At 51.9% G+C, this 270,853-nt stretch overlaps 17 protein-coding genes, 5 non-coding genes and 1 pseudogene across 48 annotated transcripts in view; 16 read left to right on the top strand and 7 right to left on the bottom strand.

Moving 5' to 3' along the window:
- The first annotated feature begins 583 nt into the window (after positions 1-583).
- LOC114687161 (transient receptor potential cation channel subfamily M member 4-like) lies at positions 584-14,810 on the top strand. Its single transcript, XM_028861863.2, is given in 14 exon segments — positions 584-680; positions 683-720; positions 2,684-2,796; positions 3,079-3,156; positions 7,366-7,462; positions 7,464-7,795; positions 9,895-10,027; positions 10,302-10,476; positions 10,589-10,766; positions 12,746-12,942; positions 13,114-13,246; positions 13,384-13,456; positions 13,532-13,637; positions 14,507-14,810. Coding segments are annotated over 14 exon segments (1,662 nt in total). The 5' UTR covers positions 584-676; the 3' UTR covers positions 14,512-14,810.
- Positions 14,811-41,533: 26,723 nt separating this feature from the next.
- Positions 41,534-53,486, bottom strand: LOC114687184 (orphan sodium- and chloride-dependent neurotransmitter transporter NTT5-like). 2 transcript variants are annotated; one of them, XM_037200771.1, is made up of 12 exons: positions 52,914-53,486; positions 50,705-50,968; positions 50,433-50,590; positions 50,225-50,351; positions 49,945-50,123; positions 48,253-48,363; positions 47,876-48,117; positions 43,864-44,047; positions 43,387-43,588; positions 43,112-43,271; positions 42,620-42,785; positions 41,534-42,359 (listed from the first exon to the last, which is right to left on the bottom strand). In XM_037200771.1, the coding sequence occupies exons 2-12, from the start codon at positions 50,946-50,948 to the stop codon at positions 41,946-41,948; spliced, it is 2,187 nt and encodes a 728-aa protein (XP_037056666.1). In that variant the 5' UTR covers positions 50,949-50,968; positions 52,914-53,486; the 3' UTR covers positions 41,534-41,945. The 2 variants fall into 2 exon arrangements, with proteins under 2 accessions (XP_037056666.1, XP_028717734.1); XM_028861901.2 differs by lacking the exon at positions 52,914-53,486 and adding an exon at positions 52,595-52,734.
- A 6,468-nt stretch (positions 53,487-59,954) lies between these two features.
- On the bottom strand, positions 59,955-64,643 carry LOC114687160 (annotated as a pseudogene).
- Positions 64,644-87,641: 22,998 nt separating this feature from the next.
- On the top strand, positions 87,642-93,093 carry Cd37 (CD37 molecule). 3 transcript variants are annotated; one of them, XM_028861883.2, is made up of 9 exons: positions 87,642-88,038; positions 88,256-88,330; positions 88,417-88,489; positions 89,463-89,587; positions 89,671-89,745; positions 90,556-90,660; positions 91,100-91,336; positions 91,969-92,052; positions 92,749-93,093. In XM_028861883.2, the coding sequence occupies exons 1-9, from the start codon at positions 87,976-87,978 to the stop codon at positions 92,824-92,826; spliced, it is 915 nt and encodes a 304-aa protein (XP_028717716.1). In that variant the 5' UTR covers positions 87,642-87,975; the 3' UTR covers positions 92,827-93,093. The 3 variants fall into 3 exon arrangements, with proteins under 3 accessions (XP_028717716.1, XP_028717713.1, XP_028717715.1); XM_028861880.2 differs by having other exon boundaries at positions 87,742-88,330; XM_028861882.2 differs by lacking the exons at positions 87,642-88,038; positions 88,256-88,330 and having other exon boundaries at positions 88,417-88,485.
- Positions 93,094-93,688: 595 nt separating this feature from the next.
- Positions 93,689-112,985, bottom strand: Tead2 (TEA domain transcription factor 2). 3 transcript variants are annotated; one of them, XM_028861879.2, is made up of 12 exons: positions 112,887-112,985; positions 111,226-111,463; positions 110,562-110,626; positions 109,394-109,456; positions 107,546-107,656; positions 107,391-107,449; positions 104,396-104,460; positions 102,664-102,806; positions 97,766-97,939; positions 95,240-95,401; positions 94,446-94,598; positions 93,689-93,907 (listed from the first exon to the last, which is right to left on the bottom strand). In XM_028861879.2, the coding sequence occupies exons 2-12, from the start codon at positions 111,455-111,457 to the stop codon at positions 93,794-93,796; spliced, it is 1,341 nt and encodes a 446-aa protein (XP_028717712.1). In that variant the 5' UTR covers positions 111,458-111,463; positions 112,887-112,985; the 3' UTR covers positions 93,689-93,793. The 3 variants fall into 3 exon arrangements, with proteins under 3 accessions (XP_028717712.1, XP_037056647.1, XP_037056646.1); XM_037200752.1 differs by having other exon boundaries at positions 112,808-112,889; XM_037200751.1 differs by having other exon boundaries at positions 93,823-93,907; positions 94,446-94,594.
- Positions 112,986-115,616: 2,631 nt separating this feature from the next.
- Positions 115,617-120,716, top strand: Dkkl1 (dickkopf like acrosomal protein 1). Its single transcript, XM_028861887.2, has 5 exons — positions 115,617-116,026; positions 116,180-116,349; positions 117,189-117,329; positions 117,426-117,515; positions 120,327-120,716. Exons 2-5 carry the CDS (start codon positions 116,197-116,199, stop codon positions 120,633-120,635), a joined length of 693 nt encoding a protein of 230 aa, XP_028717720.1. The 5' UTR covers positions 115,617-116,026; positions 116,180-116,196; the 3' UTR covers positions 120,636-120,716.
- An 11,456-nt stretch (positions 120,717-132,172) lies between these two features.
- Positions 132,173-155,586, top strand: Kash5 (KASH domain containing 5). 3 transcript variants are annotated; one of them, XM_037200736.1, is made up of 20 exons: positions 132,173-132,896; positions 136,747-136,884; positions 140,396-140,500; positions 140,807-140,993; positions 141,333-141,397; positions 142,592-142,658; positions 142,875-143,036; positions 143,474-143,591; positions 143,812-143,862; positions 148,864-148,941; positions 149,219-149,275; positions 149,521-149,580; positions 149,956-150,020; positions 150,169-150,256; positions 150,627-150,725; positions 152,452-152,510; positions 153,979-154,027; positions 154,931-154,995; positions 155,076-155,192; positions 155,289-155,586. In XM_037200736.1, the coding sequence occupies exons 1-20, from the start codon at positions 132,830-132,832 to the stop codon at positions 155,428-155,430; spliced, it is 1,839 nt and encodes a 612-aa protein (XP_037056631.1). In that variant the 5' UTR covers positions 132,173-132,829; the 3' UTR covers positions 155,431-155,586. The 3 variants fall into 3 exon arrangements, with proteins under 3 accessions (XP_037056631.1, XP_037056634.1, XP_028717721.1); XM_028861888.2 differs by lacking the exon at positions 132,173-132,896 and adding an exon at positions 132,964-133,090; XM_037200739.1 differs by lacking the exon at positions 155,076-155,192.
- Positions 155,587-157,435: 1,849 nt separating this feature from the next.
- On the bottom strand, positions 157,436-159,212 carry Pth2 (parathyroid hormone 2). Its single transcript, XM_028861861.2, has 2 exons — positions 157,841-159,212; positions 157,436-157,669 (listed from the first exon to the last, which is right to left on the bottom strand). Exons 1-2 carry the CDS (start codon positions 158,005-158,007, stop codon positions 157,495-157,497), a joined length of 342 nt encoding a protein of 113 aa, XP_028717694.1. The 5' UTR covers positions 158,008-159,212; the 3' UTR covers positions 157,436-157,494.
- A 228-nt stretch (positions 159,213-159,440) lies between these two features.
- On the top strand, positions 159,441-164,034 carry Gfy (golgi associated olfactory signaling regulator). Of its 2 annotated transcripts, XM_037200730.1 has the most exons (4): positions 159,441-159,883; positions 160,653-161,791; positions 162,662-162,835; positions 163,772-164,034. In XM_037200730.1, exons 2-4 carry the CDS (start codon positions 160,672-160,674, stop codon positions 163,963-163,965), a joined length of 1,488 nt encoding a protein of 495 aa, XP_037056625.1. In that variant the 5' UTR covers positions 159,441-159,883; positions 160,653-160,671; the 3' UTR covers positions 163,966-164,034. The 2 variants fall into 2 exon arrangements, with proteins under 2 accessions (XP_037056625.1, XP_028717684.1); XM_028861851.2 differs by having other exon boundaries at positions 159,441-161,791.
- Positions 164,035-164,433: 399 nt separating this feature from the next.
- Positions 164,434-176,042, bottom strand: Slc17a7 (solute carrier family 17 member 7). 2 transcript variants are annotated; one of them, XM_028861866.1, is made up of 13 exons: positions 175,812-176,042; positions 171,451-171,703; positions 170,827-170,901; positions 170,474-170,592; positions 170,074-170,188; positions 169,912-169,999; positions 169,720-169,806; positions 169,487-169,629; positions 168,483-168,632; positions 168,229-168,361; positions 167,336-167,446; positions 166,870-166,997; positions 164,434-165,699 (listed from the first exon to the last, which is right to left on the bottom strand). In XM_028861866.1, exons 1-13 carry the CDS (start codon positions 175,871-175,873, stop codon positions 165,406-165,408), a joined length of 1,758 nt encoding a protein of 585 aa, XP_028717699.1. In that variant the 5' UTR covers positions 175,874-176,042; the 3' UTR covers positions 164,434-165,405. The 2 variants fall into 2 exon arrangements, with proteins under 2 accessions (XP_028717699.1, XP_028717698.1); XM_028861865.1 differs by lacking the exon at positions 170,827-170,901.
- Positions 176,043-181,160: 5,118 nt separating this feature from the next.
- On the bottom strand, positions 181,161-185,564 carry Pih1d1 (PIH1 domain containing 1). Its single transcript, XM_028861896.2, has 10 exons — positions 185,366-185,564; positions 185,171-185,264; positions 184,563-184,629; positions 183,679-183,858; positions 182,775-182,836; positions 182,605-182,686; positions 182,187-182,289; positions 181,941-182,016; positions 181,433-181,576; positions 181,161-181,278 (listed from the first exon to the last, which is right to left on the bottom strand). The coding sequence occupies exons 2-10, from the start codon at positions 185,258-185,260 to the stop codon at positions 181,240-181,242; spliced, it is 843 nt and encodes a 280-aa protein (XP_028717729.1). The 5' UTR covers positions 185,261-185,264; positions 185,366-185,564; the 3' UTR covers positions 181,161-181,239.
- Positions 185,565-188,845: 3,281 nt separating this feature from the next.
- Positions 188,846-203,427, top strand: Aldh16a1 (aldehyde dehydrogenase 16 family member A1). Its single transcript, XM_028861884.2, has 17 exons — positions 188,846-189,026; positions 195,040-195,142; positions 196,334-196,460; positions 196,957-197,135; positions 197,209-197,286; positions 197,427-197,608; positions 197,698-197,850; positions 198,205-198,390; positions 198,658-198,753; positions 198,946-199,082; positions 199,275-199,380; positions 199,478-199,608; positions 200,054-200,221; positions 200,367-200,568; positions 201,836-202,021; positions 202,243-202,365; positions 203,156-203,427. The coding sequence occupies exons 1-17, from the start codon at positions 188,937-188,939 to the stop codon at positions 203,315-203,317; spliced, it is 2,409 nt and encodes an 802-aa protein (XP_028717717.1). The 5' UTR covers positions 188,846-188,936; the 3' UTR covers positions 203,318-203,427.
- A 6,435-nt stretch (positions 203,428-209,862) lies between these two features.
- Positions 209,863-218,734, top strand: Flt3lg (fms related receptor tyrosine kinase 3 ligand). 7 transcript variants are annotated; one of them, XM_028861895.2, is made up of 9 exons: positions 209,900-209,969; positions 210,225-210,291; positions 210,550-210,663; positions 211,266-211,319; positions 211,815-211,958; positions 212,313-212,457; positions 215,555-215,736; positions 215,819-215,887; positions 217,618-217,636. In XM_028861895.2, exons 2-8 carry the CDS (start codon positions 210,259-210,261, stop codon positions 215,840-215,842), a joined length of 696 nt encoding a protein of 231 aa, XP_028717728.2. In that variant the 5' UTR covers positions 209,900-209,969; positions 210,225-210,258; the 3' UTR covers positions 215,843-215,887; positions 217,618-217,636. The 7 variants fall into 7 exon arrangements, with proteins under 7 accessions (XP_028717725.1, XP_037056576.1, XP_028717728.2 ...); XM_028861894.2 differs by lacking the exon at positions 217,618-217,636 and adding an exon at positions 216,756-217,350; XM_028861893.2 differs by lacking the exon at positions 217,618-217,636 and adding an exon at positions 218,017-218,104 and having other exon boundaries at positions 209,901-209,969.
- A 479-nt stretch (positions 218,735-219,213) lies between these two features.
- On the top strand, positions 219,214-222,178 carry Rpl13a (ribosomal protein L13a). 2 transcript variants are annotated; one of them, XM_037200716.1, is made up of 9 exons: positions 219,265-219,294; positions 219,811-219,882; positions 220,486-220,558; positions 220,803-220,868; positions 220,986-221,087; positions 221,287-221,372; positions 221,550-221,609; positions 221,852-221,974; positions 222,068-222,178. In XM_037200716.1, the coding sequence occupies exons 1-9, from the start codon at positions 219,280-219,282 to the stop codon at positions 222,152-222,154; spliced, it is 684 nt and encodes a 227-aa protein (XP_037056611.1). In that variant the 5' UTR covers positions 219,265-219,279; the 3' UTR covers positions 222,155-222,178. The 2 variants fall into 2 exon arrangements, with proteins under 2 accessions (XP_028717711.1, XP_037056611.1); XM_028861878.2 differs by lacking the exon at positions 219,811-219,882 and having other exon boundaries at positions 219,214-219,294.
- Positions 220,592-220,674, top strand: LOC114687186. Its single transcript, XR_003733657.1, has one exon. It is a non-coding gene; the product is annotated as a small nucleolar RNA Z195/SNORD33/SNORD32 family (small nucleolar RNA).
- LOC114687185 lies at positions 221,128-221,212 on the top strand. Its single transcript, XR_003733656.1, has one exon. It is a non-coding gene; the product is annotated as a small nucleolar RNA Z195/SNORD33/SNORD32 family (small nucleolar RNA).
- Positions 221,415-221,484, top strand: LOC114687187. Its single transcript, XR_003733658.1, has one exon. It is a non-coding gene; the product is annotated as a small nucleolar RNA SNORD34 (small nucleolar RNA).
- Positions 221,656-221,745, top strand: LOC114687188. Its single transcript, XR_003733659.1, has one exon. It is a non-coding gene; the product is annotated as a small nucleolar RNA SNORD35 (small nucleolar RNA).
- Positions 222,179-224,259: 2,081 nt separating the features above from the next.
- Rps11 (ribosomal protein S11) lies at positions 224,260-226,508 on the top strand. Its single transcript, XM_028861900.2, has 5 exons — positions 224,260-224,367; positions 225,100-225,231; positions 225,570-225,645; positions 225,859-225,988; positions 226,334-226,508. The coding sequence occupies exons 1-5, from the start codon at positions 224,353-224,355 to the stop codon at positions 226,455-226,457; spliced, it is 477 nt and encodes a 158-aa protein (XP_028717733.1). The 5' UTR covers positions 224,260-224,352; the 3' UTR covers positions 226,458-226,508.
- On the top strand, positions 225,693-225,776 carry LOC114687189. Its single transcript, XR_003733660.1, has one exon. It is a non-coding gene; the product is annotated as a small nucleolar RNA SNORD35 (small nucleolar RNA).
- A 20,892-nt stretch (positions 226,509-247,400) lies between the features above and the next one.
- Fcgrt (Fc fragment of IgG receptor and transporter) lies at positions 247,401-256,682 on the top strand. 7 transcript variants are annotated; one of them, XM_037200673.1, is made up of 7 exons: positions 247,401-247,552; positions 248,098-248,248; positions 248,473-248,742; positions 248,993-249,268; positions 254,527-254,796; positions 255,914-256,030; positions 256,376-256,682. In XM_037200673.1, exons 2-7 carry the CDS (start codon positions 248,182-248,184, stop codon positions 256,486-256,488), a joined length of 1,113 nt encoding a protein of 370 aa, XP_037056568.1. In that variant the 5' UTR covers positions 247,401-247,552; positions 248,098-248,181; the 3' UTR covers positions 256,489-256,682. The 7 variants fall into 7 exon arrangements, with proteins under 7 accessions (XP_037056568.1, XP_028717706.1, XP_028717707.1 ...); XM_028861873.2 differs by having other exon boundaries at positions 247,978-248,248; XM_028861874.2 differs by lacking the exon at positions 247,401-247,552 and adding an exon at positions 247,558-247,621 and having other exon boundaries at positions 247,978-248,248.
- Positions 256,683-257,448: 766 nt separating this feature from the next.
- On the top strand, positions 257,449-265,312 carry Rcn3 (reticulocalbin 3). 2 transcript variants are annotated; one of them, XM_028861885.2, is made up of 7 exons: positions 257,449-257,553; positions 257,927-258,173; positions 260,645-260,847; positions 262,014-262,186; positions 263,065-263,125; positions 264,411-264,610; positions 264,861-265,312. In XM_028861885.2, the coding sequence occupies exons 2-7, from the start codon at positions 257,932-257,934 to the stop codon at positions 264,966-264,968; spliced, it is 987 nt and encodes a 328-aa protein (XP_028717718.1). In that variant the 5' UTR covers positions 257,449-257,553; positions 257,927-257,931; the 3' UTR covers positions 264,969-265,312. The 2 variants fall into 2 exon arrangements, with proteins under 2 accessions (XP_028717718.1, XP_028717719.1); XM_028861886.2 differs by having other exon boundaries at positions 257,449-257,560.
- A 4,987-nt stretch (positions 265,313-270,299) lies between these two features.
- The window catches only part of LOC114687165 (nitric oxide synthase interacting protein), a 12,505-nt gene continuing 11,951 nt past the window's right edge, over positions 270,300-270,853 (bottom strand). For all 4 annotated transcript variants that reach the window (XM_028861870.2, XM_037200654.1, XM_028861869.2 and 1 more), the window contains 2 exons: positions 270,744-270,852; positions 270,300-270,408 (listed from right to left, as the gene is read on the bottom strand). In XM_028861870.2, coding sequence (XP_028717703.1) covers positions 270,337-270,408; positions 270,744-270,852 — 181 coding nt within the window. In that variant the 3' untranslated portion in view covers positions 270,300-270,336. The remainder of the gene's footprint in view (positions 270,409-270,743; position 270,853) is intronic.

Genomic DNA, 270,853 nt, shown 5'->3' with positions numbered 1-270,853 from the left:
TGGACCACTGTCCCTCATTATGTGGTGTTGGGAATCGAACCCAAGGCTTCGTGCACCAGCAGGCACCCACCCCGTGGGTACTGCCATCCCCGACCCTAGTTTGTCTTCTGAGACAGGGTCTTCCTGTGTAGCCCAGGCTGGTCTGGACCCTGTGAGTCTCCTGCCTCAGCCTCGTGAATGCTATACGTGACACACGCCGTAGACACTCCGAACTTTTTTAAGAACAGTGACGACATCGTGTGCAATTGTCTGCTTCCCAGCCCCAGTGCCCCCAACCACACTCAGCTAGTCTGTCTTTGAGTGTGAGGCCAGCGACCCTGCTAACGGCTCGCTGGGTCAACCCTTGGCCTCTTCCTGTCCTCCAGGGCTCCAACTCGGTGGCCTCGGCCCTTGGGGCGTGTCTCCTTCTCCGGGTGATGGCTCGTCTGGAGTGGAGGCCGAGGAGGCGGCCCGGCGGAAAGACCTGGCAGCCAAGTTTGAGAGCATGAGTGTGGTGTGTTGAGGGCATTGCGGGTGTGTGTGTGTGGGGCTCTCCACTCTTTCCATCCGCCCTCACCCGCCCTTCCTGGTCCCCAGACTCTTTGGAGAGTGCTACCACAACAGTGAGGAGCGAGCCGCACGCCTGCTTCTCCGCCGCTGTCCCCTGTGGGGAGAGGCCACCTGCCTTCAGCTTGCCATGCAGGCGATGCCCGTTCCTTCTTTGCCCAGGATGGGGTGCAGGTGAGCATGTGACTCAGACAGCTTGTCCCTAGAACGTGGCTCTCAGCCTGTGGGTCGCCGCCCCTCTGGGGGTCGAACAGCCCTCATAGGTGACACATATTTACGTTACAGTGTTTACATTAAGCCTCATAACTTTAGCAAAACTGTAGTTAGGAAGTAGCAACAAGAATAATGTTACGTTGGGGGTCACCACAACCTGAGGAACTGCATTAAAGGGTCGCAGCGTTGGGAAGGTTGATACCACCGGGTTGAGAACGTCCTTCACTCCCATGACGTCTGTTTTTCCAGAGAAGACCCTGCCTGCCACCACAGCAAGACCCACCCTCTGTAGCTTTGGCCGCCAGGTGTGTTGCTGCTGACAGGACGGAAGTCCCGTTTCTCGTACAGGAAGCCCTTCTCCTTCCACGGGCAATCCCACTCCTCCAAAGAAAGTGCGGCCACCTCAGCAGGAAGCTCTTCCCACTGGACACTGTTGGCAGCTCTGCCCCCACAGTTAATGACTCCCGTGTCGGAGACAAGCTTTGGTTTAGGAACTCCTTCCCCGTGGGAAAGCCCTGTTCACTCCCACACTCTCCACTGCCGGACACTCTAGCATTTTGAAAACTACCAATATCAGGAATTGAAATCTGAAGGGAGCTCTGTAGCTGGAGGCTTCTCTCCAGGTTCCCCAAGCCCGCAGTCCCACAATCCACTTATAAAATAATCACTCAGACGCTTATATCTCTTAAAACTGTATGGCCATGGCAGGCTTCCTGCTAACTGTTCTTTTATCTTAAATTAACCCATTTCTATAAATCTATACCTAGCCACGTGGCTGGTGGCTTCCCGGCGTCTTCACATGCTGTTTCTCCTGGCGGTGGCTGCAGTGTCTCTCCCCCAGCCTTCCGCTTCCTAGAATTCTCCTCTCTCCTTGTCCACCCTACCTCCTGCCTGGTCATTGGCCATCAGTGTTTTATTTACATAGAGTGATATCCACAGCAGAGCTCAGACATTCCCACACTCAGTGAAGTTTCGTCCACACACAGGAAGTCCAGTTTACTCTAACAGAAGTCTGGTTATCCCAACAAGAGGTCCTGCTATTACCTGTTGAGATGATTTTAGTTGGAACTTCAGCCGACTGCCCAGTCCCCTGCGTTCAGCAATGGTGAACTTCATGGATTCCAGCTCTGCTGATTACGGGTTGTTTTTCTCTGTTTTTGAACAATCGTGTATGAAAAGAAGAAAATACTAGTACTCCACCTCTGGGGTTAAGTGATCTGGTCCCTGCAAGGTGCTTGACAGATCTTCTGCCCTGTATGTCAATAAAAGTTGGCTGCTCTGGCCTGGAGAATGGCTCACTAGTTAAGGGCACTGGCTGCTCTGCAGAGGACCTGAGTTTGAGTCCTGCCACCCATGTGGCGCTCACAGCCACCTGTGACTCCAGTTCTATGGGATCTGTTCCCTCTACTCACTTACCTGGCCACCCATGCCCAAAGTGTCATCCCACTGGTAAGAATAGACCACTACCACAATTTCTGAGCTAAATTTGAAATATTTTTGTTTTATAGCAAAACATAGCTTTAGCCATCACAATGGTGCACGGACATCCATGCATGTAAAACAACCAGACACTTTAAGGGAAAAGTTGGCTGGTCTGGCGGTGGCGGCGCACGCCTTTAATCCCAGCACTCGGGAGGCAGAGGCAGGCGGAGCTCTGTGAGTTCCAGGCCAGCCTGTCTACAGAAAGAATTCGAGGACAGCCAGGGCTGTTACACAAAGAAACCCTGTCTCAAAAAACTAAAAAACAAACAAACAAAAAAGTTGGCTGTTGCATTCTACTGGGTAAACCTGAGGAGGCTGCCTTTGCCCAGTGTCCCCAAACTCTAACAGTTGAGACCGCATGTGGAAGCTTGCTCCGTGCCCTGTCCGAGCCTTGGGTTGGGTGCTGTGGAGACTCAAGCTCTACCATTCCCACACTCCACAGTCTCTGCTGACGCAGAAGTGGTGGGGAGAGATGGACAGCACCACACCCATCTGGGCCCTGCTTCTCGGCTTCTTCTGCCCGCCCCTCATCTACACCAGCCTCATCACCTTCAGGTCAGTCCTCCGGGGTCTGGGCTCGGGCCCGCCTTCCTGCCCGTTCCTCCCTCCTGAGTCTCCTCCTGGAAACTCTCTGGAGGAATGTTCTGGAAGGTGAGGGTTAGCGGACTGCTTGCAGTGTCTCCGTAGGCAGCTTCTCTAGCTTTTAGGCATGGCTCTGCAGCAGTGGAACTCTGCAGCAGTGGAACTCAGCAGCCAATCTCTCTACACTGCTTGTGGAACAATAAGTGTGGGTCTTTCTCGAGCATTTCTCACTCTGTGTCCTGCCCCCCATGGCAGGAAGTCAGAGGAGGAGTCCACACAGAAGAACCCTGACTTGGACATGGACAGCAGCATCAATGGAGCTGGTCCTGTCGGGTGAGTGAGACCTGGGCACTGGGGTGAGGTGTCACTGTGGGACTGTGTCAGCCCTGCTTCCCGTCAGGCACTGGAGCGCGGCCTTCAGGGAGAACTGGGCGTTTAGAGAGGATCTTCAGTGAGCTTCTGAAGACGCTGAGGTGGTTTCCAGCGTGCTAGAAGGCCACGCTCAAGGACTGACTTGAAGTTTGGTCCTTGGCACCAGGGAGATGGCCCTGCAGTAAAGGTGCTTTCCACGTAAGTCAAAAGACCTGAGTTCAGTGCCCAGACTCCATGATGGAGGGAGGAAACAATCTTTTCTGTTGTTGATTTTTTGAGACAGAGTTTCTCTGTGTACCTGGCTGTCCCGAACTCACTCTGTAGACCAGGCTGGCTTGAACTCACAGAGATCCACGTGCCTCTGACTCCTGAGTGCTGGGATCAAAGGTGTGCGCCACCACCGCTGGCTCTCCATGAAGATCAGACATACAAGTTCAGTATGTGTAGGCTGAGTACTTGTCTAGCCTACTCAAGGCCCTGGGTTCCATCCCTGGCCAAACACACAACACATACCCTAGAGGAAAACAAAACAAAACAGTAGGAGAGAGCCCACAGTGCCTGCTGCCACACACGAGAAGTGAGCTCAGATCCCCAGCCCTGTCATACAGATCTAGTGTGTGGGCATGCCTGCACTGGGCTGGAGCTCCGCCCGCCGCCAGGCGGGAGCCGAATCAGCAAGCCTGGGTTCCAATATGAGACGGGAAGCGATCCAGAAACATCAGACATCGACCTCCGATCTCCACCTGTCCTGCTGGTTCTTAGTCTGGTAATAAAATAATTAGAAATGACCAGGTAGACGGAGAAAGGAAACAACCCCTTTACCATGGAGGTTGGCATGCAGCGCATGGTGGAAATCGGGTGGTAGCACTTCAGAGAATGGTGAGAAGCCCAGAGCACCACGGAGAGCATGGCCAGGCTTTGCATGTATCCTAACGAACAAAAGACATAGACAAGGAAAAGTGCTTTTCTGAGTTAGGAGTCAGAACATCCGCAGGTGCGTGTGGAAGACCAGGAGTGCGCATGGGAGGCTTCTCCTTCAGGGACTCAGACTCCCTGGGTGGGGGAGACACCGAGACAAGACTGGCAGGCTGTGCTGATTAACTCTTTAAACACCTTACAAGATTTTGTTTTATTTTTAATTATGTGTCTATGTTAGATTTGTGTGTTGGTATATGCATGTGAATGCAGTTGCGCACTAAGGCCAGAAGAGGGCGTCAGAATCCCTGCAACTGGAGTTACACAAGGTTCCGAGCTGAATTGGAAATGTCAACACACACACACACACACACACACACACACACACACACACACACACACACCAAAACAACCCCCTTACAGCTGTCACCTCAAATGGAATAAGAGATAGCTTACTCTAAGCAGACATGAATGACCAAGCCTGGATCACTAACTAATTTATTCTATGTTCCAACGTGAAAACAGTTTCATGGATTTTTATAGTAACAGAACATAGAAAGTCATAAATCAAGGTACTTAAAAAAAATACATGGTTCTACAGAGCAAGTTCTGGGACAGCGATGGCTACACAGAAACCCTGTCTTGAAAAAGAAGCAAGCTAGGGCTGGAGAGATGGCTCAGAGGTAAGAGCACTGACTGCTCTTCCAGAGATTCTGAGTTCAATTCCCAGCAACCACATGTGTGCTCACAACCATCTGTAATGAGATCTGGTCCCTCTTCTGGCCTGCAAGCATATATGCTGTATACATAATAAATAAATAAGTCTTTTTTTAAAAAAAAAAAAAAAGAAAGAAAGAAAGAAAAAGAAGCAAGCTAGCAAACAAAACCCATTAAGTGAGCAGATAGGCAGACGAAGAGCCACAGCCAGCTCGGTGCCATCGAATAGGGCTTTATGACGTTAATACACTGCAAAAACTGCAAATTTGTGTCTGTTTATCATGACATTAGATCTGGTACTGAAGACAGCTTAAAGATAACCCAATAGAAATTAGGCTATCTGATGTAACAGCCAAATCCTGCCTAGTCTTGTCTGTCTTTATTAATTCATCGCCTCTGTGGACAGCGTCTTTCCAGAATGCTCAGGTACAGAGCCAAACCAGGTCCTCCAGAGAGCAGCCAGTGCTCGGAACTGCTGAGCCAATTCTTCAGCCTCTTAAGTCACAGTTCGTTTATTATTTATTTATTTATTTATTTATTTATTATTTATTTATTTAACTTGTGCATGTGTGTCTTTTGGGTGGGGTGGGGGAGGCAGTGTGCATGGTGTGGAGTTCAGAGGACAGCTTGTAGAAGCCAGTTCTCTCCTACCTTGGGGATCAATTTCATGCTATTTAAGCCTGTGCAGAGCTTGTATGTGCTGAGCCTTTTCCTTGGTCCTGGATTAATTCCTAACAATAGTGACATTGCTGTGTGATGATTAAGTCGTTTAGAATGAGCTATTTCCACTCCAGCCAGAAGTGGAGTGTTGGGCACAAAGTCCCTGTGCCCACAGATCACTAGGAAACCAAGAATGTTAAACCCACAGGGGCCTCTTCTCAATGGAGGATACACACACACACACACACACACACACACACACACACACACACACACACAATAATACTATATAATTTTTATTTTATGAGCATTGGCGTTGTACCTGTGTGTATGTCTGTGTGAGGGTGTTGGTCCCCTGGAACTAGAGTTGACAGCTGTGAGCTGACATGTGGTGCTGGGAATTGAACCCAGGTCCTCTCGAAGAGTATTTATTCTCTCAACTGCTGAGCCATCTCTCCAGGCCCAGAGTTGGATTTTGTTAACAACCTGCTGACCTTTTTGCTATCTGTGGCGCAGACCTCACCCACCTTTTGCTATAGAGGCAGACCTCATCCAAGTCTCCAGAATGATTACCCCAGATTCTTCCCTCCCTGGACCATCCTTAGGAAGATGTCACATGTATTTATGGCCTGCTGACCTCTATGCTATTGGTCTGAGACGTCACTAGATTCTAGGCCCACCCTCATGGTCACACGTACTTTGTAGAGAAGTTCTAAGTCACACCTTAAGCTTTAGTGTGCACCTGGATGGGAACGATTGGACCGATTACTGCCTGGAAACCTTCTCCCACATTGGACTGTTTTAGATATGCTGGCAATGAACTGCCTGGCATTAGACTCCCCGAGTCTGTCCAGGTCCATGAAGTCAGTCTGCACCGGGTTTTCCTTCCCATCTCTTTGAGGATCGCTGCCCTGGCACCTGCAGGGGCCCCTCAGTAGACCTCAGATTCCATTGTTTTGGCCAGGAGGAAGTAGATGGGCCTCAAAAGGCTCCAGGCCACACCTTTTCATGTGATTTAGAATCTAAGGTCCTCAGTTGCCTCTGAGGCCCCTGCACCAGACCCTGGCTCAAATCTTTTTTTTTTTTTTTTTTAACTTTTTTTTTTTTTTTTAATGTGTATGGGTGTTTTGCTTGCCTGTATGTCTGCACACCATGTGTGTGCTGGGTGCTCACAGATCCAGCAGTAGAATCAACTGAGAATGCAATTATAGACAGTTGTAAGCGGCCACATGGGTGTGCAAATCAAATCCAGGTCCTCTGGAAGAGCATAATTTAAATATACTTCTAGCATAGAAATTCCTGCCCCGCATCCCTGGGAGCTGAGAACTCACCTCCTGATTCTATCTATAGGTTGGCATGTTCTAGAAACTTCCCTGTGTGGAACTGACACTGTATGGTGTTTTCTCCCCGGCTTCGTCCTCTTCACGTCTTCTAGGCTATTTCCTTCTCAGTTTTTAAAGCAGGGTGTTGTGCTCAGTGTTCGTGTCTGTTTGTTGGTGGTGGTTTTGGAGACATGCTTTCTCTATAGAGCCCTTTCTGTCTTGAAACTGCCTAGGTGAACAGCACTGGCCTAAACCCACAGATCTGCCTGCCTCTGCTGGGGGAGAATTTGGTCGACACCTCGCCCAGCTTATGCTCAACTTTCGTTTTTGTTTTTTTCTTTGTTATTTGTTTTTCTTTGGTATTTGTTTTGTTTCTTCACAAAGCTCAGGCTGGCATCAAACACATGGCAATCCTCCTGCCTCGGTCTCCAATGTGCTGGGTCACCTGTGTCTTCAGGCCCCCAGAGTGTGAAGTGGTCCTATGTGGAGTTAGCTGGGCAAGGTGGGCAGCCCGTCCCGGCTCAGGGGTCACTGAGGCTTGCTCTCTCTCTTGCAGGCCTTCGGAGCCCTCAGCGAAGGTGGCCCTGGAGAGGCGACGGCGGCCGGGACGGGCCCGCTGCTGTGGCGGCTGCTCCAAGCGCTGGTCGCACTTCTTGGGGCGCCCCAGTGACTGCCTTCCTGGGCAACGTGGTCAGTTACCTGCTATTCCTGCTGCTGTTTGCGCGCGTGTTGCTGGTGGACTTCCAGCCCGCAGTCCAGCCCGCAGCGCCGGGTGGCTTCGAACTGCTGCTGTACTTCTGGGCTTTCACGCTGCTGTGCGAGGAACTGCGTCAGGGTCTGGGCGGCGGCTGGGGTAGCCTGGCCAGTGGGGGACCTGGGCCCGGCAAAGCTCCCCTGCGCCACCGCCTGCACCTCTACCTCTCAGACTCCTGGAACCAGTGTGACCTGGTGGCGCTCACCTGCTTCCTGCTAGGCGTTGGTTGCAGGTGAGTGAGCAGCCCGGATGAGTGAGTAAGGGACTGGTAGGCGTGGCTCAGTGGTAGAGCCCCTGTCTAGAGTCCCCCAGTGAGGGGCTGGGGTGTGGCTCAGTGGTAGAGCACCTGCCTAGAATCCCCCAGTGAGGGGCTGGGGGTGTGGCTCAGTGGTGGAGCCCCTGCCTAGAATCCCCCAGTGAGGGGCTGGGGTGTGGCTCAGTGATAGAGCTCCTGCCTAGAATCCCCCAGTGAAGGGCTGCCTCTCTGGCTCAGTGGTGGAGCGTCTAACATTTTCAAGGTCCTCGGTTTACTCCCCTGGGTGATGGGTAGCTACCTCCCCTTTACTCAGCTGGCACTCTAAGAGGCAGGCTTCCTCCAGGCCACGTGAGGATGAAACAGAGTAACCTAGTATGAATAATTTATTCAAACAGAGAGAGAGATAAGTGAGTTTAGCAAACTAGTATTTCTGTTTGTCCCAGGCTTTATTTTGTGTAATGTATTGTCTGAGAAGACACGGCCAAGGCCCTGCCGCCCGCAGGGAAGCCAGTGTTAAGGGTGTACTTGATACATTTTATTAAGCACCCTTTTCCAAGGGCTGAAAAATCTTTGCATCTTGGGAAGGAGAAACATTGTCACCTCCAGCCTAAATGGCGAATCATCCTTCAGGCCAGTGCTCTCTAGATGGACACTTGGGTTATTTCTATTTCTAATTTTTTTTTAAAGTTTTTTTTTTTTTAATTTACTTATTTATTATGTATACAGCATGTATGACCAGAAGAGGGCACCAGACCTTATTATAGATGGTTGTGAGCCACCATGTGGTTGCTGGGAATTGAACTCAGGACCTCTGGAAGAGCAGTCGGTGCTCTTAACCTCTAAGCCATTTCTCCAGCCCCTCTATTTCTAATTTTTATTGTGGCAAAAAATCAAAGTTTACATCCCTGGTGTAAAGGGGGTGGGTCAAAGGGCACGTGGATCCGTTACATTTCTGTCTAAATAGCTTCACCCATTTGCCTGCCTGCCTGCCTGCCAGGAGGAGCTGTGAGCGCCCCCGTGAGGACATGCTAGGCAATACCTGGCCTTTGTGCCATGAAGCTGTCAATCAAATCAGATTTACAACCTTTGTCCATATGACTTCTGCAAAATTTTCATTTATGCACCTCTCCATGTCTTTTTTAGGGGCCCTCTCCCCCTTTTCTGAGACAGGGTCTCCCTCTGTAGTCCAGGCTGGTGTGGAACTCCCTATACAGACCAGTGAAACACACTAGCCCATGAACACGCGGCTCTGGCGGGCCTTACCCTCTCCCATCCCCTCTGCCTTGCCCAAAACCATCAGATTACATTCCTAAAGCTAACCACCAAGGACTGTTCCCTTACCTGGCCAGTCCCTCCTGCCGAGGCGGACTACCAGGGTCCAGCTATCAAAGAACTGAAGTCCGCCCACCAGGAGCCCCTTTGGTTCACCTAACATGCCGATTAAAATTGCACACTTCATCCTAACACCAGTTTCCCCCTTTACCCTTATAAACCGCCATTTGCCCGTGTGCCACAGCGGAGTCCTCTCTACCCAGAGGCCGTCCTTTGTTCCCCAGGACAGATACCCTCCCTCTCTCCCTGTCCCTTCCCCTCCTCCCTGGTCCTCTGTCTCCTGCCTTTGTCTCTTATCTCCTGCCCTCTGTCCCCATGGGGCAAATAAATCTCCTTTGTGCTGAGAACTTGGTCTTGGGGGTCCTGAGCCGATGCTGATCTCTTATACCAGGCCTGCCTGGAACTCCCAAAGATCCTCCTGCCTCCGCCTCCCCAGTGCTGGCATGTGGTGGTGTGTGGCGTGCAAGCTCCTAACATGATTCTTAGAAGACCATCCATCATTATACTGAGACCCGAGAAAGTCAGGGCGGTTAGAGGGCCCCTGCTTCTGCCCTGGGAAGCCTCGGCTTCATCTGGGGAGACACCCCTGATCTGAGCTATGTGTGTCTCTCCACTGCTCAGGCTGAGCCCCGGGCTGTATGACCTGAGTCCTCAGGCTGAGCCCCGGGCTGTATGACCTGAGTCCTCAGGCTGAGCCCCGGGCTGACGACTTGAGTCCTCAGGCTGATGACTTGACTCCTCAGGCTGACCCCCGGGCTGTATGACTTGGGACGCACGGTCCTCTGCCTTGACTTCATGGTCTTCACGCTGCGGCTGCTGCACATCTTCACAGTGAACAAGCAGCTGGGCCCCAAGATTGTCATCGTGAGCAAGATGGTGAGGCTGAGGAGGAGGGGCAGGGCCAGGAGTGAGAGAACGGGACCCGGAGAGAAGGGGTGGAGCCTGGAGTGAGGGCAGAGGCAGGGTGGGCTCTGAAGAGACAGCTATGCCGTAAGGGACTGGATGTGGATCTGAGGCTAGGCGATGCCAAGGAGGGGAAGGTGTGGTGGGGGAGAAGTCGGGCTCTGAGGATGCTGAGTGTCTGAGACAAGAAGGGGAGCCAGGGAGGAGAGGACAGGGCTAGACTCAACCCACCTTCCTCTGCTTCCAGATGAAGGACGTCTTCTTCTTCCTCTTCTTCCTCTGCGTATGGCTTGTGGCTTATGGGGTGGCCACAGAGGGGATCCTGAGGCCCCAGGACCGGAAGCTATCGAGTATCCTGCGTCGCGTCTTCTACCGTCCCTATCTGCAGATCTTTGGGCAAATTCCCCAGGAGGAGATGGACGGTAGGGACAGGCTCTCCGGCGGAGTCTGCCGCTCTGACTGGGTCTCTGTCTCCCAGTCTCTCTCCTTCCCCCTCCCTGCCTCCCTCTGCTCATACCTGCTCTCCCCCTGCAGTGGTCCTCATGGTTCCAAGTAACTGCTCTGAGGAGCAGGGCTCCTGGGCTTACCCGAAGGAGCACGACTCAGGCTTCTGTGTGTCCCAGTATGCCAACTGGCTGGTGGTGTTGCTCCTCGTCGTCTTCCTGCTGGTGGCCAACATCCTGCTGCTCAATCTGCTCATCGCCATGTTCAGGTGTGCCCGGCCTTGCCACCCCAGCTTCCCCTAGCCTGAGCCTGTTCAGGGTATCCCATGTGCTGCTGTTTTTGGCATGCTGAGGCAGGGGGTCACCCTGTAGCCCAGGCTGGTCTTCGAATTTAGGATAACCCTGCCTCTGCCCCTCAAGTGTTGGGATCACATGCATGGGCCACCATGCGCTAAACGCTTTGAATTTTGATGCAGTCCACTTTATTGAATTATTCCTTTGTTGCCTGTAGTTTATTTTATTTATGTTTATGAATATTTTGTCTGCGTGTATGTGTGTGCAGTGCCTGCAGAGGTCAGAAGAGGTCACTGGATCCTCTGGAACTGGAGTTACAGGCAGTTGTGAGCCACCGTGTAGATGCTGAGAACGAAATCTGGGTCCTCTGAAGAGCAGCCAGTGCTCTTAACCTTAGCTGAGTCATCTCTCCGGCCGGAGTTTTGTTTTTTGGGGCTTATACTCTTGCTGTCCCATATGAGGGTCTGTTGAAAGTTCAGAGAACATCTGGAGATGTTCTTCCAGATCTTCTGCTAAGAGTTAGTTTTGGCTTTTAGCTCGGGTTTGAAGATCACTGGCCCATTTAGAATTACTTTGTTTGCAGTGTGAGGACAGGCCCAACTTTATTCTTGGTATCCATTCAAGAGAGTTCATTAAAGACACTGGGCTAAGGTCCTCGTTAGGAGCAGCTGAGCTCAGGTCGGGGTGAAACAAGCCTGCTGTCCCAGCACTTGGAAGCTGGAAGCAGGAGGGTCAGGAGCGTGGGCTATGTGTAATCCTCTATCAAACAAGGGCTGGAGAGATGGCTCAGTGGTTAAGATCACAGGCGCCCCCTACAGAGGACCGGTGTTCCAGTCCCAGCATTCACATGGCATCTCGCAGCGGCCTTTAATTCCAGTTCCAGGGAACCTGACGCCCCCTTCTGGTCTTTGCGAGCAGTGCACTAACATGCAGGCAAAACACCTCTACATATAAAAACGTTTAAAAAAAAAAAAGCCAGGCGACGGTGGCGCACGCCTTTAATCCCAGCACTCGGGAAGTAGAGGCAGGCAGATCTCTGAGTTCAAGGCCAGCCTGGGCCACAGAGCAAGTTCCAGAACAGCAAGGGCTTCACACACACACACACACACACACACACACACACACACACACACACGAATAAAAAAATAAAAAACACAAAACTCAAACCCCCAAACCATATCAAGTAGCTACTGTATTATTTTGAAAACAACGCAGCCAGGATTGCAGGTGGAGCTGAGGACATCCAGTCAGTCAGCGGAGCACTTAGCACAGGGGCCTGAGCTGGATCCCCAGAACACATGGAAAGATTTCAAGCCTGATGTTGGGTTATTGTAATCCTGGTACTGGGAAGACAGAGACAGGAGGACCTCTGAGGATCTGGTCAGGCAGGCTGGCTAGTCTAGCCACTGAGCTCCTGGCCAGTGAGGGACCTTGCTTCTAAGGCACACAGCCTCCTGAGGATGACATCAGGGTTATCCTTTGGGCCTCACATGCACACACATATGCACCTGTACGGATACAAACACGTTCCCACACATGTGTTAAGTAAGTAAACACTTGTGCTGGGCAGATGGCTCAATCATGAGCACCAGAGACCCCAGCACCCACGTAGGACCAATGTCTGGAGCTCAGGTTCCACAGGATCTTACACCCTTTCCTGGTCTCCACAGGCGCTTGCACCCAAAAACTTTAATCGTATGAGTGTTCGCTAGCATGTATATCTGCACACCACCCGAGTGTAGTGCTGGCAAAGACCACAAGAGGGAGGTAGAGACCACTGTGAGCCACCTCATGAGTGCTGGGAACTGAACCTGGGTCCTCAGCAGGAGCCAGGTGCTCGTAACTGCTGGTCCATTTCTGCAGTCCCTGACTACTTTATCTTGACTTGTGACCCAATCCTATGATCAAGGGCCTTTTTTGGCCTCCAGTGACCCTTGACCTCCGGCCTCCACAGCTACACCTTCAGCAAAGTGCAAGACAACAGCGACCTCTACTGGAAAGCCCAACGCTACAGCCTCATCCGGGAATTCCACTCTCGGCCCGCGCTGGCCCCGCCCCTCATCATCATCTCCCACGCGCGCCTCCTCATCAGGTGGCTGCGCAAGTGTCACAGGGCTAACGTGCCCGCCTCCCCAGCCTTCGAGCACTTCCGTGAGAAGGGAGCTTGGTCCGCGAGGGGGCGGGGCCCGGGAGGGGGAGGGGAAAGAAGGCAAGTGGGCGGGGTTCGGGAGGGTGAGGTCTGAAGAGTTCGGCGGCGCGGGGGCGGGGCGGGGGCGGGGCCTCAGGTAGGCCCGCCCTTGACTCCTGGTCTTGGCCCTGCAGGTGTCTATCTCACCAAGGAAGCAGAACGGAAGCTGCTGACCTGGGAGTCTGTACACAAAGAGAACTTCTTACTGGCACAGGCTCGCGACAAGCGGGACAGTGACTCGGAGCGCCTGAAACGCACATCCCAGAAGTGAGGCAGGGGCCTGCGACGGGCAGGATTCCCGGGTGGGATGCTGTGCGGGGATGGGCTTGCATCCTGCGGGAGGCTTCAGGAGGCGCGGCTTCCGCAGGTCGGCTGGACCGGGGCTCGGGGGTCTCTCTTTCTAGGGTGGACACCGCCCTGAAGCAGCTGGGGCAGATGAGAGAGTACGAGCGGCGTCTGAGGGGGCTGGAGAGAGAGGTGAGCACTTGGGTGTGGCAGAGGGGCACTGCAGGCATGGGTCCAGCCTGCCTTGACGGACCCCTTTCTTCCTAGGTCCAACAGTGTACCCGCGTCCTGAGTTGGGTGGCTGAGGCCCTTAGCAGCTCTGCCTTGCTGCCTCCAGGGGGGCCGCCCCCTCCAAGCCCACCTGGGTCCAAAGGTCTGTGTGGTCTTGGGCTTCTGCAAGGCTTCCCTCTGTGCATCCGTTGTCCCTGGGTCCTTTGCTTGGTCTTCTGAAGGCTCTGTTGACTGCTTGTGTGTGGATGTGTGTAGCTGGTATGAGTGCATGCATGTGGAGGCCTGGGTTGGATGTCTGACGTCTTCCTCTCTTTCTCCACCTTATTCTTTGAGAGAAGATCTCTCCCTGGGCCCAGGTTCTCCCGTGGCCTAGGCCAGCTGGCCAATTAGCTCTGGGAAATCGGTCTGTACCTGCCCCACTTCCCTGGCTTTTCAAGTTGGTGCTGGTTCACCCTAGCGTGCCTGAGTTTTCGCATGAGTGCTGTGTTCTGATTTCATAGCTCTTGGTGTGATAAAGCACTCTGACCTATAGCAACTTAGGAGATGGATTCATTTGGTTTCCACTACTAGGTTGCAGTCCATCAGTGAGGGGGGGGCAGGGCGAGAAACGGAAGGTAGACCATGCAACATTACCTCTAACAAGAGAACTCACTCACAGCCAGAGAAATGCACCAGAAACCACGGAGCAGCATGGCTTACGGGATCACAAAGGCTTTGCCCTACCGGGAAATAGCACCACCCCCAGTGGGCTGGACCCTCCTACACCAATGATCAAGACAGTCCCCACAGACATCCCAAAGGCCAGTTTGATCTAAGCAACCCTCAGCTGAGGCTCTCAGATGGCTTTAGGCTGTGTCAAGCAGACAGTGGAAGCTAACCACGGAAGAATCTGAACTCAGTCTCATGCGCGCATGACTGGCACATTGCCAACTGGAAATCTCCCCAGCATGGTGTCTTTTGCTTCCCTCCCATTTCCCGCCCGTCACCTGCTGTCTTCTCTGTCTTTTCTAGACTGAGTGTTCCTGGTGGATTTCTAGGTATCTGCATCTGGAGGGTTCATTCCGAGAGCTGGGCCCGGCCTGCTTCAACCTACACAGTGGGCCGCCTTATCCTCACCGTGGCCCCCAAGCTCACAATGTCGCCATAGGCCTGGCTCCTCCCAGAGGCAGCCCCGCCTTGGGTGGATCAAACTCGGAGCTGGCAACACTGGACCCTGCCACACGCAGAGGAGGCCAGAGGGTCCTGGGGTTACAGGGACCACAGACCCCATTCACAGCTTCCCCACAATGGGGAAAATAAAGCCGTTTGACAGGAATCATGGCGCATGCCTGACTTGTGGGGGACAGGTGGGTCAAGACTTTGGGGTTGGTGGCTGAGGTAGGCTGGGGATTTAGGGTCCTTAGTGGTTTTTGTTTGTTTGGTTGGTTGGTTTTTGGGGGTTTTGTTTGGTTGGTTGGTTTTGGGGGGTTTTGTTTGTTTGTTTGGTTGGTTTGCTCTGTCTCACGTGCTTGGGGTCAGTCCCCTCCTCCAGACCCCCGCATCTGCCGATGCAGGCCCAGCACCTCTCTACAGACCTCTGCGGTCCAGACCTCGTTTGGGTGGCTCCCTTCAGGAGACAGGAACAGTTGGAATTCTGCTGCTTTCTATTTTCCCGTGGGAACATAACCGGGTGGTAATAAGAACCTCAGTCCTGGAGCGGGGCGGGCGCCACACTCCTCTGCTCTGGAACATGCAAACAGATGGTGCAGATTTGAGTGGATAAATGCATATGTGTCTTTAAAAAGTCTAATTAGTGGAAAATTGCAGGCCACATTCACACGGGGGGGGGGGGTTGAAGCAAATCTACATCGTTATACATGGCAATTTAACTAAATAACCCATAACAAACTAAGCTGGTAATGACAAGGCTGGACTGACAGCAATTATTAGTTAAATAGTGAGAAAGCCACCAGCAGCCAACACATGCCAAAATTAAAACCAAAACATCCTCCAAATTGGAGGGGTTCCAGCTATCTGCCTGTCTGGGTGTGGAGTCATGTTGGAACATGGCCAAGTGTGCAGCAACCAGACTCCCAGGAAATGCTGAGTTCATTCCGCCAACCCAAATAGTAACCATGGCGGAGGCAAGAAGGGGCCGGTGCCAGCACCAGCTCATACACATCACCTTCTGCCCAGCTGGCATTGTGTGGACCGGTCTGTAGGTCCCAGCTCTTCCCGATGTGCTGGCACTTTCTTTGGCACTAGGAATTTAGATTTTTTTTAAAAAAAAATTCCACTTATTGTTTAGTGTGTGTGTGTGTGTGTGTGTGTGTGTGAGAGAGAGAGAGAGAGAGAGAGAGAGAGAACATGCATTCCCGTGAGTATGGGTGGACACGCGCATGCCACAGTGTGTGACTGGAAGTCAGAGGACAGTTTGAGGGAGTACTTTTTTCCCTTCCACCTCGTGTCTCCCAGAGATCAAAGCGGCAGCAGCATCTTCCAGCACTGAGTAATGGCCACTCCCCAGCCCCCCACTGGGGAATTCTAGACAGGAGCTCCCCACTGAGACACTCCCTAGTCCCTCTCTGGACCCTAGGGAGTCACTCAGACTACATCCCCAGACCCTAGCCTTTTTGGATCTAATAACCAGCATAGCTCACAGGCAGAAATTTCACTCCAGATGGTTAAATTTGAATGGAAGTTCCTTTTGTAAGAATCTACTAGCTGGTCATGGTGGTGAACGCCCTTAATCCCAGCACTCGGAAGGCAGAGGCAAATGGATCTCTGTGAGTTCAAGGTCAGCCTGGTCTACAGAGTAAAGTCCAGGACAGCCAGGGCTGTTACACAGAGAAACCCTGTCTCAAAAAAGAATCCTTTAAACCAAGCTCATCCCTGGAGTATCATTTTTTTTTCCTGGGCCTCATGGAGCCTTGATATCCACATCCCTTGGAGTTTTGAAGTCTAGGGAACCAGGGTGCAGTGGGCTGTGAGTAGGAGACCACTGTCTCTGATCCTGGGGTCTTGGGTTCTGCGGCAGCCTCATCTGCACAGTACCAGACCAGCTTGTGAGGAGGCAGAGTCAAGCCCCAGACACCGCAGAGTGTGGGAGTTTAGTAGCGTGTGGTCCTCTGAGACAGGAAGGATGGGGCTGCATTGGTCAGGACCGGTGGAGCCCGACCAAGAGCTAGCAGGGAGCTCCCTCAGACAAGCGGAGGGGGTGACCAGGACCGAGCGCCTGTATCGGTTACAAAAGTACCAGGCGTAGGCCAGGGAGGAGGGCTTTATTTTCGCTGGTGATTTCAAGGAATCTTGTCCACCGTGGTGGTGGCATGGTTACAGTGCATCTGTGGCATTAGCCTCTTCACATCATGGCTAACTAGGAAGCAGAGACACACCAGAAACACGGCTAGACTAGAACCCTCTGGATTTAATTCACTTCCGGTGACCTACTTCCTGTAGGCAGAAGTTTCCACAACCTCACTGCAAACAGCGCCCCCTGTTGGAGAACAAATGTTCAACACATGAACACATTTCACACCCAGAATGGCCATGTTAGTGCAGAGTGCTCCCACCAAATACTCCTGGCAAAGTGCTCAGGATACCTTCTTGGGCCAAGCTGGGTACAGGGGCAGACAGGATATTGAGGCTGGAGGGCGGAACCTGATGGTGGGCGGGGCCTGTGGTCTGCAGAGGGATCGCAGGAAAGGGATCCTTCTCCCCGGTGCCCAAAGAAGGAAGTTCAGCACGATCTCGCTGTCCTGGCACACGAGCCCCATCCATGCTCCTGGCTGAAGCTATAATTACTAAAGGTCTGCATTTCCGACGAAGGGGAAACACCCAAATCCCACTGCTGAGGCTGGAAGCGTGAAAGGCGTGCATGTCGAACCTCTGGCTTTTCATTGCCATGCAAGTGTGGCCTGAGCGGCTGTCTCAGAGACTTCTCTTTCCTGGATACCAGGGGAGCCTCCTGAACAGGAATTGTTACACACACACACACAGACACAGACACAGACACACAGACACACACACAGACATAGACACACAGACACACACACACAGACACACACACACAGACACACCACACACAGACACACACACAGACACACACAGACACACACACACAGACACACACACACAGACACACACACGCACAGACACACACACAGACAGACAGACACACACACATAGACGCACAGACACACACACACCACACACGCACAGACACACACACCACACACACACACACACACACACACACACACACACACACACGCTACTTGAAAAATCTGGAACCCCACAGGGAGGAAGAGAAGGACAGCTTTGGTGCCTGTGCCTTCAGGGATCCTCAGAGGCCACTTCCCGTTACCACGGCGCCACCTGCCTCATGCAGCCCCAAGCACATGCAATTGGAGAAAGACTGAGATCAACCCCTCAAGGGATCCTTGCAAGGACAGGCTGGAGCCCAGAGACTTTCAATTCCCAGTCTCACACCCCATTTCGGGGTTGGTTAGCAGAAAACTGACTACTAAAAGGCCGGGAACGGCTAAATGCAAATTCTGTGTTCAAAAACTCACCCAGTCCGGTGCTCGGACTATTTCAGGGCCTTTATGAGACAAAGTCTTGCTATGTAGCCCAGGCTGGCCTCCAACTCAGGATCCTCCTCCTTCAGTGTTCCAAGATCTGGGATTAGGGGCATGCACCTTCACCACATCCACAGTTAAGTCATCGCGGGTTTGCATGAAAGAGTAGCAACTACTCATTTGCCCCTTTGAATAAAATTTTAGCCACCTCCCCACACCCCACATTGCTAAAAGTAAATAATGGCTGGTCCCTCAATTCACAGGGAACCCTTGAACCTGGCTGGGTGGGACTGTGGTAAGGGCTGAGGTGTCCGCTAGGTGGCAGCAGTCACCAGAGTCTCTGGTAAAGGTTTCTCTGAACTGCTGGGGACAGTCACCAGAACAGACCGGATCCAGACTCCTCTGAGAAGGCCCACCAGCTCCACCTGCCTCTGCCCCTGCCTCAGGCAGCTTCGGTCCTTTGGTCAGCACGTGTGGCCATCCCCAGGAATCTTCCTCTTTTCTTGCTTGTGTCTTGCATAATAATCGAGACCAAAAGGGGGTCGGGGCTACACAGACTGTTTTGAAAATTTAAGGTCCTGCTACCGAGCCTCTCTTGGGACTAATGCCCGGCCCATGCTCCAGCCACTGGCAGGAAGTGGTTTTCTGTTGCCTTTAATAAAGATGGCAGTGAGGTCATATGACCTGTCCCCCTTTGACCTTAGCAAAGATGGTGTCTACCTGACCATGTGAAGGCCCTCTGGTGCCTGACCACGTGTTCATGTAGGTTTGTTTTTTTCACCCAAATAAACTGAACAGATAAGGAACATATATATAAATGGAGGCATTTAAAAGTCAGTCAGGCCGGGCGGTGGTGGTGCACGCCTTTAATCCCAGCACTCGGGAGGCAGAGCCAGGCGGATCTCTGTGAGTTCGAGGCCAGCCTGGGCTACCAAGTGAGTTCCAGGAAAGGCTCAAAACTACACAGAAAAACCCTGTCTCAAAAACCAAAAAAAAAAAAAAAAAAAGTCATTCAGAAAGAAATACAGGTGGCCACACCCATTCGCACATAGGAAATAGACTTTTTGAAAGAAAGGGAGAGAAGTTCCCCGGGAAACTTTTACAGTTAATGAATTGGAGCTTGGAGGCGGTGCTGTGAAGGGGAAACGGAGTAGCAGTGCAGCTGGGTGGGAGAGGGGGACCCCCTGGGCCGCAGCATGGTGTGATCAGCCCTGGTGGGGCCAGGCAAGGAGGAGGGGCTGGGATGGGAGAGGGTAGGCGCATTTCCCACAGTGAGGTAAGAAGGTCCAGTGACTGACCTCCAGCATCCCAGAGGGTCAGCGAGGACCAGTGAACAGTGCACGGTAGCCAGTGGACCGTCATGCCAGAGGCTGTGGGCCGCGGAATTGAGCGGGCACAGGCTGTCTCCGTGTGCCGTAACACAGGACCAGGGGGCAGGGCTTAAAACCGGAAAGACACATGGGGCCAGCCCCAGAACTTTGGGAGACCACGGTCAAGAGGTGAGCGAATCCTCAGTTGTGGGGAAATGACCAAAAGTGGGGCTTACTGAGGGGGCGTACTGAAGGGGGTGTACTGACTATGCTGGTGATGGATGAAGCGAGTGTTAAGGTTTCAGGGCTCCTAGCATGTCTCAGACTGCAGGCAGGCGAGAAATGCTCCAGGAGGGCCTCGGCCGAGTCACCAGCACCCATGTTAGGGTAGTGCACCTGGGGGACCCCCAGCTGGCCAGGCCAGGGAGTCCCACACAGGAGGGAAACATGCTGGGCAGATGTAGTGTCAGGCAGAGGGCAGCAGCATCTCATTCACAACCCAGGCGCTGCACCCTTGAGGAAATGAGTTTATTATAATAGAGAGATGAAGAGAAAGATGAAGAGGGAGACAGAAGGGAGGGGGCAAGGGTGCACACCTCATGGGAATGGAGAGAGTGTGTAAAAGAGAGAAAAAGGGAGGGATTTTTCCTTAAATGTCAGGATACAGGGAGGTCCCAAGGGGCGGGTTTTCAAGGGTGGGTCAGAATATTAACAATAGCAACATTTCTTAAATTTAAATTTTATGTGCATTGGTATTTTGCCTTCATGTATTCCAGACCTTGGAATTAGAGATAGTTGTGAGCTGCCATATGGTGCTGGGAGTTGAATCAGGGTCCTCTGTAGTAGAATATTCTAAGGTGTGTTACTTTTGTTTATGTTGCATTTGTTTAATTCTGTGAGGCTGTGTTACTGTGCCTGTCTAGAACACCTGATGGTCTAATAAAGAGCTGAACGGCCAATAGCAAGGCAGGAGAAAGGATAGGCGGGGCTGGCAGGCAGAGAGAATAAATAAGAGGAGAAATCTGGGAGGAAGAAGCTGATCTAGGAGCCAGAGAAGGAGGACTCCAGGGGTCAGCCACCCAGCCCACAGCAGGCCACAGAGGAAGAGTCAGATACAGAAGTAAGAGGACAGTGTTGGTTAAGTGGAGGCGCTCGTGGCAGCCATGCCGACGGAGGAGAGTGCGGATGTATCGGTGACGGAGGAGTCACGAGGCATGGTTACCTTTCTAGAGCTTTATTGGGAGAGAAAGGGGGAGAGAGAGAGAGAGAGAGAGCAGAGGAGGGAGACTACGGAAGGAGAGGCGATATGGAAAAGACAGAACACAGAGAGGGCCCACCCGCGTTTTAGGCTGGGACGTCCGCAGTCGCAGGCTGGTGACGTAATTAAGGACATAATCCTTACATCCCAGACTTACGGTTACTATTTAAAAAAAGCAGATAGATGGGACTAGGGCCGTCGTTCCTCTCAAAAGCTGCTTCCAGCTGACTGTTGGACGTCGGTTGGCTTTTGGGGGAATGGGGAAGGGGAGTCTTCCGAGGTGGACAGACGTTGTGGGATGCTGTCTGCCATTGTTCTGGAGACATGTATCCCTCTTGGCTGTGCCTGGGAACCTTCTGTCTGACAAGATGCTGGTGACACAGAAAAAAGCTTAGAGAGAAAAGAATCATTATTATTTTATGTTGGTAGACCCAGCCTGTCCAGATGGATTTTGAAATATGTTAAGCTTTATCAGAGACAGATTATTTTAAAGTACCTGTTTCCTTTACTAGTTCAGCATCCAGGACACAGGTGATTAATTATTAAAAGCATCTCACAGTAATAGATGGTTACATTAAAGTCTTTTTTGTAGCGCCCAGATGCTTTTGGGTCTGGGGTGTAAATACCTTTTAGCTGTTAGTTTCTTACTTGATGATCTCTGGACTCCGGTTCTGTGGTGGTCCTGTACAGCTGAACAGTGAGTTAGAACAGGGAACTGGGAAGAGAAAAGCTTGTGGTGCATGAGAATTTATTTCTTTGGAATTAGGGACAAGGCAGAGACCAGGGCCCTGTCTGTGTGCACATGAGAACCACAGGCAGTGGATCTGGAGTGAAGCAATGAGCTCTTATCTTAGCTGGAAATCTTTTTCCATTAAGTAACTCTGAAAGTGCAATTAAATCTGGTGAGGTGGGTAAGGCTGTCCTCTGTACCCAACAATAAAGGAGAGGTGGCATCCCAAAACTTCCAGGACCAAGTCAGTGGCTCTGGTGTCCAGAAGGAAAGAAACAGATCGCTTCCCTGCTGTGTTCTGGGTTCCCTGTCATGTCTGTAGCCAAGCCTAGGTCTGCTGGAGGTCTTAGCTTGATGTACCCATGCGTCTTGGTGCCTGGGGGCAGTCAGCTGACCAGTTGTCTTTCTAGGTGGTACTTTGAACAAGGCTGTTGATGGCCTGGCAGGGCATTCACTAGCCTGTGGTCTTTTTCCTCACTTAAAACAGGGACCCAACAGCTTTTGGGAGTCAGCAAGTGCCAGCACTTGGCAATTTTGTTTTCGGGCTTTTCTCTCTTCCCTGGCACACCTTGAATGCCACAGATGACTCTTTTGCCTGTGGGGTCAGGAGCCTTGCTCTCCAGATGCTTAAGTTTTAGTCAGGGAGGTCTGGGGAACAAGAGGCAGATTTTACTCCATGTCCTGAATTTTTTTTCCTGATGATTGATGGCTTAAGGACAGCTTTTGGAAGATCTGCCAGGAGGCAGACTATAAACCGATCCTTTTGGAAGACTTATCTGAGGCTATAAGCTGATTTTTGGCTTAGGAGCCATACTGACTACTGTAAACTTATTTGTATGGATCTTAGCCGCTTCCAGACCTGTCTGTGTCTCTCAAGGCAGTTTGAGAATGAGTGGATGGAGTTAAGGTGAGTTAGGGCGAGAGTCCATAGAAGCCACCCAAGCCTGCCCATTTGAGCCCGCCCACTGCCTGCGGAAGTCAGACAGAAAAGGTTGCACGTGGCAGACGCAGAAGTGGGGAAGGAGAAGGGTTCAGAGCTTTAGCAGAAAGCTTGGGGATAAAGTAACTCTTTTATTTGCCTGTTCGCTGGGAGAAGTTCCCGCGACTCTGTTATGTGGCCAGATTTACCGGTACCCACCCCTATCTGCCAATGTAAGTGGTAAATGTATCCTCCTCTTTGTCCCATGGCTGTAGCTGAGAGAAAAATAAAAAATTAAAATAACAAACCGGGATCAGACTCCAATCTCAGGCGTCCCCGAGAGTGAAGAGAGATCTAAGAATCAGCTCAAGTCACCGATCCTCTTCGTCAAGGGATGGGAAGGGCTGCAGTGGCTGTGCTGCAGTTGGTCCATGGTGGACCCGAGACAGCATTGACCCCCTCATCAGGAGCGAAAATGTGCCTGTCATTGCCAGTACAGCCCGAGGACAACCCCCGGGGTGTCTGTCGCAAAGAATATAGCTCAGACCACAGCCGCGAGAACGGCGGACTCACTGTGGGGAAGAATCATGGCGGTAGCAGTAGTGGTAGCTGTGTGGGGGTCCAGGGGGGCAAGGGATGCACACATGCGCACACTCGCGATCTCGCTGGATGGGGAGGAGGCGGCAGGCACGGTTTCAGAGGTTTAGTCCATTATTGTCAGGGAGGGAAGCATGGCAGCCACAGGCAGCCATGGTGCTGGAGAGGTAGCTGAGAGTTCTACACCTGGATCAGCAGGCAGCAGGAAGAGGAGTGAGCTACTGGACCTGCCTTGAACATCTGAGACCTCAAAACCCACCCGCAGTGACACCCCCAATGAAATGTTTTCCTCTGGAAGTGTTACTGTGGTCTTGGTGCATCTCCACAGATCTAGGAACCCTAAGGCAGAAGTCGGTACCAGGGACTGGGGTGTTGCTATGATAGGCCTGACCATGCTTTTATTTGGAGGAATGTGGACTTTGGAACTTTGGGTTAGAAAAGCAGCTGAATGCTTTAAGCAGAGCTTAATGGGCCATCCTAGTAGGAGCATGAAGGACAGTGGTGCTGAGGGGGATTTGACTGTGATAGCCTGGCTCAAGAGGCTTCAGGGGAGAATATTAACATGTGGTCTAGAGATGTTTTTGTGGTATTTTGGCAAAGAATGTGGCTGCTTTTTGCTTTTGAATGAAAAGTCTGCCTGAGGATAAATTGAAGAGTTTTGGATTGGTTGCATTAACAGAGGAAACCTCAAAACAGCCTCGTATTGACTCTGCCATGTGGTTATTAGTGTTCACTGTTATGCAGATATATAATAAAAAGGAGAACGCTGAGCAATGAAAAATACAAAATGCACAGAAAGGGGGCACCAGGAAGTGGAATGGAGCTAAACCCCGTGTTCAAGGAGATGAACAGATTAAAGAAAATCCTGGTGTTCAATGGAATAAAGGGAGTGGTGACCTCGGGGCAAGATCCCACCCAGCAAAGCTTCCAACTTGTGAGAAGGAATTAAAGAAAAGTTTAGGGCCAGGAGTGGTGGCCACACCTTTGATCTCAGCACTCGGGAGGCAGAGGCAGGCGGATCTCTGAGTTTGAGGCCAGCCTGGGCTACAGAGTGAGATCCAGGAGAGCCTAGCTTGGGCAGTGAAGGAAACTATCCAAAACAGAAAGCTGGTGAAGATGTAATTGAACAAGGGCACACGTTCCAGCCCCAGCCAGTGTCCCAGCCAGCGGGATCTTCAATGGAGACCCTAGAAGGGGGAATGACGAATGAAAGAGACAAGAGACACAAAGAATTGACAGCAAGACAGTATTCTGATCAAGCTGCAAAATTTTCTTTTTCTCAGGCAGGTTTTATAGTAAGAAGACCAGGAAGCTTTCTTTGGGAAAAGATCAGGAGACTGTCGGGTTGCTAAGCAACCAACCAAGCAACCCAACCACAAAACATTGTTACTAATGGTCAGTGTAGCAGAAAGATAAGGAAATGTTAAGTTATTTTCTAACAACTCAGGACTTGTCCAGGCGTGTCACAAGTTTCTGGTTAGTGGCTCAATACTGGACAACAGAAACTTAACTCAGGCCGGCAGTGTGGCCTGGCTCTTAAAATTGTCCTTGGCAAGCAAGCAGCAGAACTTGGCAGCTTTGGCCACGTGATTCCAGCTTTAGAGTCAAGAATAGAAGAACGGCATTATGGAATCTCCCTCTGTGACTAAGGAAAGCCACCGAGGCCAGGCATGTGTCAGGGGTGTCCCTGCATGGAGGCCTAAAGAGACCGTTGTGTGAAGTTGTGATTGCTTTGGAGCCCTCAAAATGTAGGAGATGCACAGGCCAATCTAACAATCTCGGGAAACATGCCAACTGTGACAGTTAACCCTGTCCACTAGCCAGGATTTAAACTGCCCATGAGACAACCCCAGAGGATCGTCTAGATCAGGTTAATTGAGGTGGGAAGACTCTCCCCCCACTGTGGGTGTCTCCCTCCCAGGGGCTGGGTCCTGGACTGACTAAAGAGGAGAGAGCAGGCCGAACACCAGCGTCCACTGCTGTCTGCTGCCTGACTGTGGATGCCACGTGACCAGCTGCTCATGTTCCCACCATTACGCTGTTTCCTCCAGGATGGGCTGCATCCCTCCACCTGTGAGCCAACATAAGCGCTTCCTCCTGTCAGCTGCTTTCATCGGGTGTTTTTGTCACAGCAATGAAAGAATTGACATAGCAAACACCTCCTTTGGACATTCCAAAACACCCCAACCCTATCAACCCCAGAGACTGCACAAAACAATAGCGTGGACCGAAACTCATGTGCAAAGGCCTTTTGGGTCCTTCTTTCTACCTGGCAGCGTAAGATAAAGGCTTTTCCAGGGTCGGATCAGCTCTCTGCCTTCAGCTGTATTTTGCGGGTCTCCCCGATGAAAAGGTCCCCATGTGATGCGGTCCCATCACTTCTCAATGGACCTTGAGGCTTGAGCTACTTCCGGTTGTTCTTCTACCCCAGAGAGTGAAGAGTGGTGGTACATGCCTGTGATCCCAGCACTCAAGGGGAGGAGCTGGGAGGACCAGGAGTTCAGGGGCATCCTGGGCTACCAAGGGAGTTGGAAGCTAGCCTGAGCTATAAGAGACTCTGCCTGAAACAGTAGACAAATAGCCAGGCATGGCAGATGTCTTTCTTTTATGATGCTCTGAAGATATATCACAACTGAGGCAACTTACAGAAGAGCAAGTTTATTGAGACTAACAGTTTCATCGTGTGAGTCCATGACCATCATAGTTACGGAGAATGATAGCAGGCAGACAGGCAGACATGGCCTTGGAGCAGCAGCTAAGAGTTCACACCCTTATCTCTAAGCAGGAGATGGGGCAGGGGCGCTAACAGGGAATGGCATGGGCTTTGAAACTTCAAGCCCATCCTCTGTGACACACCTCCTCCAGCAAGCCACACCTCTTAATCCTTCTCAAACAGTTCCACTAACTGGGGACCACATATTCAAATACTTCAGTCTATGAGGATCATTCTCATTCAGATGACCCATAGTGAAGCACACCTTTAATTCTAGTACGTAGGAAGCAGAGGCAGGGGGATCTTTGAGTTCCAGTCCAGCCAAGGTTACATAGTGAGACCCTTTCTAAAAACCAACCAAACACCACCACCAATAAAGACAAAACAAACAAAAAACCCACAGGGAAACAAAACAATACCCAAGAAGTGTCTATCCACATTTAAGTAGACTAGCAGCCTTTGTGTCCTTGGCTAATGTGCCCAACATTGTCCTCTTGGTGAGTGACTTGCTGGACTCTCTCTTACCTGCTTGATTGCCTCAATCCTTCATGATGCCTCACTAACCATGAGCTCCATTCTCTAAACTACTACCGACAAAATAGCCATGGCCTCCTTTCCTTCCTCTTGCTCTTCTATTTGCCGAGAGGCTCTGACTTTCTTGCAGTCCAGATTCTGCCTTCTAAAACTGAGGGTGGGATCACATGCCATTAATCCCAGCACTCGGGGAAGGAGCCATCGCCATGGGACACGACCAGAATGGACCCAGCATTGTGCCCGAGGCCAACCCAGGGCCCAGCTGCTGATTGTGCAAAGCCCAACAATTTGGAGGAGTTGGTGAGATTGCCCTACTGATCAACCTGTGCAGCTGAGAGCCATTCGGGAGAGGTTTCAGAAGCCTTCAGTCTGAGGAAACAAGATCAGCTGAGGAGCTGGCAGGCAAGCAGAGCACGACCTGAGAACGCAAGAGAAGGAGCCGTCCAGCCACCAAACCAGGTCACCAGAGTCACAAGCCCACCCTACACTGACTGGGAACAGGTTAGGCCCCATCTCTGGACTGGAAGACCAGGTCTCTAGCCCCTAGGCCCCAGGGGCACATAATGTACCCCCCTCCCCTAGCCATTGGAGCCCAGGGACCTGGCAGCTGCCTTTCCGTGCTCCCTCACAAAAACAAAAACAAAACAAATAAACAAACAAACAAAAACAAAACAAAAACCCAGCCCCTGAAACCCCAACGACCTCACCAAGAAAACCATCCCACATGACACCAACAACCACCAGAGCCATGAGCCCACCCTGCACCAGTTGGGAACAGCTGCTCCCTGAGACAGAACCCACCAACACCGATTGGACTAAGCTGCTCCCAGAGAAACAGAGCCCATCAGCGCAGATTTGACCAAGAACTCCTAGTGGACCAAGACGATCAATTAGAACGAGAGGCACCTTCAGACACAGACACCACCTGCACTGAGTGGAGGAAGAGATGAGTAGACGCCAGTGCAAAAATACAGGCAACAACATAAAGACCTATATGGCAACATCAGAACGTAGTGATTCTACACCTGCAAGACCTGGACATACCAAGGCAGAAGAAACAAAAGAAATCAATTATAAAAATGACTTTGAGAAGATGATAGAGGCCCTTAAAGAAGAAATAAAAAATTCCCTTAAAGAAATGAAAGAAAGCCGGGCGGTGGTGGCGCACGCCTTTAGTCCCAGCACTCAGGAGGCAGAGGCAGGCGGATCTCTTGTGAGTTCGAGGCCAGCCTGGTCTACAGAGTGAGTTCCAGGAAAGGCGGCGCAAAACTGCACAGAGAAACCCTGTCTCGAAAAACCAAAAAAAAAAAAAAAAAAAAGAAAAAAACAAACAAAAAGTTAGAAGAAATCAATGAAAGCCAAGAAAAAGCAATTAAACAGATGAAGAAAACAGTTCAAGATTTGAAAATTGAAATCAAGACAATAAAGAAGACACAAACAGATGGAATGCTGGAAATAGAAAATCTGAGTAAATGAGCAGGAACTACAGATGCAAGCATAACCAACAAAATGCAAGACATGGAACAGAGAATCTCTGATGTTGAAGACACAATAGAGAAAATAGATTCATCAGTCAAAAACAAACAAACAAACAAACAAACAAAAAAACCCACTAAAGCGGAAAAAAGGACTAACATAAAATGTCCAGGAAATTTGAAGCACCATGAAAAGACCAAACCTAAGAATAATAGGGATAGAAGAAGGAGAAGAATACCAACTCAAAGGCACAGAAAACATATTCAACAAAATCATAGAAGAAAACTTTCCTAACCCAAAGAAAGAAAAACACTAAGAGACCATGGGTGTCAACTATACCCAGCAAAAATCTCAATCACCATAGATAGAGTAAACAAATATTCCATGATAAAACCAGATTTAAACAATAACTATCCACAAATCCAGCCCTACAGAAAGCACTAGAAGGAAAAAATCCAACCTAAGGAAATTAGACACACCCATGAAAACTCAGGCAATAGATAATCCCACACCAACAAATAGCAAAGAAGGGAAGCACAACACTACCACCAAAAGATAACAGGAATTAACAATCACTGGTCATTAATATCCATTATTATCAATGTTCTCAACTCACCTATAAAAAGACACAGGCTAGGGCTGGAGAGATGGCTCAGAGGTTAAGAGCACTGGCTGCTCTTCCAGAGGTCCTGAGTTCAATTCCCAGCAACCACATGGTGGCTCACAACCATCTGGTGCCCTCTTCTGGACTGCAGGCATACATGCAGACAGAACACTGTAAATAAATAAATATTAAGAAAAAAAAAAAACCTCTAAAAAAAAAAAAAAGACACAGGCTAACAGAATGGATACAAAAACAGGATCCATCCTTCTGCTGCATACAAGAAACACACCTCAGGAAAGGGGATTGAGATTAAAATAGAAGACTTCAGCCTGGATTGTTGATGGTACTCAGTATGGACTATATTTGTTTCTCCTTTTCCTCTTTCCCCATCTTTGGGCTTAATTTACCAGTAGTGCCCAGGACTGTTCAATGCGCTTTTTCTATACTTGCTTGCATTTTTGCCTTAATGTCTTCTACAGAACTAGGTCCTTTTGGTGTTTTAGGAGTCTTTTCCTGTTTTTTGAAAGACTCTTGACCCTTTGATCTTGGTGTTGATGGTTTTAAGTCTTTTCCATTTTGGTTTGATTTTTGTGCATTTTTGGCTGGGGTATCTCGTACAATTGGCCATCCATTCCCCCTTGCACGCTGGAAGCAATCTCTTATTTTCCTAAAGCATTTTTCTTTCACTCTTGTGATGCAGAGAACTTTACTGCTTTCTACACTTGTGCATATGCCTCATCTCTGACCATGTTTTAATACCTTTGTATCCTTAGCTGCTCAATAAATTTTTGAATGAACCAAATTAAAAAAAAAAAAAAGAAACACACCTCAACTTCAAAGACAGACACTACCTCAGAATAAAAGGCTGGGAAAAGGCTTTCCAATCAAATGGACTTAAGAAGCAAGCTGGTGTAGCTATCCTAACATCTAATAAAATGGACTTCAAACTAAAATCAATCAAAAGAGATTGGGAAGGACATTACATACTTATCACAGGGAAAATCCACCAGATGGAGTCTCAGTTGTGAACATTTATGCCCCAAATACAAAAGCACCCACATTTGTAAAAGAAACATTACTAAAGCTTAAATCACACATCAAACCCCACACTAGTAGTGCGAGATTTCAACACACCACTCTCACCAATGGACAGATCTACCAGACTGAAACTTAACAGAGAAATAAAGGACCTAACAGATGTTATGACTCAAATGGATTTAATAGATATCTACAGAACATTCCATGCTAACACAAAAGAATATACCTTCTTCTCAGCACCCCATGGAACCTTCTCAAAAATTGACCACATGCTTGGCCACAAAGCAAATCTCAACAGATACAAAAACATTGGAATAACCTCCTGTATCTTATTAGACCAACATGCTTTAAAGTTAGACCTCAACAACAACAAAAATTATAGAAAACCCACAAACTCATGGAAACTGAATAATGCCCACCTGAAACATCAATGGGTCAAGGAAGAAATAAAAAAAGAAATTAGAGATTTCCAAGAATCCAATGAAAATGAAAGTATAACACACCCAAACTTATGGGACACTATGAAAGCCCTGCTAAGAGGAAAGTTCATAGCTCTAAATGCACACATAAAGAAGTTGGAGAAACCTCACACTAACGTCTTAACAGCACACCTGAAAGCTCTAGAACAAAAAGAAACAAACTCACCCAGGAATAGACACCAGGAAATAATCAAACTGAGGGCTGAAATCAATGTAATAGAAACAAAGAGAACAATACAAAGAATCAATGAAACAAAGAGTTGGTTCTTTGAGAAAATAAACAAGATAGACAAACCCCTAGCCAAATGAACCAAAAGGCAAAGAGAGAGCATCCAAATTCACAAAATCAGAAATGAAAATGGAGACATAACAGCAGACTATGAGGAAATCCAGAGAATCATCAGGTCATACTTCAAAAACCTGTACTCGACAAAATTGGAAAATCTGAAAAAAATGGACAATTTTCTGGAAAGGTACCACATACCAAAGTTAAATCAAGACCAGATAAACTATTTAAATAGACCAATAACCCCTAGGGAAATAGAAACAGTCATTAAACGTCTTTCAAGCAAAACAACATTGTCTCCCAACATTAAAAGTCTCCCAAGCAAAACAACAAAAACAAAAAGCCCAGGACCAGATGGTTTCAGCACAGAATTCTACCAGATTTTCAAAGAAGAGTTAACTCCAATACTCTTCAAATTGTTCCACACAATAGAAAGGGAAGGAACATTACCAAATTCTTTTTATGAGGCTACAGTTACCCTGATACCCAAGCCACACAAAGATACAACAAAGAAAATTACAGACCAATCTCCCTCATGAACATTGATGCAAAAACACTCAATAAAATATTGGCAAACCAAATCCAAGAACACATCAAAAAAAAAAAAATTATCCACCATGACCAAGTAGGCTTCATCCCAGGGATGCAAAGGTGGTTCAACATATGAAAATCTGTCAGTGTAATACGCCATATAAACAAACTGAACGAAAAAAACACATGATCATTTCACTAGATGCTGAAAAGGCCTTTGACAATCCAACACCCCTTCATGATAAAGGTCCTGGAGAGATCAGGAATACAAGGAACATACCTAAACATAATAAAGGTTTAGGTATAATAAAGGTTTACAGCAAGACAACAGCCACCATCAAATTAAACGGAGAGAAACTCAAAGCAATTCCACTAAAATCAGGAACAAGACAAGGCTGTCCACTCTCCACATATTTATTGAATATAGTTCTTGAAGTTCTAGCTAGAGCAATAAGACAACAAAAGGAGATCAAAGAGATAGAAATTGGAAAGGAAGAAGTCAAATTTTGACTATTTGCAGATGATATGATAGTATACATAAGTGACCCCAAAAATTCTATCAGGGAACTCCTACAGCTGATAAACTCCCATCCTTCTGTGCCCTGGAAGTCCTGGTCTATAAAGCCAGGCTTCCAGGGTCAAACGGAGGGGTGATAAGAATCACATTGAGGGGGGCTGGAGAGATGGCTCAGAGGTTAAGAGCACTGGCTGCTCTTCCAGAGGTCCTGAGTTCAATTCCCAGCAACCACATGGTGGCTCACAACCATCTGTAATGAAATCTGGTGCCCTCTTCTGGTGTGTAGGCATATATGCGGGCAGAACAGTGTATACATAATAAAATAAATAAATCTTTAAAAAAAAAAAAAGAATCACATTGAGAGGCAATAACCGTTAATTATCATTTGCAACCCCAAAGGGAAGTGACCAATGGGGAAATGGATTAACTAAAGGCTAAATTTGGGTAATATCTAAGAAGAGGGATCTTATGTGCTCAACTATAAAACTCTTAAATATGATTGGTAGAAAATGTTAAGAATCTATAAGTTGCTAGGTCAATGGGAGAAAATAAAACTGTCTTCTTTTTTCCTGTGGCTCCTATCTGTACAAGCTATCTGCCGTTTTTCTGCAGGGTGGGGGAAAGTGTGCTCAGTCGCTAGGCAACCTGTGCACAGCTAGATGCCTCTGGTGATAGTTAAAGGGAGATCTGGGACCAGAGGTAAGATTTGGGAAAGGAGGAAGTAAAGTTTAATTGGCACATCTGCCAGGCCTTCTCAAACAGGTACCTGGATGCTTAAGTCTGTTCTTGGAGAGTACAGAGATATCTCTGATAAGGTACTTTCCTCCAACTGGGAATGGACCTGGCCGGATGCTGCCAATGATGATAATTACAGGGAGGCTTGAACTGGGGTTCTGGCTGAGCATAGCTGTCAGTACAGAAGGTTATCTAAATATTCCTAGAAGTGGTTAGGTAAGGAGTTAGTGGTCTATAAAGTTAGTAAGGCTGTAAGAAAGGAGGGTCCGAGCTAAATTGTGTAAAGCTATTACTTAACGTCCACCTGACCTAGGCGGTGTCTCCTTGTGGAATTTACCTTAAATCAGGAGACTTGCATGTGGACTGTTATTACTGCTAGTCCTTGAAAGTGGCCAAGGGAGATACCTGATTCCAGAGAAAGCCTTTCCTAAGGCAGTTCTCCGAATACCTGGAATGTGTATGTCCAGAGAGTGATCGGTCCACACTGTTAGCCCTTCTTAGGGAAAAGTCAATTGGGAAAATTATGAAGGCACACATGATTTTCATAACAGAAGACAGCTGATATATAACAAGCCAAGTAACACCAAAAGCTCCTTGGGATTTGGCTTCCTCTGGAGGAATTCCCTGATTCCTCCAGGTAGTGACTTTGCCATAACCAGCTGAGTTCTTATGATATATTCCTGCAGCCCGCAGCAACAGACCACAGGCCAACCTGATGCAGCGAATTCCTCAGGCGAGAGCGCCTCTTCCCAGGTGTCTCTAAATTTGTGTCAAGTTGTCAGAACCCTAACCAGTGCAGCCTCCTTAACAGACACAGTCTCTGCTTCAATTCAGATGAATGTCACCCCATGTATCCTGGGCTACCCTTCCACCTCACCTCCACATATCTATTCAGAAGACTCCACCTGAGTGAGGAGCCCAGGCCTAGGCTCAAGCTGAGACCCAACTTCTTTCTGGGCATAACAGACATGTTGGCTTCTTCTCTTCAGCCACCTCCAAAATTCTCATTAATCTCTCATCTCCCTGGTTTGTGGTGGTGGTGGTAGTGGTAGAGGTGGTGGTAGTGGTGGTGTTGGTGGAGGTGGTGGTGGTGGAGGTGGTGGTGATGGTGGTGGTGGAGGTGGTGGTGGTGGAGGTGATGGTGGTGGTGGTGGAGGTGGTGGTGGTGGTGGTGGTGGTGGTGGTGGTGGTGGTGGTGGTGGTGGAGGTGGAGGTGGTGATGGTGGTGATGGTGGTGGTGGAGGTGGTGGTGGTGGAGGTGATGGTGGTGGTGGTGGTGGTGGAGGTGGTGGAGGTAATGGTGGTGGTGATGGTGTGAGTGTGTGTGTGTGTGTATACGAGAGCCTGCAAAGGCCTGAGTAGGACCTTGGATCCTGTGACTTTTTATTATCAATTTGAGACTCACCTGGGAAAAGGGAATCTCAGCTGAAGAATTGCTTCCATCAGACTGGCATGTAGACATGTCTGTGAAGCATTCTCTTCATTAATGATGAATGGGAGAGGTCCAACCCACTAGGGCTGTACCGTTCCTAAGGGGTGGGTCTGGGTTATATGAGATGTAGGGCCCTGGCCCCCGATTTTGGGTAGCTGTTGCCTTGCTTGCTGACCTTGACCAGATGTCCTCCCTATGCTGATTCCCTGCCAATTTCCTTCTTCCTGAACTCTCACCGGAGGCTCTTTGTTCCTGTATCCTGCATTTGGTGCAAACAGCTTAGATGCAAGAATGTAGAACCTTGGGTAGTGAACTTCTGCCCTCTGGGACTCCTCCATTGTGCTGAAAGCCTGTATTTAAGGTTTCCTCCCTCCTTCATGAACGGCATTCGGCATTCTGCTAGGGTCTCTGTTTTTTGATCCACAGCTCCTCACTCGGACATGGTGAACAGGTGGTGGTAGCGTGGAGCGTGGGTGCTACCGCAACAATGGAGGTTCCACGGGGATCCGAGAAAGAAGGGACATGCCGATGGACGCCCGAGGAAGGCTGGCAGCATTTTAGAGAAAAGAGAAGGTAAGGGTGAATTCATGGGTGCGATAGGGCACCGCCGGTAAGGGCAAGGCATCTAAAGATTTCATGAAAATATAAAAGGAAATCTTGGAAAGAAAGGAAAGTTCCTGTTAGAAAAGGGAGAAAATTTTTAATCAAGAAAAAAGGATTTTCCCGGTAAAAGGGGGAAAAAATTTGAAACTAGGCCTAAAGATTGGGGCCCTGTAGAGAAAGGCTAAAGGAAAGAGAGAAGCCTCTTCCCAGTGGTAATGGAGGAAGAAAGGGCTCTTTCCAATTTAAACATTTTCAGGACAGCTGAAACTCTGAGCTCCTTCTGCCTGCCAGGGCAGAGCGGCAGCATCTGAATTACAAAGAATCAACAGGTAGGCCTCACTGCTGCTGGGTGAACAGCAAGCGAGCCCAGAGCTTAAAGTTTTGCTGTCTGTTTGCTTGACTTTGGTTCTAATGTTTTTTATTTTTCCCTCAGAGTGGGAATAATTCAATATTTAGGATCCCTTCGTGGGAAATGTTTTCTGTCTTTTCCCTTATGGTGGGAATAACTCATTATTAGGTAGTCCCTTCATGGGAGAAAGACTAAGTTTAAATGGGAGTGTGCATGTGCGGGCCTGGGCGGTGGGTGCGGCAGTGCCCGAGAGATAGCCTGGAGCAGAGGACAGGCAGGTACAAGGGGAATGGGGGGGCGGCGGTCAAGAGAGCAGAGGCCAGGGAGGAACTGACACTAAAAGTTTAAACGGGCCCAACTTCTGGTGAAAAATGGTTTCAGCCAGGACATGGAATGCTAAGTCAATGCTGTTTGAATTTCCAGGGATATTAATCATTCATTGTATAAAGGATGGTCTGTTCTTTTGATTGTCTTAATAAATGTTTGAATGAATGTTTAATTTTCATGGTAGATAAACTAAAGGAACAGAATTCATAATTTTGAACTATATATTAGGTATGCTCTTGTCTGTTAATCATTACGGACCAGTAAATAAAATACAGATAAATTGTTTGATCCACATTATTAATAATTGGCAATTTACATTAATGTGTTACTTGGGATCTATAAAAAAGGATCCTCTTTTTAAGATTTTATAAAAATACTCAAGAGTATTACCTAAAGTTACCTCTTCAAATCCTGTAGAGATTGTATTTAATGCTTTTATAATTGGCATATGTAAAAAGGACCATGGAAATAGAAGCTGGTGATAGAATTGCTCAATTATTATTGCTTTCCATATTTTAAATACAAAATGGTGCCGATATGTAAAACTGGAGGCTTTGGAAGTACAGGAGAAAAGGTGTTTTGACAAACAGTTATCAATGATAAACAGCCTAAAATAAAAATAAAATTACATGGGATTGAGGTTGAAAGATTACTGGATTCTGGTGCTAGATATATCTATAATTTCACAAGAATCCTGAGATCCCAACTGGCCTCTACAAGAAGTCAGGAAAATGGTGGCTATTACAGGATCTTAGAGTTGTAAATAAAACCATGCTTCTCATGGGAGCAACACAGCCTGGCTTGCCTGCCCCTGTGGCAATTCCTAAACATTGGCACTTAATTGTGATTGACTTACATGGATGATATTTTATTGGCTGCTAAAGATAAAAAACTTGTTTTTGATGGCTTTTCTAAATTACAAGAGGTTCTTAGCCTGGCTAATTTACAAACAGCCCCAGAAAAGGTACAGGTATCCTTTCCCTATCATTATTTAGGTCATGAATATTTTGTTTTTCCCATTCACCTACTGGAGTGTTTTGGCAAACAGGTCCTTTTCTATGGGTACATTTCCCAGCTTCTCCAGTGAAAACCATTACTCCTTATCCTTAGGCTGTTGCTCAGATTACATTTAAGGGAATCAAGATCAGTGTTCAAACTTTTAGTAAGGAGCCAGATATTGTGGTGACCACATACACCCAGTCTCAAATAGCATGGTTGCAAGCTAAAGATAATGATTGGGCCATATTGACATGCTCCATGCAGGGTCAGTTTGATACTCACTACCCCTCCAGTGATGTGTGCAATTTTTAAATTGCTTCCTGTTATATTTCCCAAAATAGTACAGATGACTCCTATTCTCAGGCCCGCGTGGTATATACTGATGGCACTTCATGTGGTTTTGCTGTGGTGGTTTCTGGTAACATAGTAAAGAGAATGAAAGTCCAGGGCACTTGTGCCCAGATGGCAGAGGTACAGGCGCTGTTGCTTGCCTTACAGATGTTTTCTGATTAGTATGGTAAATATTTATACTGATAGCCAATATGTGGCACATGCCATTATGCCTACATACCATCCATTTCTCCCACTCATGAATATTTATTGCAAGTGCAAGGACTCACATGGTCCTGCTCACATAACCTTTATGTGGGCCATATTAGAGCTCATACCCAATTGCCTGGACCTCTAAGTGAAGGTAATCAGAGGGCTGACGCCATTACTCGTATGGCTGTCACATTAGTCTGTTCTGCCTTTGATAAGGCTACTCAGTTGCATCAATGTTATCATCTTAATGCTGGATCTCTCCATCATCATACAGGCATAACCCGGGAACAAGCCATCCAGATAGTTAAATCATGTCCTATTTGTGTTGAATTTTTACCTGTTCCTCATTTGGGAGTTAATCCCGAGGACTTTTACCTAATCATGTGTAGCAGATGGATGTCACACACGTGCCTTCCTTTGGAAAATTACAATATGTCCATGTGTCTATTGATACATATTCCTCCCTAATTTTTGCCTCTGCCCATTCAGGTGAGAAGGTTAAAGATGTAAAGAATCATTGTTTTCATGCCTTTCCTTATATGGGAGTGCCAAAATGCATAAAAACTGATAATGGTCCTGCCTACAGCAGTATGGGATTTTCAAAATTCTGCCAAGATTTTTCTATTATTAATAAGACTGGTATTATAATCCTCAAAAGGCAGGCTATCATACCTTAAAACACATTTTGCTGAAGTAAAAAGGAGAGAGCTAGGGGCTCATCTCTCCTCTCCACATTCTATTCTTTCCCTTGTTTTATATATTTTAAATTTTTTATCGGTGGATTCTGCTGGAGCATCCGCTGCAGATAAGCACTGGAGGGCTCCTGTTGCAAATCATCCTCTGGTGCGATGGAAGGATCTTTCTACTGGCACTTGGAGGGGACCCAATCTGGTGTTGGTGTGGGCCCAGGGATCTGTTTGTGTCTTTCTGCAGGAGAATGAGGTGCCTCTTTGGGTTCCTGAGCACTGTGTGTGCCCTGTGGCTGCTGCTGAATCCTAACATGGCAGAGACCTATTGGGCCTTCGTGAAGAACTCTCCCCTTCTGATGCCAATGGGGATTGAGAGCCCAATACGACCAGCCTTGGCAAGCATTAATGTAAGCCTAGGAACTATAGCCATGCGGTTGGATTCTTCAGAAGGTAATGTACAGTAACTTTTTTCAAAAATGTTGAGAACATGTCACCCAGACACCTTGGAGATTAAGGATAACCCTGAAGGTCACTGACCTCCAACAGTAACATGCCAGCTAAGCCTTTTCATTTTCGCAATTCTCTTCAAGCTGGTGTAGTACCTAGTTTTCAGGAGTGGCTCTGTGCAACATTTATTGGCCTCCTGAAATTCATCTAGCCTCTTTTGAAGATATCTTAAAATTTGTGAGCCTGAGTGTAGCCATTATTGAGAACACTAGTCCTGCTCCTTGTGTGCTGTCTGTTTTTTCTTTATGGTTCTTAGTTGTTCTTTTGCAGAGCTGCCAGCTTAAGTTGTGCTGGGATCAAGAAAAATGGGCCTTGGTGGTTCGTGTTCCTGGAGTTGTGTCCATGCCAGTGGATGCTTACAAGCTCCAGAACAGAATTTGACATTGCTGCTGCCATTGTTGCTGTTATAGCAGTGGTGGTCACTGCTGCTACTGTTTCTGGGATTGCTATTTCATAATTGCTTACTACAGTTAGCACAATGGAGACCCTGGCAGCAAAAGTAGCTACCAGTTAGTTAATCTTTCATTCTATTGGGCATGATAAATTTAATTCAGTAGTTATATACATTTCAATTGGCTTTGAAAGTTATAAAATTTATAAAACTCAAGTTCCACTTGCTTTTGGGATACCATCTTACGATGACTCCAATTTGCAGTAAGGCTCGTTAAGGAAGGGAATGGCTCAATTGCCTTTAGCCTCCTGGCTATGGGTGGGATAGGACTTCTGTTGGTCTTTTCTGTGTCGAACATACAGACTGCAAGCCCAGCACCACTTTGAAATCTTTGGCAGCAGTTAACTCTGCAGCTCACACACAATTGAACTTGTATGATAATGAGTATTCAGAGATGGGTAATGCCTGGGGGGCACTCATCAACCTAAGACAGAGCGCCTGTGTGGCCTGGGCAGGCATTTCCATGACAGGTAATGTGACCTGCTGATGTTCCACGCAACCTAAGTCAGAAGCTCATTTTTCAGTAAAAGGGGGGGACCTGTAGGGCCCTGGCCCCCCCATTTTGGGTAGCTGTTGCCTTGCTTGCTGACCTTGACCAGATGTCCTCCCTATGCTGAATTCTCACCAGAGGTTCTTTGTGTATCTTGCATTTGGTGTAAACAGCTTAGATGCAAGAATATAGAACATTGAGAGCAAACTTCTGCCCTCTGGGGTTCTCCCATTGTGCTGTAAGCCTGTATTTAAGATTTCCTCCCTCTTTCAATAAACGGCATTAGGCATTCTGCTAGGGTAAATGACATGCTGTCTTTTGTCTCTATTTTTTGATCCACAGCCCCTCGCTTGGACATAGTGAATGGGTGGTGGTAGCGCCAGTGCTACCACAACAATGAGAAAGCTAGAGGAGGAGGCCAGGGGAGCAAGCTGCTAAGCACTGTCCCTCCATAGTTCCTGCTCAATCTCCTGCCTGGCTTCCCTTCCTGATGGACTCTAACCTGTACACTGGAAGAAGCCCTGTCCTTCTGAAGTTGTTTTTGGTCATGGTGTTTATTAAGCAACAGAAAGCAAACTAGGAAATAGTGCCTGGAGCTGGAGTTACAGGCAATTGTGAGTCACTCAGTGTGGGTGCTGTGAACCAAACTCTAGTCCTTTGCAAAGGCAGCAAGTGCTCTTAACTGCTCAGCCAGCTCTCCAGCCCCATGAACTTAATCTTGACCTACTTCTAATTTACAGATCCCAGTCATTTTTCTTATGCTGTGGATGATTGATTAATAAATAAAATGCTGATTGGCCGGTAGCCAGGCATAAAGCATAGGCAGGACAAAGAGGGAGGAGAATTCTGGGAAGTGGAAGGCTGAGGCAGGGAGACGCTGCCAGCCACGGTGATGAGAAGCAACATGTTAAGGTAATGGTAAGCCATGAGCCACGTGGCAACTTATAGATGAATAGAAATGGGTTAATTTAAGATATAAGAACAGTTAGCAAGAAGCCTGAGCCATTAGGCCATACAGTTTGTAAATAATATAAGTCTCTGTGTGTTTACTTGGGTCTGAGGGCTGCAGGAGCCGGGTGGACACAGGAATATTCCAACAGCACTCTTAGGTACCACAATAGCTCTTTTTTACATTAAACAAGCAAGCAAGCCAAATAAAAAAAAAACATTGTTCTATGCCAGGTGTGGTGGTGCACACCTTTAGTCCCACCACTTGGGAGGCAGAGGCAGGTGGATCTTTATAAGTTAAAGGTTAGCCTGGGCTACATAGTGAGTTCAGAACAGCAAAAGCTACATAGTGAGATGCTATCTTAAAACAAACAAAAACCAACAAAACAAGATACTGTCCCCAGTCTGGGATCCAATCCAGGGTCAAATTTGTGCCAGTTCTCAGCCATCCCCCATAGCACTGATATCGTGGAGGTCGGACTACATATTCCTTAGAATTCCTGTTTGGTAGCTGGGCGGTGGTGGCACATACCTTTAATCCCAGCACTAGGGAGGCAGAGGCAGGCAGATCTCGGTGAGTTGGAAGCCAGCCTGGTCTACAGAGTGAGTTCCAGGACAGTCAGGACAGTTACACAGAGAAACCCTGTCTCCAAAAACCTAACAAGAAAAAAAAAGAAAAAGAAAAAGAGAGAGAGAAAGAAGAAAGAAAAAGAAAGAAAGGAAGGAAGGAAGGAAAAGAAAGAAAGAAGAGAGAAAAAGAAAAAGAGAAAGAGAAAGAAAGAAGAAAAAGAAGGAAGGAAGAAAGAAAGAAAAAGAAAGAAAGAAAAAGAAAGAAAGAAAGAAAGAAAGAAAGAAAGAAAGAAAGAAAGAAAGAAAGAAAGAAAGAAAGAAAGAAGAAAAACAACTGTCTGGGCTTGTGTGGTGGTGCCTCTCAGGTAAAATTAGATGCCCTATTCTATTCCCGATTCCCAGCAGGCTTCAGGGAATGCAGTACTGAGCGCTTTCAGGATCTCTCTGAGTGTCACTGTTTGGCTGGAGGGACATCACAGTGTATTAGACACCTTCACTTAAATGAGTGAAAAACATTCCAAAGTCAGGTTTACCATTCAAGAACTCTAGAAACTGGAGAGATAGCCCATCAGTTAAGGGCACTGGCTGCTCTTCTAAGAATATGGCTCTCAGCATACATATGGCAGCTCACAAACACCTGTAACTCAAGTTCCAGGGGATCCAATGCTGTTGTGGAATATTATTTTAAAATGTGTTACATTTGTTTATGCTGTAGGACATTTGTTTTAAAGATGCAAAGATGTGTTGCATTCTTTTATGTTGCATTTGTTTAACTTTGTAAAGCTGTCTGTGTTACTTTAACTGTCTAAAACACTGAACGGCCAATAGTGAGGCAGGAGAAAGAATAGATGGAGCTGGCAGGCAGAGAGAATAAATGGAAGGAAAAATCCGGGATGGGAGATCAAAGAGCTAGAGGAGGAAAGGGATTCAAGAGGCCAGCCACACAGCCAGACAGAGTAAGATTTACAGAAATAAGAAAAGGAAAAAGCCCAGAGGCAAAAGGTGGATGGAATAATTTAAAGTTAAGTAAAGCTGGCAAGAAACAAGCCAAGCTAAGGCTGGGCATTTATAAGAAATAAGCCTCTGTGTGTGTGATTTATTTGAAATCTGAGTGGTGGGCCCCCAAGACCAAAGACCAAAGAGTAAAGAGAACAACACAATGCCCTCTTCTGAAATCCACGATTCTCGAGGGAACCGAGTGCTCACATGGCTCATGTATGTGGTGCACATGCCAACAAAGCACTCATGTAAAATTTTTCAAAAAAAAAAAGAGAAATTTGGGTGTCTTGTTTTTCACTATTTTAACTCAATAATAAAATGTGTGTTTATGGCATGAGTTTTTAGTGTGTGTGTATGTCTCCTGTGTGGATGTCTCCTGTGTGATAAGGACCATTCAGAGACCTGTGGGATGAACAGACAATGTAAACCGGTGGATAGAGATGGGCCAGAGCCTTTGGTTGCTAGGGAAAGGCCTATGGCTTGGAAGCTGCTGAGTACTAGGCTCTTCTCCCATCATGAACTGAGTGCTCATGGAGGTTCGGTCGTATGCCAGGTGTGGTTCTAGTGCCTTGCCTTCTCAGTGAGAGCCGTGACGTGGCCTGTTGGGCAGACTCGGTCCTGGGGGCCAGCATGGTGGTCGATATCAGCTTATACCTTGGAAGGTAGTACGTCCTGCACCTTCCTCATGGGTGGGCTGCTTAGGACTTGTGTCCACACAGCCGGAGGGTTCCAGGTCCCCAGGCTACTGTGCGAAGTACGTGTGTGTGTGTGTGTGTGTGTGTGTGTGTGTGTGTGTGTGTGTGTGTATGAGAGAGAGAGAGAGCTCTGTGCCCACAGCTGGTATGTGTAGTCCACTACCTCATTTATTGACAGACAACATTGCTATCTTGGCACCATCTGAGACCATCGTCCCTGGGAGGTCAGCTACACCGCTCCCAGGCATGATGGTTCCACAGGGATAGAGGGGGCTCTGTGTCTCTTAGGAACTGGGGCTGTGCTGGACATCCATATGGGCACACTAAAATTGTGTCCCTATCACAGAGAGTCAGGGGGCCTTGGGCACAGCATCCAGACTGCTGGAAGACGGGCTTCTGAGGTCGACCGTGCCTGTGAGGCCCAGTGAGGGCCCTCACAAGAGTTTGGACTGGGTTTCTGCAAATCCATCTTCTGCTTTGGTGAGGCAGGTACTAGCTTGGTGCACATCACCAATTACTGAAAACAGGTGACGTGGTCACTGCAGAAGCCTCGAGATGCCTGTCACTTCTGTCCAGCGCTGTGGAAGTCCAGATCACTTGCTGCGAGGGTCATGAGCTCTGGTGCCTCGGGGATAGGTAAGGATGAACCTGTTCCCATTTTGCCAACAGGGTTGAGGGTACTAAGGAAGAAGGTCTCTCCAGGAATCTTGCCTAGGAGTAGAGTCTGGCTTTTGTCCTGGGCTCTGAAGGTGAGTCTTCTCTGGGAGTGTGCAGGCCACTGGTTGGCCACGTTGAATATATTTTCTGTCTTTTTAGAGGATGAAGGCTCTTCTTCTACGATCTCGCAGATAATGTGGTCATCCAGGTACCACCAGTGGTACAGTGTTGGCACGGGAATAGGCAGAAGTGCCAGGATACTGAGGAAGGTGACCCAGCTCAGGACTATCTTCTGGTAAGGCTGCTTCACTTCCTGGCCCTGGGAACAGGGACAGTAGACCACAGGGGAAGGGCTTAGTCTGGGTGCAGTGTCCCCAGATCCCCGGGGCAGGAGATTCAGGTGAGGGCTCAGTCTGAGTGCTCAGGGTGCAGGGTTCCCCAAGTCCCCGGGGATAAGAGATGCAGGATGGGGGGGGGGGCTGAGTCTATGTGATTGGGGTTTGGTGTCTCTAGGTCCCTGAGGGTAGGAGATACAGGGTGGGGTGCCCGGCCTCCAGGTTCCCATGGGCAGGGCCGTACCATACTGTTATTCCAGGCGATATAATTGAGGGGTTCCCTGTGATAGAGATTCAGGAAGTAGATGATGAACAGAGAAAGCAGTGTGGGCAATGTCACGTAGCTCCACAGGAAGGTGAAGGGCGCCCACACCAGGCGGCCCAGCTGGCCAAACATCTCAGCCCTAAACCTGGATGAAGGAAGGAGGTGACACTCAGGACATGATGCCCTGGGCATAGGTAGACCTTCCATCTCTGGCTCTCTCAGAAACTCCTGATGTTTGGGGTGGGGGACCAGGCCCTCCCTGGCTCTGGGCCGTGTTTTGGTATCCCATGAGAATAATTCAGTCCACGGGACTGTACCACCACAGCCCCTGGCCTTCAGTGTGCTGAGACTGCGTCTTCCTGTGGGGTCTGCCTGCTCTCTGAGGACCTCGACTCCCATGGAGTGCCTGTGCACCCCGAAGGCCTGGGATGGATTTGATAGGTAAGCAACTCCCCCGGGATTGGAAATCACCTCCTGATTCCATAGACCCAAGCCAGAGAAAGGTTCTGGAACACCACAATGGTGACGAGGACCATGGGGACCAGGTGGTCATCGAACAGCAACACCATGTAGCTCCCGGGGCGGCTGGTGAAGACGATGCTGCCCAGAAGTCCTCCCAAGCAGACAACCACTAAGGGTGGAGGTGGATGGAGCTACATTGGGGTTTGTGAGGTGGGGTCCACGTGAACCCTGGGTGCTGGGGGTGAGGTGGGTACGGGGCAGGTTGCAGGGCAGGGCTTTTGTACCTGGGACCAGCTTGGGATACTTTGTGAAGGTGGGGATGTTGTTCTGCATGGGAAGCACGATGCCCTCCAGGAGCATTAGCATGGTGCCCAGACCTGTGATGACCAGAACCATGAAAAACATGACGGCCCAGAAAGAGGAACCGGGAAACAATGAGGCGACTTGAGAGAAGATCACGTATGCCAGGCCCGGGCTCTCCATGACCTGTGGGGAGAAGGGCTCTGAGGCAGTGCAGTGTCTGGATGGGATGGGGTTGGTATCAGACTTGACTAGTAATGTCTGCCATGGGTAGAGACAGACACTTAGCATGGAAACTGAAGGTAAAAGTGTTGAAAGTTGGCCCTCCTTGGCTGTGTGGTCTTCATGGTCTTGCCCCCCCACCCTGATGTGAGCCTTGGCACACAGATGTGGTGGTAGAGCCATGACTGGCACTATTGGCCGCCGTGAGGCTGCCAGGCTGGCCTCCGTGACAGACGCACCTTCTCCTGCACCAGGATACTGCAGGGCAGGGACAAATGCACCACCTCTTTCTGGAGGTTCCTGGGGAGCTGGCTGACCCAGTTCAGGTATTCCTGTGGCGGTTTGTGGATGATGTCTTTGGGAAGCCAGGAGGTCTGGGGTAGCACACCTTCGTCTATCATCCTGATCAGATTGGAGACATTTCTGATAGGGTAGGGAGAGAAAAGAAGACAGGTAGAAAAGACTGGTTCGTTAGCCATCGCCAAAAAGGAGAATGAGGACCAAGTGTGGTGAGATTGTCTGGAAGTCCGCGGTTGGGGGCCTTATCTTTTGTGTATGTGTGTGTGTGGCATTCTTTGTGTTGTTTTTGTTGAGACAGGGTTTCTTTGTGTAGCCCTGGCTGTCCTGGAACTCACTCTGAACTCAGAGATCCACTTGTCTCTGCCTCCCCAGTGCTGGGGTTGAAACCAACGCCACCAACACTGGCTTTTTTGCCTTTAGCTTAAAAAAGATGAAAAGGAAAGAAACCAGTGGCCCAGCAGTTCAGAGCGCCCGCTGCCTTTGCGAAGGACACCTGACGCTCGCAGCCCTTTCCAAGTCCAGCTGGGGGCTCCAGTGCCCTCTGCTGGCTTGCCTGGGCCAAGCATGCAGGTAGTGCCCTGAACTCACACAGGCACAGACAGAGACAAAGAAATAATATTCTTGGAAAATCTACAGAGTCTCAGTATGGATCCGTGACTGGCCTGGGACTCACAAAGATCTGCCTGCTTTTGCCTCCCGAGTCTGGGATTAAAGGCATGTGCCACTCTGCACAGCAATTTTTAATTTATTTTTAAATGAACATAGTAATAAATTCTAATTTTTATGTGTATGGGTGTTTTGCCTGCATGTATGGCTGTGCATCATGGACATGCCTGGTGCCTAAGGTGAGCCGAGGGTGTTGGATGCCCTGGTAATGGAGTTACAGAGGGTTGAAAGCCACCAGGTAGGTGTTAGACTCAAACCCTGGTCCTCTGGGAAAGCAGCCATCATTCCTAACTACTGAGCCAGGGGTTCTCAACTTGGGGATCACAACCCCTTTGGGGGGCGGCGCCAAATGACCTTTCACAGAGGTCACCTAAGACCATTGGAAAACACAAATATTTATATTAGAATTCATAAAAGTAGCATAATTACAGTTATGAAGTCAATGAAAATGATTTTATGGTTGGGGGTCAGCACAAAATGAAGAACTGTATTAAAAGGTTGCAGCATTAGGAAGGTTGAGAACCATTGATAACTGAGCCATAATTTCCTCTTTTTTTTTTTGTTTTGTTTTGTTTTGTTTTTTTCCAGGCAGGGTTTCTCTGTGTAGCCCTGACTGTCCTGGATCTCGCTCTGTAGACCAGGCTGGCATTGAACTCAGAGAGGTCCACCTGCCTCTGCCTCCTAAATGCTGGGATTAAAGGTGTGAGCCACCACTGTCCAGATTACATCCTTTTCTTATAAAACCACATGTATCATGAGAATCCCATCCTAGTGACCTCTTCTGATTTTAATTGACACTCTCAAACATCTGCCTCCAAATAGCATCAATATACAACTTTGGGGAGTGTTTGTGGGAGTTTGAATGTAATTGGCCCCCATAATCTCATGGGGAGTGGTACTATTAGGAGGTGTGGCATTGTTGGAGGAAGTGTGTTCCTGTGGGGGCGGGCTTTGAGGTCTCTTTTGCTCAAGCTTCCCTCAGCGTGACACCACAAGACAAGTAGACTTCCTGCTGCCTTCCGGTCAAGGAGTAGCGTGCTCAGCTCCAGCACCGCCTCTGCCTGCATGCCGCCATGCTCCCCGTCATGACGATAATGACTGACCCTCTGAAACTGTGAGTGAGCCACCCCAATTAAATGGGTTTGTTTGTTTTGTTCTTACAAGAGTTGCCATGGTCATGGTGTCTCTTCCCAGCAATAGAACCCCTGACCAGAAACTGCAGCAGCCACGTCCTTTTCACTGGTACCTAGTACTCCATTAGTTGATGGCTAGGCCAATTTTTTTAAATGAAATCTTCTTGCTAGGGTTTCAGATTGCAATTACACACCTGCCTACTGGGAGACAATGTCAGTCACCGCTTAGGTCACCGTGAACAAAGCTGAGACTCAGATGTCTGTCACTAGGTGAGCAGTGGCAGTGGGCAGGAGTGGCAGGGCAGGTGATTTGACTTTGAGAAGTACCTGTCTCCAAAGACAGTGGAATTGTTTCGCGCATCCACCAACAAAGCACAAGGCTTCCCGTAGCTTCCCGTGCACACTGGCTCTCACTTAGGCAACTGTAATCCCGGCAGGCATGGCGGTGTGGCCTCACTGGGTTTTACTTTCTGTTTCTCAGATACAAGCTTGCTATTGTGGACCTGCCTGTCATCTCAGCTCAGGAGGCCAAGAGAGGGGGTCACAAGTTCAAAGTCATCCTCAGCTACACAGAGAGGTCAAGGCCAACTTCGGCAACATGAGACCCTGCCTTAAAAAAAAAAAAGACAGGTAGTGGTGTCACACACCTTTAATCCCAGCCCTCAGGAAGCAGGGACAGGTGGATCTCTGAGTTCGAGGCCAGCCTGGTCTACATAGAGAGTTCCAGGACAGCCAAGGCTACACAGAGAAACACTATCTCGAAAAACAAAACAAGTCAAAAAAGTTAAGCCCATGAGATAGTTCAGTGGACAGATCACTTGCCATACCAACTGGAGTTTGCTCTCTGAATCACGGGGGGACGGGGGGGGGGGGACGACGGACAGAGACAGAGAGAGCGCACAAAGTTGTGCTCTGACCTCCACATGCGTGCTTAGATGTGCACCAATTGTGCACCAAGCAAGCAAACGAACGTTCTGCTAACCCTGACCTTCCTGCCCGTGACATCCTAATCGGAAGGAAAACTTTGAGCTGCTCAAGATCTGTGACTGTTACAACAATTAATGAAAACAAGAGACTATGGATTTGAAAAAGAGCAAGGAGAGGCTCATGGGAAGGTTTAGAAGGAAGGGCGGGGAAAATTATGTGACAATGTCTAAAAAAATAAAATAATTAAAAGTGTATCAGAAAATCGGTGTATACAAAACAAATTCCAGTTCTGTGCCCATGGTGGCGGCACATACTTTTATTATTTTGTGTGTATGGGTGTTTTACTTGCATGTGTGTGTGTGTCTACTTTGTGTGGGCAGTGCCCTCAGAGGCCAGAAGAGGGTGTTGGATCCCCCGGGCTGGAATTATAGATGGTTGTGAGTCACCATGTGGGTACTGAGTATTGAACTCAGGTCCTCTGAAGAGCAGCCAGTGTTCTTTTTGTTTGTTTGACTTTTAGTTTGGTTTGGTTTTTGTTTTCCAAGACAGGGATTCTCTGTGTAGCCCTGGCTGTCCTGGATCTCGCTCTATAGACCAAGCTGTCTTCAAACTCAGAGATCCGCCTGCCTCTGCCTCCCAAGTGCTGGGATTAAAGGCGTGCGCCACCACCGCCCGGCTGCTGCCAGTGTTCTTAACCACTAAGCAATCTCTCTTGTCCTGGCATGCTCCTTTAATCCCAGCACTTGAGAGGCAGAGGCAAGTGGATCTCTATGAATATGAGGCCAGTCTGGTCTACAGAGTGAAGTACAGGCCAGCTTCGGATAGACAGTGAGACCCTGTCTCCAAAAACAAACAAACAGACAAAAGCCTGGGCCACACCCAGGACCAGCAAGCAGAGCACCTGGACTGCTCGCCAACACTTAGCCCTTCGAAGCTCACACACACAGTCCACGCCAATGGCTGCTGCCTGCGTGGAGGCAAGCTGTGACAGCAGCCTTCTGGTTAAATAAGCAATCTGGAAATGTTCCTTAGCTTCACTGGCAATTTCTGAAAGTGTTTTCTTCCGTTAGGCACTGGGCATTGGTGGGTTCCCTCTTTGGGTTGTTTACTCTGAGGAAAAGGTGAAGTCGGTTCCAATGGAAGGGTCTGGCTTACAGGACTGTGGCACTGGAGGGTAGCTGAGGTGGGAAGGCCTCTGCTACTCATTGCCGGGTGTGCCACTCACTTCTCAACACAGCTGGAGCCGCTGGTTGTGGTCCAGAACCCCAGCACCAGGAAGATGATGGACGTGCTCAGCAATGAAGTCGCCAGGTTGGCCGCGGCCATAAAGGAGGCCAGCTTGATATAATTGTCACCTCTATTCTGGGAGGAAGAGAAGGTGATGATGGTGCCCATGCCAAGGCCGAGGGAGTAGAGCACATGGCCTCCAGCCTGACGCCACATGTCCAGGGATAACAAGCTAGAGAGCTGTGGGAGAGAGAGGATTCTCAGGTGAGGTCACCAAGGAGCTGGCGGAGGTGAGGGTGCAGGCTGGGAGGAGAGAGGGATGCTGTAGCGAGGGATGGACCCGGGAGGCCTGGCGAAGTGAGGTAGAGGACTCACCTCTGCGGTCACTAGGCGCCTGAGGCTGGCCATGGCACCTTGTAGGAAGAGACTTCGGAGGAAGAAGCAGAAGAGGAGGACGTAGGGGAAGACTATGGAGAAAATCCGCATCTACCCGGGTCGGTCAAGAGAAGCAGGAAGGGGGAGACAGAGAGAACATTAGCAGGGCTGAGGGTCGGCAGGACGCCGTGAAGAGGGGGGTGTCAGCGGCTTGGAGAGGGAATGGGTCAGTGGGAGACGATCAAGGTGCCATTGCCTGAGGACGGACACTCAAGGTTGACCTCCGGCCTGCACAAGCTTGTGCATACTCCCCTGCACAGACGAAAGGTCACGACAGGAGCCTCCCAGTACCCGCCCCAATGCCACCCATGCCCCCAAACCACACAGAATCGTGTTCCTGTCTCCAAAGTCCTTAGGTTTCTTCCCCTCCCCTCCTTTACTTCGAAGTCCTGCCACACAGTCCTGGCCCGGCAAACGCCATCCCCTCGTGCTGTCCAGCTTGTTTTCTGGGACAGGTCTCACTGCCCCGACTAGAGAAGGCTGCTGCCAGTCTCCCATCTCCACACCCGGTCCTGGGATTCCAAGCGTGCCTTTAGGCCTGTTTTTTTTACATGGGTGCTGGAGATAAAACTCAGGCCCTCATGCTTGTGTCTTTGTTTGTTTGTTTGTTTGTTTGTTTGTTTTTCAAAGCAGGGTTTCCTATGTAGCACTGGACATACTGGAACTCACTCTGTAGACCAGGCTGGCCTCGAACTCAGAGATTCACTTGTCTCTGTCTTCCAAGGGTTGGGATCAAAGGTGGGTGCCACCACTGTCTGGCCATGCTTCTTACTCCGCAGGCTGTGAAGACTAACCTCCACTATCAGCCTGACTGGACTTAGAAGCATTCTGGAGGTGGAGCATGCCTCTGGGTGTGTCTGTGGAGCTCTGTCAGAGAGGATCAGTTGAGAGGGAAAGACCTACCTTGAATGTACGTGCCAACACCCTTTGGACATGGATGGAGTAAAAGAGGGAAGAGGAGAAACCATCTGAGCACTAGTGTGTAGCCTACTCGGCCTCCTGTTCTGTGGAGAGCCGAGGATGTGCAGATCCCCAGCCCTGAGTGCCTAGCACGTGGGGTCACATGCTGCCACACCTTCCCCTCCACAGAGGACTGCACACCCTCAAGCTTCCTCAGGAAAGCTGCTCCTCGTCAGGGTGTCTGATGAGAAGAGGAATGTGAGAGAGGCCCTTCCACTCTGGGCCCGAGAGTCCTAGTGGAGTCCGTATCTGCAGGCCTGGTGTCGGGGTTAGTGTGCTGGGCCCCCAGGGATGCTGGAGGGCATCCGGATGTTCACATGGACGCAGAGACCAGAGTGTGGAGATGGGGCAGCCACAGGCACCTCACACACTAGAGAAGGGCACTAGAAAGGAAATCAGCTCTGCAGATTACCACGCATATGGTGGAGGCCAGGGAGGTGCAGGCCAGGGCCCAGGGTGAACCTAGGAGATAGGATTGATGGGCCAAGTTCTGTGCACTGATGTGGATGTGAGGGGTGGTGACCAGAGAGTCATGTCAACAGCTTCCTTGAGGTGCCTATGGCCTCTTCCCTGGGACCCTTGCTGGGGACGCTGGTGGCTATACATGAACCTGTCCTCTGAACACTTGGATGCCCTGAGGCTCAGCAGGAAGGTGGCCATTGGGGCACTTACTGGCACTGAAATCTTTATCCTAAAGATCATGATGACACACAGGAAGGTCCAGGTGGCCAAGAGACACAGGGTGATGTTCAGGACCAGCACCCCAATCCCTTCTTCCATTTGGTTGGAGGCTTGGAGGGTGGTGTGATACCAGAAATACTGGTGGGGCACTGTCCGAAGGCAGGAGAGGTCTGTGGGGGGGGGGAGATCCAGATACTTAGGGGCCACCTCACATGGTACCTCCTGTAACTCTTGCATCTCAGCCAACCCATCTCCCGGTCCCTCTCCTCACCAATCAGACTGACGTTTCCCACCACGGGGCAATATGTCCACGGTGGAGGATAAACAAAGGACTGGCCAAGGTAGATGAGGCTCCAGGAGATCAGGACACTGTTGTACAAGCTCACCAAGACACAAGCCTGGGGAGAACAAGGTGGGCCTGAGGGGCAAAGCAAAGGAGACCAGGCACCGGGAACTTCGGGCTGCCAGCCCCCACCTACCAGTACGCTGGAGTAGCCCAAACCACTGAGCCAGGGGACCAGCTGCTTCCAGGCCCGGATGTTGTCCACACACAGCCACTCTCCGATGATCATCTCCATGTACAGGAGGGGGATCCCCACCAGCAGCAGGAGGAGGAGGTACACCAGCAGAAAGCTGCCTGCGGGGGGTGGGGAGGGCCTTGCTCAGGCAGCTGGGGGCCCCTGGCCCCTCCCATTCCGCCCTGGAGGCCTTGACCCCTTCCTCAACCTCACAGCACAGGCCCTGGCCTCACCGCCTCCATTCTGGTGGCACAGGTAAGGGAAGCGCCACATGCTGCCGAGCCCGATGGAAAAGGACACCAAGATCAGGATGTTCTCTGCCTTCTGTGCCTGGAAGTGGTTCGGGATTTTGGTAATTCGGATCTTTTTGGTCTTGAAGCCCCAGGACAGGGGTATAGGGTTGGTGCTCCTCTTGCTGGATGTGGACTCTTCCTCCGCATGCTCTTCCTTGGGAGATGCTTTGAGATGTTGGTCCATGGCTCAACTCCTAAAGGGGTCTTAAGGTCACCAAAAACAGCAGACTTTAGGGTAGAACCAGTGTCCAGAGAGACACAGGGAAGTGGACGGGCAGAAAGCACTCCTTTGGGGATGGGATGTGGGGATGTTTAATTAATTAATTTTATTTTATTATTTTGTGTGTGTGTGTGTGTGTGTGTGTGTGTGTGTGTGTGTGTGCGTGTATGTAGAGGTCAGAGTTCAATACCACGTCTTCCTCAATCATGCTCCATCTTACTTTCTCCGACAAGTCCAGCACTGAGCCTAGTGTTCATATTTGGCTAAACTGGCTAGTCAGTGACCTCTGGGGATCCATGTCTCTACCTGCCCTTCACTGGGATTACAGATGCTGCCCTGTGCCTCCACACTAGGCTTTTATGCAGACGCTGGGCACTAAACTCAGGTCCTCACGCCCCCACAGTGAGCACTTTACCTCTCCAGTAGGGTTTGAAGACTTTGCACATTAACGCCCTTCCAGTGCCAGAGGGCGACCGTCCTAGTTTACATGCATGCACAGCGGTAGACAGGGACGTGCCTTGCCATGGTCCTGGGATGGCAGCTCCCAGGCTGCTTCTCTCCCTAGGAAAAGCCTTTGGGCCTCTTCTGTAGGCAGAGTGCAGGCAGCATTCTCTTTGGGAACAGAGCAGGAGCCACCCAGCAAGTTTTGAACTTGAGAAGGGAGAGTGCTGTTTGCTAGGTGGGATACCTCCTGGTTGATTTTTTTTTTTAGCTGTGTGGGGGTGGTGGGTGTCCATGAGTATAAATGCCTGTGGAGGCCAGAAGAGGGCGTCAGATCTCGGGAGCTGAATTACAGGCTGCTGAGACTGCCTATGCCTGTGTGGATGCTGTGAACAGCATCTCTTAGCTGCTAAACTATCTCTCCAGTTTGCTGGTTGACATCTGAGGTGTCAGTTTTAACTAGTTCAAGCTGGGTGTGGTGGCACCCCATCATACCCCAACTCCAGAGGGATCAAGAGTTCGAGGCCAACCTGGGCTACACAGTGAGACTTTGTCGCAAGAGTACAAAACGAAACAAGAAACCCTGGCAAATCCTTGACGTGAAATGTTTGCTCCTTTAGGTTTTGGAAGGAGACACAGCTAAACTTACAAACTTATATCACATGACCTTTTTATCTTGTAACACTGAGACTGGAGAAACTTTTGTTACAGTATATGTGGATATTATTATACACAGGATATAACCTATGTATTAATATCTCTATATGTACTATATGAATTTCTCATAAATTCCACACATTTTTCTTCTAGTCTATCATGAGTATTTTCCTATGCCATATTTACTTATTATTTTGTTTCATGAGACAGGATCTCTCTATGTAGCTCTGGCTGTCCCAGAACCTGCTGCGTAAGCTAGGATGGCCTCTAACTCCCAGCAATCCACCTGCCTCTGCCTCCCGAGTGCTGGAATTAAATGAGTGAGTCTACTTATTTTGAGACAGGGTCTCACTGAGTAGCTGTAGCTGTCCTAGAACTCCCTATGTAGATCAAGCTGGCCTGGCACATGAGAAATCCTCCTGCCTCTGCTGTCCTGGGTTGCCACACCCCCCGTAAAAACATGGTTTTTCACAGCTGCTCACTATCCAGGGTTATTCCAGAAACCTGGGTACCGTTTGCAGGCCTTCTGCCTGAGACAGCCCCGCCTACAGCGTCCCTTCGGCGGCCGGGCTCCCGAGCGGGCGAGGCTGGCGTCGAGGCCGGTGGCAGCCGCCAGTACCCGCCTCAGCGCGCGACCTCACCGACGGCGCCGACGGCCCCACCGCACCCCGGCCCCCCGGCCCGCCAGCCGCCCGTGACGTCACCGCGGCCGGAAGACACGCGGCCCTGCCCTGGGTGGGCGGAGTGAGGTCATCAGTGGCCAGTTAGGATTCCCAGGTACAGGTGAAGGGGAAAACGGATGCCAGGAGGAATGCCGGGCCGGGCACGTACCTGTGATCCCAGCGCTTGAAGGAGAGGTCTGGGAGTTCCGGGTCCACTTGGAAGGCAGACAGACAGACAAACCCGAGAGAGGGAGAGAGGGAGGAGAGGGAGGAGAGGGGAAAGGTCGAATCTTAAAGATTAAGGATGTTAATGAGCTAGAAACAAAGAGGAAAATGTAGGTCCAAATACTATTTTTGAACCTACTTGAGGAAGTGTGAAAGAATTTTTTAAAAAAATTAAAAGTGTAAACAGAGTCTCCAAATTTAGAATTGTAAGGACATCGCATGAAATTCTAGATGAACAATTCCCAACCATCCCCCCAAAAGTAGCAGTTCTGGCAAACACACTGTTAAAGGGAGCCAAGGATCTGGGGGTTAAGATTCAGAAGCTGAATACAGACGTATCCCTGAGAGGACCATGGGGCCCGGTGGGCTGAGAGAGGAACTCTACTCAGGCTTCTAATGTCAGTTAAACCAAGCTACTCTAAGGGAGGTCGGTCCACCAACCTTCAGCATCACCTGCTACAGTGATACTGAGAGGTCTAAATTTCCCAGGCGGCGCGCGCCTTTAGTCCCAGCACTGGGGAGGCAGAGGCAGGCGGATCTCTGTGAGTTCGAGGCCAACATGGTCTATAGAGTGAGTTCCAGGACAGCCAGGGCTACACAGAGAAACCCTGTCTCAAAACAAAAACAAAACTCTGTGTGTGTGTGTGTGTGTGTGTGTGTGTGTGTGTGTGTGTGTGTGTACATGCCAGGACCCAGCCATAGCGAGAACATGGCGGTCAGAAGACAACTTGCTGGGTCTGTTCTTTGCTTCTGCCAGCTTGTTCCCAGAGACGCAGGTTGTCGGTTTGTGGCAGTCTTTACCCGCTGAGCTCTCTCACCCGCCTCAATTCCTCTTCGCTGCTGGGTCTTGCCTCTCCTGAAGCTGCAGAGGGGAGTTTGGTGGGCTCTTTCGAGCTTAAGTATGGAGGCTATTCATATGATCTCAGTGAGGGTGTGCGTGAAGGAGTCAGGAACTAAGAGAGGAAGACTAAGGTGAGGAGCGGAGCTTTTCCATAGTGGATAAATCAGAAAATCTCATTTGACTATGGGGAGAGGGAAGGGCAGGGTTACCGTGACATGCTATGCCTTCTTAACTCACAGCAGCTGCGATCACTGATCACCTGCAGACCTGTACACTACTGGCCCACCAACATCCTGTCGTGGGGTGCAGCAGGAGTTCCCACAGAGCTTTGCAGCTCCTGGGTTCCGGAATGTTAGCACCTGGCTGTGATTGGCCTTTTGTGACTGCTACCTCTTGTGTGCGGTACCTTCCATTTGAAGTGTGTAAATCTTATCTGAGAGTCTCCTAAAGGTTCAAAGCTTGTGCAAAACCTGATCGTGGGAGGACTCAGAAAACTGAGATGTCCTGTGACTGGGAATTGCTTTGGCATCTATTTGGGGAACTTAGATAAGAGGTTCTGGTATGCAGAAACTGACTTGCTAAAGGTGTAAATTGTATAACAATAAAAATGCCTTTTGGGAAACTACAGTCAGTCAGTTCACCAGAGGCTGACTGACTTCCCTGCGGCTGTAAAGGCTAAAAATCATCCTAGAGTGACCCTGTTTCTTCCATGGACCCTTGTGAACTAAACACCAGACACAACAATGGAGTAGGAAGCCACTCCTGAGGCCTGCCTCTAGCCGAGGTCTAGACAGTTGATGGTTGCCGCAGAGGGGGAGACACTTTGCTCTGTGGCGCAGTCACCGGCAAGGTGTCCACGAGCCTTTAACCCCTCACCCATGCTCCAAAAAGCAACCCTAACTTAACTCTTCAGGTCGATAAATAAAAAAAGACGTGAATGTAGATGATGACCTAGTTGGGGAGGGGAAGAGGGGGGGAGGGGAAGAGAGAGAATGTGTTAGTTATTTTGTGGCGCTCTTACCCTGCGAGGAAATGTCACGAAACACGACAGAATCCGCTAACAAGAGTTTTATTAAGATGAAAGGGACAGACGAGTGCCCAGTCCTGTGGAAGAGACATGTGTGTAGAGAAGAACAAAGAGGAGCCGGGAATATGGCGCCGGCTTATTATACTACACAGAGAAACCCTGTCTCAAACAAACAAACAAAAACAAAAACAAAAACAAAAAGTCAGCTTGTGAATTTAACTACCAATTCATAAGAAATACATCAGATTGCTGGGGCTGGGGGCGCAGGCTTCTCATTCCAGCTACTTAGGCAGCTGAGGCAAGGGGATTGCAAATGAAAAGTCAGCCTGGGCAACAGTGGGTTTGGGGTCAGCCTCAACAACGTATTGAGACCCTGCCTCAGAAAGCAGAGGAGCGTATGGTACCTGTTATGCCCAGATTGAGACCCCAAAGAGACCACTAAAGACCGAGGATGTCCAGAATGCAACAGCAAGGTTTATTCTGTAGATACAAGCCTAGGCAGGGACCTCATTCCTACACCCAATACAGTGATGCAGGGAGGAGTTGCTCTTTCTTTGTGAGGCTAGCTATTTAAAGGCAAAAACCGCAAGCCCTTCAGGGCAGTTGGGAGGATTGGGGGTTTGGCACGGGTACAACTCGGATTGGTTTATTTTTATTTCTGAAGGTCTCTGTTCTCTTTTAATTGGGTGAGGGTATGTAACCTTTGAATTTACTGGTTGAGGGTTACAATTATCATTTGGGGGGCTGTCCAGGACAAGTCCCAGGCTTTGTCCTTGAGCCGCCATGGGGGCTGGCTGGCCTAGCACGTACTGACTGTGGGGGCTGGCTCAGTGGTCCAGGCTCTGTCCTTGACTCATGCACATAGATCTAAGTTGGTGAGGGGTCCCAGACAGTAAACAACTGGCTGAACCTTGAGCAGTCAGAGTACGTGCAGAAAGGGAGCTACTGCAAGGACTATGTCTTTTGTTCATGGCCCTCCCAGAAACTGCTTGCTTAAGTCTCAGGAAACTGAAACTGAGGCCTGATCTCTGAGAGAAGACTGAGCAGCCTGTTATGGCATCTGCTTGGTCCTTTCAGTACCTAGGATTGGACTCAGGCCACCAGGCTTGGCAACAGGCACCTACGTGCACAGAACCATCTTGCTGACCAAATCCTGTCTATCTCTCCATTTTCTCCTCCTCCTTTCTTTGGTATTACTGGGGACAGAATCCAAGGCGGTGTGTACGCTGGACAAGCCCTGTCCCGCTGACCCATGCCCAGTACTACTACGGTGGAAGGTAAGCCGACTCCCGTGGGTAGTCCTCTGACTCCCACACAGGCGCCATGGCGTATACATACCCACACATACACATTGTTAGCACTCAGGCATTTACGCTGGCCTGCTCTCAGGAACCTAGTAGGACACAGCAGCAGCCATGATCATGGGGGGGGGGGGGGGGGATGCTGGGCAGAGGCAGCAGTGGGCAGCGGGGGAGACACACCATTCGGGCATGGCGGCGGTGGCAGCGGCACATCATTCATACCCCAGGCACTGCATCCGCGTGGAAATGAGTTTATTATAATAGAAAGATAGAAAGGTAAGGAAAGAGGGAGAAAGAAAGAAACAGGGGAGGGAGAGGGCGAGGGTGCACACCTCACGGCAGGGTGGACGAGAAGGGAAGGGGAGGCGGTTCCTTATAATGAGGCTTTTATGTCGGGAGGCAGGGCAGCGCCCAGGGGCGGGATTTCACGGGTGGGTCAGAATACTAACAGTGACATTGTAGCTGCTGCAGCCACAAAGTCCAGCGCTCTCCCCATGCGCATGTGCTATATCTCCTCTCGCCTCTCTGTCCTGCTCTGCTCAGAGGCCACCTCTGCACCTTCTGCAGTAAACCTCCACGAGAGCTCTGTTGCATGGTGTGACTTTGTGGTTCCCCTTGGCTCCAACCCAGCAAGGTCACCTTCTGCCAGTAAACTATTACAACACTCACACACTCATGCACAACAAATGTAGAAAGAAAAAAATTAATACAAAGCTACCAAAAATCATGTAATAGGAAAATCTCGTGTGCGGATATTTACTGGCATTAAGTAACTGCTATTTGTTTAGGTTAATAATATTACTTTTGTCAAATTTTGAGAGGGTACAGATGCATACCAATGTTGTAGAATATTATTTTAAGGTGTGTTACTTTTGCTTATGTTGCATTTGTTTAACTCTGTGTAATGGTGATATTTTATTTGTGCTGAAATGTGATTTTATTTGAATGTTAATAAATAAAGTTGCCTGGGGGTCAGAGCTAATAGCAAGCCAAAGCAGAAGTCTGGCAGTGGTAGCACACACCCTTAATCTGATCACATGGCAGGCAGAGTCTGTGTGTTCAAGGACATAGCCAGCATGGAGACACACACCTTTAATCTCAATACCAACCATAGAGACCTGGAGGTCTGTATAGACAGGCAGTGATGAGGTCATGTGGTTGGGTTTCAACCAATAAGAATGTAGAACAGAAAGTCAATGAAAAGACAGACACACAGCAAGTAGCTCTCTTTCTCAGGGGAAGGACAGCAGTGGCAGCAGGTGGTAAGGTGGTTTTAGTCTCAGCTCTTAGCTACTGCTCTGACCTCTTGGGCTTTTAACTCTGCATTTGGCTCTGTGTTTCTTATTTAATAAGACTGTTACATCTACACTGTGTTACTGTGCCTGTCTTAAAACACCTGATGGTCTAATAAAGAACTGAATGACCAATAGCAAGGCAGGAGAAAGGATAGGCGGGGCTGGCAGGCAGAGAGGATAAATAGAAGGAGAAATCTGGGAGGAGAAAGAGAAGGAAGAGCCAGAGAAGGAAGAGGATAACATCAGGGGCCGGCCACCCAGCTACACAGCAAGCCACAGAGTAAGAGTAAGATTTACTAAAATGATCAAGTTGGTTTCTGCTTCAAAATGATGGGGAAAGGCCAAGTAATGAGCACAGGTCCCTCATGCTCCTCCTTCAGATGTGTTCAGAAACACCAGAATGACAATGAGTGACATCAGAAGGCATCAGGCCTGGTCTGGGACCCAGGGCCCCTTATGACCATAACACCAGTGTAAGGAGAAGGGTGAAGGTGCGTGTGAGAAGGCTGGAGCAAAGGGAAGGCTCAGTCACACCCATGGGCACTAGGAAACTGGCTTGAGACAAAAAGGATCCCAGAGTTAATACAGGAACCTAGGGGACAACTTGCTTTCCTGTTGTCCAATCACACCCACTACAGCAGCCTGGGGTTTGTTCCCAGACAGTCTTGTGGCTCTGCGGCCAAGGACCAAGCACAAGCTGCATCACAGGAGAAAACTTCACTGTGAGCAGAGACTCAGCAAGGTCTTTACTCCGCCAGCTTCTCCAAACCCTTGAGATCTGCTTTGTAATCCTGTTCTGCAGCAGGCCGCAAGAATATATTATAGAGATTCAGCTGTTTATTAAAGCTATACCTAGAAAAGTCAAGGCATTTTTCTAGAGGAAGCTGTTTATCAAGGAATGTTTGGTGTTATTCAGTTTTTAATATATCTGCTGTCTTCTGCTATGAAATTCTTATGTGCCCATATACTACTAGGTCATATGGCAAACAGTTCAGCTTCTCAGACCTGCTGCCAATCCACCCCTGCATGGCCTGGAGACAGGCAATCTGTAGATGCATACATAGCTTTGTTTCTTGTGCAAATGAAGCTCAGATCTCCCTTCCCCAGGCAGGGAAAACCATATTCCAGAGCAATGGACTCAGAACAATGGAGGTTTTTGCATATCCAGGTGGAGTGAAGGGTGGCCAGGATTCCTGGCCAGGCAGAGCCCCATGACCTGGGATAAGAGAAGGAGGCAGAGTTTCTCAGAGTCAGGGGTAAGGAGCAAGGAAGGAAGATGGAGGATGAAGGAACAGAGGACGAAGATGAGGTTGAAAGCATAAGAGCTGAGTTAGGTCTATGACAGGGCAGGAGGTAGGAGAGGAGCTGGACGTGAGGATGGAGCCGAAGCTGTGGAGATAGAATTTTGTCGTGGAGAAGTAAACGGACAAAAGAGCGTGGTGTACATAGATTCCTTTCCCTCAGACACCCCTGCTGGACAGAGCGCTTTCCCCAGGACCCTGGGAGGGATTTTCTCAGGGCAGGCCCTTGGGAAAATGAGTACAACCCCAAAGCCGGAACTGGGGGCAGGCAGAAGGAAGGAGCCTGAAGAAATGGACTCTGACCAGGTGGAAGACCCTGACTTCACTGGGATCTGGCAGGGAGGAGCTGTCCACCCCTTGAGCTCTCCACAGAGGCCCTCAAAGTCTCCCGGTCTTCGGAAGTGCAGGTGTGAGCCGGGAACCCCAAACCCCGACTCTCAGCACATTTGGAGAACATCCACTCTCTGGCTCGCTGAGAATGCAGCCACTGCTCTCCAGACCTCTCTGGTCTCTGGCCATCTGGAAAATAATGATCAGCTCAGTTCTGGAGCCACCTGGCCCGTCCTAGCTGGGCAGGCTTCTAATCGACCCCACCACGAGAGCAGCAATGTCTCTTTTCGAGCAGCTGGGGACCATGTTTTTCAGCCACAGAACTCCGCTGGACCTCAGCCTGGCTGTGTGCAGATGTGCACATGCACTTAGTAAGAGTTGAGATACAAACTTCAAAAACGACTCTTGGGGGTGGTACAATGGCTCAGCTGCACCTGATGACCTGAGTTTCATCACTGGGGACCACGTGCTGGAAGGAGACAACCAAGTCCTACAAGTTGTCCTCTGACCTCCACATGTGCGCTGTGGTGGGCGCACACGCACACATGCACAAACACACACACACACACACACACACACACACACACACACACACTCACTGCTATACATACACCAGGTGAATTTTAAGACTCTAGCCTGTGGTGGGGCTACTATTCTTAGCTGCAAGTCCGATACCATCTTTCCCATTTTGTTGAGGCCATTTTCAGGAACTCCTGGCTGAGGAGAAGGTTCTAGACAAAGCTTGGGAGTTGATCTAGCATCTGAATTCCTGGGGCCGGGAGAGCATGGGAACTCAGACTACATATGTGGTTCTGGGGGTGGGGGATAACAGCATTGTGGAGAAGGCCAACCGCATGAGACAGCTACAGAGAAAACCCTCAGGCTCGGAGTCTGGAGCTGCAGCGACTGATTTATCAGCCATCGGCACTCTGCTTCCCATGCCCCTGCAGGAGACCCACAGAGCAGAAGCAGGGCTGGCAGGCCAAGCCTGGAGTGCACACCACTGAGCAAAGGGAAATACTGTGTGGTGAGAAGAGCCCGGGCAGGCTGCCAGGCTCCTCCCCTCCCTCCGGTCCAGCGGGCCACAGCTGTAAGCTGCTGTTGAGAGCCGCCTCTTCAGTCTGCTGTGAGAGGTCCAAGATGTCTGGCCTGATGAGGGAGTCCGGGGCTCTGCCTTCAGGCTGATAGGGACTTTGTTTTGTAGTCCTGTAGAATGTCCTTTGAGGCCTCTTTGTCCGTCGGTGGCTGGCCACTTCAGCATGCAGGAGAGCTGAGGGGATGCTGTAGGCCTGAAGGGAATCCCCAAGATGAGGCATTATGCAAAGTATGCAGGAATGCGGATCAGGATCAAGGCCCACACTGGGTCACGGTGAGCCTCCTCTGACTATGGAGAGACAGGGAGAGGGGGGGGGTTAACACAGAAAATTCCCAGGAGAAGAAGAAGAGGTGTGGGGCAGGGAGGAAGGTGAAGGCTAGTGAGTCTTCTGTGATCAGAGCCAAGGGTCAGGTACTCAGCCCACAGGGGACTGGAAGGAACCCCAGGATCTGAGAGAGAGTGCACTCACAGTGTTCGAGTCCCAGGCCACGTAGCTGAGGGGCCTCGTGCCTTGCTTAACAAGAGTGGCCACCAACAGGCCTAGTACCACCCCAGGGGAAACATCACGCCACAGCCAGCCACAGCCAGCCACAGCCAGCCACAGCCAGGCCAGATGGGGTGGCTCAGCAGAGCCATGTCTGCAAGGAACCTGTGGAGGGACAAAGAACATGGACAGCCAGTCCAGCCTGCCACTACCTCACGGTCCTTGGCTGTGTTATGCAGCTCTGGCCTGCTTTATCTCAGTTTACCGCCTCTCATCCTATCTAGTTTGCCTTCTAGTCCCCTGCTCCCCAACACCTCCCACGGGGCCCACACCCCTTTCATTCATCCTGGGATGATGTGACAAAGACCCTTCTAGATGCTAAGTACCCAACAGTGAGCCACCTAAGTCAAGCAAACAGAATCCAGACACCACTCAGCCCTTAAGAAGTCAATCCTGGGCTGGAGAGATGGCTCAGAGGCTAAGAGCACTGGCTGCTCTTCCAGAGGTCCTGAGTACAATTCCCAGCACCCACATATTGGCTCACAGCCATCTGTAATGAGATCTGGTGCCCTCTCCTGGCCTGCAGGCATGCATGCTGTATACATAATAAATAAATAAATCTTTAAAAAAAAAAAAAAGTCAATCCTGCTTTCTTTCAGCCACATGTTCTCGGTTTCCGCACACGTGCCAGTGAGGCCCTTTGATCTAGGATGCCAGACTTTTGGGTCTTCTTCCCCTTTCTGCCTCTCTGTCTGTCTGTCCAGGCTCTGCTCAGAACATCTTCCCTGGTACTCCTGCCTAAATTTCCATCCTCACCCTCAGCGCCTCCCATTCCTTCCACTGTGGTCTTGGACACCCTCTGGGCTGTCTGCACATGCTCTTCTCCTCGACCTGTGCTTTGAGGAGAGCTCCATGTGATGAATTCATCCCAGCACCACAAGGGTTTCCGGGCAGAGATGTCCTGGCCTGGGGGAGATGGCACCAATATACACGTAAGACACACAGCGGCGTGTGCCTGTCACCCTGGCACTGGTACAGACAGGAGGGGCTCAGAGGTTCGCTAGCCAGCCAGTTTGGCAGGGTCAAGGGTCAAGAAGAGATCCTGTCTCAAAGAGTAAGTGGAGAGCGACTGAGAAAAACACCCGACACGTGTGCACACACAAGCATGAACAGGCACACAAACACCCACACACCCACACTTGAGTCTCAATAAGTGTTTGGTGGTAGCCATCAAGGTGACTCAGTGGGTAAAGGCGCCTGCCGCCAGGTCCGATGACCTGAGTTCAGTCCCTGGGACCCGTATGGTAGAAGAGGACCAAACCTCACAAATGCGCTGTGTCCCGCACACGCCCATACACATTCACGCACCCACACAAGATAAATGTCCAAAAATATGGGGCTGGAGGGATGGGTCAGTTAAGAGTACTCGTCGCTCTTGCTGAGAATCCAGCTCATAACTGTCAATCACTCCAGTTCCAGGACATCTGATATCCTCTTCTGGCCTCCATGAGCACCAGGGTGCAGGCAAAACATTCACACACATGAAATAACTAAGAATGTTAGGTGAGGTAATAAATGAGTTGGTGAGGGAGGGAACAGACTCTGAGGACCACTTGCGAATGCCGCTTCTGGCACCTGCCTTGGATCTACAGCACTTGTCTGGCTGGTCTTCTTTTTGGAGCTAGGGTCTCTCTGTGTAGATCAGACTGGCCTTGGAGTCACTGGAATCTGCCTGCCTCTGCCCCATGGTGCCCATCCTATTAATTTCTGAACAGCTCTGACAAAATCCTTGCCACAAAGACATTTAGGGAGGAAAGGTTTGCTTGGCTCTTGACTTCTTAGGGAGTTTGGTCTGTCATGCTGGGGAAGAAATGACCGTGGAATATGGAGTGAACCAGGAAGCAGAGGAAGCAGGCTAGAGTCAGGTTGAGTATCACTTCTAAAGGCCTGGCCCACGGTCCACTCCCACCAGCCAGGCTCAAACAGCCTTCAAAAGAGCCCCACAAGCTGGACACTGAATATTCAAAACGCAAGCTTGTGGCTAACACCTCACATGTGAACCTCCACGGAACCAAGCCTCGGGCTGGAGGTTAAGTCTGCTCTCGGATCCCACTGCAGTCCTTGGAGCTCGGCCTTCCTGGATCAGGCCATTCTCGCACCACGTCTTTCTCTCTTTGTTTTTTGTTTTTTCAAGACAGGGTTTCTCTGTGTAACCCTGGCTGTCCTGGAACTCGCTCTGTAGACCTCAAACTCACAGACATCCACCCACCTCTGCCTCCCAAGTGCTTCAATGCCCGGCTTTTCTCACCACATCTTTATCATCCTAGCCCTAGTCACCACAGGCTCTTCCTTGAAATCTTTTTTTTTGTTTTGTTTTGTTTTGTTTTTTCGAGACAGGGTTTCTCTGTGTAGCTTTGCGCCTTTCCTGGGACTCACTTGGTAGCCCAGGCTGACCTCGAACTCACAGAGATCCGCCTGCCTCTGCCTCCCGAGTGCTGGGATTAAAGGCATGTACCACCACCGCCCAGCTCTTCCTTGAAATCTTACCCTGTCCGTCAGTGCTGCTGTGTCTGGACCCCTAGAATGCAAGCTCCTGAACACAGGCTGCTAACTTTGGTTTAGGCCGTGTCCCTGGCCACCAACAGGCCGTAAAGCCCAAAGCACATGAAACACACAAAAGTATGATAAATAAACATTTCTCAGAGGCCTTGAAGTTAAGGGCCCTTCTGTCACACTAGTTCATATTAGAAATGACAGGAAAGCCGTCAACCCTCCAAAAGATCCATGCTCTGGAGGCCTGGCATGGGCCTTTACCTCTTGGCCCCATGGGCCCAGGCTACAGCAAGGTTTTCACATATGATGATGCTGATGATGGGCAGTGCGACCCAGCATTCACTCTGCAGCCAAAAGCAGTAGACGCCTGAAGGGTGGATGAAGAAGAGGCCACACAGGAACATCACCGTGGAAGCACCCGCTGGAGGAAACACTGGGTCTGCACCAGGATCAAGGGGTCTGGTAGATGACTGGTCTAAGGGGAGACCACGGCCAGGGCTGGTGTTCAGGCTGTGGGAGAGCAGGGAAGACCTACAGTATCCTTGGCTGTCTGCAGAAGAAGGTGTCCTGGAGTGGAATAACGATGCCCAGCACGAACGTTACAACGGCACACAAGCCCAGACTCAGCAGCCACAGGAAGGAGAGGACGGTCCAGAAGGCAGACTCAGCAAAGAGCCGGATGACTTCAGTAAAGGTCAGGAACACAAAGCGAGGGCTCCTCAGTCTCTCTGCCTTCTCTAAAAGCTCCCTGGAGCCGAGTCGGAGAGGAGAGCAGCCCTCCTGGCACACGGAACGGGACCCCGCCCCTGCAGGCAGTGGAAGGCTCTTCCAGCTGCATTTCCACATTACCAGAGCTATGCATCACGTTTCTTTCTGGGACTAGTGAAAGCTGAACTCCCTGTGGTGCAGAGCGGACTTCCTGGCTTCTCCTTTGCCTTCACCATCTCCACTGACCTTCAGAAACTGCTTCTGGATGTTGCATCCGGGCCCCTTGCTGAGGACAGCGCTCCTGGGCCGGTAGGAGGCTGCTGAGCCAGGAACTGTAGGTGGAGATAGGGTTGTCAGGGGGCCGCACCTCGGCAGGTAGGACCCCCTGGGCTACCAGCATCGTAAGCGTCTCTGTGTTCCTGGGGATGGGGTGATTAGCACCGTGAGGCCCTTTGGCACTGCCCACCCCCCCGCTCGTCTTACAGAGGAGAGCCATCTCAAGCCATGTTACTGACGGGGCAAAGGGAAGGATGCGGTGGAATCTAGAGGATGCCCATCCCAGGGCCAGGAAGAACACACGCCCCTGCAGAACCTGGGGCAGGCATTTTCTGCAGACTTCCGGGGGACTCTGTGGTCTTGGTCTTCGTGATCTTTTGTGAGACTAGTAGGGAAAAATCCATCTAAGCTCCACATTTCAGAGAGTGGGGGCAGCTTCCTCAGACCGAAGCGCATGGCCGCCCCAAGCTGTGCCCTGTGAAAGTACTGTCACCTTGACGCTGACCAGAGCTCTTGCCAAGAGGAAAATGCAAGCTTTGTGAAAATGAGTATAGATTGATCGTGTCCTAGAAATTAAAATAGGATGCTATTCTGGGAACAAGACAGTTACATACTTAGACTAATATTCTCATTGTGAATAATTAAGCCGAAAGAGATTTTTAATCTTCTTATGAGAATAAAAATGTTAGCTGGACAGTGGTGGCACACGTCTTTAATCCCAGCACTTGGGAGGCAGAAGCAGGTGGATCTCTGTGAGTTCAAGGCCAGCCTGGGCTACAGAGTGAGTTCCAGGAAAGGCACCAAAGCTACACAGAGAAACCCTGTCTTGAAAAAACAAACAAACAAAAAGTAAAACTGTTAACAAGAGGCTGGAAAGTGCTCAGCAACTGATAGGAACACTTGCTGCTCTTCCAGAGGACACAAGTTTGATTCCCCACACCCATGTCCAGATCCCATGTCAGGAGACTCCTAAATTCCTGGGGCTCCAGCTCCTGGGCGTCTTATGGCTTCTTCTGCCTTCTCCATCTACATACACACTGAATAAATGAATGTGAAAACATCAGTTAATTAAATAAAATATATAAACAGTGGTGTAGAAGCCAAAACCTGTCCCTGCACCATGGTGCCTTTTTTTTTTTTAATTAATTAATTTTTTTTTTTGAGACAGGGCCTCTCTTCCTGGCTGGCCTAGAGCTCACTATGTACACCTTGTTAATATTTTGACCCACCCCTTGGGGCCACCCTGCGTCCTGATGTGGAAGCCTCCCCTTAAGGAAAAACTCCGCCCCTTTCTGTCTGTCTGTCTGTCTGTCTGTCTGTCTGTCTCTCTCCCTCCACTCCCACGAGGTGTGCATCCCCTGACTCCCCCTCTGCCCTTCTCTCTTTCTCTCTTCGTTCCTATTCCTCTTCATCTCTCTATTATAATAAACCATTTCCACGCGGATGTAACATCTGCGTGGTGAATGTCGACCTGCCGCCATGCCCACATGGAGTGGGTCACCCACCAGCCCGCCACTGCATCTGCCCAGCATGCCAGCATGGTTCCCTGCATGAGTGGGATACCCTGGCCTGGCCAGCTGGGGTCTTCCCACGCGTGCGTAACTCATAACACATGACGTGAGAAGGCTGCACCTTCAATATCAGAGTGAGCCAGACCTTGCCTCCAGTCCCCCAGGAGCAGGGAAAGAGCAGGGGTTTAACAAGTGAACAAGACAAGGGGAATCACCAAGGTTCCCACAGGCTAGCTCCATAAGGTCGCCTTAGCTTTAACTCCAAGCACAATTTTTGACTCTGATTATCCACAAGACCAAGACGTGAGTTCCAAGAAGTCTCCTTCCAAAGTTCCTGTCCAGAGGAACTCACCTCAACCCTAGACTGTTAAAATCTCCATGACTAAGCCAGGCCTGGTACCGTGGGCCTACCAAGTCTTGCAGAATCCGAGTCAGGAAGATCACAACTTCAAGGCCAGCCTGGTCTACATAGTAAATTCCAGGAGAGCAGGGCTACATGGAGAGACACTGTCTCAGAAAAACCAATAAATAAATAAGTCAATATTTTAAAGTGGGACTAGAGACATGGCTCAGCGGTTAGGAACACTGGCCGCCCTGGCAGACAGCGGTTAGGAGCACTGGCCAGCCTGGCAGACAGCGGTTAGGAGCACTGGCCGCCCTGGCAGAGGACCCAGGTTCAGTTCCCAGGACCCACATCATGGCTCTCAACTACCTGTACTCCAATTCCAGAGACTCTGCCACCCTCTTCTGGCCTCTATGGGCACCAGGCATGCACAGATATACATGTAGGCAAAACACTCATGCATATAAAATAAAAATAAAAGCATCTTAAAAACTAAAAATGAATACAGACATAAAGTGAAAAGGCTGGGTACCTCTCAGTGTAGAGTACTGCCTACCACCAGCAAGGCCCTGACTCCATCCACTGTAGACTGGCTGTCCAGAACAGAGGCAGGAGATTCTCAGTAAGCTCAAGGCAAGCCAGGTCTACATAGCAAGTCCCAGGCCAGCCAGGACCACAAAGAGAGATCCTGTCTCAAAAAGAAGAAAAAGATTTATTTTTATTATTTTTTAAAATTGTGTGTTAGGTATGGCTGTGTGTGTGTGAGTGCAGAGGCCCACAGAATCCAGAGGGCGTCAGATCCCCTGGAGCTGGAGTTACGGGCAGCTGTGAGCTTCTGCACAAGTTCTTCTGTGCTTAATTGCTGAGTCATCTTTTTGGCCCCCATGAGAGAGAACATTAAAAATAAGAGCAATAGAAATAAACAGTTGACAAAATTAGTAAACAAAGGAAAAAACAACCGAAAACTGATTTTAAAGTAAACCATAGGTAGCCGGGCGGTGGCACACAACTTTAACGCCAGCACTCAGGAGGCAGAGGCAGGTGGATCTCTGTGAGTTCGAGGCCGGCCTCGTCTACATTGTGAGTTCCAGGACAGCCAGGGCTACACAGAGAAACTCTGTCTCAAAAATTAAAAAAAAAAAAAAAAAAAAAAAAAAAAAAAAAAAAAAACCTAAATAAATAAACAAATAAACTCTAGGGGCTGGAGAGATGGTTCCAGGGGCTCTGGCGCCCTCTTCTGGCCTCTGAAGGCATCGGCCACACAAGTGGCACCCAGACATCCACGCAGGCAAAGCCCCAAACACATTAATAAACTGTGGCTAAAGTAGACCAACAAATGAGGGAAGAAAGCCTAGCGCAGTGTCCCCTCGGGGAGGCGAGAAACGTTACAATTAGACGTACAGGGAGGAGCTGGAAGGGGGTCTGTGAGTGCGATCACTTGCTCTGCAGGCACAGAGGACCCGGCCTGTAACCTCAGCACGGGGAGACAGACAGCTGGATCCCTAGCCCTTGCTGGACAGACAGCCAAGCCGAAATGGAGAGCTTCTAGTTCAGTGAGAGGCCCTGCCTCAGGCAATGCAGTAGAGTGACAGAGAAAGACAGCAGACCCCCTGGCCTCCATCTGCAAGTACAAGTGCATGTATTGCACGTTCGCATGCACCACAGAAAGCAAGAAGCAAAGAAAGAAGTACAGACTGTAGGGAACATTTTCTGAGTGGTCAGTTCTTAGAGTGCGTGCTATGTCCCTCACAGTGCTTTCCACTGAACATCTGGTTTGATGTGTCTTTTTATGTGTGTAATAGCTCACAATAAAGGGTCTGTTTAAAAACACACACAAGGCCTGGGTGGCGCACACTTTTAATCCCAGCACTTGGGAGGTAGAGGCAGGAGGATCTCTGAGTTCAAGGTCAACTTGGTATACTGAGCGAGTCCAGGAACAGCCAAGGTTATACAGAGAAACCCTGTCTTGAAAATCAAAACCAACCAACCAAACAAATAAAAAACCCAACGGAACAAAATAAAACACAAGGTCATCAAGCTGTCTCAGTGGGTAAAGGACTTGCCCTACAAGCCTGGCAACAGTCCCTGGAAACCCCTGTAAAGGTAAAGGGGAAAACCGGACATCACAGAAGATGTCTTCTGCCCTCCACGTGTGGGCCATGGCAGTCCATCTCCCACAGTAAGTACATACTACAATAATAACTAAGCAGCTAAACAAATCACACACACACACACACACACACACACACACACACACACACACACACACTGGTTTTTCGAGACAGGGTTTCTCTGTGTAACAGCCCTCGCTGTCCTGGAACTCACTCTGTAGACCAGGCTGGCCTCGAACTCACAGAGATCCACCTGCCTCTGCCTCCCGAGTGCTGGGATTAAAGGCATGCGCCACCACCACTGCCTGGCACACAAATATATTATTGTTTGCCTGACAGACTAGGTCCAGCCAAGTTTAATAAAGTGCTGTGCAAACAAAGAGATGGACTTCCCTGGTGGGAGGGCAATTCTGATTAAACCACTGTAGCAATCAGACACGGAGCAGACCCTACCCAACAACAACCTCTTAGTCTGCCCTCCCCTGCCCTGCATCCTCGGACTCCACGGTTTACGATATCACGGATGTGTCTACCTGATTAGATCCCCAGTCATTGCATTCTGTACTAAACCAGTACAAACCATTCCGAGAGCTGGGTATGCTGGTACTTACACTGTGAGCCCAGCAGGCAGCAGGCTCAAACAGGAAGACAGCCTGTGAGCGCCAAGCCAGCCCGGGCTACAAGCGATGCCGCCCCAAAGCAACAACCAAACTTCTATTCCCTAAACGGCACAGGTGGAGTCCACTCACCGCAGTGACATGTTCAGGCGCCACTGTCCCGGCGTGATCTCTGTCCCCAGGAAGACACGGTGTGACTGTTGATGTTCAGGAGTATGTCACACACAGGGACCGGTCCAGCTGCAGGTTATCTCTATGGTTTTTGAGGAGCAACTGCATCTACCATGCCGCGTTCTGGACGTGTGCGCCAGGTGTCACGTGGCTAGTTTCTGTGAAGGTCCATAGGACTCAGGAAGCTAACCAAACTTGGAAGGCGCTGGAAGCCCGGAAAGGTACAGACACACGAGGCCCCTCCCCAAGATTACATACAGTCACAATTGCCGGGGAGAGGGGAGTCTTCCGAGAACTGCCAACAGGAAGTTCAGGGAGCTCCAGGATGCCAAGGTCACCCATGTGCGGCTTTGTAGTCATAGCGCTGCCTTTTAAGTCGCCTGTTTTCCTGTAGGTAATCGGTCACCCATGCTCCCATGAGTAACCTCGGTGCTTCACCATGTAGAGCTGGGTGAAACCCTCTTTGGCCTGTTGTCAGTTCCCTGTCTAGGGTGAACAGACATCTGTGTATGTAGTCAGGAAAAGTCGCACAACACCAGCTTCCAGAGGAAAGCAACCGTCATCTGTGGAGAGCGGGGCTACCGTGGAGAAATCCAACTCAGGTTCGCCTTCCCGGGAAGGCTGGCTCTCGCAGGCTCAAGGAAAGGCCCTTTCTTCTCTCGGCTCAGGTTATCAGTTATCAGAAAATTATGACTAGCTGGCTTAGTATCCAATTCTTCGTCTCCCCTCCAGACTGAAAAAAAGCAGTAAGAGCAGAAAGGCACTGAAGAAAGTCCAAGCTCTGCGGTGGGCAAAAGGCACTTGAGAGAGGCGGCAAGCTGTAATGGCGGCGAGGAGCAGGGACAAGGGCACTTGTTGTTGTTGTTTGTTTGTAAAGATTTATTTATTTATTCTGTATACAGTGTTCTGCTGCATGTGTCCCTGCACTCCAGAAGAGGGCACCAGATCATACTATAATAGATAGTTGTGAACCACCATGTGGTTGCTGGGAATTGAACTCAGGTCCTCTGGAAGAACAGCCAGTGCTCTTAACCTCTGAGTCATCTCTCCAGCACACACACCCCCCCTTTTTAAATATTTATTTGTTATATATATATAGTGTTCTCTCTGCATGCATGCCTGCACTCCAGAAGAGGGCACCAGATCTCATTACAGGTGGTTATGAGCCACCATGTGGGTGCTGGGAATTGAACTCAGGTCCTCCGGAAGAGCAGTCTGTGCTCTTCACCTCTGAGCCATCTCTCCAGCCCCACAGTAGGTGTTTATAGCTAATCACAGTGGATTACATATTTAAAACCCATAAGGGCCGGTGTTAATATTCTGACCCGCCCCTTGAAACCCCGCCCTTTGGCATCACCCTGCAGCCTGATGTAAAAGCTTCATTTTAAGGAAAAATCCCTCCCCTTCCTCTCTCTCTTCCACTCTCTTTCTTTTCCCTCCCTGAGGTGCGCACACCTTCGCTTTTCCTCTCTTCTCCCCCCTTCCTCGCTCTTCTCCCTGTCTTTCTGTCTCTTTATCTCTATATTATAAACTCTTTCCATGCCGATGGGTTTGTGAATGAATGGCCCTGCCGCCATGCCTGCATGGTGTGGCTCGCTCCCTGCCTGTGCTGCATCTGTCCAGCATGCAAGCATGTTTCCCTGCACAGGCGGGATACCCTGGCCAGCTGGGGTCCCCTGTGAATATATCACAACAGGTGGCAGAGAGGCATCATTAAGAACACTTGTTTTGGGATTGGGGATTTAGCTCAGTGGTAGAGTGCTTGCCTAGCAAGCCCAAGGCCCTGGGTTCAGTCCTCAGCTCTGGGGAAAAAAAAAAAAAAGAGCACTTGTTTTTCCAGAGGACCCAGATTCAGCTCTCAGCATCCACAAGGTGGCTCACAAGCATTGGCAGCCCATTTCAGGAGATCTGGCACCCTCTCCTGACCTCCACAGGCAGCAGGCACACGCATTCATCAATGCAGGCAAAACACTCATATACGTGTGAATAAACAAATACATAAACCTTTAAAAAAAATAAAAATAACTAAAGAGCTGGGAACGCTGACATGCAGCTGTAAACCAAGCTTTGAGAAGTTGGAGGAAGGAGGGTCAGGAGTTCAAGGCCAGCCTGGGCTAGATAGGGAGTTCCAGGGCTGTATAGTGAGACCCTGTCTCAAAAAGCAAAACATCCTGAGGGAACTTTGTTTTCACCAAAAAGAAATGATAATGTCTGAGGTGAAAGTGTGATCAGTACTCTGATTTTATCAATATGCAATGTACACATATCACAATATACTCCATGAACTCATGGGAGTAGCATGTGTCAATAAGACCGAAATGAGATGAAGAGCTGGTGGACAGTCCTAGCCAGGAGAGAGAGAATCCTCAGGTCTCTAACCCTTTGGATGGGCAGAGAACACAGGAATCCACAGCTAAGGGACTGTGCAGAAAGCATGCATGGTTCTGTGAGGTGTGGTCTCAGAAGCTGGTCTCTGTGGGGGTGACCTTTGCATGCCTGCCATTTCCAGGATCTGTTAGCACCTCAGCTCCGAGGTGGGGGCTGGCAGCCTCCAGAACTCTCTTATGTCAAAAGTTCAGGACTCTGGCCTCTGTTCTCAACTAAGAAGAGGCAGAGCTTTTTAGCCTCCCTGAGGCTGAGGTGTGTGAATGGATTGTGAAACTGCCCAGGCTGGACCTCACCGGGGGACTGGCCTTACTTCTTACAACAGCGATGTGTGGTTACAGTGGCCCAGAAGCCCAGGATGGCTCTCAGCTGAACTGTGCTGCTAGAAGCCTAAAGCTTAACCAGCCAAATGCCTTTAGTTTCTCGTCCTCACGCCTTATATACCTTTCTGCTTTCTACCATCACTCCCTGGGATTAAAGGCTCACTTTCTGGAATTAAAGTCGTGAGTCACCATGCTTGGCTGTATCCTTGAACACATGGGTTTCTGCCTCTGGAATGTTAGGATTAAAGGCGTGTGCTACCACTGCCTAATTTCTATGTTTAATATTGTGGCTGTTCTGTCTCTGACCCCAGATAAGTTTATTAGGGTTCACAATATTTTGGGGAACACAATACCACCACAGTTCCCGTTGCACTCCCACCAACAGTGGAGGAGTGTTCCCTTTGCTCCACATCCTCTCCAACATTGACTGTCATTGGTGTTTTTGATCGTAGCCATTCTGACAGGTGTAAGGTGGTATCTCAGAGTCATTTTGATTTGCATTTCTCTGATGATTAAGGATGTTGAGCATTTCTTTAAATGTTTTCAGCCATTTGAGATTCTTGTTTTGTGAATTCTCTGTTTAGCTCTTTAGCCCATTTTTTAATTGGATTGTTCGGTATTTTGATGTCTAGTTCCTTGAGTTCTTTATATACTGTGGCGATCAGTCCTCTGTCAGATGTGGGGTTGGTGAAGGTCTTTTCCCATTCTGTAAGCTGTCTTTTTGTCTTATTGACCGTGTCTTTTGCCCTGCAAAAGCTTCTCAGTTTCAAGAGGTCCCATTTATTAATTGTTGTGCTCAGGGTCTGTGCTGTTATATATATGGTGTTATATTTAGGAAGTGATCTCCGGTGCCAATGCATTCAAGAGTACTTCCTACTTTCTCTTCTAGGAAATGATTCTTAATTAAGGATTCACTGAGTTCAAACCACCTCAGGGAAGACTTTCATTTCTACACCCTCAAAACACATACCCTACAAATACCACATACCTGCTGTACATACATGTACCACACTTATTCCACACATCCCACAGAAGGGCATCATGTACCATACATACACATACCACATCCACATATACTGCACACAGGCTCCACGGGTACCACACACGTACATCACATGCACTAAACACAGGCATCATCACATGTCGCTGTTTGTCGAGGCCCGGGTATGTGGGTTTCATGCAGATCGGTGGAAAGAAGACTCAGAGGCATCTTAAGAATGAATGTAGCCTTTCATGGCTGCAGGGGCGTCCAGCCTCGAAGGACTGAAGCCCTTTCCCTTCGCCTAGGGCAGTTTTATTTCTCCCCATTACAGTTTAGCCAGTTAATTTTCATGTGCTCAGAACAACCTGAAAGGAGCTCCCAACAAGACAATGCCAAGTGCAGATTCCTGATTTGTCAGGTACCAGGTTTTCTGGATTTCCTGGACCAGGTTTTGCATAGGCCTTTGATCCTTGGGAAATGCTCAGACAAGATTCACACTGGTCGATAAGAGAAATAAAAGGTGTTGGCTAAACAAAAGATGGATTATGGCTAGGTGCTGCTCTCTGGAGCCAGGCTGGGTGCAGCGCAGCAGGAATTCAGCCACAGTCACAAGTACATGCACACATACATCACACATGCTAAACACAGGCTTCTCATGTGTCCTGACCCTCACATGCATCACAAACACATGTGCTATACCCCACACCATACCATACCAATATGTCCCATACACACAAGCACCACACACACAACCACATACGCCACACAAGAGTGACCACCACATGGACACACATGCACCACATGGACACACATGCACCACATGGACACACATACACCACATGGACACACATGCACCACATGGACACACATGCACTGTACCCACATACTCACTTCTTTTTTTTTCCTGAGACAGGGTTTCTCTGTGTAGTCCTGGCTGTCCTGGAACTCACTCTGTAGACAGGGCTGACCTCGAACTCACAGAGATTCGCCTGTCTCTGCCTCCCAAGTGCTGGGATTAAAGGCGTGTGCCACCATTGCCTGGCGTGTGCCACCATTGCCTGGCTACATACTCACTTCTTACATGATTTTTTTACTTCAAAATGTTTTAACACAAGGGACAGGGGTCTGGGCAGCTAAAGTTAATAGGCAGGAAGGTGGGAACCACACCAAGGATTTCTGGAAATAGCTCACCTGTCTTCCATTAGCAATGTCAGTCTCCAAGAGGCTGAGGCAGGAGGATTGCCACGACTTTGAGGCCAACCTTGGACTGCAGGGAGGGAGGGAGGGAGGGGGAGGGAAGAAAAGAGGGGGAGAAGGAGGGAGGGAGGGAGAGGGAGGGAGGGAGGGAAGAAGGGAGGGAGAGGGAGGGAGAGGGAGGGAGGGAGGGAAGGAGACTCTTCCCAGTGGGCTTTTGTTTGCTGTTTTCATAAGAAAGGGATTACTATGCAGCCCAGGCTGGCCATGCCCCTGCCTCTGCCATCTAAAGAAAGGCTTAGAGAGGCCTGCTTCCCCCCCCCCCCCCCAGCCTTCCCATCTGCCACACTCCAGCTCAGCTCCGCACAGCCTCAGGGAGGAGTCTGAGCTTCCCGCCCACTTGTGCTCCCCCTCACAGCCCTCCTTACTCCTGTCTGGGTCACCGGTCACCTCTGCCTCCTGCTCTACCCTAACTGCTCCTCGCGTCTGGGGATTGCTGGGACCCCACCACGCTGACCTCCGTTGGTTCTTCAGATGTTCCTGAGACAGAGGGCAAGGAGTGTGCCGAAACGAGAAGGATCTGTGAGAGAACATGACCAACTCACGCAAGCATTACCAGGCTGTGGGGTGGCTCAGGGGGAAAGTGTGAGACGGAGATCTGAGTTCAATCCCCAGGACCCACATAAAGGTTGGGCATGGTCGTGTGCTTGCAATCCCAGCACTAGGGAGAGGGAGAATCCAGCCTGGCCTAACTGGTGAGCTCTACTCCAGTGAAACCCTGACCCACAAAACAAGTGGACAACTCCTGAAGAAACACACACAAGGTGGTCCTCTGGCCTACACACAAACATCCAGACACATGAACATGAACAAATAGATACACACATGAACACACACACACACACACACACACACACACACACACACACACACAAAATCATCAGTGGTTGCTAATACAAGATGGTGGAAAGTTTGACAAAGACAGAATAGCCGGACAGTAGTACTCTAAGATACCCCTCAAGCCAGGAATTGTCCTCTGCTACACTAAGCATCCAGTGACGCCATGTCCTCCTGACATGATGCACTAAGAACGCAGCACTAAAAATGAATAACCAGAATGTAGCCATGAAGACAATCAGATGACCCCAAATTTAGGGATATTTTCTAAAAAGTAACTCAGGACCAATGAGATGACTGAGCAGGCAGAGGCGGCCGCTGCCAGCCCTGATGGCCTGAGCCCAGTCCCTGGGACTGGCAAGGTGGGAGCAGAGAGCTGACTCCTAGGAACTGTCCCCTGACCTCCATATTTTGCTGTGGCATGTGCACATATATAGACATAAATAAATAAATGTAATTTTAATTTTTTTAAATGTCAAAGTAATGAAGTTGAGGAAATAAGGAAGTATTATACACCCAAATTATAACTTTGAGTGTGAAATCGTGTCAAATTTTAAAAATTAAAGGCTTACTTATTTTTTAATTCTATGCTTACCCATGTTCTGCTTGTGTGTATATTTGTGCACCGTGCCTGCCAAACCAGAAGAGGGTATTGGGTCCCCTGGGACACGGCCGTGAGCTGCCATGTGGGCGCCGGGAACTGAGCCCGGGTCCTCTGTGAGAGCACCCAGTGCCCCTAACCACTGAGCCATCTGTCTTCTCCAGCCCCCAGTCCACAATTTTTAAAAAAATCTTTAAGGCTGTAAGCTCTGTCCACTCATACAGTTCAACCTTCAAGGAAAAATAGCTACAAAGTGCTCAAAATTACTCACAAACTCCCCCGCCCAAGAAAAATAGAATTATTTTGAAATATTAAAAACATGGAAAGGAGCCAACTGTGGTGGCGCACGCCTTTAATCTCAGTGCTTGGGAGGCTGAGGCAGGTAGATTTCTGTAGTTCAAGGCCAGCCTGGTCTACCTAGTGAGTTCCACGACAGCCAGAGCTACACAGTGAGACCCTGTCTCACAAAACAAAGAGTGAAATACAGTTTAACAATAATAACAGAGCCTCGAGAGACAGCTGGAGAGAGAGCGCAGCGGTCCCGAGTGTTTGCTGCTCTTGCACAGGACAGGAGTTCGGTTCCCAGCACCATTTCAGGCAGCTCACAACTGCTTGCATCTGCAGCGCCAGGGCATCTGACGGTCTCCTCTGGCCTCTGAGGGCTCCTGCATACTCATGGCACACACAAGCATAGACATAAAAATATATTTGCAAAAAATGTTTTACCATGTGTTCAATGTCATTAGCAACCAGTGGGAAGTCATTAGAGTTCCAGTGAAATGCCATTGCTCAGCTACCTGACTAAAACAGTAAGAGTTCTGCGCATTCACAGAATGTAGAGGAACCAGAAAGACTCCTTCTCGGCTAGGAAACTTTACAAACACAGGAGTTAAACTGTAATGACCACTTTGAAGAACCATGACCTAGCCATTTCCACTGCTGGGAACCATATCCCCTAAGCCTTCATTAGTACAGACTACCGCAGTGTAACGGTGGGTAACTGGTATACGGTGCTCCTTTGATGGGAAACACTATTCTAAATGCTTTATACCCAGTGAGGTAGATAGTATTATCATTTTACAGAGGTGGAAGTTAAAATGCAAAACAACGACGCAGATCTCACCATCACAGGCGCGCGCACACACACACTCACACCATCACCACTACCAATAACAACAAAGTAACAAGAATTAACAAGTGGTCATTGATATCTCTCAGTATCAATGGACCCATTTCCCAATAAAAAGACACAGACTAACAGAATGTATTCGAACAGGATTCATCCCTTTGCTGCATACAAGAAACACACCTCAACATCAAAGACAGACATTTTCCAAGCAAATGAACCTAAGAAACAAGCTGTTGTACCCATTCAAAGCTAACAAAATAGACGTCAAAACAAAATTAATCAAGAGACAGCACCTTACAGAACTTTCTCCAAAATTGACCATATACTCAGTCACAAAGCAAGTCTCAACAGATACAAGAAAACTGGAACAACCCCCTGTCAGACCACCACAGTTAAAGCTGGATTTCATCAACAACATAAACAACAAAGTCTACAAACTCTTGGAAACTGAACAACTGTGCTGAATAATCACTGGGTCAAGACAGAATAAGAAAGAACTTAAAGACTTTCTAGATTTCAATGAAAATGAATATACAACATATCCAAACTTATGGGACATAATGAAAGCTGTGCTAAGAGGAAATTTTATAGCACTAACTGCCTTTAATCCCAGCACTCAGGAGGCAGAGGCAGGCAGATTTCTGTGAGTTCGAGGCCAGCTTGGGCTACAGAGTGAGTTCCAGGAAAGGCACCAAAGCTACACAGAGAAACCCTGTCTCGAAAAAAACAAAAACAAACAAACAAACAAAAAACAACTCTAGAACAAAAAGAAGTAGGCTCACCCAAGAGATAGCAGGAAATAATCAAATTGAGGACTAAAATCAGTAAAATAGAAACAAAGAGAACAATACAATGAATCAATCAATGAAACCATGAGTTGGTTCTTTGAAAAAAACCAATGAGATAGACAAGCCCTTAACCAAACTAACTAAAAGGCAGAGAGAGAACACCCAAATTAACAAAATCAGAAATGAAAAGGGAGACATAACAACAGACAACAAGGAAATCCAAAGAATCATCAGGTCATACTTCAAAAACCTATACATCACAAATTGGAAAATCTAAAAGAAATGGATAATTTTCTCAATAGATATCACTTATCAATGTTAAATCAAGATCAAATAAACAATTTAAATAGACCTATAACCCCTAAGGAATTAGAAGGAGTCATTAAGTTTCCCAAGCAAAAAAACCCCCAGGACCAGACGATTTTAGCACAGAATTCTGCCAGACTTTCAAAGAGCTAACACCAACACTCAAGTTATTTCACAAAATAGAAACAGGAGGAATATTGCCAAATTTATCTTATGAGACCACAATCACCCTGATACCTAAACCACACAAAGACTCAACAGAGAAAGAGAATTACAGATCAGTTTCCTGTATGAATGTAGATGCAAAAATACTCAATAAAATACTTGAAAACCAAATCCAAGAACACATCAAAAAGATCATCCACGGTACCAAGTAGGCTTCATCCCAGAGACGCAAGGGTAGTTCAACATATGAAAATCAGTCAACGTAATCCACCATATAAACAAACTAAATGAAAAAAAAAATCACATGATCATCTCCCTAGATGCCAAAAAAGCCTTTGACAAAATCCAACACCCCTTCATGATAAAGGTCTTAGAGAGATCAGGGATACAAGGAACATACATAACCATAATAAAGGCAGTTTACAGCAAGCCAACAGCCAACATCAAATTAAATGAAGAGAAACTCAAAGAGATTCCACTAAAATCAGGAACAAGACAAGGCTGTCCACTCTCCCCATACTTATTCAATATAGCAATAAGACAACAAAAGGAGATCAAGGGATACAAATTGGAAAGGAAGAAGTCAAAGTATTGCTATTTACAGATGATATAGTATACATAAGTGACCCTAAAAATTCTACCACGGAACCCCTACGGCTGAAACACCTTCAGTGAAGCGGCTTTATACACGATTAACTTGTATATCTGGTGTGGGTATAGATAGGTTCACACAGTCCATGGAAGCAGAGACAGCCGAACCTCAAGGATAAATCTGTAGCCTTTCCCAGATGCAGGGGTTTCCGTCTCTACTTACTGGTCCACTCTTGCTGAGCAAAGGGTCCTTTGATTGTTATACAATTTACACCTTTAGCAAATCAATTCCATATTCCAAAACCTCTTATCTAAGCCCCCCAGAGGGACAGCACCAAATGCAAATTCTCAGTAAAGGAATACTACAGTGTTCTGGGTTGTCCTTAAACCAAACATAGGCTTTGATCCCCTAGGGAAACTCTCAGCTAAGACTTCAAACAGAAGGAACAGAGCAAACAGGAGGCAGCAGTCACAAAGGGCAGATCAAGGCTAGGTGCTAACAGTCCAGAGTCAAACCAGCTGTAGCTCTGTGGGAATTCTCCCATCATAAACTAAAAAAAAAAAAAAAAAAAAGTAGCCCTCCTATATACAAATGACAAATAGACTGAGAAAGAAATCAGGGAAACAACACCCTTCACAACAGCACAACAGGACCCAAATATCATAAAATATCTTGGGATAACTCTAACCAAGCAAGTAAAAGACTTGTATGACAAAAACTTCAAGGATTTGAAAGAAGAAATTGGAGAAGATATCAGAAGATGGAAAATCTCCCATGCTCATGGATCAGTAGGATTAACACAGTAAAAATGGCCATCTTACAAAAACAATCTTCAGATTCAGTGCAAGTCCCATCAAAATTTCAAACAATTCTTTGTTTGTTTGTTTGTTTGTTTGTTTGTTTGTTTGTTTGAGACAGGGTTCCTCTGTGTAGCTTTGGAGCCTCCTGCCTCTGCCTCCCAAGTGTTGAGATTAAAGGCGTGCACCACCACTGCCCAGCTTTAACACAATTCTTTACAGACCTTGAAAGGACAATACTCAACTTCATATGGAAAACAAAAAAACAAACAAAATCTGACGTTGGGATAATCTTTTTGTATACTGTGTAAAGATGAGTCTCTGCATCTCCCCTGCCTGAGGCACCTTCTAATAGGTTTAATAAAGAGCTAGGCAGGAGAGGCTAGGTAGGACTTCCGGATAGAAATAGATACTCTAGGAAAGAATCTGAGGTGGGAGATTCATCAGTCAGATGATGGAGGAAGCCGGATGTACTGTAACAGCAGAACATAGATGTGGACTCCTAGTAACGGAGGATATGGACCTACATCGTCTGTCTTCTGTAACCTGGCAAGGCTTTCAGTGGTGGAACTGGGACACCAACCCAGCCACAAAACCTTCAACCTCCAATTAGAGCCTGCAAGATGTCCTGGTGCAGAACTTGTGGAAGAGACTAAGCAATGACTGGTCTAATTTGAGGCCCACCCCAGGAGAGGGAACCATGCTGATGACCAGGGACTGGAGGCTGGACAGCCCATAGACCTAGGGTAGAACCAAACATGACTAGCCAAACAAACAAAATAATTAATGAAATGACTCCTAATGATGTTCCGATATACTCATAGATCAGTGCCTAAGCCAGTTATCATAAGAGAAGTGCTGAGGATGATCCTTCTGCACTCTGTGACTCTCGTTGGTTAATAAAAAAGCTGATTGGCCTATAGCAAGGCAGAATAAGGCAGAATTGACCTATAGCTAGGCAGGAAAGCCAAACTGAAAATGCTGCGGGGGGTGGGGGGGGGAGGCCAAGAAGCAAGATGCTAGAGGACAGGTAAAGCCAGGAGCCACATGGCAATACATAGACAAATAGAAATGGGTTAATTTAAATGTAAGAGCTAGTTAGTAATAAGGCTGAGCTATCAGTCCAGCATTCTGCAATTAATATAGGCTTTTGTGTCTTATTTGAGACTTGGCAGTCGAGACAGGAAAACTCTGCCTCCATCTACACAGAGGCTTCCTCCAGTAGCTCTTAGTAGCAGATGCAGAGACCCACAGGAAATCAATCATTGGGGAGAGAGGAAGCCCAGGTTGGACATCTCCATCAGGTCCCTCCCCTTGGAGCTCAGGGAATCCAACAGGGGAGGGGATGAGGAATTGTGGGAACCAGAGAGGTTGAGGACACAAGGAGACCCCGGCCTGCAGATCAACTAAGCAGGGCTGTTGGGGCTCACAGACACTGAAGAGGCGATTGCCGAGCCTGCATGGGTCTGCTGCAGGTCCTCTGCATAGATGTTGTGGTTGTGAAACTCCTGGCAGTAGAGTGGGGGTATCCCTGACTCTTTGCCTGCTCCTGGGACCCTTTTCCTTCACTGGTTCCCTCACCCAGCTTTGATGAGAGGGTTGTGTCTGGTCTTATTGTCTTCTTGTACCATGTTGAGCTGATGTCCCTGGGAGGCCTGCTCTTTTCTGGGGGGAGATGAGGGAGGGAGGGAGGGAAAGTGGGGGGATCTGGGGAAGTGGATGGAGGAAAGGCTTTGGTCAGGATGTATTTTGTTCTATTTTAAAGATTTATTTATTATGAATACAGTGTTCTGCAGATGTGTATGCCTACGTGTCAGAAGAAGGCATCAGAACTCTTTATAGATGGTTGTGAGCCACCATGTGGTTGCTGGGAATTGAACTCAGGATCTCTGGAAGAGCAGCCAGTGCTCTGTGGGGGTATTGTGTTCTCCAAAATATTGTGTACCTTAATAAACTTATCTGGGGTCAGAGAACAGAAAAGCCACTAGGTAGGCGGTGATAGCACACACCTTTAATCCTGGCATTCCAGAGATAGAAATCCCTCTGGATCTCTGTGAGTTCAAGGCCACATTGGAAATAGCCAAGCATGGTGACACGCCTTTAATCCCAGAAAGCCAGCCTTTAATCCCAGGGAGTGGTGGTAGAAAGTAAAAAGATATATAAGGCGTGAGAACCAGAAACTAGAAGCATTTGGCTGGTTAAGATTTTGGCTGGTTAAGCATTCAAGCTTTGGAGCAGCAGTTCAGCTGAGAGCGATTGGGATGAGGACTCAGAAGCCTCCAGTCTGAGGAGACAAGACCAGCTGAGGATCCGGTGAGGTGAGATAGCTGTGGCTTGTCCTGTCTCTCTGATCTACCAGCATGGACCCCAATAACTCGCCTCGGGTTTGATTTTATGAATAAGAACTTTTAAGATTCCTGCTACATCTGGCGCCCAACGTTCGTGTTACGAATTCATGAAAAAGCTGTTTGCCTGTGGCCTTGTGAGCCCCAGCGCAGGCCCAAGCTACACTCAGCCGGTTGTGGTGGCGCACGCCGGTAAGATTTGCTGAAGGAGACAGAGGCAGGAGGATCCCGAGTTTGAGGCCGGCCTAGGAGGCTTGGGAGAAGCTTTGGCCTGGACTGAGCCACAAACAGTGGTGGAACCATGGAAGCAGTGGCTACTGCTCCACGTTGCCAGCTCCTTCTCATCATGTTGGTGACTGCGGTGATGCTGCTACCTGGAACAAAGGGTTTACTGCTGCTGGTTCAGAGAAGAATTGCCAGGACCATCGTGTTACAAGAAAGCATCGGCAAAGGTCAGTTTGGAAAAGTTTGGCAAGAAAAATGGTGCGGAGAAATTGCTGTGAAGATTTCCTGTACTAGGGAAGAATGTTCATGGTTCCGAGAGACAGACATTTATCAGACTGTGATTGCTCCAAACCACAGAGGAGGCAAAAAAAAAAAAAAAAAAAAAAAAAAAAAGTCTGCAGGAAACCATGACCACGCCTAACAGTGACTTTGACTTTGAAATCTTCAAAAAGATGACAGGATCCTACAATGATGATTCCACATGGACTATGATAAAGCCATTAAGCCGATTAACACCATAGAAAAATCGACTTTGGACTACAAACTGGTCAGGACAATTTCGAGAGGACTACCTGAGATGATACAGCCTGACAGACTACTTGAACAAGGACTTGAAACAAGCCCTGAACTTTCCTTTTATGCAGAGACTGGACAAATGATACAGGACTTGAAAATTAACCCAAAAATTTTCTTTTCAAGATTCCCTAAAGATATCTTCACCCCTAGAAAGCAAAAAGAAAAAGAGATATAGATATGAGATAGATCATCGAATCTACTCTGAGAAAAAAGATAAAGAAATAATAGGATAAATAGGTAGATCATTGAATCTACACTGAAGAAAAAGGGGAAGATATAAAAATGACAAAAGGTAGACTACTGAATGTATTATGAAAAGAAAAAAGAGAATATGGATATGATAAGATAAAAAGGGAGATTATGGAATCTACTTTTAAAAAGGAACTACTTGTTTTAAATAAGATAAGTAATGAAAAATTTTTGGTCTGAGTTTATCAGATGTTACTGGACTGGACATTGTTAATATATATAATGGAGTTTTTATCTGAATCTGTCAAATGTTAATGGACTAGACATCATTAATGTAATTTTTGGCTGTATATATTGTATATGCTTATTGGATAGTTTTTCTTGTATTAGTTATAAGCTTTTTTAATTTTAGACAAAAAGAGAGGAGATGTGGGGGTATTGTGTTCTCCAAAATATTGTGTACCTTAATAAACTTATCTGGGGTCAGAGAACAGAAAAGCCACTAGGTAGGCGGTGATAGCACACACCTTTAATCCTGGCATTCCAGAGATAGAAATCCCTCTGGATCTCTGTGAGTTCAAGGCCACATTGGAAATAGCCAAGCATGGTGACACGCCTTTAATCCCAGAAAGCCAGCCTTTAATCCCAGGGAGTGGTGGTAGAAAGTAAAAAGATATATAAGGCGTGAGAACCAGAAACTAGAAGCATTTGGCTGGTTAAGATTTTGGCTGGTTAAGCATTCAAGCTTTGGAGCAGCAGTTCAGCTGAGAGCGATTGGGATGAGGACTCAGAAGCCTCCAGTCTGAGGAGACAAGACCAGCTGAGGATCCGGTGAGGTGAGATAGCTGTGGCTTGTCCTGTCTCTCTGATCTACCAGCATGGACCCCAATAACTCGCCTCGGGTTTGATTTTATGAATAAGAACTTTTAAGATTCCTGCTACAGTGCTCTTAACCTCTGAACCATCTCTCCAACCCCTGAATGTATTTTATGAGAGAAGAATAAATTTAAAAAATTATCTATCACCAGGTGGCGGTGGCACATGCCTTTAATTCCAGCACTCAGGAGACAGAGACAGGTAGGTCTCTGTGAGTTCGAGACCAGCCTGGTCTACAGCGTGAGTTCCAGGACAGGCTTCAAAGCTACAGAGGAACCCTGCCTTGAAAAAACAAAACAAAACAAAATCTATCACTATTTCTTCTTTTGGGGGGATGGAGGGTCTTTTTCAAGACTCAGTGAGTAAAGAAAGGTACTTACTGCCAAGCCTGGTGATCTAAGTCCAACCCCTGGATCCCACACGAAGAAAGGAGGAAACTAAGTTCCACAAGTCCTCTGGGCCTCCCACATGTGCCAGGACACATGTTCCACAGATTCACATCTGCACAATCAGTCAATCAATACATGCAACAGTTTTTAAAACTAGGTATGTTGAGGAAGCAGAAGATTTACCTATGGCACACAAATCTTCACTACTACTAGATATTTTGGCCGTATCAAAATGAGACACATCCCCAAATAAAAAAAGTCGGAATCTCAAAATTCATGATGTTAGCATTGACCTTGACTCTGTAATCCATCAGATAACAGCGATAATTTAATAGTAGGCAAGTTGTGTGAACAAGAGGTAGATTTGCCTGTCTTGAAGACATTCAAAAGCAGCTGTTGCAGAATAAAATATTTGTGTAACTATGTAAAGATGTGCTGCTGTTTCACCTTGCCTGCCTAAGGCACCTGATTGGTCTAATAAAAAGCTGAACAGCCAATAGCCAGGCAGAGGAGGGATAGGCAGGGCTGGGGCAGAGGAGGCCAGGGGCCACCAGCCATAGAAGAAGCAGGAAGGCAGGATGGACAGTATGTAGATGGGGTAAATGAGTCTCAAGGCAGTACATAGATTAATAGAAATTCGTTAAGTTTAAAAAAAAAAAAAGAAGAAAAAAAGAGCTAGCCAGAAACAAACCTAAGTTAAGGCCAAGCATTCGTAATTAATAATGTCTCCATGTCATCTTTTGGGGACTGGCGGTCCAAGAAAGCCTGCTACAACCAGCAGAACTGAAAACAAGATTTCTGGAAAATCGGGTCGACTGGAACTTTCAGTGACAGAACTGAGCGTTGGATTTGATTCTTCATTTATTTTATTTAATCTTATTAAATATGATTTTATTTAATCATATCTCTGTTCAGTACTTGGACTCGGGCCTTGTGCATGCCAGGCCAGCGCCCTCCCACTGATCTACAGCCCCAGCTCCAGGGCTGAGCCAGCCGGCCACTTCAGCTACCCTCCGACCTCCTGCAGCCTGGCTGGCCTGGCGCTGTCACAGGCCCCTCGGAAAAGACACCAAGCTGGTGTCCTGACTCCTCCAAAACCGGAAATGGCTGTCCCCACCGGGCTGCAAATGAAGCTGGGCCTGGTGTGTGTGTTTGCCTCACTCAGAAGACCAGCCCTGAGGGCTGTTTGCGAATCCTGAGGTTGACTAGCCGGCCTCACCTCAGGGAGGCGAAGCAGAGGAGCAGGCAGGCGGGCAGTTTCCCGAGTTCTAAGGGAGAAGGGGCACCTTGCTCCTCGACCCCATGACTCCCCACCCCCCGGCAGCCTGGGGTGAGCTGGGGTGAGCTGGGGTGAGCTGGGGTGAGCTGGGGTGAGCTGGGGTGAGCTGGGGTGAGCCTGGGGCTACAGAATGGCCGCTCCTCACACGGGCTCCCCCCACCCAGCCTTAGATCCCTGCTAGGCTCTCCAGGGCTGATTAGACAATAAGGATCCCGAGGCTTGGCTTGGAAGCCTCGCCACCTCCCAGTCCTTCCTCAAGGCGGCGGTTCGCACCCCACAAGCCCACGCAGCCTTGCCAGCCATTCCGAGCCTGTGAGCCATTGCTCGCCCGCCTGCCCGCGCCTCAGCTCGCGCCTGGTCTGCGGAGAAGGGTTTCACTGTGACGCTTGCCACCTGCACTTGGCACAGCCTTTGCGCGCGGCGGCCCCCTTTCCTCAGTCATCAGCGTCATACCCCGTGTGACACGCGTGCCTTGCTGCCAAGGGAGGTGGAAATGGTGGGTGGAAGACTGGATCTTCACATTTATCCCACGTGGATTTCAAACCCCCTTTCAGTAAGTAGCAAAATCAAGTTCGCTCCACAGAGGCTGACTGGGGACTTTAAGGATAAGCTGATAAGAATTGAAAACCGCAGCAGAGACATCTGTGTGAAGGGAACTTGCCACCAAGCCTGATCATTTGTGTTCCATCCCAGATCACACATGGGAAGAGAAGTGTCAAGTGTCTCAATCTGACTATCAGATTGTTGGAACAATAGACCCCCCAAGGAAATGGGAATCCACACACACACACACACACACACACACACACACACACACCCCAGGAACCTCACCCCGGGGGAAGGAAAAGGTGCCGACCAGAGGGGTAACCTGTCTCTGGAAAGAGATTTCCAGCAGTTCTAAGAGCTGGTCAGACCACCTCACAGTGGAGACTGGAGGCCAGACCGTGATGGGTCAGTGGTGGGCCGCACCACGTCTTGGACTGCTTAGAAATGCGTATTGTTAGCCCTCTGTTTACACTGCAGTCTCACTTCAGGATCCCAAAGATGGATTAGAGGGGCCACTGCGTCTATTTGTCCAGTTCCCAAAGGGGCCACAGTGAATAAACCTTTTCCTGTTTTCCACTGTTCTTTTTGTCTTTTTTTTTTGGTTTCTCGAGACACGGATTCTCTGAGTAGTTTCGGTGCCTGCCCCGTGATGTTTTTTAGCAACGCTCTTGCCCTGCGAGGAAAAGTCACGGAACACAACAGAATCCACTAACAAGAGTTTTATTCAGAACGGAGAAAGGGATAGATGTGATCAGGCCTGCTGAAAGGTCACATGTGGGAGAAGGGGCTGGGGGCGGGGGGGGGGGCAGGACATGGGGCCTGCCTTTTTAAGGGCCTACCTGCACGTGTGCACACAGGCCCACGTGGCTACTCCACGCATGCACATTGATCACGTGGTCACAATTATGTGACCACATAACACACGGGTTACGTAGGATGTATCACCCAGAAATGACTAGGCAGAAATGACTAAGTGTCCAGCCAGGGCATGCACGACCATAGGGGTGTGGCTGAAATTCCTATAGATCCAGACTGGCCTGGAACTCGCAGAGATCCCCCTGCCTCTGCCTCCCTAGTGCTGGGATCAAAGGTGTGCGCCACCACTGCCCGGCTGTTTTCCACTATTAATTAGTTCTTTTAACTAGCTTATTGGGGATGAGTAGCTGAACCTTACTTGGGGTACAACCTGTGACAGGGAAGACCCAACCCCCAAAAGTTATTCTCTAACACACACACTCACCATACACACTCACACACACCACACACACATTCACCATACACACACACATACAACACACACTCACACACATAGACACCCCACACATACCACACACACACACACACACACACACACACGCCACATAAACACATACCACACACACACACACCACACACACACTCACACACACCACACACACACATACACCTCATTAAAAATAAAGGAAGGGAGCGGGGCAGTGGTGGCGCACGCCTTTAATCCCAGCACTCAGGAGGCAGAGGCAGGAGGATCTCTGTGAGTTCGAGGTCAGCCTGGTCTACAGAGTGAGTTCCAGGACAGCCAGGGTCACAGAGAAACCCTGTCTCGAAAAACAAAAACAAAATGAACAAAACAAACAAACAAACAAAAAAAAAACCCACAAGTGGACAGGTTCCAAGGAATGACATCTGATGCTGTCCTCTGGCCTCCAAATGCACGTGTACACTCACATGAACACACAGCACATACATGCACATAAAAAGAAAGAAAAAAAAACAGATGAGTCTTGTCTCAGAAGACAGAGCTGCCAACTCAGAGACCCAGGGTTTGGATAGGAAGCTGGGTGATGGGAACCCCTCACAATACTGGAAATCTGTGAGGAACTCCTGGGCACATCATAGGAAACCGTGGAGATGCTGGGTGTGAGCAAGTGCCCCACACACACACTGCGGATGCCTGGCTCTTCTGGTCACACACACACACACACACACACACACACACACCCGTTTCTCCGAAGAGGCAGGAAGTGCCACCTGAGGTTCACTTCCTCTGCCGGATGTTCAGGCACTGCCTAGCTGCTCCCCTCACCCCTGGGACTGTCACACCTCCTCTCACCTCCTCCCCAACACTTTCACTTCCCCAGGTGTCCAACCGGGCCCCAAGCACAAGGGAGCACCTGGTCTGGGGGGGGGGAGACCCAAAGACACACACACACACACACACACACACACACACACACACACGGCAGAGGCGGAGAGGGACCCAGAGAAAGAAAGAGACCCAGAGGAAGAAGGGCAGAGAGAGAGAGTCAGTTCAGGGCAGTGGGTCCAGAGCAGAGCAGGACCACAAGATGCAGGGGCGGGGCCAGTGGACGGTGAGGTCAGAGTGTCTGTGAGGTTAGCCCCGCAGAGACAAGCCTGAGGCCCCAGGGAGACGTGGGCAGAAGTCAATCAGGAGCCCCTGTGCACCCTCCCCGAGCCATGAGCACCTGCGAGGAACCACCCGTTGTGTCCTTGGTACCCACACATTCCAAAGACCCTCAGGTACTTGCCCTGTGAGCCCACGAAGAAGATGGGGCCCAGCTGACAGTCACTATGAAAAGGGCTGGGTGGGGCTCCACCCCTGGAACTTCCTCTTTCTCTGCCCTCTTCCTTTGCGCCTCCTCTCACCCTCTCTCCCTCCTCCGACCATTATCCCCTCGTTCCCTGTGGCCAACACCACTTCTGTCTGGGTTCCTCGAGTGGGTCGCTCCCCATCTAGGCGAAGATGTCAGCCCAGGAGAGTTGCCTCAGTCTCATCAAGTACTTCCTCTTCGTTTTCAACCTCTTCTTCTTTGTGAGTCTCCTCAGGGCTACCCAGCGGGGGCCCCGGGACACCGTGGTCCCGGTTCGCCCGCAGCCTCATGCTCTTCTCTCCCCTAGGTACTAGGCGGTCTGATCTTCTGCTTTGGCACCTGGATCCTCATTGACAAGACCAGCTTCGTGTCCTTTGTGGGTGAGGGGGCTGGGCAGTAAGGGAGGGTCTTCCTGGGGTGGACCTGACCCAGAACCCCACCCCAAGGCATCTCCGGGTATCTCCTTTGCCCCAGAGGCCCTCAGTAGTTACCAACTTCCCAGACAGGACTGAAACTCTAGAGCCCCACTGGCCACTGCCACCTTGCCTCTGCGCCCCATGTCTTTGCCCCGTGTCTTCCCTGGCAAACAGGCCATGTAAACTGGACATGGTGGTGCATGCTATCATCCTAGCACTCAAGAGGTGGAGCTGGAGGATCAGGAGCTCAAGGCTATCCTTGGCTACACAGTTGGAGGCCAGGCTGGACTCTGTAAGATCTGACTCAAAACAGCCATAACAAAATGAGGCCATGATTACAAACAATAATAACAGAAATACTTCCTGTGTCGCGTCTTGGACCGGGGCTCACAGACCCTCCCTTCTTGAGGTTCACGGAAGGGAAGTCTCTTGCTGGGTGTCCCACAGCAGGGGAGGGGAAGAGCAGAAAAACAGTAATAGCAAGGAAACTCCTGATAAAGTGGCCATCAAAACCATAGCAACTCGGCCGGGCGGTGGTGGCCCAGGCCTTTAATCCAGCACTCGGGAGGCAGAGGCAGGTGGGCGGATCTCTGTGAGTTCGAGGCCAGCCTGGTCTACAGAGTGCCACAGAAAAAGATAGCAACTCATATTTCTCACACTGAACAATGGTTCTCATGTGTACCTCAGAACAATTCTAGGGTGTATGTGATGGCTCACATCTGTTATCAGGCAGGAAGATCAGAAGGTCCAGGTCACCCCTGGCTGCAGAGTGAGTTCAAGGCCAGCCTGAGGTACATGAGACTCGGGGTGGGACAGAGCCAGAGGCCCAGGCAGATTCTGAGTAAGGGAGAGAGCGATCCAGGAGATGGGGCCCTGCCTGGGCGGCCTAGTGGAGCTGTGTCTCCCAGCCCACCCTCACTGACTTTCACGGCCGTAGGCTTGTCCTTCGTACCACTGCAGACCTGGTCCAAGGTCCTGGCTGTCTCGGGTGTCCTCACCATGGCCATGGCCCTCCTGGGCTGTGTGGGGGCTCTGAAGGAGCTGCGCTGTCTCCTGGGCCTGGTGAGTAGCGTCCCCAGCACGGCTCCTGTTCCGCCCCTCCAAGGCCTTCTCCCTCCTCACCTCCCTCTCCACTCTGTCCTCAGTACTTCGGGATGCTGCTGCTCCTGTTTGCCACACAGATCACCCTGGGGATCCTCATCTCCACCCAGCGGATCCGGGTGAGCTTACCAACACTATTTCCCCAGCCGTGGAGGGTGAGGGGCAGGAGTAGAGGGGGAAAGGCATGTGGGCACTGCCACCAACCAGGAAGCTGAGCCACAGAACACCACACGTACACAGAGACAGTGAAGGAAGACCGGGACAGAGGCACACAGAAAGGGAAGGCTGGCGTGGCTTTGCGTGTGTCCTAGTTACTCACAGGCTCACATTAGCCCAAGAGACCAAGGCTAGCCTGGGCAACAGAGTAAGGTCGTATCTATCAAAAAAGAATAGGCCGTGTGTGATGGCACACATCTTTAACTCCAGTACTCTGGAGGAAGAGGCAAACAGATCTCTGTGAGGCCAGCTTGGTCTGTACAATCAGTTCTAGGGCCGCCAGTTACATAGAGAGACTCTGGAGAGAGGGAGGGCGGCGGCAGAGGCAGACACAGACCGACTTCTACTTGGTAGCATTTATTCAGCTGATTGAGTGCTTGCTGCCATTCAGGAGGTGGTGGTCGGTTTGGTCCCCAACCCTGCCAATGCCAGCACCCAGAAGCTGGTTAGGAGGATCAGTTCCAGACCAATGCGGGCTACAGGAAAATAATTTTATTGAATAATTTTATTCAAAAATAATTTTATTCCAAAATTAAATTTAAACTTAAAAAAAAAAAAGGAAGCACTGGAGACCTGAAGACCCTTAGAAACAGCTCTGCGATTCTGAGGAAGGGAGCCCCTGCCAAGGGTGGTAATTGTGCTCCTGGGGGGAACCCCGCGGCGGGGCTGGGGCGGGCGGCCAGTTCATCCCATCCCCACCTACACCCCCTCAGCTGGAGCGAAAGGTGCAGGAGCTGGTGCTGCAGACGATCCACAGCTACCGCACGGACCCGGATGACACAGCGGCTGAAGAGAGCTGGGACTACGCGCAGTTCCAGGTGTGTGAGCTCCTACATCTCTTCCGGTTAACACCCCGGGCTCTAACGTGGCTCTACAACCAGCCTCAGCCTGGGCTTTAAGGAGACTCTGCGTCCGTGCGGGCCGCAGGTCACCTGTTCCCTCATCCCGTCACACACTGCTTGAGCACCCCAGATGACAGTATCTCTGTCTGCATGTTACTACGCCCCCAATCCCTAGACCCTGTCCTAAAATTCTGTGCGAGGGGCTCCCGCATCCACCCATCCCGAGACAGAATCCAACCACCCACAATCTCAGGTTCACCGGATGCTCCTCTCCTGAACCCAGGTCTCTTTGGCCCCTTCGTATCTCCAGCCCATTGCCACTTACATACCCATCCTCCCTACCCGGCTCCCAGGCCTGGCTGCACACCTACACCCGTGACGCCGGGCCCCTGACTCTGTCCCCCCACCCCATCAGCTGCGCTGCTGCGGCTGGCACTCTCCGCGGGACTGGATGAGCGCCCGCATGCTGAGAGGGAACGAGTCGGACGAGCCCTTCGTGCCCTGCTCCTGCTACAACTCCACGGCGACCAATGACTCCTCGGGCTTTGATAAGCTCTTCTTCTCCCAGATTAGCCGGCTGGGGCCGCGGGCGAAACTGAGGCAGACCGCCGACCTATGCGCACTCCCCGCAAAAGCCCACATCTACCGCGAGGTGGGACCGGCGGTAGCCCGCAGCTCTAGACCCGGCCGGGCCTCGTTGGGGCGGGACACTGGAGAAGTGGGCCGTCGAGGGGGCGGGACTCTTAGGGTGCCGAGTCTTAAGAGAGCAGGCCGGGCTTGGAGGGGGCGGCTAATATCAAAGGCGTGACCTCGGAAGGAAAGGAGGAGGCTAGGAAAAAAGGAAGAAGGGGCGGGGCCCCCGAGGTGAGTGTGGCCTATGCAGGCCGGCATCAGGAGTCCAAAGCAAGAAGGTGGGAGGGGCCAGGGAGGGTTGGGACCCTCGGATGTGATCCAGACCTACATGGGGCGTGGCACCAGGGGGCGAGCTTTGGGAGGGGAGGCTACAGAAGACAGACCAAAAGGGCAGTCCCTCGTAAGTGGTCGGGACCTTCTCAGGAGCATGGTATCTGGAGGCCGGTGGTGCGTGAGCTGGACGGGGCGGGGCCACTAGGAAAGTTAGTGACAAAAGGGGCGGAGCCTGGAACACAGGCACTGGGTAAAGCTTGGACAAGACGTGCTTGGATACCCAGGCACTGGGTACTGAAAGAGGATCTGAGAGGCCCCTGGGCTTGAGGGTGAGTTTCAGAAGCAAACATCGCCCTTACATGTTTCCTGCACCCCCAGGGCTGCGCGCAGAGCCTCCGGAAGTGGCTGCACAACAACCTCATCTCCATAGTGGGAATCTGTCTCGGAGTCGGTCTTCTTGAGGTGACTTGACCCCGCCCCCATCAGTGATTGGTCTAGCTGTGCTTTCCCGTTGCCGAGGCAACGCTTGCTTAGCTGTACCGTCTTTATCAATCGCCACACTAGCATGAGATGGGGCGGAGACGTGGCTTCTGCAAACTCTTGGCCAGGCGTGCGCTGCCCCCTCCCCTCTCCCGCAGGTGAGCGGCATGGCGCTGTGCCTGCAGCTACATCGTAGAGCTTTCAGCAGAGAGCCGGTGCTGCCGCTGCCGGGAGCCGAGGGTTCGAGCCCTATTCCCGGGCTAAGCGCTGACGGCAGCGGCGGGCGCTGGGGCGGGCTTAGCAGCGGCAGCGGACGCAGCAGCACCCCGTGGGGCACCAGGGGCATGGCGGGTGCCTGCCCCACGTGGGGGGACAAGGCTCCACAAGGCAAGCTACCCATGGCTCTGGGGCCCTGGCCGTTGTGGGATGCAGACGAGGAGCCGCCCGAGACCGAGAGCTCGGGCGCTGAGGTGGAGGTCGGAGCACACGCGGAGACTGCCGAGTCTCCGGAATAAAGTTCCCTGGGCCTGCCTCTGAGCTTCCTCCTTTTCAGACTGCCGCAGGCCTCCCGCTCGCAGCGCCGCCAATCACTGCACGCTCCTATGAACGCCCACTTTCCGCCTCCCCCTTAGGGTACCACCCCTTCTCCAACCCTGAAGCATCTCCTTTCTCCCGCAGCTCGGCTTCATGACGCTCTCAATATTCCTGTGTAGAAATCTGGACCACGTGTACGACAGGCTGGCCCGGTACCGCTAGCCCCAGCCCGCCCCATCGGCACCCATGCACCTCCATGCAGCCAGGAAATGTTGCCTTCCCGGCTGGCCTTAGGCTTGGAGCCCCGTGCCTCGGGACTCATCCCCCGGGGAGCCAGGTGTCTGCCCCCGCAGACAGCCATCACTTCCCGCACGCACGGGGCCAGGGCCTCCCGTCCCCAGCTTCCTTCCCCATTCCCTCCTCCCTACGCCATCTGTCTGCCACCTCCCACATGACACCTCAAATAAATCCCCTCCGTTTTGGTAAAAATAGTTTTATTCTCCTTCGGAACATAAACCATCCTTCTTGGGGAAAGGAAGGTGGCAGGCTGGTCTGAGGCTCATTTAAAATGGGGACAAGATTAAGAAGTCCCACCCCACTGCTCGCCTAGCTGAGATAACATTACATCCTTAACACCGTGTATAAATATCTCCTTATATTAAAAAAAAAAAAAAATCCGGGTCCCACTTCACTCTGCTCCCAGCTGGGAAAGTTATCTTCAATGTGTGACATTCCAGATCAGAGCAAGTGTTGGGGAGAGGCAGACATGGGGGTGGTGTGGAAACAGGAAGGGTAAAGGCAGTGAGTAATATCCCCCACATAGCCCAGCTCCCTGTTCCAGAAGAGCAAAGGGGGGCCCTTGGAGAACGGAGAGGACAGCGCTGCACCTGTGGGCACACCTGTGGGTGTGCCCTCCTGTCCCCGGTCCCTGACGCTGAGGAGTGATCTGTCCTGTCAGATGTTCCCTGTGAGGTCCCATATTGGAGCTCTAACCTCAAACAGCTCGTTCAGCTCAACAACCAAGTTTTGGGGCTCCCCTCTAATAGGAGCCAGCCCCCATTGCTCGAGCTTCTGAGATCAGGCCTTTTTTTTTGAATCATGGCCCCCTCTCCAAGCGAGGGGTACAGAGAGAGCCAAAGGGTCCTTCGTGGGAAGGGGGTGTTGTGAGGAAACCCAGCAGTGGGCCCCTTCAGTCCCTGACCAGGCGGTAGATGTGATGCTGGGCTCCGCGTTCACTGGTGGAGACCTCGAAGACGTAGGCTGTGCACAGCAGCAGTTCCTGAGTGTCCCTGTTTGTCACCACCTGGAGGAGGACAGGCTTATGCTGTGGCGGGGGTGGTGTGCGCGTGCGTGTGCGCGTGCGTGGGTGCGGTGAGACTCCCCTGCCCACCCCTAGTTATCAAGGCCTTTGGCCTCTTCCCACCTCCCAAGAAAGGGACGCCTGCCATGCTATGCACCCCAAGTAGGAGGGATGCCCTGCAGGTCAGGTTCCTTGGGCAAAGGGGTTACCCCTAAGCTGAGAGCTGGCAGGGAGGGACCTCCCCATCACGTCACATTCCTGAGAAAAGGGGTCTCCACTATGCCACAGGTAAAAGGATTAGAGATCATATTAGTACAACCCCAAATCAAAGGAACGTCCGTCCACTAGCTCTGGACCCCTCTAGTAAGCCAGATGCTTGGAAGCTGAGGTAGCTTCAGCTGTCCCCGTGAGGATGGGCTTTCCACGTGGGACAGGGGAGCCCCATGTCGTGCCCCACCCCACCATGTCCTAGAGGCAGAGTGCGGACCCCTAGAGGCTGAGGGTCTACTTTAAGTCCGGCTGGCCCGCCCCAGTCTGTCACCTGGAGGATGGTGAAGTTCTCCAAGACACTGTTCATCATGTAGCGTTCCGGCAGTTGCCGCAGCTTGTGTAGGAAATTGACCAGGTACTCACACATGGGGGAACGCAGGAGGCGGTACACAAAGCGCCCGTCCTCCAGCTGGGCCCGCTCTGTCTGGGAACGGGAAACACCGTGGCTGAGACAAACAGCGGCCAGCCTAGGAACCAGCCAGAGTACTCCAAGCACCCCACCTTTAATGCCCGGGGCCGCTGGGTGCCCAACTCGGGGCCTCTGAACCTGCAAACCGGGAACCTTCCATCTCCTCAGTCATGATCTGAAACCTTGTGACTTTCAAACACCCTGGATAGTATCTCCAAGCAGAGCTTGAGTCCTCAAGTCCCACAGTCCCTCAGGCATAACGCCTGTCTCCTTACCCCACAGACTCCTACAATACTCTTAGGAACCTTTTATCTTGTAGATTCAGTCTCTACACCTTTCAACCCTTGAAATGAGCCCCAGCTGTTACTGTTAGTGGCTTATTCCTGTTTTGTTTGAGACATGGTCTCATGTAGCCCAGGCTAGCCTGGAACTCCTTATGTAGCTGAGGATAGGCTTGAAACTCCTGATGATTAGTCTACATGGTGCAGGGCAAACGTTCTACTAACTAAACTACATCCTCGACCTTCTTTGGAGTTAATTCCCAGCACACGCACTGAACTGCCAGAGAGGTTGGGATGGCCCTACCGCGCACACGCACCCACACGCCTGGGACCGCTTACTCTTGATGCGTGCTGCGCCCCAGCCCTGGGCCTCACCTCCACTTTCTCCACCACTTGCTTGCCAAAGGAGCAGACCTTGGAGGAGCAGGTAAGTGTCATGAGCTCCCGGCTCTCATACTGGCTGCTCACTCCATAGAAGCCGCCGCTGCCTCCACTGGCCCCTGCCTCTTCACCACTTGGGCCCCAGTTCAGGTCCGCCTGAGATGAGATGGAGAGGCACAGGTGAGCTGGGGAAACCCGACAAATTCTGACCCGGAGCCTGGATCCCTGAGCTACACCCACCTGCTCACCCCCGCACCCCGGCTCAGCTTCCAAAGTCCCCAAGTCAGCATATGTGCTCTGTAGAAGACCCACCCCATGTTCCAGGACTAGAGAAATGGGGTCCCAAGAAGAGTCCTGACCCTCACTCTCTAGGAACCTGGGATCCAGAGAACCCAACCTTTTTGCCTGAAGCCCCTAGCTCTCGAGTTCAGCTAGGCATAATAGTGCAAGCTTATAAGGCTAGCCCTTGGGAGGTTGACGCAGGATTGTGAGTTTGAGACCAGCATGGTCAACACACAGAGAAAGACAGCGTCTCAAAATGGAAACACCACAGAACATGGTTGAGGTCTGGAGACTAAGGAAATGGAGGGAGGATTAAAAAAAAAAGGGGGGGGGACTTTAGCTTCTGACAAGGGCCTCGTTACTAGCAGGCAAGTTACCCTAGCAACTGGTTCCATATCCTCCCCCACCTCCCTACCCCCCATCAGCAGGGCCAGGCTCCTCTGGAGGACTCTAACCTCTCCTCCCCGCCCATCCTCAAGAATGCACCTGTGCCCATCATCCAAATGTCAGACCGGCAGGACAGGCCTCAAAGCCTGTCGCGGGCATCCTTGAGAAGCAGAATCTGCCTGTTCTCTGTCCTTTCGCTGCTGCTCTTTGGCCAGGACACTCTATTCAGAGGTCTGACTCCACCACCACCCCAGCAACAGGGCATTTTGATGCAGGACAAATCCCAGTGTCTGTGGCCATGGCAGCCCACAACTGGAACCCTAGCATTTGGAAGGCTGAGGTAAAGAGGACTATTGGTTGGAGGTCAGTCTAGGCTATAATGTGAAAGAGAGTCTGTCTCAAAAAGGATGGCTCACGCCTTTAATCCCAGCATTCAGAGGCAGGCGGATGTCTGGAGTTCAAGACCAGCCTGGTCTACAGCGGGAGTTCCAGGACAGCCAGGGAGAAAGGCCTCAGCAGCTGCCTTCCCACCTCAGCAGGAGCCAGGTTTCTGACAGGGAGCCGGAGGAGCCTCTGAACCCTAATACTGGCCAGCCTGCAGCAGCCCCCTCACAGCCGTCTCAGGCCTCCACCCAGAAAGCTTAGTGGTTTTGTTGTTTTGCCTTTTTTCAGGATTTCTTTAGTTTTATGTGCACGCGTGCTCTGCTGCATGTATGTCTGAGCACCACATATGTGCAGCACCCTCAGAGGCCAGAAGAGTTCCTCTGGAACTAGAGTTTCAGACACACGTGGGTGCTGAGGATTGAGCCTCTGTCCTCTGGAAGAGCAGCCAGTGCTCTTGACTCCGGCCCTCTTGGTTTGTTTGGTTTAGTTTGGTTTGAGCTAAGGTCTCCCTAAGTCATCTAGGCTGTCCTTGAACTCTGGATCCTCCTGCCTCAGACTCTTGATCATTGGAATGACAGGCATGTACCATGATACAAGGCTCAAAAAGCATTATAACCAGACACCCAGGGGAACCAAACTGACTGAAATCCACTGTGGATTTCCTTTCAGGACCAGACACCCTGAGCTCGTCAGTGTCAATCATGTGACTGGACAGAAAATCAGATGGGCCTCAGAAAGAGGTGCTCTTAGCCACAGCCCTCCATGTCCCCAAGATCTGCAGACACTCGGCTCCATCCCAGAGCCGGCCTTAGGAAGCACTAACACTCCACCTACAGTCTCCCACATACTGTTTTGTTACAGAATATTATTTTAAGGTGTGTTACATTTGTTTATGCTGTGGAGCATTTGTTTTAATGATGCAAAGATGTGTTGCATTCCTTTATGTTGCATTTGTTTAACTCTGTGAAGCTGTGTTACTGTGCCTGTCTAAAACACCTGATGGTCTAATAAAGAGCTGAACGGCCAATTGCAAGGCAGGAGAAAGGATAGGAGAGGCTGGCAGGCAGAGAGAATAGGAAGAGAAATCTGGGAGGAGGGATCAAGGAACGAGAAAAGGAAGAGGAGGTCATCAGGGGCCGGCCACCCATCCACACAGCCAGCCCTGGAGTAAGAGTGAAAGTAAGATTTACAGAGGAAAAGGAAAAAGCGCAGAGACAAAAGGTAGATGAGATAATTTAAGTTAAGGAAAGCTGGGCATTTATAAGAATAAGTCTCCATGTGTGATTTATTTGGGAGCTGGGTGGCAAGCCCCTCAAAGAGCAAAGAAGAGAGAGAAAAAACAAACAACAACAAAAACCACAGTGTTTGTTTTGCTTTGTTTTTGTTTCTGAAGTGTGGCCAAGGCAGACCCAAGGCCCTCCTTGTGCCTGGCTGGCAATACCGTGACTTGGGAGCACTCACACTCACCCAGAACTTGACCAGGAAGAAGGCATGGGGTGGCCCTCGGTCGTACAGCTCCCGGAGGCCACCCTTTTTCTCAGGGAACTTGTCGTAGATCTGCCGCACGTCCACACTCTCCAGGGGTGGTGCTCCGGGACTGGGACACTGCTGACTGATGTGGACAAACAGGTGCCTCTGGAACTACAGATGACAGGCAGGGGACAAGGGCTAGACCCAGATCCTCACCCAACAGACCTACTGGCCAGCACATGCCACACCCTGGGCCACATCCAGCCCTGTGGCCCCAGCAATCCGCCTATTCCTTCTCTGCCCCCACTGTCCCAACGAGCTCAAATCCTCTTCCATTCTCTGGCCCAGCCTCTCCGACATGTTTCGTCCCTTACACAGCTCCAGAGCTGACTCAGTCCCCGAGTCCAGCGCCCGCAACACCACCAGCTCCCACCTTATTATTTCGCCAGCTCCTACCAAATTTTGTCATTAATATCCTTAAAAATTCCATCTCTGTTCGTGTGTTATTTACAATGTTGCACCCAGCAAACTCCTACATAGCCCTCAAAGCCCAACTTACACATGTCCTTTCAGGGAAAACTTCACCAGCTCCCAGGGAGACCCCCTCTATATACTTAAGAACTAGTCATGTACAGTATTAGCTAAAGATGTGTTACATTTGTTTATGTTGTGGAATATTTGTTTAATGATGCAAAGATGTGTTGCATTCTTTTATGTTGCATTTGTTTAACTCTGTGAAGCTGTGTTACTTTGCCTGCCTAAAACACCTGATGGTCTAATAAAGAGCTAAATGGTCAATAGCGAGGAGGGAGAAAGGATAGGCAGGGCTGGCAGGCAGAGAGAATAAATAGAAGGAGAGGATCAAGGAATAGGAAAAGGAGGAGATGACTCCAGGGGCCAGCCACCCAGCCACAGAGCCAGCCACCCAGCCAGCCACAGAGCCAGCCACCCAGCCAGCCACACAGCCAGCCACCCAGCCAGCCACACAGCCAGCCACTCAGCCACAGAGCCAGCCACCCAGCCACACAGCCAGCCACAGAGCCAGCCACCCAGCCAGCCACAGAGCCAGCCACCCAGCCAGCCACCCAGCCAGCCACACAGCCAGCCACCCAGCCAGCCACCCAGCCACAGAGCCAGCCACCCAGCCAGCCACAGAGCCAGCCACCCAGCCACCCAGCCACCCAGCCAGCCACACAGCCAGCCACCCAGCCACCCAGCCAGCCACCCAGCCACCCAGCCAGCCACCCAGCCACAGAGCCAGCCTTGGAGTGAGATGTAAACAAAGCTACACAGAAATAGAGAAAGGTAAAAGCCCAGAGGCAAAAGCTAGACAGGATAAATTAAGAAAAGCTGGCTAGAAACAGGCCAAGCTAAGGCCGGGCATTCATAAGCAAGATTAAGTCTCTGTGTACTTTATTTGGGAGCTAGGTGGAGGGTCCCCAAAGAGTAAAAAAAGAAGCAACACCACCAGACAGGCTGGTTGTATGCTAGTACTAGTCTTGGTGCTGGGGCTAAAAGACCACTGAGTCTGTTGGAAGAGGGAATGGGGGGTAGGTTGGAGGAGCAGGCTGTGGGGGCAGGAGGAGGGAAGAGAGGCAGATCTGTGGTTGGTATGTAAAATGAATATAAAATTTCTTAAAACAAAACAAAACAAACAAACAAAAAAAAGGACCACTAAGTCCCTGAACTTTCAGAGTTCATTCTACCACAGAGAAGGGAAGCTTAAATCAACTTACTTACAGATAAAAGAAATGTCAGGAATCATTTATGCTATGAAAAATATCCTGGCAAGTATAGAAAAAGGCTCAAAAGTGATGGTCCATGAACCAGGTATGGTGGTGTAAGCCCGCAAGAGAGGTGGCTCACAACCACCTGTAACTCCAGCTCCAGGGGACTGGATGCTCTCTTCTGGCCTCTTTGGGCACCTTGCATCACACACACACACACACACACACACACACACACACAGACGCACACACACACTTAAAAAAAATCTAATAAAAAGATGGCACATGATATTTTTAGCAGAAGGCTTGGGAAAATCCCATGAGAAAATTAAGCCAGAGTCACTCACAGCCAGACCCAGAGAAGGCCCTTACCAGACTGTGGGGGCCATGGTAAGCAGACAAGGACACGCAGGACAGAGTTCAGATGGTGCAGGGGTCTGTAAGCAGCCGGAGGGCTTCAGCTCCTGCTCCAGTTGGGATGCGAAGGGATGCCTTCAGTTTTGCTGTGGGCGTTTCTCTTTTTGGTTTTTAGTTTTGTTTTGTGTGTACATGCTGGGGTTTTTTTGGTTTTGTTTAGGGAAGTTTTTTGTTTGGGGTTTTGTTTTTACTTTTGCTGCTTATTTGTTATTTTGCACTAGGGTCTCACTCTGTAGCTCTGCTGGCCTAGAATTCAGTTTCACCGGCCTCTACCTCCCAAGTGCTGGGATTGATTAAAGGTGTGCACCACCACACCCAGTTCCTCTTCCTGGATTTTTGGGACAAGGTAACTTTCTGTAGCCAATGCTAGCTTTGAATTCACTATTATAGAGCCAATTGGTTTTTGTTTTTTTGTTTTTGTTTTTGATACAGGGTCTCTCTATGTACCCCTGGCTGTCTTGGAACTCTGTCTATATAGACCAGGCTGGCCTTAAACTCTCAGAAATCCTCCTGCCTCTGACTCTCAAGTGCTGGGATTAAAGGAGTGTGCCGCCATGCTTGCTTGTTTTGTTGAGACAGTGTCTTGTGTGTTCCTGCTTGGCCTCAAAACTCCCAGTGTAAAAGAGGGTAACTATGAGTTTCTGATCCCCCACCTCCACCTCCAGTGGATTGAGGCTGCACGCACGCACGCACGCACCACCACACCCAGTATACGGAACCCTTGGGATGTAACCCAAAGCTTCACACAGGCTTATACTCTACCAACTGAGCTAAGTCCCCAGCCTTCAGACTGACTTCTGAACTAAAAGCAATACTCCTTCAGGCTCCAGGGTTCTGGGATCACAGACTTCCAATGTAAGTCTCACCAGCATCACCCTTTTTAGTAACCTTGACAACCTGGTGGATGGCATTAGTGTGATTTCAGAGACACTGCATGCAGTGAGCTACATACACTTCCCAGGCCTCTGCAGTTAGGTGTGAGCACATGGCTAAGACCTGGCCTACAGAATGTGAATAGACCTGTGAGTAGCTTCATTCAAGCCCAGCCCATAAAACCTGGGCACACCTTTAATCCCAGCACTCAGGAGGCAGAGGTAGGTGGATCTCTGTGAGTTCAAAGCCAGCCTGGACTACAGAGTGAGTTCCAGGAAAGGCACAAAGCTACAGAGAGAAACCCTGTCTCAAAAAAAGAAAAAAAGAAAAACCATACAGATTGCAAGCCCAGTGCCACTTTGAGATCTTTGGCAGCAGTTAACTCTGCGGCTCACACACGATTGAGCCTGTATGATAATGAGTATTCAGAGACGGGTAATGTCTGGGGGGCACTCACCAACCTAAGACAGAGCACCTGTGTGGCCTGGGCAGGCGTCTCCATGATGGGTAAGGTGACCGGGTAAGGTGACCTGCTGACATCCCACCAACCTAAGTCAGAAGCTCATTTTTTAGTAAAAGGGGGACCTGTAGGGCCCTGGCCCCCATTTTGGGTAACTGTTGCCTTGCTTGCTGACCTTGACCTTGATATCCTTCCTATGCTAATTCTCTGCCTGGTTCCACCCTCCTGAATGCTTAAGGGAAGTCCCTTGTCTGTGTATCCTGCATATTGGGCATTAACAGCTTAGATGCAAGATTGTAAAACATCTGTATCTGTAGCGAACTTCTGCCCTCTGGGGTTCTCCCATTGTGCTGTAAGCCTGTATTTAAGACCTCCTCCTTCCTACAATAAACGGCATTCAGCATTAAAAAAAAAAAAGCCAAGTTACAACGCAGTAACCAGACTTCATGGGTGAATCCATGCCAGCCAGCCAGACCTCCTCCAAGAATATAGAAAGCATTCAACATTATGTAAAACCCTGTAACAATGCAGGATTTTCTTTTTCTTTTGTTCTTTCTCTGTTGTAGAATATTATTTTAAGGTGTATTACTTTTGTTTATGTTGCATTTGTTTAACTCTGTGAAGCTGTGTTACTGTGCCTGTCCAAAACATCTGATGATCTAATAAGGAACTGAATGGCCATTTATTTAAAAAAAAAAAAAAAAAAAGCCCTGGGCACAGGAAATCCTATACTCTCCCTTCCTCCATCTGCTGGCTGGATGCAGAGAACCCAGAAGATTCTATAACCCTAGAAAATGGCAGAGCCACAAAATGGCAAGGGCCAGTTCCCGAATCACTGGGGTAACACATCTGTTCAGCCTACCTGCTGAGAATACATATGAAACGCTGCATGCATGCCATCCCAGCCCTCAGCAAGCTGAGGTAGAAAGATCACAAAGTTCAAGGCTAGCCTGAGCTACAGAGGGAGACCCACTTTAACAATAAACAATCAGAAGAAAGTAGAACTATGACTCTTTCCAGGTCCTTAGTGTGTGACTGCAAAGCCTGACATGAAAGCCTTAGATGAAAGAACGAACACTGTGCTCGAGTCCCAGGACACCACAGTAACAGGCTTGGCAACGTGTGCCTATAATTTCAGTGCTGTTGAGGGACAGACAGGTGTAGCCCAGGCTCACTGCTCAGCCAGTCTGGGCTCCTGGGTAAGCACAAGCGCAATGAGAGACCATCTCAAAACACAAGGTAGACACGCCTCCAGTTGGCCTCTGGTTTCCACATTCATAAATCAGAAGGAAACCCTGCACAGCACAGAGCAGGCCGACTGAATGCACCCTGCAGGTGATGCTGCTGACGGTGAGGACTTCTCTGCCTCCCGTCCTTGCCCTACAGCATCACCCAGCAACTGCCCGGGCTTCACTCACCGAGTCAACTGCATCCGGTGGTTCCACAAAAGCTGAGAACTCCACCAGCTGCAGGCGCGCGGTGCCCAGGGCCCGAGCCTGCCAGGCTGGGGGAGACGGAGCAGGTGCGGGCAGGGGTGAGAGGGCTGGGGGCGGCTCATACCCTGGAAAGAGGAGAAAGAGAATTGCTCACCAGGATGGACTGTTCTCTCTTGGCCACCTTCACTTGGAGCGCCGGCCTGGCGTGCAGGAAGCCCTGGGCCCTTCCCCTAGCTCCACCTTGGAACAGGAGCACACACCATCCTAGCACGTGGGAGGTGTCTTGTGACAGCGTGAACATGAGTTCAGTCACACTCCGCTACAAAGCAAGTGCCCGCCCTGGGATACACGGACTGTCTCAAAAAAGAAAACCAGGGGGAGAAGGGCATTGGAGACAGCTCAGCTGCTAAGAGCACCGATGCTCTTTCCGAGACCTGGCTTCACAACAGTCTTTACTCCAGTTCCAGGGCAGCTAGTGTACTCGCTTGTGGCCTCTCGGGGCACCAGGCACACACACAGCACACCTAAATACATGCAAGCAAAGCACTCATACACATAAATCTTTAAAAAAAAAAATAGCTAAATATTTAATAGTTAATACTACCCTTAGCAGCAGCAACACAGCCATCTGAGGGGACAGAATTCCCCTCAAGTTCCAGCCTTAGTACTGGGCTGCTGGGAGATTAAAGTGCAGCCACCGTAAGGACGGGAAAGCAGTACTGTTACTTGTAGTCAGACGCATTAATTGGTGAGCATGGCGGTCTGCAAGAGCTGTACCTCAGGGCTGTGTGGGTAAGTTTAGGAGGTATGGCCTTGCCAGAGAGAGTATACCACTGGGAGTGCGCTCTGAGGTTTCAAAGCCCTACACCATTCCCAGTTTGTGCTCCCAACTTTAAGCTTATGGTTCAAGAAGTGAGCCCACAGGCTGGGCGTAGTGGCATGTGCCTTTAATCGCAGCCCTTGGGAGGCAGAGGCAGGCCTCTTGAGAGTTCCAGGCCAGCCTGGTCAACAGGTCGAGTTCTAGGACAGCCAGGGATACACAGAGAAACCCTGTCTTGAAAATAAATAAATAGCCAGGCGGTGGTGGCGCACGCCTTTAATCCCAGCACTCGGGAGGCAGAGGCAGGCAGATCTGTGAGTTCGAGGCCAGCCTGGTCTCCAAAGCGAGTTCCAGGAAAGGCGCAAAGCTACAAAGAGAAACCCTGTCTCGCGAACCTTCGGCTTCCTGCTCCTGCCACCACGCCTCCCACTCTGCCATCATGGATGGATCTGAGCCTCTGGAACCATAAGCCCCACATAAAACCTCCTACGATTGCCTTGGCCATGGTGTTCCCATATCACAGCAACAGAAAAGTAACAAACAAACCGAGGGCCCCAGGACTCTTTCACCTGCCAATGTGGCCATCCCATGGGCCACCGGGGTGGACTCTGGGCTGTGGGCAGTCTTCATGGAAATGAAGCTGCCACGGAGAAAAACAGATGGAAGCAACCCCTAATGTTGACACTGAGTGGCTGGATCCAGCCATGCCTGAAGCCACCGTTCTGTCCTTTGTTTCTTTCCTTCCCCTCCTCCTCCCCCTCCCCCTCCCCTCCAGTTTCGGCTAATTTGAATTAAGTTTTGACACTTGGCTGTGCCCAGTGGACAGAAAGGTGAAGGAATCGCTGCCGGGTCAGGAACAGAGAAAGACAGAGGGGCGGGGGAGCAGACTCTCACCTGGTAGGTCAGTGGATGGGGGGGTCAGCGACACAGAGAACGCTGTCTGTGAGAACGGCTTCACGCTGCAGGACAAAAGGAGCCCCATGAGTGCAGTGCAGTGAAGCTGTCTGAACCGGCCACTGTCCATCATGAAAGGCCAGGCTCCCCCACCAGAACATTCCATGCAGTAGGTGAAATGACTTCTCACGTTTTTCACATGAGACTGAGGTCAGTGTCAACTGGTCTGCCCAAAGCCACACAGCTAGGGTGCCATAAAACATGGACTCCAACCCCGGTCAGTCCCAAGGACTTGGTCCATGAGGACCAAGATTTTTGCTGTTTTGGCAATACTAGAATTGAACCTAGTGCTTCAAGTATGCTAGGCATGGGTTCCACCGAGCAACATGCCCCTCACTGGGGGTTCTAGGCAGGGGCTCTACCACTGAGCCACACCCCAGCCCCTCACTGGGGGATTCTAGGCAGGGGCTCCACCACTGAGCCACACCCCAGCCCCTCACTGGGGGATTCTAGGCAGGGGCTCTACCACTGAGCCACACCCCAGCCCCTCACTGGGGGATTCTAGACAATGGCTCTACCATTGAGCTGCACCCCGAGGTCTGGGTTTTGCTACAGGGTCTTGCTGTGTGGCCCAGGCTGGCCTGGAACTCGAGATCCTTCTACCTCAACTTGTAGAGTCCAGGGAAAACAGGAATATACCACTGCACCTGTTCTATGTGATGGAAATGTTCCACCTCTGTAACCGTCCCAAGGTAGTGGCCACTGGCCACATTGCCACTTAGCACTAGTCATGCCTGAGGAATGGAACTTTTCATGTAAATTTAATTTTATTTTTGAAACGAGGCCTCATTATGTAGCCCTGGCTGTCCTAGAACACACAAAGACCCACCTCCCTCTGCCTCCCAAGAGCTGGGACTAAAGGTGTGTGCAACCATGCCCAGCTACACATTTAGTAGATTCTAATTCAACTGACTGCTCACAAATAATCATTGTAGACTCACACTCCAGAGGCCTAAAGGTAGCTCAGGAGGTGATAGTCAGGAGACTGAGAGGCCAGAGGTCAGGAGATGATGGTCAGGAGACTGAAAGGCCAGAGGTCAGAAGAGGTCGAGGGTCAACAGACCAAGACGAGAAAGACAAGCCCAGGGACCTTCCAACTGGATTCCCAACCTCTTCTCAGCTGTCAACTTTGTGCTTCAATGGATTTCCCACAATGCCATGATCTCACGTCATCGGGTCACCACTCAAATGGTGGCCATCTAAAGCAGGTCTTAGTGGGTACGGTGGCATACAGTGGACATCACAGACATTAGGGGGCTGAGGCAGGAGGATCTAGTCTGGGCTACAGAGCTGAGAGGCTGTCTCTGGGCCCGATGGCAGAACGCTTGACTAGCACGCGCAGGCCCCAGAACGAACTCAATTCCTCACATATATATTCCTTACTTTATACGTACACAGGTCCGGGAATGTACCGTTTCCTACTTTGTTCCTCAATAAGAGCAAGCCGGGTGGCGGTGGTGCACGCATTTAATCCCAGCACTCGGGAGACAGAGAAAGGTGGATCTCTGTGAGTTCGAGGCCAGCCTGGACTACAGAGCGAGATCCAAAACAGGCACCAAAACTACACAGAGAAACCCTGTCTCAAAAGAAAAACAAAGAGCACACCCAGACACTCACTCAGTAGGTGTTCAGTAAATATCTGGTGTCCCAGCTGCTTGATACAGCCCCCTCACTGCAGAGGCTCACCTCAGTTTCCTGCCTGTGAATCGTACATATGTTGTTTATCTGCCTAGAATATCCCACCCCCACTTCATCTGGCTAAGCCCTACTAACCTCAGAGAAAACCCCAGAACTTTCTCCCTCACCATAAAACCCATGGCGGTTCCTCACAACGCTGCACACACTTCCATTTTGAATTTCTGAAAGCGATGTCTCAGTCAGCGCTGGTCTCCCCCATTTGACTATGGGCTCTCCAGCACCCAGGCACCCTCCTCTGCAGCACACCTGCAGTCCCCTCGGTCCCTGGGGACTCCTTCTGATCTCTCTCATACACACACTCCATGTCGCCCTCATGCTGCCAGGGCTCCTTGTCCTACAACACATCTGGTTACCTCAGTGCCCAGGGGTCTCCAGGCTGAGCTCACTCTAGGTACCCTTGACACTCATGTTCTCCCTCCCAAGTATGAAAGAAGAAAGTAACCCCTTCCCCACCCCCAAGCCCGAGCCACCTCAGGGATCTGGAAACCAGCCTTCACAGGCAATTCTAAAGGGCACTCATAGACCCTCCCATGATCCTCTGAGACCTGCTCATCCTTCCCAGAAGCCTCTAGGTTTATTACTATCTTCCCACAAGCCTCTTGGGAACCTTGAGCCTTGAGTCTGTCCTTGAGGCTTGGGCCATAAATATCCCTTCTCATAATACTTGGGAGCCCCCATCTCTCCAAGAAGCCCTAAGACTTCCTCCCCATAAGCTTCTGGGCCCTCCTTGTCCCTTCCAAGGCCATCTGTATCCATAACTGCCTTCCCACGAGACTTTATGGCTTCCTTTGTTTCTTACAGGAGCCTCTGGGTCTACAACTGCCTTCCCATGAGCCTCAGGGTCTCCTAGATCCCTCCAAGGGGATCCTTTGGGACCCATCCATCCCTCCCAGGAGAACCTCACCAAACAACTGCCTTCCCATGGTGCATTAGAATCCACATGTTCCTCCAGTAGCCTCTGGGCTTTACATCTGCCTTCCCATGAGCCTCTGGGGCTGATGTTCTCACTCCAGAGCCATTTTTTCCATGGACATGTACCCCTTTTCAGAGATGAGGTACGAGGCCCTAAGCACAGAAGGGGTCACCACCCCCTTGGTGGTGGTCACCCCCACCAAGCCCCCAGCCAGCAAAGTGCAGGGCCAGACTTCAACGCCATATGGTATGGCTTCAGAATCTATGTCCAAAATGGACATGGGTGGGAGGGAAGGGGGAAGTGCAGGGGACACAAAGTACTCACTCTGGAACATTCCATGGTGGCCCAGAGCTCCCTGACCAGAACTGGAAAAGCTCAGTGGCCTAAAGAGAAGACACAGATGCGGGTCAGGCAACCCTGTCGGCCATTACAGCACCATCCTTCCATCCCAGATCTCCACAGTCCCCAGCCCAGACCACCTGGGGGCCAGAAGGACCCAGCTTGGCCTGCAGGGAAGGTGCAGAGACGAGCTGTGCCGACGACGACATGGTCACCATGGTCTGGAAGGCCTTGTCCTTGGAGACCTGGTCCTGGGGAAAGGTGAGGTCCAGGTGAGTGGGGAGTTCCAGTCAGGATAGCCAGTGTGGGATAATGTCAGGACTGGGGTCGAAGGCATGGGGAGCTGTGACACAGCTCAGAGGTGGCCCCCACCTACACCTCTGCCCTCCCCCCCAGTGTGTGAGGTACAGCGGGAGGAGGATGGGCAAGGGGACTGACTACACCCAGAGGCTGACCCAGGCGCGGGGAGGAGCCAAGGGAAGAAAGAAAACACATCTTCGGAACTGCAGGCTGTGCTTTGTCTCCCTTAGGACCGGACCACCACCCCAGTCAGCATGCAGCAGAGAAGGGGGGCTGAGCATGGAGCAGCACCCTGCACCTTACCTCAGAGGGAGGAAGGGTCACGAGCCCAGGGTAAGATACTGACAGGTTTTCTAAGTCAGGTGCCCGGGCTACAGGAAATGAGACTTTCAAGAACCCCTGGGCACAGGAAGGGGTGTTTCGTGTTCCACACAGAACACACAGGGGACCGGGAAAGTACGGAAAGACCAGAACCTGAGGGCCTCAGACCCACAGAAAGGGCAGGGACCATCTCCAGGTAAAAGAACAGGAAGGAAGCCCGCAGTGGTGGCGCACACCTTTAATCCCAGCACTCAGGAGGCGGGGGCAGGCAGACACCTGAGTTCGAGGCCAACCTGGGCTACAGAGCAAGATCCAGGAAAGGCAAGACTACACAGAGAAACCCTGTCTCGAAAACCAAAACAAAACAGGAAACAGTCGTGGCTAATAGAAAGCACACACAGATATTGCCGGGCGGTGGTGGCGCACGCCTTTAATCCCAGCACTCACAAAGACAGGCGGATCTTTGTGAGTTCAAGGCCAGCCTGGTCTACAGAGTGAGATCCAGGACAGGCACCAAAACTACACAGAGAAACCCTGTCTTGAAAAACCAAAAAAAAAAAGAGAAAAAAGAAATCACACACAGAGGTAGTGTCGGGGATTCAGGCTGGGGGACACGGGGAATTCACAGTGGAGAGGAGAAAACAGCAGAGTCTCTCCCAGGAAAGAAAGCGTGGCTGCAGCCCAGGGGGGCAAGGATGGAGCGGAGAAATGAGGGACAGAGGGAGGGACGGCCCGAAGCAGAGGGAGAGCCAACCATCAGCTACATGAGCCACAAAACCTCTGCTGGATGAGCAGACCTGCGCCTCAGGGTCTCTGGTCCCCAAGGATCTCTCTCATTCTCCATCTTCCCACTTCCTCCCGGGGTGAGTGTGCACGTGTCTGTCTGTCTGTTTCTCGTCTCTGGGTCTCTGTCTGCTTCCACCCCCATAGAACTGTGTCTTTCTGAGTCTGTGTGTGTGTGTGTGTGTGTGTGTGTGTGTGTACACGTGTGTGTCCGCGCGCGCGTGTGTGCATGTGTGTGTGTCCATCTGTGTGTGTGTGTCTGTGTGTCCATCTCTCTGAGTCTGTGTGTGTGTGTGTGTCCATCTCTCTGTGTGTATGTGTGTGTGTGTCCATCTCTCTGGGTGTGTGTGTGTGTGTGTGTGTGTGTGTGTGTATGTGTGTGTGTGTGCGTCCGTCCATTTCTCTGGGTCTGTCTCTCTCGGGATCTCTCCATGTCTCACTCTCTCTGGGTCTCCATCCTCTTCTCTATCCGAGTCTCTGTCTCTCTCTTACTGTCTCTGAATCTGTACCTCCCTTCCTCCTTCTCTCTCTCATCCCCCCCACCCCCCACCCCTCCCACCCCCGGCCCCTTCCTCTATCCTTACCTTTAGCTTGGACTGGATTTCTCTCGATTTCCTTCGAGCCAAAACCTGGATGTGACTGGAGACCTGGAGGGACAGAAGTGGATCTGAGCGGTCCCTTCCTCCTTAGCTGACGGTTGTTCCTCCACAGGTGACAAAGCCCGGGACCGAAGGCTGTCTGCAGGGGTGGAATGGCAGCTCCAAGGCTGACCTCCAGGCCCCTGTCCTTCCTTCGTGGGTTTTCAGCCTCTCTCTGAGCCCGTTTGTAATAACGTCCTCCAGAATACCAGCTCTGACCAGATGGCTCCGCAGGTAAAGGCACCTGGCACCAACCCTAACGTTCAAAGTTCCGTCCCTGAGACCTACCCAGTGGAACAAGAGAACCAACTCCTGAATGCTGTCTTCTGATTTCTACATGCACACCATGGCACATGGCCACACACACAAACACACACACACACGTGATAAAAAAAAAAGCACGTAGAGTTTTTTTGTATTACATTTTATGTATGTGGGTTCAGGCGCATCATGGCGCATCTGCAGAGGTCAGAGGGCAAGTTGGAGGAGTTGGGTCTCCTACCACGTGGCTCCCAGGGACTGACTCAGGTCAGGCTCAGCAGTAAAGCCTCTATAGCCACTGGGCCATCTCACAGGCACTAACACAATCATTTTACAGAAGGATCTGGCATGCCTACAACAACACAGGGAAAATACATGAAACAGAGGCCAGGGTTCAGTCCATGCTCGCCCTTCATGCATGAGGGTGTCAGTTCAACCCACATAAATTTATCATCTCAGCACTAGGGAGCGCAGACAGGTGCAGGCCGACCCTGGCTGCTGATTCAGTCTGGTCAAATCGGCAAGCTCCAGGCCAGTGAGGGACCCTGTCTCAAAGCAGTGAGCAGCACTGAGATGAAACCTGAGGTCATCCACTGACCTCCACATGTGCATGCACACACATGCATGGATATCCCCTACATACAAGCTTCATGCACACACATGGACGGGTACCCCACACATATACAGGCTTTATGTCCACACATGGATGGATACCCCACACACACATAAAAGCTTTTCTTTTCTTTTTTAATCACATGAACCACATCTGCCTTGAACCTGAAGCAGCACATGAAGATGGCCCTCAGGAAGTGCCCGACCCCAAACCAAAGCCCCAAAGTGTCAGTCTTGAGACCTGCTTGCGAGTTCTTGTCTTCCCTGTCCTCAGCTTGATGTAACGGGCAATGAGTTCATTCCGGCCTAGAGTCAAAATGGAAAAGAGCAAGACTGTCAGCAGAACTTCCTGCCAGAGAAGACAGGCATGAGGGATGAGCTCAGCAAGCCAACAATCCTCACTCCTCTACAGCCAAGACAGGCTGAGGAACTCCTCGGCCACAGGGTCACCAGCTCGGTCGGTCACAGAGCAGCTAGGTGGCCACTGACAAATCACTTAGCTTTTCTGTGCCTCAGTTTCCCTCATCTGTGCAGAAAAAAATGCTAGTCTTTCTAAGTCATGGGAAGGATGCGAGCCTTTTTTGTTTTTTCATTCATTTTTTTTCTTTCCTTTCTCTTTCTTTGCCCCGGGGTGTCCTGTAACTCACTCTGTAGACCAGGCTGGCCTCACATTCAGAGATCCATCCACCTGCCTCCGCCTCCTGAGTGTACCACCACACCCAGCCTCACAGTTTATTATTTTGAGACAGGGTCTTATCTAGATGAGGCTAGCGTAGAAGTCGGTATGTAGCTGAGGATGACCTCAACTCTTGAGGTGTGTGCCACCAGAGCTGGCTAGACTCTAAACACGTTAGTTAGTGTGACTTTTCCCACTGGGGTCAGGGTGGCCACCACAGAGAACTCACCATACATCTTGCCCTCATCGGACAGGATGATCTTTCGTCGGCCACAGGGAGGGTAGATGGCCAGGGCCTCCTGGAAACTCTGCTCGATGTCAGGGCTCCACACGCCCTCTGCATCAGGACCCCCGTCACCTCCAACACCCTCACTGCCTCCGGTCCCCTCCTCGCTGCCTTCCTCGCTGCCCGTCCAGCCCCCGCCATCGTCCAGGGGGGCCCCAGTCCGGGGTTCCCCCATCTGGGCCTGCAGAGACAAAGATCGGCAGCTGTATATGGTGTTGGCAAGGACAAGGCAGGAGCCCTGACTGAGGGAGGAAGCTAGGCCTGGACCTCCAGGCTGAAGCCTCGACCCCTGGTCCGAGGGAGCAGAGTAACCTAAGCCTGGGATCTGGGAGGCCGTTCTTCCCAAGCTTTCGGAGACACTAGCTCTGGGTTGAAGTCACCTGACCACCTCAGGGTGGTGCCTGAGGCCATGTGGACTAAAGCTGCGTGTGGATCACCGATTTCAGGGAAGAGCAGAGTCTGGTAGGTTGCCAGGAGTGAGAACCTCCAGTCCCACTAAGAAGGAACAGGTGTTGAGAAAGGGGCAGCAGCTGCAGGAAAAGGAGAGGGAAGATCCAGGGAAAGAGGGAAGAGAGATCCAGAGAGAGTGGGGCAGAGACCCAGACAGGCACGGAGAAAGGGGGCATCGTCGTGGCTATCTGGCTGAGACCAGAAAGCAACCACAGAACCGGGCGGGGCTGGGGCCAAAGCGCCCATCAAGCCTCAGGCATTGGGACTCGGTCGTCCAGCCATCTGGAGGCCAGAACAAAGAGCCCTGGCATCCCCTCCCCCAGCTCCCCACAACCCCTGCTGTGGGCGGGGCCTGCGTGCAAGCAGCCTCCACGGCCCCGCCCCCTCCCCGGGCTCGGCTCCAACCCAAGTTCCCGTCGACTTTCCGGAGGCCAGAAACAGGGGAAACTTTTCCCGTACTGTCCGATACCGCCTCCCCGGAGCTTCCATGTCTTCCAGAACTTTCCCAGGCTCCCAAAGTTCTGAGTCCCATCCCCTCCTCGGGACTCCCGACCTAGTGGAGGTTAAGCGAACAAAGACCCCAGGCCCAGCCCAGTGTGGCGGCGACGTTCAGGACCCCCGTAGGCTGAAATCCCAACCCTGCCCACTTCCATGTGGCCAGACAAAGAGACAGACGAGCTGGGCAAGACAGACATCCTTAATGCTCTGCCCTGGTCCCCAAGCCTCAGAAGAGCCATGGACGAAGGTCCACGGGACCTCGTGGCTCTCCCCGGGCCGCCCCCGCGCCTTCTCGGCTCCGAGAGGGGGCCACACGCCCACAGGGCGGCCACTTGCAGAAGGGATGGCCCGGGAGGCGCGTGCCTCGCACCGCAGGAGAGCTGCGGCCCTGTGCACGCACGTCCTGGGTCCGCAGCCCCCGGCCACCCCGCGCGCTCCCCCTGCCGCAGACCTGCCCCAGGCCCCTAACTCTCAGAAAGTTCCAGCTCCACACTACGGCTGCATCCCCGCGCAAACTCGGGCCCCAAGGCAGGAGGAGGGCGGCGGGCAGTTCCCACGCGGTCCCAGGAACACGCACCTCACCTCATCGCGCGGAACTTCCCACCCCAACTCACACACCCCAAGCAGGACCCCGATTCCCGCCGGCGCCTTCCTACCTCCCGGCCTGGGCAGGGGAGCCGCGGGCGGGCGGGGCAAGACCGGGAGAAAGTTGCCGGGAGCTTTGTTTGGGAAAAGTGGGAGGGACCGCAGGGGGGGGGCGGGCCCGGCAGCAGGCTCGGGATCCCACCGTGACGCTCCGGGCAAGGTGTTTGCTTTGGGAGAGATGAGTCCATCTGAGGACTGAGTGCGGATGCTGGGGTCCCTAGGAGAAGAGGTAGTTAGGGGGGCCTGGATTCCTAGCTGTGAGGGAGGAAGCTGGGGCCTGGAGCCCTGGGTCTGAGAGAGGAGGCTGGGGCCTGGAGCCCTGGGTCTGAGGGAGGAGGCTGGGGCCTGGACTCCCGGGTCTGAGGGAGGAGGGCTAGGAGTTGAGGGGAGGGAGTGGATGGACTCCTAGTTCTGATGGAGGAGGAGACGTGACCTGGGTCACCCTGTAATGCGTGTGTTTACTGAGGATGTGGAATTGACAGAGAAACAAAGTAATCTTTACCAATTGTATATGGGTTTTTATTCTTAGTCTATGTTTTTAGGTTTTTTAAATTTTATCTGTATAAGTTTTTCTGCACGTATGCCAGAAGCCAGAAGAGGGCACTGGATCCCCTGGAACTGGAGCTACAGATGGCCCACTGTGTGGGTGTTGTGAATCGAATCCGGGTCCCTCGAAAGAGCAGCACTCTAAACCACTGATCTCTCTCTCTAGTCTCTCTCTCTTTCTCTCTCCCTTTCCCTCTCCCTCCCCCTCCCCCTGTGTGTGTGTGTGTGTGTGTGTGTGGTGTGTGGAACTGGAGATGAAGCTCAGAACCCGGAGTCTCTCCAGTGCTAGGCAGATGTTCCACCTCAGAGCTGTCTCTAGTCCAACCTGTTTCTGTGATAAGTAAAGTGTTGGGGTGGGTTTGTTTTCTTCTGAGGAGGACATAGCTTCCCTTGTGAGCTGGCCGGAGTCAAGCCTGTTGGGCTGGACCCCCCAGAGTTCCTGAAGATCCATGGAAGTGCAGACCCCACGTTCCGTGGGCACAAGTGGCTGCAGTGGCACCTGTCCCAGGATGGAGACAGAGCCTGGGAGTCTGAGGGGCCCTGGGGCTTGCTCTCTTCAATATGAAGGACTGAGTAAAAACCATGGCACTCCTCTGTATTCCCAGCTCTTGGGAGGCTGGGGCTAGCCTGGATGCTCTAGTTTGTTTCTGTTGCTGTGGAGAGCGCCATGACCAGCAGTAACTTGGGGAGGAATGGTTTATCTAAGATTACAGTTACAGTTCATCATGAAAGGAAGTCAAACCAAGGACCTGGAGGCAGGAACTGAAGCGGGGGCCATGGAGAAGCGCTGCTCACTGGCTTGCTCCCCATGACTTGCTCGGCCTTACAGCACCTAGGAACACACGGGCCCAGGGGTGGAACCACCCACAGTGGGCTGGGCCCTCCAATGTAAATCATTAATCAAGACAATACCCTGCAGACTTGCCTACAGGCCAACTTGATAGAGACATTTTCTAAATTAAGTTCCCTCTTCCCAGATGACTCATGCCTGTATCAAGTTAACAAAGAACTAACTAACCAGCATGATGAACTACAGGCATTCTCTGAGAAAACAAGACAGACAAAAACCGCACAACAGACACACCGTGGCCATGAGCTGGACAGAGGGCTCAAGGAAAGGCACTTCTGCCACCCTGTCAACCTGAGGTCAGTGTCCAGTGCCCACAGCTGGGCAGAACAGCCCTGAAGGTTGCTATCTGACCTCCATACCTGCTTGTGATGCACACACAGATTCAAGGACAGCTTCCACTACATAGTTCAAGGCCAGTCTAGGATGCATAAGACCCTATTTCTAAATTTGAAAAGTGAGAAATGAGAAAAAGAGGAAAAAGAAGAAGGGGGCTGCCTGTCTTCAAGCTCGCCATCAAGAGTGGCTGGCATATGGGCTCTGTGGGTCTGAAGAGAAGGAAACAGATCTGGGGCTTCTTGGAAAATACAACACAGCACTGTAATTAGGTTTTTTGGGACTAGTTGGGCTTTTTACGTGCAGTCAGCTGTAAAATGAGAAGGCATCTACGGTAGGACTCGGAGGTAGTCAGTGAGTGAGGGTAAACCAGATGCCTTAGCAGTGAAGGAAGGCATTTGCAGTCAAGCCTGAGTTCCATCCTGGGAACCTACACGGTAGCGGGCCAGAACCAGCTCTTGGAAGTTGCCCTCTGACCTTCACATCTGTACCATGGCATTCCTATGTGCTAACACTGTGGATAAATGAAATTAAATGAATGGTCTTAGACCCGGATATCAGTCCAGGGAGTTCGAGGATACAGAAGCATTTCTCTAACTTGAAGGGCGAGACCACCCGTAATTGTTGGTCGACTCCCATTGGAGGGGGGGCGAGGTCAGTGATTAGGGCGTGGCCCTGCGCCGGGGGCGGGGGCCGGGGGCCTGGCCAATAGGAGATGGGCTAGAGGGTAAGATCAGAAGATGGGAGTGGGGTATAGTACAGGGGCGAGATCGGGAGGGGATCTAGTGGTCTGGCTGGAGGGAAGTAGTTAGTGAAGAATGGAGGTGTGACCCTGCATGCAAGAGCTTGACCACGGAAGGAAGGCCTGTTCACCCATGAGGTCATCAGCTGGGGGCAGGGAGACAAGTGGCTGTGCCTTAAGGGACGTGACAAGCGTGTCTTTTAGACGTCAGAGAGTTTGGGAAGGTCAGCGGGTGGAGGCGTGGGCAGGAAAAGAGGGCATGTTCCTCTGATGAGGCATGGCCAGAGAGGAAAATCTGCCTTAAAGGACCTCGTTAGCGGAAAAACGCAGGGTGGCTCTGTGTCCGAGGCATGACGTAGAATACAATGCCTGGCTCATGGGCCAGGTCGCCAGGTGGGGACGTGACCCTCCACTCCTGGCGTAAGAGATGTGGTTAATCAACATCAGAGGTGTGGATTTGACTGTGCAGTGGTGGTGGTGATTCCGCGGTGACCGCGGGAGGTGGGCGTGGTCAGACAATTGGGGCGTGGCCAGGCTCGTGGAGCCCAGGCACCCAACCAACGCTCCGGTAACCTGCTCAGGCTCGAGGCCAGAACTGGATATTAACGGTCCCGGTCCGGCGGTGTCCGGAGCCGGGTGGCCGAGCTGCGGTCCAGGACAAGGAGCGGATGTAGGCAAAGGTGAGGAACGGGAGCTGAGTGACGCCGGGTCCGGATGAACGGCGCCTGGAGTGGACAGTGCGGACAAGAGCCAGGGGATGCAGGGCAGGTGGGCGGGGCCCGGGAAGGGGCCCCCGAGGGGTGATCGTTGAATCTGAAACTGCCCTGTCACAGCCTCCCACCCACCCGCGATGTGTCGACTGGGGGTCCTGCTGCTGCTGCTCACCTCAGCCTTCGTGTCCTCCTCTGCTGCCCCGATCCATGATGCCGACCCTCAGGAGGGCAACTCCGGGTTTCTGGGCCTTCAGAGTCTTCTTCAAAGCTTCAGCCGACTGTTCCTAAAAGTGAGTGATGGCAGGGCTTGGGGTGGCAACAGAACAGAGAGGTCTGGAGTTGAGTCTCAGAGGATGGAGTGATTGTCGAGCATGCACACGGCCTGGGCTGGATTGCCCAGCACGGTTACACCAGCACTCAGGAGATGGAGGCAGGGGAACAGAGTCCAAACCACCTTCTCCCACATAGGAAGTCTGAGGCCTAGGATACACGAGACTTTATCTCCAAGAAAAGCAGGATTGTAAGGTAGTGGGCTGAACAGACAGATGATGCAGGACAACACAAAATAGGAAGAGAAGCTGGGCCTGGGGCTGAAAGCTGGTCATCCCAAGTAGCAGGTCACAAGAAATCCCAACAAGTGAAAAAAAAAAAAAATAAAAAGTTTAAGGTCAGCCCAGGCAGCTTTAGTCAAACCCTGTTTCAAAAAATAAAAAGCGCTACACTTGGGAGGTAAAGTCAGGACACTGAGTTTGAGACCAGCTTGGTCTGCATATCTATTCCAGGTCAGTCAGAGCTACACAGTGAGACCCAGTCAAAATACATACATAAAAGAGGGCTGGGGTGCAGTGGCTGAGGGTGTGGCTCAGAGGTAGGGCCCCCAGGAAGGGGCCCCCAGCCTGCCTGCCCAGTATGTTTGGGGTGATGGGTAGAGAAAAGAGCCAGGACATGGTAGTCAGGACATGCAAGGGGCAAGAACAGCAAGGCACTAGGACAGAAAGACAGACAGGCATGGTGGCAAGAGGCCCTGGGGATGGGAGGAGCAAGGGAGAAAGGGATGGACTGACTTGGAGCAAGGCCTCGGGACACCCTGGAAGTGCAGTGGTGCACACACTGTCTCCCTCTGGCCTAGGATGACCTACTGCGAGACCTGGACAACTTCTTCTCCTCCCCCGTGGACTTCCGGGACCTTCCCAAGAACTTCCATCAGGAAGAGAACCAGGAGCACAGAATGGGGAACCATACCCTCTCCAGCCACCTGCAGATAGACAAGGTGCCTCACCAGGACAGTCCTTCCCGAATTCTCACTGCCACCCATCATGCTGCCCTTCCTGACAGGCTGGCTCTGACCCTTGTGTGATCCTCACAGGTGACTGATAACGAGACAGGGGAGGTGCTCGTCTCTGAGAAGGTGGTGGCCTCCATTGAACCAGAGGGGAACACAGAAGGGGCCTGGAAGGTGAGGCCCTGCCGCATCCCCGGGTACCCAGGACTCAGCATTTTTCTGTAGTCGAGGAGGTCCACTGTGCCACACTGTTCCGGCTTCCCTTCTGTTACCGTCTAAAACACTCCAGTCGAAAGCGGCGTAGGGAAGGAAGGGCCTGGTGTACAGCCCTTCAGGAGGGGAACTTTCTACATCATTCATTTCGACTGTCAGGAGAGAAAAAACACATCTTTGCTTGCTTTGTCCTGTCTTAGGGGGTTCAGGACCCACTAGGGAGTGGTGCTGCCCACAGGGGACGTGGTCTTCCCACATCAATTAACAACCTTGATCTAGTGAATTCCCCATCAGGGTCTCTTCCCAGGTAATTCTAGGCTGTGGCAAGCTGGTACTTAAAATTAGCCAGTGAACACTCTGTACATGGAATATCCTCAAAATTTCTGGGGCTCAGTGTGACAAGTGTCAAAAGGGACAGGTCAATAGGTTGTAAACACAGGTGGTCCCAGTACTTCGAAGGCCGAGGCAGGAGAATTGCCATAATTTTAGGCCAGAGGCAAGAGAATCTCTGAGTTAGAGACCAGCCTGATCTATAAAGCAGGTGCCACGGGCTGGAGAGATGGCTCAGCGGTTAAGAGCACCGACTGCTCTTCCAGAGATCCTGAGTTCAATTCCCAGCACCCACATGGTAGCTCACAACATCTGTAATGAGGTCTGGTGCCCTCTTCTGTGTACATAATAAATAAATCTTAAAAAAAAAAAAAAAAAAAAAAAGCCGGTGCCAGGCCAGCCAGGGTTACATATCAGGACCCTGTCTCTAAACAAATACAAAGCCCTCAGAAAGTGTTTTGGTCTTCTCAGAGAGTTTTAGGGTCTCCCATAGCTTTGTGAACTTCAGTCTTTGAGAAGTCCACTAATTCCAGAATACAGGGCACATCTCGGAGGGGTTTTGTTTATTTTGATTTAGTTTGGTTTGTGTGTGTGTCTATGTACATACATGGGGATGCCCAAGTAGGTGTTAAGTTCTGTTTTTTTGTTTTGTTTTTGTTTTTTTGTTTTTTGTTTTTGTTTTTGTTTTTTGAGACAGGGTTTCTCTGTGTAGTTTTGGTGGCTGTTCTGGATCTCGCTCTGTAGACCAGGCTGGCCTGGAACTCACAGAGATCTGCCTGCCTCTGCCTCCAGTGCTGGGATTAAAGGTAAGTATCAATCACTTTCCACAGGGTCTCATTGTGTAGCCCTGGCTAGCCTTGAACTCACAGAGACTGCCCTGCCTCCACCACAATTAACCTCTTGAGTGCTGGGATTAAAGGTGTCGGACACCACAACAGGCCTCTAGCTTATTTTGGGGGGACAGGGTTTCTCACCAAACCTGAAGATCATCCATTAAGTTAAGCTGGCCGGTCAGCAAACCCCGGGATCCTCCGGTCTCTGCCCTACCCGCCGCCATGTGTGGCCAATACGAGCATGCGTTGCAGCCCCTGGCTGTTACCTGAATGCTGGGGATTGAGCACAGACACTCACTCTACTGACAGAGCCTTTTCTTGAGCTGGGGTTTCACTCCACAGCCCAGGCTGACCCTGAGCTTTCAATGCCCTGCTTCAACCTACAGGTAACTGGGAAAACAGGCCTGCACCATCAAGCCCAACTGAGGTTAGAGGAATTTCAGAACAGGAGTGTGGTTTGGTTTGGGGTTTTGGTTTTTTGAGATAGGATCTTCCTATGTAGCCCTGACGTCCTGGAACTTGCTTGTATTTGCAGACTGACCTCCAACTCTGAGATCCACCTGCCTCTGTCTCCTAGATGCTGGTTTTAAAGGCATGTGCCACCACAATGACATAATTTAAGGCTTTTAATTTAGAGTCACCCAACATTTCTATCTCTACCTCCTAAATGCTGGGATTCTAAATGTGAACCACCACACCAAACTTAATGCTTTCTTTTTTGTTTGTTTTGATTTTTGGAGACACATTTTTTCCATGTAACCCTGATTGGCCTGGAACTCACTCTGTAGACCAGGCTGGCCTGGAACTCACAGAGATTTTTCTGCTGCTTCTGCCTCCTGAGTGCTGGGATCAAAGGTATGCACCACCACGACCCAGCTAATGCTTTTGGTTAAGAGTACTGGCTGTTTTTCCAGAGGACCCAGGTTCAATTCCTAGCATCCACATGGCAGCTCATAACTGTAAATCCAGTTCCAGGGGACCTAACACTCTCACACCAATGAGGGTACATAAAAAATAAAATAAAATGAATTTTTTTATATATATTAGCCATACAGTGGCCAGAAGAGGGCATCAGACGAGTTAGATGAGCCTGGGAGATGTTTGACATGGGTGCTGGGAACTCAGCTCCTGTCCTCTGCAAGGGCACTACTGATGCATGCAAGGGGTGCACACACTTAGCATTCAGGCACACCCTTGCAAATGTAAGATAAAATAAATCTCTAAGGCAATGGTGGAAGTTTAAAAACAAATTTGTATGCTGGAATGATGGTTCAGTGGTTAAGAGCACTGGCTGCTCTTCCAGAGGATCCAGGTTCAATTCCCAGCACCCACATGGCAGCTCACAACTATAACTCCAGTTCTAGGGAATCTGGTATCCTCACATAGACATACATAAAGACAAAACACTAATGCACATAAAAATAAGTCTTTAAAAACTAAATGATAAACAAACGTATTTATTACATAAAGAATGCAGCAGGCCAGACAGAAAACAGAAATGTCTGCCCCAAAAGCACTAAGTGAGCTGAGATATAGGTTGAGGTGGCCCAGCTTCTTGGATGTGCTGTATGGCATTTGACCGGGATCTCCCTGTGCCTCACATTACCAGGTGCCCAAAGTGGAGGAGAAAGAGACTCTGGTGCCTGTGCCGAAGGCCACAGACAGTTTGCACCCAGAGCCCCGGCGGGTGGCTTTCTGGATCATGAAGCTGCCAAGGCGGAGGACGCAGCCTGATGTGGAGGATGGGAGCCGCTGGCTCATAGAAAAGCGACATCGCCTGCAGGCCATCCGGGATGGGCTCCGTGGGGGCGCCCATGAGGACAACTTTGAGGAAGGGGTCCATGTCCCCCAACACGCCAAGCTGCCTATACGAAAGACACACTTTCTCTACATCCTCAGGCCATCCCAGCAGCTATAGGGTGGGGACTGGATGTCCCTGCACGTCTTCACCCTACCCCAGCACCATATGGAAATAAAGTTTTTCTTACGTCTAACATTATCTCCTGTGTTGATATTTTATTTGTGCTCTAACAAATAAAGCCTGCCTGGAGATCAGGTAGCTAGCCGCTAGTTAGCCATAGAAGCCAGGCAGTGGTGGCACACATCTTTGATCCCAGCACTTGGGATCTCATGCCTTTGATCCCAGTGCTTGGGAGGCACAGGCCTTTAATCCCAGCACTAGGGAGGTGGAGACAGGAAGCAAGATGGTTGGGCGGAGAGAGGAATGTAAGGCGGGAGGACACAGGAGCTCACCCCTTTCAGGCTGAGGAGTTGGCGAGGTGAGAGGTGGCTGTGGCCTGCTCCTTTGCCTCTCTGATCTTTCAGCATTCACACCACTATCTGGCTCTGGGTTTTTATTAAGATCAATTAGGATTTGTGCAACATCTGGCATCCAGATTTTTGGGCCTCAATTCATGAAAAAGCTGCTTGCCTGTGGTGCCTGAGCTGCAGGCAACCGAGGCCACTACCCCTCCACCGGGGCCACTACCCCTCCACCGGGGCCACTACCCCTCCACCGGGGCCACTACCCCTCCACCAGGGCCACTACCCCTCCGGCTAAAGTTTTCCTTCCTTTTCCTCAAGCCTCTGAGAGAGGTGGGATTTGTCTTCTGCAGCCTCTCTGCGGCAAACTCCATAGGCCTTGGGGCTCCAAAAACCAGGGGAGTCCGAAGCTTTTACACATCCCCTGTGCAGACAGCTGGCTCTTGCTTCTCTCCCAGTGGGTTATGGGCTTGCCCTGTACCCCTCCTCTGGCTGTTGCCAAACTAGGTAGCTGCCTTGAAAATCGCTCAGGCTTCTGTTCTACGCAGAGCGGTCAGCCCCACACTCCATCATCATCTGAATCGTATCATTGACAGATTTGGTGAGACAACTGGGAACTCTTTTTTTTTTTTTTAAGATTATTTATTTATTATGTATACAGAAGAGGGCACCAAATCTCATTACAGATGGTTGTGAGCCACCACGTGGTTGCTGGGAATTGAACTCAGGACCTCTGGAAGAACAGCCAGTGCTCTTAACCTCTGAGCCATCTCTCCAGCCCGTCAACTGGGAATTCTTAAAGGAAGGAATTAGAATTTTTTCTCCACATTAAAGAATGGGAAACACTATTACAATGGAGGAAGTTAGGTCTCTGTATGATAATACATTGGACAGTTTGAAGAAGGAGCAATTAAATGAGAGTATAATTAATTTAGATGAGAGTTCCATAATGTCAATTTAAAAAGTCATTTTTTTTTAAAGATTTTATTATTTATGTATGAGTGCTCTATCTGCATGTGCAACTTTATGCCAGAAGGGGACATCAGAGATATGTGTGAGCCACCATGTGGTTGCTGGGAAACAATTTGGGGGGGCCTCTCGCAGGCCCCCATGTCAAATTCAGTTCAACCATTTCCTGACATTGTGGAAGAAACTCCTTCCTAGAGCAATCAAAGAACCTAATGCCTATTGTAAGAAACCACACTGCTCTGGATGATAGAACAGCTATAGAAGAGAGAACAAAAAATTTCAGGAGAAACCATAAAACAAATATTTTGACAAACTTCTATAAATGAACAAAGACCAAAATTAAAAACACAAATGATGTTCTTCCTGAAGGTCTTGTAGACACAGCTGCAGGTGTAACAATAATTACAACGGAGTCTTGGCATCCAAATTGGCCTCTTCAGGAGGAAAATGTTCAGTTTTTGGGGACTGGTACTTTACCTCAGGTAAAACAGAGTATGAGATTGGTCAAATGTATAGGGCCAGAAGGACAGAGAGGAAAATTAAAGCCATACATGTTTAACAAAGCAATGGATTTATGGGGACATGATTTGTTACAGCAATGGAATACTCAGATTAACATTCCTCTAATCTTAGAAACAAATCATAAATTAATGTATGTTTCTGGGAAAAAAATATTAGAAGGTATTATAAAGAATAGCCACCAACCACTTAGGTTGTACAAGAACAGAGCCCAAGAGCTGCTGATCTTTCAAAGACACCAACAGCCCTGCTTTTAAAATGATTGACAGATGGGGGCTGGAGGGATGACTCAGCAGTTAAGAGCACTGGCTGTTCTTCTAGAGGTCCTGAGTTCAATTCCCAGCAACCACACGGTAGCTCACAACCATCTGTAATGAGATCTGGTGCCCTCTTCTGGTGTGCAAGCATACATGCAGGCAGAACACTATATACATAATAAATAAATCTTAAAAAAAAAAGTTTGATGGAGCTGGGCGGTGGTGGCACACACCTTTAATCTCAGGAGGCAGAGGCAGGTGGATCTCTGTGAGTTCAAGGTCAACTTGGGCTACAGAATGAGTTCCAGGAAAGGTGCAAAGCTACACAGAGAAACCCTGTCTCCAAAAACAAACAAACAAACAAACAAAAATGGTTGATGGACAAACCTGTATGGGTTCAGCAATGGCCTTTAATAGCAGAGAAACTACAGGCCTTAGAACAGCTGGTACAGGAGCAGTTAAATACTCAACATATTGAAGAATCAACCAGCCCTTGGAATTCTCCTGTATTAAAAAGACATCTGGCTGGGCGGTGGTGGCGCACGCCTTTAATCCCAGCACCCAGGAGGCAGAGCCAGGCGGATCTCTGTGAGTTCGAGGCCAGCCTGGGCTACCAAGTGAGTTCCAGGAAAGGCGCAAAGCTACACAGAGAAACCCTGTCTCGAAAAACCAAAAAAAAAGACATCTGGAAAATGGATAATGGTGATAGATCCAAGAGCTATTTTCATGGTAATTCAACCAATGGGCTCTCTACAATCTAGAATTCCTTTGCCTACTCTGTTACCTAATAGATGGCCTCTTATAGTTATCAATTTAAAAGACTTTTTTCCACTATATCTTTACAAGAAAAAGACAGAGAAAGATTTGCCTTTTTGGTGCCTACTTATAATAATTCTCAGTCTGTTAAGAAATATCAATGGAAGGTTCTCCCACAGGGAGTGTTAAATAGCCTCACCCTGTGCCAATATTTTGTAAGTCAGCCATTGGAAATGATATGTAAGCAATTTTCTCAATCAGTAGTTTACCATTACATGGATGACATCTTACTAGCTGATTCAAATGCAGATACTTTAGAAAGACTGAAGAAGTAAAGAAAATTTTGCCTTATTGGGGATTACAAATTGCTCCTGAAAAAAAATACAAAGAGGAGATTCTATTAATTATTTAGGATATAAAATAGGTCTACAAAAAATTAGACCCCAAAAGGTGCAAATTAGGAGAGATTGATTGCAGACTCTTAATGACTTTCAAGGATTGCTAGGTGACATTTCCTATCTATGGCCCATGATTGGGGTAAAAAATGATGAACTGAATAACTTGTTCAAAACCTTAGAGGACTGAAATAGTCCAAGAGACTTGTCAGCCGAGGCTGTGGGAGAATGGGCTTTGGTGGGTGTGGCCACGTTCCTGCTGAGCTTCTCCAGGCCTGGCTCCAGAGGGCAGCACCGAGCCCTAATCCATCCTTTGTTTAACTGACACCTTTTGTTTCTCCAGTTGTCCAATGTGAATCTTGTCTCAGAGTCTCCCAAGGATACAAAGGCCTATGCAAAACTTGGTTCAGGAAACCAAGAAAATCACAGTGCCTGATGAATACAGGAATTTGCACTTGACATTGTATTTTTGGGAACTCCTTTCAGGCTGTTTTGAGCATATGGAAATCAACTTGCTAAAGTGTAAATATGGAGAGAAATAAAAATGCCCTGGGCAAAGGGAAAGGGCTTCAGTCCTTCAAGGCTGGACCCCTGGCAGTCGCAAAGGCTAGATTCATTCTTTTGTTTGTTTGTTTGTTTGTTTTGTTTTGTTTTGTTTTCTAGACAGGGTTTCTCTTTGTAGCTTTGCGCCTTTCCTGGAACTTACTTGGTAGCCCAGGCTGGCCTCGAACTCCCAGAGACCCGCCTGGCTCTGCTTCCCAAGTGCTGAGATTGAAGGCGTGCGCTGCCACCACCGCCCGGCTGATTCATTGTTAAGATGCCTCTGAGTCTTCTTTCCATGGATCCGGTGAACCAACACACCTGTGCCGGGACACTTCGTGACAGGTGGAAGAGAAAATTCAGGATGCACATGTGGATCCTTTGGGTCCAGAGCTTGACTGCATTCTAGTTATTTTACTTTCTACCCATTCTCCTACAGGAAAATTAATGCTGAGGGAAAATATTATTTTAGAATGGATCTTTTTACCACATAAGCAGAGAAAAAAAGTAAAAAATAAAAACTTATGTGGAAAAGGTCTCTGAGTTGATTCTAAAAGAAAAATTGAGACTTTGTCAATTAGCAAGAATAAACCTAGCATAAATTGTAGTACCTTTAACTAATGATGAAATTGACAAATTATGGGCAGAAAAGGAACCTTGGCAAAAAGCTTGCAGTAATTTTTTTGGGAGAGATTAACAGCAAATGTTCCCAAAGCAAGAGAATTCAATTTATAAAGAGAACTAACTGGACTCTTTCTCATATTGTACGGGGAACACCTATTTCTGGAGCCCCTACATTTTATACTGGTACAAATAAATCAGGAAAGGCAGATTACAAATCAGAAAATTTAAGTAAAGTGGCTCAAAGCCCTTACGATTCTGTCCAAAAGTCAGAATTATATGCTCTTCTGTTGGTATTAATGGATTTTACAGAAGCTCTTAACATAGTTACTGACTCTCATAATGAAGAAAGAGTTGTTTTACACACTGAAACTCCTGAATTTATTCCTGATGAGTCAGAATTAACTTTATTATTTATTCAGTTACAAGAAATAATCAGGAATATGAATCATCCCTTATATGGAACACACATCCAATCCCATACGGGTCTGCCAGGCCATCTAGCACAAGGTAATGAAGAAACTGATCAACTATTGATAGGAAATGTGCTGGAGGCCTCAGAGTTTCACAAAACAAAACAACAACAACAACAACAAAACCATGTCAATAGCAAGGGTTTGAAAAAGGATTTTTCCATCTCTTGGCAACAAGTCAAGGAAATTATAAGAAAATGTCCTACTTGTACTTTTTACAATCAAACTCCACTACCAGCAGGATGTAACCCAAAGAGTACTCAGAGGAATGAAATCTGGCAGATGGATGTGTTTCATTTTGTAGAATTTGGAAAATTAAAATATGTACACCACACCATTGATACCTGTTCAGGATTTCAATGGGTAACTGCTTTGAGTTCTGAAAAGGATGATCCTATAATCACATATTTGCTAGAAGTTATGGTCATCATGGGTATACCTGTACAAATTAAGACTGACAATGTTCCAGCATATGTTTCTTGTCCTGATATTTTGTGTATGCTCTAACAAATAAAGCTTGCCTGAAGGTCAGAGGGCAAAGCCAGCCACTAGTTAGCCATAGAGGCAGACGGATCTCTATGAATTCAAGGCCACCCTGAGCTATACAAGATTGATCTAGTTTAAAAGAGAAACAGAGCCAGGCAGTAGTGGCACATGCCTTTAATCCCAGCACCAGGGAGGTTGAGGCAGGAAGTGATATGGCTGGACAGAGAAAGGAATAGAAGGCAGGAGGAGACAGGAGCTCGGGTCTCTTTCGGGATACGGAGTCCTAGAGGAGAGAACTCTCTCGCGGCTGCTGCTCTGCTCCTCTGGTCTTTCAGCATTTACCCCAATATCTGGCTCTGGGTTTTTATTAAGACCAACTAGGATTTGTGCAACAGTTTTTGTAAAATGAAACAGTTTTTTTTTTTCTTATTACAATATAAAGGATCTTATAGGTATACACACAGGCCTACAGGGCAAGCAGTTATGGAAAGATCAAACAGAACTCTAAAGGATATGCTAAATAAACGGAAAGGGGTAATAAAACCCCCAGAAATAGACTGCATAATGCTTTATTAACTTTGAATTTTCTAAATGCTAATGAGAAAGGAACAACAGCTGCAGAGAGTCATTGGATAATAGAAAAAAGCTACAGAATTAAATCAGCCTGTATAGTTTAAAGAATGGAAACCAGGATATGTGTTACATTAGGGAAGGGGTTTTGCTTTTGTTTCTTCAGGAGAAGAAAAGCTATGGATACCATCAAAATTAATAAAGATTCAATTTGAACAGGAGAGACCTATTAATTAGAAGAGGTGATAGTTCATCAACCAGCATGACCATCCAATTTAAATTAACTTATATGACTAACAAATGCTTTTCATTTGATCAGATATAATTTGCCAAAAGGGAACCTCCCTAAAGTCAGGGTTTGGGAAGGGTTTTGATTTTGTCTTTCAGGAGAATAAAGGCATCCATCTAAGGAATCTGAAGACCACTGGATAAATGAGACATCTGAAGAAAAAGGATGATTCAGCCAAAAAAAAAAAGTCCCAAGAAAAAGAGTAAATTGGCCTATTGGTATATCACATTTTCAACAGGATAAAATTTCACAGATCTTCCCAAATGTTTGTTTCTGCTGTTCTCTACAGACACATAATGCAAATGATCTTTTTGTAGTCTCAGTTCAGTTACAAATTAAAGCTGGCTTTGGAGTTGGGAGTGTGGTTCTCTCCTCTAAACCCATGCATGCTTGTTAAAAGCAAAATCCAAAACCTCTGACTCATGTCAGAAGAACCACCTGATATGAGACAAAAGACAAACAAAAATTCAGGGACTTTTTATTGTCACTAATCTAATCTCATATTCCTTTGGTTTTATTTTGACTTTTTAAAACTTTTCTTAATGTATAAATATTATCTCAAAATTTAATTTTGTCATGATATTAATGGTCATATAGGGTACTAACTAATTCTAGAAAAATGTTTCATCTAGCTTCCTGTACATGATTTCAGGTTTGATTCTCTATCAGGTAACTAGGAATTAAGTTTTTGTACTTTGGATGTACATAACAAATATTGATCCTTTAACCTCTTTGAGGTCTGCTGCATATGACATTTAAAATGTTTAAGTTTTCAGCAGTGAACAATGACTGTGCCTGACAGTGAGTTCTGAAGTCTCCAAAAGGATGATGGGGCCCCACAACGATGATTCCACATGGATTATAACACCACTAAGCTGACAAACAGGGGATAAAGAAATGATAGGCTAAAAGGACTTATTGAATCTACCTTTATTTTTTTATTTTATTATATATATATATTTATTATTATTATTATTTTGGTTTTTCGAGGCAGGGTTTCTCTGTGTAGCTTTGTGCCTTTCCTGGAACTCACTCTGTAGCCCAGGCTGGCCTTGAACTCACTAGATCCACCTGGCTCTGCCTCCCTAGTGTTGGGATTAAAGGTTTGTGCCACCGCCACCCAGCTTCAATCTACTTTTAAAATGCAACTACTTGTTTTAAATATTTTATGTTGATATGTATTTTTGTACATTGATACAAGGTTGAGATTATTTTTGTTAGAAGATAATGTATGTACATTTCTAATCTTGTTCAAGGTATTGTACCTACACATCTCGTTTAACAATGTAATGAAAATTGCTAGTCCTTGAAAGTTATTTTTACAAACTATTTAGGATAATAAAGAAATGCAGGTTAGTAGTTGGTCACCTATTACAATTAAGCTTGTAATCAGGTACATTTTCAAGGTCAAACAGATATATTTTAAGTAGACAGGTGGTCATCAAACACTTCAGAGATCTATAGAATATGACATTTAAGATGTTTTGATAACATAGGTTCTTTTTTTATGACAATGAGATAGGTCTGCTCCTGGCAGCACCAATTTACTTCAGAGAAGATTATGGGCATAAAAGAAACTCCATGTGGAGTTTATTTTCTTTGTGGCAAAAGTTAGCCACTAGGCAAGAAAGTGCCCTTGCCTTGACTGCTGACAGTATGCTGTCCAAATGGGACAAGCAAGACACAAAAGAAAGGAATGCCAAACTTTGCCAAGACAAGGTAGGACAGCCCTTCAGAAAAATCCTGCTTCACAGATGAGTCTGTCAGATATTCTAGGCCTGTAGACTAAATATAGATGTCCCAACATTGCAAAGGAACCTTGGGTGACTGTCCAAGGCAGCCAACTGTTTCTGTCATTTCTCACATTTTTTGGAAGTTGCTTGCTTGAGCTTTCTGCTTACTCAGGTGTTGTTCGAATCTTAGATGGTCTTTTAATAATAATAATGATAATAATAATAATAATAATAATAATAATAATAATAATAAAACAGAGCCAGATATCAGGGTGAAAGCTTTAAGATCAGAGAAGCAGAACAGCCAGCTACTAGTTCTTACCTCTACGAAATCCTCAGCCTATAAGAGAGTGAGTTCCTGTTTCCTCATGCCTTATATACCTTTCTCTGCCCTGCCATATTACGTCCTGGGATTAAAGGCTTGTGTGCTTCCCAAGCCAAGGTATGAGATCTCAAGTACTGGGATTAAAAGTGTGTGCCACCACTGTTTGGCTCTGTTTCTCTCCTAGACTAAGTTAATCTCATGTAGTCCAGGGTGGCCTTGAACTCACAGAGATCCAGGCAGATCTCTGCCTCCCAAGTGCTAGGATATTTTTGTTTGTTTGTTTGTTTTCTCAAGACAAGTCCTGGATCTCACTCTGTAGACCAGTCTGGCCTCAAACTCATAGAGATCTGCCTGGTTCTGCCTCCCAAGTGCTGGGATTAAAGGCATGTGCCACCACCGCCTGACTTCTAAATCTAATCTAGTGGCTGGCTCTGCCCTCTGATCCTCAGGCAAGTTTATTAGGTTAGACAATATATCACCACACTCAGGTAATATTATTTCCTTCTTGGGTCTCTGATGGAGTTGAAGGCTTTATAGTTATTGTTTTCCTTGTTACCAGATTTGGAACAGAAATTCACTGAAGAGGTGTAAAGTATATAAGGTTGAGAGACATTAAAAGGTAATTTTGGTAATGCAAGTTAGAATAGAAAGTGAAATAGATACAACCTTTTGGACTCACCAAGATAGGGTAGATAAAGAGTATTTTCCCTGAATTTGTCAATTGCAAATGGACTACACAATGTTGATGTATTTATTGCCTGTATACATTGTGCACAGTTATTGTACTTATTGTATATAGCTTTTCTTATATTAGTTAAAAACTTTTTTTTTATTTTAGACAAAAAGGGGAAATGTGGTGATATTTTGTTTGTGCTCTAACAAATAAAGCTTTCCAAGCCAGGTGGCAGTGGCGCACGCCCAGCACTCAGGAGGCAGAACCAGGCTGATCTTTGTGAGTTCAAGATCAGCCTGGTCTTCAGAATGAATTCCAGGACAGTCAGGGATACACAAAGAAATCCTGTCTCAAAAAACAAACTAACAAAAATTGTAACAAATTTTTTAACAAAATTAATATTTTTAACAAAAATTTTTATATTAACAAATATTAATCTTTCAATATTTGTTTTTCCTTTTGTAAGATCTAAAAATTTTGTAAAATTTTGTAATTTTGTACAATCTAAAAAACATGTTTTGGTGGCTAGTGTAGCAGGTTGGGTGTTTTAAAACTTGGGGCGCCGGGCAGTGGTGGTGCAAGCCAGGACTCAGGAGGCAGAGCCAGGTGGATCTCTGTGAGTTCGAGGCCAGCCTAGTCTACAGAGTGAGATCCAGGACAGGCACCAAAGCTACACAGAGAAACCCTGTCTGGAAGAACAAAAACAAAAACAAAAACCTTGGGGCCTTGGGAGGGCAAACAGGCTGGATCAGGGGCTTCATTCAGTACCAGGTGCACATCCTGGTGCCATAGGAGACCAAGTTGCCCAACTAAGAGATGGTGGACTGATTGGCTTTGTGTGTCAACTTGACACAAGCTAGAGTCATCAGAGGAAGGAGCCTCAGTTAAGGAAATGCCTCCTTGAGATCCATCTGTAAGGTATTTTCTCAATTACTGATCAATGGGGAAGGCCCAATCCATGATGGGTTGTGCTATTCCTGGGCTGTTGGTCTGGGGTTCTATAAGAATGCAAGTTGAGCAAGCCATGAGGAGCAAGCCAGTAAGCAGCTCCCCTCCGTGGCCTCTGCATCAGCTTCTGCCTCCAGGATCCTGCCCGGTTTAGTTCCTGTCCTGACTTCCTTGGTGATGAACAGCAATGCTGAAGTGTGAGCCAAATCAACCCTTTCCTCCCCAACTTGCTTTTTGGTCATGGTGTGTCATCACAGCAATAGAAACCCTACCTAAGACAGACAGTGTTCTGAATGAGATGCAGGCAAGATCTGGAACAGCCATACTGAGCTAAGTGTGTGTACTGAACGTATGTGTTAGAGGGAGTAGCTGTGTGGCTTGATTGGAAACAGATACCAAAAGGAGATTGTAGCGTGAATCCTAATTGGTCTTAATAATAAAAACCCAGGGCCAGATATCAGGGTATATCAGAGAGACAAAGGAGCAAGCCACAGCTACCGCTAACCTTGACAACTCCTCAGTATGAAAGGGGTGAGCTCCTGTCTCCTCCTGCCTTATATTCCTCTCTGCCCAGCCATCTTGCTTCCTGTCTCCACCTCCCTACCCTAGTGCTGAGATTAAAGGCATGAGATCCCAAGTGCTGGCTGCTGGGATTAAATGTGAGCGCCACCACTGCCTGGCCTCTGTGGCTGACTTGTGGCTAGCTCCGCACTCTGATCTCCAGGGAAGCTTTTTTTTTTTTTTTGGTTTTTCAGGACAGGGTTTCTCTGAGTAGTTTTGGTGCCTGTCCTGGATCTTGCTCTGTAGACCAGTTGGGATGTACAGAGTTTATTTCATCACACAACCCTTAGATCACATTCCTTTCCTGAGGGAAGTCAGCGCACCAGCTCAACACAGGAGCTGAAGCAGAAGCCATGCTTCACTCAGCTTGCTGTTTTCTTTTTTTTTTAATTTCTTCTTTTTTCCTTTAAATTTTTGAAACATTTTCTCTGTATAACAGCCCTAGTTGTCCTGAACTCACTCTGTAGACCAGGCTGGCCTCGAACTCAGAGATCTGCCTGCCTCTGCCTCCCGAGTGCTGGGATTAAAGGCTGGGATTAAAGGCGTGGGCCACCACCGCCTGGCCTAGCTTGCTTTTTTCATACAACTCAGAACCACCTTCCCAGGGGTCCTCTGGGTCCTCCCATATCACTCCTGAATCAAGAAAACATCCCCACAGGCTTGCCCACACGGCAATCTAATGAGGTATTTTCTCAGTTGAGGTTCACTCTTCCCAGATGACTAGATTGTATCAAGGTAACCAAAACCTAACCAGCATACACAAGGTCTTATGTGTTGAGCTGAGAAAGACTTTGAATTTTCATCTCTACCTCCTGAGTGCTGGTGCACCACCACGCCCAGTTCACTGTACCAACTGGGCGTCAAGTCCCGCCCCTATCATAAACAAGGGGTAGGAGGGTACACACATAACAGTTTGCATGTGGCTTCAGGGGACCTCTTTCCACCATGTGGGTCCTGGGGATTCATCCCAGGTCACCAGGATGGGTGACAAGTGTCTTGACTCACTGATTCATCTCACCTCATTACATAATAGGACTATGTAGACCAGGCTGGCCTCACTTTCCTCCACCCTCCTGCCTCTGCCTCCTGTGCGCTGACCATCCCCGACTAAACAAAAAAATTGTGCCCATTTTGGGGAGAGCATACAGGATGAAGCCTGGGGGTGGCACCCACAAACAGACTCTACCACCTCATGGACCCTAAACAGATTAAGCGGACCCAGAGGAAAGAGCAACAGTGGATCACGTTTTCCGGAGTTACAAACGGACGAGAGGGTGGAGTCTTCTGTTCCAATATCTCTGGGAATGACTCCGGTCACCCGCTCCTTCTTTACTGCCGGCAAACAAACCGCCCAACGCGGCGTGATGGGCTGGGGCAGGGTGATTGCTCCACGTCCGGGACCAGCCTGGACTACACGGCTGGGCAATGTCTCAATAAGTAAGGAAGTAAATAAGTAATAAATTGGGGGGAATGCAGGTCGGGTACGTATTAATGCCACAGGAGGACACAGAGCAGACGTGAGGCTGGAGCAGGCTGCGCATCATTGTGACGGTGGCGGGCGCGGGACCCAAGAGAAGACAGAAAGGATTCGGCTCAGTGACTGACAAGAAGTGAGGGGTAGACAGGGAGTCCTTCCGTCGACCCCTACCCTGCTATTTCGCCAAGCAGAAGGCAAAGAGCCCGTACCGCAAAGAACGTTCCCGGTGGTTTACCAAGGCTCGCTCCACCAGTGCGCATGCGCTCGCTCTGGCCTCGGCGAGCCTCCCAAGGCGTTCCACGCATGCGCGACCAGGGGGTTCATGGTAAGGGCTCCGCGGGCGCCTTCGAGCTGGTGTGCGCCTGCGCGGAGCCAGGAACCCGGGAGGGGCGGGTCTTGAGGGAGGCCGGCATTTGCATTTCTGGCGGGAAAGGCGCGTGTGAGCACGTCTCCCTCCGCGCCATTCGCAACCGCCGCTCGTCGGTGGCGGCCCTCAGCTCCCGGGAGGCCTGACGCCAGGTACGCCCTGCCTGTGGCCATGGCCAGGGGAGCCACGGCAGGGGCACTCCCCAAGTTATCGCCAGACGCCCCAGGAACTCCGCCGGCCAACTCCTTCCAAAACGCTCCAAGTTCTGACCAAATCCCCCCGAAATGTGTGAAATACTCTCTGGGAATTGTTTTGGTTTGGTTTGTTTTTTTGTTTTTTTTCAAGACAGGGCTTCTCCGTGTATCAGCTCTGGCTGTTCTGGAACTCACTTGGTAGCCCAGGCTGCCCTCGAACTCACAGAGATCCGCCTGCCTCTGCCTCCCGAGTGCTGGGATAAAGGCGTGCGCCACCACCCAGCGGAAATTTTTTGTTTGTGTTTTTTGTTTGTTTGTTTGTCGTGTCTCTCCCCTCAAGACAGGGTTTCTCTGTGTAGCCCTGGCAGTCCTGGAACTCGCTCTATAGCCCAGGCTGGCCTCGAACTCGGAGACCTGCCTGCCTCTGCCTCCCAAGTGCTGGGATTAAAGGCGTGTGCCACCACCGCCCAGCTCGGATGCTTTTTGTTGTTTGTTTTGTTTGTGGTTTTTGTTTGAGATAGATAGTGTTGCCCAGGATGGCTATGAACTTGTGACCCTCTTGCCTCAGTTTTTAGATTACAGCTCTCTCAAATATGCCCAGCTACATTCTTCCAGAAACTTTGAAACTTAACAGTTAGTTATATTGTGTTTCATTTTGTTTTTGCAGGGGCAGGTGTGTGTTTTTTGTTTTGAGACATAGTTTCTCTGAGTAGCTGTCCTAGAACTCACTCTGTAGTCCAGGCTGGCCTCCAATTTACAGAGATCTGCCTCTGCCTCCCGAGTGCTGGGATTAAAGGTGTATGCCATCACTACCAGGCTTTATTTTCGTTTTGTTTTGTTGTTTAGAAGATATATTAATTTTTATTTTGTGTATATGAGTGTTTTATCTGCATGTATGTATGTGCACCAGGTTCATGCCTGTGGAGACCAGAAAAGGTTGTTGGATCCCCTGGAACTGCAATTACAGAAGGTTGTGAGATGCCATGTGGGTGGTGGGAATGGACCCCAGGTCTTCTGGAAGAGCAACCCTTAGTCCTCTTAATCACTAAGCTGCCTCTCCAGGGGCTCTGGGTTGGTTTTTGAGACAGGGCCTCATTAAGTTGTCCAGGCTGTGCTCAAAATTGGATCCTGATGCCTCAACCTCCTGAGTGCTGGTCTCGCAAATGTAGGCCACCACTAGAATCCTCGAGATATCCCTTCAGATTTCTTCCTCAAAACGTGTCAGAGGCTTTCACTATGGAATCCTGGTGGGAATTCTGTATTCAAGTCCTGCCTCACGCTCTAGAAATCTGTACTAGAGCCTCTGCAAGTTCTGCTGGGGACCTTGAAATCTAGTGACACCCCAGAAATGTGGCCCTTGAGTTCTAGTTCAGGGACCCCTCAAGACTTCCTCTTAGGAAACGAGGACCCACCCATGTCCAAGGCCCCTCAGATACCCACCAGAAACTTGATGTCCCTAGTTCACAAGTTTGTCCCCAAACTCTGGTAGAGGTCAAGAGATCCTTTCCCCTTGCCCCTTTTCTTCCTGCTGTGTTCCTGGAAGTCTCTGGAAACATGTGCCTTCTGAAAGCCTCTGGGCTGGACAGCAGGAGGATCTCTACAAGCTGAAGACCAGCCTGGTCTCCACAGATTCAGAAGGCCCTCTGAAGCTACGTAATAAGACTCTGTCTCCAAAAGCCAAATAATAATAATGTCTCCAGGCACGAGCAGCTAGTGGAATACAGGCAAGGCAGTGTTGGCTGCATTTCATGAGAAAAGGGAGGCAAGCAGGTGGGAACCCGGACCCCCCTGACCCTTGCCCCAGGTGCCTTCTCGGCCTCAGAGGCACTGCTGCCTAGCTCCTGGGCAGTAACTCCTGATGCCTCCTTTTCTCTTGAAAGTGACTCTTATTTTTGTTTTCTTTTGTTTGTTTGTCTGTTTGTTTGTTTGTTTTCAAGACAGGGTCTCTCTGTGCAGCCCTGGCTGTCCTGGACTTGCTCTGTAGACCAGGCTGGCCTCAAACTTATAGAGATCTACCTGTCTCCAAGTGCTGGGAGGCAGAGGCAGGCGGATCTCTGTGATTTCAGGCCAGCCTGGTCTACAGAGCAAGATCCAGGAAAGGTGCAAAGCTACACAGAGAAACCCTGTCTGGGGGGCGGGGAGTGCTGGATTAAAGGTAGGCGCCGCCGCCACTGCCACCACCACCACCACCACCTGGCAAAAGTGGCCCTTCTTTTGACTGACCTGGCTGTAATCGCGGTAGCACCATCAGGGTGCAGAGGAGGGAGGTCCAGGTCCATAAGGGCCTGTGAGAACCCAGGGCGCAGCAGGCGGGGTGTGTGTGTGTGTGTGTGTGTGTGTGAGATATGCTGAGTTCCCATGGCCATGGACTTGGAGATTACTGATGGAGAGGAAAAATGGTTCAGTGGTTAAGAACACTTGCTCTGTGTCACCTTGGTGGCTCATGCCTCTAATCCCAGCACTCTGGAGCAGGTGGATCTGAGTTCAAAGCTGGGCTCGTCTTCATGGCAAATTCCAGGCCAGTGAGGGCTATAAAGAGAGACCTTATTAGTTTCATTCCCAGAACCCACATGGCAGCTCACAGCTATTTGTTCCAGTTCCAAGAGATCTGATGCCTCCAAAGGTATCAGACGCACATGTAGTAAATACACGTGCAGACAAAACACTCACATATAAAATAAAAATAAACCTAAAGGGGAAAAAAGGCAAGGAAGTAGTCCTGGTGATGCACATTCCTGTGGAGGCAAACAGATCACAAATTCAAGGTCAACCTGGCCATCTTCGGGTGGTTTTGTTTCAAAATCAAAAGGCTAGAGTGCAGCTTAGCAGTGAATTTACTTACAGCTTAGCACATGTCTGGAATTTACTAGTGAGGGACTGGGGTGGTTCAGCAGTAGAGCACTTCCCTAGCATCACCAGTGGGAGAGTGACCGTGTGGCTCAGTGATGGAAGCCCGTGGAAGCGGGAGGGCTAGCTGAGAGCGGTTCAGGAGGCCGCAGTCCAATTACGGGTGGACGGGCAGGCTCGGGCCAGTGTGGGAGCCTGCTCAGCTGGGTATTCGGCCCCAGAACGAGCGAGAGATGTGTCCAGACGACAAGAGTCACAAAGGCAAGGAGAGTCCCAGAGGGACGGGACGGCAGCAGGCGCAGCAGGCACTCTTCAAAGCAGTGCAGGTTAGAGCTGCTAGGAGACTTGTTACGGTTTGGGGAGAGAAAGCAGCCGGCCCAGGCCGCCCCGTGCCTCTGCTACTGGACCCAAGCAGCCTTGCCCCAAGGAGATGGGAAACCGTGGCCAGGCAGGTAAGGCAGGCTGTGGGGAAGGCAGAAGAGCACAAGGTGGAGTCACAGGGATGGTGACTTGGTAGGCTGTCGGGGAAGAGAGGTGGCCACAAGCCCTGGAGCGGCAGGTGACCCCACCTTCTTGCCTCCCCCTTTGATCTTCTGCCTGCTCTTTAGTCCTCAGGTTGCCATCCCATACCTCAAATCCATAAAACCCGGTTGGAGTTGGGATGGGGCTGGCGAACAGGTTCTGAGAACCCCGAGGGCCTGGGGCAGAGATGGAGCAGTTAGAATGTGGCTAGTCTGAGGGAGCCATCACTGTGTTTGTCCTTCCAGGAGCTATCTGGACAGACTGTCCCTTTCCCAGCCCTCCTAGCAGTGGACGGAAGGTGAGAGCTTCACCAGCAGCAACAGAGAAGCAGGAGTGGTCCATGGAGCTGCCAGAGGACCCAGCTAGTGCCTCTGCTGCACACAGTAGGTGTCTGCCTGAAGAGGAGGAGGAGGAGGGAGCCGTGGGTCAGGCTGGGAGCGGGAGAGGTGGCCAGGCAGGGTGGGCAGAAGCAGATGGTGGTGGATGAGTGTCAGCTGTGGGCTTGCCGCGTGTCTGTCCCCATGTCCTCCTCTCTGGCGGGCTGTTGGAGACTCTGCACACGGTAACATCCACACCTCCACACCTCTTCCCACTAACTGCCTGTGTTCAGCTCGTGGCCAGTGATAGCTCTTACTGTGGGGAAAACAGGTGCCCTGGCCCTCTCCCTTCCTGATGCACTTCTCCTCCCAACACTGGCATCTGTCTGTCTGTCTGTCACCTGCTTAGTGTAAGACTCAGCATGGCTCCACAGACCCTATTCCACTCTTGCTGCTGCCCCCGGTGTGTGTGTGTGTGTGTGTGTGTGTGTGTGTGTACACGCACGCGCATGCAAATATATATAGTCTTACAGTGCAGGAGACGGAATCCAGGGCTTTGTGTGTGCTAAGCAACCAATCACCACTGAGCTGTGTTCCCATCTCCGGGTTTTGTTTTTTGAGACAAGGCCTGGCTCTGAACTTTCACTCCTCCCACCTCTGCTTCTCAAGTGCTGAGATTACATGTGTGCTCCAGCATGCCCAGCTCACATATGTAACTTTTCATTTTTTAAAAGGGTAAAGCTGACAAGGGGGTCATACCTGTAGTCCTGGAACTGAGGCGCTAAGGCAAGAAGATAGAAAGTTCAAGGCCAAATCAGTCAGGTGATCCGAATGGTATTGACTGATTTAACTCTGTACGCATACAGACTGTTTTCTACGTTAAGCAGCATAAAAACATGCTGAGTTATTCCTGTGTTTTCAGACATCTTTGAGAGCTAGTGTGTGGTGCTTCAGACTAACATCTTGGCCTATTCAAGTGCAGTCAGCCTCTGCCTCAGCAGCGCCTGCTTCACTGTGGAAGCTCGGTGCCTGTGGGCAGATGTAGACACGTAGGTGTGGGAGCCAGCCCACAGCAGCTCAGGGAGGAAGATACTGGCTAACCAACTATCTTCTGGGGGCCAGCCTCCCTCTCTGTCTCGGACCGCTGTTTTCTTCTCTGCCTGTCTCTTTCTCTGCCCTGTCTCAGCAACTCTGTTCCCTAAGCATCCATCTCTCTCCTTCCTCTACTCTGCCCTCCCTCACCTCTGACTTCTCCCTCCATCTCCTGAGGATGTGCTAGCAGGGAGAGCCGGTCTAATCAAGAAGCTCCTGCCTCTAACAGACAGTGGGGTCATTTGTAGGAGTGTCCTGCCTTCCAGGCTCCTGGATGTTCCCAGCTTGGCCCAAGCCTGAGGTCTGCACTTCAGCCTCGGCAGTAACTTCTATAAATAGGAGGGTTTTACAGGCAGACAGACACAGCATGCCAGGACTAGAAGGCTGCCTGGCTTGGAGGAATGACTGCCATCTAAACCTTGCCTGCACCAGCAGAGGGCGTGCGGCCACCAGGAACTATGACCATCTCCGAGTCAACTCCTGAGGCTGCCGTAGGAAAGAGAACTCACCCACAGGAAAAGCCAGGGTTGAAAGACGGGGGTAGCAAAGGGGAGAGAGAAGGAACAGGATGGAGAATGGGAGTATCGGGGACACAGGACAGAGGCTAGACATGTGAGAGAGGTTGGGAAGACGTGGAAGAAAGATCCCGAAGGAAAAGTAGAACTGGGCAGTGGTGGCGCACACCTTTAATCCTAGCAGAGGCAGGTGGATCTCCGTGAGTTCAAGGCCAGCCTGATCTACACAGTGAATTCCAGGACAGCTAGGGCTACACAGAGAAACCCTGTCAAAATAACAAAGAAGAAAAGGAAAACCAAAGGCAGAGCTGGGGAGTGAAGGAGGAAGGAGAGGGCAGAAAGGCGTCTCTCTTGGGAAGGGACTATGTAGCAGTGGCCTTACTGGGCCACAGAGTCCTCCTTTGTAACGCAGGAGGATAAAGAGCAGTAGACCAGCCGGAGTCCACCTCTCCTAACCAACCTGGGCCCCAGGGCCCTCACACGGGAGCAAGAACGGTCCAGGCCACTGGTGAGCTAAGTCAGGGAAGTGTCAGAGTGAGAAAGGGACTCCTGGGCTAGAAGCAACTGTGGCCGCTGCTGCCGCTGCTGCTGCTGCTGCTGCTGCCGCCGCCGCCGCCGCCGCCGCCGCCGCCGCCGCCGCCGCCGCCGCCGCAGACTCACCTGTAGGAACAGCAGCTGCGGTGGTCTGATGCTCCATAAGTGCCAAGCAGAGGCCCACCCACATTTTATCCCATTCTTCTCTAGGAGAGAGGTAGCTTTCCTTAGGACACTGCTGAGGCTCAGAGGTTGAGTCCTGGCTTGCTGATACCGGTGTGGGGCAGGTTGTTCACTTCATGCCCAGCTCAGACTCTAACCCTGCAGCCATGTGCAGTGGCATTCATCTCAGCAAGCCAGGCCAATGAGAGGTGTGAAGGCCACCTCTAGCTTGGAGAGGCTCTATGGCATGGAGATTATTGAGTGCCTGCTGTATTCAGGCAGTGTGAATATAGCCGAAGACCAAAAGATCCCAGAAGACAGGCACATAGGCACAATACACAGTGGATCTGAGCCAGGTGAGAGCTGCCCTACACACACACACACACACCACACACACACACACACACACACACACACACACACACACACACACCACGTGTATATATGCGTATACATAAACACATACATAGACACGTATGCATACACATATCGCACTGCACTACGTATTGCACTACACAGTACACACACACACTGAACATATCACACATGCACACACACTCACACCCCCATACGCATGCATGCACACCCATCTTCACACATGGGGGCAGAGCAGCCCTCTCAGTCCTCTTGAGGGGGGATTTCACTGGCATGGAAACAGACCTCCCAAAGAAGGTCTGCTGTGGTGCTGTGGTGCTGCTGACTCAGCCCCCTGCTGCCCCTGCTTAGACGGTCCCCTCCCTCCTCTTCCTCTTGGTGCTGGCCTGTGCTCCTCCAGCTCTGATGACGCCATGCTGGGGATGGAGAGATGAGACCTGCTCCCCCGGGAACTGGGGGGAGGCTGCAGCGGGCGGGCGGGATCGATGTAGGCTGCCCACGCCGTATCGGATTGTTCCTTGCTCCTGGGCCACCTTCATCCTGGCTCTTCCCAGAATCCTCTTCTCTGCTTTTCTCAAGCCTGGTGCCCTCTGCCTGTAGTCTGGGAGGTTGGAGAAAGGAGGAGGTGAGGGTCACCTCATTAAGGCCTCCTGAGCCGAGCCCGCTGGATAGGAACCTCAGACAGCAGGGGCACTCCCTGGCCTGAGAGGTGGGCCCCACCTGGGAGCAGTGACTCAAAACCCTCAGGTTGCCACCTGACTGGAAGCCTCCTGCCGTCCTTCACTAGTCCCAACCACAAAGAGCTCTAAGTAAATTAGCCCCCACCTCAGCAGGGACTGGATTTGAGGCAGCAAGGTCCTGGTGCCCCTCACACAGGGCGGGCCCTCCTTTCTCCACAGTGTACCTCTGGGAGCAGCCTGAGGAACTGAATCCAGGACCACTGCTCAGCCTAGAGGAACAGATTCTTAACTCTACATTTGAAGCCTGTGACCCTCACAAGACAGGTGGGGGCTGGGCTAGGGCCCCCTCAGGGGTCCTCCAGGGACAGGAAAATGGCGTGGGGGTGGGGATGGAGGAGGAGGGGCGTGAGGCCCTGGAGGGAGTTAGCCTCTGGCCTGGTACAGCAGTGGGTACTGCCCTGGCTCATCTCTTTGGTTCACTCTGAGATGGACTGAAAATCTGACTCCAGGGAGGACCTTGCCCAGGTCCTCTGCATGCTGTGGGGCAGGCATGTCACCAACCCATGGATGACAGGCAACTGTTCCCAAGCCATTGTCCAGTCCAGTCTTCCCCACCATGCTCTGCCCCAGGCACTGTGGCTGTAGCCCACCTCCTGGCCTACCTGGAGGCCGTGACAGGACAGGGCCCCCAGGACGTGCGCCTCCAAACACTGGCCCGAAGCTTGGACCCTTCCGGGGAGGGCGCTGGAGCCACCGTGGAGCTGGGCACCTTTCTGGTGGTCATGCGGGACTGGATTGCCGCCTGTCAGTTGCATGGGTGAGTCCTGCACCAGCAGCCGCCCACCTGGGAGCTAGGCCCAGGAACTCCATGTGGTTGGCTTGAGGCTAAGGAGGGACCGGGAAAAGATAGGGCGGGGTAAAGGGTCCGAGGACCAAATGCCTCCGACGTGGTGCAAGGGACATGGTGCAGGGACCGGGAGGCAGAACTAGAGGGGCTGGCCATGGGAAGGGCTGCTCTTCCCAGCCCAGGCCCTGCCAGCTGGCCTGGCCCTGCGCCCCTAGAACCACACCCCCGACTGCCGTCCCTCCGCCCCCCAGACCCCTGCAGACACAGGCCCTGGCTGCAGGGGACCTGAGCCTCTTGCCTTTGATACAGGGGATTAGAGCAGGCAGAGGAGACCGCCTTCGGGGGAGCCCTGGCTTCTCCACACCTGCCATCTGGTGAGCCTATTTATAGAAGCAGCCGGGGTGGCAGGGGTCAGCGGGGGTTAGCAGGGACCTCTCATCTACCCGCTCCACACAGCAAGGGCTGAAGAGACAACTGCGCCTTGGCTAGGCCTGCAGCTGTGCTGGCTTTTTGGGACAGTCCCTCCTCCTGGACTTTGGGGTGAGGTTTCCCATCCCTCCTCCCAGCTCCAGCCCTAGTGTAGAGGCTGAGAGAGAGACTGCTGCTTCCTGGCTCTGTTGAAATCTTCCCATGGCACAGGCAGTCTTGGCCTGCCGGGCTCCTCTCGGCCCTGCCCCCTACACACCTCACACCTGCTTACTGCGCCTTGAGAACAGGCATCTGCCCGGCTCTCTCCCAGCCCTGTGCCCGAGTGCTGGGTGCCCAGGACCTCACACCGCAGAGGTGTACCACTAGAAAGTGACCATAAGAACCCACACTGAAGCTCTCTTGGCATTCTCTTCTTTATATTTGTTTTGGTTTCAGGCTGGGTTTGTTGTTGTTGTTTGCTTTCTTTTTTTTTTCTTTCTTTTGTTTCTTTTTTTGTTTGTTTGTTTTGTTTTGTTTTTTTGAAACAGGGTTTCTCTGTGTAGCCCTGGCTGTCCTGGAACTCACTCTGTAGACCAGACTGGCCTCTAACTCACAGAGATCCACCTGCCTCTGCTTCCCAGCTGCTGGGATTAAAGGTGTGCGCCACCTCACCCAGCTCTTGGCATTCCCTTGAACCTTGAGGCCTCTTTAATCTTGGGGGCCAGGGAGGACTGTGAGCAGCAGAGGGTGGCAAGGTCACGTAGGGGAAGACAGAGAAAGGAGGCAGAGGCTGGGGAGTGCCCAGGGAGAGAGGAAGGTAGTGGGCGGGTGGATGCGGTGGAAACAGTCTGCCTGGCTGAACTCCAGCAATGACAGACCGGTGGTGATGAGGGCCTAAGACTCGGGGAAAGCTGGGACAGGACGGGGGCTTGGGGGAGTGGGGGAACCCTGGTGACTTGTTCTGAAGACCTGGCTGAGCTCCAGATAAGCATGAGCAAGCAGCCTATGTATGTAATAAGAGTAATTCAGCCCAGGGAACCCCAAAGCTACACATGGAAAAACTGGGAGGCTAGAGTCCTGGAACAATCCCAGGGTCCTTGGACACCCCAACTTTTAAAGTCACCAAAGAGTTCAGCCTTCTTTTGTTTGTCCCTTTCCAGCATGCCCAGAAGCTGAGGAGCCAGCCAACTTAGAGAGCTTTGGAGGAGAAGACCCCAGGCCTGAGGGGTGCCTGTCTTCCCGACCCCTATCCCACTCCATTTTCTCCAGCCTGTCTGGGGCCTGGGAGTGGGGAGATGGATGTTCTTTGGCTCAGGGGAGCCTGGAGTTTGATTCTGATTTGTCTTAGAGGAACCCTTTCCCCAGCTGCCGGCCCTGCTCTACCTAGGACGCTGGGGGAGGTGGAGCAGGGCAGGGGGGGTGACAGGCCCCTGCTGCCCTCAGGCCCGCCACAGCAGAGCTGCTGAGCAGCCTAGAGGACCTGGAGCTCAGCAACCGGCGCCTGGCTGGCGAGAACGCCAAGCTGCAGCACAGCGTGGAGACTGCTGAGGAGGGTTCGGCACGCCTAGGGGCCGAGATCGCAGCCCTGCGCAAGCAGCTGCGGAGGTGAGTGCCTGGGTCTCCCTTCTGCCCGGCTGGCCGCAGGCACAGGCAGGCACAGGCAGGCACCCTACTGCCCAGGCCGCAGGCACAGGCAGGCACAGGCAGGCACAGGCAGGCACCCTACTGCCCAGGCCTGCCTTCCACTTCCTTCTATCTGGGTCTTGTCTTCTGGCCTTTGGGTTCAGTCTGACTGACTCCTTCCAGTTTTTGCTCTCGTTCTCTTCCTCTACCCCTTTCTGTCTTTGCTGTGTGCCCTGTGCTTCCTTCCTCGGGTGAGACGTGAACACTGTCTCCCTCCCACACCGCATGCCCCTGCCCCCTTCTCTCCGATCCTTGTGGCCCTTGGCCTAGCTTACGTATGGTCATAGTCCCCCTCATAGTCCAGGATGTTTTGCTCTACTTCTCTGCCTGCCTCTTCTCACATCTGTGCCACCCATCAGCACCCAGCAGGCCCTGCAGGCGGCCAAGGCTTTGGATGAGGAGCTAGAGGACCTGAAGACTCTGGCCAAGAGCCTGGAAGAGCAGAATCGCAGCCTAATGGCCCAGGCACGGCACACAGTGAGTGCTGGCAGGGCATATATGGCTGCAGCAAAAGGGCAGAGGTGAAGGGGCAAAGGTTACCTGACTTCCAGGTCCCGTTCACCCCACACTCCCTCATCCCTCATAAGCCCTCCTCAGCCCAGCTCTCCAGTGACAGAGGCCCTGACTGAATTCCTGGGTCAGGGAGGGTGATGGGGCAGGGACTGGAACCGATTCTGTCCTCTCTCGGCTGGGCCAGGAGAAGGAGCAGCAGCACCTGGTGGCTGAGGTGGAGACGTTACAGGAGGAGGTAAGCTGAGGCCTACTCACCTTTAAGATTCCTGCCCCTGTCTTGCCCGCCAAGGGGGCCCAGCATCCCACAGGCTGTAGTAGCCCCTGGGTTCATGTTGAGGCCTGGCCAGTCCTTCCCTTGTGTGCATTGTGGTACCCTCACCATCAGGGGAGCCAGCCAGTGGCTGCACCTCACAGGGTAGTGTGAGGTTTAAACCAGATGTTTAGAAAGTTCCTAACTCAAGGGAGGATAGATAGAGTGTGCACAGTAAAATCCAGCAAGCTGGCATAGTGCTCCGTGCCTGCCATCCCAGCACCCGGGAGTCTGAACAAAACACCACGCATCATTCTTTATATCAGTGTGTTGTGTGTGGCTTTGATCCCGGGCAATGCAGATGAAACTACAAAAACTTGTAAAAGTCACCTCCAGGAGCAGTCACAGACTTCAGGCCTGTAACTCTCCCTTCCTTCTAAGCTTTCCTTTCTGCTTTCATTTTGGTGGTGCTGGAGCTCTGGGCCTTGGGCATGCTGGGCAAGCAGCCATCAGGCCTGGGTGTTCTTCCGGAGCCAGCAGGAGTCTGCACAGTTGGGTTGTGATAATAGCGAAGGAACGGTGTTTAGTTGAGGCTAGCCCTACACTCCAGACCTATTTAAGTCCCTGTTCACTTGGAGTTGTTGTCCACATTGAAATCCATCAAGTGTTAATGATATCCACACCACCCCTCCTCCCTCAAGGTGGCAGATCAGTTGCAGACCCATGACGGGTTCACATCCCAGGCAGCATTGGTCCTCTGCTGTCCTTACAGACAGACAACCTTTGTTCCCTCTACTTGCCTTCAAATCTACGCTTCCTCTACCTGCTGGTGCCCGGATGCCTGTCTCCTCTCCTGGGCTTGGCTTTAGCTCAGCCTCCCGGGGTCAGCCAGGGATCGGGCTGCTTTCCTGTGAAGGCACACAGCTGCACCCGTGTGGTCTACCTCTGCTGCTCTGCAGCACTTCTGGGTGAGCTGGAGGGAAGCTGATTCAGAATCAGGTGTCCCATGGTTCCCAGGCTCCCCTCCTTGCCAGCCAGGGCACAGAGCTCTGACCGTTCTCTGGCTTTCCCACCCCAGCTTGAAGTTCTCTGCCTGTGGGTCCCCAGCTCCTGTCCTGACTCTCTGCCCTGTGTCTGCACTGGGCCCTTTGCTGAGATCCTAAGTTTCTCTTCTTCACTGTTCTCTGGCTCCTTTGTGAACTGTTTCCCTTTCCAGGATAACGGGAGTCCCGTTGAAGCCTGCATTCAGTCAGGGAAAGACCTTGTAGAATCTCTAAAGAATGTATTGCATGTCTAGGAGTGTTTTGCTTGTATGCATGGCTGTGCACCATGTGAGTGCTTAGTTCCAGTGGAGACCAGAAGAGGGCATGGGATCATTTGGAACTGGAGTTACGATGGTTGTGAGCCACCATGTGATTACTGGGAATTGAACCTGGGTCCTCTGGAAGAACAGCCAGTGCTCTTAACTACTGAGCCATCTCTCCAGCCCCCAGACATTTTCTTTCTTTCTTTCTTTCTTTCTTTCTTTCTTTCTTTCTTTCTTTCTTTCTTTCTTTCTTTCTTTCTTTTTTTTTTTAAGAATGAAGGAGATCAGCCAGGCGGCGGCAGTGGCGGTGGCGTACGCCTTTAATCCCAGCAGAGGCAATTGGTCTCTGTGAGTTCCAGGCCAGCCTGGTCTACAGAGCGAGATCCAGGACAGGCACCAAAACTACACAGAGAAACCCTGTCTCAAAAAAACCAAAATAAATAAATAAATAAAATAAAAAATAAAAAGAATGAAGGAGATCTAATCCCAGCACTTGGGATTAGAGGCAGACGCAGAGGTGGGCAGATCTCTGTGAGTTCAAGGCTAGCCTGGTCTAAATAGTGAGTTCCAGGACAACCAGAGTTATGTAGAGAGACCCTGTTGTCAAAGGGGGACAGAAAGTGAAGGAGACCTCTCCCTGGGGCCCTCGCTCGTCACAGCTCCCAGGCACCCAGCTAGGATGGTTCTCCTGCTCCCTGATTCTGCAGTACCAGTGGGCTACAACATGGCCGCTCCAGGGGAACACGGGCCGGTTCTGCCCAGAGCAGTTGCTGGTCTCTGGATTATCTGATGGTTCTTTTCTTTTAATTCTATTGATTGATTGATTGATTGATTGATTGATATATATGAGTGCTCTGCCTGCATGTATGCCTGCAGGCCAGAAGAGAGCATTAGATCGCATTATAGATGGCTGTGAGCAACCATGTGGGTGCTGGGAATTGAACTCAAGACCTCTGGAAGAGCAGCCAGTGCTCTTAACTGCTGAGCCGTCTCTCCAGCCCTGGAACCCAGAGTCTTGCATGTGTTAAGCAAGCAACACTGAGCCACATCCTCAGCCCTGGGTTGTTTGGTTGGTTTTTTTTTTTTTGTTTTTTTTTTTTGTTTTTGTTTTGTTTTGTTTTTTGTTGGGTTTTTGAGACAGGGTTTCTCTGTGTAGTTTTGGAGTCTGTCCTGGATCTCGCTGTGTAGACCAGACTGGCCTGGAACTCACAGAGATGTGCCTGCTTCTGCCTTCCGAGTGCTGGGATTAAAGGCGTGTGTCAGCCGACGGTGGTGGCGCACGCCTTTAATCCCAGCACTCGGGAGGCTGAGCCAGGAGGATCTCTGTGAGTTCGAGGCCAGCCTGGACTACCAAGTGAGTTCCAGGAAAGGTGCAAAGCTACACAGAGAAACCCTGTCTTGAAAAACCAAAAAAAAAAAAAAAAAGGCGTGTGTCACCAGCTGCCCTAGGTTTTTTTGTAACAGGGTCTCACTGAGTAGTACATAGGCTGGCTTTGAACTCTTAGTTCTTCTGCCTTAGCCAGGTGAGGTCGGGACTGCAGGCAAGCTCCTCCATATCCAGTCTCTTGGCAGCTTCTTCTCCTGCTTGTGGCCTCATAGTCACAGATGGCTCAAGGCAGGTGGGGGGGCACTACCCCCCATACACATACTCCTGCCTCTCTCTGCGTCATTCCAACAGCCATCTCCACCACATCATTGGCTGGGGAGGATCCCTTCACCACAGCTGCAAGGGAGCCTGGGAGGATGTCTCACCTTCGGCCTGGAGCCCAGCCAGCCAGCCAGGATGGCTGCTGGGGTAGCTGCTCCTTCAGCAGTCAGGTTTCCTTGTCCCCGCCCCCAGGGCATGGAATGCAGCCGCAGGAGTCAGTCCCAGGAACAGACCACCACACCCCTGCCTCCTGTCCCAGGCCCCAGGCCCTGCAGAGGAACTTTAGGCTCCATAACTGGAGCTATTTTCAGCTGCTTGCTGGCCTTCTGCAGCTACCCACTGAGATCTAGAAATTGAGATCTCAGGTTACAGCAGGGCCTGGTAGAGTAATGGGACACTCAGCCTCCAAAGGTCTGGCTGCTGGCTGAATCCCAAAACCCCACAGCTGGTGCTTCTGCGGGAGGCTGCAGGGTGCTTTCGGGTCCCACCAGGTAGACAGGTGTTGACACAGCACTCCCAGCTGCCCTTCCTCTGCCCTTCACCCAGCAGCAACCCAGGCTGCCGAGGTGAGAGAGGCACTGATAAGCTGGAGCAGGAGCAAGGCCGGAGACCAGGAGAGCCGGCCTCTGTCTCCTGGGGCTCTGGAGAAGGATGAGGTGTGCTAGACTCCAGGTGCCTGGAACATTGGACTTCGAATTTATTCTTTTTTTTTTTTTAATTGTCTAGACAAAGTTTCTCCATATAACAGTCCTGGTTGTCCTGGAACTCACTCTGTAGATAGATCAGTCTGCCCCGAAACGCACAGAGATCCCCCCCTGTGCTGGGATTAAAGGCATGTGCCACTGCCGCCCAGCTGAATTGTCATATTCTTTTGTTTTTGATTTTTGAGACGGTCTTGTTATGTAGCCCAAGCTGGCCTGGTACTTAAAGCAATCCTCCTATCTCAACTTCCCTGGTGCCGAGATGATAGATGTCCTTCCTCACACCCAGCTTTGGGTCACTTTATTCTTAGGTCACACTGGGCAGCTGTTGTGGATGAGTTTTCCCGACCTCACTGCCTCCCCTTGGAAGGTTCAGCCCAGGCACCACCTCTGCATCAAGCCTGCAGCTGCCCCACCGTCCAGCTTGGGCCTCCTCAGCAAGCCTTGGGCTGAGCATTATCTGCTTCTCCCTTGTCTCTGCTTCTGGCCCTGTGCACCTTGTGGCTAGAGTGCCACCACTTCTCACATGTCTTTTTGTCACCCAGGGCTTCATCTGGCCCCCCAGAAGAGGTTAAGTATTAGAGGTGGGGCTGGGCATCACACAGGTTATGGTTTTGCCAAAGGAAATAAGTTGTGAGTAGGTAAATACTAGGGTTGTTCCAGGGAAAACGAGAGATCTGATTTAAAATGACTGAGTTAGACAGGAAAGCAAAAGATATGGAGAAAAGAAGAAACCAAAACATAATTATTGCAGCTGGGCATGATTAGATGAAGCAGGAGGATTACAAGTTCAAAGCCAGCCCAAGCTATATATTGATATTGTGCGTGCCTCTGTGTGTGTGTGTGTATGTGTTCTGGGCTCATTATACATTGTTTTAGTTTTGTATGTTAGGAAACATGAGTTTCTTTAAGCATCTATAACCATTCATCTCTAACATTTCTATCTGGTACATGCCAGGCCTTGCTGACTGCTCTAAGTGTCTGTATTCATTAACATTCCCTGGACTGTGTTAACATCAGAGCCCTGTGATCTGGAACAAATTACTCAATCCCTCTCTGCCTGAGTTGCCTTTGTCTTTAAAAGATGGGAAAAGATATGCAGTCTCACATGCAAAGTGCTCGGAAGTTATTATTCACTTATTTAACTCACAGGGACCCCAAGAAATCCTGTTATCACCTTAGCAGTGGGAAAACCCCTTACGGAGAAATTGCAGCTGAGGTCTCCACAGGGTGGTGGGGGAATAAAGGCTAGCTGAGGTGCACACGGCAGTGAGTGTCAGCCGTTAGCATTAGTACTGTCGACTGGTGAACAAGGCTGTTCCTCCCTCCAGAACGGGAAGCTGCTAGCAGAGCGAGATGGCGTGAAGAGGCGGAGTGAGGAGCTGGCCACAGAGAAAGATGCTTTGAAGGTGCAGCGTTTGTCTAGGCCTGAGGACTGCTCACCTCCCCGCATGCATCCAAGTCAGCAGCTGCTGAGAACAGGCTCCGGCATCAGAATCCACAGGCCTTTGGGGCTGCTGGGCAGCTCAGCGGGAGTCCCCTTCAGAGCAGCTGACACCCACGGGTGTCACTGGAGGCTGAGGGGAGAATGGCCGGGACCTGGTGGGGGCAGTAGGAGGCTGAGGGGAGATGTGGGGGGTTGCTGGGAGGCTGGGTGGAGAGATGTATAGGCTCCTTCCTTGGCAGCGGCAGCTCTGTGAGTGCGAACAACTCATTTGCCAGCGTGAAGCAGTCCTCTCAGAGGTGAGGGCCGGGGAGGGGACAGACCTGCCCTTAGCATGCCTTCCCAGCCCTGCCTGCCTTGTGTGGCAGGAACCCACCCAGCTCTGAGCCCTGGGCAGGCAACCCAGACAGGCCGCCTCAGGTCACAGTGTGGCCTGCAGGGTCTGAAGTGTCTCTGCTCCAGGCTTTCCCAACTCAGCCAGCTCCCGCTTCAGCACCCTAAGACCTGAGTCTTGGGTGCTGACCCCTGGCTCTGTGTTCCCCAGCGTACTCGCCATGCAGAGAGTCTGGCCCAGACTCTGGAGGAGTACAGAACCACCACCCAGGTAACAAGTGCCCATCTGTATGGGTCTCAGCGTCCGCTGCTTCCCTCCCTGATAGACCTTTTCACTCTCGGCCCCCTCCTTCCTGGCTCTGCATCCCACAACACTCACCTCTCGGGAGCTCCGGTCCCCTCCCTGGGCGGTCCGTCTGGGTGGCTCCACCCTCTGTTTTCTGTGAGTCTGTCCACCTTAGAAGCGGCTCCCCTGCCTTTGTGATGTTCCTGGTTGTGCCTTATGCTCTGGGCTCCGGGGCTCTCTTAGTCTTTGTGAGTTTCTGCCACTGCTTCTTCATCCCGGGCCCTTGGCACTATGTGCCAGGGAAGAAAAGACCAGGGTATGTGGCTCTCTACCAGGGCCCACGCTCTGCCTTCCTTGCAGGAACTAAGGCAAGAAATCTCGCACCTGGAGGAGCAGTTGAGTCTGAGCCAGGAGGGTGCAGAGCAGTGAGTGGAGAGTCAGGAGGGGGCAGGGATGGGTCACAGGGGAGGGGATTAAGTGGGTGGTCAGGCATGAAAGGGGCAGAGGGGCTGGGCCACAGGGTGAAGTCTGCAGACTGGGGTCCAAAAGTGTGGCCTCCGTCTGTGTGGCCAGATTCCTGGAAGGGGCTGAGGCAGGACGAGGAGGCTGGATCATGGCGCCGCCCCCATCACTGGACTTGGAGATTCAGGCTATCCGGCAGGTATGCTCTGCCTCCATGGACTGTTGTGAGGACACCAGGGCAGAAACTCCACGTGTCCCTGTGTACACTCTCACTTCTTTGGCCCTCAGTCCCAGAGGTCTGGGTACTTGGTACTCGGTACTCCAGCTCACGCTGCTGCCAGAGCAGCATCTCCCCGTCACATGCTCTTCTCCAGCTTGCCCTGCCTCAGCACCAGCCCTGAAAACTCCCCTGTGGCCATGTTCCTTAACGTCTACCCATCTATGGTGCCATTACCTATTTCCTCCGCACTTGTCCCAGCCCCCCACCTGAGCCTCCCTCCACCTCAGTCCCACCTGGGGCCCCGCCTTGCTCTGGCCCTCCCAGGTTCAGATGCAGCGTCTCTTTCCAGGAGCAGGATGTGTCAGGTGCTGGCCTCTCCAGTCCTCTGTGTGGAGTGTGGCGGTGGGAGGGGGCCGAGTTTCCCGCTGAGGACCCCGAGAGGAGACAGGTGAGCCTCAGAAGTCCAGAGGCCCCCAAGAGGAGTTGGGACGCCACTGACCCTCAGCCCTCCTGCTGTGCCATCTGCTCCTTGAGCTTAACAGAGAGCCTGCTGAGTGCTAAGGGTGCAGCCCAGCCAGCAGGACACACCCTCGCCCTCAAGGGACGGGCAAACTCAAGCTGCCCTGGAGAAACCCTGCCATGAGTCCCTTATTTACAATTGTGCATATTGTAGAAGACATGAAGTGTCTTTAAGAAAAGCTGCTGGGCAGTGGTGGTGTATGCCCTTTAATCCCAGCCCTCAGGAGACAGAGGCAGGAGGATCTCTGGGTTGGAGGCCAGCCTGGTCTACATAGCAAATACCAGGACAGCCAGGGCAACATAGATACTTTCTCAAAAAAAGAAAAAAAAAAAAAATAGCCCAGCAGTGGTGGGGTGCACGCTTTTAATCCCAGGACTCAGGAGGCAGAGGCAGGAAGATCTCTGAGTTCGAGGCCAGCCTGGCCAACAGAACATGTTCCAGGTCAGCCAGAGCTACACAGAGAAACTCTGTCTCAAAAAACCAAAAAAAGAAAGAAAAAGAAACACTTAGTACTTAAATAAGTCTGAGCTGCACAGAGACCCTTTCTCAAAAAAGAGGGTGTGGGGCAGGCAGAAAGGCAAGCTTGGCAGCTTAGCGAGCTCACCATGGTGAGCGTCCCTCGTTCTGAGGACGGAACCTGAATCTGTACTATGTACGGCAAGTGCTCTGCCACTGAGCAGAAGTCCCAGTGTCCCCCTGCGCTGGCTCTGTACACAGCCGAGTCACCCAGTTCAGGTGGCAGCTGGCCTGGGACAGAGAGAGGTCTGTCTCAGCGGAGACAGCAAAGGGAAAGTGACCTTGCCTTAGGACCTGAGAAGCCTGGGGACAGAACCACACATGGTCTTAGCGCACACAGGGGACTTGGGTGAGGAGGGGACCAGGCAAAGGGGGTTGTGCCTGTCTCAGGCCGTGAGCAAGGATGGGCAGGGTAGGGACAGAAAGGAGGTGGGTGAGGTGACATCTTAGAGGACATCTAGGTGCACAAGCCTGGAGCTCACCAATTATTAGAAAGCTGTTGGGATGGGTGTGGCGACTCACACTGCAGTTCTAGAACTTGGAAGTCTGAAGCAGGAGACTTACCATGAATTTGAGGCCAGCCTGAGCCTCAAAAAAAGAAAAATATGGGGCAAGGTGGTCACACAGCTATATCTCAGCTCCCAGGAAGTAGAAGCAGGAAGAGTTCAAGGCCATCTTCTACTACATAGTGAGCTCATACCAGCTTGGGCAACACGAGACACTGTCTCAACAAAACAATAACAAAAAGTTAGTGGAGTTGGTAACTGAGGTCATAGGCACAAAGGAGACCTCTCTAGAGAATAGGCCCTGGCTCTGGGCTGAGACCCCCAGAGGGAAGTGGGGAGGAAGTACTGAGCCCCTCTTGGCACAGGCTGGTGGATGGGAGCATCCTGGGAACACTGATCTCCAGTCCTCAGAAGGAGCTAGATAGATCTACGTCACCGGGGTCCATGGCATACGTGGCTTTTCCTGGGTGCTGGGAGGGAACCCCACAGGAAGTTTAGAAGCTTGTGTCCCTGGGGCCATCCATTTGCGTCTGGCCCTCAGATAGAGGGTGCCTGGCTGGAGCTGGGTCAGAAGCTCAGAGAGAAGTTCCTGGTGCGAAGAGTTAAGGAGACCAAACCTTAATGTTCTGCAGAGAAACTTCCAGAGAGAGTCAGTGCCTGCCCTAGAAGGAACCCAAACGCCATCCTTAAGGTCAGTAGGTGACAGAGCCCTCCCCCATCACAGCAGTGTGGGTTCTGGCGGTTAGAGGGTACGGGCCGATGGCGTCCTGCCAGAGTCAACACACCTCTCCTTCATTCCTCAATCTTTGGCTGCCTCAGAACCCTGGGCCTGGCCCTGCCCTCAGCACATCCTGGCCCTGACAATTTTAAGAGGAGGTGGGCACCTGGACCCCAGGGTGTGGCTTTCAGGGGCTGTGGGGGGCACCCCAAGAACCAGGCTAGATGGTACAGGTTTGGAGTTGTTACCCCACAAGGAACCAGAGATGCAGGAACAAGGCTGGTAGGGCCTTGAGGGCTCTCAGCGAGGGAGACCCTGCAGGCTCCACAACTGATCTTGGGCACCCATTCCTTGAGGGGCTGGTGTGAGCCGCCATGGGTCCTGGAGTCCAGCTCTGTGACTGATGGGAGTGTGTTTTGAGGCCTTACTCAGGCTTTGAGTAAGGATGGAAAGCGCTGGATGTCTGGTCACAAGCACCCTCAGCTTCCTGTGCTGCCCCCTCCTACAGACCCTGCTGTCACAGCTAATGAGGCCCCTACACAACCTCTAATTGGACTTGCCTGGGCAGAGCTGAGATTGGGCTGCCTGGGTGCTCTGAGCAGTGTGACCTCCCACGTCATCAGGAGGGAGGGGGAAGGGTGGACTGCTACCAGAACATTTCAGGGTGGCACTCAGCCCACTCCGCTCTAGGAAGCAGAGGACTGGGGGACAAACACTGGCTCCCAAGATGGGATGGGGCTGGGGTTGACCTCAAGGGGCCCACGAGCATTTCAGGGGATCACACAGCAGTGTGCTGTGGGGCTGGGCTGGGAGCAGAGCATTTCAGGGGATCACACAGCAGTGTGCTGTGGGGCTGGGCTGGGAGCAGCTGTGTCCCGGCAGCTGCTGGCTCCATGGCGGCTGCAGGGCTAGATCCTGATCCTCAGGCACAGGCTGGGTCCCTGGGGAGCCATCAGCCTCTGGAGCTGGATACCAGGGCTTCCACCGCTGTGTCCCTGACACAGGCTTGGGGAAGCAGAGGCTAGCACACCTGGAGAAGGGGTTTGGACATGAGAGCCCAAACAGAGGTTTCAGGGCCGAGAGGGGAGGCGTGTTCCCAGTCTCTGACAGGACCTGAAAGACCAAGGCTAGGAAAATGTCACAGTACCCACCCCCACAGGGGTACCCAGAGTTCACATACCCTGGGGTCTCTGGTATGGGGGTAAAGCAGGGAGCCTTGTTTCTGCCTGGGAATCAGCTGGAAAGGGACAACTAGGAAGGTCTAGGTCAAGGGCTTCTGAGATTTTTTGGGGGGTCACAAACTCTAAGATTGGAATTTTTTAAATCTCTGAAAAGCATCCACAGGAGCCACCATCAGACCCTGAGGTCCACTGTGTCTGCAGCTTCTGGTGGGAACAGAGAAGTAGGGAGGTGGGGTGTCCAGTGACTTTGTTTGCTATAGGTTGTCCAGAAGCCAGGAAGAAGAGGAGGAAGAGGAGAGCTTGGTCCTGGTAGGCAAAACCTAGCACCCTTCAACCCCTAAAGCTGAGGAACGAATGCCAGCCCCTTCCCTCCAGCGTGAACTCCTCAAGAACAGACAGAAAAATCATTCGGTCAGGAGATAACAAGGCCCTCTGTGCAGCTAATGAGAGACGGGGGCGGGAGTGGAAAGGGGGGCGGCTGGAGACAATTGGCAGCCAGGATGTGCCCAGCCACATATATACAGGCTGCAGTCCTCACAGCCTGAGCCTGGAGCCTCACAGATATGGCTACACCTCCAACTGTATCACAAACTCCCACACGCTCCCACTCACCAAAGATCTAGTGGCCTCAATGATCTGGCCAAACTGTTTGGGTCTGGACTCCTCCACTCTTCTCTGTGGCGGGACAAAGTGGAGGTCTCAGCCCAGCTCCTCTCCAGGGAAGGCAAAGGAACTTGAGGAGTGCAGGACAGGCTCTGGAGCCCTCGCCCGCCTTGTCACGCTCCAGCCCCTTCACTGAGGAGGCCCAGCTCCTCCCCTCTGCTCTCAGATCAGGACCTAGCAGCTGGGAGTGGCATGCTGGCCCGTTTGTCATTGTCATGCTCGTATTTGGAGCAGATGTGGGCATGTGAAGCCCTGACTGGCACAGGGGTCCCAGAGAGACAGGAGTGGGAACAGGCTGCCAGAGCCTTCAGGAATTGGCTGGCGTATGTGCCCAGCACAGGAACCGGCACCTGTAAACCATTGCCCTTGGGCTGTAAACTGAGAGAATCGGGAGGTGAGAAGGAGCACTGCTAAAACTCTCGCCCTTACTGACCCTCAGCCAGCCCTGCGAAGGGACATGTCACCTCGAGTGTGTAGTCTGCATCGGGGTGCTGCCGAAAAACTGTGCAGATTGAGTGAGTGGGTGTGTTGTGTCCTTTCTCCTCCCAGGTTGACCCTTCCATCCCTCCGGGAACCCCTCACCATGAGCTTGCCCCAGGAAGCTCTCCTGAGAGGTAAAGGGACAGATGGGAACTGGAAAGAGATTTAGGACAGACCAGGCCGAGCAATAATGCCCTTCCCATCTGCCTTGCAGTTGTCACGATGTGCCCGAGGTTCAAGGAGCCCCCATGCCTGTGGTGGGAGAGCTGGTGCCAGTGGAGAGGGCCTGGGCCCAGCACTGCCTGCGCCCCCAGCACTCCCCGGGGCTCAGGTGTGCCCTCGGGGGTCTCCAGAAGTGGGTGGGGGCACATGTTGGTGAGACCAGTCTCCCTGGGGCCACCTTCAGTCTCTCCTGCCTCCCCTCCAGAGTCAGCCAGCACCCACTGGTCCCCACGCCCATCTTGGGCCTGCTGCTGCTGCTGCTGCTGTCCGTCCTGCTGCTGAGCCAGTCCCCGACGCCCTCCTTACCACAGCTGCAGCTCTACTACCTACAGCCCCCGCCGGTGTGAGCACCCTTCCCGGCAGACACCGCCCCATGCCACCACTGTGCCTCCTCTGCCACTGACTCAGAGCACTGGGCCCACATCCTCCAGCTGTTTCCATTGACCATGACCTCTCCTGGCTTTCTCCTGCTTTCTTAACAATAGCAAATCATGCAGTAATGACTTCAGCACAGGATGATTTCCTCACCAAACAAGTGCCAGGGAGCAGGGCAACTGGACCTCAGCTGAGTCACAGTGGGACCAAAGGTCCCTAGGCTTTCTCCATCCTCTGCGGTTTCGGAGGCTGCTAGTGCAGCATCCTCAGCACAGTGCAGGGCTGGGGGGAGCCGGCTGTCCCCGACTTGTCTCTGTGTGATAGACTGCTCCAGGGCAGGCGGTGGACTAGGGTGGGCCCCCTGCGCTGCCAGTGCACGGCTGGTCAGTCCGTTTCTGAGCAGGAGAGCCAGAGGCTTCGCTGACAGATCCTCATTGGCAGCTCCACAAAACATGGGGCCACACGGGACTGCTGGCTTGCAGACCTCTGATGCCTCGAGTTGCCAGAGTGCTGTGAAGGGGCCTCTGAACCGTAAGCACTTCACACTGGGATCGTGCTTCCAGGAACGCTAGCTGCACCCTCGGCCTCCCTCAGCTTTCCCTCATCAGCACTGGCTCCATGATTTGCAAAGACAGGGCCAAGTGGGGTGCAGTCTGAGAACACCCCCTCCCACCCCACGCGTTCAGTTTTGAGAGGCGGCGCAGGGGGCACACGGGCGGCAGGGGAGGGTTTTAAGGTCAGCAGGACAGCCCAGCCGTGGGAGGAGACCCAAGTCTGGTGATTCAGGGAGAGCAGGCTGGCAGCCAGAGCAGGCTCTGCGAGTGAAATGCAGCCCAAAAGCTGTTCCCAGTGCCCAGGAGAGGGCTGAGAAGGGCAGGCCCTGCCACTGGGGAACAAGACCCGCCGCCTGTGGAGCGGCGGGGGGAGCCAGGAGGTCTGAGCGAATCCACGCGGGAGAACAGACCTGAACTGGCCCGAAGGTGGAGGGAGCCGCGGGAGGAGGGTTGTATGAGGGGGTCAGGGAAGGGCGGAGGAGGGAGTCTGGAGAAACGTGAGCTCTTTTGGCCGCACCCTGAGTCCTAAGGCGAAGCAGCCAGGTGTGGTCTGCTGGAGAGAGCTGTCAGATTTCAGGGCATGAGGTACCGCCCCCTGGACGCCGGGAACTGCTGCGGGCGCCGCCTACCAACTGCTTCTGACCGCAGCCTGGGCTCAGCCGCCAGCAGCAGCTCCGCCTCCACAGCGTAAAGGCCAATGAGGACTCGGTCCGCCTCCAGGAAATGCAAATTTAGGAAGGCGGCCTCTTCGACCTCTGTAGGCCAATCAGGTCGCGGTCCGCTCGCCCCGCGTGCTCGCAGGCTCGACAAATGTCGCTGGGGGCGGGGCCTCGGGAGCTGCGGGCCATGATTGGTTACCTGCTCCTGCTCTTGGAGACCTCCAGGGGCGGATAAACAAAAGGCCCAGAGAGGTTAAGACACTCCGTCCCACGCCTGGCGTGGTGGTGCACGCCTTATAGAAGCAGACAGGTCTCTGAGTTCGAGCCTAGCCTGGTCTACAAAATGAGTTCCTGAACAACCAGAACTTATACAGAGAAACCATGTCTTGAAAAGCCGGGGGTGGAGGGGGGAGAGCGGAACCTGACCCAGCCGAGCGGTGGTGACAGTCGCCTTTAATCCCAGCACTGGAGAGGCAGAGGCTGGTGGATCTCTGAATTCGAGGGCAGTCTGGTCTACGGAGTGAGTTCTAGGACAGCCAGAGCTACACAAACCCTGTCTTGAGGGGAAAAACCCGACCCATCACACAGCCGGGTCAGGGGCCTGCGAGCGTGACAAAAGGAGAATGGAGTGGCGAGGGAATTCGGAGAGGACAGAGGCTCGGTCAGACCCTGGAGGCTGCGGGGGGCCAGCGAGGACGAGGAGGACGAGGAGGGCCACGTGGCAGTGAGACGGCGCGCCCCCTCTGGGGCCCCTCCCCACACACCCACGCGAGGGCGGCTCAGCAAGAGGCGCGCTCCTGGTGGGATTGGCTCTTTATTGGGCTCAGGGCGCGTCCAGCAGCAACAGCTTCTGCATGTACGAGTCTAGCCAGCGGCGGCGCTCCAGGGCGGCTAGCAGGCGCGCGCGCTCCCGAAAGGCTGCGTCGTCCGCTAGCGCCAGGCTGCGTCGAGACAGGGGAGTACCCAAGTCAGCCCAGGCCCGGCCGGGGGCGCGGAGGCTGCGAGAAGAGAGATGCAGTGGCTGAGCGCCAGGGCCCCATGTGCCGCCGGCCCCCACCGTGTTCTAACGTCAAGCCCTCCCCTCCCCCACTCCCCCCCCCCCGCGTGTTATCTCGTCTTCCCTTGGGGTGTCTCCTCCCATTCCCGGGTGTCAGGGACCTCACACCTACCTGAACACACCAGCGAGGGGCAGGGCAACACCTGAAGCAGGGCCGGTGCCCCAGGGCACAAGCAGTAGCAGCAGCAAAAGCAGCAGCCGCCGCTCTCGGGGGCTCCTGGACACCTGGCAGGTCTCCATCACCTGTGAACACGGGGGACAGGGTCTCGATGTCACCATCCCGCCCAGAATCTGGGAGCCCACCGTCCAACCCCCGCCACCAGGCTCCCGCGGGGCCCCCTACCGTGCAGTGGACTCAGGAAGCGATGCTCACACACACCCCCTCTTATATACCCGCACAACCCTCGCCTTGGCAGTGACGCAGGCCGGACTGGGGGCACGGGGTCACTCCACCCCACGCTCATTAGGAGCCGCCAGCGGTAATGAGAAGCCTGGTGGGGGCCTCCGCTGCCGTGGCCGCCACCAACTAATTGGGACCCAGAGCTGGTACTGAAGAAGGGGAGTGGAGGGGACAGACAGAGAGGTGGACATAAGGGGTGTGTCAGAGGGATAAAAATAGAGACTGCAGAGGGGGACCATTAGAGCACAAGTCGGGGACACAGAGAGAGGCAGAGGAGAGAGACAGCAGAGGAATCCAAGAGGAGAGAGGGAAGGAATAACCTGCAGACAGGACAGAGACCGGGTGCCCTAGGAAGGAAATAACAGGAAGAGAGGCAGGCCCCAGGGCTCTGGAGACGGAGGGGAAGGCTGAGAGGGTGTGGGAAGGACAGGCAGGCTCAGCAGACAGTCAGGGAGGGAGAGGAGGTGGCAGTGTGCAAACAGGTGAAGTCATGATGTGGGGACACAGAGGCCCTGGGCTCCCACAGACATGCGTCTTCCCGGGTCCCCCAGGGCACTGGGACAGCGTGGAGATAAGGCCCAATCCTCCATACCTGGCATGTTTAAAGGGGGTTCCCAAGGCCACCCCATAGTGCAGCTCGCCTGTCTTGCCAGACTCAGGAGGCAGGAGCAGGAGGATGACTGCAAATCTGAGATGTGTGTATGCTACATAAGACTCTTATCCAAGTAGGGGGCAAATAAAGAGGGACGCCCTCCTCCCATATAATGGTCAAAGGAGGCAGACAGGAGCCTGGACTCCTATCTCTGCAGAAAGGAGGGGTCCAAGCTTGGAATCCCAACCCTAAAGGTAGTCAGACAGAGCCCCAGACTCCTGGGTTCTGGCAAGGGTCCCCCTGGAAGCCTGGGTTCTCTAGTCTGAAGGGAACAGAGTGGTAATAGTGGGATTCAGGTGGAAAGAGACCGGGGACTTAGATCCTTGGCTTTGGTTGGGTGAATGGAGAGGGCCTAGGGCTTGTTTGTTTGTTTGTTTTCGAGGCAGGGTTTCTTCGCGTAGCCCTGGCTGTCCTGGAACTTGCTCTGTAGACCAGGCTATCCTGGAACTCACAGAGATCCGCCTGCCTCTGCCTCCCAACTGCTGGGATTAAAGGTGTTGGCTACCACCAGACAGCTGGGCCCAGGGCTTTTATATAGTTATATAGGAGAGTTTGTTTTGTGTCTGTTGGGTTGGTAGTTTTTGGAGGGTTGTTTTTGCGTATGTTTGGTTGGTTTTTATTTTTGTTTTAGAGTCACACTGTAGCCCAGGCTGGCCTCAAATTTGTGGCAGTTTTCCTACCTCAGCCTCCCAGATGCTGGGATTGAAGGCAAGGACCACCACTCCTGGCTCTTGAGACACAGTCCTGCTAGGCAGCCCAGACTGGCCTGAGTCTCACTGTCACCCAAGATGGCCTCCGCCTTCCAAGAACAGGGATCACGGGCCTGTACCATCCATACCTGGCCAAACCTTGGCTTCAAAGGGAAAACAGCCTGGTTAAATCCTAATTCCTCCTTTGCCCTAGCTATGAGGTCCCATGTCTTTGTTTCTTTAAGAACCTCAGCTTGTTGCTAGGCTCCCAGGATTCCTCAGGGAGGGGGTCAGGTGCATCCCTGTGTGCCTCTGGGACCCCAGCACCTGCCTCTTCCAGCGCCATTCAGCAGCACCTTCCTGCCTGTCTCTGTCCAGTGCCGGTCATCTGCTGTTTTGGACACCACTGAACAGGTAAGAGACCCCATGACCCAGTGACTGCCCCACCCAAGCTCACTCCTCCATCTCCAGCCCACTACAGAAGTTACTGGATCTATTGTCGGTAAACAGGGGATAGCGCTCACTGTCAGAGAGGAATCTACACCTCACATCCCTACTCGGAGACCTGGAACTCAGATCCAGACATCACTTAACCCATGGTCTGAGGATCCCACGTCCTCTCCCCTGTAACCCTTCTAGGTCCCAGTATTCAAAGTTTCTAGGCCCCTAATTTCTGGCAAGAACCGAAGACATGGACCCTCAGCCCTTCACTTTGTGGGCCTCAAAGCCCAATAGCTACCTTCTTAGGACCATGGAGTCTCCCCCTCCCTCTGACTCAGCTTGGGTCCCAGCTCTTCATTCTCAACCTCCAGTGTTAACGTCTGTGCAGTCCTGATGTTTTAAGAGCCCTGGGAGAAGGAGGTTGTCCCTTGTGCCCTTGGCCACCTGATACCCTCTGAAGGTGGAATCTAACATTTGTGGGACCTTGGAAAGGTGTCATTATGTGCCAATTTTCAAGGACCCCACTGGTAAATGCACCCCCCCCCCGGAGAATCCCTGAACTCCTGTAACCTTAGCAACCACAGTTACCACCTCACGGCCGCCAGAGACTTGCCATTGGGTTTTGCCAGAGTCCCTGGGCAGACCTGGTCCTTGGGGAGCCAGTGGGTGTGGCCTCTGGGAGTGTGCCGGCTCCAGGATGCTTTGGTGTTAACCTTTTCCTCCCCACTCCTTCCTTCCACAGCTACAGGCATCTCTGCGCCATGCAGCACTTCAGCCCCTTCTTCTTCCTCCTCCTCCTCTTCCTCCTCCATGGTCTGGGTTCCAAGGCAGCTCCCTCAACCTCTCTGCCCGTGGGCTCCGACCCCCAGGAGATAATCCAGCCCTCTAGGATGCCTGTTGCTCTAGAAAATTCTACTAGAGACAGGCCTGCCCCAGGATTCCCTGCAGCGGCTCCTCCTGAGCCCTCCAAGACACCACCCCCCAGACCCAGCCTCTCAGGTTCTCCAGAGACCCCAGTGCCTGCCCAGCTCACAAGCTCAGTCACAGAATCCCAGGATGCTTTGCAAACGAGCCCCTCCAAAGCAACACTGCCAGAATCTTCTGAGGTCCCCAAACCTGACCCGACTGCAGTTTCCCAGTCTGGATCCCCTGGAACCCAAAACCCTAATCCCTTCAAAACTTCACCCTCAGAATCTCCCAAAGCTGAACACACTGACCCTACACCAACTACACACCAAGACTCCCCTGAAATCCCCGAAGGAGGTACCCCCCAAATCTCGCCTGGTGAAGGGCCTAAGATACCAAGTCCTGGCCCCACCCAGCTCCTCAGCTCCACAGCCCGAGAGACCTATGACCCTGGTACGAACAGGACCCTAAATTCTGCATTACTACCAACCACCCATGCTGACCCCACAGAAACCCCACAGTCAGCATTTTTCGTCACCCACTCCAATCCCACCGACATCCCCCAGACACAGTTCCCCACAACCATCAACCAAAACGCAACAGAGATGGCTGTGACCTCTGCCTTAGAAATCACCACTGGTCTTCCCACCCACCCAACAGCAGCCTTCAGGGAGGAAGCCACCACATCCAGTGAGCCGGGCTTGAGTCCCAGCCCAGAATCCCCCGCAGCCACCCAGATTGCCACTCCTGGCCTGCCCACGTCAGATCCCCTAGGGACCAAAGAGCTGAATATACCCCAGAACTCAGGCCCTAAAGGGCCAGATACCCCTCCTCCCTCGGCACGGATTGCAGGCCCCCCTGCTCCTCCAGAACACCCCAATCAGGTAGCCCCTGGGGTGCCGCAGGCCCCTCAGAAACACAGCCAAGGAGAGAGAGTCAATACAATCATCGTGGTGGAGCGAGTGAAGGAGACTGGTGAGGGGCCTGGCCACGGATCTCCGAGCCGAGGGCTGGGCCTGGACCCCTGGGTCTGAGGGAGGAGGCTGGGCCTGGACCCTGGGTCTGAGGGAGGAGGCTGGGCCTGGACCCCTGGGGTCTGAGGGAGGAGGCTGGGCCTGGACCCCTGGGGTCTGAGGGAGGAGGGCTGGGCCTGGACCCTGGGTCTGAGGGAGGAGGGCTGGGCCTGGACCCTGGGTCTGAGGGAGGAGGCTGGGCCTGGACCCCTGGGTCTGAGGGAGGAGGCTGGGCCTGGACCCTGGGTCTGAGGGAGGAGGGCTGGGTCTGGACCCTGGGGTCTGAGGGAGGAGGGCTGGGCCTGGACCCTGGGTCTGAGGGAGGAGGCTGGGCCTGGACCCTGGGTCTGAGGGAGGAGGCTGGGCCTGGACCCCTGGGTCTGAGGGAGGAGGCTGGGCCTGGACCCTGGGTCTGAGGGAGGAGGGCTGGGCCTGGACCCTGGGTCTGAGGGAGGAGGCTGGGCCTGGACCCTGGGTCTGAGGGAGGAGGGCTGGGTCTGAGGGAAGAGGGCTGGGCCTGGACCCTGGGTCTGAGGGAGGAGGGCTGGGCCTGGACCCTGGGTCTGAGGGAGGAGGGCTGGGCCTGGACCCTGGGTCTGAGGGAGGAGGCTGGGCCTGGACCCTGGGGTCTGAGGGAGGAGGGCTGGGCCTGGACCCTGGGTCTGAGGGAGGAGGGCTGGGCCTGGACCCTGGGGTCTGAGGGAGGAGGGCTGGGTCTGAGGGAGGAGGGCTGGGCCTGGACCCTGGGTCTGAGGGAGGAGGCCGGGTCTGAGGGAGGAGGCTGGGTCTGAGGGAGGAGGCCCTCTGTTTAAATGGCTGTGTCATCTCTCAGGGGTGACTCTGGTCAGCCGCCCGCGAGGCTCCGTCAGTGGGTCCCTGTGCCTGTTCTTCGCGGGGACAGGGATGCTAATCGGCATATTCCTCCTGCTGTGGTGTCTCTACCGCCGGGCCTCCAGACACAGGTCCTTTGCACACCACCGGCTCCGGGACAGCGGAGATGAACCCGGTAAGTGTCTGCTCACCCCAGAAGGCCCAAACGGCTCCTTACCCAGGCCTTGTCCAGACTCAGGACAACCTTCTAAGGAACACAGACACACCCCGCACCCCCGCCACCCCGCAGGGGCTGGAGAGGCGGCTCAGCAGTTAGGAGCACTGGCTGCTCTTCCAGCGACATGGGTTCAGTTCCCAGCACCACATGGCGGCTCACCACTGTCTGTAGGCCCAGTTCCAGGGGACGAGACACCCTCACACAGACACACATGCAGGCACAACACCAGTGCACATGGAATACAGACAATCACAAACAAAACACAGACCCCTGTCCCAGGTAAGTGTAAAGCCTGACCCTACCACAGTCCCAGATTCCCAACACACACAGTCACACACACAGTCACACACACACACAGTCACACACATGCGCACACAGTCACACACACACAGTCACACACACAGTCACACACATGCGCACACAGTCACACACACACAGTCACACACACACACACACACATGCGCGCACACACACACACACAGTCACACACACAGTCACACACACACACACACATGCGCACACACACACACACAGTCACACACATGCGCACACAGTCACACACACACAGTCACACACACAGTCACACACACACAGTCACACACACACACACACACGCGCGCACACACACACACACAGTCACACACACAGTCACACACACACACACATGCGCGCGCACACACACACACACAGTCACACACACATGCGCACACAGTCACACACACACACAGTCACACACACACACACACAGTCACTCACACATACACACACACACAGTCACACACACACACACACACACACAGTCACACACACACACACACACACACCCACGCACGCACGCACCCCGGAATGTCCTCAGCTCCTTCACCCCCACCCCTCACCCCGCTCGCCCTGCAGCCCTGCACCTGGACGCCCCGAAGGACCCCCTGGACCTGTACTTCTACGGCTCGGACGCGTGGGTGCCCTCGCACATCGCCACGCAGCAGCCGCCGCCCACGCCCCCGCTGCCGCCCAAGCTGCCCCCGCCGCCCCGCGGCCCGCAGCGCCTGGAAGCCCTGTCCCCTGCCGCGCTGTCCCCCAACTTCGTCTGAGGACGGCAGCACCGCCTAGAGGAACCCCGAGCCGAGCCGAGCTCCCAATAAAAGTCACCTCACCCCAGATCTGCGCCTGTGCTTGGCGGAGGGGCGGGGGGCGGCGGAGGGGCAGGGGCGGCGGGCAGGGGACAGGGGGCAGGGGCAGGGGCGGAGGGACAGGGGGCGGCGGGGCAGGGGCGGAGGGACAGGGGGCAGGGGCAGGGGCGGAGGGACAGGGGGCGGCGGGGCAGGGGGGCAGCGGGGCAGGGGGCAGGGGCAGGGGGCGGCGGGGCGGGGGCGGCGGGGCAGGGGACAGGGAGCAGGGGGCGGGGCAGGGGCGGCGGGGCAGGGGCGGCGGAGGGCAGGGGCAGGGGTGCGGCCCAGAGCCTGCAGCGTGCACGGGAGGAGCCTGCGCCCTGCACACGCGGAGGCCGGGGCTGAGGAGCCGGGGTTCTGACCCCGCGACCCGCACCAGGTGACCCCGTCTGTACACCAAAGCGTTTATTGGGAGGGGACGGCGGGGCGGGGTTTACAGTCACGAGACGGACGCCAGACACACCCCTGCCCCGACAGCCCTCCTCGCCCAGGCCTGCCCCGTCCTGGGGTGTCTGTGAGGGGAGCACCCCGGATCTGGAGTCTTTTAGCCCCTGAGGGACACAACAAATGGTCACTGAGAAACTGGGGCAGCCCGAGCCGCCCGAAGAGTAAAGTGCAAGGATCTGGGGGAAGGGGGACCCTGAAACCACCACAGGGAAGAAGCGACAGCTTCCAGCCCTGAATCAATAGACTTGAGCGAAGACCTGAAAACCGAGTCAGAAACGGAGCACGGGCGAGCGGAGCCACGCCGGCCGTTTCCCTGGACACCGTGCTAAGCTAAGGGTAAGGACGAGGCCGGCCAAGTGCTGGTGAGGGAGGGAGGGAAGGAGGGGGGGACCTGAAACCGCCATTTCCCGCAGAAACGCTGGTGAGAATCAGTCCTTGGAATGGCGGGCTTGGAGGTTGGTTGAACCACCCTGGGTTAGGGGAGCCCTGGAACTAAGGGGGGATGACCATGAGTTTTCTGAGTTGGAGACCAGCTGAATAATCTCGGGGTAGCCTGAGAATCCCTGGGGTGCTGGGAAAAGGGGGGGGGCCTCAAAACCACAATGCAAGAGGTTGAGCTGTGTCCATCCGAGTGAAGTCCCCAAGGGAAGACTTGAAACCACACGGGCAGAACGAGCGGACAACTTTCAGGGGTGCTCGGGCGTCCTGGAAACTGCTAGTGCGCAGCTTCACCCCTGGAGGGGCAGTTGGGGGGGGAGCGTGGTCGGGCCGCACTGGGAACAGGGGGAGACTCGCGTTTGGGCCCGCGGAGGCCGGGGAGGAGGCCGGGGAGGAGGCGGCTCCCCCACGGCCGCCCAGGCTGGAGGGGCACGGAGTGGAGGCCCTGGAAACTGCCCCTCGGTGGGAGGCACACGGTCAGTAGTCCCGGACGGGGGGTGGGGGCCTCGGAGGCTGGACGGTGCTGTGCGTGGCCCCATAGGAAGGGGGCGGCGCGGGGGGCGCCCCCGGGGGCTCGGCCTCGTCCTCCAGCTCGCTCTCGTCGCTGCCCGCCAGCTGGTCGTGGCCCACGAAGCCGCACTTCTCCTCGCTCATCTCCTCCGGCTCCGCCCACGGCTGCTTCTCCCCCGAAGCAAAGACCCCGTAGAAGATGACCCCCCCATAGTGCACCAGGGAGGCGATGAGGAACACGTACTGCCACTCCTCGCGAGTCTGGGGGAGACAACACGGCAGGAGGTCAGGAGAGGGAGGTGCATCTCAGCCACGCTGCAGGCCGCCACAGGAGGATGGCCGTCTTTAAAGACACTTAGAGCGGGGCTGAGAAGATGGCTCAGCAGTTACCGGGCCTTATGGCTTTTACAGAAGACCCAGGTTCAGTTCTCGGCACCCACATCAGGCAGCTCAATGACCTGTAATTCCAAGGAGCCCGACGCCCTCTGGCCTCTGCGGGCACAGCACTCACGTGCGCGCACACACACACACACACACACACACACACACACACAACAGGAGGCCAGATGTGGCGGAGCACAGTGACAGGCGGATCTCTGTGAGTTCGAGGCCAACCTGGTCTACACAGAGCTCCAGACCAGCCAGGACTATATAATGAGACTCCGACTTAAAAAAAATAGGGTTGGTGAGATGATTCAGTGGGTAGAGAGGCTGCCAACCCTGGCGACCTGAGTTCTACCCTGGGACCCCATGGTGGAAGAGGGAACCAATGTATACTCCATACCACAAAAAAGCTCACACATGCTAATAAAAAATTAAACTAATAAAAATAGATGTTTTGCCAGGCGGTGGTGGCGCACGCCTTTAATCCCAGCACTTGGGAGGCAGAGGCAGGCGGATCTCTGTGAGTTCCGAGGCCAGCCTGGGCTACAAATCAAATTCCAGGAAAGGTGAAAAGCTACACAGAGAAACCTTGTCTCAAAAAAAAAAAAAAAAAAAAAAAAAAAAAGATGTTTTAAGAGATAAAATCTCTGAATTTGAGGCCAGCCTGATCTACAGAGTGAGTTCCAGGACAGCCAGGACTACACAGAGAAACCCTGTCTGTCTCTCTCTCTCTCTCTCTTTTTTTTTTTTTTTCTGGTTTTTCGACTTTTCGAGACAGGGCTTCTCTGTGTAGTCTTGGCTGTCCTAGAACTCACTCTGCAGCCCAGGCTGACCTCAAACTCACAGAGATCTGCCTGCCTCTGCCTCCCAAGTGCTGGGATTAATGGTGTGTGCCACCACCGCCTGGCGTGAAACCCTGTCTTAAAAAAGAAAGAAAGGAAGAAAGAAAGAAAGAGACCAATTAATTAATTAATTAATAAGAGAAAGGGAGGGGAGGGGGCTGGGTGTCAGAAGGTTCCAGGCATGCACTGGGAGGGCTGTGCTAACCTTGTGCTTGGTCATTGCGCCCACGATGATGGGGCACACCATCCCAGACAGTGTGCCCACGCCGTTGGAGATGCCCATCAAGATGCTGGCATAGCGAGGGGCGATGTCCAAGTGGTTCACGTTAAACCCTGGTGGGGATCAAGTCAGCAGCTGTCGCACCAAGTCCCCACTGCAGTCTCACACCCACCCATCTCCTCCGCTCTTCTGAGGCATTCGTTTTTAAAAAGTATACTTATTAATGTGTATGCCTGGGTGAGGGTATACACATGTGAGTGCAGGGCCCATAGAGGCCAGAAGAGGGCGCATGATCCACTACTGGCAGTTGGGTAGATGCTGGGAACCAAATTCAGGTCCTCTAAAAGAGTAGCAAGTCTTAACTGCCGAGACATCTCTCTAGCCCCCAAGAAGCCCATTTCAGGGCCCAAGCTGACTCCAATACCCCCAGCTACCCATCTGGGGTTCTCACCAGAGATGGCAAAGCCACTGAAGCCCACAGCCAGGACGAGGAAGGAGATGGCCACACCCTTGGAGTGTGAATATCCGACCACCAGCAGCAGCGTGGCTTCCATCCCGAAGCCTGCGGAGGGCCATGTCTCCCAAGTACCCGTTGTGACCCTACTGGCCATCCTGCCCACATGCCCAGCCGTGATCTCACCCCAGCCCCCTTCTATCGACCCCACCTGGCCACTCTGACCTGCAGAACACCTGACCAGTTTCCCCAAACCAGAGAGGGTCCTGCTTCCCCAAGACCCACCCAAGCCATATCTTCTGACGGCTCTGCCTTACAAGGGCCCAGTGTCCCACCTTCTGACTAAGCCACACTCCGCAAGACCCAACACCCCATCTCTGAACCCTCAGAACTCACTTCTGTGTCCCTATCACATAAGGACCCCACTCAGGTCCCCATCTCCCCTGGTCCCCATTCTCAACCATCTTGCTAGGTCCCCCACTCACAGTCTGGTGTTCCCAAGTCTCCACCCATGACCTATCTCCCCAAAACCCCAGTTGTGGCCATTTTAGAGTTATAGGACTTTAGGTTTTAGGGTTATACAGGACTCAGCTCCCCCAGTCCCAGCACCCCCATCCCCACCCCCACCCCCAGACTAGTTAAGTCTGGCTTCACCTCGGGAAGGTCCCACTCTTCCAGCTCGGTGTCATCTCTAGACCGCTCATCTGCCTACCCTTCCCACATGGTGGTCTCCAACCCTGGCTTCCCGGAAGTGTTGCACACGGCCCTTACTCCCTCAGATGGGGTCGGGTCAGCCACGCCCTGTGGCCCCCACCTCTACCCTGCCCATCAGACCCTCCCCTTTGCGCTCTGCTCCACGCGCGGGCTCCACGCGGGCTGCACCCACTCACCGCCGCAGTTCATCAGCTTTCGCACATTGGTGGTGGACATTATCCGGCGACTGCGCAGGAAGTCGGCGATCTGGCCTCCGATGGGCACGATGATGGTCATGACGAGGTGCGGCAGCGCCGACACCAGGCCCACCTGTGGGAACAGGTGGACAGGCAGCCCCTCCCCTTGGGTGAGCACAGCCTCCTCGGTCCTGCCTAGGCACGCAGGCGCGCTCTCCCTCACCCCCACCGAGCCCAGACTCCTGCACCCTAACCTTGCTGATCTCAAAGCCGAACACTTCTTCAAAGTAGGCGGGCTGCGAGATGAGCAGCAGGTAGAAGGTCCAGCTGCGGCAAAAGTTGGCCACGATGATGGCGTAGACTGGCATGGACGTGAAGAAGCGCCTCCAGGGGGTGTTAAATTTCTGGGAGGGGCGGAGGGGAGAGCAGACCATGCTAAGGCAGACACCAGGGCTTGGGAACTTCATGTCCCTTCAGGGACCCCACCCTAGCTCACTGAAGCCTCTAGCACGGGCCACATCTTCACTCCTGGGGACTTAGGAATTCTAAAACTCCAGCTTTAAGGTTGCATCACAAGGACAAAAGATGGGGCCTGACTCCCCAGAGGTTCCTTGAGTTCCAGATATTAAACCCCATGATAACCCATAAATGTGAGCCCAGTAAAATGTCTATTCAATCGCGCTACAAAGTTTAGCCGTACGCACAGCAATATCTAGCAAAATCTCAAGTTCTAATCCCCCTCTCCTGCTTTTAACCAGGCCTCATCCGTGGCTGTAACTCAGCCACCTTGTACCTAACTCTATGTCCAGTACCTGCCATTCTCGAACTCCATCCAGCCTAATATGGAATCTAGCCCAGCTAGTTTCTTTTCTTTTTCTTTCTTTCTTTTTTTTTTTTCAGTAATGGGAATAGAACCCATGACCTCATGCATGCTAGGCAAGCACTCTATCACTGAGCCACACCCCCAGTCCCTCACTGGGGTATTCTAGGCAAGTGATCTACCATTGAGCTATACCTCTAACCCACTTTTCACTTTTGAAATAAAGCTTCACTAAACTTCCCAGCCTGGCCTTGAACTCACTTTATAGCCTGACCTCGAACTTGCAATCCTCCTGCCTCAGCCCCTGAAGTAGCTGCCTGTATGGCCACACCCCATCTAGCCCCATTTGCTTGGCAGTCCTGTCCTCTCTGAGTCGCTGCACAGCTTTGAGCCAGCACACTCGGGTCCTCCCTGCCCGGTCCCACGGCCGCGCCGCACCGTAACGGGGTTCATGAGCTTGGCACTCTCTCCGATGGCATCCTCGATGTATTTCCGCTCCTCTTCTGAGATGCTGGGGTGCATTGCCGGTGACTCATAGGAGACCAGCAACCAGAACAGGTACCAAAAGATCCCGAAGCTGCCTGTGGGGGCGGGGCGGGAGGGGAGCGGGGTGACATCTGGCCTCACTCAGCCCCAGTGCCGCCCAGAACCATACATTTGAGTCCCCTCACCATAGACATAGAAGACAGAGCTCCACCCCGAATACTGCACCAGGACCCCCGCCAGGGGCATGGCAACCACTGCCCCAGCATAGGAACCTGAGGAGACAAGGAGGGTAGAGAGCAGCCCGCCCTCAGCCCTGGAATCTGCCGCATCACAGCTCAACCCCCCCACTCCGGAGCCAGTCCCCAGTCCCTGCTCACCACAAAAGGCTGTTGTCGCCAGCCGACTCCGTTCTAAGGGAGGGGCCCATTTGCTCCAGATGCCATGGCAGGCAGGGTATGTGACCCCCTAGGGAGGGAGCAGCGAGGTCAGAGGGAAGAGGTGGGGCCAGAGAGGGGGCAGGGCTTAGGGGACGGCTTTACCTCTACCAGTCCCTGCAGGATCCTCACAAAGATGACCGCGCCGTAGTGGACGCGGGCCGCTGAGGGGATCAGCATGTTGAGGGTGGAGGTAGCCACGATGGCAAAGCCAAAGACCCTGGTGGGAAGGTGGGAAAGGAAAGAGTCTAACCAAGGCAGGTGTAGAGAGGTGCTCGTGTGGTTCTGGCCATCTGGCCTTCCCACCATCGCTAGGATCTGCCCTTCCTGCCCACAACAGGCCACGAGTTGCACAGAACTCAAGGACACCGCTAAGATATGCCCTCAAACAAGGACCCTCCCAATATCCCCGAGCCAAACCCAAGGCCACACCTCTAGCTCCACCACACACCACACACACACACACAGCTGCAGTTTCTGCCACCTTGAGATGCCGCCACTGTACCTGTTAGCTGCGAATTTTTGGCATATAAATCCTCCTGGAATCTGAGTGACGATGTAGCCCCAGAAAAAGGAGCCATGTATGAGGCCGACAGTCTCTGGATCCCAGTTGAACTGAGCTTTCTGCGGGTCAAAATGCACATCACACTAACCGCTCTCCAGACTCTACCCTCTGTCAATCAGCACCCACAGATTTCGTGTCTCAGACAACCAGCAACCAGATCCCCTCCCCCTGCCCAAACCTGCCAGCCAGAGCTCACCGGAACTCCGCTCTTCCAGGTTGCTAGAGCTAGTCCTATACGGTCCTCTAACTATAAGCGCTGCTGCCTAGAAGCCTAGTGCTACTTGCTTGCTTACCTCAGTATCCCCTCCCTGAACATCCCCAAGTGTGGGAGTGACTGCCTCCTGTCTGTGGACAGACCTGTATGGGGCCTAGGCAGGGCCAAGAAGTAGCTAAATTAGGGGTGCGCCTTATTATATTGGAGCAGAGGATGGGGCTTCAGGTAAGCTACAGACCAAACCAAGATTTTTCCCCCCTTTTTCCGGTCATGGTCATGGCTTCTATAATACCCAAGTTAAAACAGCATAAATCTGAGTTTGGACAAGGCTTTCGGTGTGGGCCCGAACTAATCAGGTGGGCAAAGGCAGAGGTAAATTTGGGAAGGAGCTTGAGATAGGAGTGAAATGATATAAATGTGACCCGAGAACATAAACGCGGGACGCAGCAGTAAGAGAACTGGCTAGAAGGTCCAAAATGGACCGAGGTAATAAGTATCATACCTAATACTGGTGTGACATTTCCTAATCTGGTATGGGAAGGGGTGGAGCTTTCTTTGTATCAGGGCGGGGCTTAGGAAGGCAGGGACCGGAGTAAGGGCAGATCTGTAGGGAGGCACGCTGGGCAGAGTGTAGCTGGGAAGGAGTGTGAAGTGGCCGCGTGTGACATCACGGGCCGTGAGCAGGGCTCGCTAGAGCAGCTACCTGCACCACCACGTGGCCCCCACGGTGGGTCGTGCTGTTGTTGACCATGGACACGATGGCCACGCCCAGGTTGCAGCGGATGCCGAAGCTGATGCAGAAACCCAGACCACTCATGATGGCGATGATATAGCGGCGAGGGAGGCCAAAGCAGGTGCAGTCCAGCACAGGCGGGTCCCGCGTGTGCGTGGTCACTGGGCGCCCGTCGGCGCTCAGCTCCAGTGTCTCCGCGCCTTCCTGACGCTTCTCCAGTAACCTGCAGGGCCGCCAGAAGCAAAGTCTCAGCAGTCCAGGCCCCTCCTCCCGGGGCACAGGGGTTCCTGGCTTAACCTTGCTTTGCTGCCCTCACCAGGATCATCTCTGATCTGTCTTTCCTCCCTCCCTCCAAGAACTCAGGGTGCCCTCTCCTCCCTGTGACGGAGGAGTGCATGGAAAAACCACGTCTTTTGTCAGACCCAGAATTCTGAGTCGGAATTCCTTCCAGTGCCAGGAGTCCAGGCCACTGGAGTCAAGATCTTCAGTCACCTTCTCCCTCTCTCCACTGGGGAGTTACAGACTCCACACCACCCTTTGGAATCAAAGAGCGGGTGCCTGCGAGCCCCACCGCCAACTCCAAGATGTCCCCAGCCCCCTCTGGCAGATGCAGATCCAAGTCTATTTGAGTCAGCAAAGGTACAAAGAGGCCTGCGCAAAGGTGTCAACAGAGCAGATGCTTCGAGCCACCTCGGCTATATATACAGACAGCCCCCTCCCCTCCCCCTTCCCGTGATCGCCCTGCTTCAAGGCCCCAGATATGTGGGTTTGGGGAGTCCCCGATGGTGCTGAGTCCAGCAGTCCAGTTTGGGGCCCCTGGGGACTCTGGGGTTCAGACTGTCAGCCTAGGGAGCAGGGAGGGGGAGTGGTGGCTGGTGTCCTGGCGGGGGACAGATGGTAGGGAGATTGGCGCATTCATTCCCCAGCGTGACTCGCCTCCGCCCGATCTGCATCCAGGATTGAGTCTGTGATGATGGATAGAGCTCAAGGAGGGGCTGTCTCCCAGCCAGAGAGGCTGCTGGAGGCAGGAGGGCCTGACCTGGAGACAGGTGGGGAGAGTGCTGAGATGGAGAGGCAAAGAGTGGGACAGGAACATGGGGAGTAGACGGAGAACTGGGGGGACCTAATGAAAGGGGAGAGACTCAGAGAGAGAAAGAGAGAGCACAAAAGATAAGAAACCCAGAGTGGGGGGATGACGGAGACCTAGAGAAAGGAGAGAAGGTCAGAGAAAGACAGAGACTCAGGGGAGAGAGAAGGAACTCCCTGACTTTAAGTAAGAGACACAGAGGTGGGGTGGGAAGGGCAGAGAGCCTCTGATATTGGGAAATGGAGAGATGAGGAGACATCGGGGACAGATGATCGGAGGCCAATGAGGTGCCTGAAGTATGGGGACCTTGAGAGTTCAGCGTGGCCCCTCTGAGGCGGGTAGGCAGCCAGGGGATCCGGCTGGATCCCAGGAAGGGGTGAGAACAGATGGAGGCGAGGGAGACTGGGACGGGGGAGGAAAGAACAGCCAGACGGCCTGGGGGGAGGGGCGGCGGACCAAAGAACACAGCCCACAGCCCCATCCTGAGACTTGAGGAGGTGGGGAGGGGCGGGCAAGAAAGGGGTGGAGGTAGGAACCAGGCGTGGTGGTTCACGCCTGTAATCCCAGCACTTGTGAGGCTGAGGCAGGAGGATTACTGCGATCTCCAGACCAGCCTGGGCCACAGTGTGGGACAAGTGAGGGAGAAGAGAGATGCAGCCCAGTTGGCAGAGCACTTGCCAACATGTGGGGAGGTCTGAGTTCTACCCCAGCACCGAGAAGCCAGGTACACTGACTGGCACACATCTGTAATCACACTTAGAAGCGGAGGCAGGAGGATCAGAATTCAAGGTCATTCAGCCTGAGTTACACCAGACTTAGTCTCAACAAAACAAGCCATATGGTGGCGCTCGCCTTTAATCACAGTACTTTAAGGCAGAGGCAGGATCTCTCTGAGTTCCAGGCCAGCCAAAGATGCACAGGAGCCTGTCCAAAAAAAAAAGTGGGGGGTCTGGAGATAGAAAGAGAGAGGGTGTAGACAGAGTCCGAGAGCTGGGAATCAAAGCCCCCAGGATGAACGACATGGGGTAGAAGGACCCCGCATGTTCCCCTCCACAGAGCATTCCCTGTGAGAGTGGAATTTGACCCAGGCTGATTTCTGATATTTGACTGACTCTGAAACTGCAGGCAAGGGTCTAGCCCCAGAATTTTGATATTTGTTGTGTGTATTAGATGTCAGATCTCTCCAAGCCAGGCTTTTCAAACAGGGATCCTGAGTATCATACGAGACGGGACACAGGCGGCCACCGCACAGCGCAGTGCAGCTGGGGCCAGGCAGTGATCAGGAGTTCAAGGGCCAGCCTGGGCTACCGGAGACCTTGTCTCAGAATAGCAAGAGTCACAGAGAAGCCCCGTCTCCTCTCTGAATGACCCCACTTAGGCCAAGGACTTGGTGAGGGGAGGTGTCCCTTAGGGTGGAGTTCCCCAAAGGAAGCCGAGTCTCAGCTGCTCTCTGAAGGGCCTCCCCACTCCCGCATCTTCCCTATGCCTTGGTAGATTTCTGGTTTCTTCCTATCATAGAATTAGGAAACTGAGACTTCAAAAACAGATGTCACAGGTCCAAGGTCACACAGGAGGAAAGCAACTTGGGCCTGATCCATTCCTGACCCCCAGCACTGCCCTGCCCAGAACCTGGCCGGAAGAAGCAAAACGCCCTGGCTCCCGGCTCCTCTTTGTCCGAAGACACCCTGGGTTATCTTGGTCCAAAAGACACCCCCAGCCCCCAGCTAGCACCAGCCTTCTCCATCTCCAGGAACATCTGTAGCTCTTATCCCGTTCCAGGCTTGGGAAGAATGATCTGTGTTCAAATGATAAGTGTGGTCCTCAGCCATCGATGCTCACCCCCTCTGTCAAAGTGAATTCTGGTTCTGTAAGCAAATAAATGCTTGCCACCTCCCCAGCTTTATGTTGCTTCTCCTGGGGTCTCTGAGTTTGGAGAGGAAAGGCAAGGCTGGGGGCCGGAAAGGAAGTGGAGAGATTGAGAGGGAGGGCCTAAAGAACACCCCCCTCCCGCTCTCACCCCTGCAGCCCCCCCACCAGCACGTCTTTCTCTCCCCTGACTTCACACTGGTGTATTTTGAGAAACTCGTGAAAGGAGGCGAGAAAAAAGGGTGGGGAGGGGATGGGGATTGGAAAACTAGGAGAGGTGAAGCCATCTCAGCTCCCCCAACCCCCCCACTGCACCTCCTGCCTCCCTCTGTCCACCTCACCCCTATCCCTCTCCTCTGGTGTTACCAGAGGGTGGGGTAACTTGGGAGCCAGGATGTGAGCCACAGTAAGCTGGACTGTCGGACTGACATTAGACTCAGGCGGCCCAGGGAGATGGACCGAGGACCACGTAAGGATGGACCAGGGCCCTGGATGGAGGAAGCGGGCCCTAAGGGCGCCATGCCCACGAGGCCATCTCCTCCCCGCACCGTGAATAGATATTTTTAGGTTTCTGGAGAGCTGAGTAATTTCTCTGACTTGGAGCCAGAGCTGGGGTTGGGGGTGAGGCTGGGAGGTGTCCAGGCTACCTCAAGGGACACTGGGGTCACTGGAATCATGGTCCTGGGTGGGAGCAAATCTCACACAGTTCTAGCCTATATCCCTTGGGAAGTCCACATTACCTCCCAAGATTAATTTGGTTTTGTGGCCTGAAACTCCCTCACCACCCCCTCCTGAACCTGGGATACCCCAGCTTTTTCCTCTCGGCTTAACCCCCCTCAAGGACAAGAACCAACAGCCCCAATCCGCTTTAGCTCCAGATTAAATGCCTCTAGGGACAGAATCTGAGAAAGAGGATGAAAAGAGATGGGAGAGCAGTCCAGGGGAACAGTCAGAGATTCCAAGAGAAACAGAGACCCGAGTGGGGGCCAGCGGTCCAGAGAGGAAGAACGGGAGGGCCGTGCGAGAGGCGCAGAGTCAGGACCGATGGACAGCTAGTGAGCTCCATGGCTCCTGATCAGAGGGAAGGGACAGACGAGGAACCCAGAGAGAGGAGACAGGTGGACAGACACCCAGAGAATAGGGAGGGATACACAATCTCAAAGAAAAGTCAAGCCCAAGGTGGGGTGAGGTGCAGGGGAGGAAGAGGATGGTGGACCAGGCAGTGGGAGGCCAGCGTCGACAGGGCGGAATCCTGGACAGATGGGTGGGCCTCCCCACAGTGCCGGGGTGTCATCTCTCTTCTCCCTCTGTCCGTCTGCTCCGGGGTGGAAAGGAGGCGTCCTCACCCTTCCCCTCCCAGGAACCCCACCAAGCTCACCGGTGCAGCCTCCCCAGGGCGCGCCCCGCCAGCTTCCGAAACTCCTCTTGCCGGAACTCCATGGTGGCTGTGCCCACGCGGGTCCCCTGCCAATCCCCCCGCCCGCGGGCCCGGGCGGCCGCGTCCGGGATCCCGGGGTCCGCCCCGGCCCGGCCCGGCCCCGCAGCTCCGCTTGGGGGGAATCAGGCTGAGAGTGCCAGTTGCCCCGGGCTGGTGCGGGACTCGACGTCGGGGGGCGGGGCGGGGCGGGGCATCACGCCCACCCAACGAGGCCCCACCCCTTGCAGGCAGGGCCCGCCCTCTCCTTCCCCAGTTACCTGGGGGCTGTAGGCCAGTAGGCTAGGCCTCTTGCCTTGCAAGCTAGACCCTGTCTCTCCTTCAAACTCTCCCATCCCAGAGCCTCCACCTGGCCATCTCAAGGCCACGCCCTTGGAATTGAACTCTGAGTTGCCTCGAAACCCGCTACAATCCAGTTCTCAAATAACTCTGGGTCCCTCCTTCCCACATCCCTGCGCTCCTGAGCTCACTTCCCCATCTGATCTTCGGCTTTCTCATTTTCTTTTCTTTAAAAATATTTTTTTTTTGAGCTGGGAGGAAGTGATGCAAGCCTTTAATTAATCCTGGGACTTGGGGAGGCAGAAACCCTGTCTCAAAAAACAAACAAACAAAAAACAGCTGGGTGATGGTGGCGCACACCTTTAATCCCAGGACTTGGGAGGCAGAGGCAGACGAATCTTTGAGTTCCAGGCCAGCCTGGTCTATAGAGCCAGTTCCAGGACAGCCAGGGTTACACAGAGAAAAACCAAAATAAACAAAACCAAAAGTTAGGGTTTTTTTGTTTTGTTGTTGTTTTGTTTAGGGCTGGGCATGGTGGCGCATGCTGTTCATCCCAGCACTTGGTAGGCAGAGGCAAGTGGATCTCTGAGTTCGAGACCAGCCTGGTCTATAGAGCAAATTCCAGGACAGCCAAAGCTACACAGAGAAACCCTGTTTCAAAAAAAAAAAGTTGTTTTTTTTTAAATTTAATTCTATGTATGAGTGTTTTACCAGCATGTCCGTCCGTGCTCTACCTGTAAGCCTAACACCGTGCACACCTAAAAGTAGCATTGAATTCTCTGGAACTGGAGTTGTGAGCGTCCACGTGGGTGCTGGGAACTGAACCCAGGGCCTCTGGAATCGCCACTGAGCTATCTCTCCAGCCCCTCCTTTCATTTTTGGGGCCATACTAGGGATAGGACCCAGAGCCTCACACATGCTAGGCACGTCCCCATACCTCACTCTGCAGCTCAGGCTGGCCTTGAACTCACACATGCTAGGCACGTCCTCATACCTCACTCTGCAGCTCAGGCTGGCCTTGAACTCACACATGCTAGGCACGTCCCCATACCTCACTCTGCAGCTCAGGCTGGCCTTGAACTCACACATGCTAGGCACGTCCCCATACCTCACTCTGCAGCTCAGGTTGGCCTTGAACTTATGATCCTCTTGCTGCAGCCTCCTGTGTAGCTGGTGTTACAGGCTGTGCCGCTGGACTGGCTTTCCCCATCCTTTTCGGATTCCACTATTCTCCTTGAGTTCTACTTTTCCTCGGGGTGTGTCCGCACCCCATCCTTCTCTTTCCTCCACCTTCACCCCTTTGAATTCCGCTCCCTACGACGAGGCCCACCAACACTGCCCTTGGTGTCCAGTGATTCCCTCTGCACTCGCCTAGAATAGCTCTAGGCTCTATGACACTCTTTTGAGTCTGGGCCCCATCAGCTGGGTCCTATCTCCTCCCTCTGAGTTCTACCCTGCCCCCCCCCCCCCGGACGTGTCCCCCTACTCCCGCGGACGCTATGTTCTGTCTCTGCCTTCTGGGGTCTGGCTCCTCCCCTTAAGCCTGTTCTAGCTGTGGCTTCCACTCGGGCCCCAGGATCTGTCCCCACCCACTGAGTCCTCTCCCCACCAGTAGACCCCAGTTCCATCCCTTGGGGGGAACACCAACTCTGCGGTGGCCCTCAAACCCTGACGCCCACCAGACCAACGCTTTTCCCGGTGCGCCCCCAGCTCCAGGCCTCAGCAGGGTCCTGCTTTCCCCACCGTCTCTCTCTTCCCGTGCCGGGCCACAAATGCATTTGGGATTAAATTTTCATGAGGCGGCCCGGGAGGGGACGAGAGAAGCCGATCGAGCGGCAGGCGGGCTCGGAAGATCTGGCTCGGCTCCGACGAGTCCCCGCGGAGGAGGGAGGCGGCTGAGGCGCGCACACGCGCCACCTGGTGGCCGGAGCGTCCCGGACGGCGTGCGGAGGCGGCGTCCGCGGCTCCCGGCCAGGTGTGAGGGAGGAGCAGATGGCGAGGAGGAGGGAGTGGGAAGGGGGCCCCGCCGCTGCCAAATCCCGGGCAGTCGCCCGCACCGTCACCATGGCGACGGAGGAAGGAGGAACGCACCCAGCCTCAAGCTTTTCCAGGACCTGGAAACCAGTCCTCCAGTGGCCCAGGCATGGCCTCTGTCTGGACAACAGGCTCCAGCGACCGCGCTTGAAAGTTAGCCCCCTCTCCCCACCGCCCCGTTTCCATTTGCTTCTAGATGTGGTTGTCCTAGCTAAGAAGCCTTAGGGCTTGGGTTTCCTTGCGCCCTCACGTGGGCAGGGCTCGCTAGTTTGCTTGACGGTATCCTGGGGTGGGATAGATGTCGCTGTTGTACGACTAGAGACTAGCGTGGAACTTGTCATCCTCCTGCCTCAGCCTCCCGAATGTCGTGCAGGCATACCCAACAAGGATAGACACCCTTCTGACTTGACCAACTTTTCTCAGCAACAGTACGGCCATGTTATTGTTGTTGTAGTTTTCTTCGACACAGGGTTTTTTTGTGTAGCCCTGGCTGTCCTGGAACTCACTGTGTATAGTGACTGGAACTCAGAAATCCCCCTGCCTCTGCCTCCTGAGGGGTGGGATTAAAGGCGTGTGCCACCACTGCCCGACTTGTTTTTAATTAAAAAAAAAAAAAAAGTGTGTGTGTGTGTGTGTGTGTGTGTGTGTGTGTGTGTGTATGCCAGGCAGTGGTGCATGCTTTTAATCCCAGCCCCCTGGAGGCAGAGTCAGGTGGATCTCTGAGTTCGAGGCCAACCTGATCTACAGATCGAGTTCCAGGACACACAGAGAAATCCTGTTTTGAAAAACCAAACAAAACCTAAAAACTACATATATATTTGGGGCTGGAGAGAAGGCTCAGTAGTTAAGAGCATTTGTAACTCTTGCACAGGACCTGGGTTCAGTTCCCAGCACCCTTACTGGCGCCCTCTTTTGAATTCAGCAGGTACAACAGTGTACATGCAAATAAACCGCTCATAAGCAAATAAATCTGAAATCTGTGTGTGTGTGTGTGTGAGAGAGAGAGAGAGAGACAGAGAGACAGAGAGAGAGAGACAGAGACAGAGACAGAGACGGAGACAGAGACAGAGCGCACACACCTCCGGAGGTTAAAGGACCTTTTGGGAGTCAGGTCTCCCTACCATGGGTTCCTGGAATGAATCTCCTGTCATCAGGCTCAGCAGTGAGCAGCTTTACTCAGGGAATCCTCTGGACTGCCCAGGTGTGATTTTTTTAATGTTTTAGCTGTTTGTACTCTCTTTTCTCCTTTTGCAGGGCCAGGGAGTCTCAGAGCACATTTGAAATAACTGTGCATGGGTCTGGGACAAGGTTGTGGCCAGACTTTTCTCAAGAGTCAGCTTTTGACTCTGGAGAGGTGGCTCTATGTAAATACTTGTGGCTCACAACCACCTGTAACTCCAGTTCCGGGGGTTCTGACCGCCACAGGAACCAACCACACAAATAGTGCACATACGACATACACAGACAAAACTCTCAAAAATGTAAAATAAAGTGCTGGAGAGATGGCTCAGAGGTGAAGAGCACTGGCTGTTCTTCCAGAGGTCCTGAGTTCAATTCCCAGCACCCACAAGGTGGCTCACAACCATCTGTAATGAGATCTGGCGCCCTCTTCTGGCCTGCAGGCATACATGCAGACAGAACACTATATACATAATAAATCTTTTTTAAAAATATAAAATAAATCAAAAAAAGGTCAGATTTCAACAAGTACAAACAACATCTGACAATTTACCAATGTAACTTATATTACAGCATGGGGGTGGAGCCTGGAAAAGCACCTCAGTTGGAGGAGTGCTTGCCCAGCATGCATGAAGCATGGGTTTGGTTCCTCCCACCCCACCCCACCCCCACTACATAAACCATAGCAGTGGTGCAAACTCGAAACCCCACTTTAGGCGAGGTAGGAGGATCATAAACTCAAGGTCATCCTCAGCTTCATGGCAAGTTTCAAAGCAGCCTGGGATACATGAGGCTTTTTCTCTAATTAAAAAAAAAAAGCTGGGCGGTGGTGGCCCACACCTTTGATCCCAGCAGAGGCAGGCGGATCTCTGTGAGTTTGAAGCCATCATGGTCTAAAAATCGAGTTCCAGGACAGCCAGGGCTACACAGAGAAACCCTGTCTTGAAAAATTTAAAAAAAAAAAAAAAAAAGAAAAAGAAAAATTTAAAAAGGGGGTGAGAGGTTCCTTGAGGTGTTTTTCCTCAATGGTAAAACAAATATAAGCCTGGTATTGTTCGTTTTTTCCAGGGTTTCTCTGTGGAACTCTGGCTGTTCCGGAATTTGCTCTGTAGACCAGGCTGGCCTCGAACTCAGAGATCCCCCTGCCTCTGCCTCCTGAGCGCTGGGGTTAAAGGTGTGCGCCACCATTGACTGCCCAGTATATGCTTTGCATCAGAGGCCCTGAGTTACATCCTCGGCACCAAAAATGAGGACAGGATATTGGGGAGTAGCATGGGAGTGCCCCAAAAGAGGGACCAGCGCAGGCTGAGCCAGGAGGAAGTGAATTGGGGGTTCAGGACCTAGACTTGGGCGCGTCCAGGACAGGAAGCTGGACCAGGGACAGATGTGGTTCATGGAGTGCAGGAGACCCTAGGCGCAGCTGGAGTTTGGTTGCTAAGAGGCCAGGCAGTGCAAGCCCCCGTCCCGAGAGAGCACCCGCTGTGCGAGGGGATGGCCATTCCGGAGAAGGGGGCACTAGAGAAGCAAGGGAGAAGCTAGAGTCGGTGGTGTGGGGGACACTGTGCTGTGAGACCACCATCAGTGAGGGAAGTCATGTCCAAGAAGGAAGGGGTCAGAGCTGAGTCTATGCCTGGATGTCCTGGGGACAAGGAAGGAGGGTCAGCTCTGGGGCCCAGGGAGGCCAGGGAAGACAGGAGGCCAGGGCCTCCTGAAAGGGACAGAGACTTCTAGCGGACACGGGTCAGAACTGATGGTCCTCTTCCCTCCCGCCCGCCATGTCTTGATTTCTGAAGCTGGAAAGAACTGGAAAAACTGTTTATTTTACATTGAGAGAAGACACCAACATCTTCTCCACATCTGGAATACAGGGGGATTCTGGTCAAGACACTGACAGGAGGGGCATGGACACCATCAGTTGCTGGGAAAAGAAAGAATGAGGATTCAGAACCAGGGCTCTAAACCCTACCCTAGCTCTCTTCCCTCCAGCCCAGGACTTCAGGTCTCAGCCGCTCCCCACAGATCCAGGGGTTCAGACCCCTGGATAGCAGCTTTCCCTGAAGGCCCTCGGGTACCTTTCTTCTGTGGTGGAAAGCAGCCCGGCTGGCCTCGGGGTTGATCCGCAGGGGGATGGAGGCGTTGAGGTGGTACAGCTGCTGAGAGCTTCCCATCACCAGGAGATTCTCCCCTATCTCCAGCGTCAGCCCTCCAGCTCCATCCTGGGGGTGAGGTCAGTCAGCCCACATCCCCTAGCACTGGGAAGCTATGTCCACAAGGTCACAGCATGCAAGGCTGTGCTTTCAACCCCAGAACCAAATCAATGCAGACAAAATCAAAGGACGGTAACTATGAGTCTCGAGGAACTCAAACTCGGGACAGCAATGGCTGCACCTGTTGGTTTTCTGGGCCAGGAGAGGCAACTTCTGCAGGTCTGGGGATAGCCCACATCACTGCTTCCAGGGGTATAACCCAGGCCGAGGGAATCCAGGCTCCAGCCTCCTCCTTCAGATCCAGGGTTTGGCTCCTAAACCTCCTGCCTTAGCCCCAGGGTGTCCAGACTCTCGCTCTTTTCCCTGCACTCACCAGCTTGGGGAGGTCAATTTCAGCCAAGAGGAGGTCGGGGGCTTCCAACCAAAGGTGCATGTGAGGCCGCTCTGGGCTGTATGGGAACAAGGGCAGACTGAAGGTGACCGCCCGGTCTCTGACAGCCCAGCTCCCTCTACTTGGCTTGCTGTTCCTCCCTCCCTCCGCCCAGTTCTGTGTCTCAGCTCCATCTGAGTCCCTAGACCCCCAGGATAGGCATCAGCCCAGATATGTATGAAGGCTCACCCCTGCAGGGTCCCCAGCTCCTGGATCCGAGGACGCTGCCGGGAACGGATGTTCTGCTGCGAGATGGACCCCAGGAAAGGCCGGTACTTCAACATGCGCCATTCTGAGGGTTGGGGAGTCAAAGATCGCTGAGGTGGGGTCCCCTCAAGTGGTGCTTCCCAGTCCACAGGGGCTGGGCCGCCTCCCTAGACACCTTCCGCTCTGACCACTGCAATCTTGACTCGTAGAGGCCCTGCCCACCTTAGCCCCCATCCTTCCTGGGGAATGCACCAAGACACCTCCACTACCCCCACCCCCACCCCCCGCAACCCCCCAACCCCATCCCCGCCAGGCTCCTGGCCCCGCCCCCTCGCGGCCCCACCCTCACTCTGAGAAGCTCCACCCCCTCCTGGCCCACTGGACCCCTCGAGACCCTCACCCGGATTTAGCTGTAAACCATACTTGTCCTCAAGGCCCTCCCTGGCGATGGTGACCACCAGCTCCCTCAAGAAATCGCTGTTCTAAGGTGAGAAGAAGAGATGCGGTGGGGGGGGGGGGGGGGGCTGGCGGAAGCACCCTCCCGGGCCTTATCCATAACACAGGTCCCACCTGCATCCTCAGGTAGAAGGTGCTATTGACGGCGACATCATAAGCAGTGCAGCCCTGGCCTTCTGTGGAAAGAGGGAACGAGGCCTTTGCAACCCTCCAGTAACACCCATAAGGAAAACTTACCCAAGGGCCAGAGACCACGGCACAGGAAGTGAGAGCCAGCTACGATTTACTCCCCAGACGACTCAGACCAGGTCCTTCTTGGCTTCCAGGCTCAACTCCAGGTTGATGTCCACATCCCCAAGACAGACCCTGATACTCCCCAGTGACCCCAAGAATCACCTCACTCTATCCCACCCACCTCTAGGAAAATGCTCATTTCCACTCTAGAGAACGCCAGCTGTCCACACTTCCAGTCTCTCCTGATTGTTGGTCCATCAATCAAATCACTGTACCCCCCAGACTCTGGCCCTGGTCCTTGTAGCTCAGGCTGGCCTCTAGCTTTCAGCAATTCTCCTGCCTCAGCATCCTAAGAGCTATTTAGAAGAGTGAGCCACCACGCCCAGCTCACTTGTCTTCTCCGCCTACCACCCTCTTCTCTGAGGTTGCCTGACGAACGCCTCAAATCTTTTCTGAGTCAGCCTTTCTCTGTGTAGCCCTGGCTATCCTGGAACTCTCTCTGTAGACCAGGCTGGCCTCGAACTCACAGAGATCCGCCTGGCTCTGCCTCCCGAGTGCTGGGATTTAAGGCGTGCACCCCCCCCCCAACTCTTCAGATCTTCTATCAGAGCATTTACTCTTCTAGGTAGCCTTCTCTGAAGTCTCCTTAACCTCAGTGAAAAGCCCCAGGGCATGTTCCCTCCAGACGTGGATCAACCCCCTCTGGCTCCCAAAGCTGACTGGAAGCTCCTGAGAAAAGCAGGGTCATGAGGGAGCAGACTTGGTGTGTTCGGAGGGTACTGACTCGCATCCAGCTCAGCATGTGGCTCTCCCAGGCTCATGGGGATTCGGAAGCCAGCTTGGTCCTCCTCCAGCATCTGAAGCAGCTCGTCCTCAGTCACATCCACCGGGGGAGGGATGGAGGGCGAGTGGCAGATGTTGATGAAGACCTTTCCTTCCGATGAATTGGTCTTTATGCAGAAACCTGCACAAGTGGGTTATCTCGGCCATCTATCCCCAAGCAGTCTCGTTCTCACCCACGCTCTGCCTCACCCACCCTCCCCTTTTCAGACAGGGTCTCCCTCTATACCCAGGCTAGCCCCAGACTTGGGACACTCCAGCCTCCTGAGATTATAGGCATTCACCACCACACCCAACTTCTTTCCCTCTTTTAATTTTATTACATGCACTGTGTGTGTGTGTGTGTGTGTGTGTGTGTGTGTGTGTGTGTGTCACAGCTGGTGTGCGTCATGGTCGGAGGACAGCGTTCAGGACTCAGCTCTCGCAGGTCACCAGGCTCCCCGGCAGCAGCCTCACCTGCTCAGCCATCTTGCTACGTCTTTCACTCTGGCTCTGTCCTGCTGAGCCTCTGCTTTCCCTTTGTTCCCCTCTGCTTCCCTCAGGCCCTGGACCCACTTCCGCTCTGCTTTCTGTGGTCCAGTATTTGTAGGTGACCCTCCTGCCTGTCCACTCACATAACTACTTCTAGGCTTTTGTACCCAGTTAGGATCTCTCTCCTTCATCCTCTGTGCCCCCTGCCCTTAGAGTCCACTGACCTCTCTGAGGGTCTCCAGTCCTCGCTCTGAGATACTCTACGCCTATCTATCCATCCATCCATCCATCCATCCATCCCTCTATCTCCATCCATCCATCCATCCATCCATCCCTCTATCTGTATCTATTTCTCACCAGGCTTGGGCTGGATCTGTGTAGATTCTGGTCTGTCTGTCTGGGCTTGCTGGAGCTCTTTGGAAGCCTGTGGGGAAAAACAACCTCCATGATAATTCTGCCCTATCAAACCCCTCACCTGCTTCCAAACGTTTATTAGGACAGCTCCTGTGTGACAGCTGGGATCACATGGTTTTTTACTGTTATATTATTGTTGTTGTTATTATTATTGTTATTATTATTATTATTTTATTATTACTATTGAAACAGGGTTTCTCTGTGTAGCCCTGGCTTTCCTAGAACTCACTCTGTAGATCAGGCTGACCTCGAACTCATAGGGATCTGCCTGTCTGTGCATCCCCAGTGCTGGGATTAAAGGTGTGTGCCACCATCACCTGGCTCACTTGTTATATTACACAGTCTAGGCCCCCTTTTCTTTTTACGAAGACTCCCAAGATCACCCCAATTCCATTTCTTTTAAAACCTAGTAAACTTTGAGCCAAACAAAACTACAATTCCCATAGGCCTCCTTGCTGCCGTAGGGCATTCTGGGAACCGAAGTCGCGTCTCTGAGCGCCAATGTATAAATCTTCAACACCCAGGTCCCCGCAAGTTCTGTCAGCCCGCACCTGCAGTAGCAGCTCCTGAAATCGCCCCGTCTCATCACCCATCGACTCTGCGTCGCTCAGCTCTGGGGCCAGAAGCTTCGAGTCCGCCATGGCCCTGGGAAAAAGTCCAAGGCATCCAAAACGTGTCGACTTCCCGGATCAGCGAAGCCAGCCTATCGCAGGGCCTCAGCCGATCCCTGACACACAGCGCCCTACCCAGAACTCTAAGTCTGTGCCGGGAATGGTCTACGCATTCATTACGATGAAGGCACCGTCCTCAAGTCTGTTGGGTGTCTTGATTGATCCTGTTTGGCCGATGCGTAAGTGAAAGCCACACTTCCGGTCTCTGTAACCAAGGACCTGAAATAGCCACACTTCCGATGACTGCAGCGCCCTATCATCCAAAGGCACCCAAGCCGACCATTTGTGTTAGAAAGCTGAAGTCACGCCCCCCTAACCAGCCAATCAAAATAGGGGCTGAGGAGCACCGTGAAATGACACACTTCCTGAACCAATAACACCTACACTTCCGCCCGTCCCTAACAACTGCAGGCGTTACAGTGCAGAAAGGATTGGCACTCTGAGAATTTAACATCTCTGTGTGTAGCTCTCGTCTATTATGTGTAGGCTCTGGGTTCGATCCCACCCAACACACACACACACACACACACACACACACACACACACACACACACAATTTCAATGCTATTAACTGTCCTTTTTGAACAAAATGAAGGTTTTTGTTTATACGGAAAGTCATGCGGGCGGGGTGAGGGGTGGGGACGGACCTGGAGAGATGGTTCAGCGTTTGAGTGTTGATTGATCTTCCAGAATTGTTTGTGTGTTTTATTGTTGTTTTTTGAAACAGGGTTTCTGTGTGGCTTTGGAGCCTGTCCTGGAACTCACTCTGTAGACCAGGCTGGCCTCGAACTCAGAGAGATCCTCCTGCGTTTCAAGTGCTGAAATTAAAGGCCAGGGCTACCACCACCTGGTTTATTTAGTCTTCCAGAATTTGATTCCCAACACCCACATGAAGACTCACAATCCCCTGTAACTCCAGTTCTACGGGGGTCCAACGCCCTCTTTTGGCCTCCTGGGAAACTGCATGTACATGATGCACAAGACCTGCAATCAGGCCGGGCAGTGGTGGCGCACGCCTTTAATCCCAGCACTCGGGAGGCAGAGCCAGGCAGATCTCTGTGAGTTCGAGGCCAGCCTGGGCTACCAAGTGAGTTCCAGGAAAGGCGCAAAGCTACACAGAGAAACACTGTCTCGAAAAAAAAAAAGACATGCAGTTAGGCAAAATACCCTGCACATAACATAGAAGCAAATCTTTGCTTGTTTTAAAGAAAAGAAAATAGTAGTGGTGGGGAGAGTGCTCGGCAGTTAGGAACATGCGTTGCTTTGGAAAGGACTGGTTATTTCTAACACCCACATGGTTGCTGACAACTGCCTGTAACTCTTGTGGCTCCAGCCATCTTCTGGCCTCCGTAGGCACTGTACACACGTGGTGCGCACACACGCGGAAAAACCCAAACAAGTACAAGGAAGATAAATATTTTTAGCTGGGTGGTAGCGGCATATGCCTTTAAACCCAGCATCCCCAGACAGGGTTTCTCTGTATAGTTTTGGTGCCTTGTCCTGGCTGGTCTCGAACTCACAGAGATCCGCCTGGCTCTGCCTCCTGAGTGCTGGGATTAAAGGCATGTGCCGCCACGTGGAGGAGTATTTCTAAGTTCGAGGCCAGCCTAGTCTAGAGACCAAATTCTAGGGTGAAGGGGCTCTAGCAGGCCTTGCCCTTCCTCCTTCCCTCTCCCTTGCTAAACCATAGATTACATCCCTAAAGTTAGTCACCAAGGTCTGCTCCCTCGTTTGACCACTTCCTCCTCCTGGGCTAAGCGGACCAGCAGTGCCCTAATTAACATGCCAATCAAAGCAAACCAACTCATCCTAACCCGGGGGGGGGGGGGGGGGGGGCAGGAGTCCAGCCCTTCCATAGCTCCTCCTAGGGTCCAGGAAGAATCTACAACCAGTTGATTGTAATCTTTGATGAAAAGAAATGAATCTATGTACACAAAACTCCTTAGTCCATACACGTTATTCTTCTGTTATAGTTCTCTCTCTACACAGCTTCTATTCTGCTCTCATGTCTAGCTCCTTTCTTGCCTAATTTCTCTATATTTATCTACTGTCCCCTCTAGGTTCTATCTTAAATCCTTCATCTAGTTCTGTCCCTTCTAGGTTCTCATCCATCTAGTTCTTTCCCCTATCAGCTCCTCTCCCATCTCCTTCTCTCTCATCTGGCTCTTCCTCATCTTGTTCTTCCCCAACTGGCTCTTCCTCATCTTCCATCTCATTCCTCTAGTCCTCTCTTTTAGCCCTTCAATCTAGTTCTTCCCCATCTCAGCTTGTTCCTCTCAAGTTCTTACCCATCTAGTTCTTCCATTCTCTTTTCTCTTCTCCATCCCGTGCCCTGGAAGTCCCAGTATATAAAGGGAGGGTCCGAACCAAATTGTGTAAAGCTATTACTTAATGTCCACCTGACCTAGGCGGTGTCCCCTTGTGGAATTTAAGTCAGGAGACTTGCACGTGGACTGTTATCACTGTTAGTCCTCGGAAGTAGGGGCCCACCTGGGCGGTGTCTCCTTGTGGAATTTATCTTAAGTCAGGAGACTCACATGTGGGCTGTTATCACTGTTGGGTGCCCACCTGGGTGGTGTTTCCTGTAGTCCTTGAAAGTGGCTAAGGGAGATAATCTGATCCCAGAGAAAGCCATTCCTGAGGCTGTTCTCCAAATACCTGGAATGTGTATGTCCAGAGAGTGATTGGTCCACACTGTTAGTCCTTCTTAGGGGAAAGTCAATTGGGAAAGCTATGAAGGCACACATGATTTTCATAACAGAATACAGCTGATATATAACAAGCCAAGTAACACCAAAAGCCCCTTGGGATTTGGCTTCCTCTGGAGGAATTCCCCGATCCCTCCAGGTAGTGACTTTGCCATAACCAGCTGAGTTCATATGATATTCCTGCGGCCCGCAGCAACAGGGTTCCTCTTTTTCCCTTTATAACTGCCATTTGCCTATGGACTTTATCCAAATGCAGGCCTTTGGCCCTCCAGAACAAATATCGTTTCCACTCCCTCTCCCTTGCCCCTTTCCTCCCATCTCCCTAGTCTCTGTCCCCCAGCCCCGCCCCACCCCCAACCTGGCCCGCTCCCCTGGAGGAAAATAAATCTCACTGAGACCTAGTGCCAGTCTGTTCCCTAACGGATTTTTGGACTAAAAGCTGCACGACCTCCCCCAGTTATTTCTTTCTACCTCCACCGCCAATATTTTAGGTAGGAAAACATCAAGAACATTTTTTTTCCTGCCAGGTGTGGATTAAATCCCAGCACTCCGGAGACAGAGTTAGGCAGATCTTTTTGAGTTTAAGCCAGCCGGATCTATGAGTTCCAGGACAGCCAGAGCTACATAGTGAGATCCTGTCTCAACAAAACAATTTATTTTTCCTAAAAAGTCAAAATGACAATATGCTGTCCTACCAAAGTCAGAGCCCTTTCGCTAGTGCGGAGACTGCCCCCAGTTCTGTTACCCACGAAACTACATTTCCCAGCGTGCGCCCATCGGAGGCAGGGCGTGGCTCTGGAGTGGGCGGGGCACGCCCTATAGCGCGCCGGGCCCTATGGGCCCCGCCCCCTTGGAGTGGGCGGTGCCGCCCTTCGGACTTCCGCGTTCCCCAGGGCCAGGTCGTCCGGCGGTCCTTCAGGGAAGGCGTTCGGCGAGCGATGGCGGCTACGCGTGCACGACCCTGCGCCCGCGAGATTTTCACGACACTGGAGTACGGACCGGCGCCGGAGAGCCACGCATGCGCACTGGTAAGAGCGTGCCTGGCGGCGGCCGGCGGCTCCCTTACTCAAACCGACCGGCGCTTTTGGCGCGCGGGCTCCCGTCATCCACTGCGGCATTCCCGGAAGCCCCGCCCCCTCGGCTCACGTGATCCCCGCGGGTTTGAACCCAGGGTTAGGGACTGGTCCGCGTGTCGCGGTGTGCGGTCCTGCATGCCGTACGGTCCCGTGTGCCGCTGTGGTGTTTCCTCCCAGGGACGGGCGGTGCTCGGCAGGCATCTCACCTTGCTCGACCGTGGCTCCTTGGGGCCCCTGGCACTTTGGAGGCGCACGGGCACGCTCAGAACCCCAAGTCCATTCAGAACTTCTTGTGAATACCATTATGGTGCTCCCATGATCCCCGGCCCCTTTGAATGTCCTCAGGGCATTTGATCCCCCCAAATTTAATGGGTTTCATTGGGAGAGTTTCATATTTCATAATTATTCCTTAAGAGTCCCATGGTCCTGGGCTTCTTCGGGCTCTTGTAACCCCTCGGGGTCTCCCAGGACCCTCTTAGCGTCCTGGTGGAATTTAGTAGTGTGCCCGGGATTTTTGCCTGTGGTCCCACAAGTTCTTCGAGTATCCAGGCAGGTATTAAAGAGGTTGGAGAGATGACCAAGTTGAAGCCTTTAAACTTTAAGGGGAGTCCCTTCACTTGCAAAAGGGCTCCAGCTTTGGAAGGCTAGCTAGCATTATAACACTCACGTTTAGAGTGTTACTCCCAAAGATTCGAGGAGAAAGACCACCGACCCAAATCATCATGGCAGAATTAATTAGAGCAAGCTTTTTTATTCCTCCCCTAAAGCGAGGTTCAGAGATCTGCCTTGGATGTGAGGAAAACAAGGTTTTTATAGCTCAGGGTTTCCAGTAGGGGATTTGGCAGTCAAAATAGCCTTTGGGGTTACAGGAGCCGAACATAAGCTTGACAAGTTAGTCATGACGACCTTCCTGAAACAAACAAGATTGCAAGGTGATTGTAACAAGGTAGGGTTGTAAGATGGTTACGATTACTTTTGGAAACAAAGGCATGGTTGCTATTTCCGGGAACAGGCAGTACAGAAGCACGTGTAGTTAAGGTTCCACGTGGGGCACAGCCCAATCCTTGAGAAAGGTGTCCTCATAAACAAGATTGAGCCTACGTTGTCTTTACTGTCGAATGGCTTTCAAGCCTAAGATTGAGACAAGCTAGCTCATCAAGAGATGCAGGGAGGGTGACTGGTTAAGAGGGTAGGATCCCAGCCCTGCTTGTTCCTGCATGGAGAGTCCAGGATAGGATGGACACTGAGCTCTGGTGACGTGGAGACCGAATCGGTCCTAGAGATGGAGGCTAGTGTTGCTTGGCCCTTGTGCTTCTGGACAAACAGTTGCAGTGGAGATAACCAACCAGAGAGCCGCCAGTGTGAAAAGAGGCTGTACTGCAGGAGCACCTAGAAATAGAGACGCAGGTGAGAGAAGGGTCGCCACGGAGGGAGGCTGCTTAGAGGTGGAGAAACAGTAACAGGTTGAAGGTTGAGGTGGATGGATGGACTGTGTCAGCCTCTGTGCTAAGCGTGATTTTACTTAATCCCCAGAACAGCAGAGAGGAAATTATTCTTATTTTAGTGACAGAACACAAGGTCGATGAGGTGAATCGTTTTGCCCATAGTCCACACAGCTTAAAGGAGTTTGGATAATGGTGGCAAACAGCAGTAACCCAGCGTTTGGAAAGCCAAGGCGGGTGATTTATGAGTTCCAGAACAGTCCCAAGAGTGAGAGAAAGAGCTGGGCCTGTCACCACGCCTTAGGTTCTGGACCCATCAGTCCCGTGTCCTGGTCTGTCGCCCCCACCCCCACCCCTTACTCCAACAGAGGCCTCCAGTTTACAGTCTGGGCAACTCAACCAGCAAACATGTTTTCCTTGGCTTGAGCTTTGTTTTTGGAATTGTCAATTATTGTACAATTAATTCCATCTAAACATCCTGAATTCTAATTTCTCTCAAAAATAAAATTCCAAAGTTTGGCAACCTTCTGGCTCCAGTTCCCTGACAGAACCCATCTGGAACCGTTTGTCTAGGCCACTTTGGAGACATTTTCAGCAATCAGTGTCCAAGAGGCGCTCTTCTCCACTCCTGTGGCCTGCCAGAACCTTGTGGACATTCTTTGGGGAGTTTGTTTTTCTCCATCTCTCACACAGCAGCTGCTCGCAGGAACTCCCATGGACTCATCACTCAAGCTCAACAGTTATCTTTTAGTCCAGTGTTCCCTGTGCTCTTTCCTTGCTCTCAAGAGTAGTGCAGACAAATGCCAGCTGTCAGGCTGCTTTCCCATAAACATGGGGTGTTTATTTCTAACAGATAAGGGTTTGGTTACACAACCAGCACGCTCTCCATCATTCAGCCTCATTAACTGTCAGTTATTAGTATTTAATGCCCAGCTCATGTTCCCATGGCCCCACTTCCAAAATGGCTCTGTCCCTGTGGACACTTCAATTTGGGACTTTTGGGTGACAATTTTTCTTTGTAAATTATTTTTACTGCCAGGCACACAGGTGGCACACGCCTTTAATCCCAGCACTCAGGAGGCAGAGGCAGGTGGATCTCTGTGAGTTCGAGGCCACCTGGTCTGCAGAGAGTTCCAGGACAGGCTCCAAAGCTATAAGAGAGAAACCCTGTCTGGGGTTGGGGGAGATTTTTATCTCTTTATTCTGGGTTTTTGTTCTTATTTTTACTTTTTGGGACAGGGTTTCTCTATGTAGTCCTTCCTGGCTGTCCTGGATCTCGCTCTGTAGCCCAGGCTGACCTTAAACTCACAGAGATCCACCTGCCTCTGCCTTCCAAGTGCTGGGAATAAAGGTGTGCGCCACCACACCTGGACAAGATTTATTTTTATTATTTATGGTTATGTGTCTGTGTGTGTATGCATGTGCATGTGCTTGTGGGTGATCAAGGAAGCCAGAAGAGGGTGTCAGACCCCTGGAGCTGGAGTTGCAGGTGGTTGTGAGCTGCCTGCTGTGGGTTCTGAGAACCAAACATGGGTCCTCTACAAGAGCAGTGTGTGCGCTTATCTTCAGAGCCAGCTCTTCTGCCCCAGCCTTCTTTGTTTTGATTCAGTGTCTCACTAGTCTAGATCTCCCCAAATAGGCTAGACTGGTTCTCTTGAGCCCCAAGAGTCTTCCTCCTCCACCTTCCCAACACAGGGCTTACCAGTGTGTGCACCACAGTCCACTTTTTTCTCATGGGTCCTGGGGATTGAGCTCAGGTCCTCATAACTGCAAGACAAGCATTTTACTGACAGATGTTTCCTCACCCTGCCACATTCTTTTTTTTCCATTTTTGAGACATGGTCTCCCTGTGTAGCCTAAGCTGGCCTTTAAATCCTGGCGATCCTTCTGCTTCGCCACGCTGAGTGTTGGAACTGTAGACATACGCCACCACACAAGCCCATTTTCCTTTAAAAAAAAAAAAAAAAGGTAAATAAAAATGACAACGCCAGTTGTCAAGATGAGGGAAAAGCAACAGGAAGTGGGAAGTAGATGTTGGATTTAACAACCGCAAAAATGTAAGCAGGAAGAGAAAGCAAGAAACATGCATGAAGAGGAGGGTGCGGGAAAGGTCACAGGAAGAACTACACCTGCAGGTGTTCACCATACGTCAATCCATCTCCTTGTCAGCAGACCTGGGGACGGTCTAGCAGAGGCAGAGAGTTAGAAACCCTGGCTAAGCCTGGGGGATGGTGCATGCCTCTGATCCCAGTGCTCGGGAGGGAGAAGCAGGCGGATCTCGGGTCTGCAGAGTGAGTTCTAGGACAGCTAGGGCTACACAGAGAAACCCTGTCTGGAAAAGTAATAATAGTAATAAATAAATAAGCCCCTGGCTAAGGTTACATGTTAGAGCCCTGGGGAGACAGCTCCGTAAAGTGCTTCTCACACAAGAATGAGGACCTGAGCCCTGATACCCTGGCCCCAGGTCAACCCGGGACAGCCAGACATGGCGGCACACAGCTTTAACCCAGCGCCTGGGAGGCAGAGGCAGGTGGATCGCTTGTGAGTTCTGGGCCAGCCTGGGCTACAGAGTGAGTTCCAGGACAGCCAGGGTGTAAGACCTAGTCTCAAACAAAACAAAACAACAACAAAAGAAGCAGTAATCCCATTACACATGTGACCCCTGTGAAAGAGGCGGAGTCTTTCTCCCAAGGGGTTGAACTGCCGGTTTCCCTTCTCTGCTGACCAATGGGGTCCATCTTCTCATGTTTATCAGCCATTAAAGGTTTTCATTTTATGAAATTTCTCTCCAAAAAAATAAAAAAGAAAGAAAGAGGCTGAGGCAGGAAGATCCTTGGGCCTGCTGGCCAGCCAGTCTAACTGAAACTGTGAGCTTCAGGGTCAGTGAGAGACCCTCTTTGATAGAAAGACGGAGGGACGGGGCATATGGCTCAGCAGTTAAGAGAGCTTGCTGCTCCTGTTTATAACCACTGTAACTCCAGTTCCAGGACACTGCCTCTGTCTTCTGGCCTCGGTGGGCACTTCATGTGGGCACTGCACTCACATACATGCATGAAAAACACTCATACCACAGAAAGATTAGATGTTATCTCAAGACGGAGATGAAAGGAATGTAAAGCAGTAATTTCCCAAGTACAGAATCTCTGTGTGATGCAAAAACCCCACAGATGGATGACAGTATCAGGACATAATATCATGAATGTAATAAATCAATACAATTAATGTAATTAATGAATATCATAAATACAGTTATTGAATGAATACTGTGAATGTAATCAATGAATACCACAAATGTAATTAATATCATTAAGTGTAATTAATGAGCCAGGCGGCGGTGGTGCACGCCTTTAATCCCAGCACTCGGGAGGCAGAGCCAGGCAGATCTCTGTGAGTTCAAGGCCAGCCTGGTCTACTGAGCGAGATCCAGGACAGGCTCCAAAGCTACACAGAGAAACCCTGTCTCAAAAAAAAAAATAAATAAGATAGCAACTGAGGAAGACACCCAACATCAAACTTTGGCATTCACATGCAATGTGCACACACAAAAACAAGAACAATTACATGGTAGCTAAGCCCCAGAGCTAGGACTCCAGGCTAGGCTAGGCCAGGCCTGTGCAGCAAGTACACATTAAGCCTCAGGCAGACCTGCACAGCCTGGTAGCCTGGGCAGGGCTGGATAGCATTGAGCCTCGAGTCCTCACTGTTCTCCCAGTGATGGTGGCCGAGATGGATAGATTACATGGGTGGGTGCACTTGGCTGGCTCAGCAGCCCCACGTGACAAAGAGAAGCACAGGTAATCTTGTTTGTAGGATGCTGGCTGGGGACACGGTGTCCTGGACACCAGGTGTCCTCTCAGTGTGAAGTCAGTGGAGCTCAGTCCTGGAATTAAGCTGAGCAGGAGAGTCCTTGCCTAATATGCTCAAGGCCCTGGGTTCCATCCCCAGCACCAAAACCAAAAAAAAAAAAAAAACAGAAAAAACCACTACTGCATGTTTCCAGGGAAACAGAATTAACTTAAAGCCATTTCTCTGTGGAAGAAACTGTGTTTTTTTCTTTAAACATTTCATATTTAAGTCAGGCATAGTGGAGCACACAGGAGATGGAGATAGGAGGATCAGTTCATTCACGGCACCAGTGAGTTTAGACCAGCCTGGACTGTTACATGGCACCCTGTCTCAAAAAGAGTGAGAAACAGAGAAAAAAGAAATAGTGTCCAAGATTTTGCTGTGTAGCCCAGGCTGGTCTGAGTACTGGGGCTGTATAGGCTATGCAGCAGGACGGGCTAACATAGTGAGTTTCAGATTGTTTTAACCGTAGTAATAAGAAAAAAAACTACCAGGGCTGGAAGTATAATTTGACAAAGCGTAGGTTCTTGAGTTCAGTCACCAGCACAAAATAAAATCAAAAGCACAGACACAGGAGGAAAAAAATCAGCTGAGGCCAAAAGAGCACGAATGTTTCCTCAAGGAGACCTCTGGCTGCCCCAGCCGCCTCAGGCCCTTCTCCAACTCTCTTCCTCCAGGCCTGGCTGGACACCCACGACCGCCTCTTGGGCCACTATGTCAATGGGATGTGGCTGAAGCCAGAACACAGGAATCCAGTGCCTTGCCAGGACCCTATCACAGGTTTTTGATGAGCCCAGTCATTCGGGAGGGACAGAGACCTCTCAGGGTGGCGGCCATGTCCATACCTAACTACTGCTGCTCAAGCCTCTGAGTGGGAGCAGCCATTGAGGGTGGTGGTGGGGATGAGCGTTCTCATTTCTCCTGAGGACAGCCTCACTAATTATAGTTCCTAGTGCACCCCAAAAAGGCTTTTTGAAGCCCCTCTCTACTAAATTCCCTTCCTCAACCTGAGTGTGGTGGCTCATACCAGGAATCCCAGCAACCCAGAGGCTGAAGCAGGAAGACCGTGAGTTTGAAGCCAGCCTGAACTATAGAGTGAGCTCCAGGCCAGCCTTGGCTTCAGAGGGAGGCGCTTCAAAAAAAAAAAAAAAAAAAAAAAAAAAAAAAAAAAAAAGTGGGGGTAGTTGTTGAGGAAGACAGCTCTGTGGTTAGAAGTGTTTACTGATCTTTCAGAAGACCCAGGTTCAGTTCCCAGCACCCACATCAGGCTGCTTACAACCACATGTAACTCCAGCTCCAGGGGATCCATTGCCCTCGGCTGGTCGCCGGGGTCCATGCACCGAAGTACTCATACCCACACATAGACACACATACATACACATAGTTAAAAATAAATTTAAAAGGCTGAGTGGTAGCGGCACACGCCTTTAATCCCAGTACTCCAGGCGCAGAGGTAGGCAGATCTCTGAGTTCAAGACCAGCCTGGTCTACAGAGTGAGTTCTAAGACAGCCAGGGCTACACAGAGAAATCCTGTCTCAGAAAACCAAAACAAACAAACAATCAATTTGAAAGACATGGTAAGAGAGTGGCCCGAGAGATGGCTCATTGGATAAGAACAGAGGACCTGGGTTCAGTTCTCAGCGTCTCCATGGTGACTCACAACTCTGTAACTCTAGTTCCAGAGGATCTGACACCTGATCCCTATGGGCACCGTGTGTATGTGGTGTACATAGAAACATGCAGACAAAACACTCACGCACATAACTAAATCCAAATCAATAAATAACGATTGAAAACATACGAGGAGGGAGAAAAGGAAAAGAAAGTCGCTTCTTGCCTTTGGGACTTAGAGCAATGACCAGTGACTGAAGAAGGAAGGCCCCGACTTCACAGGGAGCTAGGGCTGTTGTCGCTGCCCTCACTGGCTCTACCATGGGCTCCCCCATCCGGGCTCCCACTTGCCTCTGCAGGAGAAAGGCTGGCCAGCTGCTTGCAAGCACAGGCTGAGGACATCACTGCAGCTGTAGAGGCAGCAAGGACAGCATTCAAGACCTGGAGCCAACTTCCTGGGGCTGCTCGGGCTCAACACCTAACCCGGTGAGGAAGCCCAGGCTAGGCCTGCGGAGGAAGAGAGAGGCTGAGACTGGAAACAGTGATTCCATTTCCCAAGATCCTTTTGAATTAATGTCTCATGTTTCCTGCATGCATGTGGGGCTTTAGTGGCCAAACCTGCTATTGTTTCTCACAGTTCACAGTATTATCATATCAAGGGCTTGGTTTCTCAGCACTTCATTAGAATCTAAGCTCCCTGCTTCCCATCACACTTTGGGGACAGCTGTAAAGATCCCATTTCCCATAATGCAACCGCATCAGAGGCTCAAATTCAAGTTCCCAGAATCTTTGGGACTAGTTGGTAATTGGTGACCAGGACCATTCTACAGCACCCCCAGGGTTTTGAGACTCCCCTAGACTAATTTCCTATACAGCTTTGGTCCCTGCTGTCCCTGATAAATTTTGGCTCTGCCCCAGAGGCTTGTGGGGATTGTAGTCCAGGTTGCTGTGGGCGAGGACCAACTCCTTATCTTCTCCAAAGGTTGGCCAAGATTACCCAGAAGCACCAGCAGCTGCTGTGGACCCTGGAGTCCCTGGTCACTGGGCGGGCTGTTCGAGAAGTTCGAGATGGAGACGTCCCACTGGCCCAGCAATTGCTCCAGTACCATGCGGTCCAGGCAGTTGCCCAGGAGAAGGCGCTGGCCGGCTGGGGGCCTGTGGGTGAGAACTACAGGCCCCAGAGCCCCCTGACCCGGGAAAGCGTCGTCCATCTCATTAGGGATTTATTTTGCAGGAGTTGTTGGCCTCATCCTGCCGTCTTCTTTCTCTTTCCTGGACATGATGTGGAGGGTCTGCCCTGCCCTGGCTATGGGTAGGTGAGGGCTGTGGCCCCCAACCCCTTTCCTCAAGATGTTTGGGGTCTGAAGGGGGAGGGTAGGGGTCTGAACTCAGAATCTGAAGAAAGAGCCAGAAACTGGACTTCGGGATTCCTTAGTTGTTCCCCTTCCCCAGGCTGCACTGTGGTGGCTCTCGTGCCCCCAGCCTTCCCAACACCTCTCCTCCTGGCTCAGCTGGCAGGGGAGCTCGGCTCTTTCCCAGGGATCCTCAATGTGGTGTGTGGCCCTGCCTCACTGGGGCCTGTCCTGGCCTCCCAACCTGGCGTCCAGAAGGTGGCCTTCTGCGGAGCTGTGGAGGTACCCTCAGGGCTGGGGGTGGGATGGGCATGGCCAAGGGCCGAGAGGCTCCTTCCTGCCACACAACTGAAGCCCATGGGTTCCCTCAGGAAGGACGGGCTCTGCGGCGGAGCCTAGCAGGCAAGGGAGCTGAGCTGGGCCTGGCCCTGGGCACAGAGTCACTGCTGCTGCTGCTGGACTCAGCAGATGTGGACTCGGCTGTGGAGGGTGTTGTAGATGCCATCTGGTCGGACCGCAGCCTGGTAAGACCTGTGTGCTCGGTGCCCAAAGCCCAGGGGTGTGCCACAGCTCTCCCAACACCTGGGGTGTTCATTCCCAACGTGGGTTGACGTTCTGTTCTTTGGAGCTTTGTATTATTTGAGGCAGGGACTTATGTAGCCCAAGCTGGTTTCCAACTCACTATGTAGCCCAGGTTATCCTTGAACTCCTAATCCTCCCGGGATTCCCCGCATGTGCCACCATGCGGGGCAAGACACCACCTTTCTACACTGCACCCGTTGCCTGTTGCTGCCCCTCCACCCGGAGACCCGTCCTCTGGGGGCCTGTGCCCCTCCAGTGCCCCAGACTTGCCGACTTTGGTGCCCTTTTTCCAACAGGGGGGGCTCAGGCTCCTCATCCAGGAGTCTGTGTGGGAGGAGGCTGTGAGGCGACTGCAGGCTAGGATGGCAAAGCTGCGGAGTGGACCGGGGCTGGACGGGGCAGTGGACATGGGGGCCCGAGGAGCCGCCGCCCGGGACCTGGCCCAGCGCTTTGTGGACGAGGCCCAAAGCCAGGGTGGACAGGTGAGCCCCAATCGCACTGCTGTTTCACCGTCGGGGGGACAAGCCCAGGACAAGCCCTGGGTCGGGAGAGGAAGGGAGTTGGCCTCTGGGCTTCAGCGTCTGAGGGAGGAAGGCTAGGGTCTAGATGCCAGGTCGAGTAAGGAGGCTGGAGCCTGGAAACCTGGCTTTAGAGAGGAGAGCTGGAGCCTGGAGGTTTAGGAGGGAGGCTGAGGTACGGCCAGGTCTAGGGAGGACAGTCGTCTGTAGCTCCTTTCTCCTCCTCCCCAGGTATTCCAGGCTGGGCATGTGCCCTCCAACAGCCCATTCTTCTCTCCGACCCTGGTTTCTGGCCTGCCTCCAGCTGCCCCGTGTGCCCAGGCCGAGGTGAGCCCCCTGAGATTGTAGACATCGCTCCCTGCCCTCCGTCCCCAGTCACTCATGGGCAACAGCACTACACCTCGGGGTGATTCTGGGGCCCCTGTGACCTGGTGCCGGGAAGACTAGTGACTGCTTCCCTGTGGGTGGATATGACAGGAGGGCCTTGTTCTCCAGCCAAGTCCCCGACACCCCTTCTAGGTACCATGGCCTGTGGTTGTGGCTTCTCCTTTCCGCACCGCCAAGGAGGCCCTGGCCCTGGCCAATGGGACGCCGCGGGGAGGCAGTGCCAGTGTGTGGAGTGAGAGGCTGGGGCCCGCCCTGGAGCTGGCCTATGGGTGAGTTGGAACTCGCTCCTCCTGCCCTGGCTCCCGCTCCGGGGTCTCCCTCTCCTGTGACCCAGCTTCCTGTCCCCACTGCCATCACACACACACACACACACACACACACACACACACACACATACACACACAGAGACATACACACACACACACACACACACACACCCCTCATCTTTACCTGCTTCACAGGCTCAAGATGGGCACTGTGTGGATCAACGCCCACGGCCTCCGAGACCCTGCGGTACCCACAGGTGGCTGTAAAGAGAGTGGGTCTTCCTGGCATGGGGGCCTGGATGTGAGTGTCCATCTCACCCCTGTATCTCCTGACACCTAGTAGCCCTTGAATCACTTTGAGTTCATCTGGCGTCCTTGTGACCATGCGTCTCTCACAGGGTCTGTATGAGTATCTGTGGCCCTTGGGGACACCTTCATGGGAGCCCTTCCTTTGCGAGAGTCTCAACTATGACACCTTTGGCCTTGCTGTGCCCTCCAGCCTGCCATCGGGGCCAGAAACAGGGCCCAGGTGAGCTGTTGCAGGCCTGGGAGTCTAAGGGGGAGGAGGCTGGAGGGGGGTACTCAGAGCCAGTCTTGGGGTCTCCAGTTCTGAGTGTAGCTTCCTGGGTCTTAGGGCCTGGTGGTCCTAACCCTAGGTCTGGAGAATCTCAGTTCTACTTAGTGTTTGCATTTTCCAGAAGCAAGAATCCAGGGGTTCCTAGATGCACATAGGAACGGGATTTGAGTGTCCTAGAGGCCCATTATGTAAGAATTCAGATGACCACAGAAACTCATGGGCTAGGAATTCAGAAGCCTCCAGAGGCTCCTGGGAGTAGGTGTTTGAATCCTCCAAGAAGTTCATGAGAGAAAAAATTGGAGTCCAAAAGGTTCCTGGGAACTAAGATGGTCGAACCAGTGTAGTGGGCAGAGGGCCTAAGTGGCCCCGGCCCCTCCTCACACCTCACTCTGTGCAGCCCAGCACCTCCCTATGGGCTGTTCATTGGGGGCCGTTTCCAGGCTCCTGGGGCCCGGAGCTCCAGGCCCATCCAGGATTCTTCAGGCAAACTGTGCAGCTATGTGGCTGAGGGTGGAACCAAGGATATCCGAGGTGCTGTAGAGGCCGCTCACCAGGCTGCCCCTGGGTAAGAGGGTCACATGGTCAGGGTGGCTGGGATGGGGTAAACTTGGGACTGGAGCCCCTGGGTTGGGGCTATGGATAGAGGTGGCTATCTGGGAACAGCTAGGGCCGGCCATACCCCTCCACTGACTTGCATGGTTTGCCCACAGCTGGGCGGCCCAGTCTCCAGGGGCCCGAGCGGGCCTGCTGTGGGCCCTGGCAGCTGCATTGGAGCGTAGGAAGCCAGCCCTGGCCTCAAAACTGGAGAGCCACGGAGCAGCGCCTGTGGTTGCCAAGACTGAAGTAGAGCTGAGTGTGAGGCGACTCCAGCTCTGGAGCACCCAGGTTCAAGACCGAGGCCAGATACTACAGGTGAGACAGCTGTAAGCAGGTGGACAAGGCAGGCAGCCCGGTCCGAGCCCAGGCTCAGTCCCAGAAACAACCTCTGGTGAGAGGAGAGACAGGCGAGTGCTTGGCTGAGAACCCAGAGGGCCGGGCAGGCCAGGAGGGGTTACAGTGCCAACCATTTCCAGGATGTTCTTGAGTATACACCATGTCAGAGCTTCTCAGGTTATGCCGTTGAAAATCTGTGTGATATAGGCTCTATTGTATTCAAGAAGGCTTTTGTCAACACATATGGTAGTGCAGGTCTAAAATCTCAGCATTTGGAGAACAGAGGCAGAAAGATCACAAGTTCAAGGTCAGCCTTGGCCACATAGTGAAACCGTTTGTCAAAAAAACAAAGCCGTGGGGCCACAGTTAAGAACACTTCCTGTTCTTGCAGGGGATAGGTTTGATTTCAGCACCCAAATCAGGGAGCTCACAACCTTCTGTGATTTACCTAGCACATAACTATCCCTCCACACACACAGATACGGAATTAAATAAAACAAGCCAGGTGTTGTGGAGCGTGCTCTAAGTCCCAGCACTCAGGAGGCAGAGGCAGACGAAGCCATTCAAGGCCGGCCTGGTCTACAAGGCAAGTTCCAAGACAGCCAGGGCTACACAGAGAAACTGTGTCTCAAAGATAAATAGTTAAATAAATAAGCAATACATAAATCAAGTTGGGTGGTTGTGGTACACACTTTTTTTTTTTTTCTAGACAGGGTTTCTCTGCCTGTCCTGGAACTCACCCTGTAGGCCAGGCTGGCCTTGAACTCAGCCTCCTGGCAGTGCACACCTTTAATCCCAGCACTCAGGAGATAGAGGCAGGTAGATCTCTGCGTGCAAGGCCAGCCTGGTCTACATAGGGAGACCCTGTCTCAAAGCAAAACAGAAAACAAGCCAGACACAAACAAGGACTGGAGTGTGGTTCAGTGATAGAATATTTGCCTAGCCCTAGCATGCCTGGCGCGCTCCAGTACCACAAAACACACTGATGGCACGGGCCCCAAACCCCAGCTACTCCATACGCTGAGGCCGGAGCATGGCGGATTCCAGGCGGGACACAGGCCCAGAGAGGGTTAACTCCTACAGATTCACACAGCCAGCGAGTGGCCACTGGGCTCCAGGGTTTTGTTCCCAGCATCCCCTAGTCACACTTGATTGGAGTTGCTCCGGAGGCATGTCAGTGGGGGGATGGGGCAGGCAATGGAGAGGATCTGGGGACCTGCCCTTGACATGTCCTCTGTCCCTGTAGGTGACAGGGATGAGAGGCCCTGTGCTCCGGCTTCGGGAGCCCCTCGGAGTGCTGGCCGTGGTGTGCCCAGATGAGTGGCCTCTGTTGGCCTTTGTGTCCCTGCTGGCCCCTGCCCTGGCCCACGGCAACGCTGTGATCTTAGTACCTAGTGGGGCCTGTCCTCTGCCAGCCCTGGAGGTCTGTCAGGTAAAATCCCCTGCCTCCCTCCCTGCCTGCCTGCCTGCTGTGCTCCTGGGTCTTCAGGAGCTCAGCTGGCCGCCTCCCTCCTGGTAGCCATGGTAACTTGAGCCCCAGCATCCCATCCAAGTCCGTCACCCAGGTCCTGCTCCTTCTGGGAGCCCCTCCAGCCCTCCAGATGCCCACTGCTCACCCTGCCCCCATTGCTCTTCATCCCTCTCACGTCCTAGGATGTAGCCGCCCTGTTCCCTGCTGGCCTGGTGAGCGTGGTGACCGGAGATCGGGACCACCTGACCCGCTGCCTGGCCTTACACCAGGACGTCCAGGCGCTGTGGTACTTCGGCTCTGCCCAGGTATTCAGAGTCTTAACCGTCACCAACAGGTGGATGGCTTCACCCCTAAAAGGAAGAAATGCCTTAGCAGCAACTTCTGAGGTTGCCCTGGTCAAAGTCCAGGCACCAAGGAAGAGGGTCTTTTGTTTTTTCAAGACAAGGTTTTGCCAGGTGGCGGTGGCATTCGCCTTTAATCTCAGCACTCGGGAAGCAGAGCCAGGCGGATCTCTGTGAGTTCGTGGCCAGCCTGGGCTACCAAGTGAGTTCCAGAACAGCTCCAAAGCTACACAGAGAAACCCTGTCTTGGAAAAAAAAAAAAAAAAAAAAGACAAGGTTGCTCCGAAGCCCTGGCTATCCTGGAACTCACTCTGTAGACCAGGCTGACCTTGAACTCAGAGATCCTCCTGCCTCTGCCTCCTGAGTGCTGGGATTAAAGGTGTGCTCCATTACTGCCTGATGGAAGAGGGTCTTCTTCATAATAAGGGCCTAACTGCCTCCCCTGCCCAAAGACATCACCTTTTTGGAAAACCTGTTGCTAAGGATGGCACCCTAGCAACTTGCCAAGCTCCAGCTCTAGCCTCCTAAAGCTCTAGCCTGTTGGTGGATGGCAAGTCCCCATCGGCGAGAGCCTTGAACATGAGCACCGGGGAAGACGGGGATTCCCTGGGTCTACTTCCTCCGCATCTGGAGGGAATGCTGGCCAGAATCCCTTAGGTCAGGGATTAGGTCTCTACAAGTCCTTGTTGCTAAGGAAGCAGCTGTTTAGTAACTAAACTGCTGGCGGTGCTAATCACATGCTTCCCCGTCCCAGGGCTCCCAGTTTGTGGAATGGGCATCTGCAGGAAACCTCAAGTCTGTGTGGGTGAACAGGGGCTTCCCAAGGGCCTGGGATGAGGAGGTCGAAGGGGCAGAAGTGGAGCTGAGTCTGCATGCAGCACGGACCAAGGCCCTGTGGTTGCCAATGGGGGACTGATGCCGGAAGATAGATGCCTTCATCTTGTGTGCCCAGAGATACCAGATGCTTGCAATTTTTCTCTCAGACTTCTCATGGTTTCCAATAAACTGAGTGACTTTGACTGCTTTTGAGTGTGGGAACAGTGACTTCTTAATGTGTGGCCCAGTAGGCAGTCCTGGAACAACACTGTGTTTATGGGATGGATAAAGGGAGCTCAGCCCCATCCAGCACTCTAGGGTCATGAGGAGTTAGAGGGAAGTCCCTGGAAGGCTCTGTCACCTTTATGCTTGATTCCAGAGTTGGGTGGGCTACAGGGCCACCTCCTTCCCATAAGTCCTCTTTCTGAACTGGAAGATCTGTAACCCAGCATGTCCCAAGGGGAAGGAGATATGCCTGTGCCAGCCAGAGCCAGGGCCACCACTACTGGGCCAGGTCCTGTGGGCACAGCTGCCAGCCAGGCAGGCCCTGGCTTCCTGGAACCTACACTGTGACCATGTGTTTGCTCTCAGCAGAGCCCTGTGGATTTAGCTTTAGTTTGGTTTTTAGGTTTGTGATTTGGTTTGTGGGGCTGTTGTTTTGGTCAGGGTCTCAAGGTGTAGCTCATCCATCCAATCCTCGTGCCTCAGCCTGAGTACCGGGTTACAGACATGTGCGTCCTGCCTTCTGCCTTTCGAATGGAGACACCCTCTCCTTGCTTTCTCTCCTCTCCTCTCTCTGCTCATCAGTGTTGCCAGGGGAACTGGGCTGACGGAGGCCGTCTTAATCCATTTTCTTGTATGTTGCGGTTTGGTGGTGGTGTTCTGTTTGGTTGGTTGGTTTGGTTTTGAGACAGGGTATGTATATATCCCAGGTTGGACCAGAACTTCCAATGGCACCAAAGATGACCTTGAACTCCTGATCCTCTGCCAGTGGGATGACAGGCGTGAGCCATCAGGCTCAACTTTTTCTTAGTCCATTTTCTGTGGCTGTAACTGATTATCATAGCCTGTCACTTGCCAAGAATGAACAAAGGTTTCACACAAGGCTTTGAAGCTGGGAGGGGCCCATCTGGTCGGCATCTGCAAGGCCTTCCTGGCATGATAACCAGATCGAGGGTACCTTGTAGCATGACAGCTTTTTAGAGAGCACTTGACAAGGCCCTCCCCGGCGACCCTGATTATATGTTACTGTGTGTGTGTGTGTGTGTGTGTGTGTGTGTGTGTGTGTGTGTGTGTGTGTGTGTTAATTAGGGCTCTGGTGCTGTGGTGTAACCCATGCCAAAAAGCACGTGGGGGGGGGGGAAGGTTTGTTTAGTTTACACATTCCAGATCACAGTTCACTGAGGGGAGCCAGGGCAGGAACTCAAACCCGGCAGGACCCTGGAGGCAGGAGCTGATGCGGGGCCGTGGAGGGGCGCTGCTTACTGGCGTGCTTTTCATGGTTTGCTCAGCCTACTTTCTTAGCGCCCATGACCACCAGGCCAGGGTTGGCACCACTCACCATGGGCTGTTCTTTCCCATGTCACTGATTAAGAAGATGCCCTACAGGATTGCCTGCAGCCAGATCTCATGAAAAAAAGCAAGCTAGGCCGGTGGTGGCGAACACTCAGGAAGCAGAGGCAGGAGGATCTCTGTGAGTTCGAGGCCAGCCTGGGCTACAGAGTAAGTTCCAGGACAGGCTCCAAAGCTACACAGAGAAACCCTGCGGGGGGTGGGGGGAGGAAAGATATTGGAGAGGAGAAAGACAGAAACACAGGATAGCTTTGGGAGGACCTGGATCAAAATCTACCGGCCCCTTCTGTCTCTTCAAAAGGGCTTTTGATAACAATGTGAAGGGAGCCAGGCGGTGGTGGCACACTCCTGTAATCCAGCACTCGGGAGGCAGAGACCAGTGGATCTCTGTGAGTTTGAGGCCAGCTTGGTCTACAGAGCTGGTCCAGGACAGATTCCAAAGCTACGGAGAAACCCTGTCTCGACCCCCCCCCCCAAAAAAAAATGTGAAGGGGCAGTGGTGGGGGGAGTAAAAGACCCCGCCCTTGCTAGATCAAAGGATACTGCACAGCCAAGTGCAGACCCTTCCAAACACCTGCTAACCATACCGTGGTCCAGTCATTCCCCTATGCAGCCCTGCTGGGTAAAGCAAGCTCAGATCTCACTAGGAAACCTCTGTGGGTCTCTACAGAGGCAGGGAGATCTCTGAGTTTGAGAACAGCCAGGTCTACAGAGTGAGTTCCAGGACAGCGAGGGATACACAGAGAAACCCTGTCATGAAACATCACAAAAACCGGCCAGCACAGTCTGGTCTTTATTTTTACTCTGTCAGTGGGTGTGGGCACAGGGAGACCCAGCTCTCTCGCGTTGGGTGCTAGGAACTAAAGTCGGGTCCTGTGCAGCAGTGTGTGCTTTCAGCCCTGAGTCATCTTCCAGTCCCATGTTTTAAGGTTTTTTGAGACAGTCTTGCTGGGGTGGTAGCACACACCTTTAATCCCAGAGGCAGGGCAGGAGGGTCTCCTTGATTTGAGGGCTGCCTTGTCTATGTTCTTCCGGGCCAGGGCTACATAGTATACTAATAAGGCTCTCAAGAAGAGAGTTTGACTAACCCTGGCTACCTGGAACTCACTGTGTAGACCAAGCTGTTCCAGAACTTACTGTGATCTGCCTGCCCCAGCCTTCAAGTGCTGAAATATCAGGCCCTAGGTATTACTCCATTAAAGCTCCAGCTGGAGATACCAACAATGTGAATGTGGGGGTTAAGTTTCCAACACGTGAAGAAATTAAGGAGATGGTCACAACACAGGCTGACTTCCCCCACATCCATTCCCAAGCCTGTCGGGTTCACCACCCAGGAGGAACCTTCGCTTTCCTCTCTCAAGTCATCGGCCAAAGCAAGACATACAAGCGTGCCAGAGTTCCCAGAGGGAAAGGCTGGGGACGGACTAGGGATTTGTAGACCATCTACTTCGGGTAGGTGGACCAAGAAGAGACAGAACTACACAGGGCTGAGGTGTGGGTCAGCAGCAGAGCCCCTGCCTAGAATCCCCCAGGAAGGATGCCGTTCAACAGTAGAGTGCCTGCCAGGAGCGTGGCAAGTCCTGGACTCAACCCCTGAGCTACACAAAGAAGACACCTACCTTGTGTTTTTGTCCAGTCTAGGGTAGAGGGAAAACTTCAGCTTATAGAGGACTAGGGCAGGCCAAGCCCTCACAGTGGCAGAGCCAGCACTAGGCTGACGCCTGTCAGACTGGTTGTGACAAATCCCCTGAAGTGCTGCCGCACAAGGCAGCTCTGGTGCTCTAGGAACGACCCTGCTCAAGAAGCTGGCCATGACCTGCCCACCCACCGGACAGCGCCGCGGCGGCAGGGGCTGCAGAGCACAGAGCGGCGGGCGCACATGGCAGGTTGCAGCTGGAGGCTGGGGACGGATTGCTTGGGTAGGCCCGGGCTGGCTTCAGTCTCACAGTGAAAGGATTTTGCTGGGAGTAGAGGGTGCACCACCTAGCCTGCTTCTGCCGTGCTGGAAAAGGGATCCAGGGCTTCACGCACGCACGCTAACCTAGCAATGGACTAGCTGCAGCCCCAGGATCTAGAGATGGGGTCACCATACATTATCTAAATTGACCCTAAGTCCAAGAACAAGCAACCTGTGACTCAGAGAAGACGCTGCAGAGGCATGTGCAGAGGGGTGAGGAGGGCAGAGGTCAGAGGAGCTGCAGTACTACAGCCCTTCTCCCCGGGTCCTGCAGAGGGGCAGCTGGACTTCCTGCCTTTAGACCTAATGGGGATAAACTCCCCCTACACACACACACACACACACACACACACACACACACACACACACACACACACACACACGCGCGCGCGCGCGCACAGGGTTTCTCTGTATAGCCCTGGCCATCCTGGATCTCGCTTTGTAGTCCAGGCTGGCTTCAAGCTCAGAGCTTCACCTGGCTCTGCCTCCTCAGTGCTGGGGTTAAAGGCGTGCACCACCACTGCCTGGCAGGACATAAACTGTGGTTTCCAGCCACTAACTTGTAATCTCTTGTTACATCAGCAGGAAGCTAACACAAGAGTTGTCCCAACAAAGGACGGTGAGAAAGGGCAGCAGAGGCCCCACAGCATCCCTGGGACTGTGGTCTAGGTCGGGGGCTTTTGCTGGAAAGACTGGGGGTCCTGGAGGTTGAGACCGCATCATTTCAACATTTTTCATCTGAGACAGGGTTTCTCTGTGTAGCCCTGGCTGTCCTGAAACTTGCTCTGTAGACCAGGCTGGCCTTGAACTCACAGAGATCCACCTGCCTCTGCATCCCAAGTGCTGGGATCAAAGGCGTGCGCCACCTACCATCCGGTCCATCGTCTGGCTTTTTGAGACAGGGTCTCATGTAGCCCAAGGTAGGCTGAAACACAAGAGAAGACTTTTTTACTGTTCAGAATTCACACGTGGCTCTGGTAGGTAGGAGACAGAGTCCCTGAACCTTCCAATAGGTGGGTGACTTATCACTCAAGCTGCCACCACACCCTTAGCCTTCTTCCTTTCAGGTTTTATTTATGTTGTATGTGTGTGCTTGTGCTGTGGTTTGCACATGAAGGTCAAAGCAATTTTTTGAAAGTGGGCTCTCCCTTCTTGTGGGTCCCAGAGATTTAATAATCTGGCTTCAAAGTTGGCACCTTTACCTGTTGAGCCATCCTGCCAGCCTTGGTTTTGGTTGGTTGGTTGATTGGCTGGTTGGGTTTTCTTTTGTTTTGTCTTAGGTTCTTGAGACAGGGTCTCACTGTGTAGTCCAGGCTGGTCTACAGCTTGCTATATTGGCTAGACTGTCCTTGAACTCACAGAGATCCGTCTGCCTCTGCCTCTCCTGAGTGTTGGGATGAAAGGTGCCATCACCATGCCCTGCCTACTTTGAGACAGCATCTTTTTTTTCGTTTTGTTTTGTTTTTTGAGACAGGGTTTCTCTATATAGCTTTGGTTCCTGTCCTGGAACTCGCTCTGTAGCCCAGGCTGGCCTCGAACTCACAGAGATCCGCCTGGCTCTGCCTCCCAAGTGCTGGGATTAAAGGCGTGCGCCACCACCGCCCGGTTGAGACAGGATCTTACGTAGCCAAGGCTAACCTTGAACACCTAGCTCTACTAGCTCCAACATACCATAGTCTTCATTCTCAGTCTCTCAGGCACAGCCTGCTCCTTTCTGAATGGCCTCAGTGGGAACTCAGGTGAGGTCCAGGTGCCAGCCCTGACAAACAATGGCACTCCCTCCCCATACTTGGAAAATCCCAGGCTTATCTCCCAGGCGCCAAACCCAACGCAGACACATGTGCTGCACAGCAGTGGTGGACTAGGAAGAGTCAGGGCCTGCCGGCCACTCATCCAATGAACTCCCGTGTGGTTGATGCTGCGCCCAGACAGGTACAGTTCTCAGTGCAAGGGCTTTGCAGGGTGGAAACGGCCACCAGAGAGGCCAAGACAATGGGGAAGATGAGTCAACCACAGGATGTGTTCAGTGGCGATAAGAACAGAGCAGGGTGAGCCCACTGCTGCCAGGGCGTCATGAAGCCTCTGCCTTGTGTGTGTAAGACTTCGATGAGATGGGGACGACATAGGGATCTGGAGGGAAGGGTATTCCACACGCTGAGGAAACAGCCAGTGCCAGGGCCTTGGGCTAAGAGTATACCCACCTCAGCTGGGCGGTGGTGGCGCACGCCTTTAGTCCCAGCACTCGGGAGGCAGAGGCAGGTGGATTTCTGTGAGTTTGAGGCCAGCCTGGGCTACAGAGTGAGTTCCAGGACAGCCAGAGCTGTTACACAGAGAAACCCTGTCTCGAAAAACCAAAAAAGGAAAAAAAGTGTACCCACCTCAGACACGCCAAGGATGGCTAGTGTTGGAAAGGAGCATAGCATGGGGAGGGCAGGGGGAGGGCCGGCTAGCACAGGGCCGAACTCTGCAGACCTCTGGGCCACCTTTTTGGAGGGGTCAGGCGGGGACTATGGATTGAGTCAAGGGCCTGCAGCAGGCCAGGCAAGTACTCTACCACTCACTGGTCACTCTAGGCAGGGCTCTCCAACCGAGCTGTGGATCTGTTCCTCTTTTTATACTTTCTGAGACAGGGTCTTAGTAAATTGCCCTGGCCAGCCTCCAATCTTCTGTCCTCCTGCCTCAGGCTCCTTGGTAGCTGATATGACCGGTCTGCACTATCACCGCCCCCGCTGAAGACTGGACTTTTTTTTTTTTTTTTTTAATCTCGAAAGAATCGGGAACCCAGAGACTGGAGGACTGGAGGCACTCAGCTGACAGGTTCACAAATTCTGTCCCCTGGGAGCAGTTGGAGGCTAGGAAGCAGGGAACTCAGAAGGGAGGCCACGGCGGTGACAGTCTTCGTGGGAGATGGTGGAGGCAAGGCCAGTACGGTGGCAGCTGATGTGATGGGCACTGGTCGGATGGATTCTACATCCATTTCGAAGCTGGAAGGCCTGGTTGCAACCTCAGCTAGCTCACCCTGTCGCTGTGGGTGCGCTGTCCTGAGGCCGGTGGCCGCGTCACTTGTCACCACTAGGTGGCGCGTCCCGCCCGGGCACGAACACACCCCTGGCACAGTCTACCCCAAAGTTTCCTTTCACTTTCGGTCTTTGGCTGTCACCCAGCCTGGTCTTTCCACACCCAGCTGGGGCAAGCCTGGTGTGTGGGGTGGATGGCTTTCCAGGTCCCCGAGGGGCGGTCCCAGGGTCCCCACTCCGGGGCCGAGGGAGCAGGGTGGGGGCCTGGGGAGGATTCTGGGGACCGGTTTCTTAGAAGGGAAGATGACTTTTCACTGTAACTGGGGCTCGTGCAGGAAGCCCGAGGGAGCAGCAGGCGGAAACGTGCCCACATCAAGGGCGGCAGGACCGGGCGGAGGGGTACAGGGGCGAGCAGAGCAGGGGCTGCAGGGTGCGAGGCCTGCCCTTCTGTCCCTCCCCAGACCCTGCCACAGGCATGAGGGGTCTCCGGCCGAGATGACAGTGCTGGTGCCAGCCTGGAGCCCAAATGTGCGTATACCTGAGGGATGATGGAGCAGGGCGGAGAAGGGAGCTGGGTAAGGGACGGAGGCATGGAGAGAGACCCGGGACGGTCAGAAGAAAGAGGACCAGGAGATGGAGAAATACGGACTCAGGCTTGTCACAGCGGCCAAGGTGCGGGACAGGCAGAGGCGGGGAAGGTGACAGCCGCCCAGTTAGGGAAGGGAGCGGGATGGATGCAGGGAGTCAGTCCCGGCATGGAGTCACGCTGGCATCGCCTCCCTGTAGTCGTCCCTGCTGCTGCTGCTGCTGCTGCTGAGCCCTTGCCTGCGGGGGACGCCTGACTGCTACTTCAGCCACAATCCTATCTCCTCCAACTTCAACCTGAGGATCAAGAAGCTGGTGAGCCGGCTCGACCCAGGCCAGGCCACCGCGCTGGGTCCCTACCCCACCCCTCTGCCCGTCTCTGTGTCTCTATCTCTGTGGGGTCTTGTTCCTGGGTCTCTCTCACTGTCTCTCTTTGGATCTCTCTCTCTGGGTCTCTACTGTCTCTCTTTGGATCTCTCTCTCTGGGTCTCTGCCACTGTCTCTCTCTCTGGGTCTCTACTGTCTCTCTTTGGATCTCTCTCTGGGTCTCTGTCACTGTCTCTCTTTGGATCTCTCTCTCTGGGTCTCTGTCACTGTCTCTCTCTCTGGGTCTCTACTGTCTCTCTTTGGATCTCACTCTCTGGTCTGTCATTGTCTCTCTCTCTCTGGGTCTCTGTCACTGTCTCTCTCTCTCTGAGTCCCTGTTCTATGTCTGTCTCTGTTTCTCTGCAGGTCTCTCTCCGTTCCTGGGTCCATGTTCCTCTCTGTCTCTCTCTGTCTCTCCCTCTCTGTGGGTCTCTTTCCTGCTATCTCTTGTCCCTTCTTCTCTATACGGGCCCTGTCCTCCTTTCTCGGTGTCCATGTCCCCTTCTCTCGGGGTCAGTTTCCAACTCCTCCGACCTTGGTTTCTCCCACAGACTGACTACCTGCTTAAAGATTACCCCGTCACGGTGGCCATCAACCTTCAGGACGTGAGTCACAGTCGGGAGGGCCCTGGGGTGGAGGTGGGAACCAGACTCAGATGTGCCGCCCTTCGGGGACAAGGCTAGTGGACCGCCTGCCCTCCCCTCGGACCGGGGGATCTAGGTCCGGCCCGCCCCGCCTCTCTCCCTCAGGTGTAGCGGGCCCCTCCCTCCCGTCAGGGGTCTCAGACCTGTACCCCTGCCACTTCTCCTGGTGTCTGGCCCTGTCCCGGTCCCACGATGGGCAGGCCCACCGTTCTCACCCCTTCGTCTCTAGCGAAGCCCCACCTGTCTCAGGCCCCTGGCCCCGCCCCACCTACCTTAGGCATCTGACCACGCCCATCCTCTTCGGCCACCTAGCCCCGCCCCCGCTCAGCCATCACCCGCCCACCCTCCCTCAACCTCTGGCTCTGCCCATCCCGTTAGTCATACGGTAGCACCCCCCCCCCGACACGCACCCCGACACCCCAGCCCTGTGGCGTGAACTGGGCTCTTGGTCGGCAGGAGAAACACTGCAAGGCTTTGTGGAGCCTCTTCCTGGCCCAGCGCTGGATGGAGCAGTTGAAGACTGTGGCAGGGACCGAGATGCAGGGGCTCCTGGAGGCTGTCAACACGGAGATACATTTCGTCAGGTCGTGTGCCTTCCAGGTTAGCACTGGGACCTGGTAACAAAGTGAAGGAGCCAAGTCCCTCCCAGGCCTTGAAGTAGACAGGGCTCTGCTAGGGCTGGTGGGGGTGGGGGTGAGGGTGGGTTCTTTTGCCGACAGCATACCACGAGGTAGAGCTGGAACCTCCAAGCCCTAAGGTCGCCTGGGGATCCTGTTACTGGGTCTGTGCCTCAGTAGGTGAAGAAGGCCATTACGAAGGGGTTCTCTCCCCTAACAACGTAGAACCCTGAAATCTTTGGGACCTGGGCCCACTGGCTCTGACCTCAATTCAGGGCCCTGGGTTGGTGGAGACTCTGGTATGACATGGTGATGACCTACCCCTCCCTCCTCCCAGCCTCTCCCAGAATGTCTTCGCTTCGTCCAGACCAACATCTCCCACCTCCTGCAGGACACCTGCTCGCAGCTGTTGGTTCTGAAACCCTGTATGGGGAAGGCCTGCCAGAATTTCTCTCGGTGCCTGGAGGTGCAATGTCAGCCAGGTAACAGCAGCACTGGAGTCCAGCACCCCGTGCCACCCGGCTCACCGGAGCCCAGCACCCCGTGCCACCCGGCTCACCGGAGCCCAGCACCCCGTGCCACCCGGCTCACCGGAGCCCAGCACCCCCGGTGCCACACGGCTCACCGGAGCCCAGCACCCCGTGCCACCCGGCTCACCGGAGCCCAGTACCCCCTGTACCACCCGGCTCACCGGAGCCCAGCACCCCAGCTCACCAGAGCCCAGCACCCCCGTGCCATCCGGCTCACCGGAGCCCAGCACCCCCAGTACCACCCGGCTCACCGGAGCCCAGCACCCCGGTGCCACCAGCCTGGTCCTGCTTACTGTGTATCCTAGAGGCTTCTGCTTCTACAAGCTGAGACTTGAGACAAGTTCTTTCTCCTTTCTTTTTTCTTTTCTTTTTTCGAGACAGGGTTTCCCTGTGTAGTTTTGGTGCCTGTCCTGGATCTCGTTTGCCTCGAACTCACAGAGATCCACCTGCCTCTGCCTCCCGAGTGCTGAGATCAAAGGCGTGCGCCACCACCGCCCGGCTTCTTCACTGCCCGGCTTCTTCTTCTTCTCCTTCTTCTCCTTCTTCTCCTTCTTCTCCTTCTTCTCCTTCTTCTCCTTCTTCTCCTTCTTCTCCTTCTTCTCCTTCTTCTTCTTCTTCTTCTTCTTCTTCTTCAAGATCTATTTATTTTTATGTGTATGAGTGTTTTTACCTACATACTGACTGTGTCTGGTGCTGAAAGAGACCAGAAGAGGGTATCAGATCCCCTGGAACTGGAGTTACAGATGGTTGTGAGCTGCTCTGTGGGTGCTGGGAACTGAACCCAGGTCCAAGGCAAGGACAGCCAGTGCTCTTCACTGCTGAGCCCTCTCTCCAGCCCATTTTCTCTTCTTTTGAGATAGGGTCTCATTATTTAGGCCAGGCTAGCCTTGAACTCAGAGCAATCCTCCTGCCTGTCCTGATTACAAGTGTGAAGCCACCACATCTGACTTCAGAACTTTTTCTTTTTCGTGTTATCACATATTAATTTTATATAATAATTGTAGCAGGCTTTCTCTTTAGGCCACCAGTCGGCTCCCAAATAAAGACACACAGAGACTTACTATTAATTATGAATTCCCAGCCTTAGCTTAGGCTTGTTTCTGGCTAGCTTTTTTTTTTTTAACTTAAACTAACCCATTTCTATTACTCTGTGTGCTGCCCCGAGGCTTGTTTACCTCGTCTACATACTGTCCATCCTGCTTTCCTGCTTCCTCCGTGTCTGGCTGGCTGGACCCTGGCTAGCTGTCTGACTCGTCTGCCAGCCCCACCTATCCCTCCTCTGCCTAGCTATTGGTCATTCAGGGTTTTTTTCTTTTTGGTTTTTTCAGACAGGGTTTCATGTGTAGCCCTGACTGTCCTGGAACTCTGTAGCCCAGGCTGGCCTCGAATTCTCAGAGATCTGCCTGCCTCTGCCTCCCAAGTGCTGGGACTAAAGGTATGTGCCACCACCACCACCGCCTGGCTGGTCGTTCAGCTTTTTATTAGACCAATCAGGTGCCTTAGGCAGGCAAGGTGAAACAGCAACACATCTTTCCATAGTTACACAATTATTCTGCAACACAAACAAATATAACACATCTTTACTTAGTTAAACAAATGATGTGGCTCATGACATTTCCATACTATGTAGGCCAGGCTGGCCTTGAACTCAGAGCAATCCTCCTGCCTGTCCTGATTGCAAGTGTGAAGCCACCACATCTGGCTTCAAAAGATTTTTTCATATTTTTTACACATATTAACTACATATAATGATGTGTCTCATCATTTTCACACGTGTCCCCTGTCTCACGGATCCCCTTCCTCTTTCTAACTAGTCCCTCTTCTATTTTTTTTTTTTAAACAGGGCATCAGGCAGAACAGGGCCTCAGAACCCCATTATAGATGATAGGTATGCCTGCAGGCCAGAAGAGAGCACCAGGTCTCATTACAGATGTTGTGAGCCACCATGTAGTTGCTGGGAATTGAACTCAGGACCTCTGGAAGAGCAGCCAGTGCTCTTAACCTCTGAACCATCTCTCCAGCCCCCCTCTTCTATTTTTTAAGCCACTGAGGTCGGTTGACTACAGGAACCATGTCTGAGAAGTTGTTTACGGGGCACCTCACCAGTGGCTACACTCCTGAAGAAAATGTCTCTTCCTACCTAGCAGCCATTAACTGCAATAGATGTTACCATCAGACATGCCTTTTTATGACCTCAGTTTACCTGTCTTTGAGAAGACAGGACTTCCAGTCTGGTTGTCTAGGGCAGTCCTGTCCACTAAAAAGGGAAACTGATTGAGCCACAGGTTTCTGGGTAACAATAATTTTTTTCTTAGTTTTTGTTTGTTTTGTTTAATTTTGAGACAGGGTCTCTCTATATAGTCCTGGCTGCCTGTAACTTTTTATGTAGATAAGGCTGAGATCCTCATGCCTCCGTCTCCTGAGTGGTGGGATTAAACGTGAGGCCAGCCTGGTCTACAGAATGAGTTCCAGGACAGCCAGGGCTACACAGAGAAACCCTGTCTCAAAAAAAAAAAAAAAAAAAAAAAAAGTATGGGCCATCATACTCAGCCAGGCTCATACTTTTAAAAAAAAATTATTTTTTTATTTAGATTGTGTGCGTGCGTGCGTGCGTGCGTGCATAAGAGAGTATTGGATTGGTAGCTCCTGGAATCAGAGCTACACTTGTGAGCCACCATGTGGGTGCCAGGATTTGAATCTGGGTTCTCTGGAAGAGCAGCCAGTGCTCTTAACCACTGAGCCATCTCTCCAGCCCCAGGCTCATACTTTTTATATCCAAATTGGTTTATTTTTGAAAGTGTTTCACTATAAACATCCCTGTCTGGCCTGGAGCTCACTATGTAGACCAGGCTAGCCTCAAATTCACAGAGATCCACCTGCTTTTGTCTCTAGAATGCTGGTTAAAGGCCAGTGCTGCCTGGCCTATCTCCCTGCCCCCAGGTTTTCGGGTGTTTGGAGGCCCCTCATGCACTGTTACCCATGGTCCTCCAGGACTTCCAGTGTCTGCTCTGGCCAGTCCCTCAGTGACGTGGTTCTGCTCTCTCCCCAGACTCGTCTACCCTGCTGCCCCCGAGGAGTCCTGTCGCCCTAGAAGGCACCGAGCTTCCAGAGCCTCCGTCCAGCCAGCTCTTGCTGCTGCTGCTGCTGCTGCCTCTCACGCTTGTGCTCCTGGCCGCTGCCTGGGGCCTTCGCTGGCAAAGGGCACGAAGGAGGACGGCACTCCGCCCTGGGGTGAGCCCGGAGTCGGGGCAGTTGGAGGGAGGACGTGGCAAGGGATGAGGGTGGCAGGTGGCTGACCCTGTGGGGGCCTCAGGTGCCCCTCACCTCCCATCCCTAGGATATGACACTTGGGCGGCGTCGGCTCAGCCAGGGGCTTGTCTCGGTGAGTCTTCCACTTACACTGGAGCATGGAATGGCCAGGCTTGGGGGCAGAGAGTCAGTCCAAGATTCGGGGGTGGGGAGGGTCTCACTATGTCTCATTGGAGGGGCAGGGGTTCAGGGGAGCTGTGTGTGTCCGGGGGAAGAGCAGCCTTTGATAAGCTTCCAGTGTGGCAAAGCTCAGGGCTTCTCAAGCTGCTGCCGTTACAAGGCGGCAGAGAGCCGTGGAGGACTGTGGGAAGGAGCCTGGTGTGGGAAGAAGGCAAGGCAGGTTCCCCCCAAGTACCCATATTTTAGAGTTCACTGTGTGCTTTACACTCATGCCTCTCCTGGAGGTTATACCTGTAGTCCCAGCACTTGAGAGGCCAGAGCAGGGCAGCTGCTGCAAGGTCTGGCCACCCTGGGCTACATGGTGAGTTCAAGGCCATTGTGAGATACACAGTGAACCCTTGTCTCCTGTCTCAAATAAACAAACAAAAAAACGCAATTCAGTGACACTTTTTTTTTTTTTTTTTTTTTTTTTTTGTTTTTTGAGACAGGGTTTCTCTGTGTAGCTTTGTGCCTTTCCTGGAACTCACTTTGTAGACCAGGCTGGCCTCGAACTCACAGAGATCCACCTGCCTCTGCCTCCCGAGTGCTGGGATTAAAGGCGTGCACCACCACCACCACCACCACCACCACCACCACCACCACCACCAGCACCACCGGCGACACTTATTTTTTTGCAGATGAGGTCTCACTATGTTGCTCAAACTGACTTTGAACACCTTGATGAATCTTCCTGTCCCAGCCTTCCCAATAGTTGGGCCTGTAGGCATGTTATATACAACAAGGCTTTTCTTTTTCTTTTTTCTTTGTTTTCTCGGTGCTAGAGTTGGGAACCAAAACAAGGAACAAGCTAGGCAAATACTGTACTACTGAGCTACATCCCCTGCCCAGAGGACACAACGTCCAGGCATGGTGATGGACATCGGCAGTCCAGTACTTCTGAACTGGAAATGCTGAAGCTGGAGGATACTGACTTTAAGAAAAACAAAAAAGAAAAGAAAGAGAGAGGAACACTGTAGCCCTGTGTGGTGGCTTCTGTCATCCCAGCTCCTTAAAATCAAGAGCGACGGCTGGGTATGGTGCTGCGTGCCTGCAACCTTAGCAGGAGGCTGAGGCAGAGGGATGGAAACTTCAAGGCCAGCCTGGGCACCTGAGTGAGACCTGGCTCAAAACAACAGTGACAAATAGGGATGCTGGGGTGGAGCTCAGTGGCAGGCCCCGCACAAGGAAGGCTCTGGGTCCTCTGCTGCTGTCACGGCCACTGGAACACGGGACAATCTCTAAGTGTTGTGGTTTCCCACTCCTCGGCTTGTTTCTGAAACCCACCATTTATCAGACATAGTGGCACAGGTCTGTAATCCCAACTCTATCTATTTATTGTTTTCTGAGATGGTCTCGATGTAGCTCAGATGGCCTGGAACTCATGGGTAATCCATCTCTACCTTTGGAGTGCTGGGATCACTATCATACTAGATGACAATTCCCCTTTTTAAAAAAAATAATTCGACCCTCCCCAAAGTTATTAAACTGGAAAAATAATTACGCATGGGGGGCATAACTGTGGCATGGTGCCTGTGTAGCAGTCAGGGGACACTTGCAGGAGTGGCAGAGGCCTTTTATCCATTAAGCCAGTTTGAGGGCTATGATTTGTTTTGTTTGTTTGTTTGTTTGTTTGTTTTGAAACAGGGTCTCATGTAGCCCCATCTGACTTGGAACTTGCTGTGTAGACCAGGCTGGCTTGAAACTCAAGAGATCACCTGCCTCTCCCTCCTCAATGATAGGATTAAAGGTGTGTGTGTCACCATGCCTGGCTGTAAGACTCCCTTTGGAAAAACAAAATACAAAAACAAACAAAGGAAAAAACTGGGAGCAGATTTTGTGGTGCAAGGTCTCTGCACCCTGGAGAAGAGGCAGAAGGGTCAGGATTCTGGGTTATTCTGGTACATAGAAATTCCAGGCTAACCTAACCCGGGTGGAGTGGGGGAGGGACGGATGAGGAGGGGAGGGTGTAGCTCAGGGGTAACAGGCTTGGCTCAAAGGTAGAGTGCTGTCGTGGGACAGACCATTGATGATCCAGTTTTACAGAGGAGACTGAGGCCAAGCGGGAGTCACGTGGCAGACGTTGCACAGCCTGGACACGGGGAAAGTTGGGTGGAGGCTGGCCCCCCTCTTGGACCTCGCTGCCCCTCCAGCTCTCTCCAGAGGACGAAGTCAACATCAGAAACCAGCAAAAGCCGTACTCACCCCACTCTGTACAAAGTCTTTGCCCCCATGAACTTGGATATAAATGGTTTTTACCAGCTCTTCCGGACCTATCTGTGGACGGGACAGGGAGTGAGTGGGTGGGCTGTTTGAGGTTTCAGGATCTTGGTTTTGCAGTGCTTGGTGATGTAATCCCAGCTCTCCAGAAGCTGAGGCAGGACCTCAAGTTTTAAGGCCAGCCTGGATTGCAGAAGTCTTATGTCAAAAGCCAAAACCAGCGACAAAAGGTGCTGTTTGTTTTCTGAGGCCTCCATTGGCCCAGAATCAGCACTGAGTAATGAATGCTCCCTGGAGCCCTGATGGGAGGCAGGAGCAGCCCAAATTCCCCAAGGCCACGGCCGCAAAGTGTCGGAGCTTCCAGGAGGCATGGACTCAGGCTGGGGTGTTTGGGGAGGTTCTCTAGAGTTGCTCACGGAGACTGCCCAGGTGACTCGTCTGGCGTGTTTGTTTCCTGGGGGAGGCGGGTACCCCACCTAACACGCACAGCTGATGCAAAGGCCTCTGGACACACGGCAGGTGGGCGTGCCCGAACCTGGAAGGCCTCCCTTCCCCCCCCGCCCCCCCGCCCCGTCCGTCTGGGACAATGCCTCCACCTGTTAAGATCCAGAAACTCCGAGACTCGGAAAGGCCAGCAGCTGCCTTGCACACCATGAGGCGGAAGGGAGGGAACGCAAACACGGACGAGCCGGCCCGGGCTCATGCTCGCCCCCTCATGGCCACCACGTGCTCTGCAGCCGTCACCACGGAGTAATGGCGCTCGGCACGGCGGCGGATCAATGGAGAGGTGCGCTCCCTCCAAAACATGGCCGCCGGGGCTGGACGGCCTTGTCCTGCTGAAGCCGCCTCGGGACCCACGTGACCTCCCGCCCCGCCCCGGCATGGCCGCCCAGGTCCCGCTCAAGCGATACCTTGATTGGACAATATGAAGATGGCCCACCTTCCCGTGTGCGCACGCAGACGGCTTCGACCAATGAGAAGACAGAATCCCTTCTGTTCGGCGCAGCTCGCGTCACTTCCTCCGCCCCTGCAGCAAGGGATAAGAAACCCTGCGCCAAGACCTCCTCCTTTCCCGGGCGGCTGCCGAAGATGGCGGAGGGGCAGGTTGGGCTCTGCGCGCGCCGGGCGGTCGGGGGGTCGGGTGGGTGCCAGGCGGGAGCCGAGTGGGGCGTCCGCTCCACTCTGCGTGTGCGCTGGCACTTACGGACGGCAGTTAAGGAAAGTAGAGACGCTTTGGCGGAAGGGAGTGAGGCGTGGGCATAGCGTGCCGCGGACGTCTTTAGGTAGGGGCGACGGGGATGCGACCTTCTTCCCGGGGTCGGAACTGGACGGGAGTGGAACTTGGTTCCCAGCACCTGGGAGGACTTGCACAGGTCTCACCCCAGGCAGTTGGGGTGCGGGAAGCCTGGGGTCGCTCGCTGCTGGGTTTGTGCGTTCGTGTGGTTCTAGGCATGGGGAGCTGAAAGGGAGGCTCCTGTTCCCGCGACTTACGGGTGCTGCTTTCCTGTCGCCTCTGGTACCATAACAAGTAGTCCTTTAAGTGTGTGTTCAAAGTTCTCCAGTGGGAAGGGGTGAACTCGTGAGACAGACGTGTAAAATGATCTATTCTCTGGAGTGCAGGAGAGCCCCGCGACTTTGAGGCTGGTCAGGAATGGAATTGCACCTTTCCTACTTCCAGAGGCTCTAACGAAGGTCGCTGCTGGCGAAGTCTAGTAAAGAATACTGTCTGGGACATTTTTGCTCTTGGAAATACCTGGAGGCTCTCGAGGGACATAACAAACTCATCTCCATGAATAGTAGAACAGGGAGGATAGTTGTGGGGTGCGTTTGTGTGTGACTATCCTGTAGTTTGGGCTGGTTTACAGGCACATGTCAGCTGCCATGTCTGAGAGTTGAAGACTTGTTCATTGCTTTCCAGAATTTTAAACTAGACAGAAGAGCCGTTGTTTAAACATACTAAGTCTCAGTTTAGTATAGAATTTTGTTGTGGTGCAGGGTGTTAACACGTGAGCCAGTACATCCCTGTTATCCAGCAATTTGAGGCTTGGTAGGTGACATGGTGAATGTTAAGAAAATTTCGAGGCCTCAAAGTGGAATGCCGAAATACTGCAGGCACCCGAAGTCTTGTCACTTACTCTGCTGGACCACCCTTAGGCTCTCTTGGTTTGGTGTGTCCCTTTGGGGCATTTTTTTAATCTGGTTGATAGGCATCCTGTGGGGAAAAAACACTCAAGTGTTTGGTGACTTGGGGTAGGGAGAGCCAGATTGCTTCCTAAACCTTTTTGTCTCCCACAGGTTCTAGTGCTGGATGGCCGAGGCCATCTTCTGGGCCGCCTGGCGGCCATTGTGGCCAAGCAGGTACTGCTGGGTAAGTTTCATTCAGGATTTCCCTGTTTGTCTGGGAGTCAATGATGAGCAATAATCACCATCTTTCGTTTGAGTCTCACGACTGTGAGATCAACCCATGCACCGCTCTGAGACTTGCCAGCCCTCCTTGCTCTGGACTCCTAGGGCCAAAGTCATTCAGAGCAGTTTGCTGTCTGTCCGGGCTGTGTGGCTTTGCTAGGTGTTAGGTGTGACTCTCCTAACCCCACAACCCATGTTCTCTCCAGGCCGGAAGGTGGTGGTTGTGCGCTGTGAGGGCATCAACATTTCTGGAAATTTCTACAGAAACAAGTGTGAGTTTGGGCCTGGGGATGGTCTCCAGGTGGGGCACTGACTGGATCCCGGGACAAACGGGTCCTTCGGTGCGGTTTCTGGGCCTGAGGAGGCCTGATCCACTTTTCTCTTGACAGTAAAGTACCTGGCATTTCTCCGAAAGCGGATGAACACCAACCCCTCTCGAGGCCCCTATCACTTCCGAGCCCCGAGCCGCATTTTTTGGCGCACTGTGCGAGGTGAGCTGGGCCGGTGGGTGACGTGGGGAGGTGGGGACTGGCAGCCTGTGATGAGGATAGCTCCCACTCATGTTCGAGTTTCCCAACCATGAGATGACTCCACATGCACTACCATCTGAGGCTGGCTGGTCCCCTGCTCTGGGCTAAGAAGGGAATTTTTAGCCCCTCTGATAAAGGAGACCTGCTATTCTTCCCACAGGCATGCTGCCCCACAAGACCAAGCGAGGCCAGGCTGCACTGGAACGCCTCAAGGTGTTGGATGGGATCCCTCCCCCCTATGACAAGGTGAGCTGTGCAGGCCTAGCTTCACACACAGCCTCTGCATCCAGCGTCTGTGATGTTCTGCTATTACCTACATTGTTTGAGCCTCATGAAAACTCCACTGGCTGAGACGCCTGCCCCAGCAGCCTCCTTCCCAGGTGCCGTTCACAGCAGGTCTCAGTCCTTCTCCTTCTCTAACAGAAAAAACGGATGGTGGTCCCTGCCGCCCTCAAGGTTGTGCGGCTGAAGCCTACCAGAAAGGTAAGCTCCGGGTTGCAGAGTGTGAACTGGGTGGGACCTCAAGCCTGGCAGATGATGGTTTTCTTTCTCACGATGGTCTGCGGATGCCGCTGGTGGGCAGTGCCGATAATGCCACAGGCTCAGCTGATGCCAGGAGGGGTCCGGTGTGGGGTGTGTCCTTTCATAGACTCTCAAGGGTCCTCTAGCTCACCCTTGTGCTGCTGGGGCACCTTCCATGTCCTTACAGCCTTGTGCCCCTGCAGTTTGCTTACCTGGGACGGCTGGCTCATGAGGTCGGGTGGAAGTACCAGGCAGTAACAGCCACTCTGGAGGAGAAACGGAAGGAAAAGGCCAAGATGCACTACCGGAAGAAGAAGCAGCTCTTGGTGAGGACAGGACCTGTGTACCCAGGGTGTGAGAGGGCACAGTCCTGGGAGAGAAGCAGCCACTTGACCCTCACTTGTCTCTCTACCCCACAGAGGCTGCGGAAACAGGCGGAAAAGAACGTGGAGAAGAAAATCAGCAAGTTCACAGAGGTCCTCAAGACCAATGGACTCCTGGTGTGAGCCCAATAAAGACTATTTGCTTCATGCCTGCCTGGTCTGCTCTTCTCCCGCCGACCAGGGGAGTGGGGACAGGTGCTTTGGTCAGGCTCCTGTGGGGGGGTGCCTTGGATACAGCTCTGGAATTGCGTGGGCTGCAGCGTTTGAAGAAGTATCGGGCTGCCCTGCCCGCCCTCAGACCCAGGGCCATACTCTGCAGCTGTGAGAAGCTGTGGGGCACCTGGAGGCACTGCCTTTGCTCCTCAGGACTGGTCAGAGCAGCTGTTTTCCTGCTGCAGGGTTCTGTGTGCTAATAAATTACTTGACTATTGAGTCTGCCCTGTGTCTGCTCTGTAGGCAGGGGCAGCAGGGCACCGTCAGGAATAAAGCTCAGATGACACTGAGCCGGCCTTCCTTCATGGTCTGCCCTTTCCATTGAAGGCACGATGGGTCAGGTGATTTGTTGCTCAAAAGGTGCAGGCACTAATCATCTTAGATCGTGCCTCAGGTAGTTTTTCATTCAAATTCAGCTGCAAAGTATGGGATTGTCACTGGAACTTAGGCTCCAGGAATTCAGAATACCCAAAATGAGTTAAGCCAAGGATAAAAAAGGTACAGAAAATGGTGAGTTTGGTCAGCCCGTGTGAGCCTGGAAAGGAGGTCAGCTGGGGTGACTAGTCCCTCTATCATAAAGGGATTAGGGTTGCAGGGATAACGATGTATTTTCCAGGGGGCTTCAGAGGATCCAAGGCTCATGGGGCCCTCACTGGAATCCCATACATGTTATATACACTACTCCCAAACCAAGCCAGATACCAAAATGAAGCTGAACGATGGTGGCTCAAGCCTTTATTCCCAGCACTTGGGAGGCAGAGCCAGGTGGATTGGTGGTCTATAGAGATGTAGGACAGGCAGCAAAACTACAGAGAAACCCGTCTCAGAAGCAAATGAAAGTGTCTAGTTCTCCATGGTTGTGAGTGTCCATCCTGAAGCCCCCCTGCTAGGACCAGGATCTTTCCCTGTGAGAATTAAACAAATGGTTTTTGGAGACAGTTCCTCTGTAGCCTGCCTATGCTGGAACCCACTCTAGACCAGGCTGACATCAAACCTGGAGGCCTACTGCCTCTGCCTCCCAAGTGCTGGGATCACAGGCGAGGACCGCCACTAACTGAGGCTCGAGAGTGGTGGTGGTGGGTCCATAGACACGGAAGGTTCCCTGAGCCACACCTTCAACTGGACAACGCTGCTATCGCCACAAAAAGGAAACCCAGGTGCCTGGCTTAGTTTATTGTGGTGCCTCCATCTGAGAGAGGAGGGGTCAGGACAGGAACTTAGGAGAGATTTACCGCAGCTGGCCCTCCTGGTCAGGACGGCCTGTGACAACACAGACCTGTCCGAACACAAGCAAATAAACTGGCGACTGCTTGCCTGAAACACCGAAGTTCCAGCTACTGGGTAGTTGAGGTAGGGACATCATTTCAAGAACATCCGAGTGCAGAAGCGGTGCTGGCCTACACAAGCCACGTGTGTGTGTGTGCGCGCGCGCGTGTGTGTCTACAGTAGCCACGTGTGTGTGCATGTGTGTGTGCGCGCGGGTCTACAGTAGCCACGTGTGTGCATGTGTTTATGTGTGTGCGTGTGTCTACACTAGCCACGTGTGTGTGTGTCTACACTAGCCACGTGCGTGTGTGTGTGTGTGTGTGTGTGCGCGCGTGTGTGTGCACACTCGGGGTTAACAAAAGGAACTAAAGCTAACGGCTTCTGTAGGGAAGCGGGCGGCAGCCTGGCCCTACTCCCCAGGCTCGGCTGGGTGTCCCCGGCGCCTCCGAGCTGTCCTCCCGGGAAACGCTAAACGCCCGGACTTCACGTGCACCAACCACGGTGTCGTAATCAACTTCCACAAACGGGCCACGGCCGCTTCTGGTCGGAAGGCCGAGCGCTGACAATCCACGTGGGTGCAGCGCCTGCAGAACCCGCACCCGCCCCTCGGCGTGCGCCTTGGGAAGCCACCTAAGATCTCGCGAGATGACAAGCTCCGCCTCCTGCCCTGCAGTCCTCCATCATGGCGGCGTACGGACAGTGCCAGAATCGCGTGCTCTGCTCCGGAAGTGCCTCCCGGGTCCGTGCGGGCGGGGCGGCGTCACTTCCGCTCCCGGCCTCGCGGAGTCAATAAGGAAGCCCGGGCGCGCGCCCGCTGCCCTTTTTCTCAGGCTGCCGGGAAGATGGCGGACATTCAGGTGCGGGCTGCGGGCCGAGCCGGGCCCCGATCTTGTTCCTTTGCGGCCTCGCGATCGTACGGGAAGCCGAGGCGGGCCGCTTGCGCGTCTCCGCCCGAGAGCGGCCCCGGAACCCGGGGTGTTACGCAGTGATGGGATCCCGAGCGCTTTGGAGTTAGAACCCGGGCCCAGCGGCTGATGGTTTGGGGCGCGGCCGTCGGTGGGGCCGGAGTCGGGGCGGAGAGCGGGGCGGCGGGGTAGCGGGGTTCCCCACGTGGAGGTTGAACCGTGCCTCGTGGTCGCCGGTGAGGCTGTGACGCAGAGCGCCCCGGCGCCGGTGTGGTTCTGCATTTTGTCCCAGAGTGGCCTTTAGGTCACCAGTAACTCAGGCAGGCCCTGGACTTGTCATCCTCCTGCCTCAGCCTTGTGAGTACCTGGGTGACAGGCCACCAGGCTCAGCTACGTATACATACGGCGTGAGGCCTGAGTGGGCGAGCTTGGCGTGTTTTGGAAAACCAGCGTGCCTAAAGGCCATGGCTCTGGTCCAAGGCAGGAGTCCTGCAGGCCGTGAGACGTTAGAACCTAGTGTGTAAGCTAAAAGATTGTGAGTGGTTGTGTTTACAGGGTCGTTGTGGGGCAGCGGCCCTCCGGGGCTGGCGGGAAGGGGCGAGAGCTGCAGAAGGGTGGGAAGAAGCTACATGCGTGGTCTGCCGAAGTTTAACCTGTAACTTCACCAAACTATTGATCCCACAGACGGAACGTGCTTACCAAAAGCAGCCCACAATCTTTCAAAACAAGAAGCGTGTTCTGCTTGGAGAAACCGGCAAGGAAAAACTCCCTCGGTACTACAAAAACATCGGTCTAGGCTTCAAGACGCCCAAGGAGGTACGGGACCCTCCAGCAGCTGAGACTTGTGTGTTTCTGCATGTGTGGGAGCACGCCTTTTCTCAGTGGCTGACCCTCGGGCCCCTGGAAATTGTATGTAGTCTGGATGTGAGGCTACATTCTTTGGTTTTGTCAAGACAGGGTTTCTCTGTGTAGCTTTGGTGCCCCTCCTGGATCCTGCTCTGTAGACCAGGCTGGCCTCGAACTCACAGAGATCCGCCTGCCTCTGCCTCCCGAGTGCTGGGATTAAAGGTGTGGTCATTGCCGCCCAGCCGAGGCTAAATTTTTGGTTCTATTTAGGAACCAGTAGTCTGAGCCGCGCCTTCTCATCCTTTCAGGCCATCGAGGGCACCTACATAGACAAGAAATGCCCCTTCACCGGTAACGTCTCCATCCGGGGTCGGATCCTGTCTGGTGAGTGGGAAGTTGTGTGGTCCTGGGATGCTGCGTCCGGGACCGCTGGCACATGATGTCTGCTTTCACGATGGTCTTCAGACAGCCCGGGGGGCACTGCTGAGAGCGATTGGCACAGCTGATGCCAGAGGGGACCTCCTGGAGCCTCACAACCGCTTCTCCGCGGTCCGAGTCACTCCCGGCTGCTGACTCCTTCCTGTCCACTTCCCTCAGGTGTCGTGACCAAGATGAAGATGCAGAGGACCATCGTCATCCGAAGGGACTACCTCCATTACATCCGGAAGTACAATCGCTTTGAGAAGCGCCACAAGAACATGTCTGTGCACCTGTCCCCCTGTTTCAGGTGAACCCAGTTCTTTGATAGTCTAGGTCAACCTGACACAAGACAGGGAGTCACTGGCTGGGCTGGAGAGGGCACCTGTGTCAGGAAGGGCCGCTGGTGGGAGAGCCCTTACTTTGGAAAGGGTGACTTTGGGGAAAGCGGGGTGTCTTGGTTCAGAGTCTGGGTGTATGTAGACTGCTGGGGAAGAGCAGGCAAGGGAAGCTAAATGTCTGGGAGAATGAAAGGACCCTGGAGTGGCCACTGTGGTGGCTGGAGCCAGGTAAGCACCCTAACTCAGCCTGTCAGTGGGGACAAAGGATTGCTGGGCAGGCCCTCCTGAGCACCCCTTCCCCTCTGATCCCACAGGGACGTACAGATCGGCGACATCGTCACTGTGGGAGAGTGCAGGCCCCTGAGCAAGACAGTCCGCTTCAATGTGCTCAAGGTCACCAAGGCTGCTGGCACCAAGAAGCAGTTCCAGAAGTTCTGAGGGGACTCTGGACAATTCCCCGGAACAAATAAAGTGGTTTTCTAGCTCACACAACAGGCTTGGAGTCTGCATCTGGGCCAGAGTGGGGATTGCCAGGGCTGTCACACAAGGGTTCTCTGAGCTGGGGTGACCTGCTGCCTTCCCTTGATAAATCTTGGCATCCAGGTGGACGTGGTCAGTTACCTGGTGCAGCCAGCGTCCATCCTCCCACCTACCAGTCCCTTGGGAGGAAGTAAGTGAGGGTGGAGCCCCTGGCCTCAGTTTAGGTCTAAGCCTTAGAGCGCCCCCAGGGAGCAGCCTGGGCTTTCCCTCTGGGCCTCTGGTCTCCCTGTACCAAAGGGAGACTTCCCACACTCACCTGGAGAGTGGAGGGGTGCGGTTCCCCCCTTGAGAACCGCCATCTGCTTAGATAGCCCCTTGGAAAAGCATGTACCACTCACTGCCTGCTGCGATGAGAGGCCTGTACCCAGGCCGGGAGGCCGGGGTGGAGTTGAGAGGTGGGAAGAGGGCCCCAGGATGGCAGTTACAGATGTGGGACTGGTGGGGATGCCCACTCAGGAAAAAGACTCGGTCATCCCGGGTTTGTGGGAAGGGGACAGACCTGGAAGAAGCCGGAGCCGCTGCGGGGTCCCCAAGTCCCTGCCCCCCAGGCCTGTACCAGGGTCTGAAGTACAGCACTGGTCCAGGGGTTGGGAGACAGGGCCTTGGGAAGAGTCCTCTGCCTGCGAGAGATGCCGCACCACTGCCCCGCCTCAGCCTCCTGCCTTTAACCAGGGCGCCCGCCCGCCGAGGGGGGGTTCCTGTCAACGGAAGTGGGCCTGCATCAAAGCGAGCAGGAAGGGGCAGGGGCAGGTCAGGGGCCACCGCCCAAGCTGGGAGCCTGCCAGCCACCCCGGAGGAGGGGCTGCAGGGGACAGGGACCCTGAGGAATCTGAAGCCGCTTGTTGAGAGGTGTGGCCCCTCCAACCACAGGTGCTTCCGTTGGGGTGGGGCCTTGTGTTTACAACAGCCCAGCTCCCCCATTTCCTCCCAGCGGTGGTTGGGACTTCTTGGTGCCCATGACAGGCCATGAGACGAGGGGGAGAGACCCCTGACGACCCTTAGACAGTTGTCACCTGAAGAATGGAGCTTATGGTTGGGCTCCCCTTGCACAACTGGAGACCACAAGTCCATGACCACTCAGCTTCCTCCGGCCTTTCCCACTGGGCTCTGGCTTGCTCAAATCCCCAGTGCCAGCCAGGCCTGGCACCTCCGCTCCAGGTAGACGTGTGCTCCCTGGCCTCGTGGTTTTGATGATTTGACAGGGTTTTGCTGTGTGTTCCTAGCTGGCCTGAAGCTGACTGGCGACAGCCTCTCCCTTCTTGTCTCCTGGGAGCTGAGATTCCAGCCCATTTTGGCCTTTTGTTTTTTTCTTGTTTGTTTTTTTCCAAGACAGGGTTTCTCTGTGGAGCCCTGGCTGTCTGGAACTCACTCTGTAGACCAGACTGGCCTCAAAGATCCCCCTGCCTCTGCCTCCTGAGTGCTGGGATTAAAGGCATGGGCCACCATCATCCATTCCAGTCTATTTTAATCTTTAATCTTGGGCACCTGTTTCCATCTGGGAAATATCTGGCTCCAATCACTTGTAGACATTGGTGGTAATTCAGTTGCCAAGGAGGCTGAGCTGAGGTGGGAGGATTGTCAGCAGTCAGAGACCAACCCGGGTAATTCAGCCCAGCCTAGAATCCAGCAGTGAGGGGCTGGGATTGTAGCTCCATGGTAGAGTGCTTGTCTAGAATGGAAAGGCCCTGGGATCCACGCCAGCACCTCATAGACCAGCAGCAAGCACCTGTAATTTACAGCATTTGGGAAATCGAGACTTGAGGAGAATCAAAGTTTAAGGCCACAGGAGACCCTGTCTCAAAAATAAGAAACAGAGCATGGCATGTTGGTGCACATCTTGAATCCCAGCAATCGAGACAGCCAGCCTGTCTACATAGTGAGAACCCATTCTAAAAATGAAAATATTATTTATGTGAGTGAGTGTATGCCTGCCACAGACCCCTAGGTGGAGGTCAGAGTAGCCAGTTCTCTTCATCGTGGGGTCCCCTGAGGCAAACACAGGCCTTCATGCGTGGCAGCGAGTACCTGTACCCGCTGACCCAGCTCACCAGCCCACACTTCCTCCTTGATTCTCCTCCTATACAGAGAGCTGAACCTACTTCCTGCCTGTCGGTTGTAAAGACTGTAAGACGACTATCTGCACCCCTTATGAGAAGGGGACCCCCAGATCCAGATGTCCTGAGACTGAACCGCAGCACTCAGCAGCTGGGTGGCCTTGGATAAGTTTCCTCCTCTGTCAAGGTGCCCATTCCAGCAGCTGTGCAGGTGGGACCCTGTAAGGTAGCTGCAGAGGTTTTCTACAGAATGGGACACTGGGCCTTGAGAGCAAGCTCTGTGGAGTCCTTTTTGTAGGCTCCTGGAAGATTCTGACACGGCATGGCCTGGTGGAGGAGACCGTGGGGAAATGGGCTCCAGGCAGGGCTTCTCAGCAGGGTTCTGGTTATTGCTGGGTTTTTCGAGACAGGGTTTCTCTGTGTAGCCCTGGCTGTTCTGGAACTCTCTCTCTAGACCAAGCTGGTCTCCAACTCACAGAGATCCACCTGCCTCTGCCTCCTGAGTGCTGGAATTAAAGGTGTGCGCCGCCACCACCATATGGCTCAGGGTCCTGGATTGGTGGTGGCGGGCTTCAAGCCCACCAGCTGCAGACAAGGCAGTCCTGCCTTGACTAATGCTGTGGCCTGGTCTGGCCCTAGTATGGAAGATCACTGGAACATTCTAAGGGAGGCAGAATGGCCAGCAGGTGTTGCTGCTACTCCTTTTTGGGTTCTCTCTCTCTCTCTCTCTCTCTCTCTCTCTCTCTCTCTCTCTCTCTCTCTCTCTCTTTCTGAGACAGGGTTTCTCTGTGTAGTTTTGGAGCCTGTCCTGGATCTCACTCTGTAGCCCAGGCTGGCCTCGAACTCAGAGATCCGTCAGGCTCTGCCTCCCAAGTGCTGGGATTAAAGGCGTGCACCACCACTGCTGCCTCTGTTTTTGTTGTTGTTGTTGTTCTGTTTTGTTTTGAGACAGGGCATCACTTAAACTTGTTGCAATACTTCTGCCTCTTATTATTATTACTATTATTTTTAAAGATTCATTTATTTATTATGTATACAGCATGTATGCCTGCAGGCCAGAAGAGGGCACCAGATCTCATTACAGATGGTTGTGAGCCACCATGTGGTTGCTGGGAATTGAACTCAGGACCTCTGGAAGAGCAGCTGGTGCTCTTAACCTCTGAGCCATCTCTCCAGCCCCCTGCCTCTTATTATTATTATTGTTGTTAGTCTCACGGAGCCTGTAACTGAGGATGGCCTTGAACTTGTGGTCCTGTTGCCTCCACCCCTTGAGTCTTGAGATGCCAGTTCTCCACCTTGCCCCAGTTGTGTAGAACTTGGAGGCGAACTCAGGGCTGTGCATTTGCTCGGCAAGAATTCTACCAACCAAGCTACATCCCCAAGCTCAAAACCAGAGCCATTAAAACATTTTTTTCTTAACCTGGCAGTGGTGGCGCACGCCTTTAATCCCAGCACTCAGAGGCAGAGGCAGGCGGATCTCTGTGAGTTCGAGGCCAGCCTGGTCTGCAGAGCAAATTCTAGGGCAGCCAGGGCTACACAAAGAGACTCTGTCTTGAAAAACAAACAAATTAAAAATGGCCTTTAAATTGCAATTATTTAGTTAGTTATGTCTGTGCCACAGCGCATGTGGAGGTCTATCCTATCCAGCATGATCCCAGAGACAGACATGACTGGGGCATCCAGGGAATGAAGAAAAACACATGGACACACAGACAGCCTGGGCTTGGGACGCCTGGGCTCTCTCTCTGCTGGAGAGGCTGCGGCTCTGGGGAGAGCACTGTTGTTTCACAGATGAGCAGAAAAGCTGGGCCATAGCACACAGCTCATCTCCAGTGGCTCCGTGAGGGCCGTAAACACCCGGGAGAAAGCTACAATAAACTTTTCATGGACACACCATCGACAGCCACACATGGCCCGAGAAAGGCTTTGCCATGCTCACAGCGCCGCCACCAGCCTCGCCCCAGTGGCAGGCTTGGGGGTCTTTGCGAGACTAAAGTTCTCGATAGGGCACTGCTGTCATGAGCCAGGGCTTCCTCTGCGCCTCACAGAGTTGGGAGGATGACTTTCAGGAGTCAGTTGATTCTCTCTTCCCTCCACTCAGATTCTGGGACTCAAGCCTGGGTAGCCAGGCTGACAGTGGGCACCTTTACCCCCTGCCCCATCTCACCAGACCTTCACCCTCTTACTTCTGCTGGACTAAAGAATTTATTCATTCAAAACTGAAAGTGGCCGGGCGGTGGTGGCGCACGCCTTTAATCCCAGCACTCGGGAGGCAGAGCCAGGCGGATCTCTGTGAGTTCGAGGCCAGCCTGGTCTACAGAGTGAGATCTAGGATGGGCACCAAAATGACACAGAGAAACCCTGTCTCGAAAAACAAACAAACAAAAAAAAAAAAATCAAAACTGAAAGTGTGCCAGGCGGTAGTGGCGCACGCCTTTATTCCCAGCACTCAGGAGGCAGAGTTAGAGGCCAGCCTGGGGCTACAGAGTGAGTTCCAAGACAGCCAAGACGGTTACACAGATAAACCTTGTCTCAAAAAACTAAAACCAAACCAAACAAACAAATAAAAACGAAAAGAAAAAAAAAAAACAAACCTGAAAGTTTGGTATATATCACACACAAATAAAAATTTTAAAAAGAGATTGAAAAATATGTATGTATGTTCCTGAATGCATGCATCATGTGATTTAAGCATGGGCACTGGTAGGAAAGAATGGTACACATCCAAGTGCAGCTCTAAGCTTCTCAAGAGAGAAAGAAGACCCTTCGGGGTCTTGACAACAGCTATGTAAATGATATTGAAGCTTCTGAAGTCCCTGTGTCCAAACGCTTTAGACATTTTTTTTTTTTTTTTTTTTTTTTTTTTTTTTTTTTTTTTTTTTGGTTTTTCGAGACAGGGTTTCTCTGCATAGCTTTGTGCCTTTCCTGGAGCTCACTTGGTAGCCCAGGTTGGCCTTGAACTCACAGAGATCCGCCTGCCTCTGCCTCCCGAGTGCTGGGATTAAAGGCGTGCGCCACCACCGCTCGGCCTCTTTAGACATTTTTGTTAGATTTATTCAGTGTGTCTGGGGTCAGTTCCCTCCTTCTACCACGTGGTTTCCAGGGACTGACCCGGGTGCCGGGGCCCGCACAGCAAGCACCTTTACCCAGTGAACTAACTCTGCAGCCCTGCGCAAACACTTTCTAAGGGGTCCCCCACTTGTTTTGGTAAGTGAAGTCCTAGGGTGTCTCCTGAGAGGCTGAGAGTAGGGTCAGAGCTGATAAGGACGCTCTCAGGGCAGCACAAGAGGCTCAAGATGCTTCAGTACAGAACACAAAGTTCATCGTCTAGTTTGTGAAATTCCCAGAAAACTGCAGGGTCACCGCTGGGAAAGGAGTGTGGTACATCCAGGGTCATGTGTTGTATGCTTGGCCCTAAACATAGTGCATTGCAATTTTATAGTCTTTGAAACATCTGTACACAGAAGGAAGGTTGTCCGTCCCTTTGTAAGCAGCCGCCAACATAAATTTGGTTAATTATCATGGCTTTCCTTTCTTTCTTTTTCTTTTTTCTCTTTTTCTTCTTTATTTCTCCTTTTTTTGTTTTTTTGTTTCAAGAGAAGGTTTCTCTGTGTAACAGCCCTAGCTGTCCTGGAACTCACTTTGTATGTAGACCAGGGTGGCCTTGAACTCACAGAGATCCACCCTCCTCTACCTCCAGCAGGAGTGCTGGGATAAAAAGTGTGCACCACCACCGCCTGGATCTTTTCTTTCTTTCTTTCTTTCTTTCTTTCTTTCTTTCTTTCTTTCTTTCTTTCTTTCTTTCTTTTTTTTTTTTTTTTTTTTTTGAGACAGGGTCCCTCTGTGTAGCTTTGGAGCCTTCCTGGAACTCACTTTGTAGACCAGGTTAGCCTCAAACTCACAGAGATCCTCCTACCTCTGCCTCCCGAGTGCTGGGATTAAAGGCCTGTGCCACCACCACCCGGTTGGATCTTTTCTTTTTAAAAAATACTTTTTTCACGAGTGTGTGTGTGTGTGTGTGTGTGTGTGTGTGTGTGTGTTTTGCCTGCGTGGATGTCTGTGCACCACCAGTGTGCCCAGAGGTCAGAAAGAGGCATCAGATCCTCTAGAACTGAAGTTACAGAAGATTGTGAGCCACCATGTGGGTGCTGGGAACTGAACCCCAGTCCTTTGCAAGAACAAGTGCTCTTAACTTCGGAGCCACGTCTCCAGCCCCCCAAGTCCTTACCATATGTATTCATGTGTGTGTGTGTCATAGCGCATATGTGGAAGTCACAGGACGACTGCGGGAGTCGGTCCCACCACACGGGCTCCTGGGGATTGAACCTGGGACGTCAGGACTGGTTGGCAGCAGGCACCTCTACCCACTAAGCATCCTGCCTTCTCTTTGTGGTACCTTTGTGTCCTTTCGTTCGGTAAAACTTAGGAAACATTTCTCCTGCCCCTAGGATGGCGCTGACAGGCAGGCGCTGAGTGAATTCAGCGAGACAGAGGCCGCCATGGGCGAGCTGCCTGGAGCGCTGAGATGCCAGAGGCCGCTTCTCCAGCAGTATTTCTGTGTCACTGTGCTTGGTTACTTAACGTCTCGTCAGGGAGGACACCTGTGGGGCTCATGTCCTGCCCACATGGACACCTCACTTTGCTGAGGAATAAGTTGGACAGCGTCTGTTCTTGGGACTGGCTATCTGCTGCATGGGTCACAGGGTCAAGTTTCCGATGATGGGAGTGGACTTATTAAAGAGCAGCATTAGGGCTGGTGAGCTGGCTCAGCAGCTAAAAGTGCTTACCATGCTAGCCTTTTGACCTTCCTCTGATCCCCAAGAACTCCTCGGCGGAAAGAGGGAAACAATTCCAGAGAGCTAGCCTCGGACGGCCACATGCATACCATACACTCCCCATGTAGTGCGCTCTCTCTCTCTCTCTCTCTCTCTCTCTCTCTCTCTCTCTCTCTCTCTCTCTCTCTCACACACACACACACACACACACACACACACACACTACACCACACCACACCACACCATACCATACACACAGTAAACTTTTGGAAAAAGAGTGGAAATGGGACTGGAGAGATGGCTCGGCAGTTAAGAGCACTGGCTGCTCATACAGAGGACCTGGGTTCAGTTCCCAGCATCCACATGGAGGTTCACAATCATCTTTAACCACAGTTCCAGGGGACCCTACACCCTCTTCTGGCCTCCATCAGCACCAGGCATGCGCAAAGCACACAGACACATGCACACAAAATAAAAATAAAGACAAAACATTAAGGAAAAAAGAGTCACTAGTAGGGCTGAGGCTGTCACTCAGAGGTATAGCATATCTAAACTTTCTGAGGCCTGAGGTTCAGTGCCCAGTACTTGCAGATTAACTAGCAAATCACCTAGCTAAGCGCATACACAGTCATACACATGCATTCACACAGAGTGCAGTGCTCTATGGTGGCGTCGGGAAGCCCTGAGACAGACTGAAGCCTGGCTTGCTGAGTTCTCAGATCACTCCCGCCAGCCACAGCTTTCCTCAGAGTCAACCTATTTTGAAGGCAAAGCCAACTTATTCTGAGACTAAAATGAGGAATCTCCTCACCTGTCAGGTGTTCTGTGTTTTGTGGTATGAATCAGCTTTCCTTGGGTATATGCCCAAGAGTGGGATGGCTGGGTCTTGAGGTAGATCGATTTTCTGAGAAACCGCCACACTGATTTCCACAGTGGTTGTACAAGCTTACATTCCCACCAACAGTGGAGGAGTGTTCCCTTTGCTCCACATCCTCTCCAACATTGGCTGTCATTGGTGTTTTTGATCGTAGCCATTCTAACAGGTGTAAGGTGGTATCTCAGAGTCATTTTGATTTGCATTTCTCTGATGACTAATGATGTTGAGCATTTCCTTAAATGTCTTTCAGTCATCTGAGATTCTTCTTTTGTGAATTCTCTGTTTAGCTCTCTAGCCCATTTTTTAATTGGATTGTTCGGTATTTTGATGTCTAGTTTCTTGAGTTCTTTATATACTGTGGAGATCAATCTTCTGTCAGATCTGGTGCCCTCTTCTGGCATGCAGGCATACATGCATGCATGCAGGCAGAACACTGTATACATAATAAATAAATCTTTAAAAAACAAAGATTTACATATTTCAAATGGAAGGTACCGTAGACAAAAGGCAAATTAAAGCTAGGGGCTAACACGCAGCAGCAGAAATCTGCAGGACCCCCCTCCCCCCCAACATAGGAGAATTTCAAGGACTTGCAGTTTTCTCAGTTTGTTTAGCATCTCTAAACACCTCAAGCACCTGCCATCTTTCTTTAGTGAAGGGCCACTGCTCACCCACACCGGCTTATTAGTCAGCCATTTTAAAGGCAGAGCAGTTGGGCTCTGGCAGCGGCCCTTACTTCAAATCTGAATAGCCGATTCCTGTCTTGTCTTGCTTTTTGACAACCTGAATAGCCTGTAACTTTCCTTGATAATTTTTCTAATACCTTTTCCAGGAATATATCTCGTTTTTAGCACCACTTTATGAGCTGTTTTTGAAATCATAAGAATATGAATTTGAGCCGGGCGGTGGTGGCGCACGCCTTTAATCCCAGCACTTGGGAGGCAGAGCCAGGCAGATCTCTGTGAGTTCGAGGCCAGCCTGGGCTACAGAGTGAGTTCCAGGATAGGCTCCAAAGCCACACAGAGAAACCCTGTCTCAAAAAAACAAAATCGAAAAAAAAAAAAAAATCTGTCTTACATAGGGCAAAAGCATCCTATTTGCCACCACGGCTTCTTAAAATTTTAACTAAACATTTGCCCTTTTTCCACTGGGAATTTTTTATTTCTCTTCCTTCCCTTTCTTTACTAGGAAGATTCCTTTTCTTTCTTTCTTTTTTTTTTTTAAGATTTATTGGTTTTTTTTTTTTAATGTAGTATTCTGTCTGTATGTATGCCTTCATGCCAGAAGAGGGCACCAGATCCCATAACAGAGGGTTGTGAGCCATTTGTGGTTGCTGGGAATTGAACTCAGGACCTCTGGAAGAGCAGTCAGTGCTCTTAACCTCTGAGCCATCTCTCCGGGCCCCCTTTTTCTTTTCTTATTCTTTGAATCAGGAGCCATTTTCCTTGTCACTCCTGAGATGAGGAATTTAAATCCCCATGTTCCTGTCCTATCCTGGAGTCTCATCTACTACTGTACTTTTTGGGGGCGTACTTTACTTCCAGTCTGGGAGTGTCCGGACCTATCTTTCCTCAAGTTCTATGTCATTAGGTATCAAATGTCGGGGTGTTCTGTATTGTGTGGGTTGGTTGAAGAAAGAGGCCACTCCAAGATGAAATTTTTAGGCCTGTGTGGCAGCAGGAAGGTCCAGCCTCTGATGAACTGAACTCTGAACAGCTGTACAAAGACATATTTATTGATTGTTACACAAAGCTGTTTTTCGCTTTTTTTTTTTTTTTTTTGAGACAGGGTTTCCCTGTGTAGTTTTGGTGCCTGTCCTGGAGCTCGCTCTGTAGACCAGGCTGGCCTCGAACTCACACAGATCCTCCTGGCTCTGCCTCCCGAGTGCTGGGACTAAAGGCGTGTGCCACTGCTGCCTGGCTGTTTGTGGTTTTCTTTTGTCTTTGTTTTTCGAGACAGGGTTTCCTCTGTGTAACAGTCCTGACTGTCCTGGATCTGTAGACCAGGCTGGTGTCAGACTCACACTTTAGTCCTTACCGTGGACCGATTTGCAGTGCCCAATAATGCAAGAGCCTCAGGTATTCCAGAAGCATCTTGTGACCAGAGTCATGTGAAGGCTGTAATGCCCCTCAGAAAAACAGTTCTACAAATCATGAGAAACAATCACTGTTTTCCACAAGGATTCTTCGAGGTCAAAGTACTTTTAGAAAACAGTGTTCGCTCTGATGTTTACCCCAGATGCAGTGACTGCTAAATTCCTGCATTCCTTACCCCCCACCCATACCACAGATCAGCAAGGTCCCATCTTTGGGTCTGAGGTCATCTGAAGCTGCTTCACACTGAGGTGATATCATGGAGGCCTGGACGGCGTTCCCGCTCTGTCACAGGACTACAGGACCTCGGCATAAAAGTTCGCAGAGGAACCTTGGAAACCGGAGGGAGGGAGGGTCTGTCTCAGGAGATGGTGGTGGCTGGAGATCCCCAGTGCTGGAAGGCAGCATTGATGCTGCAGGGGATGGCCAATATGCCCGAGACAGCGCCATCTTGAGCCTAAGGCCTGTAATTGGGAATGACCCCATCAGCCTGGTGGTTGAGTGAGTAGGGGCCAAAGACACAAAGCACAGTTTGACAAGAAAGTAGCTGGGGACATAGCTGGGCTGGGAGGGATTGCTGTACAAACAGGAGGACCTGAGTTCAGATCCCCAGTGCCTGTGTAAAAGCCGGGAACAGTGTCCCACCTTGTGATCCCAGTGAAGGTTTCGGAGGGTTCAAGAGGGACACTAAGGTGGATTCCTGGGGAGTAAGAGTCTATTAGTAGAGCTATTAATGCCACAGACAGACAGACAGAGAGGCAACAGCATAGATGCTCTCTGAGGAAACAGCCCAAGTGGCAGAAGTGGGATCTTTTCCGCAGCTTTCTGAGAGTGAGAAAGGTCACAGTCATACCCTGCAGCCAGACTCTCCAGTTCCCAGGCGAGAGGCAGGGAAGGGTGAGGAGAGCAGCCTGTGTGGCCACTTTGATGTAAACTTACTTCTCAGGTGAGAGGTCCTGCCCACTCCTCCACCCCCATGCCTGGACATCTGTGAGCCAAGTCCATTCAGCCGAGTGTCTGTAGGTATCATTGAAAGGGACTGCTGTGGCCTGATGCGGTGGCCTGATGCGGTGGCCCTGATGCTGTGGCCTGATGCTGTGGCATGATGCTGTGGCCTGATGCGGTGGCCTGATGCGGTGGCTTGATGCTGTGGCCTGATGCAGTGGCCTGATGCGGTGGCCTGATGCTGTGGACTGACGCGGTGGCCTGATGCAGTGGCCTGATGCTGTGGACTGATGCTGTGGCCTGATGCGGTGGCCTGATGCTGTGGACTGACGCGGTGGCCTGATGCTGTGGCCTGATGCTGTGGACTGATGCTGTGGCCTGATGCGGTGGCCTGATGCGGTGGCCTGATGCTGTGTGTGGCCTGATGTGGTGGCCTGAGCAGATTTTTACATTCAGTACTGGGTGGCTGGCGATACAGGCGGAGCCCGGGACTTATTGGCCAGCCAGTCCAGCCAGGCTTTGAGTTCCAGGTTCAGTGAGAGACCCTGACTCAAAACAAAACAAAAATAAACAAAACAACTCAAGGTGAGAGGAAGACCCAGGGCTACTCATTACGAGTCTGGAGGTGTCTGTGGGTGAGTTCCCCCAGATGTCGTCCACCAGGTCCTCAGGAGGAAGCTGTAGTCTGACCTTCCGGGAGTGGACAGGTTAACTGGGGCAAATGGACCCACGGTGGCAGGACTGGCTTGTACCTTGACTGCACTGCAGGACTGGATAAGGTCAGGTCTAGACAGCGTCTAGCGGCTTCTTATCCTGGGAAGGGTTTCAGATAAACCCAGTCTCCCCAGTTAATGTGAGGGGCACTCCAGAGAGGCTGAGCTCAGGACTGGGGCTGTCATTATCTGGGGCCTCAGGGAACTCCCAAGATACGACACATGGAGATAGGTAAGGTGCTGGGGTTCAGTGAGAGAACTGTGGGGGAGACATGTGCTGCAAAGGACTGAGGAGGCTAAATGGGGCTGCACAGTTCACAGTAATCCAGAATGTATGTATGTATTATTATTGTTGTTGTTTTATTTTTCCAGACAGGGTTTCTCTTGTAGCCCTGGCTGTCCTGGAACTCGCTCTGTAGCCCAGGCTGGCCTCAAACTTAGAGACCCACCTGCTTCTGTCTCCCAAGTGCTGGGACTAAAGGCGTGTGCCAGACAGAATATTTTAAAATATTATTTATTTATTTCTATTTTATGTGATTTGCTTGCACGTGTGTCTGTCTACCACGTGCATGCCTGGTGCCAACTAAGGCTAGAAGAGGGAGTTGGCTCCCCAGGAACTAGAGTTACAGGTGGTCATGAGGCGCCATGTGGATGCTAGGAATTGAACCAAGGTTCTCAGGAAAAACAGCCAGGGCTTTTAACCACTGAGCCATCTCTCCAGTTCCCTAATATAGGATCTTAAAAGTACTATTGGAGGCCAGGGGGGTGGCACTCGCAAGCTTTAATCCTAGCACTTGGGAGGCAGAAGCAGGCGCGGATCTGAGTTACAGGCCAGCCTGGTGTACATAGTGAGTTCCAAGAACAACCAAGACCCGTTCACAGGGGTTGCATATCAGATATTTGCACTATGATTCATAACAGTAGCAAAATTACAGTTGTGAAGTAGCAATGAAAATAACACGAGGAACTTTACTAAAGGGAACACAGCATTAGGAAGGTTGAGAACCATTGCTCTAGATCTTTCCAGAAAATCGAGGGTGACACGCTGCATGAAGAGCTTCCCTCTCTCCCTGAGTGGTATAGGGAAAGAAAGCTGTGGGGATGGAGTGTAGCCCAAAGCCAGGGCTAATCTGTCCTAAGGGTACGGTGGAGACCTCAGAGGCCCTATCTGTTTTAATGGGGATGTCTCTGTCCTGCTGACCGAGTCCACTAGAACCAGCAGATGTTCTGGTCCTGGCTTGGTGGCAAATGATGTGTTGTTAGCGCACCCTGGAGTGGCCCCCTATGCTGAAGAGGCTGTAAAGGTCCATGTGTGGTCGATGGGGGCAGAGGAGGGCAGAGGAGAGAGCCGGAGGGAGTGGCAGAAACCCAGCTGGGATGCAGACTGCTGAGAACAGTTTTTCCTATTTATTTTATTACATTTATTATTTATTTTGTGTGTGGTGATGGTGGTGGTGGGTGCCAGTGCCACAGCACAGGCATGGTGGCCAGAGGACACCACTCCGCTGATGGTTCTTTCCTTTACAACGTGGGTCCCAGGAATCCAACTCAGGCCATTAGGAAAGCACCTCTGCCCACCAAGCCGTCCTTCTGGACATATTTATTGATTTGGGTTTGTTGTTATTTTATTTTTGAAACAGGGTCTCACTATGTAGCCCTGGCTGTCCTGGAACTCACTCTGTAGACCAGGCTGGCCTCCAACTCACAGAGATCCGCCTGCCTCTGCCTCCGGAGTGCTGGGATTTAAGGTGTGCGCCACCAGCGCCCGGCTGACGCAGGATCTCTTGCAGCCCAGGCTGGCTTTGAACTGCCTCCCCCTCCGGAGTGCTGGGGTGGTAGGTGTGCATCACACACAGCTTTACACCTGGGCGCTGGGTTTCAAAGTCTGGCCTTCAGGCTTGTACTGTAAGCACTTTGCCGTCTGACCGTCCTCCCAGCCACACACCGTTAACCCTGCGGATCGACGGAGACCGCTCAGGGGCCGTTCCATGGGAGACAGGAGGAACTCTGCCTTCTTTACGGGACACCTGCTGGGGTGGCTCAGGGTCTTGTTGACTACGTGGCTTCCTTTGGAACCACAAGGGACACGTAACACGGGCAATGGTGACAGTCTGACGTCTGTCTCCGGTCTCGAGGACAGGTGACTTATCAGCACTGTAGAGCCTTTTCATGGGGACCCACTGCCCCTGGATCCCGGATGACTTCAGAGGCCAAGGGTCATAATCCTGGCTGGCCTCTTGGTCTTGCTGTACTGACTTGCTGAGGTCGATCTTTTAAACACCAGTGCACAGGTTCCCCAGTCTTGAACTGGAAATAATGAAGTTTAGTGTTGGCAGCCTGGTGGCAGCGTTGTAGACTGGGCTGGCCTTGAACTCATAGAGATCTGTATCAGGCTTTCTTTTGGGCCATGAACCAGCTCCCAAATCATGACACAGAGACTTATGAATGCTTGGCCTTAGATGAGCCTCTTTTCTTGATAGCTCTTATAACTTAACCTGTTTCTCTTCATCTGTATTTTGCCTCAGGGCTTTTGACCTTTCTTTCCTATGTCCTACTCCATGTCTGGCTGACTGGCCCTGTGCGGCTCCCTCTTTCTTTCTCATTCTCTTCTCCCCTGGGATGATGCCTCCTCCTACTTATTCTCTCTGTCCGTCCGCCCCGCATATCCCTCTCCTGCCTACCTATTGGCTGTTCAGCTTTTTTTTTTTTTTAGACCTTAGGTGCCTTAGGCAGGCAATGCAACACATCATTACAGCATTAAACAAATGTAACACATCTTTGCCTAGTTAAAGTAATATTCCACAACAGATCCGCCTGCCTTGCCTCCCGAGTGCCAGCCTGATCTACATAGCAAGTCCAGGCCTGTTAGCACTACACAGAGAGACCCTGTCTCAAAAAATAAAAAAGTAAGCCGGGTGATGATGGCACACATCTTTAATCCCAGCACTCGGGAGGCAGAGGCAGGCGGATCTCTGTGAATTAGAGGCCAGCCTGGGCTACAGAGTGAGTTCCAGGAAAAGCACAAAGCTACACAGAGAAACCCTGTCTCAAAAAACCAAAAACCAAAAAAAAAAAAAAAAAGAAAGAAAGAAAGAAAGAAAAAACAAAAAAATTCAAAAGAAGGTTGACTCCAGTCACATCCACAATGTGCTCAGCCTGCTGTCCCGTTCACAAACTCCCTGACTTCAGGGGTCCTGTCCTCTGTCCTCTGCACGTCCTGGGAAGAATTTATTGCTCCTTGGGTGCTTTTTTTTTTTTAAACAAAGGTTCCTATGCACGCTTTTGGACCTCACAAGAATCTGAGAGTTACAGAGGGTTGCATTCCAGAAAGATCTGCCAAGATAATGGCCGCTGTGGTTAGGGAGCCTAGCTCAGCAAGAAGAGAGAGTCCACAGAGAGCCAGGGAGGTTTCCATGTTAACCCTAAAAGCGCAGTTTTGTTATTTTGTCTTTTTTTTTCCCCCAGAGCTGAGGACCGAACCCAGGGCTTGTGCTTGCTAGGCAAGCAATCTACCACTGAGCTAAATCCCCAACCCCATAAAATTGCAGTTTTGGATGCAAAAAAGTGTGTTCCCCTGGGTGAGGAAGGAAAGAGAAGGAGGCTGGGCCAGTGGCCCAGTCTGTGGAATGCCTGCCCACCATGCACGAAGGTCTGGGTTCAGACCCAAGCACCACACCATCCAGGCATGGTGAGCCTGTCTGGAATCCCAGTACTTGGGAGGCAGAGGCAGGAAGGTCAGTAGTTCAAAGTCATTCTGGACTACTTATAGAATTTGAGAGTAGCCTGGGCTACACAAGCTGTTTTTTCTTTTCTTCTCTCTCTCTCTCTCTCTCTCTCTCTCTCTCCTCCGTTTTTTTTTTTTTTTTTTTTTTTTCTTCGAGACAGGGTTTCTCTGTGTAGCTTTGGATCCTTTCCTGGAACTCACTTTGGAGACCAGGCTGGCCTCGAACTCACAGAGATCCGCCTCGCTCTGCCTCCCGAGTGCTGGGATTAAAGGTGTGCGCCACCACCGCCCGGCTTTCTTCTTCTTTTTTAAATAATGTATTTATGTACTTTGGTTTTTTTTCTCTGGCTGTCCTGGAACTCTGCTCTGTAGATGGGGCTGACCTTGAACTCAGAGATTGCCTGCCTCTGCCTCTGCCTCTGCCTCCCGAGTGCTAAGCACCAAATGAACTCAGTTCCTCAGGCTGCAGTGATCTCAAAGCGAGGCTGATAAACTAGACCCGGCCGCAAGCAGGTCAGGTGGAGGGGTGGGAACCTGTTTGGGAAGAGCAGGCCCAATGCCCGCCAGTTGCCCCCTCATGCTCTGGAGGCTGAGAGGAAATGCTGGCCAGGAAGAGAAGGGGGTCTAGGGGTAGAGTGCTCACCTAGCCAGCACCACATAAACTGGGCTTGGCGTTGATGCTAGTTCCGGTCGACACAAACTAGGGTCAGCTGAGACAATGTCTCCATCAGAGCTGCCTGTGAGCAGGTCCGGGGCCATTTTCCTGATTTTTGTTGAAGGAAGAGGCCCAGCCCACTGCGGGTGGTGCCACCCCTGGGGAGGCAGTGCTAAACTGCACAAGAAAGCAGGCCGGAGAGCAAGCCAGAGAGCCGGTCCTCAGGGTGTCTGCATCAGCGCCGGCCTCGAAGCTCTCGCTTGAGTCCCTGCCCTGGCTTCCCGTCATGAAGGGATGTGAAAGATGAAATCAACCCTTTCCTCCTCAGCTGCGTTCGGTGTGGCATTTATCATGCAATAGAAAGCAGACTAACTGCCACTCCCTGTAATCCCAGCACTCAGGAGGTAAAGGTTCAGGGGAAGGCTGGCTGCGTGGGAGCCTTTCTCAAAACAAGCGACAGGAGAGAAAGACAGTTCCTCTAGTCTGTCAATCACACCACACTGCAGGGGAGTCCTGTCAATCACACCACACTGCGGGGGAGTCCTGTCAATCACACCACACTGTGGGGAGTCCTGTCAATCACACCACACTGCGGGGAGTCCTGTCAATCACACCACACTGTGGGGAGTCCTGTCAATCACACCACACTGCGGGGCAGTCCTGTCAATCACACCACACTGCGGGGGAGTCCTGTCAATCACACCACACTGTGGGGCAGTCCTGTCAATCACACCACACTGCGGGGCAGTCCTGTCAATCACACCACACTTCGGGGGAGTCCTGTCAATCACACCACACTGCGGGGAGTCCTGTCAATCACACCACACTGCGGGGAGTCCTGTCAATCACACCACACTGTGGGGCAGTCCTGTCAATCACACCACACTGCGGGGGAGTCAGAAGAAAACTGTCCCCTTGCTCTTGCAGGCTACGATGAGCCATCACAAAGTGTCCCTCAGCCAGGGTCTGTCAGTTGCAATTATGACATAAGGCTTTTCACAGGGGACTGGAAGGAACTCCTCAGCCTGCTCGTACCCCCTGAGGTGACAGCAGCCGTCCAGGGTAACAGCCTGGCCACCCTTGGGTCACTAGGTTCTTTTTTTATTTTTATTTTTAATGAGACATGTCTGCTCCTGGCAGCAGCAATCTACTTCAGAGAAGATGATGGACCTTGAAGAAACTCCATATGGGGTTTACTTTCATTGTGGTAAAAGTTAGCCACCAGGCAAGAAAGTGCCCTTGCCTTGACTGCTGACAGTATGCTGTCCAAATGGGACAAGCAGGACACAAAAGAAAGGAATGCCAAACTTTGCCAAGACAAGGTAGGAAGACCCTTCAGAAAATCCTGCTTCACAGAAAAGTCTGTCAGATATGCTAGACCTGTAGGCTAAAGATGGATGCCCCAATGTTGCAGAGGAACCTTGGGTGACTGTCCAGGCAGCCAGCTGTTTCTGTCATTTCTCACATTTGTTGGAAGTCGCTTGCTTGCACTTCCTGCTTGCTCAGGTAACATTATTGCCTTCTCAGGTCTCTGAGGGGGTTGAAGGCTAGATAGTTATAGTTATGGTATTCCTTGTTACCAGATTCAGAAAAGAAATTCACTAGTGAGGTGTAAAGTGTATAGGGTTGTGAGACATTAAAAGATAGTTTTGATAATACAAGTTAGAATAGAAAGTGAATTAGGTACAACCTTTTGGACTCACCAAAATAGGGTAGATAATGGAGTATTTTCTCTGAATTTGTCAAATGTTTATGGACTAGACATTGTTGATATATTTATTGCCTGTATATATTGTATGTACTTATTGTATATAGTTTTTCTTAATATTAGTTATAACCTTTTTTTATTTTAGACAAAAAGGGGGAAATGTGGTAATATTTTATTTGTACTCTAACAAATAAAGCTTGCCTGAAGACAGGAAGTGATATGGCTGGGCAGAGACAGGAATATAAGGCAGGAGGAGACAGGAGCTCACCCCCTTTTGGTCTGAGGATTCAGTAGAGGTAAGAAATCTCTCTAGTGGCTGGCTCCTCTGATCCTGATATCTGACTCCGGGTTTTTATTATTAAGACCAATTAGAGTTTGCCCTACATCTCTGAACTGCTCACTCAATGACCTCAGGCACCCTAGGAAGAAGTGGCTAAGAGATGAAAGAAGAGAAGTCCCCATACAGGTCACCAAATTGCCATTCCAGCACAGCACTGACAGGCTGTGAATTCACCCAGACGGCAGAGGCGGTGGTAGAGTCTATTACGTACACTGAGGTGAAGCCACAGTGGGAAAGCAGGGACCCTGACTGCAGAAGTGATCTAAACTTAAAAAAAAAAAAAGATGCTGGGCGGTGGTGGCGCACGCCTTTAATCCCAGCACTCGGAAGGCAGAGCCAGGCAGATCTCTGTGAGTTTCAGGCCAGCCTGGGCTACAGAGCAAAATCCAGGACAGGCACCAAAAGTACATAGAGAAACCCTGTCTCAAAACAAACAAACAAACAAACAAACAAACAAACAAACAAACAAAAAAGTTTAAAGCTTTCTAAAATTATTCTTTGTTTGTTTGTTTTTTGAAAACAGGGTTTCTCTGTGTAGCTCTGGTTGTCCTGGAACTCTCTCTGTAGACCAGGTTGACCTTGAACTCAGAGATCTGCCTGCCTCTGCCTCCTGAGTGCTGGGATAAAGGCCTTCATCACAACTCCCAGCTCGCAGTTAGCTTTCTATTGCTGTGATAAACACCATGACCGGAAGTAACTTGGGGAAGAAAGGGTTTATTTGGCTTATATTTCCATATAACTGTCCATCACTGAGGGAAGGCGGGCAGGAACTCAAGCAAGACCTTGAAGCAGAAAATGAGGAGGAGAGCTGCTCACTGGCTTGTTTCCCATGGCCCCATCGGCCTGTCCCCCCCCCCCAGACAGGGTTTCTCTGTGTAGCTTTGCGCCTGTCCTGGATCTCACTCTGTAGACCAGGCTGGCCTCGAACTCACAGAGTGCTGGGATTAAAGGCGTGCACCACCACCTCCCGGCTCAGTCTGCTTTCTTAGGCAGCCCAAGACCACCTGCCCAGGGGTGGCACCATCCAGTGTGCTGGGCGCTCCCACACTGGTTGTCAATCAATCAAGAAAATGCCCCCCCCAGACATGCCAATATGAAGTTCCTCCTCCCAGATACTTTAGTTTGTGTCTAGTTTATAGAAACTAACCAGCACAGCTGAGAAAATGCTTGCTTTGCTGAGGACCTGAGTTTAACTCCCAGAACCCAAAGTGTGGGGGGCTGGAGCTAGACGTGGAGGTACACGTGTCTAATTTCAGCTGGAGTCGGGAGACAGGAGGACAGCGGGGACTCACTGGCTGAGCAGCCTAACTGTATCAGGCTTTCTTTTGGGCCACCAACCAGCTCCCAAATCACAACACGAAGACTTATGAATGCTTGGCCTTAGATGAGGCTCTTTTCTTTTCTTTTTTCAAGACAGGGTTTCTCTGTGTAGCTTTGCGCCCTCCCTGGAACTCGCTTTGGAGACCAGTCTAGCCTTGAACTCACAGAGATCCGCCTGGCTCTGCCTCCCAAGTGCTGGGATTAAAGGCGTGCGCCACCAATGCCCGGCGCCTGTTTTGTTTTTGTTTTTTAGTTACATGTATTTGAATGACTCTGCGTGTCTGTATATGTGAGTACAGTGCCCTCAGAGGCCAGAAGAGGGTTGTGAGCATTCATGTAGATGCTGGGAACTCTTTTTTTGGAGCAGGGATTGAGACAGGGTTTCTCTATGCAGCCCTGGCTGTCCTGGAACTCACTCTGTAGATCAGGCTGGCCTCAAACTCAGAGATCCACCTGCCTCTGCCTCCTAAATACTGGAATAAGAAGTGTGTGCCACCACCATGTAGAGCAGCCAGTGCTCTTAATCACTCAGCATCTTTCTAGCCACAGCTTTTTACCTGGCAGCTCCGGGGCAGAAGATCAGAACTCAGATCCTCATACTTGCAAGGCATGCACGTACTGCCTGAGCCGTCTCCCTAGCCCACAGAGGCCTGTAATCCCAGCGTTTAAACTGGAGGCAGGAGGATCGGAAGTTCATGGTCAGCCTGGGCTGCATGAGTCTCTGTCTTGACCCCCGACACACACACACAAAGAATATAGACGGGTTGGAGAGGGAGGTCAAGACAGCACCAGAGGTTGACTTTCCATTTTCCCTTAAAGAGTTGTTTGTTTGTTTTTAGATTTATTTATTTTCTTTCTGTCTGCATGTATGCATGTGCACCACGTTCCTGCCTGGTGTTCAGGGAGGTCAGAAGTTGTCAGGTCCCCCGGAACCGGAGTTATGGGTGGTTGTGATCCACTATGTGGGTGCTGGGAATCGAACTCAGGTCCTCTGCAAGTGCAGCCATCGCTCCAGCTCCAAACTTTCTGTTCTTTTGCATCTGTCTGCAAGCGCGTGGGCTCCAGTCCCGTGCCGCCACCGCTGCTTTGTCTGTCTTCAGCCTGTTGGTCTGTCTGCTGACCCACCACTCACGGCCCTCTCAACCTCTCTCTCTCTTCTGTCTATATTCCTTCATGCAGCCCAGGTTGGCCTTGAACTCCTGGCCTCCCTGCCGCCACCTCCGGAGTGCCGGAATCACAAGCAGGGGCTCCCGCCGATCCCCCTTCTACTTTACTGCCCGACTACCTGTCAACCTACCCATCCGCTGGAGTCCGTATTTGTGTGTGTCTGTGTGTGTGTCCTGGCCTGATCGTGGGTGGGAGGCAGGCCTGAGAGAAGCTTCTATCCACAGAGAGTGTGCAAGCAGGGAGGGGCGCCTCCCTCCAGTGTTGGGTTCACGGAAGAAATCAGAGCAGGCTTGGAGCTGGAAGAGGGCTGTAGCCAAGTCTTGTGTGTTAGGCAAGCACTCCATGACTGAGCCACACCCCCAGCCTCCAAGTCCTGGGGTGTCTTAAAGCAACATGCAGTGTCCAGGCCTTTCCAGGGCTGGGAGTCTACTATGAAAACCCTCAGGGAGAGTAAACATGGAAGCTTCTCTGGGAGGCAGGCCGAACTGACTATGCCCCAGGAGACTTCCAACCAAATACCACAGGAGGTTCCAGAGAGGCTGGGCAGAGGCCCAGGGGCGTGCCTAGCAGCTAGGGGGTGGAGTTGGATGCCCTCGGAGTCCCACAGTTCTGTGTACAGGATGTAAGTACAGAACTAGGGGCTCCGGGCAGAGGATCCGCAAACTGCAGGCAAAGAGGGAAGCGGGCCTCTGTGAGCAACACAGGCCCAGGCCGAGGAGAGGCTGAGGCCGGGGTTCCTAGGTTTGAGGGGCCCGCACCAGGGTCTGAGGGAGGAGGGCTGGGCTTGGACCTCTGGGTGTGGGGGAAGAAGAGTGTGCCTGACTCCTGAGGGGGAGAGAAGAGGCTGGGGTCTGAGGGAGGAGAGCAGGAATTTGGGCATTTGAGTCCGAGGGAGGAAGGCTGGGCCTAGATTTTTAGGTTCGAGGGAGGAATTCATGCGATTGGACTCCTGGGTCTGTGGGAGGGGGTGAGGGCTGAGCCTCTGGGAATGAGGCCTGAGGAGAAAAGGAAATAGCAGAAGTCTGAGACAAATTTTGGTCTGTCTAGTTCTGTAATTAATTAACTAACGTGGATCAAATGAAGAGGTGAAAGTTCACACAGGAGTCGGGCACTCCTGTCATCGCGGACTGGGTCCCCATCCCACCACCAGTGTCTGGGTCTGTGCAGAGTCCGCAGGGACCTTGTGAAGAATCAGCGAGGCGGGGTCCAGAGGAGTCACGTGTCCCTCCCACTTCAGGTCACCCAGTCAGGATGGGGATGCCCCAGGCCTGGGTCCTCAGCCTCTTGCTGGTCCTCCTGCCTCAGACCTGGGGTGCAGGTAAGAGGCCACCTCATGATGTCCTAGCCCTGCTGGGAACCTCACTGTGGATCGCTTTCCTGTCAAATACACTTGACAGTCTCAGGGCATCTGTCCCTGTCCATCTTTCTCTCTCCCTCTCTGCGTCTCTCTGGCCCCCTCCCTCTGTGAGATCACTGCCCCTCAGACTGAGTCCAGTTTTTCACTGTCCACGCCTCACTGACGCCCCTCTTTCCTCTGCACAGAGACCCGCCCTCCACTGCTGTACCACCTTACAGCTGTGTCCAACCCATCCAAGGGGGTTCCCTCCTTCTGGGCCACAGGCTGGCTGGGGCCTCAGCAGTATCTGAGCTACAACAGCCTGCGGCGGGAGGCTGTGCCCTGCGGGGCCTGGATGTGGGAAAGTCAAATGTCCTGGTATTGGGAGAAGGAGACTGTGGACCTGAAAAGCAAAGAACAGCTCTTCTTGGAGGCCATCAGAATCCTGGAAGACCACCATATCGATGTGGTTAAAGGTGGGGTGCAGTAGCCTGGGCCTGAGGAAGGAATGTGGGGTCTGGACTCCTGGGTCGAGGAAGAAGGCTGGAGCCATAGGTCTGAAGAAGAGGGTGAGGTCTGTCTGAACCCCTAGGAATAAGGGTGAAGGCTGGGTCTGGACCTCTAGGTCTGAGGGAGAGAGCTGGGGACTGAGCACTGGGTCTGAGGGAGGAGGAGACAGGAAGCCTGGCCTTGTCTCAGTCTGCTCACCTGCGTGTTGGCATCTAGGTAACTACACGCTGCAGGGCCTGCTGGGCTGCGAACTGGCCCCCGACAATTCCTCGTTGCCCACGGCTGTGTTCGCCCTCAATGGCGAGGAGTTCATGCAGTTCAATGCAAGCATTGGCAATTGGACCGGGGAGTGGCCTGAGACAGAGATGGTTGGAAATCTGTGGATGAAGCAGCCTGAGGTGGCCAGGAAGGAGAGTGAGTTCCTGCTGACTTCCTGTCCTGAGCGTCTGCTAGGCCACCTGGAGAGGGGCCTTCAGTACCTGGAGTGGAAGGGTGAGCCCATCCCCTGCCTGTCCTCCAAGTCTCTGTAGCCATGCTCCAGGCTCTCCCAACGTCCTGCTCAGTGCATTCCCACACTTTCCAGGGGGCCTGTTAAGACAAGGTCTCATGTAACCCAGCCTAGCCACGAACTCACACTCACGATGAGGTGGAGGATGATCTTGAAATCCTGATCCTCCTGCCTCCCTCCAAGTGCTGGGCTGACAGAAGTGTACTGCCCCACCCAGCTAATTAATTGTAGTTCAGGCTGACCTTGAACTCACAGTGATCTGGCAGCCTCTGTCTCCTGAGTGCTGGGACTGAAGGAGTGTGCCACCATGGCCAGCTACTTTTTCTTTTTCTTTCTTTCTTTTTTGTTGTCTTTATATTTAGAGTTTCATAGTGTAGACCAGGGAACCTCAAACTTGTCCTTTTGGTCTCAGCCTCCCAAGTGCTAAGTTTTTCCATGTCTTTTTCTTCTTGTTAACCTCTGAGAGCTCTTTGTATATTGTGGACCCAACCCGTCACCAGGTAAGTGTTTCAAAAACACTTCCTCCACCGTATTTCTTTTGTTCTTTTAAAGGAAGGTTTATTTATTTATGTGTATGAGTGCTCTGTCTGCATGTATGCCTGCAGGCCAGAAGAGGGTGTCAGTAAGATACCATTTGGTTGTTGAACTTGGGTCCTCTGGAAGAGGAGCCAGTGCTCTTAACCTCTGAGCCATCTCTCTAGGCCCCTGAGAAGTGGAATTTTTTCATTTATCACTTTTCTCTCTTGAGGACTGTGCTTTTGTTAGTATATCTTGGAGGTCATTCCCAACCCAAGGTGACCTAGGTCTTTCTGTGTATTTGGAGGGTTTTACAGCTTTGCAGTCTATGTACACACACCCCCACCCCCACCCCCCCACCCCTCGTTTTCCTTTCTAACAAACCAAAGTTTCATCCTGTCTGGATTTGAGTGTGCTGTGCTCATGCGTGCGCTCATGTGCATGAAGGCCAGAACGCAGCCTCGGGGGGTGTTCTTAGGACCTTTTCCTGAAAAACAAATTTTAGGGCTGGACGAGGCTCTGTAATTAAGAGCACATAGTGATCTTGTGGAGGACTGAGTTCAGTTTCTAGAACCCACACCTGGCAGCTCACAGCCACCCATAAGTCCAGCGCCAGGGGATCAGATGTCACTGGCCTCCATGGGCACCTGCACTGGTGTGCACACACACGTTTTTATTTTCATATGTGCACTTGTGTGTCTGTGTGCACGCGAGTGCAGCTGCTCACCAAGGCCAGAAGAGGCTTTATACCCACTGCAGCTGGAGTCACCGCACTGGCAGTGATGATCTGCCCAGCGTGGGTGCTGGGAACTGAGCTCAGGACCTCTGCAGGAGCAGCACGCACTCTTAACGCTTTTGCTTTTAATTCCACCTCTCACTTCGTTGACTCTTTTTGGTATTGAACTCAGACCCTTCTCTTGCTAGGCAAGAACTTTGCCACTGAGCCATGCCTGCCTGTCTTCCATCTTTTAGGGTTTTTTCAGTTGTTGTTGTTGTTTTCTCACGACAGGGCTTCTCTGTGTAGTCCCGCCTGTCCTGGAACTCGCTCTATAGACCAGGCTGGCCTTGAACTCATAGAGATCTGCCTGCCTCTGCCTCCCCAGTGCTAGAATTAAAGGCATGTGCCGCCACCCCCCACCAGCCATCTTTTAGGTTTATAAAACATTTTTAAGCTTACATTTACTTATTTATTTATTTATTATTTTGTGTACATATGTGACTGTGATGTGTGGGGTGCATGCACACGTGCATGTGTGTGTGGTGTGCACCTGTCCACATACACAGGTCAGAGAAGGACGCCTTCCTCCTCTATCACACTCCATCTTGTTTCTTTGACATGGATTCTTTCACTGAACCTGGAGCTACGCTGGCAGCCAGCAGATCCCCAGTGGTCCTCTCTCTCCGATTGCACCCTCAGTGCCGGGTTGCAGTTTTCACAGAAGTGCTGAGGATTCGAACTCGGGTCCCCATGCTTGTGCAGTAAACACGCTTATCTGCTGAGCCGTCTCCACAGTCTGAGGAACGTGGCTGGGTAGAGTCCACGGTGGAGCCTGGTCATACGTCGTCGGTCATCTGCTGATGGGTGTTCAGGTGTTGCTGTGCTTTGGCTCTTTTGACCGATGCTGCAATGCAGAGTAGGGGCTAGTGTTTCCATGGGATCTAGATTTCAACTTCTGGAGAAGCGCCCACAAGTTGGACGGCTGGGTTCATTTTAGAAAAAAAGAGTAATTATTTTTATTTTATGTGTGTGGGTGTTTTACCTCCATGGATGTCTATGTACCACATGCATGCCGTGCTCAAGGAGGCCAGAAGAGGGCATCAGATCCCCTGGAATTAGAGATAAAGATGGGTTTGAGTTCCCTGCCGTGGGGTGGGTGCTGGGAATCGAACCTGCGTACGCTGGAGGAGCAGCCACTACTTTTGCCTGCTGAGCTCATTGATTCAGGAAACTCCATGGTGGCTTAGTGTGGTGGTCCATGGACTCCAGAGGCGGGGCAGGTAGATCTCTGAGCCAGCCAGGACTAAGTGAAAAAGGAATGCCATGTAGCTGCACTGTTCCCACACCCCTTGGCAAGGGTTCCAGTTTCTGCAGGTACTGGCTGCTCTTGGTACTTCCTGTCTGTATGGGATTTTGTTTTTCATAATGGCCTTCTGTTAGCAGGTATAAGGCTGTGTTTCTGTTCCTTTCCTTCCAAACATGCAAGGCAGGGGCTCTACCCCCAAGCCATCCTCACTGGGGGATTCTAGGCTCTACCACTGAGCATGTCTCTAGCCCTCATTTTACTTAAAAATAGTTTTAAAGTTATATTTGTGTGTGTGTATGTGTGTGTGTGCAGGTGTGTGTGTATGTGTACATGTGCACACACACGCACACACATCCCAAAGCATAAGTGTGAAGGTAAGAGAACTTTGTAAGCTGGATCTCTCCCTTCTGCCATGTCGGTTCTGGGGCTAGAACTCGGGTCTTCAGGCTTGTCAGCAAGTTCCTTCCCCACTGGGCCACCTCACCAGCCCTGTATTTTATTACTAATTTATCAGAGCTGCAGCTGGAGTTACAGGTCATCCAATGTCAGTGCTGGGAATCGAACTCAGTTCTGTAGGCAGAGCAGCAAGTGCTCTTAGCTGCTAAGCCATCCCGCAAGCCCTTCATTGGCCCTCTTTTGACCTTTTATTTTGAGGTGGGGTCTCACTAAGTTTCCCAGGCTAGCTTTGAACTCACTCTGTGGCTTAAACCTTGAGCTTGGGATCCCTCTGCCCTAGCCACCTGGGTGCCGGGCTCACAGCCTTGGCCACACAGCTTACTGTCTCTGGTGGTTAAGGTGCTTCCTTTTTTCTGTTAGGCAGAAGCCAAGGCTAGGCTGAAGCTCAGGGCTGAACCCTCAGGGTCAGCCCTGGAAACCAGGAGAAACACGGGCCCCTCAGCACCACCCACAGGAAGTCATCCGCACTAGAAAACAATAGGAACCCCTGGGCAGAACACAGAACTGCTGACCCAGGTCCGGTCTTCTGTGGCTGAGCCAATGGCGCGCCAGGTCTCCCAGCTGCCAGTGAGGCCCCTCTTTCGGGGAAGCTGCCTGGCTTCCTCTTCCTAAGAAATGGTCAGCTTATTTTCTGCTGAGTACCTGCAGCTGAGAACCAGAACAGACCCACCCCGGATGGAGGGAACGCCTCCGCCCAGCACAGCCCTGCTGGGTTCTTAGACCCCCATAGACTTCCATTTTGTTTAGGGGTTTATTGCTGTTGATTCAGGGTCTTGTGGAGTCCAGGTTGGCCCCAAACTTCTTATGTAGTCAAAGATAACCTTGAACTCCTGATCCTCCCACCTCCACCTCTGGAGTGCTGTGATTACAGGTGTGCACCACACCACACACAGTCAGTCAGTCTCAGTGTGCTGGCGACTGAACCCAGGACTTCACACACATCAGACAAGCACTCTGCAAACTGAACCACATCCCAGCAGCAGTTTACTTTTTTTATTTATTCTTCATGCATTTCTTTTTTCTTTTTTTTAGACAGTGTTTCACTATGTCACTTTGGCTAGCCTGGTACTTGCTGTGTAGACTGGGCTGGCCTGGTACCCACAGAGATCCACCTGCCTCTGCCCCCTTAATGCTGGGATTAGAGGTGTGGGCCACACACCCAGCTCTCATTTTTTGAGACAGTGTCCAGCTCATTTGGAACTCAGGATTTCCCGGCCTCGGCTCCTCCAGCACTAGCACACTCCTGGCGTGAGTGTTCCCTGTCACACCCTGCTAGCTAGGCCAGTCTTGTCTCTGCTCCGTACATACACCGACGTGCTCCCAGAGTTAGTTCAGTGCTTTCCTAACATGCATGAAGCCCCGGGCTCCATCCCAGCACCACATAAACCAGGCATGGTGGCACAGGCCTGCCATTTCTCAGGACTTAGGAAGGGGAGGCAGGAAGAGCAGGAATTCAGAGTCATCCTTGTCCACATAGCTAGTTCAAGGCCTTTCTGGGCTGGAGTGAAATTCAGTTTCAAAACAGACAAACAAATGTGCCTGGGAGATGCTCGGTGTGCACGAAGACCTGGCTCTGGGCTCCTGCTGCTGCTGCTGTACCAGCAGGGAGGGAGCGGGCAGAGATGGGGTCACAGAGCCTCCCTGGCAGCTAGTGTAGCCAAAAGGGGGAACCCTAGGTTTACTGAGAGAGAGAGAGAGAGAGAGAGAGAGAGAGAGAGAGAGAGAGAGAGAGAGAGCCTCTGTCTCAAAAAATAAGTGGAGGGTGGGAAAGACGATATTCTTGCAAAGGACCTGAATTTGGTTCCCAGCACCCACGTGGTGGCTCACAACCATCTGTAACTCCAGTTCCAGGGGGATCTGATGTCCTCTTCTGGCCTCCATGGGCACTGCATGTGTGTGGTATACAGACACATGCCCAAAACCACCCTTACACATAGAGTGAAAAGTAAAGGGAAAAGTGAAGAGCAGTAGAGGAAGACACGTGCCATGGACCTCTGGCCTTGACACATGCCTATTTACACACACACACACACACACACACACACACACACACACACACACACCCCAAAATAAGGGAGGTGTCATGTGGGGTTGGCAGCGTTGGGTGTCTGTTCCTCTGGGAAGCCCTCTGGGTCAGCACAGGGCTGACATAGGGAAGGGGGTGTCTGGCGGTGACCAGCTTCACACTAAGCCTTCAGAGAGGGCACAGCCCGGCTTAACTGCTGGCCTGTCTCCTGTGTCCACAGAGCCACCCTCCATGCGCCTGAAGGCCAGTCCTAGCGACTCCGGCTCCTCCATCCTGACCTGTGCTGCTTTCTCCTTCTATCCACCCGAGCTGAAGCTGCGATTCCTGCGCAACGGGCTGGCCGCGGGCTCTGGGAACAGCAGCATTGGTCCCAACGGTGATGGCTCTTTCCACGCCTGGTCCCTGCTGGAGGTCAAAAGAGGAGACGAACACCATTACCAGTGTCACGTGGAGCATGAGGGGCTGCTGCAGCCCCTCACTGTGGACCTAGGTGAGGCTGTCCCTCCAGCCTCGCCGTCTTCTTGCTGTTCCTGGCTTCTGACTCTCTCCTAAGCCCTATGGCCAGTCCTCCCGAGTCCAACCATCTTCTGTCCTGCTGTTGCTGGTCTTCATGGCTTCCGAGCAGCTCACTCTTGCCACTGGACATCCTTGCCGCGGCTGACTTGAACCTGCTTCTCCTTCCTGAGTTGGGTTCTCAGCCAGCCCACTCACAGTGTGGCTGTGTTCTCTCAGTATCGCTATTGTTCTTTAAAAAAAAAGGATTTATAGCTGGGCAGCGGTGGGGGCTGCGGCGGCTGCGGCCGGCGGTGGCGGTCCCCCTTAATTCCAGCATATGCATATATATTTAATTTCCCTGCACTCTTTATGTGGGAGGGGAAGGCAGAGGTGCATGGCACACTTGTGAGAGTTGGTTCCCCCCTGCCACCATGTCACTCATGGGGCTCAAACTCCTGTCAGGCTTTATGGCAAAGGCAAAGGCCTTTACTCACTGAGCCATCTTGCCAGCCTAGGTTTCTATCTAGAGGGTCAGAGTCAGGTCTCCTGGCACTGGATATGAGTGCTGGGAACCAAACTTTGGTCCTCTGGAAGAGCAGCCAGTGCTTTTAACAGCTGGGCCACCTCTCCAGCACCAGTGTGACTGGTTTTTGTTTTTTCGAGACAGGGTTTCTCTGTGTAGCTCTGGCTGTTCTGGAACTCGCTTTGTAGACCAAGCTGGTCTGGAACTCACAGAGATCGGCCTGCCTCTGCCTCCCGAGTGCTGGGATTAAAGGTGTGCGCCATCACTGCGGTGTGTGGCTGGTTCGATTTTTTTTTTTTTTTTGTTTTTCAAGACAGGGTTTCTCTGTGTATAGTTTTGGTGCCTCTCCTGGATCTTCCTGTAGACCAGGTTGGCCTCGAACTCACAGAGATCCGCCTGCCTCTGCCTCCCGAGTGCTGGGATTAAAGGCGAGCGCCACCAGTGTGGCTGGTTCTTACATGCAGAGTGGAAACATGAGGCCCAGGGCCTGCTCTGCACACATCCACCCCCAGTCACATGCTGGGCAGGGTCTCTGCGGGGACTCATCAGCTGCTTTCTTCCCTGACTTCATAACACTTTCTGGCTGCAGATTCACCAGCCAGATCTTCTGTGCCTGTGGTTGGAATTATTCTTGGTTTCTTGGTGATCATAGTGGCTGCCGCAGGGGGTGTGCTGCTGTGGAACAGGATGCGCAGCGGGCTGCCAGGTGTGTGCAGGAGTGGGAGGGGCGGTGGGGGGAAGCGGAGACCCAGAGAGAAAGAGAAGGCAGAGGGAGAGACAGAGAGACAGAGACAGGACAAGGTTCCAGGGAGAGGGAGAGACCGAGAGAGTGGAGGGAACAAGATAGAGAGGCGGAAGAAAGGGACAGAGACACAAAGAGAGAAAGAGGGGAGGGAGGGAGAGAGAGACACAGACAGAGAGACACAGACAGAGACAGGTCCTGACCTCCCAGGGGAAAGAGATGGGGACAGAGACCACAGAGTGGCACCCTCATGGTGTGTGGGGCTGGTGAGACCTTGGTTACAGACGCTGACCTCTTTTCCTCTCTTAGCCCCCTGGCTTTCCCTCAGCGGCGATGACTCAGGTGACCTGCTGCCCGGTGGGAACTTGCCCCCTGAGGCCGACCCTCACGGCGGCGCAAATGCCTTTCCGGCCACTTCCTGATGCCGACTCAGGCCGCCAATACCCACTGCGGCATTTGGTGCTGTGTGACTCCTGAACTCCTGGCATCTCTGAGCCTCCTGAGGGAGCCCTGGGCCGGATGTCCTCCCTTGGACCTCTCCTTTTGTGGCCTGCCTCAGTTTCCCCTTCTAATGAACATGGCTCTTTTCCATCTCCACATAAAATTTGGACCCAAATCTGTGTGTTCACCGTTATTCTTGCGTCTCAGGCAGCGGGAGTTTGGGAAAGATCATACAGACGCCTCCTGGTTGCGGGGGTAGGGCCTGACTATTTTGTACACTTGTGTACTTTAGTCATATCATGTATATGATACCTACACTGTGCCAGGCATTTCAAGGAATTCAGCTCTTCTGCTCTTCTCTTTCTTTGTTTTTTGAGATAGGAACTCTATGTAGTCTTGACTGTCCTGGAACTTGCTATGTATACCAGGCTAGCCCCGAACTCATGGAGATCCGCCTGCTTCTGCCTGCCAAGTATTGGAATTAAAGGCAGGAGCCACCAAGCTCGACCTCTTTCCTTAAACCAATTTGAGAATAAGGAAGCGGTTAAAAAAAAAATACAAGCCGGGCGGTGGCGCGTGCCTTTAATCCCAGCACTCAGGAGGCAGAGGCAGGCGGATCTCTGTGAGTTCGAGGCCAGCCTGGTCTACAGAGCGAGATCCAGGAAAGGCGCAAAGCTACACAGAGAAACCCTGTCTCGAAAAAAAACCAAAAAAAAAAAAATACATTTCCCGTAATCCTTAAGGGCCTGAGCCTCTGGAGGTGGCTGTGCAGGCTGCCCACAAGCCTGCTGGGAGTTGTAGTTCGAGCTGCCTTATCGCCCACCGCCCCTTCCAGGCCAGCGCTCCGCTCTGTGGACGTGGCGAGGGCCTCCCCCGGGGCAATCTTGGCGCTCATTGGCTCCGCCCCCTGAGGCTCTCCTGCGCCGCCATTGGTCAGAGGGCGGGGGGCCTCTGGGCTGCTGGGGGCGGAGCTTGACTGGCACTGGGCCAGGGTGGGCATCTTTGCGTGAAAGCAGAGCTCAGCGTGGGACTTGAACCCAGACCGGGTAACGGGTAACGGGGGTGGGGAGGGAGGGGTAGGGTGTTTCGGAGTGAGGGGCGCGGTGAAGTCTGGGGGCCACACAGAAGACCCTGCATGATGCTTTCAGCCACCCCCATCCCCTGAGCTTTGGTGGGACGTTTGCCACGTCTCCAGTTGAAATACCCCCTTTCTCTGGGACTCCCCTGAGGCTCGGGTTCTACCCTCATAGTTTTTACCTTCAAACCCCCTGTTCTTCTTGCCGACTTTTCTTGAGCCCCAAACTTTTTGCAGCCTTGCCTTAGGCAACTCCTCTAACTTTGAAGTTCTCCCCACATTCTGTCTGGTTCGGATTTTTTTCCCACGTGACCCTCTGATCCCTGGTCCTCACCTCCTCCCAGGACCGATGATGTGGCGATGGTCGCTTCTGTTGCTTCTGTTGCTGCTGAGGTGGCGGGCCCTGGGGAAGCCATCCCCGGACGCCGGACCTCATGGCCAGGCTAGGGTGCATCAGGGAGCCCCCCTGAGTGAGGCCCCCCACGATGACGCCCACGGGAATTTCCAGTACGACCACGAGGCGTTCCTGGGACGAGACGTGGCCAAGGAATTTGACCAACTCAGTCCAGAGGAAAGCCAGGCCCGACTTGGGTAGGATGCGGGGAGCTGGGCAGAGGTGGAAGGTGGGGGAGAATTGAGCTCACTGAAAAGATTAGAGGCAGGAGACTGGACAGGACTGTGATACTCACTCCTGGGAAAAGGCAGAGTTAAACCTGAGGCTGTGGAGGACCTGGGTCCCTCTCTACTTCGAGTCCTCTATGCCTCTGTCTGGACATCCCTGTTCTGACTCTTTTAGCTTCGAAAGGGGTCACCCACTCTTGGTAGAGACTGAAGAAATGAACTTTGAGAAGGATCCCAAGCTCAGAATTCAGGTTGAACTGGGAGGGATGGAGTCACGACTCCATCTGGAGGAGTTTGCCATTTCCCTGTGGAGGACACAGTCAGCACGACCCTGGGACAAGAAGGCCACTCCGAGCATATGTGCTTTATTATTATCATTATCATTACTTTTATTATTTTGAGATAGAGTCTCACTGTGTACCACTGGCTGGCCTGGAACTCACTATGTAGACCAGACTGGTCTTAGAATGCACAAAGATCCGCCTGCCTCTGCGTCCTGAGTGCTGGGATCAAAGGTGTGTGCCACCACGCCTGGCTAACAAGTTGTAGTTTTCAACTGGACAAGTAGTGGCATTGAAGGCTGCAGGGCCGAGCTGGAAGGGAGGAGCCCAAAACTGATCTGCCCTTCCAGGGAAACGGGCAGAACTTGAGTCCACAGGCAGGCAGAGCCTGCCACGGGGAGCTTCAAGGTTAATAGAGACGCTCGGATGCGGTCCAGAGGCCACACTCACTGCTGAACAGCTCTTTCTGGCTAGGGTTGAGGTTTGTGCAGCGTATGGGCGGGCAAGAGTAGAGGGTGTGACCTTGGTTAAAGCCAGGTGCTGATCCACATTTCCACGACTACCTGTAGGGGGAGGACTAGGAGAAGAAGGGGGGCTTTTGGATTGCCGGGTGCTGAGATTAAATAAATGTGCCTCTTAATTAATCTGACCGCCTTTCCAGCTGTGTGGCAGTGTCTCCAGGGTGGGCAAGACTTGGGGTGGGCAAGACCTGTCATTGACGATGCTCCTCCTGATCCTGTCATTGACGATGCTCTTCCTGATCCTCCCGCACTCGGGAGGCAAAGGCAGGAAGATCTCCGTGAGTTCAGGACCAGCCTGGTCTACAGAGTGAGCTCCAAGCTGACCAAGCCTTCATAGTGAGACTCTCTAGAAACAAAGACGGACAGTGCCCCTTCTGGGTTCACTTGTGATATCATGCAGAATTTTCAGTCCTAAATGGTGCCTTGGCTGTGAGCAAGGGGTGGGAAAAGTGTAGGCAGTGGGCAGTGCTCTGGGGTGGAAAGGTCTGAAGATTGACAAGAACCTCACCTATTTGCCTGCAGACCTGGGGTGGCATTTTTCCTTATTTTATTTTTAAAGATGATTTTATGTGTATTTTGCCTGCATGCATATATATGTGCACCATGTGCGTGCCTGATGCCATGGATCCCCTGAAACTGGAGTTACAGTTATGCGCTGCCATGTGAATGGTGGGAATCGAACCCACGTCCTCTAGAGGAACACCCAGTGCCCTAACCACTGAGCTGTTTCTCCTGCCCCCTTATTTTTCTTTAAAAAAATTTTTTTTTGGCTGGGCGGTGGTGGTGCATGCCTTTAATCCCAGCACTCGGGAGACAGAGGCAGGAGGATCTCTGAGTTCGAGGCCAGCCTGGTCTACAGAGTAAGATCCAGGACAGGCACCAAAACTACACACAGAAACCATCTCTCCAAAAACAAAACAATTTTTTTTTTTTCCTGGGCAGTGTTGACACACACACGCCTTTAATCCCAGCACTTGGGAGACAGAGGCAGGTGAATCTCTGAGTTTGAGGCCAGCCTGGTCTACAGAGAGAGTTCCAAGATAGCCAGGGCTATGCAGAGAATCTCTCTCTCTCTCTCTCTCTCTCTCTCTCTCTCTCTCTCTCTCTCACACACACACACACACACACACACACACACACACACACACACACACAATCTGTTTTGTTTTTTTGAGGCAGGGTCTCTCTACATAACCCTGACTGTCCTGGAGACTACTAGGCTGGCCTTGAACTCACAGAGATTTGCCTGGCGCTGCCTCCCAAGTGCTGAGATTTAAAGGCATGTGCTACCATATCCTGATCTTTTCCTGAGTGTATGAGCACCATGAACATGCTCATGGTGCTCATAGAAGCCAGAAGAGGGCGAGGATCCCCAGGAACTGGAGTTACAGACGCTTGTGAGCTGCCCTGTGAGGTCCATGGGAATCAAACCCCCGGTCCCTACCAGAGCAGCCGGTGCTCTTAACCAACTGAGCTGTCACTCATCCCCACTTCTCCATCATCTGTAGGTGCAAGGCTGCTCAGCAGGAAAGGAAGGGGCCTCGGTGGGCGGGGTCAAAACTGAGATTGACAGCATCTCTGCTCTAGGGTTGGGGCCTCATTGGGAAGGACTAGGGACTCACACCCGTCCTCCCCGCAGGCGGATCGTGGACCGCATGGATCTTGCTGGGGACAGCGACGGCTGGGTGTCCTTAGCCGAGCTTCGTGCGTGGATCGCGCACACGCAGCAGCGGCACATCCGGGACTCGGTGAGCGCAGCCTGGCACACCTACGACACGGACCGCGACGGGCGCGTGGGTTGGGAGGAGCTGCGCAATGCCACGTACGGCCACTACGAGCCCGGTACGGCCCCTCCCCTGTGCTCTGTGACCCCTCTTTTAGGACCTGATCACTGATGCCTCTCCTCCATTTCTGATCTCGTTTGCTCTTCCTTCTGAGATCCGACCTAAGTTGACTGGAGACTTCACATCCTGACCAGGAACACTTATTTTCTCTGCGCTGTTGTCCCGACCTGATCTGTTCTTTTGAGACAGTCTCTCCATGCAGCCCTGGTGTCTTAGATTACTATTGCTGTGATGAGACATCATGACCAAAAGCAAGTTGGGGAGGAAAGGGTTTATTTGGCTTACACTTCCACATCACTGTCCATCACTGAAGAAGTCAGGACAGGAACTCCAACACGGCAGGACCCTGGAGGCAGGAGCTGATGCAGAGCCCATGGAGGGGTGCTGCTCACTGGATTGCTCCTCAAGGCTGTTCAGTCTACTTTCTTTTTTGTTTTGTTTTGTTTTGGTTGGTTTTTCCAGACAGGGTCTCTCTGTGTAGCCCTGTCTATCCTGGAACTCTCTCTGTAGATCAGGCTGGCTTCAAACTCAGAGATCCTCCTGCCTCTGCCTTCCGAGTGCTGGGATTAAAGGTGTGGTCACCACCAGCAGTAGCAGTCTGCTTTCTTATAGAACCCAGGACCGCCAGCCCAGTGGTGGCCCCACCTACAGTGGACTGGGCCCTCCCACATCAATCACTAATTAAGAAAATGCTTTACAGCAGTAATTTTCAAGCCGTGAGTCCTGACCCTGTTGGGGGTCGCTGTCAGATATCCTGCATATCAGATATTATAATCATAACAGTAGCAAAATTACAGTTATGAAGTAGCAACGAAATAATTTCATGCTGGGGGGTCACCACAACGTGAGGAACTGTATTAAAGGGTGGACGCATTAGGAAGGCCGAGGACCTCTACCTCTGCTGCACAGGCTTGCCTACGTCCATTCTTACAGAGGCATTTTCCCACCCAGGGCTCCCTCCTCTCAGAGGACTCCAGCCGGGTCACTCCTGGGTGGCAGTCCTCAGCCTGGGCCTGCGGTCTCAGCACTTGGGAGGTGAAGGGAGAAGCGTTGTCCAGAGCGCCAGGCTAGGCACACCACAACTGCCTGTGGGTCCTCCTGCTGTTCCCCAGCCACCAGGCCCGCCTCTGACCGCACATCTCGCTCACACCTGTCCTTCCCCAGGGGAGGAGTTCCATGATGTGGAGGACGCCGAGACCTACAAGAAGATGCTGGCTCGGGATGAGCGGCGATTCCGGGTGGCCGACCAGGACGGCGACTCCATGGCTACCCGGGAAGAGCTGACAGCCTTTCTGCACCCCGAGGAGTTCCCTCACATGCGGGACATCGTGGTTGCAGTGAGTGGGCTGCAGAGAACCTGCCTCCCAAACCTGTCCTCGGTCCCCGTGTCTTCCCCGTGGGTCCCAGGCCACCAGCATAGACGTGGGGACAGCAGCCTCTCCCGTGTCTGCTCCACACCAGTGCCTGGTGTCTCCTTGTCAGACTTCCCTGTGTCCTCGTTGGGTGCCCAGTCCCTGGCCTGTGCCCAGACAACCAGGAAACACAGCTTATTTGACATGCACATACAACGCCCTGTAATTTAAGTATGTCTCAGATACCAGGTGTAGAACATACTTACAGGAAAGGGCGTATGTACGGGTGCTGTGGAAGCCAGAAGGCACGGGACCACCTGCATCTGGAGGTAGAGACGGCTGTGAGCTGCCCGCTGTGGGTGCTGGGAACTGAACCCAGGTCCTCTGTAAGATAGCCAGTGCTTCTTTGATCTTGTCTTGTTTTGTTTTTCGAGACAGGTTTCTCTATGGAACTCTCTTTGTAGTCCAGGCTGGCCTTGAACTCACAGAGCCACCTGCCTCTACCTCCTGAGTGCTGGGATTAAAGGCGTGCGCCACCACTGCCTGACCTACACATAAAATTTTTTAAAATCTTTAAAAATATGTATGATTCATGAGTCAGGCACTCAGGAGGCAGAGGCAGGCAGGTCCCTGAGTCCAGAGCCAGCCTAGTCTACAGAGAGAGTTTGGCCAGCCAGAGCCCCACAGGGAGAGCCTCTCTTATAAAACAAGACAAACAAAGTTGGACAAGGTCGGACACAGAGAGGTTTCCTGGCTGCCGTCCACTAGACACGTGCATCCCTGTCACGTTCAGCCCTCGCCTTTCTCCCTTCGGAGATGTCTCTAATCAGGTGCACTGACTCTTCATCCTAACCCCTCCCCAGGAAACCCTGGAGGACCTTGACAGGAACAAAGATGGCTACGTCCAGGTGGAGGAGTACATCGGTGAGCGAGCCCGTTCCCACCTGAGGGGTCAGCTCCTGGCCCCCAGAGAGAGTGCGCCTCATGTCTTTGCTTTATCAAGCACCCACTGTGTGTGGAATCTGCTCATGACTCGCCTAGGAAGCTGTCCCTGGGCGCCTACTGTGGAAGGCATTGGAGACAAAGGCCCTTTGGGGGACTGTAGCTAGAGTTTTCCTGCCTGGCCCACAGTCAGGACAAATCTCTGTCACCCACCAGTCCCGCAGCCGCTCAGACCCAACCAAGTAAATGCAGAGACTTATATTGCTTACAAACTGTATGGCCGTGGCAGGCTTCTTGCTAACTGTTCTTATAGCTTAAATTAATCCATTTCCATAAATCTATACCTTGCCACGTGGCTCAGGGCTTACCGGCATCTTCACATGCTGCTTGTCCTGGCTGCGGCTGGCAGTGACTCCTTCCACCTTCCTGTTCTTTCTTTTCTCCTCTCTGTTAGTCCCGCCTATACTTCCTGCCTAGCCACTGGCAATCAGTGTTTTATTTATTTATTGGGGGTTTGCTGTTTTTTTTGTTTGGTTTTGTTTTTTGAGATAGGGTCTTCTGTAACTCAGGCTGGCCTTGAACTTACTGTGAAGACGAGTCCTGTCCCGCGCCACTGCCTCCACAGGGCTGGGATCACAGGCACACACAGCCATGTCCTGTCTATGCCGTGCGGGGACAGCGTCAGGGCTCTGCTTGTGGAACAGTCCCTCTACCATTGGGCCACTTCTTCAGCCCCCGTGCATGGAGTTCTCTGAGTTCGAAAGGTTTACATATGAAATGTTTTTTGCAACAAATATGCACAGAAGACTTTTTGTTTGTTTTTTGTTTTGTTTCTCCGTGTAGTTTTGGTGCCTGTCCTGGATCTCACTCTGTAGACCAGGCTGGCCTCGAACTCACAGAGATCCACCTGCCTCTGCCTCCCCAGTGCTAGGCTGGGATTAAAGGCGTGCGCCACCACCGCCTGGCACAGAAGACATTTTAAATATCATGCTTATAACATTTGTAAGGAATGGATGCTTTATCTTTTCTGTTTTTCTTTCTAAATCTTTTTATATAACATATTTTATCACCCAAACAAAATAGATGTATGATGGTCTGGCAGCCTGTGGGTGTGGGTGTGCGGGTGGGATGGAGTGAGAGGAACGGGGAGGTCAGGAATAGAGGGTAGGCAACAAGAAAGATAGCTCTTGGGGTGCAGGATGAAGGTCTCCCAGCCTCCAGGGCCGCCCCTCACCTTATCTGGCCCACGCTCTTCCCATCCCCTCAGCTGACCTGTACTCTGAGGTGCCTGGGGAGGAGGAACCTGCCTGGGTGCAGACGGAGCGGCAGCAGTTCCGGGACTTCCGGGATCTGAACAAGGATGGGCGGTTGGACGGCAGTGAAGTCGGTTACTGGGTGCTGCCTCCATCCCAGGACCAGCCCCTGGTGGAGGCCAACCACCTCCTGCAGGAGAGCGACACAGACAAGGTGAGCTCGGGTCTCTGCAGGAACTCAGGAGGGTCCTGAGACACAGAGAGGAGGAGACAGCAGAGCGGGGAGCAGAGACCCAGGGAGACAGAGAGACAGAGACAGAGAACCAGAGAGAGAGACACACACACACACAAGTGGGGGACAGAGGCCTGGAGGGGAGCAGCGAGGCAGGGGAGGGGCCTAGGGACGTTTGGAGTGGGTAGGGTCCCATGTGGACCCGGCCTCCCGCTGACCCCTTTACCCCTAGGATGGCCGTCTGAGCAAAGCCGAGATCCTGAGCAACTGGAACATGTTCGTGGGCAGCCAGGCCACCAACTACGGTGAGGACCTGACAAGGCACCATGACGAACTCTGATTCCTAGGTCTGCTCAGACCTGTGACCCCATGACTCCAGGGGGGCAACCGAGGGGCCACCAGCAGCCAGCCCCTCCCTCAGGGCAGACTCAGCTCTGGTGTCCCTGGTTCTTGGGCTATCAGGACCCACTCAGTCACCTTCCCTCCCTGAGACCCCCGCCCCCCACCCCGGGACCCCCAACCTGCCCAAGACACTCAGGCACTCAAGTGACAGCCACTGGTAGCATCTCCCAGCACAGACCCTGAGCCCACACCCTGGCCCAACCCGAGTCTGAACCTCAATCACACAGGCTGGCCTATCCTGCTCACTGCCTGGGAGCAATAAAAACCATTGCTGGGGTACTCTGGGGTGTCTGTCTCTCCGGGGGTGGGGAAAGGAGGTGTGCTCAAGGAGGGGCGTCCTGGGAACTGGGCTCGGAGGCCTGCGGGAAGGTATAGGCAGGGTTTCTCAACCTATGGATCTTACTCCTTTGGGATTGAATATCAGATGTTTACATTATGATTCATAACACTAGCAAAAATGGAGTTCTGAAGTACAGACCAATAATTTTATGTTTGGTGGTCAGCGCAACATGCAGAACTGTGTTAAAGGTCGCAACATTAGGGAGGTTGAGAAGCGCTGGTCTGGGGCATTTGGACATGGGAGGTGGGTGTTAGTGGAAATGTGAGGGCGTTCCCAGAGACTGAGCATAGAGCCAGCAGCCTGGAGGCCGCGGTGGCAAGCCAGGCAGGGAGTCCCGCCTTTCAGTGCTGCAGGGCGGTGGGGAACCTCAAAACCACAGGAAGAGAAACACCACAGCCCTCAGCTACTGCGAAGGTGCCTTGTGTTAGCTGTGTTCTGGTAATGGAATAGCCAGGAGTGGGCTAAGGGCAGAGAGGGCCTGGGGTCAGTCACAGTGAGCTAAGCATGCCTGTCTGTAACAGTGCTCCAGAGTCTGGGGCAGGAGGATTGCTGGAGTTCATGGCCAGCCTGGACTACAGAGTAAGATGCCTTTTTTTTTTTTTTTTTAAAGGTAGGAGGGGGAAGGGGAAGGGGAAATGATACATTTGGCTCAGTGGTTAAAAGAGCTCCCAGTGTTGGGGTCCCAGCACCTGTGGCAGGAGGTTCACAAATGCTTGTAACTCCATCTCTGAGGAGTCTGATGGTTTCTCTGGCCTCTAAGGCACCCACACGGGTATACACTCATACAATTAAAAAATAAATAAAAATCAGGAAAAATGGGCGGGTGGGGCGGGGGCTGGCTAGATGGCTCAGCAGGTGTCTTCGGGTTTCTCCTGCAGAGGTAAGGTACCATGAGCAAAAGAAACTCGGGGAAGGAAGGGTTCTTTCAGATCACAGCCCATCATACAGGGAAGTCAGAGCAGGAACCCACAGTCAAGAACTCAGACAGGTCGTGGAGGGTCCTTGCTTACTGGCTTCTTCCCCTGGCTTGCTCGGCCTGCTTTCTCATAGCACCCAGGACCGCCTGCTCGGGGGTGGCCCCACCCACAATGGGCTGGGTACTTCCACGTCGATCAAGAAAGCGCCCCACGGACTTGCCCACAGGCCAATGCTATGTAGGCATTTTCTCAGTTAACATTCCTCCTGGGCTGGAGAGATGGCTGGGCTTTAAGATCATTGGTTGCTCTTCCCAAAGGACCAGGGTTCAATTCCCAGCAGCTTAGGACTGTTTATATAACTCCAGTTCCAGGGGATCTGGTGTGCGCGCATGCATGCACACACACACACACTCACTCACTTACTCACTCAAGACAGACGTGTAGGCAAAACACCAATGCATATAAGAAATAAAAGATTATTTTTTCCCCAAATGACCCCTGCTTGTATCAAGCCGACATAGAACTAGCCAGTGCTACTAAGCCTGATTACCTGAGATTGGACCCAGAATTTTTTTTAACTTTTCCTTGAGTTTTTTTTTTTTTTTTTTTTGACAGAGTTTCACACTGTAGCCCTGGCTGTCCTTTCCTGGAACTCACTTGGTAGCCCAGGCTGGCCTCGAACTCAGAGATCTGCCTGGCTCTGCCTCCCTAGTTCTGGGATTAAACGGTGTGTGCCACCACTGCCCGGCATCCTATAACTCTTTAGACTAGTCTGGCCTCGAACTCAGAAACAACTGCCTCTGCCTCCTGAGTGCTGGGATTAAACGGCTTGTACCACCACCGCCCAGCTGATGCCAGGATTTTTTAATGAAGTCCATGCCAGTGCCTCTATCCCCAAGTGCGTGGTGTTAGCCTCAGGCCATGTATTCCAAGCAGGAACACTTACTTAGCAAGGAACTGAATGGCTTGAGCGCCCCCTGCTGGCCAGTTCTGGGAATGTGCCAGAAGCACCCACGGGTTGGGTGCTTGCTTGATCTGGGAGCTGCTTCCCAGTTGGAGTTCAGACTGGGAAAATCATCCAGCTGCCCACGCAGGACATCTGTTCACATATGCAAGGTATATCTCAAAACAGTTTAGTCCTATTTGAAAATTCCGTGTGTGCACGCAGGCCAGCCTTCTTGTATTCTCTTCCCACCATCTAGAGGTTTTCTTAACTTTTAATGATTTATTTTTATTTTTTATTTATTTATTTTTTCGAGACAGGGTTTCTCTGTGTAGCTTTGCACCTTTCCTGGAACTCACTTGGTAGCCCAGGCTGGCCTCGAACTCACAGAGATCCGCCTGCCTCTGCCTCCCGAGTGCTGGGATTAAAGGCGTGCACCACCACCGCCCGGCTTGTTAACTTTTAAAGTTAGCAAACAAAGTAATGTTTTTCATTATAGCATTGGGTTGGGAGTTCCAGGGTTAGCACCCAGGTTCTGAGCTCTATCCTCTAATGACACTCCAGTTCCTCACTGGGGATTCCAGGCAGGTACCCCAGTCACACTCCATCTTAGGTCGACAGTGGTAGCTCTGGAGTCTGTTTTATTCTCCAGATCCCCTGGGGCTAGAGTTACAGATGGTTGTGAACCCCCATGTGGTCCTCCAGGTCAGCCAGTTCCTTTAGCTGCAGGGCTGTCTCCCCAGCGGCCACGTTCCTTCCCGCTGAGCTGCTTGGCTGACTTGATGCAACTCCAACTCTACCATCAGTTCTTCCACCAGACCTTAGCCGAGGCTTTAAGGCCTGTTGGGCTTCTTGGAGGGAACCCCATGCAGTACCTTCAGCTCAACTGGGTTCAGCTAAGAGTTTAATGAACACAGTCGGGGTATCTCCCTGGCTTTCTCCTCTCTCCCTCCCTCCCTTCCAGCTGGTCTTGAATTGGAAGTAATCCTCTTGCTTCGGACTCTGGAACTCTGGGTGACAGGTGTGCACCTCCAGGTCTGGCTTGGGGGCATTTGGCAGTCACTTCTGGCAAGGCTTGACCATGTCCCAGGCTAAAAGTGGCACATTGGAAACTCCCCAGTTGCTCTGCATTTTCCAAACTTCCTGGTTACTTTAGGTATGTCTCTAATGTGTGTCCATAGGCCAGTGCTGGGTGTCTACTGTCTACACTACTTCTTCGAGGTCTGTGGCTGAACCCGGGGCAGGACGGTGTGGATGGGCAGCAAGCCCCAGACATCCGAACTCAGGTCCTCCGGCCTCCGCACTCTACTGAGGCCTCTCCCCAGCCCCTGCCGCTCTATTTTTAACCAGTTGATCATGTTTTGTTTCTGGAAGTGCTGGAATTCAAACCCAGTTCTTAGCCTTTCAATGGTGACGGCATTCTGCTCTCTAGTGGTTACAAGCCAAAAGGCCCTCCAAATCTTTGGGAGGTTGTGGTTGACAGTATCTTATTAAAATAATACACAAAGCAGCAAATTATGCACACAGGAATGTCCCGGGTGTCCTGATGCACCCTGGTAAAGTGAGACATTGGCAGGGAAGGCAGGAGGATCAAGATTACAGGCACATACCACCATGCCTGGCATCTGCTTTATTTTTAAATACTGGCAATAGACTTACAGGATGTAAAGTTATAAATATACAAGATGCCACATACTAACGACATCTTTCTACCACAATTCATTTCATCATTGCACAGCCAAGGTTTTTCCGTCAAGAATTTACCCAGATTTAAGGACTCAGATATGTTCTTCCTTTGAGCTGGTCTTTTTTTTTTTCTTTCAAGACAAGGTTTCTCTGTGTAGCCTTGGTTGTCCTTGAGCTAGCTCTGTAGACCAGGCCTGCTTCTGCCTCCCAAGTGCTGGGATTAAAGGCATGAGCTAGTCTCATGTAGCACAGGCTAGGCCAAAACTTGCAGCAATCCTCCTGCTTCAGTCTCCAAGTGTTGGGATAAAAGCACGGGCTACCACCCCTTCCCTAAGATGAGATACTTGGGTCTGCACAGATGGCTCAGTGGTTAAGAGCACTCACTGTTCTTTACAGAGGACCAGAGCTTGGTCCCAGCATCTAGACTAGGCTGTTCAAAACGGCCTCTAACCCCAGCTCCAGGGGTCTGGCAGGTTACGACGGCCTGTACAGGCTTTGTGCTCACATGCACAAACCCCGCCCCACAGACACACATAACCAAAGTGTTTTTAATGAAAAGATAAGAACTCTTGAACACTTGCTTAGTGTGTGCCCTTCCCAGTCCAGAAAGAAAAGAAAAAAGGAAGCTGAGTTTTACGTGGAGTTGGGGTGTGGGTGGTCTGTGTCGCTTTGGAACAATCAGGGGGTTGGGGTGGAGGGTACTGAGGAAAGCTGGACATACTCAGAGAAGCTGAGGTTCTTTTTTTTTTTTTTTTTGAGACAGGGTTTCTCTGTGTAGCCCTGGCTGTCCTAGAACTCACTCTGTAGACCAGGCTGGCCTCGAACTCAGAGATCCGCCTGGCTCTGCCTCCCGAGTGCTGGGATTAAAGGTGTGCCACCACCGCCCCGCTGGAAGTTGGGATTCTTGAGAGAGTTCTCCAGGGGAGGAGATGAGGGCAGGACTGTACATGAGGCAGTGTGTGGGAGCGTGCTGGGTCTGTAGGGGAGTCCTGAAGTTCAGGGCACACGGCGGGCCGGCCCGTGTCTGCGGGTCTCTTTGAGTAGCTCGCTTGGGAGTGTGTTATGCCCCGAGCCCCACACTTCCTGGGCAGAGCGACTGATTGACAGGTTCCTGTTACCGGGGTTTCTGCATGGTCAAAGGTGACGGAGGCAGCTTCCAGGAGTTAGGGCTCGGCTGGAGTGACCCACACTGCAGTTTTTCAAGACAGGGTTTCTCTGTGTGGTACTGGATATCCTGGAACTCGCTCTGTAGGCCAGGATGGTCTTGAACTCGCAGAGATCCGCCTGCCTCTGCCTCCCGAGTGCTGGGATTAAGGGGTGCCCACCGCTGTCCGGCTAAGCCCACTCCTTCCGCACCCCCTGTCTACAGTGAGGCACCAGAGATCCAGTTCATTCACAGGAAGGTTTATTGGGTCCCAGCTCAGGCTTGCATCACTGGCCGAGACATCTCGGCCTGCAGCTTCACTCCTGAGCCTGCGAAGCCCGTACCGCCCTGGAGAGGAGGGAGAAGAGCAAGCTGGAGGAGCCGGAGGGCTGCGCTCCAGGAGACAGTAGTGGAGGGGACCTGGGACACAGGAGAGGCCGGACAGGGCAGGTTTCCTTGACAAAGGGGGAGAGGTCCCGGGATGGAGGGTGCACAGGAAGGTGAACACAAGGTGCTGTGGGGAACCAAGAGTGCAAGAGTGTGTGGGGGGGATTGGGGAGGAGTGGGGGAGCAGGAGGGGGCAGGGTGTGACACTACAGGGGTGGGGGGCTGGGGTGGGGACTGGAGTGGGGGACTGGGGTGGGGGCTGGAGTGGGGGACTGGGGTGGGGGCTGGCGACTCACCCGCTGCAGCACGATGATGTCGCGCTCCGTCAGCGTGTCCCCATTCACGGGGTCCACCATGTCCTTCCGGATCAGTTTCTCCACGCACTCCAGGGTGACCACGGCCCCAC

Source organism: Peromyscus leucopus, chromosome 1 (genome assembly GCF_004664715.2).
Source record: "Peromyscus leucopus breed LL Stock chromosome 1, UCI_PerLeu_2.1, whole genome shotgun sequence".
Taxonomy (NCBI): domain Eukaryota; kingdom Metazoa; phylum Chordata; class Mammalia; order Rodentia; family Cricetidae; genus Peromyscus; species Peromyscus leucopus.
This window is presented reverse-complemented; position numbering and strand designations above follow the sequence as displayed.

What these genes read in the sequence shown, in the direction of transcription:
- Gfy (XM_037200730.1), top strand. Translation starts at nt 160,672, where the DNA reads ATGCAGCACTTCAGCCCCTTCTTCTTCCTCCTCCTCCTCTTCCTCCTC. An exon ending in GGAGCGAGTGAAGGAGACTG is followed by an intron (nt 161,792 to 162,661) that starts GTGAGGGGCCTG and finishes GTCATCTCTCAG; the next exon opens with GGGTGACTCTGGTCAGCCGC. An exon ending in GGACAGCGGAGATGAACCCG is followed by an intron (nt 162,836 to 163,771) that starts GTAAGTGTCTGC and finishes CTCGCCCTGCAG; the next exon opens with CCCTGCACCTGGACGCCCCG.
- Aldh16a1 (XM_028861884.2), top strand. Translation starts at nt 188,937, where the DNA reads ATGGCGGCTACGCGTGCACGACCCTGCGCCCGCGAGATTTTCACGACA. An exon ending in CCTTCTGCGGAGCTGTGGAG is followed by an intron (nt 197,609 to 197,697) that starts GTACCCTCAGGG and finishes GGGTTCCCTCAG; the next exon opens with GAAGGACGGGCTCTGCGGCG. An exon ending in CAGCCCTGGAGGTCTGTCAG is followed by an intron (nt 202,022 to 202,242) that starts GTAAAATCCCCT and finishes CTCACGTCCTAG; the next exon opens with GATGTAGCCGCCCTGTTCCC.
- Pih1d1 (XM_028861896.2), bottom strand. Translation starts at nt 185,260, where the DNA reads ATGGCGGACTCGAAGCTTCTGGCCCCAGAGCTGAGCGACGCAGAGTCG. An exon ending in ACAGATCCAGCCCAAGCCTG is followed by an intron (nt 183,859 to 184,562) that starts GTGAGAAATAGA and finishes CCACTTGTGCAG; the next exon opens with GTTTCTGCATAAAGACCAAT. An exon ending in AAATTGACCTCCCCAAGCTG is followed by an intron (nt 181,577 to 181,940) that starts GTGAGTGCAGGG and finishes CCTCACCCCCAG; the next exon opens with GATGGAGCTGGAGGGCTGAC.
- Rcn3 (XM_028861885.2), top strand. Translation starts at nt 257,932, where the DNA reads ATGATGTGGCGATGGTCGCTTCTGTTGCTTCTGTTGCTGCTGAGGTGG. An exon ending in TGCGGGACATCGTGGTTGCA is followed by an intron (nt 262,187 to 263,064) that starts GTGAGTGGGCTG and finishes ACCCCTCCCCAG; the next exon opens with GAAACCCTGGAGGACCTTGA. An exon ending in CCAGGTGGAGGAGTACATCG is followed by an intron (nt 263,126 to 264,410) that starts GTGAGCGAGCCC and finishes CCATCCCCTCAG; the next exon opens with CTGACCTGTACTCTGAGGTG.
- Cd37 (XM_028861883.2), top strand. Translation starts at nt 87,976, where the DNA reads ATGAGCACCTGCGAGGAACCACCCGTTGTGTCCTTGGTACCCACACAT. An exon ending in CAGCTTCGTGTCCTTTGTGG is followed by an intron (nt 88,490 to 89,462) that starts GTGAGGGGGCTG and finishes TCACGGCCGTAG; the next exon opens with GCTTGTCCTTCGTACCACTG. An exon ending in TGCGCTGTCTCCTGGGCCTG is followed by an intron (nt 89,588 to 89,670) that starts GTGAGTAGCGTC and finishes CTCTGTCCTCAG; the next exon opens with TACTTCGGGATGCTGCTGCT.
- Kash5 (XM_037200736.1), top strand. Translation starts at nt 132,830, where the DNA reads ATGCGCTCGCTCTGGCCTCGGCGAGCCTCCCAAGGCGTTCCACGCATG. An exon ending in CTGCGCAAGCAGCTGCGGAG is followed by an intron (nt 143,037 to 143,473) that starts GTGAGTGCCTGG and finishes GCCACCCATCAG; the next exon opens with CACCCAGCAGGCCCTGCAGG. An exon ending in CCAGGAAGCTCTCCTGAGAG is followed by an intron (nt 154,996 to 155,075) that starts GTAAAGGGACAG and finishes TCTGCCTTGCAG; the next exon opens with TTGTCACGATGTGCCCGAGG.
- Flt3lg (XM_028861889.2), top strand. Translation starts at nt 210,067, where the DNA reads ATGACTTTTCACTGTAACTGGGGCTCGTGCAGGAAGCCCGAGGGAGCA. An exon ending in TGCCAGCCTGGAGCCCAAAT is followed by an intron (nt 210,292 to 210,549) that starts GTGCGTATACCT and finishes GCCTCCCTGTAG; the next exon opens with TCGTCCCTGCTGCTGCTGCT. An exon ending in ACCTGAGGATCAAGAAGCTG is followed by an intron (nt 210,664 to 211,265) that starts GTGAGCCGGCTC and finishes TTTCTCCCACAG; the next exon opens with ACTGACTACCTGCTTAAAGA.
- Fcgrt (XM_037200673.1), top strand. Translation starts at nt 248,182, where the DNA reads ATGGGGATGCCCCAGGCCTGGGTCCTCAGCCTCTTGCTGGTCCTCCTG. An exon ending in GCCTCAGACCTGGGGTGCAG is followed by an intron (nt 248,249 to 248,472) that starts GTAAGAGGCCAC and finishes TCCTCTGCACAG; the next exon opens with AGACCCGCCCTCCACTGCTG. An exon ending in TCAGTACCTGGAGTGGAAGG is followed by an intron (nt 249,269 to 254,526) that starts GTGAGCCCATCC and finishes CTGTGTCCACAG; the next exon opens with AGCCACCCTCCATGCGCCTG.
- Pth2 (XM_028861861.2), bottom strand. Translation starts at nt 158,007, where the DNA reads ATGGTGACATCGAGACCCTGTCCCCCGTGTTCACAGGTGATGGAGACC. An exon ending in CCCCTCGCTGGTGTGTTCAG is followed by an intron (nt 157,670 to 157,840) that starts GTAGGTGTGAGG and finishes CTCTTCTCGCAG; the next exon opens with CCTCCGCGCCCCCGGCCGGG.
- Rpl13a (XM_037200716.1), top strand. An exon ending in AAATTTCTACAGAAACAAGT is followed by an intron (nt 220,869 to 220,985) that starts GTGAGTTTGGGC and finishes TTCTCTTGACAG; the next exon opens with TAAAGTACCTGGCATTTCTC. An exon ending in GGAAGAAGAAGCAGCTCTTG is followed by an intron (nt 221,975 to 222,067) that starts GTGAGGACAGGA and finishes TCTACCCCACAG; the next exon opens with AGGCTGCGGAAACAGGCGGA.
- Dkkl1 (XM_028861887.2), top strand. Translation starts at nt 116,197, where the DNA reads ATGTGTCGACTGGGGGTCCTGCTGCTGCTGCTCACCTCAGCCTTCGTG. An exon ending in TCAGCCGACTGTTCCTAAAA is followed by an intron (nt 116,350 to 117,188) that starts GTGAGTGATGGC and finishes CCTCTGGCCTAG; the next exon opens with GATGACCTACTGCGAGACCT. An exon ending in GCCACCTGCAGATAGACAAG is followed by an intron (nt 117,330 to 117,425) that starts GTGCCTCACCAG and finishes TGATCCTCACAG; the next exon opens with GTGACTGATAACGAGACAGG.
- Rps11 (XM_028861900.2), top strand. An exon ending in GCTTCAAGACGCCCAAGGAG is followed by an intron (nt 225,232 to 225,569) that starts GTACGGGACCCT and finishes TCATCCTTTCAG; the next exon opens with GCCATCGAGGGCACCTACAT. An exon ending in CCGGGGTCGGATCCTGTCTG is followed by an intron (nt 225,646 to 225,858) that starts GTGAGTGGGAAG and finishes CACTTCCCTCAG; the next exon opens with GTGTCGTGACCAAGATGAAG.
- Tead2 (XM_028861879.2), bottom strand. Translation starts at nt 111,457, where the DNA reads ATGGGGGAACCCCGGACTGGGGCCCCCCTGGACGATGGCGGGGGCTGG. An exon ending in CGATGAGGGCAAGATGTATG is followed by an intron (nt 110,627 to 111,225) that starts GTGAGTTCTCTG and finishes TTTTGACTCTAG; the next exon opens with GCCGGAATGAACTCATTGCC. An exon ending in CCACCATGGAATGTTCCAGA is followed by an intron (nt 104,461 to 107,390) that starts GTGAGTACTTTG and finishes TTTGTCCTGCAG; the next exon opens with CGTGAAGCCGTTCTCACAGA.
- LOC114687184 (XM_037200771.1), bottom strand. Translation starts at nt 50,948, where the DNA reads ATGGACCAACATCTCAAAGCATCTCCCAAGGAAGAGCATGCGGAGGAA. An exon ending in GGCGCCTAGTGACCGCAGAG is followed by an intron (nt 48,118 to 48,252) that starts GTGAGTCCTCTA and finishes TCTCTCCCACAG; the next exon opens with CTCTCTAGCTTGTTATCCCT. An exon ending in GGCTCCAGCTGTGTTGAGAA is followed by an intron (nt 44,048 to 47,875) that starts GTGAGTGGCACA and finishes CTACCCTATCAG; the next exon opens with AAATGTCTCCAATCTGATCA.
- Slc17a7 (XM_028861866.1), bottom strand. Translation starts at nt 175,873, where the DNA reads ATGGAGTTCCGGCAAGAGGAGTTTCGGAAGCTGGCGGGGCGCGCCCTG. An exon ending in TCGGCTTTGAGATCAGCAAG is followed by an intron (nt 168,362 to 168,482) that starts GTTAGGGTGCAG and finishes CTGTTCCCACAG; the next exon opens with GTGGGCCTGGTGTCGGCGCT. An exon ending in AAAGCTGATGAACTGCGGCG is followed by an intron (nt 167,447 to 168,228) that starts GTGAGTGGGTGC and finishes GGCCCTCCGCAG; the next exon opens with GCTTCGGGATGGAAGCCACG.